Here is a 272,294-nt window from a genome sequence, read left to right as displayed (position 1 = left end):
TTACCTCTTCATGGTTTCGGTCTTTGTGATATTGCAGTCCAAATGTTATGTATTAACCCACTTGGGAAAAAAGGGAAAGTTTTCAGTAACGCATGGGGGCTGAACACTCAATTATTTAATTCAAATGGTTAAACAAAAACTGATTAAAAAGGAAATCCTAAAACAATTGCATTCTGTATGATCCCACAATGCATAGCCAAAGCAGTGACAGAAAGGAATTCAAAGTCATCTGTTCTGTTCATATTATTCCTGATCATTTGCAGTAAAATCAATATATGTGACTTTATAAAAAGTTGTTCCTTCAGTTACCATCATCCACTACAATTATATAGGACATGGAGGCATACTACAGCATATAAACGGAAAATGTTTTGCCCTTCAAAGCATATTATTTTCTTGAATTAAGAAGATAAAAGATTTATCATCAATGAATAAGATGTAACCATCCATATTAAAGTTATCAGTAATACTTAGATATATGTGCAAAGTTGTCCCCTTAATGTCACTCTAAGCACCACAACAGCTTATTGTGTCAGTTGACACTCTCAGCCAATCAATGCCATCCAATCCGAATTACATTGACATTGCTAGTGTACAAGAGCACATTTTGCATTAGCAGTCTGGCAAGCAAGGAGCCAGGACATAGCCACCTAGCACCATACTCACTACTATGGATTATAGTGGTTTTGGCACTTAGAGTTTCTCTAAGTCTTAAAAGGCTGCATCCAGATATAACTGAAGACAACTCATTTTATCTCAAACAGGAAGCAAAATTAAGCTGCAAGTAAGTAAAAAGCCTGAGGCACCATTTGGTGCACATATTTATAGCTAACTAAAGATGGTGGTGTGTTAAACAAAAAAAAAAATGTTCAATAGTATAATTTAAGGACTTCAAAGCACTTGACCTTTCTTCACAGTATCAAATACTTTTCAAATGTTATTCAATTATGCTTTAACCAACTCCAGCTGGTAACTGTCAGGGAGTGAATAAAGCAAACACGGGACCAGGGACAAAGCATATTAAGGCACCATGAAAAATATGAAATTTACACAAAATGTCATCCTTTTAACAAATATTTTTGCAAAGTGTATTTCAATTCTTTAAAAGAGCACCCTGTGCTATATAAAATACAAGATATAGTTCAGCCCCAATTAAGTTTAAGGATGACCACAATAACATCACTACTTTTTAAAGTAACACTATAGCATTAGTAATACACACATGTATTATTAACACTAATGTTCGCATCATGTAGATTATTGCCTCTGCAAAACTAAAGGGCCAGTGCAACCAGGCCACTTCATTTAGATGGCCTGCTTGTGTAAGGAACACTTATTCCTGACCTTATAGTATTAAAACTACAATTTAGGTGGCTTGTCCTCCCTTAAAACGTAAAAAAAAAAAAAAAAACTCCATATTTCCACTCCGCCAGCTTCAGCTCCGCCCCAGATCTGCCTCCTTGGTTGGCATCATCAGAATGGATTATCTCAGCCAATTCAATGCTTTCCAATAGGAAAAGCAATGGACTGACTGAGATTGTCAAGGAGGTGGAGCTGTGCCAATCAGCATCTCCTCATAGAGATGCATATAGGGAAAGCGTGGAGATGCTGAACGTCAGTGCTGCACAGTGGCAGCACTGCCCCAGGGAGCACCTCTAGTGGCCATCTGAGATATAAATCATTTTTTTTTTTTTTTTTACAGCAAAAGGGCTGCAAGGACTGACTATACTCACAAGAACAACTATAATAAGCTGTAGTTGTTCTGGTGAATATAGTGTCCCTTTACGTTAATGAGCATCATAACTAATGTTCATTGTTTAGGTCATGATGCATAATAGCCGTTCCCTTACCCAATTCCTGTCTTCCTACAAAGTGGTTTAGAACCACAGTGCATTTGACTTCCTCCACTGCCATGTATATCCCTTCCCCTGTCATGCTCCCAGAGAAAACCCAAACTGTGCCCATGTGCATACAGTACATCAGCTTGGTCAAATGCTTTTAACAGCCCTATTCACAAAACAGTGAACAGGGCTGAGGATAAAGTCGCAACAGTCACTGTGTTTGAGCTTTTCAATTTATTTATATTAAGCAGCAACCCCCTACCCAAAATAATTAATTTAACTTACCTTACATCCCCCAGTTCAACGGCCTCACTGTTTGTCTCTCCTTCCCTAGCTGAGATCATCATTACTTCCCACATGAAAGTGTTGGAGGGCTAGTATACATATGTGTAGAGATGCATTAACTCTATGGGAAGCTGCACAGATTGCAGGACTGGACCAGGAAGCCCATCTAATGGCTGTCTGAACTAGTGGTGGTCCATAGGGGGCAATGTCAACACTGCCTGTTTTTCAGAAAAGGAAGTGTATGCATTTGAGAGGCTTTAAGGCCAGTCTCTGTGCACCAGAACACTTCCTATTCTGAAGAAGAAAAAAAGGCAGTGTTAAACATTAAGCTGGTTTTGGAACAGAGAAGACACCTTTAACAACAAACTTTTTGATAAATAGTGGTTTAAGTGATCAGAAAAAAAGCCATTAAGTCAGAATGAGAAACTCTAATTTGTTGTACTCTCTTCCTGGTTCGGGAGGGAACTGTCTGCAGATGGAGTAATGCAGCTTAACAGCAGCAAAGATTTTGGCTAGAGTATTTTTTTGTTTTAATTGCATTATCTATATAATGTACCATAATAGGGGATTACATTTCTATCCTTTGAGTATCCCTTTAACATGATGGAAAATATTCCAATGCCCCCATATTATATATAAAATTACCAATACACTTATTTGGTGTTCGTCTACTACAAACCCAATTCTTGCTTGTCCCTTTTACAATGTACCCTATCTAGCCTTTGTTATACCTTTTAATGATCAAATCTAGCACTGTGGATCCATTTGATGCACAATCAATCAACTATAATAAATAATGCAAAGCAGCAACAGAGTTGACCAGCATTAATAACATATGGATGACATTATTCAAATAGCACAGCCCAAAGACTTATACAAATACAAGCAGTTTAATATTCAAATTCACCATCACAGCTTGCGACCTATGAACCACATACATCCCTGGGAAATATATTCTTAATCATAAGCCTAATACAAAGAGCATCTGCAACCTAAGCAATATGTTGCAATAATTAAAGTCTACCGATTGTTTAAAGAACTGTGTCGCTCACCGCAGCATAAAATCATACAGATTAAAGTTTAAGGCCTTTTCTTAAAAGGGAAACTATAGTAATCAAAACAACTTTAGCTTAATGAAACAGTTTTGGAATATAGATCATGCCTGTGAAGTCTCACTGCTCAATTTTCTGCTATTTAGGAGTTAAATCATGCTGGTTTCTTCTTATGCAGCCCTAGCCACACCTCCCTTGGTTGTGACACAGCATATATGGGAGAAGAAAAAAAAAAAAAAGGGTTTCATTTTTAATCATATGTTAAGGTTTTATCTCCTGTTCTGTAAACTGAACACACAGGAGGTTCCTGCAAGGTCTTAACAGTTCAGGTGATAAACAAATTCTAAATTAAACAGTTTGTGCAATAAAGTGTAAACATTGCATCTCACTTTACAGGTGTTTAGTGAGGCTGTGCAAGTCTGACTAGGGCTGCATAAACAAAGTGATTTAACTCCTATACGGCAGAGAATTGTGCAGCAAGAGTGCAGGGGTGTGATTTATACACCATAACTGCTACATTAAGCTAAAGTTGTTTTGGTGACTCTAGTGTCCCTTTAACTTGAACGGTCAGTTGATCAGGGGTACAATAGATCATTCTTACAAAGATATGTTTTTTGCATGTTAAACGGACACTATAGTCAAAAGAACAACTACAGCTTAATGTAGTAGTTCTTGTGTATACAGCCTGTCCCTGCAGGTATTTTTTTTTTTTTTTTTTATGTAAACCCTGACTTTTTACTAGAGGAAAACCTCACTCAGACTGCCACTAGAGGTGCTTCCTGAGTCAGTGCTGCACAATGCTCTGCATGGAAACACTGAACGCTCCCTATATAGATGCACTGATTCAATGCATCTCTATGAGAAGATTATGTTGATTGGCACAGCTCTACATTTTGCCGCACATGCTCCAAAGCCTCCCAATGCTTTATTAAATGGGAAAGCATTGGCTGAGATTGTCAAATCGAATGATTTCAGCAGAGGAGGAGCAGGGATGCAGCCAGCCGCAATGAGATCCATACGGCAATGGAATAAAGGTACGTTTTATACCTTTTTAAAAGAGAGGCAAGTGGGGTCAGCAACCTAAAATGTGTTTTTAATACTATAGTGTCAGGAATGCACATCTGTATTCCTGACACTACAGTGTTTCCTTAAGAGAAATATTGTATTAACACCTTGGAGAACAGGTAAATACCCCAAAACAATCAAAACATAGAGAAGTTTGCCATACTTAAAAAGAATAAAATAAAAAAAAGTTAAAACATTTTTGCATTGTACAAAATATTTTCTATTCTAGACATAGAATAATTTTATATGTCCGTCTTAATACAGTGGTTTTCTGACAATAATAAGATGGTAAGTCCACATCTATTGTTACTTTAATTGTGTGTTACAGAATTTCAAAGTGAAGACAGTATAACATTTCATTTTTTTACCAAAGCAAATATAGCATGCCATCCGTTACAGAACTAGGAATGCAAGAAAGGTCTCATATAAACTGATTAACAAATAAAATACTTCCCCCTACAGTAGTGTGTGAAAATATTGTATTCTAAAGAGAAAAATAAAAATAAAAAAGGAAAATGGCACTTTTCTTCTATATGGTATTCTTATAGTCAATGGATGGGCCCCTCCAGTAAAATATTTTCTATAAATAGCATGAACACGCGTGACGTTTTCACCCAGTTGTGGAAACAGATCAGAGCTGACAGGGCAAGTCCTCTATTGGGCTGTGCATATTCTAAAACTCGTTGCAAGGGGTCAAGTAGTATTCATTAGCAGCAGCCCCACCTCCAGCAATACATCAACACTGGCTTTCTGGGCTCAGATTTCCTGGCTGACTACTCTCCTGTGTCCCACAGCTGACTCATTATCTGTTCAATTATACAATTTTGCTACCCAGTTTAAAAAATAAATAAATTCTATTGCTTTCTGTCTTCCCATAGAACTGAGAAGGTTCCTATTAAACCTCACATGAAAAAGTTTATGGATAAAAAGAAGCTTTGTACTATTAATGCAAGCGCAAGATATCTTGCAGAGAAAAAGTTGTTTATGTGATTTATATTTATTGACAGATTCTGTCCAGCCCTATCTATAACCAGTAGCTAGAGACTACATATGTATTACGTGTTCCCTTTTGTTATCTACTTTTTTTCCAAAATGTTTACCACTGTCAATTGTTTTTCCTTTTTAAATCATTGCTTCATTAGTAGAATCTAAGGATAAGTGCAATATGGGGATAAAATGGCATGTACATATTTTATGCTGTACTGAGCAGCCATAAGTTGTCTTACTGCTTCTGAATGGCAGCTGCAAGCATGAATGTCAGTATCTCAAGCCAACAGGGAGTATAATGTTTTACTGTGACAGAAGTATTTTAACATGTGCTGCTTTCACAGAAACAAAAAATAACAAATTAATGTAAATTTAAGAAAGGCACTGCCTATACATTTATAGTATTGCAACACATCTCAATTTCATATTAAGATTTATTTCTGTAAAAGAGCATTTAAATACTACGAAAAAAAGAAAATAAAAAAAATGCGGAAGCAAATTATTTAACTTTTACCAAAGACATTTTACACCACAATGTTGTATTCCAAGAGCAAAATTACTCAGTAGCAATGAGGAACTTAGCACACAGTGGCAAAAAAAAAAACAAAAAACAAAGACGCTATTGAATTTTAGCAAACGTGACTCTTGCATCAGCAAAAATGTAGACAATAAATTTGCCTCAATATATATATTCTTCTAAAGGAAGAGTATTGTTGCCTTCCACTTTTATGGCCAACGGGCAAATTTTAAAATAAACATGCTTTTAGCATGACCCGGACAATTTAAGTGTTTAAACCATTAGCAGTCAACATGTAAGTTTCCTGCTGTTTAACTACAAGTTCCAGGATCCTCACCTAGCAGTGGATATATGCTATCTGAGAATTTTGAAAAGTGCAGGTTAACAGCTGGAGAGCCATCTGTTAGCTACGCTGGCTTTAGCTGTAAATAGTCATATGCATCTTGAATATACAGAAAGAGGGAAAATGTAACAGTTCATGGAGAAACAATGCAACACCAAATGGTGCGTTAAAGGCACTTCCAACATCAAAATAAACTTAATAGGAATATACATTTCAGTTCTGCCAATATAAATAAAAGTGAAAAAGGGAATTGCGAGTAATTGTGGATCTTGCATGTGGAGACACACACTATATTCAGCATTCAAAGCAATCCAGTGACTCACACTTACGGTATGTAATATCAGCATGCTTTGAAAGAAGGGGAGGTGGAAAAAAAAAAAATCACTCTTTATAGATACATCTTGTTCTACATGCAACAAAGAGCATCCTGGGAATTGCAGCATGCAAAGTCATAGAATGTTTGCCTTTTCACAGAGGAGTTCTAACAGGAACAGTAGTTTTGTGATTAACAATAAAATAAAATCTGCAGTAACATTTCACACTTCAAACATAGTTCAACAATTTAGTTTAGCACTGGTCCCCAACCTGCAATTTCTACTAAGAACAGATTATGGGTAAATATTTCCATGTGGCTTATTTACAAGGATAGTATGGTTCACACAGCCTTAAAACCATGGTGGCTTGTACTCTACAGTAGAATAATCTTTGGCAAATTGGAAGTGTATAAATATACAATTTTCTTACTCTGAATATTTAAAAACTAAATATCGCCTTCTTCATGGTATTAAACATTGATTACAGTGAATTATTTAAAAAAAACAAAAATACAAAAACTTCATGGAGATCTCAAATTTAAGCCACACATCTTTTGTGTGTTAAAAAAAAAAAAAGAAAAGAAAAAGTTAAAGATAAAGGGTGTACTCTTGTAACTTCCTTACAGACAAGGTTTTCAACAACTATGGGTAATGACCAGGGGATTGTGCAGAGTCCCCTCTGTGATCCAACTGATCCTGAAGTTGAGCCAGCTCTGCCAGGTCACGCAACTGCCGGTCTGTTTTGTGGCTAACTAATGATCTGTAGAAATGAACAGCAAACACTATAAAAATTAACCCAAATGGGACCATGATGGCTGTTGAGGCTATTGCTGCAGCTTTCCCAGGACTAACTCCAGTTGTATCATTGACCATTGACTTTGGACTGTTAACTGGAAGAAACTTCACCCAACAAAGCAGCACAACTTCTGCAAGAAATAGAAGGGTTCCAATAACAGTGGAAAAGGCCCAGGCCAGTTCGATGTGATGGTGCATTCGTTCATGTGGAGACTCTCTGACGGAGTTGAGATTGTGGACGTTGCTAACAGCTTCTATATTGGGAAGAATGCAGGTACTGACCATAAGGGCAAAGAGATGTACTGCAACAAGTATTGTTGTACAGGCACTGAAAGCAACCAGGAGGCCAGTGGGGTAGACATGGTCTGCATCTAGTTGAACTTCCACCATTGCGACCTATTAGAAACAAAGAGTCAATTTAATTAGCAGTCAACAAAACTGGTGAAAAAAAAGCAAAATTTTTAATTGTACCATATCTTGCTAAAATACCTCGTGCTGACTAATAAAACAAGCCCCACTGTATGTAGCATATTGGAACAGATTCACATTTATCGGAAAACTGATGAATGTGAACATGCCAAAGTTAAATTTGTGACCTCACAAAAGGCCGGATAATTCCTGTTCTCAGATTGGCACAAAAGCATCTCTACGTACAGAAACAATAGACACAATATTTCTCTGTAAGAAATATGTGAGTAGACTGGCAGAGCATGGCAATTGCTGCACATACGCCACTGTGTGCCTGATGTTTTTCTATGAGAAGCATTATATTTAATGGATATCATCAGAACTGATAGTCTCCTCTCTCTCTGCCTTCTTTGAGATCGTCTTGGTGCTGGATTACAGATAAATTGTTATTTTTTTTTCTTCATTCACTGTGGTGGCTTCATCATCCCTCATTGCAGTGCATCATTGTTGGCAATGAATTAATTCAGGTTTGTTTGCACATACATATAATATTTTTTTTTACAATTTATTTAATGTTAGTGTTACTTATTCTATTAAGGCAGCAAGAAAGATTCCCAGGCACTCAAAGTGTGAAAGCCGCGGGCAGATTAATTGAAACAAAAAGACAGCAAAGTTTCGACCTACTGAGAGACTTCTCAGTAGGTCGAAACGTTGCTTTTTTTTCCTTAAAGCGGCACTGTCATGCCGAATCCCGTTTTTTTTAACCCCCCTCCCCCTCCCGCCTCCACTACATCCAATCGACCCCCTAGTCACCCCCAAATGCCCCTAAGCCCCCCCACATTACCTATGTTTTATTCTTTATCTTCTGCCCCGATCTATATTCAGGGCGCCGCCATCTTTGTGTGGGTAGGTGAAGTCCCTGTGGGACACGTCATCTACCCACACTACACAGACTGTAAGATTCCCGCACATGCCCAGTGAAACACCTGGACATGCGAACGGGAATTTCATCTATTCATTCATTCATCAGACAGACGAATGAATGAATAGAAAAAAAATCAGATGAACAAACTAACACTGTGTATCAGTGTTAGTTTGTTCGTTCAGTTTATTACAAGGAGGGAGCTACCGGCGTGCAGCTCCCTCCTTGTAATATGTAACTATAGAAGCGGCAGGGAGCAGAGCTCCCCACCACTTCATAAGCCCCCCAGGTCCCCCCCCTCACTCTATGGGGGTCAATATGACCCCCATAATAGCACAAGGGAGATTAAAACCTCCCCAATGCCCCTACTCGCTATACCGCGAGTAGGGGCATGTCCACTAAACAGTGAGCAGCCTGTGGTTGCTCACTGTAAAAAAAAAAAAAAATGGTAATAAGGGGGGGGGGACCTACTGTCCTCCCCCCTGGCCCCCACCCCTGCGCGGTGGGTGGGGGCCCTAATAAAACAATTAGGGGGGGGGGACCTACTGTCCTCCCCCCTGGCCCCCACCCCTGCGCGGTGGGTGGGGGCCCTAATAAAACAATTAGGGGGGGGGACCTACTGTCCTCCCCCTGGCCCCCACCCCTGCGCGGTGGGTGGGGGCCCTAAATGAACCCCCCCCCCATCAAGGTGACTAGGGGTCCCAAGCCCCTAGTCACCCCCCCCCACCCAAAACATTCTATCCCCTACCTACCCCCCTCACCCTAAAAATAGTGAGGGGGGAATAAAATAACTAACCTGTAAAAAAAAAAAAAAAATAATTAAACTTACCATTTGACGTCTTCTTATTTTCTAAATTCTTCTTTCTTCAGCCCCCCAAAAGGCCAAATAAAAATCCATCATACCCGTCGCACTTTTCTTTGGAATTTTCCCACGCTTGTAAAATGACACAGAGCACTGTGATTGGATGGCTTGAAAACCATCCAATCACAGTGATCTGTCATTTTACACAGCGTGGGAAAGTTATTTTGAATTTTCCCACGCTGTGTAAAATGACACAGAGCACTCTGATTGGCTTAAACCAACCAATCAGTGTGTTCTAAGCCTAATTGCAGGGCGGGGCAAGGCTTTATAAGTCTTGACCCGCCCTGCGGAGCTCAGTACGCGGCGTGCCCTCCATGGGTGAAGATGGATTAATTTTGGTTGCGCTCATTTTTTGTTGTTGTTTTTTTTTAAAGTGCGACGGGTATGATGGATTTTTATTTGGCCTTTTGGGGGGGCTGAAGAAAGAAGAATTTAGAAAAAAAGAAGACGTCAAATGGCAAGTTTAATTTTTTTTTTTTTTTTACAGGTTAGTTATTTTATTCCCCCCTCACTATTTTTAGGGTGAGGGGGGTAGGTAGGGGATAGAATGTTTTGGGTGGGGGGGTGACTAGGGGCTTGGGACCCCTAGTCACCTTGATGGGGGGGTTCATTTAGGGCCCCCACCCACTGCTCAGGGGTGGGGGCCGGGGGGAGGACAATAGGTCCCCCCCCTTATTGTTTTATTAGGGCACCCACCGCGCAGGGGTGGGGGCCGGGGGGAGGACAATAGGTCCCCCCCTTATTGTTTTATTAGGGCCCCCACCCACCGCGCAGGGGTGGGGGCCGGGGGGGAGGACAGTAGGTCCCCCCACCTTATTGTTTTATTAGGGCCCCCACCCACCGAAACAGGGGTGGGGGCCAGGGGGGAGGACAGTAGGTCCCCCCCCATCTTTTGGGGGGGGAGAGCCACAGGCTGCTCACTGCTTACTAGACATGCCCCTACTCGCGGTATAGCGAGTAGGGGCATATTATTTACTAATACTAAGTAATCTTTAGGCCTCTCAGCCTTTTAGTAGATAGCTCCCTGATACCGTGGGAATTAGGGAGTTATCTACTAAGCGGCTGCAAGATGCAGCCGCGGCAATGAAAAGGATCGGAGTTTCATTCATTAGAATGAAATTCCAATACGATTAAAGTATCGAATTGCATCCTAACACCAATGGAGAAACAGTGCTCATTCTGTTAGGATGCAATTCGGCAGTTTTGCCGACGTTCTGTCTAAGTGACAGGACGTTCGGCAATACTGACAGGAAGCATTGTGGGAACAGGGAGGAAAGCTAGGGATCATGGGAAAATTGCTCTGACCAGCGGAAATGAAGCACACTTTGCTCCTCCGCTGGTCTGAGCTGGTCAAGCGGAGAAATCCTCCATAAGACAAAGAGTCCCTACTTTGTCTTATGATTTTAAAGAAAACTAAAGAAGACAGGAAGAAAAGAAGAACAGATCCTGAGAGAGGGGGAGGAGAGGAAGAGATTGAGGAAAGGTAAGTTCGGCATGACAGTGCCGCTTTAATATTTAAATTGTGTTTTTTTTTTTTTTTTATTAGTCCCCCCCCCTCCCTGCTTCTTACCAGGGAGGGGGGGCTATGACAGTACCTGGTGGTCCGGTGGCTTGTTAAGTACTGTGGGGGGGCCGGGAGGAAGTGCTGACTTACCTTGCCAGCAGCTCCTCCAGCTCCCCAGTGTAAATCTCGTGGCCCTTAGTGCCGTGCGGAGCGTTGCCATGGTAACCCGTGGCAACGCTCTGACGCCCGCGGGTCTCGCGAGATTTAGACATGGAGCTGCTGGCAAGGTAAGTCAGCGCTTGCGGCCCGCCCCCCCCAGGACCACCGGGCTTGTAATGAGCCCGGCGGTCCTAGGAGGTATTATCGGCAATATCGGTATCTCTATTGGCCGATACCGATATTGCCGAAAATACCGAATATCGGCCGATAATATCGGTGAAACCGATAATCGGTCGATCCCTAATTAGGAGGAACCCAGGGCCAGCCGCACCAGCATATGGTCTCACAAGGGGTCTGAGGATCTCATCTCGGTACCTGATGGCAGTCAACTACCTCTGGCGAGCACATGGAGGGCTGTGCAGCCCCACAAAGAAATGCCACTCCACACCATTATTGACCCACTGCCAAACCGGTCATGCTGGAGGATGTTGCAGGCAGCAGAACATTCTCCATGGCGTCTCCAGACGCCATCACGTCTGTCACATGTGCTCAGTGTGAACCTGCTTTCATCTGCGAGGAGCACAGAGCGACAGTGGCGAATTTGCCAATTTTGGGGTTCTCTGGCAAATGCCAAACACACACACACACAGTGGTGTATTTAGGATTTGTGCTGCCCTATGCCTCCCCCAAATTTATCTTTTCCCCACCCCTTCCTGTCAAGGCTGCACTTTGACACACGCACACTCTCATATACACTGACAAACAATGACATACACACACTTACTTGGACACAAACTGATAGACAGGGGCTTTCTCTAAACATCACCCTTTATCACAATTGCCAAGCATAGGACAATACTTTGAGAAATGTAGAACAGATTCCGAAAGAGGAAGAGAAGAGGAAACAATAGGAGAAAGGTAAGTTTGAGGTGGCAGAGCCACTTTAAAATATTCTGGCAGGCAGTGATGTGGAGTCGGAAGCAATTATTAAATTACCAAAGTCGGAGTTGGTAAAAATGCACTGACTAAAGTATCCCAGATAAAACCAACCACCAAATAATGTGCCAACATATATATGAAACATAGAAACATAGAATGTGACGGCAGATAAGAACCATTCGGCCCATCTAGTCTGCCCAGTTTTCTAAATACTTTCATTAGTCCCTGGCCTTATCTTATAGTTAGGATAGCCTTATGCCTATCCCACGCATGCTTAAACTCCTTTACTGTGTTAACCTCTACCACTTCAGCTGGAAGGCTATTCCATGCATCCACTACCCTCTCAGTAAAGTAATACTTCCTGATATTATTTTTAAACCTTTGTCCCTCTAATTTAAGACTATGTCCTCTTGTTGTGGTAGTTTTTCTTCTTTTAAATATAGTCTCCTCCTTTACTGTGTTGATTCCCTTTATGTATTTAAATGTTTCTATCATATCCCCCCTGTCTCGTCTTTCCTCCATGCTATACATGTTAAGATCCTTTAACCTTTCCTGGTAAGTTTTATCCTGCAATCCATGAACCAGTTTAGTAGCCCTTCTTTGAACTCTCTCTAAGGTATCAATATCCTTCTGAAGATAGGGTCTCCAGTACTGTGTACAGTACTCCAAGTGAGGTCTCACCAGTGTTCTGTACAATGGCATGAGCACTTCCCTCTTTCTACTGCTAATACCTCTCCCTATACAACCAAGCATTCTGCTAGCATTTCCTGCTGCTCTATTACATTGTCTGCCTACCTTTAAGTCATCAGAAATAATCACCCCTAAATCCCTTTCCTCAGATGTTGAGGTTAGGACTCTATCAAATATTCTGTACTCTGCCCTTGGGTTTTTACGTCCAAGATGCATTATCTTGCACTTATCCACATTAAATGTCAGTTGCCACAACTCTGACCATTTTTCTAGTCTACCTAAATCATTTTCCATTTGGCTTATCCCTCCTGGAACATCAACCCTGTTACATATCTTAGTATCATCCGCAAAAAGACACACCTTACCATCAAGACCTTCTGCAATATCACTAATAAAAATATTAAAGAGAATGGGTCCAAGTACAGATCCCTGAGGTACCCCACTGGTGACAAGCCCAAGCTTCGAATATACTCCATTGACTACAACCCTCTGTTGCCTGTCACTCAGCCACTGCCTTACCCATTCAACAATATTGGAATCCAAACTCAAAGATTGTAGTTTGTTGATAAGCCTTCTATGTGCAACAGTGTCAAAAGCCTTACTGAAATCGAGGTAAGCAATGTCTACTGCACCACCCTGATCTATAATTTTAGTTACCCAATCAAAAAAATCAATAAGATTAGTTTGGCATGATCTCCCTGAAGTAAACCCATGTTGTCTCTGATCTTGAAATCCATGTGTTTTTAGATGTTCAACAATCCTATCCTTTAACATGGTTTCCATCACTTTCCCCACTACTGAAGTTACTATGGTAACTAATGTAATTATACAGTATATAATAAAGGAGACATATATCATATATTGAAGAGCTCCTGACACTATTAAAAGTGAACTTCAGTGAAGAAATCATTATTAAACTCTGCTATCCAACCAACTTTAGACGCAAGACCAACTAGATGAAGGAAGGTACCCTCAGTGACATCTTTCCAGTCTTTGACTGAAATTATTATGAGATGTACAAATGAAATAGAAGGCCTCAGCAGGCTAGCACTAAAGAGGGTAATGCCCTTCCTGAACAACTTTACCCAAGTATAAAAAAAAAAAAAAAAAAAAAAAAAAAACAGGATTCAGATCAGTGCCACGCACAGTGAACCTTTAAAGCATCAAAAGGATTAGTACAAAGGAATATTACTTTCAAAAATATCTGTACTAAATTACTGGCAGACATCCTGACTGACAAGACACCAACACTTTCATCTATTCTAAACAATGACACCTTTATATTGGATCAACAAAACCTCATGAAATGCAGCTCAGATAAAAAGCTATGGCAACTCCCTAGCCAATGCAGCAAGCACTGGCTAGGTTGTAAAGGAACTGAGAAACTGGCGTCAATCCGTTCAATGTCAGTATGCTGATAATCAAGCCAGCATCACAGAAGAGGCCTGCAAAGGAAGCAGGGCAAAAGAATGCAAGAGGTATGAGGGCGGACTAGAGGTGCGTATCACAGAAGAGTAACACCCACCTCTGTGAATAAATGGCTGCACAGGAGTGAGGAATGAGTAGTCATAAAAAAAATTCTCTTTAAAGGAACACTCTAAGGACCATACTAAAACTACTGCAGTTGTTATCGTGCTAGGAGTGCCCTGGCACACACACCGAGTACTTTGTCAAAGTGTTTTAGAGTGTCACAGGGTGTCTTCTCAGATATTCCCTGCTGGCGAATAAGGTTAGCTACAAAGGCTAGGGAGGGCCACTTACTGGTACTGCCAATGCTTTAAAAGCAAAGAGTGTGGTCTTCGATCAGCCAGGCTTAAAGGGACACTATAGTCACCAGAACAACTACGGCTTAATGTAGTTCTGGTCATTATAATCATTTCCTGTTGGCATTTTCATGCAAACACTGCCTTTTCAGAGAAAATGCAGTGTTTACATTGCCCCCTAGAGATACCACCAGTGGCCACTCCTCAGAGCGGACCGGCACTGGAAATAAGGTAAGGTTTAATCCTTTCTAAGGGAGAAAGCCACCTAAATGGTGGTTTTAACACAATAGGGTCAGGAATACAGGTTTGTGTTCCTGACCCTATAGTATTCCTTTAACTCAGTATAGACATCTGTCTTCTTCTTTGGGAGACCATTTGTTGCAGCATCCCAGTTAATTTGCACCATAACCACCACAGTGATATTAATGGTGTTTGGAGCGTTCATTTGACATGCAATAATATAAAATAATCTCAAGACTTCCAACAAACAGCAGGCAGGTCTCCCATTCTTCACTGTGGTCTACAGAGCACACCACAAAATCTTAATGAGGTCCATGTAATTTTCTTCTCGTTACCTTAGATCCTAAACAGCAGAACAGGGCAAAGTATTTCAAGAATACACAAAGAGGAAGTTGTCTCCATTGGTGAAGGGTGTGCAGCTTTGACGATTTATTACGCAATACTTGTTAAACTGTGCACTTTAGGCCAAAACCTGCTCCTCAGGCTATTATATTGTTCAGTATATTCATGTAACTTCAATATGCCATTGCAGCATTCATAATTTTGTCAGTGTTACTTTCCACACCCTTTTGAAATGCAAGACTTTTCTCATATTGGTATGCAATACTGATAGCATCTAACTCATTAAAATGTGCAGCACAGCCTAACCTTGAGTCAAAATAAATAGCAAGAGTTGGAACAGCTGCTGGACGCTCGTGTGGATGCCAAACTAGAATCAGTAACGACATTACTCCTAACTGTTTGAGTGCATTACATTACACAGGAACTTTAAATAGAGAGACAATATACTAATGTCAGCAATTACAAAACACCTTATGCAACAGATAATGGAATTCCCAGGTAAGTAGAATAAAGGAGAACTGGAACTAAAACATTCAGTTTGCCTTTTAGACTTTCAACCCAGCTGGCACAATTTTAAATGTGTGCTCCTGCCTGTTCATCTACTACACAAACCTATAAACTAATTTCCCTTCTAAAAAGAAAAATAAAAGGCTCAATTTGTACACAGTAATATTAAAAAAAAAAATGGATTGCAACAGGTCATCCAATTAAATTCAGTAGCTAAACAGCACTGTGGAAACATCCTAATCTATTAATACTTGATTTATAATCCCAAACTATGCAGAGGCTTAGCAGCAAGAACTGGGTCTAGGACACCAGGCCAGGCTAGAGGGAGGGAAAAAGTCGGCTGAAGAAAGAACACAATGTCAAAAATGTAGATTAAATACAAGAATCTAAAAATATGTTTCTTGCAAGGAAAGTTAATTAGAGCATTAAGAATGCACAGTCATAGTGGCAATGGGTGGTTTTGAATAAGTCAGCTTTCAGTATTCATTTTAAGACAACTGTGCACTTCTGCACCACATACTCGAAAACACTGAAACACCATGTTCTCATTTATCTAGCTGGGAGAAAACACTTGTCATGAATGCGTTGACACATACTCAAGTCGTGAAATGTCCACTTTTTACACACACTGCAATACCTAACTTTAGCTCAAACTTAATTTTTTTTTATATTAGCTGTACCCTTTCAAGTCAGAGAAATTATATATTAAAACACAAAGAAAAAGAAAGAAACACCTGCGCAAAATTTGGAGTAATTGAGTATTTGCCATGAAGTATGACATATAGTTTCTCCACACCGAGTTCTACAGTAACATTGGCATTCAACGCTTTATAAGCAGGTTGTTATAAATGTCATTGCATTTTCCCAGCCAGAAGAAAGAGTTGGTGATCTGGAGAATTAAAGTTGGTTTTCCACCTGATTTTGTGGAAACGAAAAAGGTAACTCTTCAAAACATATATATATTTGAAGTTACACCCCCTCCCGCAATTCACAAAAGGTTAAGCAATTAGTGTAGCTGGTTAACACTCCCTTACCAATGAATCTATATTAGCTATATAGTTTCTTCAAATACAAAAAGAGAAGTCCTGCGCTTAAGCAGCAAGGACTACAACACACATCAGCCCCAATATATAGTAAAAACCAAAGAAAAGAAAATGTTACTTGCGCTTTTTCCTTAATCCCTATGTATATTTAGACAAATGGAGGTCATTTAGTTGCTCCAATGGCCATTGGAGGGATGCCCGCCTGCCAACGTCAAGGCAGACCCCCCTAATCTTGCCTGATTAAAGGTAGTAGACTAGCGGAAATTTCCAGGCCTGCATAAGAATGCATTCCAAATCAGGGACTTTTCTCAAACAATTATTCTGAAGCACTACTTGGGGGAATTAATGGAGCTGAAATTCATAAATTCTAAGTAGTCTATTTTGGTGTAATAAGCAGTTTTAATAACAAGCCTCCCAACAATAATCTTCCTTTGGGGGTACTGAAGGAAGAGCTTGTTGGGGATGCAAGAAACTTCACCCATTAAACGTACATTTCCTGCAAAAACAAAAGAATGCCAAGTCAATTTATGCACAATTTAACTACGCAACTTCATAACGATTTAATATAGTCACTTAAACGATATAGTCTGAGATTATAGAAAAGGAAAAAAGGAGGGGGGTGGGGGAAATTACATTTGTTCACTTTCAACAAGATTTGTTTAACAAAGTCTACAAAATTTCACATGAAATGTTTCAATAAAATAAAAAGTTACGGTATCAATAAACCATTGTAAATATAGCAAGAAACTGTGTTAATGGCTTCATGTATATATGCCATCTGTGGAAGCGAACATATTTAAAGTATCAGTAAATACATCAATTATTTTGTATTCATTGTTTTAATGTCTATCAATAGCAAGGCCTGTATTGGCAGTGTAGACAAATGTTATGGCATAAAGTAAATATTCAAAGTTCAGGTGATACATGGGAGAAAACAAAAAAACAAAACAAAAAAAAAAATACATCATGACATTGAGAAGACCAAATGACACCTGTGCCTTATGATCCTTGTAACCATTATCACATAATGGTAGTAACACCATAGTACGGTAATTAATTCTGGAGCATGGTTTAATATGGCTTTAGTAATAAAATGGAGAAACATTAACTATTTGCTCAAATATGTATATATGCATAGATTCTAAAGATACTATTATTTTTGCCACTGCCCATGGAAATTATGGTATAAAAAATATATATAATAATAATAATAAAAAAAAAAAAATATATATATATATATATATATATACACACACACTCTGATTTCTATAGTCATTCTTACATCCTTTACAGTTACCATAATATAGCACATAAAGAATAATTAAGCTATCATAACAGCTACTGCACTGATGAAATGGATCAAAAAACTAAAAATACACCAATTTCTAGGATGAAGTTAGCTCTCGGTTAATATAACACACACAGCAGTGATCTATGGATTGCGGCATTCCAACTATTAGATTATAGGCTGGATGAGCGGCGTGGGAGCCGCAGTGTACATGCAGCATGCCGAGCCATTCTCGGTACCCGCTATGCCAGTGACGGTGCCATACAGAGGGTCAGGAAGTGCCCGGGCACAGTCTTTCCTACTCACCATGGCGAAGCCGGAGAGCAGCGCTGAGGTCCGGCTGGAAGCTTTGAGCTTTGCCCGGCTCAGGTAGAGCTTCCTCCAGGACAGCGCCTGCATCGAGTGCTCGTTTAGACTCATGAGCTCCACGTAGCTCTTGCTAATCCACTCTGGGTAGGACACCTCCTCCTGCACCTCCTGCGGTGGTGGCGGCTGGGGACGCGGACGGGCTTTCTGAAAGTCACCGAGCTCCAGAGACATTTGCTCGGCGACTAAAGATGGTCAGGACCCCGTGTCATCTTTCTCCAAGACCCAGCCCGTCCGGTAACGGATGAGTCACAGCAGGATATTTGTGATGAGCAGGGGGGAGCCTGGACAGAGCGGGCGGAAAGAAGCAGGCCTGGCTGACAGATCCGCCCTAACCCACAATACTGAGTGAGCGGTAGACATGCTTTCCGCCAACCACCTACTACATGCTAGGTACTTCCGCCAACCATTTAGTGAATGGGTACGTCCGCCAACCACTTACAACATGGCTGGTACTTCCGCCAGCCTCCAGGACACAAGCTATGGATCACCATTATCGTCATTGCACTGCAGTCTATCACATCAAGTACATTGGATGATAAAGCCATGGGACACCCCGAAGAGCAACGGTCTTTTCTGAATTCAAAGCACAATTTAACATCTATTTAATATGTTTTTAGTTATTTCAAAACGGTTTAATTTAGATTTACATCATATGTAAAGTTATTCTGATACAGTGTGACATACTATACAAATTTCAGATATATCTCATGACTATCACACTTGTGGAATCAATAGTTGGAATAAGGTTTAGTCATTAAACGTGGTTTGGTAGAGAATTGAAAACTGGAAATGTGAAGAGGGAAAAAAACAAATCTAAAATTTGTCTATAGTCATATCTTGTGTAGGAATAAAGGTTGAAATTTGGTTTTCAATTCACTACTACTCAATGCTTGAACAAAAACCAAAACAAAAACGCAGGGCAGGAGTAGGCAACCTTTTAGCAGCACTGTTCCAAAACACGACTTAGAAGTCCCTTGGGATGCAGGTTCAATTGGTAAAAGTGGATGCATGCATGTTAACGTATTCTATATGGGTGTGCATCTGCTTTGCAGGGGTGTGTTTGCATTTATGTTGTAAAATGTATGTGTGTGAGCAGTTTGTGGTATATTGTGTCACATATGTATGTGGGCTGTGTATTATGTTATTGGTGTGAGTGTAGGCTGTGTTTGGGGATCTGCTTGTGGGATTGTGTGAGGCTACTTGGGGCATTGTGTGCAGGAGGCTGTTTGTCAGTGGTATTGTGTTTATGGGACTGTGTGTAGTATTTATGTATACGGGAGGTTTCTTCAGCAGCTGTATGTGTATATCTGGCTGTATGGGTGGTATCCCCATGGTTCAGTTGGGACCAGGCTGTTTAGTTAAATATGAAGGGCAGAGCTGTGATGGCTGCTGCAAGCTGCTCTCCTCCAGGGTGGTTTCCCTTCAGAAGGATTGGGAGAAAGTGATCCTTGATGAGCAAATTGCATAAGAGGGGTCCCAGAGGGGCTTCTTTAGAAGTTACCTGACCCCTTGTTAAACCTTTCTGAAAGGGATGAACTGAATAAAGCAGGGGGAGCCAAACCTTTTAACCCCTTAAGGACACGACATGTGTGACATGTCATGATTCCCTTTTATTCCAGAAGTTTGGTATATTCCATACCGCAAGTGCATTTTTTTTTTTTTTTTAAAAATATGTGCTTAAATGGATCATTTTTTCAGGGGTGTGTGTGTGTGTGTGTGTGTACATACGTACGTACATACATACATACATAGGGTCTAAGCTGGATGTAGGTGAGTGAGATGTGAAAATCAATCTTAACCCCTGAGTGACCAGACAGTTTTTCAATTTTCTTACAATTTGGGACCAGGGCTGTTTTTCAATTTCTGCGGTGTTTGTGTTTAGCTGTAATTTTTATTTTACTGTACACAAACACATTATATACCGTTTTTCTCGCCATTAAATGGTCTTTCTTACGATACCATCATTTTCATCATATCATTTAATATAAATAAAATGATGGAAAAAAAACCCCAAAAGCACTTTTTTGAACTTTGATCCCCAAAATCGGTTACGCATCTACAACCGCCAAAAAACACCCGTGCTAAGTAGTTTCTACATTTTGTCCTGAGTTTCAAAATACCCAATGTTAACATGTTCTTAGCTTTTTTTGGAAAGTTATAGGGCAATAAGTACAAGTAGCACTTCGCTATTTCCAAACTCCCCCCCCACCCCCCAAAATTGTAACACTGATATTGCCACCATGACATACCATTTAAATAAAGTAGACCACCCAGGGTATTCAAAATGGGGTATGTCCAGTCATTTGTAGCAGCCACTTAGTCACAAACACTGACCCAAGTCAGCATTATATTTTTTTTGTGTGTGAAAAATGCAAAAAACAAATAAATGCTAACTTTGGCCAGTGTTTATGACTAATTGGCTACTAGAAGAAACTGGACATATCTGATTTGCAATACCTTGGGTTCTCTACTTTTGCAAATGGTATGCCATCATGGGAGTAATTCTTATTCCTGGGCTACCATACGGTCTCAAAGGCAACATAACCAATTTGGCAAATTTCAATGAAAAAAAAATGAAGTGGGCAAGCCTTATATTTAATCCTGTAACTTTAAAAAAAACACTAACAAAAAGCAAATAAAAACGCCAATTTATTTATGGCCTATTGGGAAACCCAATTTATACAGAACAACGAGGAATGGGGAGCGAACCTGGTCTCCTATAAGCGGTACATAGACAACATATTTTTATTTCTGTGGATCTTTTAAAAACTTTTTAAAATACGAACGATTGGGGAGTGACATTAACCACGGAATATAGTAAAGAAAGTGTTAATTTTTTAGATTTAACTATTTTTATAGAAAATAATTGCATCAAAACTAAAACTTTTTTTAAACCGGTGGATGTGAACAATTACATCTACCTTAACAGTTGCCATTTTACTCCCTGGCTGAAAAATATTCCAAAAGCACAACTAATGAGAATTCGTAGAAACTGCACAGACCAAAGCACTTTTGAAACTCAAGCTATTAAAATCAAAAAAGATTTCATGGAAAAGGCATATCAAGAAACCTCCCTTGATAATACTAATAAAGAAGTAAATACTATGGAGCGATCTACCTTGTTAAAATATAAACCCAGAAACAAAAATGAGAATAATAATTTACCTTTTATTTGTAATTTTAATCAAGAAAGTCATAAAATAAAACAAATAATAAATAAACATTGGCCTATGTTAAGGAATGATCCCATGCTATATTCTATATTACCGGACAGACCAAAATTAGTATACAGAGGAGCCCCAAACCTGAGACAAAAACTAGTACACAATCACATTAAAGAAAATACGCCCACCCCCTTTTTTTCAAAAATAAGTTTTTTTTTGGCTGCGTACAGTGCTTAGCTTGTAGAAACACAAAAAGCACAAAAAGACATATCACAGAATTTCATGACCCGAAGGGGGAAAAGAAATATAAAATATGTCAAATGATCACATGTTTTTCCAAAAGGGTAATAAATATACTGAAATGTTCATGCAATCTGTTTTATGTAGGCAGAACCAAACGTACCTTACAAATAAGAATAAATGAACAGATAAGAAATATAAAAAAAGGCTATGACAAACACAGTGTTTCGGAACATTTTAATTTGATACATAATAGAGATCCCCAATTTTTAGAATTTATGGCAATCCAAAAAGTTACACTAAACTGGCGAGGGGAAGACGAAATAAAAAAACTAGGAAAGATTGAAACTAAATGGATTTTTAATTTGAACACTTTAGCACCTTCAGGTCTAAATGCAGGTTTTGAATTATGTCACTTTCTATAAATCAGATTATATGCATATATCTAGAATTTTTCAGTCATTATCACCCCCTTTTCACTGGTAAAATATTTATATGTCTTCCACATATGAGTTACCATAGGATTTATGACTATATATATCCATATATTAATTTATGTACATTGTCATTGCAATTTGTTGTTATTTTTTTAATCTATTTTTTATTAACTTGGACTAAACCAGTATTTTACTGACTAAATCTATATGCATAAGACAATAAATGATGATCATATGGGAAAAAGTGCAATATGTATATATTTATAACTTAAAAGTTTTTTTTAACACCATAATATGCAATTATACTTTCTTCTCCTTTTATTTTCGATCCCCATATTGCTATGAGCCTAAGCAGGCTCTTATATGGACTTAATAGCCCTGCACTCATGAACTACATCCGCCATAAGCAACCGGACGAAAACCGGAAGGTGCGCACGGTGCGCAAAGCATCATGGACATTGTAGTGCCGAAAAACCGGAAGTGACGCGACGGCTTTTAGCCGCGTCACATGACACAGAGAACTAACCCGATTGGAAAACAAGATTTTCGGTGGGAATTTGAACATTTAAAATGCAGTACAATGAGAGGACCTTCACAAGCTGACTGAGGAAGCCGTTTTTACCGGCGAAACGCGTTTTGGCTTTTAAAGTGGACTCATTATTTCTTGGACCACCATTATTTGAAATATACTGTTCTTTTATACACTTGTTTTTTATTTTCTAGAAATATATATAATTTTTATAGTGCTATTATATACTTTGTAATAAAATTCCCCTATTTTACCAAATCCTTTGTATCCTGCACAAGTGATTCCAGGGAAGGGGTAGTGTCAACCCACAAATTGACACTAGGCCTATATACTTAGAGCCAGTTACCAAAAGGCTCTAAAAAAGGTGAGCACTTCAATCTAATTTTATTTATATGGAATTATTACCAAAGATGCTACACTTAGTGTGAAATATCTGTGTCTTTTATATACGCTGTGGAGAGGAATATACACACTTTTCCTGGGAGAGAGGGGTCGTGTGATCTACCCTAAAAGACACAGACGTTTGGAAGTTTAGAGCCTAATAAACTTGAAAAGGCTCTAAAAAATGTGAGTGAAGGTACATCTGTTACTCACTTTAATTTTGAATATAGTATTTAACATACTGCACAATTATCTGTATATCCTGTTTTCTTTTTACGTATATTACACTGGAGAATATAGAGGATAAGTTGTCTTTGAACCACAGGTAAATACACTGTGTTCTCACAGATTACATAGCGCTGCACTCTTAAAGACAGAAGACAGAAGACCTAGGGGTGGCAACACCTATTAAGTCTGAAGTCTTTATTGTTTTTTGGAAATAAAAACGCTAACTTTGGCCAGCGTTCCTGACTACTACAAAAGACTGGACATACCCCATTTTGAATACACTGGGTTTCCTACATTTGCAAATGATATGCCATGATGGGGTTAATTCACATTCCTGGGCTACTATATGGCAAAACTTAACTTTCCAAATCACCTTAAAACCTATACTTGAGGGGTACGTCCGCGGTCATTAACTGCCGTTTTTTTGTTGGACGTACCCTGCACATCTGAGGTCGGGAAGGGGTTAAAGGGATCCTATAGTGCCAGGAAAATAAATCCATTGTTCTGGCACTATAGGGTTAATAGGTCACCCCCTTCCGCAGGGCCCTCTTCCTGCGGAAGCGGCCTCTAGTGGCTGTGAGGCAGACAGCCACTAAAGACTGGATTAACCCGGCAATGTAAACATAGCAGTTTATCTGAAACTGCAATGTTTTCAGCTGCAGGGTTAATACTAGGGGGACCTGGCACTTAGACCACTTCATTGAGCTAAAGTGGTCTGGGTGCCTATAGTGGTCCTTTAATGTCTCCCCCCTCCCTTCTTCTTACCTTTTACCAGGGAGGGCGGACATAATGCTGCAAGCCCTGGTGTTCCAGTGGTGGCATGTTTACGTTAGCCTGCAGCTCCTCCGACTGCAGGCCGATTCTCCTGTCCTCCTGCGAGCACAGCACTGTATCAGAGCTTTGCCATGATAACGGGTGGCATTGCTCCAACCAACTTGCTGGAAGTGCCAGTGAGCAGGTGAGGGAGATCTTTGATCTCCTCACCAGCCCGAGAGGACTTACAACAAGGCTGGCTCTGCAATAGCCAGCAGGGGAGATAGAAGGATCTCCCGTGCCCTCCTCGGCCCACGGCCATCGAGGCACACCAGTCATTTTCTGAAGAACTCACAACCGCCCACCTGAAATCCCAAACCACCCCAGGTTGACTATCCCTAGAATAAAGTATGAATCAACTGATAGCAGCATAGTTGTTATCTGCTTATTGAGCAGTTACACTCCACCTAAATGGTAAGTGGAACTGTGGCTAGGCCTAACCAATAAAGTCTATAAACTCTTGCTAAACATAACTTTATGAGATAATAAAAAAGCAGGGCAGACAAATAGATCATGTAAATAAACTTTTTTTTTTTTTTTTTTAATCAGATTCTTTTGGAGGACAAATCTGTCTAAATTTGGTTTCCTTTTTAAAAGGAACACTATTGGGTCAGGAACACAAACATGTATTCCTGACCCCATAGTGTTAAAACCATCATTTAGGTGCCATGCTTCCCCTTAAAAGACACACCTCCTTGCAGACATCATCAGAATTTAGGATTTCAGTCAATCCAATGCTTTCCCATAGGGAAGATGGGGAGCTTGTCTGAGGTCTGTGAGGGAGGCAGGCATGCTGAAGTAGAGCATGCCTACCACTTCTGTTAGCTCAGGGTAAATGGAAATCAGCACTTTTATAAACTGGGGTTAAGGTACTCAGTAAGCTGAAGTGCTTTTGGGGTGTAGAGTGTTCCTTTAATATATCTTATATTCCTGTCAGAGGTATAACTCCATTTCTGTGCAGCATCATTAGTAAGTCACTAGCCAGCCTGGAACAAGTTATACAAACTGGCTAATGCCAATTCTGTGCACATAGCGTCATTTAGAGCTGGCGCTTTTAGCCAATTAAAGACCTGATGCAAGATGTGCATTACCCAGAATTAAAGAAGGCTTGGCCTACCAGGGCCAAGTTAAAAGGGGCAAACCATTGCAGTTTAATTTTCTTAAGAATATTTTTCTTACTCACTTTAGCTAACAGTGATTTTTAAGCAAATGCAGGAATAGGTTAGGAATATGTAATATTGATTTTGTGAAATAAAACACAAGTTGTTTTAAAATGAATAATTGATCTATTAAACTGGAAATAGATTACCGTGCTCTCATTACATCATTATCTATGTAAGTTTAATGCTATATATCAAAATCAGTTATGATAGAACGGTTATACTAATCTTATATTTTCAATATAAAATCTTAATCTGGTTATAAATATTACAGATAACAAGAACGAGTCTATCCATTGAAAAGATAACTTTCATTTGAGTCTTACAGACTAGAAATTTAAATCTTTCTTAAGCATATTCATGTCTGAATTGGATGAAACTCATATCTATCAAAATAGATTTACAAAACATGCCAGAAGATGGTGGCGCTACATAGACGATCTGCTGGTGTTGTTGAATGGCATATTGGAATTCCTTGAAAATGTCTTTATGTTGCTTAACTCTTGTTCTGATTAAATTACACTAGGAGGGGGGGCTGGATCTGGCGATCAAGATGGCCGGACGCATTCTGTAGCAGTTTCTGACATTATCAGCCTTCACTTGGCTTAAACTACATACATTCTGCTGAAAACAGCTAAAAGACAAGCACTACCTGCTGCTTAATTGAAGCAGACTCTCCAGGCCCTAAAAAAAAAAAAAAAAAAGAAAAAAAGAAAAATCACTGGGGAAGCAACGTTTGCTGTCCGGAACAACCGTCTAGCAGAATTGCCGGCCCATTGTCGCAGAGCGACGGCCAATCTCCCGCCTAAGACATAGTGTCCTGAAGTGAACCCTCTCAGCCCCGTAACCCCCCAGCCCCTCTGGACCAGGGGAAATATCCCGGTCCCCACTGGGCACGCTTACCTCACAGTTGACACAGCCATAACTACGTGGCGAATTAAAGATGGCGCCTTGCTGAAGTACTCATTGCCCCAAGCCGACCCAGAAGGCCTGAACTGGAAAGAGCACACCAAGGCCAGGTTTGATCCAAAACTCTTGGCATAGCCTATCTTGACACCTTTCCATCATCCCCATACATGGATAAATGGAAAATCATGCTAGGAGAAACTTTCACGGAACAGCAATGGGGCAAGATATGGGATTTGGTACATCATTGTGCACTAGCTAGTAAGACTCATGAGACGGCCTATAAGGTTATGTTCTTGTGGTATAGGACACCCGAGTCTCTGCAATATTTGAACCCAGTTCTAGATGACGACTGCTGGCTCTGTGGAGCCAGTACTGGCACGTTTCTACACATTTGGTGGGAATGGAGTAAGAATTTTTGGCAGGCACTATGCGAGATTCTACACGTCTCTGACAACCCCCTCCTTTCCGACAAGTCAGAATATTAAATACTGCAAAATAAGTTCTACCTCTTGTAACGGATCACCTGGCACCCCGACTGAGTACCTCCGTTAATGGATGCTCCTAGTGCTTCCTGAGGACTCCAAGCACTCTGGCAGACACCACAATCACCGAATCCGAGAAACCTTTTAAATTCTCCCAAGCATATGAATGCTGTAGACCATTGAATAGGAACCATACGAATAGGCTTGTACTCCTAGCAGTCAACTGGAACAGCATGCAATAAATCCTTCCCCCCAATAATGAGACGACACTTCACTTTGAGGGTTAAAACAGGAACTCTGGACTGGCTCATCCAGCCTGGCTTTTATTACACTTGTACACTTACAGGCCACACCCAGGGGGAGGCATAAAATAACCAATCAGATACATGGTACAACCCACACATCCCCTCCCCTCAGATAACCAGTTAACATAATTATACAGCCAGGAAAACTACAGTTTTTATACATGTGCTATAACTTTAAATCCATACATCAAATCTTCCCAAAAACCACATATTTGGAATCAGCACACTTTAAACATAAACCCTTCCAAAAATCAGACAAATCCATCCAGTGGATCAAAAGTTAGCTGGAAGTCCTTTATGACCGACCGCAAGCACAATTTCCTGCCCAAAACAGTTCCATGCATTTTGGCCCTGCGGTCGGTCACAAACAAGGGAATGAAAACAGGCGAATTGCCTGTGTTATAGAGCCTGGAGAGGGTTTGAATGAATTCCCTTGTTTATGGGGTTCTTTCTACCGAACGGCGGGTCATTCGGTAGTTTCCATACGAATTTCTGGAAGTATGGAGGTCTCAGCGGTGTTTGCCTTGTCAAGTGTCCGATTTTAGTTCCAGACACTCGACGGCAAAACACCGCTGTTCGGTAGTTTAAGATGGCCGCCGCCACGTGTTCGTTTCCCGAATGGCGGCCACCCAGAGGACAAAGAATACATTACACTGATTGCCAATTACCCGTTTGCAACATTGTTGCAAACTGTAATTGGAGGCACACTTATTCCTGGGTGGTCTGGTTGTTCGGTAGTTTCACTCAATATAATAAATGGAGTGATTCTACCGAACAATCTGATGAATGCTGCATACATATCCCAGGTTAAACTTAATACACATATAATATTACAGGCAGTACACTAGAATATGTATCACAATCTTAAAGGGACAGTAGTCCCAAAAGTCCCAATATGTCCATAGATGCTGTTAAAAGGGCCATTAGCAGCAATATACAGTACAATATGCCCCAAATAACCCAGGGGCCATAGTCAGCAGGTAGGAGGCTAGCAAACAGGCTTCTCCAGGGCCCAGTGGCGAGGTTGGTTTCGCCACATTTCTCCCCTTTTCCAAACAGACTAACAGGGTACCTGACCTCTTGCCGGTCAGTGCCCTTGTTAGTCCAGCAGTCCACCCACAAAACAGAAACAGCAGTACAGTCCACCCACAATGAATGGTTACTACACCTGAGTAATGGAAAAACTTGTCCAGGTCCAGGTGCCTCACCCCGGCTGTGTGGGGGACTGGTAGGCTGTTTTGGTGGGTTGCTGAGTGGGCAGAGACCAGCGGTACTCTGCCCTGGTGCCAGCACTACTACAGGAGTAGTCTGGTTGGAGCCTGGTTGCTGGAGACCGACTGTCTCCCCTTTAGCTGCGCAGCTCTGCTGCTGGAGACCGACTGTCTCCCCTTGAGTTACACCGCTCTGCTGCTGGAGACCGACTGTCTCCCCTTGAGTTACACAGCTCTGCTGCTGGAGACCGACTGTCTCCCCTTGAGTTACACAGCTCTGCTGCTGGAGACCGACTGTCTCCCCTTTAGTTACACAGCTCTGCTGCTGGAGACAGACTGTCTCCCCTTTGGCTAAACAGCCCTGTTGTGGGGGGGCAGGACCGACCGTCCCTACCCCCTGTGCTGGAAGTGCAGAGACCACGGTCCCATCTGCACAGGTGTGGGGCTTACAGTCTCCCCCTGGTACATTAAGCTGCCGCTGGGGAGAGGTGATAACCAGCTCCTCTCCCATTAGAACACTCTGCCCATTGATGATCTGCCGCTGGGGAGAGGTGGTAACAATCTCCTCTCCCATTAGAACACTCTGCCCATTGATGATCTGCCGCTGGGGAGAGGAGGTAACAATCTCCTCTCCCATGCCTACTTTCAGTCTTTGTGGAGGGAGACCGACTGTCTCTCCTCCCAATTCAGTGTCCTGCTGCTGGGGAATAGAGACTGGGCTCTCTATTCCCTGTACATTAATGATCCGCCGCTGGGGAGAGGTGGTAACAATCTCCTCTCCCATTAGAACACTCTGCCCATTGATGATCTGCCGCTGGGGAGAGGTGGTAACAATCTCCTCTCCCATTAGAACACTCTGCCCATTGATGATCTGCCGCTGGGGAGAGGAGGTAACAATCTCCTCTCCCATGCCTACTTTCAGTCTTTGTGGAGGGAGACCGACTGTCTCTCCTCCCAATTCAGTGTCCTGCTGCTGGGGAATAGAGACTGGGCTCTCTATTCCCAAAAAAGCACGCTGCTGCTGGGGGGTAGGACCAACTACCTCTGCCCCCTGTAACTCAGCCTTCCGCTGGGGAGGGAGGACGCTGCTCTCCTCTCCCTGCACTTCACACTGCCTTCCCGGCATATCACTCTGCTGCTGGGGAGTAGGACCAACTACCTCTGCCCCCTGTAACTCAGCCTGCCGCTGGGGAATGGAGACTGGGCTCCCAATTCCCAACAAATCACACTGCCGCTGGGGAGGGAGGACGGCCCCTTCAGCTCCCTGTAGTTTGGGCGCAGAGACCACGGTCCCATCTGCGCTGGTGTGGGGCTTACTGTCTCCCCTTGGTGTGCTAAGCTGCCGCTGGGGAGAGGGAATAACAAACTCCTCTCCCTTACACACCTTCAACCGCTGGGGAGAGAGGATAACAGGCTCCTCTCCCTGCACCGTAGACTGCCGCTGGGGAGCAAGAACGGCACCTTCAGCTCCCTGTAACGCACACTGCCGCTGGGGATCTGGGCCGACTGCCCAGCATCCCTGTAGGGCCGGTAGAGAGACCGCAGTCCCATCTCCACCTGCCATCGGTGGGTCTTCCCAGGACCAATCCGTGAGGCCCCTCAACATTTGTGAGTAAGGGCCACCTGCTTCCCCACCTGGCAACTCTGGCTGCTGCTGGGGATCTGGGCCGGCTGCCCAGCATCCCGGTGGAGTGACCTTGGTCCCATCTCTACCTGCCTGTTGTGGTTCCTCACAGGACCAGTCTATGAGGACCCCCACTTCGGGTTCCTCCCGCCGCCTCAGGGAAAGACGGCTAACCTCCTCGGATGCAGCCTCTACCCGGCTGCTGTAACGGTCCTGCTGCTGAGCATACTTCCTCTCTTTTGCCAACCGGAATTCTCGGTCCAGCCTTGTGTTTCGCTCGGCCATGACCTGGTTCCAGATCACCCGGCGTGTCTCCATGGGTATATCATCCCCATACTCAGCCACTCGCTGCCTCACCTCGGCCAGCCAATCATCTCCAGAGCCAGAACCTTCCATACTTGTCTGCTCCCAGGGGCGCTGCACGACTGCTAGCGTTGCCCTCAATTTGTAAATCCAAACGAACTGTGTCTCCGAGCTGCTTTACCTCACACTAGGACGCCATCCCACCGCTTGCCACCAATGTAACGGATCACCTGGCACCCCGACTGAGTACCTCCGTTAATGGATGCTCCTAGTGCTTCCTGAGGACTCCAAGCACTCTGGCAGACACCACAATCACCGAATCCGAGAAACCTTTTAAATTCTCCCAAGCATATGAATGCTGTAGACCATTGAATAGGAACCATACGAATAGGCTTGTACTCCTAGCAGTCAACTGGAACAGCATGCAATAAATCCTTCCCCCCAATAATGAGACGACACTTCACTTTGAGGGTTAAAACAGGAACTCTGGACTGGCTCATCCAGCCTGGCTTTTATTACACTTGTACACTTACAGGCCACACCCAGGGGGAGGCATAAAATAACCAATCAGATACATGGTACAACCCACACATCCCCTCCCCTCAGATAACCAGTTAACATAATTATACAGCCAGGAAAACTACAGTTTTTATACATGTGCTATAACTTTAAATCCATACATCAAATCTTCCCAAAAACCACATATTTGGAATCAGCACACTTTAAACATAAACCCTTCCAAAAATCAGACAAATCCATCCAGTGGATCAAAAGTTAGCTGGAAGTCCTTTATGACCGACCGCAAGCACAATTTCCTGCCCAAAACAGTTCCATGCATTTTGGCCCTGCGGTCGGTCACAAACAAGGGAATGAAAACAGGCGAATTGCCTGTGTTATAGAGCCTGGAGAGGGTTTGAATGAATTCCCTTGTTTATGGGGTTCTTTCTACCGAACGGCGGGTCATTCGGTAGTTTCCATACGAATTTCTGGATGTATGGAGGTCTCAGCGGTGTTTGCCTTGTCAAGTGTCCGATTTTAGTTCCAGACACTCGACGGCAAAACACCGCTGTTCGGTAGTTTAAGATGGCCGCCGCCACGTGTTCGTTTCCCGAATGGCGGCCACCCAGAGGACAAAGAATACATTACACTGATTGCCAATTACCCGTTTGCAACATTGTTGCAAACTGTAATTGGAGGCACACTTATTCCTGGGTGGTCTGGTTGTTCGGTAGTTTCACTCAATATAATAAATGGAGTGATTCTACCGAACAATCTGATGAATGCTGCATACATATCCCAGGTTAAACTTAATACACATATAATATTACAGGCAGTACACTAGAATATGTATCACAATCTTAAAGGGACAGTAGTCCCAAAAGTCCCAATATGTCCATAGATGCTGTTAAAAGGGCCATTAGCAGCAATATACAGTACAATATGCCCCAAATAACCCAGGGGCCATAGTCAGCAGGTAGGAGGCTAGCAAACAGGCTTCTCCAGGGCCCAGTGGCGAGGTTGGTTTCGCCACACCTCTGTTCTGGAAAAAAGACACACACCCTCCTTTAACAGTGTGGTTTGACAAGATGAAGGACCTGCGACAATGAGAGGTACTGCCCTTTTCGCACAGGAACTCTCAGAGACTTATGGGGGGGAGGGGGGGAGAGAGAGGGGGAGAAAGGGTGGCAGGACTCTGGTCATTGGTCCGGGCTGATTAGGAGCTAAAAATCCATCCCTTCGTTTACTGTGTTACTTCTATCCATATTGTCCCAGCGAGACGGTGCCGAGGCTTCGAATACTGAAGCGTGTTGGATGTTGAGGAATACCAATATTATTCAATTGTATTACTTTCTGTAACAGAAGCGATTACTCTCTGGCTGCCTGACTTTATCTTGACCTATGTACAACATGATCTAATTCACAGTTCTGCAGATGGGTTTTGCTGCTATGTCTTCTCATCACTGTTTTGCTCATAATGTCTATGAAGCAACTGCGGTAGATTCCAGCCTCTGCTCTAACATGGCTGTGCGTGCACCCAAGCCCTGGATTTCCTCCTTCACTTTGTTGGTGGTCCAGGTGATTTTGTCAGCCAAATAGGAACCTCAGCAAGTTTAGTGAGGATTTGGGCTGTATCAGCCTAAATGGGATTCCAACAGAGAGGGATTGCTTGAGCCCAGTGGTATACGTGGGGCATGTGGCTCACCCGTTCTCCATCTTGGATCAGGGCCTAGGCCGCAAAAAAGGTCCACATGCTTATTTTGCTGCTTTCTAGGTGTGCGTTTATCCATCTTTAAGATTATTAAAGGGACTCTCCAGTGCCCCCTTCCCTCTCACCCCCTGTCGCTGAAGAGGGTTAAAACCCCTTCAGCTACTTACCTGAATCCAGCGCCGATGTCCCTCGGTGCTGGGTCAGGCTCCTCCCCCCTGCCGACGTTAGCCGGCGGGGGAGACCTAATGCACATGCGCGCCAATGGCCGCGCACATTAGACCTCCCCATAGGAAAGCATTATTCAGTGCCTTCCTATGGGGAAAATCTGACGCTGGAGGTCCTTAAGGACGTCCAGCGTCAGATAACAGACCAAAGGTCGGATTGGATTCTGGAAGCCCTCTAGTGGCTGTCTGATATACAGCCACAGAGGGCAGACTTCGAGCTGCAATGTAAACACTGCAGTTCTCTGGAACTGCAATGTTTTACATTGCAGCACTAAGTGCAATAGGGGCACAGCACCCAGACTATTTCAGCGAATTGAGTATCCCTTTAAGCAAAAAATGCAACGTTGCTCATTTCTGCTAGCTGTGATTAGCTGTTGGCCATGTGACAGGTGGGGCAGTGTGTGTGTATAAATGTAGTAGTGTATTTGTATGTACTGTTGCCAGTTGAATGCAGTGGTGTGTTTGTGTGTAGTGTTGGCATTTGTGTGTAGTGTTGGCATTTGTGTGTAGTGTTGGCATTTGAATACATGGGTGTATTTATGGTGGGGTTTGAATGCTGGGATGTATGTACATATAGATATTAAATCAGTAATAAAAGCACACCCAAAATAAATATTAAAAATAGTTTTAGTGTATATATTCAAAACACATACATTGTACCGAAAACTATGAAAAATATACAAAACCCACAACATAGATTAGGGCAATAAATCAACATATACTATATCAGGAAACAATACATCCAATAAACAAATGCAAAAATCCCAAAGCACCTAATTTAAAACAATCCTTACATGGAAACTAAAGCATAAGATACCATATAATAAACACCATAAATCAACTGAAAAGGTATATAAAAAGATAGGAGAAGAGGGAGATATCACAGGCCACAAAAAGCATCAGAAATTATATCAACAGATAGGTTTCCTAGTCGAAACCATAAAGAGCAGCATGTTACCGCCATCTACTGGCTGTTTTTGGTATTACAGGAAGATTACCATGTAATACAACATAAAGCATGCTTTCCCAGCTGATTACACAGTGATCAGTCCTGAGCATCTGGCAAATCTGGAGATTCTCTTCAGCAGCCTGCAACCATAGAATCAGCATGGCTGATCATCATAACTCAGCCGCAGTATTCTCAATGTATATAGCACTCCCTTTAAACACTTAATACAGCACATTGGTCAGTGTGGAGCCACTAAAAATGGCCCCAGCTGACAGAGGAGTGCACCAGTAACACAATATCTCTCTAATGCACAAGATAATTGCACAAGAGTAGAGTAGTGACATCAGCTCCTGGAGCTTCAGAAGAGAACTGACACGAAGATGATGGCGGCCCTCACAAGGGACATGTTCAGCTAAGCAAAACCTACAGTTGCCTGCCCCAGCCACCGGACTAACAGCAGCTATGTCGACTGGTGAAAGCAGGGGAAATGACAAACTAGATCGGCGTTGGCTCTGCCATGTGTCAAGCTTTGCCAAATGAAGTACAAATACTGAGACAAAAGTAGTCCCTACTTTGTCTCAGTATATCTTAACTGGGTTTGAATTTCAGTGCAATTCCAACAAAGTCACTATGGGTATTTCATAAAGATATTCGACCATTGTAACAGGACTCCTGGCCACCCTAATATTCTTGAACAGACCATACACCTCCATCATTTTCTTATCTAAACCAGGGAACCCCCTATCTCCCCTCTTTCCTCAACCCCTTCATCCTTATCTTCCAACCACTGAGAGACCCTCAATTCTGGCACAGCCGATAATGCTTTATAGATCCTAAAGGATTTGCAGTTATGGTATGTGACAAACTCCCCCTTTTATGGGAGTTTGCCATGAATTTTTGGAGGGGCCTGCTTGCCCGCCTCCTGTCGTGTGACTATGGCCCCTGGGGTGTATTGCCATTTAAAAAGTCTATTTGGGCTTATGGGGTTTTAATACACTCTTTCTGCCCCTTTAAACCCGTGGGAAAATGTGCCTCTTCCTGTCCCCCTTTTTCCGGTCCTTTTATTTCTCCAGCAGGGAGTTGTCTCGGGGGAAAAACTGGCTGCTTTGTCCCTCCTCAATTAGCCCTTGCTATTTTCTGACCCCACCCTTATTTGTACTATAGGGCACTTTTAACATTGGACATATTGAGCGCTCAGATCTAAGCTCTCTTGGGATATGTTGGACATATAGGTTAAACATTGTATTACAAAAACCACATAAAAATAATTTTTATAACAGTTTTTGGACTTAGAAATTTCCTGTACCTGGAGATAATTGGCTTACCACAGCAACTTAAGCCAATTATCTCCAGGATAGAGGAGAAGATAGACCGTCCGCACAGCCTAAATCTGTGGAACTGTTTTGGGCATGAAAGCCATGCTTGAAGTCGCTCAAATGTGACTACCATAAAACTGTTGAACCCCTGCTCTGATCTGGGTGATTTTTGGATATGTTGTTCACCCAGATCAGGGCTATATATATATATATTTTTGTATAATTTGTGGAGATATAATGTTGTTTTGGGGTGTTTCTGTGTTTTGGGTAAAACTGTATATTTTCTGCCTGTAGTAATTAAGTTAGTCCATTGTGTTGGGTAATTGTATCACAGGCAGAGGAGAGGGTTTGTGTGCATTAGCTGGGAGTGTCTGACTGTACGTGGGTGGTAACTAGACATGTGCAATTCGTTTCGGTCCGAATATGTATTCGGACGAATTTCGGACTATTCAGGTACTTCCGAAGTTCCAAAGTTCCGAAGCACAGTATTGCCTAAGAATGTTACATTGTAAATAAAAAGTATACAAACATAGCCAGGATTCAGCTGTAAGCATTTGCAACACTTACAACAATCAGGTAACACACATTCATATAAAAAGTTACTTGGCCAGTCAATGTAATGACAGGAATGAATAAGTAGATAACTCCCTAATTCCCATGGTATTAGGGAGCTATCTACTAAAAGGCTGAAAGACCTAAATTGGTCTTTCAGTCAAATTTACTAATGCCAAGTAAAGATTACTTAGTATTAGTGAATTATGCCCCTACTCGCTATACCGCGAGTAGGGGCATATCTTTTAAACAGTGAGCAGGCCCTCCCGAGCCCCTGAGCGGTGGGTGGGGGACCTAATGTCCTCCCCCCCGCCCCCACCCCTGAGTGATGGGTGGGGGCCCTAAATTGAAATAAGAGGGGGGGGGACCTAGTGTCCCCCCCCCCTTAGTGGCGGGTGGGGGCCCTAAATACTAATAAGGGGGGGGACCTAAGGTCCTCCCCCCTGGCCCCCACCCCTAAGCGGTGGGCGGGGGCCCTGAAAAAAATCCCCCCCAGGTGAATAGGGGCCCCCAAACCCGTAGTCACCCCCTCCCCCCCCAATAAAAATTATCCCCCTACCTACCCCCCTCACCTTAAAAACTAATGAGGGGGGACTTTCAACTAAGTACCTGTAAAAAAAAAACAAAAAAAAAAACTTACCATTCGATGTTTTCTTTCTTCTAAAATCTTTTTTTCAGCCCCAAAGAAGGCCAAATAAAAAACCATAATAACCGACGCAATTATAAAAAAATATAAATAATAATAATAAAAAAAATAATCCTTCTTCACCCGGCGAGGGCTCTGCGCAGACTGAGCTCTGCAGGGCGGGGAAGGCTTATAAAGCCTTGCCCCGCCCTGCATTAGGCTCAGAGCACTCTGATTGGTGGGTTTAAGCCATCCAATCAGAGTGCTCTGACAGGTAAATGAAGAGACTGACAGGTAAGTCTCTACATTTACCTGTCACAGCACTCTGATTGGTTGGGTTGAAATCCACCAGAGTGCTCTGTGTCATTTTACACAGCGTGGGAAAGTTCCTTGGAATTTTCCCACACTGTGTAATTTGACTCATAACTCTGATTGGTGGATTAAGTCCCCCCCCTTATTACAATTTAGGGCCCCCACCCGCCGCTCAGGGGTGGGGACCAGGGGGGAGGACATTAGGTCCCCCTCTTATTAATATTTACGGGCCCCACCCGCCACTCAGGGGTGGGGGCCAGGGGGGGGAGGACCTATTTTTTTTTTTTTTAAAACAGTGAGCAGCCATAGCCTGCTCACTGTTTACTAGACATGCCCCTACTCGCGGTATAGCGAGTAGGGACAAAATTTACTAATACTAAGTAATGTTTACTTAGTATTAGTAAATTTGGCTGAAAGATCAATTTAGGTCTTTCAGCCTTTTGGTAGATAACTCCCTAATACCGTGGGAATTAGGGAGTTATCTACCAAGCGGCTGCAAGAGAAGTCCCGAGGTGCCGAAGTCCCGAAATTCCGAAGTTGCCGAATTTCCGAAGTTGCCAAATTTCCGAAGTCTTGAAGTGCCGAATTGCTGAAGTCCCGAATAGCGAAAATCCCGAATTTCGGAATGCCGAACCGAACCGAACCGAAAACTTTCCCCATGCACATGCCTAGTGGTAACCTTGTGGGGAAATGTGTATATAAGAAAGGCCTGTATGCTCATTAAACCAGTTCTACTTCAACCTCAATTTAGAGTCCTGTCTCTTATTGGGGGAAACAGCTACAAGGGATTGCTATTGCTCTTCATACTCCCTTGGATAATCACTAAGCTCTTTTAAGAGCTTGTTCCTGCTTCACTCTCTGGGGAAGAAGAGGTTCACCCACTAGAACCTGGAGCCTTGTCGTAGGTCCAGGGTGGGTAGGAGACGGCGAGACCCCAACCAAGCTGCGGCGTTTCGTGGGGTCTGCGGTGGTTATGGTCTCTGGTGGAGTGCTTGGAGCCCTCAGGAAGCGCTAGGAGCATCCTTCAACGGAGGTACCCAGTTGGGGTGCCAGGCGTTCCGTTACATGGTATTTTCAAAAGGTTTGCCCACGCTGGACCTCTGCCTATGTTAGGGCCAGACTTTGGAACAAACTTAATTTATAATGTTAAGAAGTGAAATCTAACCATACCCAGTTCAGTTAAATTTTTGCATAGTTAGACCCTGTGGGTCTAGAAACACTCTGTTCAGTATTCATGACCTGATGCTTGGTTCTGCGAGACCATTATTTAATATGCAATGTTTGACCCTGAAAGCCCATTCACACCTTTGATACAGATTTATCTCCATGAGGCTGAGTTAATGGTGAATGTTCATGCTTTGCTTTACTTAAACAATAAATATTACCGTATATTCACAAATCTACCAAAGGGCAAAAATAAAAGAACACACCACATACATGCTTATGGTGGCATCTTCTGCCTATGAGTAAAAGTGTATAATTGTGTTATTTTTTGTTTAGTTTTTTTCCTTTTCTTAACTGTGGTATTCAACCTGTACACTAAAGGTTTCACACATATTGTATTGTTTACTTACTTGGTTGGGGCTACAGCTAAAAATAGCCTCCAGCTCTGATATTCATGTCCCTTTAAGAAAAAAAGAACAGCACGGGCCTCCTGGCACCCTAACTTAATTCAGATGAATTCATTATGGTGCCTAGATTGTTCCTTTAATATAAGTTGAAGCTAAAGTGATAGGGTAAGAAATAAAGACTTTTTGTCCTAGTCAATATTTTCCAAGGCAAAGTGGTTAGCTGCAATGTTAGTGGAGGGTGGGTGGGGGTGGGGGGTTGTAATGGAGCAAAATTGTGTGTTTTTGGACAATAAAGCAGAATTGCAAATACTACTACTGAAGATCCTTGTGGTGTAGTGTAGCAGACCTAAGAACAAAAACTACCTGTACAGCAGTTTAGATTTTAGAGTGATAACTTCACCTCATGTGTTTATATGCATACTAATAACATCTCCTAAGGCTGTAATGTCCTTCTGACCTAAAGTAATTGTACGCCCTCCACCCAATTATTAAAGTGGTAAAAAACAAACAAACAAACAAAAAAAACTTTAAATACTTGCCTCTTTCCAGTGCTGAGGCAGTCTCCACTTCCTCTGACGTTAGCAATGTGGGTAACCTTATGTGCATGCACATTAGGCCTTCCCTTTAGGAAAGCATTGAATCAATGCTTTCCTGTGGGGATTTTGAAGACATTGGACATCCTCATGCAAAGTGTGGGAATATCCAGCGTTGTTTCATGGAGTTAAACAGCCGGAAGTGCCTGGCATGCAGCCACTTGAGGCAGTCTTAACCCTGCAGTGCAAACTTGCAGCTTCTCTAAAACGGCAATGTTTTACATTGCAGGTCTAAGGAGACAGGGACATTGTACTCAGACAACTTCAATGAGATTGGCTAGGAAGTATTAGTAAACTAAAGTATCAGCCATGGAGCGGGGGCCAGCTGCAGTGAAACCGGCATGTACACTTTAAATTGGTCTTGCATTATGATATTTCTAGCAAGACTTGTTCTGGGATGGCTAATAAAGCAAGCTACCAGAGGTATAACTCCAGTTCCCGCAGGTTTCAATATCGCAATACGTGCAGCTTTTCATACACAAACAGGGTCCTTGCACCATGGCCAATTCAAAACACCGAAGAAGTTATGGTGCTTGAAGTAATACTAAAAAAAAAAGATTGCATTCAAATTTCATTGACAGCGATCAAGTAGGGTATTATGTGACATATTTTGACAAAATATGAAAAAAATAAAAAAAACTTCAGTCAATTAATTTTGCTAAACTTTACAAGCTGATGAAAACAGGCGTTTTATTTCATGATGTGCCATAGATACTTATAGCATCGTATTAAAAATGATGAAGCATTCTGTGGCCTGCAGACTCATCATGAGAGATTACACAACTGACATGTAAGACAGTATTGTGAAAAAGGAAAGGTTTAGGCAAATCTAACTTCTTGCTTCCCTTCCCAAGAGGGTCACCATTGTGTAATAATTGGCTATACAAATATAGGGTAGGAGCCATGCAATTCTCCAGTATCGTTCTTCCATGCTATAACGTTCCAAAATGTTCCAGGCCCCAATACAGCATAATAAAGATTTAAAAAAAAAAAAAAAAAAAAAAGATACCCAGTTCTATACTGAAATATAAGCACATGTATATTACACAAATCACAGTTATCGACCATTGATTTTCATAGAGAAACAATGGATTTGAAGCATGCATGAGTGGCCAAACACTGTGTGTCCGATCGGATGCAGCTAACAGCAGCATTTGATTCCCAGAATGAGTTTTACTTGGACTAGAGCAGGGAACACCTATAGAGCTACTCAAAGTGGGTTTAACCTTCAATGTTAACATTTTCTAAAACAATTACAGGGTTAAAATGACATGGCCACTGCACCCAGACCACTTAATTGAGATTAAGTGGTGTGGGTGACTATAGTGGTCCTTTAACCTCTATTATGATGTTCTTTAAAAACACTTGACAAGGTTTTCTATACTCAGTCATGTGTATTGGAAAAGGTTTCACTCACCCACCATTAGTACAATCCTGGGCTAGACTGGCACTTCCACATTTAAATCTGTCTGTTCAACAATAAAACATCGTCATTCAATGAAAATCAGCCTTCTTTATTCCAATAGTATTCAAATCCAGCAGACAAAGATTATGTTGGGACAAAGTAATATTTAAATCAGGATCGCTCCAAACACAAACCTTCAACATATTTAATTCTAGATTTTCAAGAATTAAATTGACATTTACAATGTGGTAGTCTAAATTATACATTAGCAATGCAGACATGGAAAGAGTGGTGCTTTCCTCACCCCAGACTTTCCCCAAAATCTTTTGACAAAGATTTGGAGCCCAGAGAATATTGGTATTATAATATAATGTATAACCACTACACTAAGCTGTAGTTTTTGTGTCTTAATGTACCACTTTAAATTCATGCATTATGCTACACAAATTGCTATCAAACATAATTAAAAGAAAATATTTACCTGACAACCGATTTCAAACTGGCCACAAAACATTGTCCTAGAGAAATCTGATGCTTTCTGTAATGGTGTGCTTTTATGACTGATCAGAAATGAAGCCAAATAAAAGTACAAGTGGAAAAAAGTCCAGTTCTACATTAGTTCTATTCCTCTATTTGTGAACCAGAAGTCAGGTAAAGTCATTATTTGTGATACATACATACCTTTGACAGACTGTTACCCCACATATGAAGTTCAATATTTTCAAATTACATAACACAGGTGTAATTTAGTATAATCTATAATTTAATTTAAATAAACTTGCTAAAATCACTAGACTATTACTGATATTACAATCGATATCTAACTAGCATATTAGTTCAGATTTAATACAATAACATATCTATAATAACTTCCAATATAATAGATGATATAATAAAAATAATGGTTTGATCTATTTCACTCCTTTTAAAACTGTAATTAAACAGTTGGGCGAATGCTTTTGCTATCCCGGTTGGCCTGAATGTGTTAAAAACTGGGCTCTCTATACTCCGTATTGTTATCGAAAATCGGTATCAACTAATAAAGGCATAGCAAAAAAAAAATAATCAGATGTGCGTGGGGGAAAAAAAAAAAAGTAATCATTGAGGCACCACCCACTTCTTAATTAATGCTGTGGAAACTACTGCTCAAAAGTGCAGACTTAATGCAACAGTCATAACAAATAAAGAAGCAAGCGTGGTCAGCGCCTGCGTAGATACCAGCCCCCGTGACCGACTAAACTATCAATATGAAATGCTCACGAATGTCAGGAAATGTCTGATCACTGTTACCAGCAACCCACGCGTGTTCGTTGCAAAGTTCTAAGTCATGTGACCCACGGTACGCCTGGAAACAATAATAGCTGATCTATACCATGACGTCACCGACCCTACAGCACAGCTAGAAATGCTTCCTTGTACTTTCTAATACGGAACGGGGATCACATTATTTCCAGGTTTAACTTTTTTTGTTTTGCCTTGTTATTTTCAATGCTGGATCATTCCACCCACCCAGGCATGATGCAAATCAGACTACCGATTCCTTAAATGAGGAAACCTCTACAACAAGCAACCCATTAAAACCACACAACTCACTGCATCTCAAACCATGGAGTCAAAGAAAGAATCTGGAAGAAGATTGGTGTGTAGATTTTTCGTGTCTTTTTTTTTTTTTATTTAATAGTATAAATTTAGACGAAGGGCATTTACTAATTTGTTTTCCTTTGTGGGGTGGGTTAAAGACTTCCAACAAAAGGCATGAAAGGAGAGAGCAGGGCAGTGTAAGCTCCTCAGGAGTTGTTTCCACAATATAGTGTCAGATCTGGAAAGGAAGCAGTAATCGGTTGTTCTCACAGTAATCGGCACTGTATATTATGTGTGTGTCCAGGTTTCGGTGGATTGCTGTGAGTGGGATCGCCTGGCTGAGTGCATGGCTTTGTTATTATTTTCTCACACTGCTTCCTAGCAGTTGGTGTGAACGTGCAGCTCTCTCAGTCCCTGCTGGCTGCCTGAGCAACAACTTCAAGCTTTTTCTATGGGAGGAGGAGGAAGAGGGGAAAAAAAAAACAAACCTCATCATGGCTGTTTGCTTCCGATTCAGTAATAAAGGCCCCAGACCCACAGCAGCTGCTTGTCAAACAAACAAGTCTACTACCCCAGTCCCAAACAAAGACCATTAGCAGTATATTATCCACGATAAACCCTTATATCCTAGATTTGCAGCCTGCATTCAGCCACTGCCCAGCTTGTTTATATCCGGAGCAGCACATGGTATTTAAATGTCTCAAGTGGGACTCCCTTAACCCGTGCAGCACCGCAAGTTAGAATACATCGTTTTAGGGGGGGGGACATGGTAAAAACTGATACTTCCAATGACCTGCTATATATACATAGATCTCTCTTTATATGACAGGTTTTCTAGGCTACATGGGTGGCTGTTATAGGATGCAGCAGTCTCCCATTAATTGCCTGCAGCTGACATTACAAGTATCTGCATGCTTGGTGTGTGGGTAGGGCACTGACACGGTTTAAAGATAAATGGAAACCTCAGTTATTTACTAAAGGGTGAATTTTAACTGAAAACTGACATGGAAGATTGGTCTGATTTGGTCTTTTTGTCAAAACATTTAAAATTCACTAATCATCCCCCTTTTTTGTGGTGACTGGAAAATGCAGATGGCAAAACCTATGTCTTTAACTAGCCAATGCTGTGGCTTTATAAGTTGGGAGAATGATTCTAATATTTTTTTTTAAAATGTTTCCATTCGGATTTTAAGTTTGCAAATTGTTACTGAATTAACCCTTCTGAATGTCATCAATTCACACTTTAGTAAATAACCACGCACGTGTTCATTCTGTACATTTGGTATTTATTTGCTCTACTTACAAATAGTTTATTTACAGGTCAGCCTGTTAACCCCCTGTGTCCCGGGGCAGTGAGTGCCCGGCCAGCCATGTCCTGTCACCGAATATAATGCCTACTCGGCAGCTGAGGCCGGGGGTAATTCCTACTCGGCAGCTGAGGCCGGGGGGTAATTCCTACTCGGCAGCTGAGGCCGGGGGGTAATTCCTACTCGGCAGCTGAGGCCGGGGGGTAATTCCTACTCGGCAGCTGAGGCCGGGGGGTAATTCCTACTCGGCAGCTGAGGCCGGGGGGTAATTCCTACTCGGCAGCTGAGGCCGGGGGGTAATTCCTACTCGGCAGCTGAGGCCGGGGGGTAATTCCTACTCGGCAGCTGAGGCCGGGGGGTAATTCCTACTCGGCAGCTGAGGCCGGGGGGTAATTCCTACTCGGCAGCTGAGGCCGGGGGGTAATTCCTACTCGGCAGCTGAGGCCGGGGGGTAATTCCTACTCGGCAGCTGAGGCCGGGGGTAATTAGCTGTGTGCGTGCTCCCTCTGATGATGATAAGACCCTAATGTCCGCCATGTCTCCCTCACACAGCGCGCCATGGACCGCAGGAGATACGCCGAGCAAGAAGACGTGTCGGACGTGGAGGAGATGGTCAGCGTCAGGAGCTTCAGCCTGGAGCAGAAAGTCCACAGCAACACCTACCGAGGGGACTTCGTGCGGCTCATGGAGGGCAAAGGTAAGTAGCGCTCAGGTTATGGGTGCGCTGTGTGTCTCGCGGGATGGGTCGCGGCCGCTTGTCCCGGTGAGGTAGCGGACTGTGCACGTTCCAGCCCAGTTGAGGTTTGAATTTCCCGCCAAGATTCTGAAGGGTGCAGTGACGTCACAGGGCAGGCCGTATTCCTGTCAGAGAGCGATAGGTGGGCATGTTCTATGTGTGAATGGAAGCAGGGTTTGTGACCACTGATGAACTACAGAATTGGGCCTAATTCATGGAAAGCTGTATTTTAAGGGCCACTCCAAGCACCATAACCACTACAGCTCAACCCATTGTTGTATTTAAACTGTTTGTGGGCCTGCCGCCATTACAGCCAACAGAGCTGAAAGCTACAGCTTAGGTGCTTCTGTTGGCTTCACAGCGCTGACTGCGCTCAGACAATGAGCTAAGCCTTGCAAAGCCGGGCGTGGCTCAGAGAGCTTCAGACTCTGTTGGTAGTGCACGCAGGGAGCAGCGCCTGACACAACCTAGGGTAAAACCTTGCTAAGATGGCTGGCCTACTTAGAGTGGGGAGACACCAGGACAGTCCTGTCACTATAACCACTAACATGGCGTTATGTGTTGGTTTTGGTGCTTGGATTGTTCCTTTTAAATTCTGGAACAATGAATAAGGTGTCTGATTTATTATTATTATTATTTATATAGCGCCATCAGATTCTGTAGCGCTGTACAATGGGTGGACTAACAGACATTAATTGTAACCAGACAACTCGACGTACAGGAACAGAGAGGTGGAGGGTCCTGCTTAATGAGCTTACATGCTAGAGTGAGTGGGGTATAGTGACACAAATGGTAAAAGTAGGGGTATGAAGTAAGTTGTTTTAAAAAAAAAAAAAAAAAAAGTATTCGCTGAGGGCTTAGTAGGTCATTTTTGACCGTTGCAGGAGAGGAGTCATGGAGGATGGGGGATGAAAACCTGCTAACAGTTTAATTGATATGATTTTTTGAATGAGTGGAGACTGGGTGAGATTCTTACGGAGGAGGGAAAGGAGTTCCACAGAAGAGGTGCAGCCCTGGAGAAGTCTTGGAGGTGAGCGTTAGCGGTGGGAGTACCGACAGAGGATATACGTAGGTCTTTGGCAGAGCGTAAGGGCCTTGACAGGACATACTTGTGTATTGTGCACCAGAATTTTAAATTGAGCCCTATATCTAACTGGGAGCCAATGTAGGGACTGACAGAGCGGGGAGGCGTGGGAGGTGCGAGCGGACAGGAAAATGAGCTTTGCTGCCGCATTCATTATAAATTGCAACGGTGCAATCTGGGAACACGTAAAACCACTGAGAAGAGTATTGCAGTAGTCCAGGTGAGAGAGAACAAGAGCATGGACCAGCACCTTAGCTGCATCCGGGGTTAAATAGGGGCGGATGCGCGCTATGTTTTTGAGATGGAAGCGACAGGATTTGGCGATTGATTGGACATGAGGGGTGAAGGAGAGGTTGGAGTTAAAAAGAACACCCAGGCAGCAGGCCTGCTAGGTAGAGGTGATGGTAGCGCTTTTGACTTGGAGAGAGACAGACACATGTAGTAACACTTGAGGGAGGAAAGATCAGAAGTTCTGTTTGGACAGGTTGAGTTTAAGGAAGTGAGCAGCCATCCATTTGGAAATCGAAGAGAGACAGTGAGAGACACGAGTCAAGATGGGCGGAGAGAGATCAGGACAGGAGAGGTAGAATTGCGTGTCATCAGCCTCTCTTATTGTCAGACAGCTGGTCCTGTTATATAAACACAACTGTCCCCTAAAAACATTTTTTTTAAAGTTATAAGTGTGTGTCCAAAAAGGTTGTGGTGGGGGAAAAAATTGTGTGATTGGAAACCCCTTCCACCTGAAGTCTGTGGATAGTTAATACAATGTTAAACAAAAATCTGCACACCAGTCAAGCCATAAGACTTGCTTTTCCCACAGAAATAACAAATTTGCATTAATGTTACTACCGCAAAGGATTCTTTGTAGGCATATGCAAATTAGTTTAACAAAGAATCACATTTTTGCCTCATTCCATTTTAAACATGGATTCAGGGGAGGGCTGACAGCCTTAGACCTGGGGGGCAAATCCAATCAAGTGGCCCATTGCACGAAGTACACCTTTCCCATGTAATTAAAAAGGGGCACGCACGCTGGCACGCTGGCACACACACACACACACACACACACACACACACTCTTTTAAAGCCAGTAGACAGGGCGCCGCTGGCACACACACACACACTCTTTTAAAGCCAGTAGACAGGGCTGTAGCCAGGAGCTGAGTAAAGGGGAGGGAGAGGAGCTGAGGAATGGTACATGGCTGAGGAAAGGGACTGGGGCAAGGGGACAGGGGCTGTTGAAGGGAATACAAAAACAAAAAGTGTATTTTCTCCCCTTCCTGAGTCTTACTTTAGGCCAGAAGAGGTGGGCAGAAGCCAGCAGTCAGTGGAGTCGGCCGGCCTCTCCTGGTGATGTCAGGAAGAGGGGGCGTGACTTACACTGCTCTTCTCCCAGACTCCCCAGCAGTCCTGGGAAAAGAGCAGTGAAAGTCACGCCCCCTCCTCCTGACCTCATCCGGAGAGGCAGGCCGACTCTACTGGCTGCAGGGAGAGTGAGGTAAGTTGAAAAATCTGAGTCCCCAGCTAGAGGCAGGATTCTGTTTGCTCTTGGGTTTTTTTTTTTTTTTTTTTGCATGCGGATGCCACTGGATTTAGGGTGGCCTGGTGGGCAATTGCCTCCCATCCCAGCCCGCTCCTGCATGGATTCCTTTGAGTGTGTGTTTGCTGTATACAACAGCTTTGAAACACAACTTAGGAGAAGATACAAAGCCAGTAAACCACTCATGGACAGCTGCTTCATTGTTAATGCAAATCATCAGAATGAGGTTGGTTACTGGTTTGTTTTTTGAGGCTTGGTAGTGATTGGGAAACAAAAACCAAACAGGTTATAGTGGGGGAAAAATTGTGTTTGAAAACCCCTTCCACCTGAAGTCTGTGGATAGTTAATACAATGTTAAACAAAAATCTGCACACCAATCAAGCCATAAGACTTGCTTTTCCTACAGAAATCACAAATTTGCAGTGATGTTACTACCGGAAAGGATTCTGGGTGGATCCCAGAAAAAAAAAGTTTTTTTCAAAGCTGTTGTATACAGCAAACACAGGCTCAAAGGAATCCATACTGCGGATTTATAAACTGCAGTAATTACCTTGCAGGGTTAAGTCCTCCTCTAGTGGCTGTCTATTAGACAGCCACTAGAGGGAATTCCGTGTTCTTAGAACACGAAAAGTATTTTAAACGACGCTGGACGTCCTTACGCTATGCATAAGGACCTCCAGCGTCGCCGGAATCCCCATAGGAAAGCATTAAATAATGCTTTCCTATGGGGACGTATAATACATGCGTGCGGCCATTGTGGGGCATTAGGTGTCCCCTGCCGGCTGACATCGGCGGGGGAGGAGTGTGGATGGAGACTAACCCAGCACTGAGGGGCATTGGCGCTGGATTCAGGTAAGTCACTGAAGGGGTTTTAACCCCTTAAGCAACATCGGATTGGGGGTGGGAGGGAGAGGGGCACTGCAGGGTCCTGACGTGCCAGGAAAGCTGATGTGGGCAGAGCCAAATACTACCCTGACCAATCAGCATCTCATCATAGAGGCATTGAATTAATGCATCTTTATTTGGAAGTTCAAACGCTGAACGTGTGCAGCACTGACCCAGAAAGCACCTCTAGTAGCCATCTGTGGAGTGACCATTAGAGTTGTTCCTAGGCTGTAATGTAAACCCTGCCTTTTCTCTGAAAATTCAGGGTGAACATTTAAAAAGCTTGCAGGGACAACCTATACACACCAGAACAACATTAAGTTGTAGTTGTTCTGGTTACTATAGTGTCCCTTTAACCCCTTAAGGACCAAACTTCTGGAATAAAAGGGAATCATGACGTGTCACACATGTCATGTGTCCTTAAGGGGTCAAGTAATTGGTGCTACAGGAACCCACTTATTGTGGATATTTCCTTGGACCTGTTAAAGTTGAGCCAGCTTTGCCAATAGGGCCTCCATAAACTAGTATTGTGTTTATCATATTTATTTATTTTTGTCTTTCATTCTATTACTGTAGTAGTGTTTGAGACCTATTGGGTCCCATGCTACTTTCTGCATGGCCTCTTAAAATTCAATTACAGTGTGCATTGTTTAATGTGATTGTGCCGGGAGACCAGTGTCTTGGTGCAGGTTTGATCGCATGGGTGCAGTTAGTCTGCTATGTCCTAAATCTGCTGTAAGACACCTGGAGAGGAAAAATGTGCGGTGTCAGATGATGCCAGATTGTCATGAGTTGTAACCAGGGAGAAAGCCCTGGCTTGAACAGATTTTGTTGTAACACACACGTTTTGTCAAATTGGTTCAAAATAGTTTGGAGCCGTAGAAGTTCCAGGATTAAGGGGCTTCTGCCTCTTCTTGTGATGTAAATAGCTCATAAAATAAACTGCAAATCTCACTTCCTCACATTTCAGTTGTATATGTATTAATTTTAACTTTTTGTTCTTTGCCTAGATTTTACCTATGAATACGTGCAAAGGGAAGCTCTTCGTGTTCCTCTTCTTTTTCAAAGCAAAGAAGGGCTTGGCATCAAGTATGTTCAAACCATTTGAATAACTTTATGAAATGAAAATAGGCTATTAGTATTACACCACATCCATTGTAAAGTAGCAGAGGGTTACTTAAAAAAAAAAAAAAAAAAAAAAAAAAAATTTTAGAAGTTTTTTTTCTTTTTTTACCACTTGTTCCCCTTGTAGAATGAGAGAGAGAGCCTCAGAGATAAAGGAATTAATCTACACTCATAAATTCATTTATTTCTTAAAAATTTTTGTTCACCACTGTACCATACAGTAATGAATAACAATATGTCTATTTACAGTGATTGAGAGTGGGGGCCGGGGCGCCTTTAGTGCGAGCTAGAGCACTAAAGGGGATGAAGTCTGTTCATCACTCACAGTATTTGTGAGTGGTTGTGAAGCTCGGCAGTATTTGTCATTGTCTTCATCCCTCAGAATCCCACAACAACCTCCCTCATACTCTATTACTTTAAAATAGTTTTTATTTTTATTTATTTATTTTATTCAGGAGTCCTAAATGAAACATAAGCCTAGCATCGACACTTCAAAACTCAAATTTTGCTTTCAGTAATCACTATAAGGTCAGGAACACAAACATGTAGCCTCCATCTTACCTTTATTCCAGTGTGCTGGGTCTGATCTGCCTCCTTGGATGACCTCATCAGAAATGATGTTTTGAGCCAATCACAATGCTTTCACATAGGAAAGCATTGGAGTGGCTGAGATTGCCAAGGAGGCAGATCAGGGACAGAGCCAGCACAAGTCATACACAGCCCTGGCCAATCAGCACCTCCTCATAGAGATGCATTGAATCAGTGAATCTCTATGTTGAAAGTTCAGTGTCTGCACGCACTGCCCCAGGAAGCACCTCTAGTATCCATCTGAGGAGTGGCCACTAGATCTCCCTTGGCTGTAATATAAACACCCAATTGGCACCCCCAATTTTCAGTATGTGTCACTCTTATTGCTTATCTCAAGCAAAAAAAATAAATAAATGCAAACCTTGTTATATGATGTATTCCCCAAATTAGGACAACTGGAAGAATATATTTAAATAAAAAAATATATATATATTATTTTATTTTTTTTTGTCATGAAGTGTCCTTTCTATAAAAGTGTGTGTTTCTGTACTAAGCAAGCATGAGGAAATTTACTGTTGAACAAAAGACAGTAAAAATTTTAAAATTGATCTTGCCCTCAAACTACAAAGCAGTCCACGCCATAAATAGGTAAAGGGTGTGTTGTGGTGTATTTATGTCTTGACTTTACAAAACATTAATACTTGTTTTTGTGGTTCTTTTCAGAATGCCTGAACAAGATTTCACTGTTCGAGATGTCAAGTTTCTAGTGGGTATGTGCAGTACTTTACCATTCATTGAATATCTCTACATGACTTAAAACTTTTCTAAGTGAATGTAAACTGATTTTCAAAAGCTGCAATAGAAGAATTTGGAAAAAACATTGCCTGTCTGCTGTTTCAAGTTGGCATTTTTAGCTGAAAACTTGCAATTCACTTTGACTTTCCAACCATTCAGTCTAATGAATAATTCTGATAATGATTGTTTTAGTTTGTTTGGTTTATTTATTTATTGCTGGAATATATAAAGCGCCACCATATTTTGCATAGACCATTGCAAAAGGTAATAATATTAATATTGGCATAATATGTCTGACAAGGGCTCTGCAAGTGTGCTTACAATCTAAATGTTCAAATAGGGAGATGAGAAGAGAGGTAGCAGATGAATTTTGGAGGTGATGGCAGAGAGAATTAATAGCATAATTGCAATAACTGATAAAACGTGGGCACAACGGCATAGAAATGAAGGGGCTTGGTTTCAGATGGATTGTGGAATTTTGCCTGAGGAATAGATATAGTTGGGGGCGGGGGTTGAGCTGTAGAGTAGACATTTGTTGAATACAATTTAGATGTTTGCCAATCAAATTCTATCAGTTAAAATATTAACTACATGCAAGTGCAAAATATTACAGTAGTAAACTACCGGTATCGGTAAAAATGGTAGCATTAATAATGTAGTAACAAAGGTAACTACATCCAGTGGAGTATCTTCCAAATATCAGTCTGTACCTATCAGTCTGTAAAGTAGAAATGAAGTGGCTTTGTTTCAGGTGGATTATGGAATTTCATGCAAATTGAAGTATTTCTGCTGAAATGTATCTGGTAATATTAGGTTAGTGTTTTTGGGCATGCGTTTATAATTTTTGTTACACTTTATTAAAAGCAGCACTTTTTTATTTTGTTTTTACATTTATTCAGTACTCCAATAGTTCTTGAATAAATCGGCACGATGACATTGCCGCTGTGTGTCTGATGCCTGGCAGAAGAGGTTGTGGCAACGGTGATTTTTAACTTACTTGAGCCATTCCTGTCCCTTGCAGGCGCCCGCAATCTACATTATTACTACATTACTACATTATTAATGCTACAATTTTTACGTCACTGCTGTCCTCTTGCACATGAGGTCTATGGAGGATCCCATAAGACCCACGTCCTCTTCCACAGGCCATCAATTCCATGCATTGTTAATGGCGTTGACACTTTTTTATATATGGTGGTAGCTCTGCCCAGTGACTAGAAGTGTCAGGTGTAGGAAATATACTGAGACAAAGTAAGCCCTACTTTGTATCCGTATATCTTTTGACTGGGTTGGAAATTCCATCACAGTCAATATGAGTATTTCAAAAATACATATATATGGGTTGTTTTATTTTTTATTACCATTTTCAGCCAGTGCTGCTTTGTGACACTCTTAGCACTATAACCTCTACAGCTTAAGCATTAATTACATCAACAATTGTTGAAGCCGGGAAGGAGGGTCTGTAGGAATCGTATCCAGAGTGAGATACAGTTAAAAATAGCCAAAATAAAAAAGGCGTGAGCAACTGCTCATTCGAAGACACACGTTACGGTATTCACATGCGGACATACAGCATATAGCCTACTGTTCCATTGTCCACACTTTACACTAGTTGGTCATGTTAGCTTGGATTAATACGGCGGAATTTAGTGCAATTGGAAGTTCTTAACAACTACTATTTGGGCCCGGTGGGGTCCAGTAACGTTTTCCATTTATACTTGTGTGCACCAAAATTACTGGGAGGGACCGTTTGGGTTGGGATATCATTACCCTTGTAGTCACATAGGGCTCCCTCTGATAGGGGGAACAGAGCGGCTGTTATGTTCATGTTTTGCTCCCTCTCCCTACCCTCCCCGTCCCTCTACTACTTACTTTAGGGCGGGTTTGCGGCCTCTAACTTTATCATTTATCAAGGTCAGACCGAGGGTTGGGTCAGGGGACCACCGCTGGGCTGCTTTACACCATAGGTGCTCTGTCCGACTGGTTAGTCCATGGGTCTGTATTGGAGTTGCACTTTAGTCAGAAAGTGTCCCCAGGGTAACCTTGAGTTTCACTAGCTATGGCATATGTACCCAATTCCATGAACCTGTTAACCCTCAATTGCAGGGGCCTGAACAAACCAGAACGCATTTGATCAGAGCGTTCCTACAGGAAACACATTTTAGAGAAGGTGCAAAATAACTGCTAGGAGATGGGCTTCAAAACTCTTAGCTGCAGTTTCAGGAATTGGCCTGTGAAAAGGATCTAGAGGGCAGATATGTCATTGTGAAGGGGGCTGTGGCGACCCAGAAATATACTTTCACGTCAATGTATATGCCTAATCGTAGGCAACCTCAATTCTTACGTAAAACACGATCTAGGCTTAAGCAATTCACCGTGGGGGTACTGGTTGTAGGTGGGGATTTTAATGTCACTCTGGACCCACGATTGGACTCCTCCAAGTGTCTCAGTTGCATATCACAGCGAGGCATCTGTATCATTAAACGTGCACTTTGGGAGATGATACTCGTTGATTGTTGAAGAGCTCTTAATCCGGATAGCAGGGATTTTTTCCACTTCTTGACGGTGCAAGGCTAATATTCTTGACTGCTTACATTTATCTGAGTAAGCAGTTTTAATTTTAGTATTAATAAAATCATCCTTTGTACTGTGCCATTGGTGTGTTCCTAGTTTGTCTCCAACACAGTGCTGCACATAGTATTTGGTTTTACTGAGACATCAGATTGTGGGATGTATAGCTAGATGCGTAGAGGGAGGGACCCACATAGATGGCAATCTCTTGCAGCAGGGTGGGGGAACATATGGACTGCTGCTACTCTTCAAACCTGTTTCTACTTTGTCTACTGTAACTGTCCTCCTGTTCATCTCCTACTTATTTATTACATAATTAATCTTCTTATAAATTATTATTAGTCTCTGCTAAAGAGACATATTGGATAGCTTCCCTTGTACCAAAAGCATGACTTTCGCCTTTCTTTGGAATGGCTATGAAGATCGGTTACCGAAAACCAGTCCCAGAGGCATTGGGTTTAGACAACCTGGAAGCCACAGGGGTACAGAGAAAGGATAGGAGCGGGGGGTTTGGGAAGGGAGATAACTGTGGGGGGGAGCCATTCCCCCCTAGCCCCCCCTTCAAAATAAAACCTAAACACATACACGTAAAGGGGAAACTTTGTTTTAATGTTGTGCTTTCATAAAGAAGAATAGGGAAAAACCTGGTCAGGCTTATAGCAGAGCAAAGTTAGAGAGGATATGCACACACTATCCAAGGAGTACTCGCATCAGGGTGCTCCAGACCCACCAACAACGGAACCCTGGTTCTGTAGGATCAAGGAAACAGGCTGCGAAGGCATTGATGCATAGCCTCGATGCAAGGCACTAACATAAAACACACATTTGCTACAGCCAGCTAGAATATATAGCTAGATGCGTAGAGGGAGAGACCCACATAGATGGCAATCTCGCATTAGGGTGCTCCAGACAGGCAGGGCCACAAACCCAGGAAAAATTCAATAGAACAATGCGGGTGTGCCCTGATCTACATTGTTCTATTCGAGTCTTAAAGCAGAGCGCATTCCTGACGTGCGTAAAATGTGTAAGCGACAGACTAATACGATTAATCTATACCAGCTTGTTTGCAGCATAGTTATGTAACAGGGTTCAATGAATGGAACTGAGGAACAGAGAGGAGTCGCTCAAGCTCTGCTGTGGCAGGGCTCCATATACATGCATGCCTGTATAGATCTTATTTTTGGATGTATAACGATTATCAGCATATTGATTGTACAAATTTTGCATTCTATTTCTTATTGCATGTGTGTCACCTAAATAAAGATTTTGAAAAAAACAAAGCTGTTGTTGGAGCTGTAAAACTATTATGCATTGTGGTACCTTCAGGAAACTGTAAAGTAGGGATCGACTGATAAAGATTTATTTTTTTTTGAGCCGACACCGATAATCTTTTAACTTTTAGGCCAATAGCTGATAACTTACCGATATTCTGTACATTTGCCGTTTAAAAAAAATAAACTCTTTCTACACAAATGTACTGTTAACTGAACATGTTTATTATTTATTTAAAATTATTCATTTTTTTTTTTTTTTTTTTTTAAGGTAAATGCACAAAATCTACATGACGGTCAGAATTTATGTTTTCAAGAGTGTGTGTGTGTGGTGGATACAGTAAGAGTATTTGATTAGTGTTTGTGTGTAAATATGTGGGGTAGGAATCTGGGGTAGATAGGGAGCAGGGGCACTATGCTGGATGGGGAGCATATGCACTGGCTTAGATAAGGAGCAGGGGAACTATGATAGACAGGGAGTAGGGGCACTGTGGCAGCTGGGGAGCAGGGGCACTGGGGTAGATGGGGAGAGGATTTGGGCATGTGTGGGAGAGGATTTCTGTCAATTCAGTGTGAATACTTTGCATACTATCAGCGAGCACTGAGAGATGCAAGGGGAAGCTCTTGTCTCCCCTCCCTCCCACATTGGTTGTAGCCCTCTCTGCCTCTCTTACTCCTCCAGCAATTTACTTTTTTTTAAAAAAAAATTCCTTAGCCCTCACTTCTCCTCTCTCTCTTCCTTTGTGGGATCAGAGCTCGCTGATGCGTTCTAAGCCCATAAAATCCCCCAATGGCTTCTTTTCCGAGAGCTGGATTAAGGTGAGTAAAAATTTATTTTAAAATGCTCTGAGAATTTTGTTTGGATGGACTGCAACATAATAGAAAATTGGGGTTGGGTGAAACCCTTTAAGGGCTCTGAAACCAACTGGACCAGTGAAACTGAGCCACAACAATAAAAACCACTGACCGGTAAAGTGAATAGCATTGTTTATACAGTTATATTGGCAGCAGGTGAACAGTCAATTATTGAATTTCATGTGCTGGAAGCAGGAAAAATGGGTAAGCAAAAAAATCTCAGTGACTTTGACAAGGTCTAAATATTGTTGGCTAGATGACTGGGTCAGAGCATCTCCAAAATAACAAGTCTTGTGGGGTGTTTCACCAGCCAATCGATGAATAAAAGGTGCTAAGGTTACAGCTTACATGATTTGTTTGGTTCAGAAAGACACTAGTGTGACTTGGTGAATATAATGCTGTGTCCAGAATGACGTCGCCGTGTATTAGAAATTGATGTGGCTGCATCTGTATGTAACTGAGGGCATTTCCCTTTTGTTGGAATTGACGCAGCTGTATTCAAAATGGATTCAGAGCAAACCGACGCGGCTGCTTCAAAAGAAAGTACATAACTTTAGTTTAGAATCCAATTCATCCTGCCGCACAAAGTAGGGATCTGTGGACGTGGGGCTCTTGCCCTCATAAAGGTCTGGGCTCCAAGTTGTGGGGAGCAGAGCCACTTTAGGAACAAATTTTACTAGACAGAAGGAAGCTCAGCGATTTTCTTATAGAGTCCTGAGGAGGCGAGTCTGGCATGAAGATGGGCTTTCTGATGTGGCCTAACTGCGGCATTGGCTGAGCATACGCAAACTACAGTGCTTGGCATGCATGGCAACTTCTTGTTTCTATATTGCAGAGATTTATTTTTTGTTTCTCCTTTTTCCTTTATTTTTAATGCCCAGGGCATTATTCACTATATAGGCAAATAGAAAAGAGTCCAATAATTACAATTTGCCTATATAGTGAATATTTGTATAGATATATTTTATACTTTTACAGTTATAGTTTAATAAAGTTATCTTTTAACTGATACACTATTGGCAAATTTGTTCCTGCTACAAGAAAGAAGGATTGTGGTCCTTAACCACATATGCTGTTCCATTGAGCCTATTTTGAAGGCTCTGGGTTTGTGAGTACCCCATTCTGAATTTTACTATTTACAAGATTTTTACCAAAGGTACTGCACTATATATGTTCTATACCCTAGATTGAAAATAAGAAGAATAAAGGTTCCCAAGAAGGGAGAGGGTCGCCTTTACGGACCCTACATGCGCAAGAACTGAGCTAAAATCTTTTGGCTCTGTATAGTGTGAGTGGGAATAATCTCTTGTACATATTTTATGGTGTATTTTACAGTTTTATACTATGATACATTTTTTGTGCTTATACTTTTAAGGAATCTTATACCAAGGTTAAGGTTTCAAGATAAAAGATTATATTCAGGTATATGCACTTATTTCCATTATTATCTCTATTTCCCAATATTATATCTAAATATAGCGCTTCACCATCACCCTGTATTTCACTTCATCTGTTTATAACCTGATTCTGCCAAGCTTGCGACCTGGTAAATTAATCATCATTGTTCAGCCTTTTGTTTTCTTGTGAAATTTTAAATGAGGCGACTAACTCCTTTATGTGTTGTACTGTATCATTGAACTCGTTTCAACAAGTACAAATCTGCATTAAATGTTTAGGTGATACACCTCTAATACCCCTTAACTGAAATAATAATCAATATATGTGGAGATAAGAAAAAAGAAACCTAAAATATAGTGTAGTATTTCAGGCAAAATATAGATAGATGCAGCCAAAAAGTGAGTGAAAATAAACTCCCATATAATAGAGCCTTTTCACAATAAAGGCTCTAAACTGTGCAGCTTTCTTGCCTTTTTTAGTTGGCAGATAGCACCTTTTTATCTAGATTCTAGAAGTATTCAAAACAGCAACTCTCAATAGAGTACCGTATTTATCGGCGTATAACACGCACCTCATTTTAAGAAGGAAATTTCAGGAAAAAAAACTTAAATTTCAAATAAAGAACTTTGAAGCAAAATAAGGGTAGCTCAGAACTTTTTTTCTATTAATATTATTAACACTTATAAGGTAAATAACGTAAAATGACAGTAAAAGCAACTGTTTTAACAAAGAAACTTGGATATTATATGTTTTTACAAAAGTTTACTCAGAAATCGCTGCTATCTGGGAAACCAAGAAACTCTTCATCTTCGCTGCTATCTGGGAAACCAAGAAACTCTTCATCTTCACTGCTATCTTCAATATCTTTGAACTGAACACTTCTGCTTTCACTGCTACTGTCTTCATAAATCAGCTCGTCTTCTTCACCATCCAAAGCATTGCTTATGCCACATTTCTTAAAAGATTTGATAATAATATCTTCTTTAACTGCATCCCACGAAGTCTTTATCCACTGACACACTTTTGAAATGCCAGGTCTTTTCATTCTCCCGGAACTTGTACTTTCATGTTGGCTTTCATCACACATGTATTTATTCCATTCTTCACGCATGAAGGCTTTGAAGGGCTTGTTAATGGAAACATCCAATGGCTGCAATTGGGATGTAAGTCCTCCTGGAATGACTGCTACTTCTGTTTTGCACATTTGAAATTCTTTCTTTGTTGGTTCTGTAAGATGAGATCTGAATGAGTCCAGTACACAAGGATGGCTTCTTTAACAAAGCACCTGGGCGCTTGTCCCACACATTTCTGATCCAAAGCCTCATGCCTTCTTCGTCCATCCAACCTTTGGGATGAACATGCACCTTTATGCCACTTGGAATCTTCTCCTTAGGAAAAGTTTTCCTTTTAAAAATGACCAATGGTGGCAGCTTGTTTCCGTCTGCAGTGACAGCAAGGACCACAGTATAACGATTTTTTTCATGCCCTGAAGTTTTAATTGTTACTGTCTTGGAACCTTTTGCTTCAACAGTTTTATTTGAAGGAACATCAAAAGTGAGTGGTACTTCGTCCATGTTGCCGATTTGACCAATTTCTAAATTTTGTCTCTTCCTTTGTTTGATAATAAATGAATGAAAATTTATTATCTTCTCTTCATAATCTTCTGGCATACGCTGGGCAATCCTGGTTCTTGTTCGCATCCGAAGCTCATGCCTCTTCATAAATCTTTGGCACCATGATGCTGTCCCTTTGAAATCTTGTATTTGCAACTCTTTGCTGATTTTCACTGCTTGAATGATGATCATTTTTGTTGATAATGCAATGCCCGCTTTTCTATGATTAAGTACAAATTCCTTCACCCGTTCTTCTAATTTTGGCCATTTAGCAATACCGCTGCGAAAATTGCATTTTGTTTTTGATAATGTCTTGAGTTTTTCTTCCATTTTACCCCACTCTCGTATTGTGCATTCTGTTGGTGGCTCTCCAAAATGCCTTGCTGCAGCCCTATTTCCATGTTGCTTGGCATATTCCACAACCTTTAACTTGAAACCAGCTGTATATGCTACACGCTTTTGCTTTGATGCCATTAGGTATACCATAGTAGGGAAATACCGGTACCGTAAGTACGTAATGAATGCACGTATGATAGTGCAGAGTTCAGCGTCGGAATGTCAGGATGAGTCACACTGCAGTGGTATACTTTTTACCTAAGTTTAAATTAAAAAAGAGTAAGGCAGTATCAGGGGTGCGTAAATTTACCGGTACTCTTGTTATATCTGTGTGTTGTAGGATGGCTGTGTGTAGTGTGTATTGTAGGATGGCTTTGTTAGCATGTGTTTGTATGGTATGGTAAAATTAAGGATGGGCTCGGACGTATTCAGATTGAGCCCCCCAGGAAGCCAATCATAGGTAGTGAGGCATTTCCCAAAACAGTTTGTATGGCTGAATTTGCACCGCATCTGCACTAAACACGCACATGACCCTTTTTTTTATCCGCAGCAGAATCGGAGCGCATAGTGGTTCACACTAGTGCGATCCGATTCTGTGCGAACTTGCAGATCGCACTGCGATATGCGATCTCAACTGGGGGTGTCGTTAACTTTTTTTTTTTTTTAATAGGATGCCTTTTGATTTGTCCGTTTTTATTTTTTTTAATGCTTTAACCCCTTCACAACGCTCGATGGAAAGTTTCCGTCAAGCTTGTTATTTACGAACTTTAATAGTGCACTGGATTTCATTCAGCTATACTTGGGGGATGATATTTTAGGGGAGATAGTCACCCAGACCATCATTTATGCTGAGCAGTATCTGACACTTATTGATCAGTCTCATTGCCAGAAAAGGGAGTTGGTACCCAATCTGTGTGCCAGAATTAAAACAAAAAAAAAACTAAAATTCTGAGCACTGACTATGCTAATGGGCATTCTTAAAAAGCCCAGCATCAGGAAGTACTGGTCCAAAAATCCTGTATGCAGCACCCCTGTTTTCTCCCAGACCATGAATAGGCCCAGATACGAAGCAATACTTTGCTTTTTACACTTCAGCAACAATTAAAAGTGCTTGCTAAATCCTGCTTAAGATTTGCCCCCTAATTTATAACTTCAACAGACAATTTGGCTCAATTTACACCCCACAAAAATATATTTGTATAGATGAGTCTTTAATGAAATACAAGGGCAGACTGGGGTTTAAGCAATATATCCCGGCCAAAAGATCTCAGTATGGGATAAAGTTACATAAACCTTGCAAAAGTTTACAATTGTTTACAAATGTTTACATCTTCCATGTTTTTCGATGGTACAGACAGCCACTTGGATCTCCCAGGTTGCCTGGATATCATTGGGACTAGTGGGAAAATTGTATGGGATATAATTATCCCATTGCTAAACAAGGGGTATCATTTGAACAAGTACTATATATAGACAAGTACTATAATGGCATCCCTCTTGTTAGGATGCTTTATTGTTTTGAAACTGTGTCCTGCGGCACAACCCGAAAAACACATGACGGTTTCACAAAAGCCCAGGCAGAAAAAAGCTCAAGAGGAGGGAAACTGCTGCTCTCTTCCAGGACTGCTGACTCTCAAATGTAAAGATAAAACGGTGTTCATGCTATAATCCATGCACAGTGAGAACACTCGCAGGGTCGCAGTTTGTGGCAGACTAGACGGGTGCCAGTCTGCATTAGGCAGTACAACAGGCATATGGGGGAAGTTGACCTGTCCGACCAACTGCTGCAGCCGTATTTAATAACAAGGAAGACCAGGGCATTGTACAAAAAGCTACTTAATGCAAATGGGAACACACAATGCCTTTATTCTATTCAAAAATGCAAATGCTGAAATGAAATCCACATTTCTGGATTTTCAATTTCAGCTGGTTTCTGGGCTGCTCACTGAGTGCCACAGTTGGGGAAACATCAGCCGCACCTAGCAGCAGAAGGGTTGAGACAAGTCACTTCTGTTTCCGCATACACCAACCCCCAAAAAGAAGACACCCCAGAAAAGGTGCAGGGTGTGCTACCAGAGGGTCATAAGGACGGAAACCATTTTTTACTGCCCTGATTGCCCCTCTCAGCCTGGCCTTTGTATTGGCAACTGTTTCAAAGTTTTTCCACACCCAGGGCGGATAAGTTGCAAGTTGTTTATATTAATTTATTTCTTTATATTTAGTTGTTCTTCAATTTTAAAGTTGCTGACGACATTCAGGGCGAAGGAGGCTGCTGCAATTCTTTTTTTATTTTTATTTATTTTTTTATTTTTTTTGACGTGCAAGTTATAACAAACAAGCCCATGTTGCCACAACGACAGTCACAGGCGTAATATCCTCTTACAATTTCAAACATGGCAAGGATTAGGTCTGCACAATTTTATAATGTTAATACTCAAGTTAGTCTGTTAAGGTATGCGTGTCGGAATGGTATATGCTGTAGTCAGAGAGTAGGTATAGCTCACCAGGATTATGAAAATAGGTACATTGAGAGGTCGTAATGCTGCGTACATTTAAAATAAGATACACGCTTATTTATCTGTTACATCGTTAATCTCAAGCTTGGTGATAGGGGCACTATGAAAAATGAAACTCGTCTAACTATTAGGCATAAGATGAAAAGTATACAACAAAACTTGTCTAGCTATTGGGCATATGATGAAAAGTATATGTATAATCCTAACTAAAGACTCCATTAAGCAAAAGAGATTTAAATTAGTAAGCCTCTGTGTGGTGCTGCTGTAAAGGGGGGTGAGGGGTGTTAAAATGTCAGCGGCGCTTGCTCAGAGGACATGCTCTGCATTAAAATACAGTGCCTCTATATGTGTGTAGGGGGGATAAGATAAAGCTGCCCAGTCGAGTGAGAGTAATATTATCATGCTCCAGCAGGGTGGTATACCGTATCACCCACGAGGGGTACCCCCCTCCCCTCACATACGCTGCCACAGTTCACCCCACACCTGTACTAGCCACCAATGTCACATAGATGCACAGAGTCTTGTGATTCGGAGTTTGCTCATCTCTCAGGCCCCAGGCCATCCCAGGAGCCCATGTGGGTTTCCCACTACTCCAGTCAAGCTTGCGGATTCGGGCAGGGACTCGGGTGACTGTGTTTCTCTCTGAGAGGGCTTTTGTTCTGCCGAATGTGTGCTCTGAGCCCCATGTTCCGTCTTCTTTGGGTTCTCCGTCCCGGTAAGTGGTAGCTAGCTCTGCACTTCTTGGGACCCGGACGTGCGTCGGTTATGCCGGTTATCTGCTTCTCCTGCCGCACTGAGCTAGGAGCCATGTGCTGCGTCCGATGCTTGTCTGCTGAGGGGGAAGTAGGGTCCAGAGGCTTATTAGGGCGTTTGCTCATTCTCCTCTGCTCCCTCTTAGTCTGTGCCTCTCTGTCTCGCAGTCTCCGCCAGAAGCTGCTGAAGCTCTTCTAATGTCACTGGTGGGCCTCGTGGTGAGGTTTCAGAGTCCTCCGCCGCCATCTTGGTTTCTGCGGTAATGCTGGAGGCAGGCCACAGGGGATGAGCTACCAGGGACCTTGGTGTGCCTGGATGTAGTGTCTGCTTGCGTGTGCCGGGATAACCCCCACCGGCTGAAGGGGGGGGGAACGGGGATCCCAATGGTATCAGCGCTGTCTTGCATTGCCGCTCATAGGGAGATCGGCCGCTTCTCCCGCGTTTGCAGCTGCTGACACGCCGCGATTTGTAGCTGGTGTAAGGATTGTTCTCCCAGCATGGAAAGCCACCCAGGTGAGTCTCAGGATATCACTGAAGCTCTGTTGTCCCAGGAGATCGATTTTAGTGTAGTTTATCTTAATTATGTCGCTTGTTTGTTGATCTCTGCTTGGAGCTCTCTCCATGTGCGACCAGCTTGGTCGACGGTTAGGCCCCGCCCCCTGAGGCTGCTGCAATTCTGAACTCTGACTCTAATTATTTAAATTTTTTTAACATTTTATTTAGTTAATTGGGGTGCGTGGCAATTCATGGGAAATTGGGGCGTTTAGTGTTGCGTTAGGGGTAAAAATTTTAAATGAAATTTATAACCTTATTTAAAGTTCTTGTGTTAAAAGTTAAAAATGCTTGGGAAGTTCAGTGCCGAGAAGAATTCTGCAATTCAGCAGACAGTGCCTCAGAGATTGATGCGGTTAATACAGTGATTAATATCTTCTTTAAGAAATGGTAGGCCTTTCTGTTGTTACTTTGCGGGGTAGTTTTATTAACAACTTATTAAAGTTCTCTATATTGGACATGGACCCAGCGTCAAAATTAAAAGTTTGGAAAAAAACTGATATGGCTTGGTCTCAAATGTGCCCCTTCAACACCCACATATCACTGAAAAAGGTACATATGGGGGTATTGTTGTACTAAGAAGACATAGCTGAGCAACATACTAGCTGTTATACTGCCCTAGCACACATAAGGATTGCAAAATATACAGTAACCTCTCAAAGTGTGTCAAAAAGGCAGAAAAATGCTTATTGCTACTAGACCTGGTACAAACTATCAAAAAAGTTCTTACGCTAAGATTTAAAATATGCCTTTTAATATACCCTGGGGTGTCTACTTTGACCAATGGTAGGCCTTTGTGTTTTTTTTTTGTTTTTTGTGGGGGTTTTGAACAGTCAAACTGCTATAATACCCATTGAACCATAGGCCCATCAAATCCGTCTTTTTTAAAATTGTACTGTAAATCTTGAAATGGACAGGTATCCTACATATGGCACTGTAGCTTCACAAAATAGTGCCAAAGACATACAATGGGGGTATCGTTGTACTCAGCAGATGTAGCTGAAAACAAAATGAGGTTTTGTACAGGAATGTGTCAAACAGAAATAATAAAATTTTACTCCAATATTTAGCAGAGATTGACGGTAAAATGGCTATGTAAAAAGTGCCAACATGACCTTGGGTAAATAGCCTGGGATGTCTACTTTGTATAAATATATACTTTTGTGTGGCAATTTTTTTTTTTTTTATTGCTATTAAGCTTACAAGACAAACATACCAAATTCTAAAATCGCTCCACATTAAAAGTTTATTTATTTTTTATTTTATTTTTTATTCCTTGTGTTTTGTGACCTGTTACTACCCAAAAAAACTTAAATTACTAGACACTTTATATATTTTGTAAATTTATTTTTAACTACTTTCCTTAACCTGCACCAATTATGCACACATTATTGCATTTAAAAAATTATTTTTTTATAAGAAATAAGCATTTGTATGTCGCATCAAATTAAAACAATTTTTGTCCTTTAAAAAAAGTATATAATATGTGTCCAATAAATTAGTAAAATTGCAGATGAACACAAACTGCAAAAAAAGCAAAAATTGCTTGTGTCCTTAAATGCAAAACAAGCTTTTGAAGCCCCATAGTGACCGCGGACGCACAGGGTACGTCAGGCAAAAAAAATGGTCCTTAACGACTGCTGACATACCCTGTGTGTCCACGGTCACTATGGGGTTAAGGTAACTATGGGGTTAAGGTGTCTAGGCATCCTGCAATACTCCCCTGACTACCGGGCCCCCGAGTGATCGCTCCACTGGAGCGATCACTTCCGATTTTCCCCACATGGAGCCTGGCACTGTAGTGCAGAGCATTGGAAGCCATCAGGCAGGCTTCCAATGCTCTGACTGTATTTGGAGTGTCTCTCTGTCTGTCTCTGTCTGTCTCTGTCTGTCTGTCTCTGTCTGTCTGTCTCTGTCTGTCTCTGTCTGTCTCTGTCTGTCTGTCTCTGTCTGTCTGTCTCTGTCTGTCTCTGTCTGTCTCTGTCTGTCTCTGTCTGTCTCTGTCTGTCTCTGTCTGTCTCTGTCTGTCTCTGTCTGTCTCTGTCTGTCTCTGTCTGTCTCTGTCTGTCTCTGTCTGTCTCTCTCGGGTCGAAACGTTGATCGCTTGAAAAATCCACTGAGTGCTCCATCTTTATATCTATCTATCTATCTATCTATCTCAGAAAGGACTTTTCAATCGTAAATTTATTACTACAAAAACGCTTACATTAAATCATCTGTTTCGACGTTTCGACCCCTCAGGGTCTTTATCAAGAACGAATTATATATATATATATATATATATATATATATATATATATATATATTTCGTTCTTGATAAAGACCCTGAGGGGTCGAAACGTCGAAACAGATGATTTAATGTAAGCGTTTTTGTAGTAATAAATTTACGATTGAAAAGTCCTTTCTGAGTGCTCCACTTTATCGCTTGAGATATATATATATATATATATATATATATATATATATATATATATATATATACCGTATTTTTCGCTCCATACGACGCACCTCACCATAAGACGCTCCTAGTTTTTAGAGGAAGAAACCCAGAAAAAAACATATTCTGAACAAACTGTCCCATAGTGTTTCTTACTATGGGACAGTTTGTACAGAATATTTTTTTTCTCCCCTGTCCCATAGTGTCCCCCCCTCCCATAGTCTTCACTCCCCCCCTCCCCACAGACTTCATCTCCCCCCCGCCTCCCCACAGACTTCATCTCCCCCCCCTCCCCACAGACTTCATCTCCCCCCCCTCCCCACAGACTTCATCTCCCCCCCCTCCCCACAGACTTCATCTCACCCCCCTCCCCACAGACTTCATCTCACCCCCCTCCCCACAGACTTCATCTCACCCCCCTCCCCACAGACTTCATCTCACCCCCCTCCCCACAGACTTCATCTCACCCCCCTCCCCACAGACTTCATCTCACCCCCCTTCCCACAGACTTCATCTCCCCCCCCTCCCCACAGACCATCTCCCCCCCCCTCCCCACAGACTTCATCTCCCCCCCCTCCCCACAGACTTCATCTCCCCCCCCCTCCCCACAGACTTCATCTCCCCCCCCTCCCCACAGACTTCATCTCCCCCCCCCCACAGACTTCATCTCACCCCCCTCCCCACAGACTTCATCTCACCCCCCTCCCCACAGACTTCATCTCACCCCCCTCCCCACAGACTTCATCTCACCCCCCTTCCCACAGACTTCATCTCACCCCCCTCCCCACAGACTTCATCTCACCCCCCTCCCCACAGACTTCATCTCACCCCCCTCCCCACAGACTTCATCTCACCCCCCTCCCCACAGACTTCATCTCACCCCCCTCCCCACAGACTTCATCTCCCCCCCCTCCCCATAGACTTCGTCTCACCCCCCTCCCCATAGACTTCATCCCCCTCCCCATAGACTTCATCCCCCATATTCTTCTCTCCCATACTGTCCCCCTCCCCTTGTCCCATAATTACTTACCTGTCTTGCAGCGTTGGCCGGCAGCACAGGGCGCACCGCGGTAGTGGAACTTGAATTTCATGTTCTGGTTTCCGGCGGGACTGAAAGGAAGTGCGCACTCAGCTTGTGCACACTTCCTTTCAGTCCCGCCGGAAACCGGAACATGAAATTCAAGTTCCACTACCGCGGTGCGCCCTGTGCTGCCGGCCAACGCTGCAAGACAGGTAAGTAAACCTTCATATTCGCTCCATAAGACACACAGACAATTTTACTCGGGAGACGTTGCTGAACCCAAATATTAGTGTTTCCAAGCCGTAAAAACCTATCACAGTGATATTATCAGTGAAAGTGAAGTTTTTTACATTTTTTCACACACAAACAACACTTTCACTGATGATATAATTGTGATACGTTTTACTGTTTTGAAACACTAATATTTGTGTTCAGCTAAGTCTCCCGAGTATAACCGTATCCCCAATGTACAGGTTTTATAGTGTTTATAGTGATTTTGAAATATAAGGCCGTTTTTTTTTGTTTGTTTTTTACATTGAAATTTGCCAGATTGGTTATGTGGCCTTTGAGTGCGTATGGAAGCCAAGGAATGAGAATTACCCCCATGATGGCATACGATTTGCAAAAGAATACAACCCAAGGTATTGCAAATGGGATGTCCAGTCTTTTTTAGTAGCCTCTTAGTCACAAACACAGGCCAAAGTTAGCGTTCATGATTGTTTTTTTTTTTTGCATTTTTTTTTTTTAAATTCTTTATTTTAGTTGTGCGCAGAAATAACAGGTAGCCTCAATGCGCCACGAAAGCGGCATCAGGGTAAAACGGTAAACAGTTGCATTACAGGTTGTGGCACAGATTAGTCAGGCACTTTTTTTTTTTAAATGGATATCGTTAGTACAATAGTTTGGTGACTCGTTTTGTTAAGTAGGTTAGTAGAAGGCGTATGTCAGGAAAGATTATTCAGAGGAGTGACAAAGTAGTGAATAAACAGTTAAAACACTTTAGAAAGGCCTTCAGAGAGGTCCTACAGAGATCAGAACGTGAGCTAGTATGAGAAATATAACTAAACTGCATACATCTAGTTCTGTAACTCAGAGATCTAGCTAGATAAGGAGGTATGAGTAATTAACACAGTAGGTTGACATGCTAAGTAACTGTGACAGGCTAATATTCCACTGGGTCATGCCGTCATCATCTTATCCTCCTCGCTAGCATGGAGAGGTGGCCTAAACAGTGAATTGTAGAGCATAACATAAAAGTATCAGGGAAAACTCAAATGAAAAAAACACAGGAAAAACTATAACATTTGCGGATAGAAACTGTATGGGGCATCAGTTGTGTCCAGAGTCCCGGTCAGCCTACCCCAGCAAGAGGTATACCACAGTCCCACTCTGTTGCTTTTGCGAGTCCTGGTATTGGTCGCGGCATGCATTCAGGGGGTACACCTTGTTGTGGTTGTGGGACGTTGTTGGGCTGACCCGGTGTTGCCGCCATGTTGGACCCTGTGCCTCGCCATCTCCGCTCCCGATCTGATGGCACTCCCTTCTTAGGCAAGGTGGTTCCCATCCGGTAAGCCTTCTGCTTGCCCGAGTGCCTCATGTTCCGAGATCCTCCGCAACTCTGTGCCCTGTCAACCACCGAGTAGCACAATCCGTGAGTCGGTCTAGGCCCAGAGGGTCTTCTTTGTGTCTTTAGGCGTCGCTGTGACATATGCCTCTTCTGACTGTGTGGAGCGCGGCGTCGGACTTTATCGTGTCGGCGGTAGGGCGGGAAGGCCGGCTTGTATTAGCGCCCTGCTTGGGTAAGTGAGGGCGTTAGGTAGCTGCGCGGGTGCCGTATCTCTTGATGGGAGTGGGTGAGTGATGCCCGCCTCGTGGAAGCGATTGGTCGTGGCGAGGCAGGTGGGTTTAGCTTACCCACCAGCTTCTTCCAGAATGCCTCGAAGTGGTTGTTTATTCGAGTGAGGATGTCGTGTGAGTTGTCGCTGAGGTCGGAGGCAAACGCTGCATCCGCCATCTTAGGGAGGTCTCCGTTTACAGTCTGTGGCGGTGTTCCCCTTCTCCTCTCGCTCAGGGTTGCCACCTCAGGATGGACCGGGATTACCCCCGTCGGTCCGAGGGGGGGGTAGCAGGGCTTGCTTGTGTGGTGGGCAGCTGCAGGGGGCCTCCAGGACAGGGGAGCGGCCGCCTCCCCCGCCCGCGGCAGACCAGGCCGCATTGTCGGTCGTGGTTTCATCTGGCCCCAATCATGTTGCTTAAGAGCCCGTTGTGTGCCCTCCATCCCGGTTGGCACGTGGTTGCCTGGCAGAGTTGGTTGTGTCGCTTGGGTGAGCAGATTTCCGCTGGTTTTGTCAGGCTTTTGTGGGAGCTCACGAAAAGCACGTCTATCCGCCATGATGGTCAGGCCCCGCACCCTTTTTTTGCATTTTTAACACACAAATATAAATGCTAACTTTGGCCAGTGTTTGTGACTAAGTGGCTATTAAAAAACACTAGACATACCCCATATTGAATACCCTGGGTTGTCTTCTTTTAAAAAAATATATGGTTTGATGGGGGTAAATTACATTGGTCGGCTTTAAAAATGTCCCAAATTGGACATGGGTGCATTATGACCAGCTGTGAAAATTCCAAGTTGGAAAACTGGAATGCGCACCCTCCAAATAAGGTCTTTTAGCCCCCAGAGAACCTGACACACCTATACATGGGTGGTATCACTGTACTCGGGAGATATTGATGAACACATATTGGGGTGTTCTTTGGCAGTAACACTTAGTTCTCAGTACTTGTATTCTTATTTTGCTATGTATGTCAAAAAAATCACCAATCTTTTTTAAAAAAAAATCTTTTTACATTTGGCATAGATTGGTGGTAAAATGATTGCATGAAAAGAGTCAATATACCCCAAGGTTAATACTTTAGGTTGTCTTCTTTTAAATAAATATATACCTGTGAAGGGTTATTCAGGGATTCCTGATGGATACCAGTGTTACAATGTAACTTTTTGGTTAATTTTGAGAAAAAAATGGTATGGAAATAGCAAAGTGCTAACTTGCCAAAAAAAAGCTAAGAACATGTTATCATTGGCTATTTCTAAACGCAGGACAAAATGTATAAACTATTTAGCATGGGTGTTTTTTGGCGGTTGTAGATGCGCAACAGATTTTGGGGGTCAAAATTAGAAAAAGTGTTTTTTTTGTTTTTTTTTTGTTTTTTTTTTGTTTTTTTTCTCTCCTAATTTTTCATCATAATTGATAAAAATATTTTGTAGTAAATTATGATATGATGAAAATTACAGCTGAACACACACACCGCAGAAATGTAAAAACAGCCCTGGTCCCACACGGTAAGAAAATTGAAAAGCGGCCTGGTCACTAATGGGATAAGGGGTTAAGTAATAATAAAGTATTTAACTAGGAAAGGTACATTCCGATTACTCTGGTTTCCAAGTACGTCCTGGGAATCTTACTTATGTCCAACATCCAGAGGATGTTTAGATCACCCAATTCTAATGGTACTCATTTTATTTACCATTGAAGGTTGAAGGGCTGAGTCAACTCTGTCGTGATTTGAGCCTGCGACCCAAAAGGGTTGCCCTTCTCTTTTTAATTTCTTGATTTACTTTCCCACTAAGCCTCATTGGTTTCAATTTGTTTATTTTACATTTATTACCCAATGGTTCATACTGTGAAATGTACCTTTATAATATGTTTGAAGATATTCCATTTATCCTCAGTGTTTTTTTATTTTTTTTTTCACTAAAGTGCTTAGGCCAGTCAGTATATTGTAAAGCTACCCTTGTCTTATTGAAATTAGTCTTTTAAAAATATGTTCTAGTATACTCCATGTGCTTTTTTTTTTTTTTTTTTTTAGTGTATTTCAAAGGACGCTTTCTTGGGATCACGATTTGCCATATTCGTAAATATGATTGTATTTGAAGAAGCGTTTTTGACAAATGCAGAAGGGAATAAATGAGTAGCTTGAGGATTCGCAGGACCCAATGTTTTTAGATCACTTACAATTAATAGTCCGTTTTACACAGTGGGTACACACAATCCACGGGGCCCTGGTGCGAAACTGACCCCATACAGACAGACAGACAGACAGACATACATACATACATACATACATACATACATACACTGCTCAAAAAAGCTAAAGTTGTCCTGGTGACTATAGTGTCCTTTTAAATAATTAGAGCAGAAGAAGGGGTATATGGAAACATTAGGGCCTTTTTAAAATTTAAGATTCATTGCCATCTATTTTTTAAAAATCTTTTGAATTATTGAATTGAGGTTTTTATACACTGCTCAAAAAAATAATTCCAAGTCAATCACACTTCTGTGAAGTCAAACTGTCCACTTAGGAAGCAACACTGAGTGACAATCAATTTCACATGCTGTTGTGCAAATGGGATAGACAACAGGTGGAAATTCTCAGTTCCTATGCTTCCTGGCTGATGTTTTGGTCACTTTTGTAAATATGTTTTTATTTATTTTCATATATGAACAGTAAACATCGAGACTCGCAGGTCTCGCTTTTTAACCTTTAGTGTTAACTTTACACTTATAAATTCCGAAACTCGCAGGTTTCGTCCCTTCTGCGTACAACATACTTTTGAGACGCGTAGGTCTCCCGTTTTTTGTAGGTTTCATTTTAAGTGAGTTGTTCCATTTATATTAACATCAGTAAGTCTGAGAATTCCATTGACCGTATTATGTTGTGTTGGGAAATGTAGCTGACCATAACTACATAATATATACAGTGGGCTGTATAGGGGTATCTTGCTGTTCAGCATGTATTGGACTCGCAGGTCCTTGATTAAGTGCTTCGCTTTTTGGCTCGCAGGCCTCAAGTACCATATACGTTTCAAGGAGTAATTCCTGCGTGTTGTGTGTTGTTTGTGGGTTAGGTAGCTACCTTTTATTGTGTCAGTGTCAACTCTGTGGGTATCTGGTGGTTGGGGAGGGTGGGAGCTCAAGCCGCTCCCTGCATCCGGGATCGGATCGTTCTACCCCTCTGGTGTTGTTGGGCATGTTGTCTGTCGCCCTTTTGTGAATCCCCTGCCCGATATGTCGTGTTCATGGTACGGTCATGCTTTCCTCATTCTTATTTAGACCCGTCTCCCTCCTGTACCTTTGGCCCTTCAAGTGGTCGGGGGCACTCGTTCCCCTGTCTCTCCCTGTCGGTCGATTTGTCCTGTGCGGTGGGGTTGGGGTGTCCAGTCCAATGTCGTGGCGGGTTGGGGAAGGGGGGTAGGGGTGGTGTAAGGCGTCCTTAATGGTCAGTTGTCTATAGACGACTGGGAGTTGTTCAGTCGACTAGAGGTCTAGTGGTCGGTGTCAGGTTGGAAGTCTTGTCGGTGCTTACGTTGGAAGTCTTCCCGTCCTGTCTCTAGGATCCATCGTGTCCATATGTCAGTGTAAATTGTTGGGTTTGTCGTGGTCGTCAGGGTCAGCTCTTCTATAGCTCTGAGTCCCTCCATTTGGTTGAACCAGGTTAGTAGTGTGAGGGGGTTTTCTTCTGCTTCCATAATTGGGGAAGGACCTGTTTTGCTATAGTTTTGGTCACTTTTGAATACTGGAGAGCTTTCACTCTCGTGGTAGCATGAGACGGAGGCTACAACCCACACAAGTGGCTCAGGTAGTGCAGCTCATCCAGGATGGCACATCAATGCGAGCTGTGGCAAGAAGGTTTGCTGTGTCTGTCAGCGTAGTGTCCAGAGCGTGGCGCACTGGCGCCCTGTGCTCTTCACAGATGAAAGCAGGTTCACACTGAGCACATGTGACAGACGTGACAGAGTCTGGAGACGCCGTGGAGAACGTTCTGCTGCCTGCAACATCCTCCAGCATGACCGGCTTGGCAGTGGGTCAGTAATGGTGTGGGGTGGCATTTCTTTGGGGGGGGGGCGCACAGCACTCCATGTCCTCGCCAAAGGTAGCCTGACTGCCATTAGGTACCGAGATGAGATCCTCAGACCCCTTGTGAGACGATATGCTGGTGCGGTTGGCCCTGGGTTCCTCCTAATGCAAGACTATGCTAGACCTCATGTGGCTGGAGTGTGTCAGCAGTTCCTGCAAGACGAATGCATTGATGCTATGGACTGACCCTCCCGTTCCCCAGACCTGAATCCAATTGAGCACATCTGGGACATCATGTCTCGCTCTATCCACCAACGCCACGTTGCACCACAGACTGTCCAGGAGTTGGCAGATGCTTTAGTCCAGGTCTGGGAGGACATCCCTCAGGAGACCATCCGCCACCTCATCAGGAGCATGCACAGGCGTTGTAGGGAGGTCATACAGGCACGTGAAGGCCACACACACTACGGAGCCTCATTTTGACTTGTTTTAAGGACATTACATCAAACTTGGATCAGCCTGTAGTGTGTTTTTTCCACTTTAATTTTGAGCGTGACTCCAAATCCAGACCTCCATGGGTTGAAAAACTTTATTTCCATTTTTTAATTTTTGTGTGATTTTGTTGTTGGCACATTCAACTATGTAAAGAACAAAGTATTTCAGAAGAATATTTAATTCATTCAGATCTAGGATGTGTTAGTGTTCCCTTTATTTTTTTGAGCAGTGTATGCGCGCGCGCGCACACACACACACACACAGTTTGTCACCCTCCTGTTTCCTACCTTTTAAGTGCAGGAGGGTGACCTTCCCTGGGGTCCAGTGGTGGCTCAGGTTGATGGGAGTCAGTTCCCGCGCGGGCTCTCTCTGATAGCTGGGAGGAGTGACCAGGGCAGTCACTTCCTCCCAGTGTGTGATGTCATCACAGGGGGTCCGGTCGTGCTGACCGGGCCCCCTGACAATCCATACCCATTGGGTGGCCCTAACAACATGGGCCAGCCGATGGGGCCCCTTAACGTGTGGCCACAAAAGATGGCAGCGGGGACCCAGTCGACCCCTGCATCCGCTGTATGTATGCCACTGGTTTTACATATCATAATACATGGTAAACTTCCCTGGCATTAATGATATCCTAGTATCGAGACGGGATTCCAGTGCGTGCACGAAGTGAGCAGGGGGCAGGAGGGGGATAAGCGTATTGATTGCTTATAGTGCGGCCCAGTTGCCACCGAGGTTGCTGGGAGGCAGGAAGCCCATTAATTACTTTGCTTCCTGCACAGTTCCATTGCATACACTGCAGTGAGCCGGCAGCCGGAATATGACGTGCTTCCAGCATCGGCATAGCTATTGGGTGCACGAGGACCTATGCAGCAAGAGCACAGAGATCCCAGAGCCAAGCACCAGGGAGAGAATCCATTCCAGCCCTTCCAGAGCAAGATTTGGATGCTGGGTGGACCGCTTAATTACTAAATGTTTGTGTGTGTGTGTGTGTGTGTATGTCTGTAATTATGTACGGGTCTGTGATTACAAGTGTAATGTTTGTGTAATTGCGTGTTTATATTTGTGAAATCTGTGATTTTGTATGTGGCGGGGGGGATTTTAAATGTGTGGGTTTGTGATTATATGACTGTGTGTTTGTGTGTACAGGTCTGTGATTTGGTGTATGTGTTTATGTCCCGGTGTAATACCACAACACACAGTGTTTGGGGCAGCAAGGGACAAGACAGAGAAATAACGTATAACCGGGCCTTAGAATGGCCAGACTTGACATAGGACAGAGAAAAATCATAGTCCATAACGAGTTGAGGTCATAGTAACAGAGAGCGAAAACCATAACTAGCCGGAGTCAGGTACACGGTAATCAGTCAGACAGGCAAACCATACTGTAAAGGAATAAAGGTAAACGCAGAGTTACAATGAAGCCAAGATCAATACCAGAACAATAATACAAGAGAACAAGGAATGCTCTAAAGGTTATTGGGACATAAACCACAATAGAGCACAGTACACAGGGCCAGGGAGGTTTAAATAACTTCAAGTTATCTGTGATTAGTCCACGTCATGCCTGCGCCCCCAAAAAGTGCGCCAGAATAAAGTGATCTTAGTAAATGGGTCGTTCTTACACATTCTTTAGTAAACTATCTGGACCCTGAAACTATCTGGGGCTCCCATTTCCCTCTTAAGAGCGTGCTTGCACCGTCAGCAGCGCTCTTAATTATACATGACGGGCGAGCATTCGTTACGTTCTGCGCACGCGGCCCCTTCAGCAAGTGAAAGTCTGAGCAGCATGCTGCTTGTGTGGATGCAGGAGTGCTCAAGTCATTCTTTATAGTGCTGTAATGTAATAAAAACAAAACACAAACATTGAGTTGAGGTAAACAAATGTAATACTTTGAAACTGATTTGCCTTTCAAAGTTACCCTGTCACCTTTGGGGTCCTTGCATATTTTGGAAGACCCCTGGAGGTGATCCGCACCCTTTGCAGCATGGACGGTTTGCAGCTAAAACAAGTTAAACTTACTTAAAGCAATCATCAATTGGTATTTATTCTTCAACTCCTTGTGCTTCATTTGTTTGGAAAGGGCGGCAGAACACTCATGGCACCATAACCATACAGTAGTTATGGTGCTTGGGGTGTTCTTTTAGTGCAGTACCAACTGAAGAAGCCCATAGGTCACACATGTCTCAATATATGCTTCAGGCAGAACAGACCTCTTATAAGTTTATTTTTAATATATCATTCTTAAAATACAAATAGGGTTATTTACTAAAGTGAGAATTCCAAGTTAGTCACATTTTAAAGGTCTAAATGGTGGAAGTGGTCTGTTTTATAGTTTGGCTGCTCCCACCTACAATTAGAATTCTCTCTTTCGTAAATAACCCTGGCAGTATCTTGATGGTTTTTTACGTTTTTCATTTAACTATTTTATCATTAATTTATAATATTATTTATGATATTATTTATTAACTTTGTCACATATTTAATTATGTCCCTTCTGGGACAAAATAAAGCCAAATGGACTGTACCACATTGAGGCATGCAATTTGCAAAAGAAGACCACCTGAGCTATTCAATCATGGGCATTTTGAGTCCCTTTACTAACTTTACTTAATTTTATCACGGATTTATTCATATTGATATTTCTTGGTAAATTTCATAGGCCCTGTGTAATTTATTATAACTCCCTCTCAGCACCCATGTTTTATACTTTTTGACAGATTTCCGGTGAACTAGTAATGTAAAATTGGAGTGGTTCTGCCTTAACTGTGCCAATGGATATCTAATTGATCTGGTATGGTGCCACAGAGATAACGTGCCTTGGGCGTCCTGTGGGGGATTCTTGCAAGACTCTTATTGGGGGAGTCTGACACCCACCTGGGTGTTACTGGAGGGTTGGTTTTGCTATTTTGTTCTTATGAAAACAAAAATTTTAAAGAAATAGGAAAAAAAATTATATGGCTGGGCTGGGACAGAACACCATCCTGGGCAGACTTTCTAGCTGCAGATTTCTCCTCTGCCCCTGCTATTTGATGGTCTGGATGTGAGGAAGCTATAGAGGCATCAACTAAATTTTTCAGAGGCCCAAGCAGGAAACAGAACAGGCCTCTTTGAGCAAAAACAAAAAGCAGGTGTAGGAGATGGGAAGCAACTGTCAGACTTTAGTTAATAGGAACAGTCTGGAAAGATCAGCCCCCTGTCCCCAATCTCATCAGTCTTTCCTTAATCTATGACCATTGTCACCTCTTGAACATTTACCTCGTTGTCCATGGCAGTCTGGGCCTACCTGAATTTATTATTGGCATACAAAAACATTTTGAATACTTAATTCGAGATTATTTATTTGTTGCATTCTGGTCTGTGTGTGCATCTTTAAATACTGTCTTGTTGCTGAATATGTTGGTAAGAGAGCACATGGCCAAATTTTGGCCAGATTAATGTAAACTGCTGTACGCTCAATCATGACAGTTTGCCATTAAACGCTTCTTATCCTGCAGGGAGCCGCCGTATCGTTGATGTGATGGATGTGAATACACAGAAGGCCATTGACATGAGTATGTCTCAGTTTGTAAGATACTACGAAACACCTGAAACTGAAAGGGAAAAACTGTACAACGTGATCAGCCTGGAGTTCAGCCACACGAAGCTAGAAAAAGTAGTCAAGAGACCTACAGTGGTATGGCAGCTTAGTAAATGGGTTGTTCTTACACATTCTTTAGTAAACACAAACGTATTCTTTTGATTAGTGTCTTCTTCTTACAGATTTAATGCTCGTTGCATTCACTTTACTTTAAAGTAAGGGTTCTAAAATTAAAATTCAAAAGAACTAGATCTCAATGTTCATACAATAATGTGAAGATAACCAGGTGTTCAAACACTCAACAAGTGCTGCCTAATTGGTTTAACTCCAATAAGAGTCCTTTTAGTTAATCAGTGTACCTGCCGATCCTGTGTTCTTGTGTGTAGCTATCCATCTGAATGTGCACTAGGACTGAGCCATCCGTAAACTTCCTTCGGTTAAGGGGTCCTGACAAAAGTACACTTAAAGGAACACTAAAGGGTCAGGAACACAAACCTGTATTACTGACCCTATAGTGTTAAAAACACCATCTGCCTTCCCCACCTCCATTATCTCCCTAAATATAGTAAAAAGCTGGTGCTGGCTCTGCCCCTGATCTGCCTCTTTTGGTGACCTCATCAGAAGTGGTGATATGAGCCAATCACAATGCTTTCCCATAGGAAATCATTAGATTGGCTGAGATTGCAAGGAGGCAGATCAGGGGCAGAGCCAGCACAATCCAAACCGTCTTGGCCAGTCAGCAGCATCTTATAGAGATGCATTAAATCAATGCATCTCTATAAGAAAAGTTCAGTGTCTCCATGCAAAGGGTTGAGACACTAGATGCCAGTGCAGCACTGCACCAGAAACCACATCTAGTAGTCATCTGAGAAGTGGCCACTGGAGGTAACCCTAGGCTGTAATGTAATCAGGCTTTTTGCAGTAAACCCTGTATTTAAAAATAAATACACTTTAAAAAAAGTGCACATCTCAATAGAAATTTTAACTTTTATATATTAACCTTGTTACATCCCTCTGGCTTTCAAGTAGACAACTGGTTCTGTTACTTCTTGGTTTGGTTAGCACAGTGGAGCTAAACATGGGTTGGTAATTGCTCAGAGCACCTGGGAAGGACTAATGCACATGGGAGTCGCTGGGCGTGTCTATTTGGTTCCCCCTCCCCCACACTCTCCTCTGAATGACGTTTGAGGAGGTGGACCGCGACAACCATGTCTTTCGGTGCTGGAATCAGGTAAGTAAGTGTGTGTGTTTTTTTTTGTTTTTTTTTTATTTACCTTTTATGTGCGTGGGACCAGAGGGCACTATAGATTTAGGAATACAACTTTGTATTCCTATTACTAAAAAATGTCCTTTTATGAAGCAGTTTACTGTCATTCTGGAGTTAAATCACTTTTGTTTCTGTTTATGCAGCCGTGGCCACACCTCCCCTAGCTGTGACTCTCACAGCCTGCTTAAAAACAAAATGGTTTCATTTTCAATCAGATGTATCTTACTTTTATCCCTTGCTCTGTAAATTGTACTTTAATTGCATACAGGAGACTCCTGCAAGTTATTAACAGAGCAGAAAATAAGAAATTCTACATTAAACAGAATTTGCAATAAAGGAAGTGTAAACATTAGATGACTCTTTACAGGAAGTATTTAGGATGGCTGTGTAAGCCACATGGAGGGAGGTGTGCCTAGGGCTGCATAAACAAAGTGATTTTAACTCCTAAATGGCACAGAATTGAGCATTGAGACTGCAGGGTCATAATCTAAATAACAAAACTGCTTAATTAAGTTAACATTGTTTTTGTGACTATAGTGGTCCTTTAATCCGTTTGACAGATGATTGTGAGGATATTTATGGGGTGATAAATATTAAAATAATATTTTCATAAAAATTATCAAAACATAATTTAATTATTATTTAAAAAAAAATATGTAATTCTTTATTTTTACTTGTGCATGAAGTAACAGCAAGCGTGCAGAGCCACGACAGCAGCTGCAGGCATTTTCCTTAGCATTTCAATGTGTGGCATTTTAAACAGCACTTTTTTTTTTTTTTTTTTTTAAACATGAAAATAACTGACTTTGTAACCTCATATCTCGTATTAAACATGCTAGGCTAGACATGCATTTAGTCACGTTTAAGATTATGGTAAGGCTTGTGGCATTGCTTTTCTGAGAAGGGTAAACATTTATGCCATAGTGACAGTCGAAAATTTACAAGCAATAGACCACTGACATGAGGAGTATTAACTTAAATGGTCGTGTGAATGAGCCAGTAGGCAAGTGAACACTGGAGTTGAGCAGGACCCTGCACGGTTACAAGGCTCTGTGTGGGGTCTGGTGGGGAGAAGAGGCCAAAAAAGGGCAAAGTGGCAGCGGTGTACCGCTGTGCATCTTAGGTCTGAGGCTGCCAGCGGGCTACGTGTAGCTGCTGTCTCTTACAAAGTCCACGTGTTTTGGGACTGCGGGCAGGGCCGGCCTAAGGGGTGTGCGAGCTGTGCGGCCGCACAGGGCGCCATGGAGGGGGGGACTGCGCACATGGCCGGCGGAATAAAAAAAATAAAAAATGTGCGGCGGGGGCGGAGCTAAAAGCGCCAGAAAACTGCTGCAGGGGAAGCAGGAAGGAGTCCCTGCTTCCCCCAACAAACAGTCTCCAGGAGCTGCACTGCCTGTCTGCCTCCATAATTAACAGAGGTAACTATGTGACTGTCTGCTTGTGTGTGTGACTGTCTGTGTGTGACTGTCTGTGTGTGACTGTCTGTGTGTGACTGTCTGTGTGTGACTGTCTGTGTGTGACTGTGTGTGTGTGACTGTGTGTGTGTGACTGTCTATGTGTGTGTGTGTGTGACTGTCTATGTGTGTGTGTGTGTGACTGTCTATGTGTGTGTGTGTGTGACTGTCTGTGTATTTGACTGCCTGTGTGTGTGTGGCTGTCTGTGTATTTGACTGCCTGTGTGTGTGTGTGGCTGTCTGTGTATTTGACTGCCTGTGTGTGTGTGGCTGTCTGTGTATTTGACTGCCTGTGTGTGTGTGGCTGTCTGTGTATTTGACTGCCTGTGTGTGTGTGGCTGTCTGCCTGTGTGTGTGTGGGTGTGACTGCCTATGTGTGACTGACTGGGCAGACTAGATGGGCCTAATGGTTCTTATCTGCCGTCACATTCTATGTCTGTTTGTGTGTGGGTGTCTGTGTGTGTTTGTGTGTGTGCGTGTGTATGGCTGTCTGCCTGTGTGTGTGTGTGTGTGACAGGGTGTGTGGGAAGGGGGATGGAGGGGGGGGGAAGGAGTGGGGAATGGAGGGGCGCTGTGAAGATTTTTCGCACAGGGCGTCTAAAGGCCTAAAGCCGGCCCTGACTGCGGGTGTCTCTGTGTTATCTGTCATTATCTGTCATTTGGTGTTTGGTTTTCTTGTTTACATTAGTCGCATTCCTTAGCTCAGGTTTGAATGAATAGAGTTACAGAGAGAAGTAAAAATGTGTCTGTCTTTACATTCTGTTACAAAATGGAGTCACCTCTGTTCTGATGGTGACTTACAGTATACACTTTTAATTTCTGTCTCAACACAAAATGTCTGCCAGTATAAATATACTGACGTGATGTATATTAAAAAAAGAAGGTTGGTACACAGTATATTAAATCATTGGTGTTCTACTTGTGATATATATTCCATGTATATCAATAAAATCGAATAAAGTGATAACAGTGATCACAATTAAGCAAATATGTGCCCAACAACGTAGTGCAAAATCAGTGAGCTAAAAGTGAAAATTAGTGGTTTTAAGGTACCGAAAGACACTGAGGCATACGGTTATGCTTGCATTACATGGTATCCACAAAAACGAATCTAATCAAGGAAAAAAAAAGGCGAAATCCTAGTGCAATATTGTCATATAACCATAAATAAATAAAATGAGCTGAAGGTAGCAAACTCACAAGATAAGAGTGGTTAGAGTACCACTCACAACTTTAAAACTCGGGGAGGATCAGCCCCTTGTGTTCGTGGGATCCTATGGATACACTGTCAGACGGAACTTAGGCAAACTTTATTCCAAATGTAAAATCAAATCTGTAGCTACAATTAACAAATGTCCAGGATACGTTCACCAGTCCTTGGTATAGTTCAGAGTTCGTATGGGGTAAGTGAAAAGTCTGAGTTCCCCTCTCCTCCCACACTAAGCTGCTTGCTCCGATGTGTGTTCCTTCCTGGTTCTGACTCGTGGCGCGTTTCGCCCCTCCTGGCACTTTCTCAAATGTACAGTGTATCCTCCCACATCAGTCCATCTTATATCTCACTGTACGCTCGGATTTCAATTAAATGTTTGCGGAAGTCATGCAGAATTTACCTGTTTGGACCATAGATGAAAAGTTATAGTCATGAGGGAACACGAGAGTAAAGGATTTAAAAACAAAAAAAGTGTCATTAGCCAGAACCAGGAAAGAACACACATCGGAGCAAGCAGCCAAGTCTGGGAGGAGAGGGGAACTCTTTGAGACTTTTCACTTGCCCCATACGAATTCTGAACCATACCAAGCCCGGTGAGCTTTTCCTGGACATTTGTTCATTGAAGCTACATATTTGATTTTACATCTGGTATACAATTTACTTAAGTTCTGGCTGACAGTGTATCTGTAGGCTCCCACAAACACAAGGGGCTGATCATCCCTGAGTTTTAAAGTTGTGAGTGGTACTCTAACCACTCTTATCTTGTGAGTTTGTTACCTTCAGCTCACTTTATTTATTTATGGTTTTATGATGATATTGCACTAGAATTTTTTTTTTCTTCTTGTTTAGATTTGTTTTTGTGGATACAATGTAGTGCAAGTATAACCGTGTGCCTCACTTTTTGTCTTCATCTCATTACCAGGATTTTTGTGTTGGTTGCTGCAACTGTTGCTTTCCAGATTTGTTCTTTTTTTACAATTTTTTTTTTCTTGCTAGGTGATATATATTGCACTCTGCCACTTCTACTGGCTTGGTAATCTCAGCATGCCTGAGCTGCAATCTTGCCACCTGGCTATTGTTGGGTGGTTTTCAAATGCACCATTCTAGCAATAGCTTTCTGGAGGTTGCTCAATGCACAGACCTTAGTTGACCATTTATATAGGACCGCATTTAGTATTTCAGGAGTTCCAATACATTTTGATTATGGTCTGTACAGTGCTATTATTGGATGCTTCAATCAAGATGCAGTTCCGCATTACCCAATCGTAGTCTGCCCCAGCATGTGGCTCTCTTGGATCTGCATGTCTGGGGCTCAAAAGTGAGCCAGTCAGAGACCACGTGTGTTAACTGATCGCTAAGGCATGCAGACAATCACATTGGCTTTTAAAATTGAATTTTAATTGACAGTGTAGTAGTGAGGTTAGAATTTTATGTTGAGATTCAGAATTGTGTTTGTTTAGACCAGGGGTAGGCAACCTTTTAGCAGCACTGTGCCAAAATAGGATTGTGATATCCCGTAGCGTGCCGATCCTATTTTTTTAAATTGAGGTGTGTATGCTGCCGTATTCTGCTAGTGTTATTTTTACTGTAATTGCTTTGTATCGTTGTATTTGTGCGTATATGAGCTATTATATTGTATATGTTCATTAGTAGTTAATGGTATCGTGTATGATACATATGAATGTGGGCTGTGTATGAGGGCTGCTTGTGGAATTGTGTGTGGATGGATATGTCACATTGTGTGTTTGGTAGTGTGTGGGGGCTGTTTGGGGTATTGCGTGTATGAGGGCTGCTTGTGGGATTGTGTGCATGTATGTGGATTGTTAGTGGTGTTGCGTTAGTGGGGATTGTGTGTATGTTTGTGTGTGGGCTGTTCATATTATTTGTATGAGGGGAGGCTTACTCTGCAGGTCTGTGTATATATAGCAGTGTGGGTGGCTTCCCTGGGTTCCAGTGGAGATCAGGCTGGCCAGGTACAGGTCAAGGACAGGAGCTGCAACAGTAGCTGCAGGCTGCTCTACTACAGTGTGGATTCCCATTCACAAGTGCTGGGAGGAACTGATCTGAGATCACTTCCTCTACGTTCTGCAATGCATACATTGAGGATTTTCCTTCACCACCTTTTCGTATTGGCAGATATCTGAAGTTTCACTGAGACTCCTGATAGGCCAGAGCCTGTTTGGCTCTAGCAGCCTTGAGTGCCGTGCAAAGACACCTCGAGTGCCGTAGGTTGCCTACCCCTGGTTTAGACTATTCAGTTAGGTGAAATTGGCACATAAATTGGTATGTTGGCATTTTTAGTGGTGATACAAATAAAGTAAGTTCTATTGGTTAATTTAGAAAACTATTTTTTGTATTTTATGATGCAGTTTTTGTTGTTGTTCTGTTTTTCTGCTTAGGCATGCAGCATGTTACCACTCATACTGCATCTAATACCCATAACTTCACTTCATCAGTTACATGGTAATTTTACTAAAGAATGTAATAAAGAATTAAAAGCAAATTTCAAATGTAAGACAAGATTTACTGACCTGAAAGCAAGCAGGCTTAGAGAATTTTTCCAGTTTGGCTATTTTGACCTTAAATTTGAAATTAACTTTAAATTCTCACTATAGGGAATATCCCTGTATGTATCACTTGGGAGCAATCTCATAGGCATGTCAAAGTAGACAGATACTTCTGCTACTCACTTGACCCTGTATTATCACAATATGATGTATTTGGTATACATGGATGTATTGGTGTTCTGTGTTAATGCTGCTGAATACATTTGCACTATGAATTTCATTAAGGCCTGCATAACAAACTACTTTAAACGAAAAATAATACTGAAAAAATTGGCATACATCGGTTATTAAATGCATAATGAAAATACTCAAAATATCCCATACAATTTGCCTGCACGTCTAACTTGGTAAACACTATGCTACAACTGAGGTCATGTATATATTTTGACCCTATGACTTCCCAGAAGCCAATCGTTGGCAAACCTGGATGTAGAGCGAATATAGCAAATAAAAATCCGAGGTCTTTGCAGTTTTGTTTGCACAGACCTGCTGTGTCCTATTACTGTATGATCAAACCCCCTATATTTAAACTCTTAAAATACATGCCGCACAAAATTCCCCAGATCGTCTACTTCTGCAAATAGTATTTCATGATGAAGAGATCTTTTGGAAACAGACATGGACCCAGTGTATCAATCTATTAAAATTATGATGTAGGATGAGGTCTTATGCTCCTTTAATGTCGTGTGTGCCCCCCCCCCCCCCCCCCCCCCATCCTCCAAACCCCTTCCCAATACGAAACATATGTAGGATATCTGTCATATCTGCAGGATGAAATTATGGTGGAACAAATGTATGACAAATATGTTTCACTAAGTTAAAGAAATTGGGGGGGAAAAACTCAATTTGGGGTCTTAAATTTTTGTTTAAAGTTGGTGGCCGTGTGACTTTTTTGCATTACTTCTTAGTGCTACAAACCTCCAATATTTGTCAATGTGAACTATGTCACCTTCCTGTAATAAGTTTAGTTATGTTACTTTTCATTGTTATAAGAAAGTGGATTCATTTACACTAAAACGGAGTCATAAAAAGGATAGGTCATTTTAGATACATGCAAGATGAATTCAAAGCTCTATAAACAATGCTGTACGTCTCAATGTCTTCAATCATCACTCTTTCAATCATCCTGAAAGAAAAAAACAAAACATTTTTATTTTTTCCCCCTGAGAATATGAAATCTGTTTCCTCCCCCAAAAAGGATAGACTTCACGTTAAAATAATTGTTAAAAACTGGTTTCTTGACACTGCTGTGTCCAAGACAGATTTTTCCCAAGGTTCTTCTTGCATAACTCTCAACATTTTATATTGACACGAATGGAAACTTTTTGTTGGCAGGGGTGGTGCTGTTCTGCAAAAGTTTAGGCCATTTACTAATTTATATAACTAAAGTGTAATTTAGAGCAAGAATGTATCTTATCTGGATAACCTGATTTGTAGACCTATTTATTGTAATTTAACCCCTTAAGGACACATGACGTGTGACATGTCATGATTCCCTTTTATTCCAGAAGTTTGGTCCTTAAGGGGTTAAAGACATAACTGCTGTGGAGTTCTATTATGCACTCAGGCACACCAACAATATGGAGCTCCCAGTAAAGAGGGGCAGATGGTTTAGTCCCAAAATAGACTGTCCTTCCTAAATAGGTACACTTGGGATGTATGTATTTGAGATATGCGGGTGATGTACAACAGTAATGAATTTTTTGTGCATAAAGAATATGTGTTCGTTCTATACGTCACTTTATAAATAAATCTCCAATGTGAAATGATTAGCATAGGAGTTAAACTAGCCGTGCACTTACATACTTCATTTATTGCTCTTTAGGTGGATGCAGTAGATTGGGTGGATAATATGTGGCCTCCGCATTTAAAGCAGAAACAAAAAGATTCAACAAATGTAATATCGGAAATGAAATATCCTAAAGTGAAAAAGTAAGTTTTAGGCTTTACTTACATTCTCTTGCAACCGGGAATATACACACGTCAGTTGGGGTATGTGTGTATGTATGTGTATATCTATCTAGATCTATAGAAATATAGATGGATGTATCTATATATTTATAATCTGGTGAAAAAATATAAATTTGAGAAGTGTAAAGTTGAAGAAATTTTTTAACATGAGAATTAAATTTTAAGGTCAACTTTCAGTTCGGCTACTCTGCTTTTAAATTTGAAATTGAGAATTATTCTTAGAAATAATCTAAATTATAATAGACAGGTGGTGAATATTTGCTTATACCTTCTTTACTGACACATCCAGCAGCAAAGAAACCTTTAAAACCATCAGAAAAATAACAACCAATCAGAACGAGGTAAGGTATTCATTATGATTATGCACTTTCAAATGCATGTTTCCTGTGTATACTATACAGATTATGGGAATAAGGTTTTTATATGTTTTGCTTATTGATGTTCTAATAGTTTTCTTATTCTATGGTTTTGCTTTACCTGGTGTGTTCACAGGTTTTTGTTTTTTTTCACATTTTAGCACCCTATTCATCATTTGTGCATGCTACATTGATTAACCCAGACAGTTGAGCTATATACACACTAAAAAAAGAGCAGACACCGTAAACTGTAATAGACTGCTTGTCGCAACAACACAAAACAGCCAGATAATCAAATAGTAAACTTTAACATAACGTTAAGTCAATTACAAAACCCCAATGCAAAAAAAATATAAACACTTATGACATGAAAAGTCAAAGTCAGAGTCCACCGTGAAACAAGGAACTATACGGTCCTGAATCAAGTAAATTCCGACTTCACTCCGTTGATGACTATTCAGAGGTCCTGCAACAGCTGGATCGTCTGGAGGGTATCTCTCCGCAGCATGTCCGCATCCTAAACCATAAGGTGAATGTCGTCCAGGTACACTATGGACAGAACCCCTCTTACTTGGAGGAATGTCGTGACCAGCTTCAGAAGCTTGGTGAAACACCAAGTGGCCGAGCTGAAGCTGAAACAGTAAGCACATGAACTGCCGCAGTCGACCCACTGGAATGGCAGGAAACAACGGTCATCTGCGTGAATCGGAACTGTGAGGTAAATGTCCTTTAGGTCCAGTAGCGAAAACCATTCTCCCTCGCACGGAAGTTCCAGGAGAAGATGGATGCCCCCATCTTGAAGTGCATGTAAACAATGTATGCATTGAGTGTCACAGATTTATCACAGGCTGGAAATTGCCAGTCTTTTTTCCGAAATAGTTTTTGATCAGGAAGCAAGAAGGGCCACCTGCCTTTTCTATTGCCCTTTTTTTCGACTGAAAATTGGACAACTCCACATGAACTAGCCACATTGCTTTCCGATCCTTCCGAAAGGGACGCATAGGCTCCCTCTGAATAGGTTGGAAGCTAAATTGGTCCGGGAAACCCAACACCATCTGAAGGATCAAATGATCTTGTGTGCGATCCACCCAATGTTGGAAAAAGTGAGGCAATCTGCCCGGAATTGGAATATGTGGAGAAGTGTGAATGGACCTTAAATGATGTTGGCTTGTTTCAGGCAAAGTATGCGCCACGGTCACTATAGGATCCACGGGGGAAGAATGGGTGATGCTAGTACGGGAAGGAAGAGTAGGAGTTGGGTTCGGACAACCGGGGTCTTGGGCCGGAGAAGTCCGTCCTGCGGGTGGTGCGGTCCGGCTGCCGACCGACCCTGAAGGAAAAATTACCTCCGTTGCGGAATACCTTCTTCAGAGAACCTGCTTTATAGATGGAGAGATGAGTGTTTAGTTCTTTCATGAACCCGTCTCCAGCAGGTTCAGACTGCTGGACTCATGTCTTTAGTCGCCAAATCAGACAACTTTGTGTCCAATTTGCCTAAAGCCATTTTACAGGGTTGCATTAGCATTGCCCAGGAGGCAGAGGGCCCTTTGAGCCTATTCATGAAGAAGGTGGGGGTCTATCAGAGTGCTTTCATTAAGCGCCTTATCCTCTTTCAAAAAGATCTGGGTCACTGTACGCTTATGCCCAGCAACTTGTATTGGGTGGAACGAAGACCCTGCTTCAAATGCTTCTGAGGGTCCTTGCCTGACTTGGCCATAAAGGTAACAAACACTGGGTCAAATTATGGAGTGAGGGATACCTTGTCTGGTCGCTCACCACTTGTTTTTTACCTCCTTGTCCAGAGTATGACAGAGCCAATAACAAAGGAATTCTGCAATGTGATCAGGCAGTCCACTCTGAATAGCAAGGGTGTTGTATACCTATAGGGTCGAAAAATGGCTAACCAGCTGTGTCCAAGATCTCCTTCAGATGGCAAGGTCGAACTGACGTACGGACAGTATGTCATCCACCACAGTTTCTATGACATAGCTAGAAGCAGAGCCAGAAGGATCCCGAACCTTGGGGGGAATCCGCTTCTAAACTTCCTGCATATTATTCGTCGACCACCTTGAAACCTGCAATATTGGCGGTCTCAAGAGGAAAGGACCCATAAGTAGCCGCCGGGGGTCCGTGTCTAGGCAGCTTTGCTGGAGTTTTGCCTTTGTTGGCAGAGGCACTGTGAGCCTTCTATGGGTGATTGCGGGAGGTATTCCCACCCAGAGGGTCCTGGTTGAAAGACGAGGCTTGCGGCATAGCAGGAGCATTCACCTCCATCTGGTGCACAGCCAGCTCTTTGGGAAGGGAGTCGGCCAAGGCCACAAACAGTCATTCCTGCAACCTAGCTGGAACATCAAGCAAGTGTCGTCTGCCTCGATGCATAAACTGGAAAAATAAAAAAGACGGTCACCCACGAGGCAGGCATTTTATCACAAGAAGTCCACCCAAGAGATAAGCAAAGGGGTTGACAAGGGGGATCTGGAGATCACTATCACACAGGGGGTCAGCAGGTAGGATGAAAAAAACGAGGGGGTCACCCTCAACAAAGGGTCTCATAGATAGACACCAGAGGCACCGAATAGACCTGCAACTTAGAATGGGCACAGCAGGCCAAAATTAAGAGTATCGGTGGGGGTCACTTAGATTATTGGGTAGGCGGCCCGGTTACGGGTAACCACCCCAATTGACGGTAAATGTGAAAGCTTAAACCCAATACTTAAATCAGGTGGCACTAATAAAAGGTAGGCCTGAGGCCTAAAGAGGAAGAACTGAGGAGCAAAAACTTCCCTCAACCCAGGGCCAGAAATCCAGTCTGGGCCGAGGGTGAAGAAAAGCTGGTAAGAAAAGCGGGAGCACAGTCAGCAAAAAATAAAAACATGATCGCGAAGGCTTACACTTGGGATTGCCGATATGATCCATGATGGCCGCAGCCTTGCATGTGGCCAAAAAAAAAAAAGAGAAACAGCCGTGACGAACAAAGGCTCCACAGAGAGCAAGAGAGAGATGCATACCAGGGAGGGCTGGAAGGAAGCAGGTTTACAAAGTGTGAGCACAAGGAGCAGGACACAGGGACAAAGGAGAGTCCTACAAACAGAAAAAACAAACCAAATCCCTGGATACTCAGAGCCTAAAAATAGTGAAGCACTAAGGCAATGACTAGCAATAACAATACTAGAGGAACTCTGATATGGAGGTTGCTCACCTGGAGGCAACTGCAAAGAAAAAGGAAGTGGGGGGTGGGGAGAGTAGTTGAGGGTTATGTTTGCCTTACCGCATTCTAATTAATTGTATTTTTAAAATATATTCTTTTTATTTTTTGACAACTGTTAACAGTTGCTTTGCTTGGAAGTTAAGAAGTTATAAGCAAATCTGATACCACTTGCTGTACAATTCTCTTTGAATTAATTTTGCTGCCAACAGGATTATTTACTAAAGTGAAAATGAAGATACTATAGTGATTCCTTATGGTCCCCCACCCCGGCAGTGTAAGAGGTAATAAACCCTTACTGTACTTGTGCGATTCCAGTGCCAATGTCCGTTGGTGCATTGCTGCAATGCTTTCCTTTTGGGATTTTACTGATGCTGGATGTCTTCATGCAGAGCATTAGAACGTCCAGTGTCCATTAGGCAACCAAATGTCCCCTAGAAAGCAGGAAATGCCTCTAGTTGCTGTCTGACTAGAGGCAGTCTTAGTCCTGCAATGTAATTATTGCGGGGTAAAAGGGACAGGGTCACTATACCCAGCTCACTTTTATGCCTATAGTATCCCTTTAATCAATTTCCTTGACTATGGCACAAATTCTTTACCTGATTGTAGATAGTAATTTTCACTTATTTTTGTAAGTTTTCATCTGTGTACGAGATTCTGACCAGAGGAGTATTTTCAATCGAGTAATTAAACACCTGATGCAAAAAAAAAAAAAAGAATGAGTTTCAATTTATAGTAAACCTGTCATGACAGGTTGTTTACTTTAAGCAAAAACTTCTCCTTATGCAGTCAACATAAAATTCCATAGGGATAAATTGTATATTCAATTACTATTGGACATTTTTGTTAAGTGCCCATCTATAGGGTCAGAAACACAAACCTGTATTCCTGACCCTGTAGGGTTAAAACCACCATCTAGCCACCCTGGTCCCCTCATGTCTCCCTAAAATAGTAAAATCTTACTTGTATTCAAGTCTGCAGCTGCATGCTTTTGTCCCGGTTTCCTTTAGACCTGCCTGCTGACATCCGCAGAAGTGGTAGCTTGATCCAATCACAATGCTTCCCCATAGGATTGGCTGAGACTGACAAAGAGGCAGATCAGAGGCCGAGCCAGCATGATTAAAACACAGCCCTGGCCAATCAGCATCTCCTCATAGAGATTAATTGAATCAATGAATCTATGAGGAAAGTTCAGTGTCTGTATGCAAAGGGAGGAGACACTGAATGTTTGGATGAATTTTAGGCAGCCATGACCCAGGAAGGATCTCGAACAGCCATCTAAGTAGTGGCCAGTGAAGTTATCGCTAGGCTGTAATGTAAACACTGCATTTTCTCTGAAAAGACAGTGTTTACAGAAAAAAGCCTGAAGGTAATGATTATACTCACCAGAACATATTCAATAAGCTGTAGTTGTTCTGATGACTATAGTGTACCTTTTAATAATAGAAATTAAAACGGCCAGGAAGTGAAACATTTATAGTAGTTCTAAAACAAGTTAGGGGCTGTACCATGGAGCTCTGGGAGTTCTTTGGTTTGTCGTGCCTCAAACCACGCAAACAAGTTGTCAAGTGTTGTCATAACAAAATAAGTACTAGGGTGTGCTAATATGTCACATTAAAACAGTTGTCTGTGTGTGCTTGCGTCCGTCCATCCGTCCTTAAAGTAAAAGGATAAATCAGATGTGGAATTCTTGCTCACTGTACCTAGAGGGGTATCTACTACACATCACTGATGCCTAAAAAGGTTGAAATTATTATCTGGGGTTGCTGTATCGTTCATACAGAGAGACTGCCTGAACTTTGGATTTGTTTAGGTCCTCCATAATGAATGAGTTAAAACTAGCTTGAAAAATTGGTGGGGACCCATCAAAGAGCAAACTATTCGAGCTGTTGTCCAGTCTATGTATTCACCTGCACTTACTTATTTTATCTTCCGAATGCTTTGTAGCCTAAATAATGTCACACTCAGGTCTGATGCATTTTGTCTGAATAAACTTTATTAAAGACAGACTTGTGACATAGGCAAAGTAAGTGAAGAGGGGTGGTGGCAATACTCTGAGGTAGACGCACACCAAAAAAGTGGAGATGGACTAACCCCTTGATAAATGAAAACGTGGGGTCAAACTCTAAAAGGTGACAAGAACCTATTTGTAGAGATTCTGTATTTAAACCTTACGAAAAATTAAAGTGTGTAATTTATATACATCTTGATAGGCAATAATAACATATGCAAAACATCATTTTGACTAACTACAACCTTCTTAAACTTCGTCATCTTTCAATATATAATCTGGTTAGGTGCTGGGCCGGTCACATCCCCCGGTAAAAACCATAAGTCTCAGGGATGGCCAACTGCAGGAAGCACAGAGCCAGATAAAAGGGCTCACACTTGAGTCCCGACGCCAACTTAGGAACATCTGCCTCTGAGGAATCACTGAGGAGGTAGGAGGGGAAGCACTGCTGCCATTTGCCCAGAGGCTCCTCACCTCCATGATCATTAAGGGTGCTGACCCCCGACCGATAGTCGGTGTTCCGAGTTAGGAAGTCTGCTCCTGCGGAGGCACCTAGGGACACTATTGCAGTAACCAGAGACCTAGTGGTGAAAGCTGCCATTGTGAATCGCTTCAGAACAATTGGGAGTATTACGTTTGAAGGCTGATCAGTGTCATTGTTTAACAGTATTGGTGGAGAAGAGGAAACAAGCTCGATCACCAGGAAGCTGAGGGACTATTCAGTCAAGTATCATCGGAATATAGAGGACTCCACGGAGAAGAAATGCTTACCCTGTCATCCTCTGGCGACCCCAAAATACTCCAAAAGAAACTGGGCCTGTGCCACATCAACTATAGAGGTCCCAGCCAAGGGAAAAATACAAACCAGAGTGGAAGCTCCAAGGGGGCAACCCACAGCAATCAACCGTAGAATCCGAGGACACTACTTATCAGCAGAGTGCCTCATCAAGACACCGAACCTAGCCATCAGACTGTTTATAGTGGCCTCTATAATCACCCTAACTCCCATTCACGGGCCAAGATAGGAGGCACTGAAACGGGGAGATGCAATCTAAACCCTCCCAATATGACCAGTTTGTTGTTTCTTACCCCTATATATAATGCTTTATTTCTTTTTCTGTTCCAATCTCTCATAAAAAATAAATAAAATGTATACTATATATGTACAAACTAAAATAAAACCATTTAAAAAAAGAAATCTGGCTTTTACCAACAAGAACAAAAAAAAATCTGATTTGTTTATAGGCTGGAGCACATACACTGATAAGACAACATTTAAATCGGATATTAATTAAATTGAACAGGGCAATACATTAGTAAAACCATGAAATCCCATATATATATCTATATCTATATCTTACCCAAAAAGTGTCAATGTGTTACACCATATGTGTACTCAAGTGGTTTTAATAAATAAACCCAATCAATGGGCTGGAATTGATATCACTGCAGACAAAAAAGAAACAGAACACTTTCATAGGATAGTACAGCTTTAACACCAAGATATTAGTCTAAAACTGGTAATAGTTTTGTATCACACTCACATTTTAATGAGCCTATTTTGTGACTGGCTCAAGCAAAGCCAGCTTGAGTGTGATACTGATATTGTATGTCAGAACTGATCGCAACGTGTCCTCAGATATAAAACAGGAGAAATGCAGCATTCATCAGAGTAAAATCAAAAGCATTTAGGCATATGAAGTATCCCAATGCGAAGTTCACATGCAGCGCAATGAGATTTCAACGTTCTGGTTGTCTGCCTCAGGTGCTTGTACTATGCTTAGTTAAGTTCCACTCTTTTAGAGCGGTTTGTGGCGCCAAACAAGCGCCTCGCTCTGCCCCTTTGTTCCTTTTTACTTCCACTAGTCCGGACACCTCTCATGGCCGCCATATTGGTGCTCACAAGGGTGCATCGCATCAATTCCGCTTCTGACACTTGCGTTCCAACAGCCATCTTCCTCTGACATTTACTTACCATATACTCGTCGCCCTTCTTTGTACTCTATCTGCTTAATTTTGCGAGTTCCTGGTGTAGTAATATTTTCATTGAATCTAGTTGTTTTAAAACAAGCACTTTACATTCATTTTATTTTATTTTATTTTATTTTTTACATAGAAAAAAAATAGCTGCCTTTTCACTGCATGGCTTACAAATATTGCCATAAGGTTGAGGAGAAATTGTCAGAATAATAGTTTTTTTTGCAACAATGCCAATTTTTGAAACAATTTTTTTTCAAAACGGTTATAGTAAAGAGGAAGTGGATAAACCGTTAAAAGAAGTCTGTGATAAATCAAGCAAAGATTTGTTGCTATATAAATAAAAGAAAGAAGAACAAATTAGCTTTATTTGCAATTTCAAATCCTAAAGCAATGTGATTACAAATATTTTAACCCCTTAATGCTGCCGGGAAATCTGCCATCCTGCAGAAGCCGGACTTTAACACCATAGAACCCATGGCAGTTTGGCGCCTACCTCCCATCTGCGACAATAATCCTTACCTGCCTTTCGATCCCAGTCGGAGGACTGTCTGACAGCAAATTTTTCAAGACCCATGGTGTGTGTGTGTCTGTGTCTGTGTGTGTGTCTATAGCTGCTTTTACACATACATATATGTGTGTGTGTGTGTGTGTGTGTAAAAACAGCTAAAATTCATATATATATATATATATATATATATATATATATATATATATATATATATATATATATAAATTTTTTTTTTTTTTTTATTCTTTATTTTTGAAAGTGCATTGTTGATTACACATGTCAGTAATGCCAAAGAATATTACAGTAGTAGATAATTGGTGACATTTTGGTAACAGATTCAAGATGCGTTGCACTTTTTCAAGAGTAAACAGACAGGCGTAGTAAAATAAAAGAAACTGACAGGCTATACATGCTGTCTAAAACACTTTAGCTTGAGATTATATTACGAGGTTTGGTCATATAATGCAAGTGGTCAAAAGACAAAATACTTGCTGGGATAATTTAGCTTGTAGGCCTGCCGCTTCATCAGCCGATACTACTGATAGTCCACTGGGCACATTGTGGTTCAGTGCCAGAGATTGCTTAATTATCACGAGAGTCCAGCGCAATGTGAGTGTGAATGCTTTCATAGGAAGGAGAGTGCAATGGTCCGCTGGTACCTATGCTGCACTGCCAAGGCTGAGGTGGGTAAGGCAAGCCTTGTAAAGTCGGCAAAAAGAACATGGGTTTAAACAAAGATAGGAATCATGAGTTGAGTCACATAACCAAATAAGAAGTCAGGTGAGGTGTGCCCCATGTATCCTGCTGTGGTAAGTATGCTAAATATTTAGAGTCTGGTCATCAGTTGGAGTATCAGGTATTTGGCAACTTGGTGTCAGACAGTCCCCCTGTGTCAGGGTACCTGTTGTCTCTACCTCAGAGGAGGTGAGATACTTAGACGTTCATCCTCTCAGAGGGGTTGACTCTCTCGTTCCTCGCAGTTCTCTCGGCCGTTTACACGCCGGCCGCGAGGGACCCGCTTCCTTTTATGACGCGGCGCTCAGGAGCCGACGTCATGACGACAATCCGTTCCGACCTGTCAATCAAGTCCCGACCACGAATCAGGACTCGTCGGGGGCGTGATTACCTATCTAGAACCAGGGTATAAAGTAGGGCTTTATGCATTTGTTCATTGCCCTGTCGTGGTTCTAGCTTGTCTAGTCACTCAGTGCTCTTGTTATCTATTTGTCTCTTTGGTTTTGACCCGGCTTGTTTGTTCTATCCTGCTTACCTCTTTTACCCTTTGACTCGGCTTGTCTCTCGCTTATCTGCTCTCTCGTTCCCTCGACCTCGGCTTGTCTCTAGACCATTCTTTGCTTACTCCTTACGTTAGTCCGGCCATTCTAAGGTCCGGTATACGTACATACCTCCTGTTTGTACTTTGCGTGTTGGATCCCTGTCCCGATCCTGACACCCTGTCCTAGGTATTTCACCCGATTCCTTTACTGGGTGCAGCTCGTGGGTTGACGCCAATTCTAGCAGGCTGGGCCCCGAAGCAGCCCCTTTGGGGAGCACTCCTCCGCTCTCTGCTGGAGCCCTTCGGCTCGGTCCCGTCGTGACCCTTTGTCGGCGAGATATTCTCTCGTTCGGCATTGTGGCTTAATGGCCCTTAGGTGCAGAGTTGTGCGTCGCTGGTCAGAGGTCTCTGGAGCAGATGGGTGGTATGCAGATTGGGTATGCCTGATTGTCCAGCTCTGGTGTATGTGAGAGCGAGTGCGTGCGCCTGAGGAACATGGCGCTGTTTTCCGCCATAATGATTTTCGCCGTCTTGCCGCTCTGGAGGGAGGGGTTGGAGCTCTAAGCTGACCGAACGGTCTCACTTTGAGGCTGGGGTTCGGCCGTTTCCCTCAACTCGTGCGTCACTGCAGCAGCGTATAGGTCTGGTAGTTGCAGGCTTGCTCTGCTCCGGAGGGCGGTGTGGGTGCTCCCTGGGCTGAGATGCAGGGTTTGGCTTCATTAGAAATCGCTTATGGCTCATTAGCGGCAGTGAAAGAAGTTTTTCTCGAGGAGCTCCGGTTCTAAGCGACCATCTTGGTTGGCTGTCAAGCCCCACCCCCAACAATTTTTTAATGGCAAGCTTTCGGGAGAACCTCCCTTTCTCAAGTCTAATGCATTTCTGAGCGAGACGACACCTAGAATTAAAGTTGAGTTGTGATACAGGGGTTAAATGGACATGAGTGCAGATAAGACACAGGCTTGTTAGAAAATAGACAGCATTCTTGCAGAGGATCGTAAATATCTTGTGTGAAGATCACAGAGGGAGGGGGGAAAAAACAAGCAAACTGTGCAGAAGATGGTGCTAGAAGGGAATATGTAAAAGTATACCCAAGTACATACACACTATACACAAGTACATATAAATACAACCAAATGCCCGAATATATGTACATGCACACCTACACATACATCCACACACTAGCACCAATATATGTACCTACATATATATGTGCCTACACATACATAGAGATAATATATATATATATATATATATATATATATATATATATATATATATATATATATATATACATACATACATACATACATACATACATACATACATACATACATACATACATACATACATACAGACAGACACACCTATTCACATATAAACACGTGAATAGGTGTATGTGTACATATATATATATATATATGGGTATATGTATGCGTAGGCACATTGGTATATGTGTAGGTACATGTTTTGGTGCTTGTGGATGTATGTGTAGGTGTGCATTTACATATATTTGGGCATTTGGTTGTATTTAGATCAATATTGTATGTACTTGTGTACATGTACGTGTGTGTCTGTGTATGCTGGATATAGGCCTTCATGCATATCCTGTAACTCTTGGATGGGAATTCATGCATTCTTAATATAATTAATTTAAAAAAAAAAAAATTACACTCTGTAACGGACCGTTTCACTTACAAGAGGATAAAACCCAGTTTAGGCGATAATCCCCTTTTTGAGAGACAGGCACAGCTACTGCAGAACACCAAACTCCCGACTGGAACCACACGAACACTGGAACAGCTGAACAAGAAAAGCATACAATCCGCTTACACTCCTGGCAGTCAGCTTACAATCCAATTCCCCCCAAGAACGAGACGACACTTCATTTTGAGGGTTAAACAGGAACTCCCGACTGGCTCACCCAGCCTGGCTTTTATTTCCAACTCACACATACAGGCCACACCCAGGGGGAGGCATAAAAGAACCAATGACATAGATGTTACATCCCACACATCCCCTCCCCTTAGTGTGACACATAATCCCATTATGCATACAGTTCAAAATATACTTTTACACAACTTTCATAACTTTAAAACCATACATCACATTCACATAAAAATACATATCCACAATCAATCCATTCAGGGGAACAACATATTAAAAAATGGCATGAATCCGACCAGGGGTTCAAAAGTTACTAAAAGTATCTTTTGTCCCTCCTGGCTGGCAGAAAAACATCCCCACAATGCACCCTGGTTTCCTCCCTTCTGCCCTGGAGTTAATTGGAGAAGTAATCCAATTATCCAGGACTAGAGGCAGACTCCATTAACCACATGGTTGCAAAACGACATAAAACACTTTAAAATACATAAAGTCACATTTACACATAACACACAGACATTTCACCTATCCCCAGATAGCTGGGATCTGCGCGCACAAAACTACCGAATAGCGCGCAGATCCTACTCACACAGTACAATTGCCATGGAGCTAAAGTCTTTCCCATAGTCTTTCATTATATGAATAGGCTCCATGGTATGGCTATCTGGGGTATCACATTCCCATAAAGTCTGGTCCATAGTCCAAAGGCAAGAGGCGGGCAATCAGCCCCCTCCAAGGACACGTGGCGAGGTCGGTTTCGCCACACTCTCCTCTTCTAGCATAATCTTCTGCCCGGTTTGCTTTTTTTTTTCTCCCCCCCCCACTTTGATCTTCACACTTGATATTTACGACCCTCTGCAAGAATGGTGTCTATTTTCTACCGGTGTCTTATCCGCACTTATGTCCCTTTTAACCCCTGTATCACAATTCAACTTTGAATTCTATGTGTCGTCTCGCTCAGAACTGCTTTAGACTTGAAAGGTTCTCCCGAAAGCTTTATAAAATTCTGTTAGTCCAATAAAAAAGGTATTTCCAGATATGAATTTTATCGTTTTTTTTACATCTACATCACTGGACTAATACAATTTCTACTTAAGATTTATTTATATATATATATATGTATGTATGTTTTTGGGGCAATATTGCCATAATGGTTAGAGAACACACACATGGTTGTATATAACATAGTTTTAAAACACCAGTCGGTTGTGGTGTGCGGGAACAGTCTGTCAGTATATTTATATCGGCAGATATTTTGTGCTAAGACAGAAATTATATGTGTATATTGCCAGTCACACTCAGAACAGAGCTGACTCCATTTTGTATTTATAAGAGCAAAAAGACACAGAATTTCTGTAACTCTATTCTGTAACTCTATTCATTCAAGTCTGAGCTAAGGAATGCGTTATGTAAACAAGGCAATGATGTCTCCCAAAAAGGGGGATGGAATACTATTTCTTAATGTTAATGGAATAGAAGTAATTTTAAACACAGTCACAAGAACCAGATAACCGTTACAGATAATACTTGGTAATTAATTTTACTTTCTAAATCCTACAAAGTCCCATTGTAAGAAAGGGGTAAAATTAAGGTTTAGACAGAAAGTAGATTTAAAGGTATATGCCCGACGCTCTATCTGGGTAAGATAGAGAAAAGCTTTGAAGTGACAGGTCTTGTGAGTTATACAGTCATAAAATTGATTAGAAAATGACGTCAAAATCATCATCATCATTTGGGGGCGGGGCCTGACAGCCAAGATGGCCGGACGTGTCCTCTGAGGGCTCCTGCACCAGAGGGCACACAAACATCCAAACTGCCTAATCTACCAAAGCCAACTACACAAGCTATCTGGATATCGATCTGGGACCCCAAGCGGAGCAGAATGGTACCACTGCGGTACCGAACCGCCACGGGAAAGCCTGAACCGGCCATGCGGCCTAACACAGAGCGGGGACTAAAGCATGGGGGAGGCGGCCGATCCCCCGGCTCGGGGCCCGCGCACAAGCGAGAGATAAGCAAGGCCCTGCTACCCCCCCCTTCGGACCGGCGGGGGTTATCCCGGTCCAATCTGGGGACAACAACCCCTGAGAAACGGCAGACCCAAGCGACGACCAAACGGGACCTAAAAGGCCCAAACAAGATGGCGACGACAAAGCGCACACTACACAAGCCCCCAGGAAATCTTACAGTGTTCTGCGGCAGACTCATGGCTTACCTCTGCACGCAGTTTCACACCCGGGGACAGGCCTTTAGGCGGGCGAGGAGTGAGGCAGCAGCTTGGATCCGCCCGACGACCAGACGACGCATGAGCTGGTTCCCTCCTCGGGCCTCCAGAGGGGCGCCGGGGGGGAAACGCCAGCACCTCATGAAGAAGGAACCGGAGTCAAGCCCCTTGGACACCGGCTTTCGCTCCCACCTAAGCCAGGGAGAGGGCCGCAAACAAAGCCAGCCAGAAGACCACCGGGCGGCGCCGGAATCCGCGAAACAGACCTTCCCACGTGACCGAGCACACGCCGTCTGCAACAGAAGACACCGAACAGCAGAAAGACCCGGTACCACAGAGCAAAACGGGCGAAGAGCTCTACCACGACCTGCCAGCCCTCACGAGGACTGGGACTAACCACACACACGCTGCAATGGCGATTCCCAGCCCTGGGAGTGGGCTGAAGAGACACTTGCCAACCAGCACAAGCCCAAACCCCAAGAGACTTACCTACTTGTCCATGCATGTGCTACTGTCGGTAATGTTACCGGGGAGAGCCCCAGCGGTGTACCCCCAAACAGATTCCAGCCATATGTTTTATGTCTTGTGCTCTTCAACCTGATTATCCTTTAGTTGTAGTGTATAGTATTTTTTTTTTTCTCCTTTCTTTCTTAACTTATAGCGACCCTGCAGCAAATCCTCAGTGAGCTAAACAGGTTTTCTACCATTGTCACCCTGCTTAGAATACTACCTATCTGCCTAGCATGTAACCTAACATAACTAACTGGTATCCACCGTGTCTTGCTTGCCCTCTATGTATAATCTCTCCAGTAAACTAGACACGATAATATAACGGTGCTAAGGGATTAATGCATGTTACTTAACCTGCATCTACTCAAAACAGTATGCAGCTTACTTAGCAAATCAGAGAACCGAACATGCAAGCCTGACACTAGAAATGGCAATCTAACCTGTTATAATTTTGTACCATTCTGGCGCACACTGTATGCCAACTGCAGCTTATGACACTCAGGTACATAAAGGGCATGACATACCCACCTATCTCACCACATATAGGCTGCCTTCCACTGACGCATATACATATTACGCCTATCCTACACATACCTAGTGCCGGCGGTACCCTCCCCAGCTATCCAACTCAGCTGCGCTACAAAAAATGCTTATACTACACCAGAATAACGTAGATCGGTTTGCCATGTTAACGCCAGTAAAGCGAAGTTTATCATTGTTTAACCTGTTGTGTGCCAGCAATTACTTTTACTTATGTGACTTATAGATCTTTATATGTCTGACATTAGCAGCGACAAAAACGTCACCTCCAGCGAGCTATACTACCTTGGTTAAATCCATATTGATCAAAGCATGTTTCTGTTATAATCGTCATTTTTCTTTTCCTCTTATATATTCAAAAATGTATGCACACCTACCATGCCACATTATTGTTCTAATATGACCAAGTAATACAAGCCTGATGACGCTGATGTGGCGATACAGGCACTGCTGTACCTATTTGCATACCAAAAATAAAGAATTATAAAAAAAATAAATCATCATCATTTTTAGTTAACCCATTCCAGGAGAAATTTTTGTGATGTAATTGCGCCATCTACTGACCAAAAACTAGATGATGGTCTGTAAGGTAGACACACCTACAGTTCCCTATTCGTCCGATCAACTAATGACGTGCAGAGAGTTTGGCCCTTTAAAAAGTAAGGACAAAGGAGATTCAGGAAGACATACATTCAGACACTCAGCTCTCTGGGTCTGGCACTCAATTCAGACATTCAACTCTTTGAATCACACTCAAAATCTTTTTGAAACACTTGTACTAATTTTACTATTATTTTCCAAACTGACACAATTCCAACCAACACCACTCTTATCTATTCCCATACAATCTCCATCATACTTGCATTCAGTTCCTGAGACAGGTATTTGAACTCATCTGATAAGAACATCTACAACATAACTAGTAATTATGCTGGTTTTATTTAATTAATTTATAAGTCAATGTAGTAGGCCAGTAATAAAAGAGGGCCCACCGTTAGTGGGTGATGTGAAAAGAGGGAGTGGAGGGAGGGCCATCTTGCCAGACAAAGGTATGTGAGAGAGGCTTGGAGACCCTTATAAAGGGGACCCAAGCTGCTCCCACAACTACAGGTCCAGCCTTAAATTTGTGGTCGGGACAATATTGCTGTAATGGTTAGATAACACATACATGGTAGTAAAAAAACATGATTTAAAAACACCAGTCTGTTGTGGTGTGCCAGAATCTCTTTAATCGGCTCTGGTTTATATAAGGTATAAGAGACTGATTCTCAGCCTCCCATTACCTTGAGATGTGCTGGAATGCGGGAAGAGTGGCCTGAACAGTGAGTTGAATTAAGGCCAAGCCTAGTTAATAGCATGAGAACGTATAGCATAAACTTGGGCATAGTGAGTGTGGAACCATGCAATTCTGGAAGTGGTTGGTGATGTTGTTTTTGAATGGTGCTGAAAAAGATAATAAAAAAAAAAAAATATATATATATATATATATTACACATAATTTTTTTATTCTTTATTTTTGTGTTGTGCTTAGGGTTACAAACATGCTTGCTCTGTCACAACTGCATGAGCAAGAATATGCAAACGTTCAAGTAACTCAACATTATGGCATATATTATTGCACAATTTTTTGAACACTAGATAAGATTGTATATGTCAACAAATGAGACCTATAAGAGAAGTAATATTGTGAGTCAATATTATGAAGTGTATATCAGGAATATGTGCCCATTTTTGGTTTGAAATTATACAAGAGAAACAAATAGATTAACCTAGATAACTGTATGGTAGTTGTGTTCAAGTATAGTATGTCAGTGGGCAAATAATGGTACAGTATCGCGAATAGATATTTTGCGCAAACTGACAGATGGGATTGTCCATGTGTCAAGGTATCCCACTTAAGATTTATGTGAGTAAATTACACCAGGGTACGATTGCTGGGCTGTCTGTCTGGGGACCAGGCTACCAACTAACCTAGTCGCATAACTGGTAGTGCTGAAATATTTTTCTGGCTTGTTTTAGAGTGATTAAGTGAAAGGATGCAGTGATCCATGGTTGTATTGATGTTTATAGTTTTAAGGTAATCTGTGGCAGTTAGATTAGTAGAGGTGAACTCCCTTGGTCGTAGGAAACCGTAAAAAGCTACGTATATGGCGGTTTTGATTACCATATTGGTGATGGGTTCGAAAGGAGATGTGTCTAATAAATTGTATAGTGATTGTCACGGTTTACCTTGGATGGGTAGTCTCTTAGGGGCTAGTATTGTGTTGGATTACTGTATTCCTTTCAGTAAGGTTTTAATTTGGTAAAATTATAGGAATCCTGTTTTTGTGATTTTAAATGCCCGTTGGGTAAAGTTTGATAGTGTTATATGATTTAAGCTTAAGGTGGCAATAAGAAGTGAAACCTAATAAAGATTTCAATGCTAACACGTAGTGAATTTGGTGAAAAGCCCTATCGAAGGATTTCCTTGTGATAACCGAGCGTGCGAAGTGGGTGAAGATCCGTGCGTGTGATGATAAAATATTAAATCCATTAACATGTTTTGGCATGGAGGGACAGGAGTAGCCAGACGGGAAGCAGTGTGCAGAGTCTTGTGGATTGCCTGCAAGCGGTGATCAGCCGATATATTAGTGAACCCCGGGATGTGAATACAAGTGAGGATAAACTGGTAAGTGCCAAGTTTCCTCAATAACCTAATGGCAATTAATGAAGATGACTGGCCTTTGTTAACAATGTGGTAGGTAGCTTGGTTGTCTGAGAAGCATCTGGCTGAGTGACCTGCCCAGCCAGGACCCCAAGTAATTGCTGCCGCCACTATGGGGTACAGCTCAAATAAGGCCGAAGTTTTAGAAAAACCTGATTTCAACAGGCCAAGGACCCCGGAGCCAGTTATTGTCACAGATGGCTGCGTATCCTGTATTGGCCACAGCATCTGTCCAGATTGTCGGGGAACTGTCAGAGATTGGAGGAATAAACCTTGCCTTCCCGTCCCAATTTGTTAAAGTGCGCCACATCAGTAAGTCAGCCATCGCGTGAGGGTCCAATGTGATGCGGGTGTTGTCTAAGGGAAGTTTAAGGGTACAAACAGAGGAGTCGGGAAATAAAGGATCTACCTTGTGGAATGATCCTCATGGCAAAATTGAGCGAAGCAAGCAGGGACTGTGGTTTCTTACGGTTGCAAGAACCCAATCGTAAGCATAGGTCAATACTTGACAAGGTTCACTCAATCTTATTACGAGTAAGAGCGGACTGCATTTTAACAGTCTAGTTGAATACACAGAAAATTTATTACCGTGTCAGGACTTTCTATCTTTTGGTGAGACCGGTATACCCAGGGATTCAAAAAGACAGATTGCTGCCATGAGACTGTAAGGGAGACTGTGAGGAAATTGTCTAAGTAACAGTCTGGCATCTGCACACACTAAGTGGCAACCAGCATAGGGTTTTCTGCAAAATTATTGAATATCTTGGGGCTACTCCTGGAACTGAACGTGAGCCTGGAGAAAAAAAATATAAACCCTGCCACTTAATGCTGTGCAAATGCCAAAGTGAGGGGTGAATAGGAAGTAATTTGAAAGCATTGACAATATCAGTTTTACTGAGCCATGCCCCTGCCCCCGCTGCGAGTGGCCCAGATGGCATTGTCAATACATAGAGTATCGTAATGAGAACTCTTCTCAGGGTATGAGGGAGTTAAGACTAGGAACCACGGAGGAATGGGGCGCTGATTGGTCAAAGATCACTCTGCTTTTATGCAAAGATTTACCAGAATGTCACTACCCAGCTTATCCTTAATTATCTTAGTAGACTTCAGGGGAGCGAAAGGATCCAATTGGCCCTGCGAGACTTCTGCCGTATGAGGGCAGAAGTTTGTGGAGTGTGATGTAGATGTGCAAACTGCACAAGCCAGGGTCCTGAGGTCTGGAAAGTGTCTGCAGAATAACTGTGTCCAGTCTTTTCAGTGGAAATAGAGAGTTACCTGGGGTTGTCGTTGATGATGCAGCTGGGATAGCATCTGTTGATCTAGCAGGTAAGTTAAGGTTGCTGGCTGATTCCAACCTATCATTAATTAGTCCAATAGATGAGAACAATGAGGTCATCATGGCTTGGACATCAGGCGGCTGTGATTCACTAGGCCCTTCCCTAGCATCAGAGTTGTCGGTATTTACATTCAGTAGCCTTATCAACTCTGCTTTCCGGGAATGGAATATTCCTTCTGCGGAGTTCAACAGTGATACGTGGGATAGTCCATGATCTGAGTGATGATGGACTAGCTGCTTCTGCTCTGCGGGAACGAATCCCAGACCTAGCAAGGGTGCTGGGAAGGGACCGTACTTCTGGGACATCAGGAGCCCGTGACATACTGAAATATAAAAGTACCGTTTAGTGTGCAACCCAGTTGGTACTGGCAGGCTAGCTATTGCCAAGCGGCGAAACAATTCCACTAAAAGGTGACAGGTGAGGCCCTGCTAGTTGCCAAGTGGCTTGAGAGGCTCTAACTATGCGTTGGCCCGAGAGGATTTTGAGGCCGCCGAATGTTGTCTGCCTCTCGGTGACCATTAAAGCAGAAGATAGTATTGACAGGTGCGGAACTCTCTATGCAACCATGCGAGGCGAATAACTGTGCGTTGGACCAATGGGCAGATACCTCAGAGTATGAGGATGGGTGTGGGCCTTGGGGGACTACTAGCCTATGGCATAAAGGCCGGGAAAACATACACTATAGGACACCTAAATCACTAACAGCCAGTAACGTCTACGAATAGGGGACTACTACATAGAATTATAAGTAATTTATCTTACCTGAGACTGTAAAGTCTGAATGTAGGTAGGATATAATAAGGAACAGCAACCTAAAATTGAGAAAATGGAGGATAATATCTGAGAATGTAGGAATCCATTTGGCCAGATCGTGGACCCAAATCATTTAAGGTAACCTACCCCACTGCTAGATACGAGGAGAGATGGCAATTGCTGCCAGGAATGATGAGCAGCTTGTGACCTAAAAAGGTTGGACGGAGTGTGATACCTAAACAAGCCAAACATGAGCATGAACAACAGAGGAGGGTGTAAGATTATGGCATAATTATTAACTGACCTGTGACTAACCTAGAAATGACAACTTTGATGAGCCGCCCAAAGATAGGAATAATATATGCAGATTTGAATTGAACTCAACCAACCCTGAGATTAAAACATGCAAACATGTAGATGTTAAATCAATAACCGGTACAACACATGAAAAATATAGAATATGCCTTAAGCCTCCCCTTAGGAAAATAACTAAGAAAATTCAACGTTAATTGTAATACCAAGTTACACCCGAAGGTGGATCCTACTACCAAAATAATTAGCAATTACCTGCGACCAAATACTTATTCGTATAACTATGTGAACTATTCCTGAAAAGTAATCGTGAGAATTTGCACGAACACACTAAGCAACCGGGTGTTGGTGTTATCCATAGAAAACGTATGTTACTTGTATGCAAAAAAAAAGGTCCAAACGAGGGAACTGTTCGTGCGGGTAAAAGGAACCGAAAGCACCTTAATGTTGGCAAATTGATAATAAAACGTACGTGCGAGTAGGCCCAAAATTAGTTTGTGACTAAATGGTTTGTGACTAAATGGCTACTGGAAAAAAAATCCAGTTGCCTGAGTTGTTTTAACAATCTGGCAAATTTTAATGTGCAATAACTAGATAGGGAAAAGCCTCATATTTACCCTGTAACTTTCCAAAACCCCACAAAAACTGGATATGGAAGGTACACGTGAGACATTACTGAACACAAAAATATAAGTGTTTTAGAGCAATTAAACATATAATGCTGATGATATAATTGGTGTATATAATTTGTAAAAGGGCAGTTTATTTGTAAAAAATGCAAAAAACAAATATAAACTTTGGCCAGTGTTTGGGACTAAGTGGCTACTAAGAAAGGCTGGAGTAATCCCATTTTGAATATGCGGAGTTGTCTTCTTTGTCAAGTGGTATGCCATAATGTGGGTGATTTTTTTTTCCTTGGCGGCCATATGGTCTCCAAGGCAACATAGCCAATCTGACAAATTTCAATGTACACTAACAGGAAATATTAAAATCCTTTATTTGACCCTGTATCTCTCCAAAACACCATAAAAACTGTACATGGACTCTGTACTTGTAAGATATTGCTGAACACAAATGTGTATTTTGTTATCGTAAAAGCTAACCGTACTATGACATTCACAGTTAAAACACGGTGCAGAACAGAACAAAATTTCTTAATTTCTCACATTTGTTTTAAGATTGTATTAATATTAAATTGTTTTACATAAATATTTGATGGGAAATGAAAGCCCTGTTTCTCTTGAACAAAACAATATACAATAGTGTGAGTGTATATAATATGAAAGGTTAAATACGGTTGAACAGAAGTTTAGCTCAAATTATAGGTTTTGTTTACATTTAGTTTTGATCAGAATGTGTATAACTGCTTATGTCCTCAAGGGGTCTAAAAGACTGGCATATTTTAAAACAAGATGAGGATTTTAAAAAGTATATGGGGGGCTGAGCTGAGGTCGCTGAGCAGTCGTTCTTCTGTTGTGCTCCTGCTCCATTAACCCCTTAAGGACCAAACTTCTGGAATAAAAGGGAATCATGACATGTCACACATGTCATGTGTCCTTAAGGGGTTAGGACCACTACAGGCACCCAGACCACTTCAGCTTAATGAAGTGGTCTGGGTGCCAGGTCCAGCTAGGTTTAACCCTTTTTGCAGTAAACATAGCAGTTTCAGAGAAACTGCTATGTTTACCTATGGTTTAATCCAGCCTGTCTCATTGACAGCCGCTAGAGGCGCTTCCGTGCTTCTCACTGTGATTTTCACAGTGAGAAGACGCCAGCGTCCATAGGAAAGCATTGATAATGCTTTCCTATGAGACTGGCTGAATGCGCGCGCGGCTCTTGCTGGAAAAAGGGTAAGGGATTAACCCCTTCCTCCCCCTTCAGTGCCACGGGAGTGGGACCCTGAGGGTGGGGGTGATGTAGATTAATTTAGAAATAAACAAATATGTTTAAATGTCTATCTGCTCCTGTCCAAATCTGAGATGATTAAATTGCGTATACGCAGAAGTAAGTTCACACTGACACACAGAGTTCAGGTTAAAAGCACTTCGAGAAAATGTAATGGCATCTGATTAAAAGCTGGCTCGCAGACCCTTATAAGAGCAAAATGACATCATCATTGAATATCAAGATAACAGTAAATAAACATCATTAATTGGATTAAGTGTTAAGTGGTTATGTCAATGTCCACCCATCAATATTATTAATTGGCTCAAGAACTAAGTGGTTAGCTAGGTGTCCTCCCACCGGGAGGTGGCGTTATTTTGGACACGGGTGTGGACAGATGGCTCAAGCGCCATCTTACCCAGCACGAGGCTTACTCGGTGGGAAGGGGGGCTTGGGTGTCATTTTCGGTAGTTAGTGATGTCAGACTCGTGGTCAGACTCAGGGTTCTTTTTTTATGAAAGAACATTTCATTAGAGCAGCTTTCTCATGGCTTTGGCTATACTTTGTTACATGTTACAGGAACTCAATAAGTCCGGTGTTAGTCATGTCCTTCTAGAAAATACAGTCTCTATTCATTATACTAAATGCTGTTAGGAAATTCTGTCATGTAATGTAGTTAAAATGGAGAATCTGTCATGAAATGAAGTTAAAATGGAGTTAGTACAAAAATTCAATACAGGTTTTTTAATAATTCTACATCAGTCCCCCCTATGAAATGTTAGATTCTAAAAAAGATAAACTTTATTTGTTAATACCAGAAGACGTGTTAGCCCAAAGGCACAGAAACCCAGTGACCGCTAGCTAGGTGTTATTGCAAAGTGCAATTCTGTCCCTTCCTTTCCCTAACAGGCTGCAGCACATCCGTCAATACGGTCAGGAAATCTCTTCACTCCGCTGGTGGCCCATGGTGGCTAGTCCACCACTTCTCCGCACGGCAGTCAGTTCCATAGAGACGGACGCTGTCCCTAAGCTGGTTCCCTACCTAAAACTCTTGCACTTTATCAGTAAAAGGGATATTTTGCAGCGGTATACAGGGTGAGTTGAGATCTTGAAAATCTTGGTCATCAACTGTCAGATGTGCAAAAGTTGGTGTTGCTTGGTCTACAGTCTTCTGTAGGAATTTTCTCAGACAAGGGAGGACACAACAAACGAGAAGAGCAAAAATAAAAAGAGAAATTAGTATTGCCATACCAATATGCATTAAAGCTTTTTGCCATCCTGTCATCCAACCAAACCATCTTTCCCAGGGATCTTTTATCCCAGAATTCCTTTTTAACTCTTCAGAGAGTTCATTTAATTTCTCTATGGCCAAGGTGACTTTACCATTAGGACCTGTGTTTTCTGGGATATAAGTACAACAGGTCATGGTGTCGGGCAATATTTTACATACACCCCCTTTTTCAGCTAGAATCATGTCTAAGGCCATTCTATTCTGGAAGGACATTTGAGATGTAGCCTGCAGCTGTTCAGCTAAACCCTGGAGGGCATCCCTGGTGTAGTTAACAAAACGTTGTTGGTTGTAGTAAATGTAATTTATCCAATTTAAATTCTTGTTTGCAGTAACTATGGTAAAAAGTGATTCAAACCCCGCAGCAACTTCATCTCTTGCTTTAAATTCATTAGGCACCCCAATGGCATCAATGTAAATGTGGGGGTCAAAACTGCCTCTTACTGGGGCTTCACGCTTAACCTTGGCTGGTGTGTGTATGGACTCATGTATGTCAGGGTGTGTGTCAGAGATAATATGTATAGGCATGATGGCTTTAGCCAGAGTACACTCCCCCCACCATTCCTTGTCCATCCTGGATCTTAGCTGTAAATCCCCACACAACCAGTAAATATCCCCCAATGACCTAGTATGGAATTGTAACAGGTGCATAGGGACAGTTCTGTAGGTGGCACAATACCCTTTGGAGAAGTTACCCAAGAATTTACCAATCCCATCATAATTAGCATAACAGGTGTAGTTACCTTTATAAACTGTAACACCATCTGGGGGTTTGACATCCTTGGTTAGAAGAGGGTATTCTACTGTCCATGCCTTGCAGAGGGACCTATTGAAGTTGTAGTGATAGGCAAAAAGACTCAAAACACATTCTTCTATATCTACTGGCAAGGTTAAAGGTACGGTGCCGAGGTGAGGCCGGGCACCACCACATACATAGCATGCGGTTCTGTTATGTTTGTTGGCATTATATTTCATCCATTCTAACCATAAATTAACATCGTTAAAACCTGTTTCAGCGGCCATGGTATCTTCAAAGGTGGGGTTAGCAATGGCCATCATGTCTTTAAAGGACTGGATGTGTGGTTTTAATGGATTTGAGACCATATGGGTGGCCCCTTGCCACTCTGGGGAGTGGCACATATCTTTCAGGTAGAAGTGCCCTAATTTGTTATAGGAACCTTTCTTCCAATACATTCCCATTACATACTGATCTGCATCTGTTGGGCTGGGATGCTCAATATTTAGGATTAATTTCATGGGTGTACCTCCTCCAGGCTTCCTTAGAGTCATTCTTTGGAGGAGGGATCTACCATGGTCATCTACCTTAGATAAGGCACTTTTGGGTTTGTAACCCCAGGCAGGCCCGGCATTCCACCCTGCAGCCCCCCAATGGTTACAGTTATGCCCCCATTGTTTGTCAACTACACAAACATAGGGGTCTTTTACATGTGGGATATCTCTATAGATATTTTGAATTTGTGACGTAGGGAATGGGCAGTCTACAATGTCACAGTAATCAAAAGTGTAAGTAGCCACACGGGTACATGAAGAATTGTACCAGAAGGTATACCCACTGGCATCTTTAGTAATGGCTACTTGTTGGGCCTTAATGAAGCTAATTAAGGAGATGATGTACCAGAGGCACATGGTTGTGCGGTATCTGCTTCCTCTGGGGCAGGAGTCTTCTTGCAATGGGAAGCGTGGATCCAATGTGGCCTGCCGGCCAACTTGACGGAGGTTGAGGTGATCAGGAGAACTTGGAATGGTCCGTCAAATCTTGGTTCCAGGGTATGTTTCCGCACAAATTTCTTGACCAGAACCCAATCTCCGGGAAGCAGGTTGTGGGTACCTGTGTCAAAATCGGGATCTGGAATTGAAGAGAAAACTTGGGCATGTATTTTGTTCAAGGCACTTGCAAGTTCAGTTACATAGTCTACTAAAACATCAGTTTGAAGCTGCAACTGTTGCGGGTAATAACAACCTAGTCTGGGTGCAGTCCCAAATAGAATCTCATATGGGGATAGTGAGTGCTTCCCTCTAGGTGTGTGCCTAACGCTGAATAAAGCTATTGACAAGCTTTCTGGCCAGGGCATCTTTGTTTCTTGTGACATTTTTAACATTCTGGCTTTCAGGGTGCCATTCATGCGTTCCACTTTGCCACTACTTTGTGGGTGGTAAGGGGTGTGAAAAGCTAGGGTCACTCCCAGAGCAGTCCAAATCTCTTTAGTCACTGTTGCTGTAAAGGCTGGGCCCTGGTCACTTTCAATGACTTCTGGAAGTCCAAATCTACATACAATATCTGCAAGTAGACGTTTTGCTGTTGTCTTGGCAGTGATATTGGCCACTGAGTAAGCTTCTGGCCAGCCTGAAAACATGTCCACTATTACTAGTGCATATTCATGAGGCCCACTCTTGGGCATTTGTATGTGGTCAATCTGAATTCTCTGGAATGGGTACATAGGCTTAGCCAGGTGTTTCAAGGGCACTTTGGTTGGTTTTCCTGGGTTGCATTTTGCACAAATGACACAGGCCCTACAGAAGCTGTTGATCAATGTTGTGATTCCAGGTGCTTCATAATACTTTTGTATGAGGGCGGCCATTAAGTCTTTTGACAGATGTGCAGGTCCATGTGCCCATTGGACAACTGCTGGATATAAATTCTTAGGAAGGCAGAATCTAAAGTTGTTGTAATATACTCCATCCTTTAGGATTGCTCCTTTCTTCTTCCATTTCTGTATTTCTTCGGGGGTAGTTGTAGCTTTCTGTTCCCGTAAGATTCTTAGGTCCGTAGGAAGAGTCTGCAAGGTAAAAATAGGAATTTCTTCGTGTCCGGACACTTCTTCATCCACTTCCTGCAATTTTCTTGCTGCTTGCTTAGCAGCCTGATCAGCTAAGTGGTTGCCCTTTGCTTCATCTGTATCCAACTTCCCATGTGCCTTCACTTTCAAGATGGCCACTTCTTCAGGGAGTAGGAGGGCGTCCATTAGTTCCTTGATTGCAGAGCTGTGTTTGACTGGTGTACCGGCAGTGGTAAGAAATCCTCATGTTTTCCAAATTAGTCCGAAGTCATGTGCCACACCCAGAGCGTATCTTGAATCTGTGTAGATGTTGGCACGTTTTCCTTCGGAGATCTTGCATGCTGAAGTCAGGGCTTGCAATTCAGCTTCTTGTGCAGACATTGCTGGTGGTAAAGATGATGATTTGATAACTTCATCTGTTGTGGTTACGGCATATCCTGTGTGGTATTTTCCTTCTTCATCAGCATACCTTGAACCGTCCACAAACAGAGTGAGATCAGGATCTGCTAATGGATTCTCATGTACAGTTGGTAGATGTATTGTCTCCATTTTCATTTGTTCAAAACAGTCATGAGGTGTCTCTGGATCATATTCATTCTCTATGACTAGATCTTGAAATTCATTTTCCAGGAAGTGGCGTGGCCATGCTTCAAGATGGTCAGTTTTTGGGTATTTGGCAATGCCATTTTCCTGTAGCTGTGGTTCATCCATGGTGGCCCACAATTTTGCCATGGGCCCAAGATCATGCCATGATTTTGTTTTCAACTTGGTGACAGGGACATGTGGAATAGCAGTATCCCAATGACGGTACAAGTATTTGAGTTCTGAAGGTAGTTGAATCAAGACCATTCTGTTGCCTTCAGAGTCACTGTAGAAGTCTTGTGCAGTGAGTTTCACCGCCACCCAATGATAGAGTTCATCTTCATAGCAAGGTTCAGGAGTGATGTTTGGTTTGTACCACATGGTACAGAAGGCATATCCTGCTCCCTCGCAGAGAGGTGTTTGTCCATCATGAAAGGATAAATCAGGATGCATTTTCTTGATGGTACCAGTAAGAAGGTAGATGTAGGTTTCATCCATGATAAACCCATAGTGGATACCCCCCTCAGGTAGTGGGAGGAGAGTGGACGGATTGAGAACCTGACATCTTTGTCATGAGGGGCCAAGACAACTAGAGGGTGGCCAAGGACCAGGTCTGCAGTTCTTTCAATAAGTTCTCTTGCTGCAAAAACGGCCCGAAGGCAGGAAGGGGTCCCTCTGGCCACAATATCCAGCTGGCAGGAGAAAAATCCAATAGGCCTTTGACGGCCTCTTAATTCATTTGTTTGAGTAAGGACTCCTGTGGCATGGCCTTGTCTTTCAGAGACAAATAACTTGAAGGGTTTGGTATAGTCTGGTAGGCCTAGAGCAGGAGCAGATGCAATGGCACGTTTTAGTGTATTGAAATTATCCAGTGCTTCATTGGTCAGGCAGAATGGGTCTGACTTGAGTGCATCATAGAGTGGTTGCATGAGCAGAGAGGCTTCTGGGACCCATGCTCGGCAGTAAGAAATGAGGCCTAAGAAGGCATGTAGAGATTTTGAAGTCCTTGGAGGTGGGATTTCCAGTACTGCTCTAACTCGGTCACGGGTGAGATGTCTAGTACCTTGGGATAGACAATGGCCAAGGAAGATGACAGTGGGTTGACAGAATTGAAGCTTGAGAAGTGAAGCTTTGCATCCTTGGTCTGCTAGATAGCAAAGGAGATTAATTGAACATTTTTCTGTTGTTGGTAAGTCATCTCCACAGAGCAGCAAATCATCCACATACTGGAGTAGGACAACTTCTGGATGGTCTGATTGCCATGGGTCAAGGATAGAGCACATGGCCTTTGCAAATTGACTTGGAGAGTTTTGTGCCCCTTGGGGCATGACAGTCCATGTGTACTGTTGCTTTTCATGTGTGAAGGCAAACAGGTATTGGCAAATTGGATCCAGTGGTACACTGAAGAAGGCATTGGCCAGATCAATGACTGTGAAGTATTTTGCAGAAGGTGGGACCCCAGAGAGCAGAGTGTGTGGGTTTGGCACAATAGGGGTGTCCAGGACTGTGGCTTCATTCACTACACGGAGATCCTGGACCATTCTGTATTTCTCTGGTTCACCTTTTGGAGTCTTCTTCTTCACAGGAAATAATGGGGTGTTGCATTTTGATTCACATTTCACGAGAGCACCCTTCTCCAAGAGTGCTTTGATTTGAATTGAAATAGCTGCAGCTTGGGCTGGTTTTAAAGGATATTGTGGTTTCCTTGGTAGCTTTGCTCCTGGAATTTTTTACCACCACAGGAGGGACCTTTAGGTGTCCTATGTCCTCTGGGCCTGAGGACCACAGCTTTGCAGGAACTTGTGTCTTCAGGGAATCAGGGAAATTGGACCTCAGTTCTTTTGCCTCCCCATGGGGTTCCTCTAAATGGAGCATCAAAGGCAGGGAGCACAAGGCTGAGGTGTCTGACACAGACAGAGGGGTAGATAACTCTACCTGTCCATCTGGAGTGAAAATGATAGATGCCTGCAGGCGTGAGAGGACATCAGCGCCTAACAGGTTAATGGGGCATGTGGAGGATACCACAAAACGAGCAAGCAAGCTAGGGTAGTTGCCAACTCGTAATGGAGTTGTTAAAGGACTGTGTCTTGGTAGGCCATCCACTCCTACACAAGAGACATCAATATTTGACAGAAATGATGGGTCTGGCAGATCTTGTTCTCGTAGAACACTTCGGGCTGCACCTGTGTCAACAAGAAATGTAGTAGGCCGTCCTTCAACGGGTAGAGTCACAGTGGCAAGTGGCCCCCCCTTATCCCCTGTAGACACTGACAGTGGTTAATGACACAGGCTTGCCAATTTCCTAATCATCTGGTTCCTCTACAATTGGAACTGTCTTTTGAGGCCTTGTGGCCAGGAGCAGGCTTGGACACTTTCTTGGGTTCTGGGCAATCCTTTTTGAAGTGTCCTTTAGCTTTGCAATTAAAGCAAAATCCATCCTCGGGTTTGGTGCCATTTGGGACAGGTCCGGGGCGAGACACCATGAGAGGAGCTGAATTGGGCCTTCTAGGAGTTTGGGCAGATTCCAGACCCCTAGCAACTAGGAGTAAGGTATCCAGAGGGACTACTTTATATTCAGGGTGTGCAGCAATGATTCCCTTTCGTATGGAGTCTTTTACACCTTGGACAAATGCACCAGACAGCATTTGAGAATGGATCTTGTCTGTCAGATCAAATCCCAAATCTGTAAACAGTTGACAGTCTTGCATGAAACTTTTCCACTGATTCTCCTTTTTCCTGTACAATATCAGTAAGGCCAGCAGCCTGATCAGCAAGTTTGTCCTTAGCCCACTCTTTTAGTTGGTTGCAAAAAGTTACTCCGGAGGGGTAATCAATGTCACTTATGAGCAGATCTGTACTGAGGTGGCGGGCTATGCTGGGCCAGTATGCATCTCCGGCTTTAATAGCACAAATGCTCAGTAAATCACGCCATGCTGCGGAATAAGTCTTTTGAATCTGAACTATCCCTCGGTAAAAAGGCATAGGTTGCTTTTCTGGGTCAGGGAGTGATTTCATCAGGGCACTAGCCTGAGTAGGATTAAAGGCTACATATTTAGGAGGGGCCCGATCCCCCCGGCCCGTATGTCCAAAAGGATCATCGAGGGAACGGCGGGGCGGGGGCCCCGTGGCATCCTGTGAGCCCTGGGATCCCTCCTCATACTCATCTTCGTCTATGACCTGGACCCCTCTGAGTAATGGGGCCGTTTGAGGTGTCAGAACCGGGGGAAATGAGGGAATCCCAGATGCTGGGGTGGCCAGTGGATTATGAGCTTGGGGTGAGTAGTCACCGGGAAGTACCGGCATTAGGGGTGCTGGATGACTGGGGGCCGCCATGTAGGCGTGAAAGGAAGCTGCGTTAGGGTTAAGGGAGGAAGTGGCGGCCATGTTGGATGTGGGCACATCCGGGGTCTGGGGAGTGGCTTGGGAAAGGAAGTAGGCTTGGTTTGGATAGGGCAGGGCCATGTGGTAAGGGAAGGGGTATGGCCAGGCCATCTGGGTAGGGGTTTGGGCGGAACCTGGAGAGGGCGGATTAGTTGGGCAGGGATTAGGGAAGGAGGTGGGACATCCGGGGTTCGGGAATGAAACTGAAGGGGTGGGAACTTGGGCTGTGGGAGGAGTGGGAAGGGGAGAGAACGGAGAGAGATTAGCAGAGGCGGGTGTAGTAGGAGGGACCGGAGTGGGTGTAGTGGGATTTACAGTAGCGGGTGAGGAGGGGTTAGAGAACTGGGTGGATGCAAGTGGGAGGGTAGGATTATTGACGGAGAGAGAGCGTAGGGAAGGAATGGCGGATGAAATGTTAGGATTAGGCAGAGAAGGTAGTGCAGGGATGGATGAGGATGATGGGAATGTTAGGGATGATGGGGAAAATAATGATCCATCAGAATTCAGGACCGGACAAACAGGGGAAATGACTGGATGGGTGATGGGAGGATTGGGAGTGGGGAACCTTGGGAATGGACATCCCCTGGGCGCCATTTTGGGGCGCTGGCTGAGGGAATGCCCCAGCAACATAATTATTATGATATACATACAATTTCACACCTTTGTGATCTATTTCTTCTTCAACCCAACCTTCCTGCTGAATAGCCTTTGCTACTCTATACCATGCTCCTGCAGTACGTAATAAATCATTATCTGTAAGCTTGCCTTTCTTCTCTGTCAGTAATCTACGCCAGCTCTCTGGCTGCAATCTACCACATGAAGGCACAGCAATTTTACACACTTTAGCAATCTTTTCAACCCCCTTAACCATCTCTTCACCCTCTCTATCTTCAACCAGATCACACGCTAACCAGCCCTTACCGGGCTTACCCAATCCCTGTCCCATATCCCCCTATAAAAGGCGTCCCAGATATAGGGAAAGGAAGATGAAACAGAGTGTCTACAATGCTCGACTGCCACTCGGAAGGGTGGGTCCCCCCAAGTGCGTCTTCCCAAAACGTAGACTAGTCACTAATTCCGCCTACCCAAGGTAGCCACGGATTGGAGCGAGGTGAGAAGTGTGTGACCAATCACTTCTCTCACAAGAGAAATAGGAGTGGAAAGTGTAAATAACACAGGAAGTAGAGTAAAAAGTAAAAGTAAAGTGAAAGTAGAGACAGACACAGGAGTTTGAATGACTCCCAATTAAAACAACAATTCAATTGAAATACAGTGCATGCATCACAGTTCAAATAAATTCAACAGTAATCCCTTTCCTTTACTCATGTGACCAAAGCCACCTCCCTCAACCTCGTAGTGTCCCCGCTCGGAGAACGACTTTCGTAAGTCTCACTACCAGCGGCCAAGGATAACCGCTAACACCGGCCCGAAATCCATATGCCTCCCTCGTTACAGCAGTCCACTAAGTGTGGCCACCACTATCCTCACCCTCGTAGCGCCCCTATGGACCCACCCATAAGTCTCACTACCCCGTGGTGATGGAGACAGCAATGCCTGCCCGAATCCACGCACCACAAATAAAATTGGAATGCCACCAGCCTCAGCGCTCGAAGCTGGAGGGTACCACCTCTCTGCAAGCAGAGCTATGTGCACAATGGGGCTAGCTAGGCTATCAAAGTGACACCAGGGGGAATCCCCAGGAAACAGTGAGTCTACACCCCTCCACAGATCCCCCCACCTCTTTTTCCTTACTGCTGCAGCTACCCAGCACCTAAAAGAGGTAAACAGGCAAAGAAGACCCCCAAGAAAACTTCCACAGGTCCACCCCCCTTTTTCCCTACAGCCACAGCCACGTGGCTCCTAAAAGGGGTAAACAGGCAACAGAGGACCCCCAGGCAAACACCCCCGGGCCCACCCCCCTTTATCCCAAAAGGGGTAAACAGACAAACAGAGGACCCCCAGGCAAACACCCACAGGTCCACCCCCCTTTATCCCAAAAGGGGTACACAGATAAACACTCTACCCGGGCACTTAAGCTAAAGACAGGCCAATACAAACACACCCAGGCAACAGACTAAATGCAGGTAAACAAGTGGGTAACAACAATAAGACACCGGGCAAGATATTACCTGTCTTTGATGTCCTCCCGGTAGCAGTCACAGACACTTGGACGGGTCAATCAAAGGGGCTGGAACATACCGGATAGGCTCTGCAGTAGTCTCTACCGTGTATTCAGAGGTGATCAGTCTCTTATCCTTCCCCCAGGATTCCTCCGTCCAACAGCGTCTTCCTTAGGACGGCTTATCGGCCAGAGGCCATAGCCCGGTGCCCCACATTCTGGGCGCCAAATTGATGTAGATTAATTTAGAAATAAACAAATATGTTTAAATGTCTATCTGCTCCTGTCCAAATCTGAGATGATTAAATTGCGTATACGCAGAAGTAAGTTCACACTGACACACGGAGTTCAGGTTAAAAGCACTTCGAGAAAATTTAATGGCATCTGATTAAAAGCGGGCTCGCAGACCCTTATAAGAGCAAAATTACATCATCATTGAATATCAAGATAACAGTAAATAAACATCATTAATTGGATTAAGTGTTAAGTGGTTATGTCAATGTCCACCCATCAATATTATTAATTGGCTCAAGAACTAAGTGGTTAGCTAGGTGTCCTCCCACCGGGAGGTGGCGTTATTTTGGACACGGGTGTGGACAGATGGCTCAAGCGCCATCTTACCCAGCACGAGGCTTACTCGGTGGGAAGGGGGGCTTGGGCGTCATTTTGGGTAGTTAGTGATGTCAGACTCGTGGTCAGACTCAGGGTTCTTTTTTATGAAAGAACATTTCATTAGAGCAGCTTTCTCATGGCCTTGGCTATACTTTGTTACATGTTACAGGAGCTCAATAAGTCCGGTGTTAGTCATGTCCTTCTAGAAAATACAGTCTCTATTCATTATACTAAATGCTGTTAGGAAATTCTGTCATGTAATGTAGTTAAAATGGAGAATCTGTCATGAAATTAAGTTAAAATGGAGTTAGTACAAAAATTCAATACAGGTTTTTTAATAATTCTACATCAGGGGCGGTGATCTCAATTCCAGCCAATTGATTGGGTACATTTTATAAATTTATTAAAACCACTTGAGTACACATATGTTGTAACACATTGCCACTTTTTGGGAATTGTATATATTCGAATTCATGGTTTGATTTATTTATTGCGCTGTTTACATTAATATGGTGTTTATTTCTACTATGGTAAAATTTAAGTGATTTGATTTCACAGTGAAACTAACTGTACTTTTGTACTTTTAAAGCCCTTGTTTTGTACATTTTGTTCCTATACTATTCACAACACTTAAAACCACTGATAGGTGAAGTTATTATTCATACAGCGCCAACAAATTCCGTAGCGCTGTGCAATAGGTGGACTAGCAAACACATATTTGTAACCAGATGAGTTGAACACACAGGTACAGAGCTTATATTCTAGAGGAAGTCCGGTGTAGTGACACAAAAGGAGGCTGCTAGAATAGTATTCATGGATTGCTTAGTGTTTTGTTTTGATGACCATTGCAGGTGAGGAATCTGGGTGCGGGGAGCGAAAGCTGTTCACAGTTTAATTGATGCATTCTTTCCTAAAAAAGTAAATTTTCAAAGATTTTTTTTTGAATAAGTGGAGACTGGGTGAACGTGTAACAGAGAAGGGAAGGATGTTTTATAGCAATGGTGCACCCCTAGAGAAGTCTTTAAGCTGAGCATCAGAGGTAGGAGTACGAACAGAGGCTAGACTTAGGTCTCCGGCAGAGCGTAGAGGCCTAGACGGGACATACTTGTGTATTAGTGAGGATAAGTAGGATCTTAAATTGAATCCTATATCTTGTGGGAAGCCAATGTAGCGACTGACGGGGGAGATGTGGGTGGTGCAGGCAGACAGGAAGATGATCCTCGCCGCCGCGTTCATTGTAGACTGTAAGGGGGCAGGTTGACGTGAATAACATTGATTAGATCGTTACATTGGCACCTTTCAAAGGGGGGGGGGTATTTTGGGAAGCAAATGAACAGTCAGTTCTTGAATTTCATGTGTTGGAAACTGGAAAAATGGACAAGCTGATAAATCTGAGTGACTTTGACAAGGGCCAAAAAGTGATGGTTAGATAACTGGGTCAAAGCATCTCCAAAAGTGCAAGTCTTGTGAGGTATTCCTAGTATGCCGTGGTTAGTGCTTACCAAAATTGGTGCAAGGAAGGTGTGGCAAAAATGACCTCGCCACTGGTTTTTGGAGGGGCCTGTTTGCCAGCCTCCTGCCCTGTGATTATGGCCCCTTTGACTTATTTGGGTTTAAGGCACTGTTTCCTCCTCTTTAAATACTGTTTGAACAGATTTACACTTTCGAAGTGGCACTTCAGAAACAGTCGAAGTAGTCGAAGGGGTCGACATTCAAACACGTGGCGGCGGTCATTTTATTTAGTCGAACAAGGTCAGCAATGTTTTATTGTTAGTTCATGGAACTCAAATCGGACACGCGACGGCACAAACACCGCTGAAACTTTACCTCCTCTGGACTTTGACTCTTCGACTGGAGTCAAACGGCACTTCAACATGGACTTTGTGCACGAACGGCACCTGTTCATGCATTCGAAGTGAACTTAGCCATTGGAAATAGACCGGCCGCATAGCCAAATTCTCTGGAACTGTTTTGGGCATGAAATCATGCTTGCTGTCTGTCAACAGACTTCCATAATTTTTTATTTTTTTTACATTCTTTATTTAGGTTTTCGTTAATAGGAAACAAATATACAAACCTATATCAGTATTACAATATATTGATAATGTAGGCGTCGGGAGTGCTATAGGGTTATCTTGTGGGAACTGTAGGGGTACTCCCCTCTGCTCTGGTGTACGCTGTCCAGTTGGTTACAAGCTGAAGTTCTATTAAACAGCGACTGGGACCCTGGGTCTCTTTTGAGCTATAGGATTTGATAGTCCCAGTCCCAGGTTGTCTACCAATGGTGTATACCCTCCCAATCCCCTCTCTCCACCCTGGCTCACATGTTCTGAATTCTATGTTTTGGTTTGTATCCAATATTTTCTGGGTTTCGAGGTGTTTATATTCTCGGGTTATAACTTGTGGTGGATTTAGACAGATGTCTACCGGTTAAGGAATTAGGTTGGGCTGTACAACCCAGTAGGTAAAGGGGGGTGTGGTATTGGATCCCAGGTGAGGGCTCCGAGAGCGTCCAGTCGGTGGGTTTGGTGAAATCATACTGGTGGTGTGGGTCGTTTGAGCACTAATTTGTCTGGCGGCAGCCGGTTGGCTCTTGTTCTCTGGTAGGTTGCGGAAATGGTCCACTAATAGTTGTGAGCAGTTATGTGTCTCTATCATTGTCGTGGGATTGGGCGGTGCAGAGGCCGGGTGGTGCCAGGTGTATTTGATGTCGCCCGGTGGCTGCGGGTTTCCCTCTGCTCCCAGTCGGGGGTGAAGAATCTATGGGCTGGCATGCCCCCTGGAGGATCCGTTCGACCTTATCTTCGTTATTTGTGGTGCCGTCTGTCTGTTGGGTTTCAGGGCCTATCCGGGTCACGGGGTCCCCTTCTTTAAGAGGGCTCTGTCATTCCGTGTGGGGGTGGTTTGTGTAGGTTTTATACCCGCCGGTCCGGTCATCTTGCGAGTTGTGCCAAGGGCGTCCCCCCCACCCTGCCCAGCCCCGACTGGTGGCATTCTGTGGTCTCGGTTCCGACAGTGTTGTGTGGTTGGTTCTCCCGGTCCATTTCTCACTTGTGTGTAAGTTGTGCTGGTCCCGTCCTAGGGGGGTGTCAATTTCGGATGCTCTTGGTCGTATTAGTTAGGGGAAATCAGTCAGGTCTGTATAGGCGCGAGTTCGGTGCCAGGATCGCCGTCTTCAGTCAATCCACGGCTCATTCGCATGGGGGGGGAGCTGGTCAGGAGAGGGGAGGGCGGAGGAGTGCACCCGGAAAGGCACGGGGAAGAAGAGAGAGGGGGAAGGTGTCTGCGTCGCCGTGTTCAGAGTACTCCCATTATCTTTACTCTGCTCCACTCCTGGGCCCCTGATGGGCCCGCGCCGGCAGACCCCTTCTCGGGTCAGCCACATATGTAATCCTGGGGGCCCACAGGCGGGTGCAGCGCTCCTGTGTTCCGCGGAGTTCGGCCGTGAGGGACTCCATCGTGTATGTTTCGTCCACGTTGTCCATCCATTGTGATACAGTGTGGATGTTCGTCGATTTCCATCTGGCGGGGATCAGGCTTTTGGCTGCATTGAGGAAGTGCCTAGTGAGGGATTTCTTGTAGCGCGGCAGTGGCATCTGTGTGTGGTTAAGCAGCATGGGTAAGGGTTCCAGGGGGATGTCCGCGTCCAATATTTCCGAGAGTTTGTTGTGGATCTGTTGTCAGTAGCCTGCTATCTGGGGGCACGTCCACCATATGTGCAGGTCCGTTCCCTCTGCGGCTTTGCAGCGCCAGCACGTTCCGTCGGGTGTCAACCCCATAGCGTGTAGTTTGGCCGGGGTCCTATACCAGCAGGTCAAGATTTTGTAATTAAGTTCTTGCATTTTGGTATTGAGTATCCCTTGGTGAGCGAGTGTCAGGATCGGGACAGGGATCCAACACGCAGAGTACTAACAGTAGAAAGGTACGTATACCGGGCCTTAGAATGGCCGGACTAACGTACAGAGAATAGTCGGAGACAAGCCGAGGTCGAGGGAACGAGAAGACAGGTAAGCGAGAGACAAGCCGGGTCAGAGGGATAACAGAGATAAGCAGAATAGTACAACAAGCCGGGTCAGAACCAAAGAGAAAACTAGAATACAAGAGCACTGAGTGACTAGACAAGCTAGAACCACGACAGGGCAATGAGCTGACGAGTGAAGCAAGCTTAAATACCCTGAGTCCGGAGAGTAGACACGCCTCAGCTGAGTGCTGATAGGATAAAGCCAATAGAGTGGCAGGTCGCTCGGGATAGCGTCAAGACGTCACGTATCGAGCGTCATGTTAGAAAAGGAAGCGGATCCCTTGCGGCCAGCGTTAGAAAGACTGGATGGACCGCGAGGAACGGGAGATATGGCGTGTCTAGACGGATAAACAACTAAGTCTCTACCCTTCTCCAAGGTAGAGACCTCAGGTACCCTGACAGTACCCCCCCTCTCAGATACGCCCACCGGGCGGAAGGAACCGGGACGAGATGGGAAGCGGGAGTGAAACGCCCTGCGGAGGCGAGGAGCATGGACGTCCTCCTGAGGTACCCAACTCCTCTCCTCAGGACCATATCCCTTCCAGTTGACCAGATACTGTAATTTTCCCCGGGACAATCGGGAATTGATAATGGAGTTGACCTCGTACTCCTCCTGACCGTCCACCTGAACAGAACGAGGTGAGGAAACCGCAGAGGAGAATCTGTTGCAAATCAGTGGTTTCAGCAACGACACATGAAAGGAGTTGGGAATGCGTAAGGCCGACGGCAGAGCTAGGCGATACGCAACCGGGTTGATACGAGACAAAACCCTGTAAGGACCTATGTACCGAGGCGCAAATTTCATAGAGGGAACTTTTAAACGAATGTTCTTAGTACTCAGCCATACTCTATCCCCAGGGACAAAAACTGGAGCCGCCCTTCTGTGTTTATCAGCGTGTTTTTTGAACAACATAGAATTATGCAGGAGAATCTGACGAGTCTGATCCCACAACTTCTTCAGATTGGCGACATGATCATCAACCGACGGTACTCCTTGGGAAGAAGAGACCGAAGGAAAAATGGAGGGATGAAAGCCATAATTCATGAAGAAGGGGCTGGAACGAGTAGAATCACAAACGAGATTATTGTGTGCGAACTCTGCCCAAGGAATCAAACCGACCCAATCATCCTGGTGTTCGGAAACAAAGCAGCGCAGATATTGTTCAATCTTTTGATTAGTACGCTCAGCGGCTCCGTTAGACTGAGGGTGATATGCAGAGGAAAAGTTCAATTTGATGCCTAATTGAGAACAAAAGGATCTCCAGAATCGTGAGACAAATTGAGAGCCTCTATCAGAAACGATTTCAGAAGGTATCCCATGTAAGCGAAAAACTTCTCTCGCAAAAATCTCCGCCAATTCAGGAGATGAGGGGAGTTTAGGCAACGGTACAAAATGAGCCATCTTAGTGAATCTATCCACCACCGTGAGAATAACAGTCTGTCTCTTGGAAGCAGGTAAATCCACAATAAAGTCCATGGCCAAACAGGACCATGGTTTCTCAGGAATGTCCAAGGGGAGCAACAAACCACAGGGAGATGCGTGAGGCTGTTTAGTCCTGGTACAAGTCTCGCAAGCCCCGACGAACTCCTTAATATCCTTTCGTAAGGAAGGCCACCAGAAATCCTTGGAGATCAGGGAATAAGTCTTGCGAATGCCAGGATGACCAGCCACCTTGCTTTCGTGGAAACACTGTAAGAGCTCCAGTTGGAGTTCAGGAGGAACACATTTTCTTCCCTCAGGAGTCTGTCCAGGTGCTAGATGCTGTAAGTTCAAGATCTGGGCAAGCAACGGGGAATGGATTTTGAGACTTGTGTTAGCAATAATGTTGCATTGAGGTACAATAGAGGACAGAACCGGTTCAGAAGAAGCCAATGGTTCATATTGGCGAGATAGAGCATCGGCTTTAGAATTCTTTGAACCAGGCCTATAAGTAAGAACGTAGTTGAAATGGGTGAGAAATAACGACCAACGAGCTTGCCTGGAAGACAATCGCTTGGCCTCTCCAATATAGGACAAGTTCTTGTGATCCGTTAAAATAGTAACAGGATGTAATGTCCCTTCCAATAAATGTCTCCATTCTTTTAAAGCTTTGATAACAGCTAGTAGTTCTCTGTCCCCAATGTCATATCTGCTCTCTGCACCAGACAATTTTTTAGAAAAAAATCCACATGGATGTAATGGTTTATCCACACCTAGCCTTTGGGATAGGATAGCACCTACGCCAGTCTCTGAGGCGTCTACCTCAAGTAGGAAAGGAAGAGTGGTATTAGGGTGAACCAAAATTGGGGCGGAAGCAAAACGCTCCTTGAGAGTTTTAAAAGCAAGGAGAGCTTCCGTAGACCAATTCTTAGTATCAACCCCCTGTTTGGTCATATTGGTGATGGGCGCAATAATAGAAGAATAACCCTTAATAAAGCGTCTATAGTAATTGGAGAACCCAATAAATCTCTGAACGGCCTTGAGACCCTTGGGTAGAGGCCAATCCAGAATGGACTGGAGCTTATCCGGGTCCATCTTAAATCCCTCCCCAGAGATCACATAACCGAGGAAATTTACTTGGGATTGATCGAAACTACATTTCTCCAATTTGCAGTACAGCCCATGTTGAAGAAGTTTGTGCAAAACCCTTCTGACCTGATCGTGGTGAGTCTCAATCTCTCTAGAGTGTATGAGTATATCGTCCAGGTATACAATAACACACTCCTGCTGAAATTCCCTAAGAACCTCATTTATCAGATCCTGGAATACAGCCGGTGCATTACATAACCCAAAAGGCATTACAGTATATTCATAATGACCGTAACGAGTATTGAACGCCGTCATCCACTCGTGTCCCTGCTGGACTCTCACCAAGTTGTACGCCCCTCTGAGGTCTAACTTAGTGAAAATGTTAGAACCCTTTAAACGATCAAAGAGTTCAGTAATCAAAGGAATGGGATAAGCATTCCTAATGGTTATCTTGTTCAAACCTCGATAATCAATACAAGGCCTAAGAGAACCATCCTTCTTTTTAACAAAAAAAAATCCAGCCCCGGCAGGGGAGGAGGATCTCCTAATGAATCCCTTGTCTAAATTCTCGTGAATATACTCCTCTAGAACTGAATTCTCCTTAGTAGATAACGGGTATACATGACCCCTGGGAGGCATGGTACCAGGGAGTAGGTTAATCTTGCAATCAAAGGATCTGTGTGGAGGTAAGGTATCGGCTCTCTTTTTATCAAATACTGCCTTTAAATCCAGGTACTGAGGCGGTATTTGTATCTCTGTAGGATTAGAGGAGCTAGCCGACGTGTTTGCCAGGCAAAGAGGCGAGACCCTCCGCAAACACTTCTCTTGGCAATTCTGACCCCATGAAACTATCTCCCCTAATTCCCAATTAATGATAGGGTTATGTCTCTTTAACCAGGAGTACCCCAGGACTATGGGAATAGAAGGAGAGGAAATGATCAACAGGGATAGATCTTCCTCATGCAAAATGCCAACAGTTAAATTCACAGGTATGGTCTCACGGAAAATAACAGGCTCAAGTAACGGTCTACCATCTATGGCCTCAACGGCCAGGGGTGTCTCCCTTAACTGGGATGGGATAGTATGCTTGTTAACAAAAACTTGATCGATAAAGCTCTCAGCGGCTCCAGAATCGATCAAAGCCATGGTTTTTACTACTCCCTTCTCCCAAGTCAAAGAAACGGGTAACAGAAGCCTGTGATCTTTATAATTGTGAACAGAGGACAAAATAGATACACCCAAGGCCTGTCCTCTAGAGAAACTTAGGTGCGAGCGTTTCCCGAACGATTGGGACAATTTAGGCGTAAATGACCTCTGACTCCACAGTACATACATAAACCCTCCTTTCTCCTGTACTGTCTCTCCTCCTCTGTGAGGTGAGTATTACCTATCTGCATAGGCTCAGGGAAACGTGAGGTTTCGATCTCAGAATTTCGAAATGCAGGAGCTAGTTTAAAGGAGGGTCTACGAGTCCTATCTCGAGTGTTCTGTCTCTCTCTTAAGCGTTCATCAATGCGAGAGATAAAAGAAATTAAATCCTCCAAACTCTCAGGGAGCTCTCTAGTAGCGACCTCGTCAAGGATTACATCTGATAGCCCATTTAAAAATACATCTATATAAGCCTGTTCGTTCCACTTAACTTCTGCCGCCAAGGATCTGAACTCTAGTGCATAATCCACAAGTGTTCGATTTTCCTGTCTAAGGCGCAACAGTAATCTAGCTGCATTGACCTTCCTACCAGGGGGGTCAAAAGTTCTTTTAAAAGCAGCTACAAAGGCGTTATAGTTATAGACTAACGGGTTATCATTCTCCCATAAAGGATTAGCCCATCTCAGAGCCTTCTCAATGAGTAACGTAACAATGAATCCAATCTTCGCTCTATCTGTAGGATAGGAGCGGGGTTGTAATTCGAAATGGATGCTGATCTGGTTCAAAAAACCACGACACTTCTCAGGAGAACCGCCATAACGTACTGGTGGAGTAATACGAGAAGAAGCACCTACAGTAGCCACTTCTAGACCTGAACTTACAGGAGAGATCGAGGGAGTACGTGTCTCCTCTGGTGGGTTACTAGCACGAGACAAAAGCGCCTGTAGTGCTAGGGCCATCTGATCCATCCGGTGTTCCATGGCGTCAAACCTGGGGTCGGAAGAACCAAGCTGACTGTTAGTACCTGCAGGATCCATTGGCCCTGTCGTAATGTCAGGATCGGGACAGGGATCCAACACGCAGAGTACTAACAGTAGAAAGGTACGTATACCGGGCCTTAGAATGGCCGGACTAACGTACAGAGAATAGTCAGAGACAAGCCGAGGTCGAGGGAACGAGAAGACAGGTAAGCGAGAGACAAGCCGGGTCAGAGGGATAACCGAGATAAGCAGAATAGTACAACAAGCCGGGTCAGAACCAAAGAGAAAACTAGAATACAAGAGCACTGAGTGACTAGACAAGCTAGAACCACGACAGGGCAATGAGCTGACGAGTGAAGCAAGCTTAAATACCCTGAGTCTGGAGAGTAGACACGCCTCAGCTGAGTGCTGATAGGATAAAGCCAATAGAGTGGCAGGTCGCTCGGGATAGCGTCAAGACGTCACGTATCGAGCGTCATGTTAGAAAAGGAAGCGGATCCCTTGCGGCCAGCGTTAGAAAGACTGGATGGACCGCGAGGAACGGGAGATATGGCGTGTCTAGACGGATAAACAACTAAGTCTCTACCCTTCTCCAAGGTAGAGACCTCAGGTACCCTGACAGCGAGTACATGTATCTTCTCCCACTCTGGTCCATAAAGGTGACTCCCGGAGCCTGTTCCCTTTTGGAGTGGAAGTGCGCCGGTGTCCCTTGGATGGACGCTATGAGCATTGCGTAGTGTCGAGATCCCTTGGGTCAAGTGTTTTCCGCTGGAGCAGAGTGTCTCGTACTGAGTGGGGTCTCTGTGTATGAGCTGTGTCCCTTGTAGTGTAGCATAATAATGCTGTACTTGGTGGTATCGGAACTTGAGGAGACCAGTAGACCTATTTTGGTTTAGCATATCTGCATATGTCTTTAGCTCGTTATTTGTGCACCATGCCAGGAGGTGCTGAGCTTCTCTCCCCCCAAAACCTTCGATATCTCACTGGTTCAGTCTGCCAGCTAGATCGGGCTTGTGTATTACTGGCGTCAGGGGCGCCGGGTTGGTCGTGAGTTGCGGTTTGAATCGAATCATCGACCGTGTTCTAATTGTTGCTCCTATAAATGGGTGATCCCTTAGTTCCCGGTCTCGCATCGGGGTCCGTGTTCACGTTACTAGCGGGATACTTCCACCAGTCCATGGCTGTTCCTTATTTACCCACTGTTTTTCCGTGTTCTGTACGTGCCAGTCTATGACCCACAGAAGATGGGTGGCTTGGTAATATCTCTGCACAGATGGCAAACCCGTGCCTCCACGGTGCTTCGGAAGGATGAGCAGTGTCCTCTTCACTCTCGGGGGACCCGCTGACCACACATACTTCAGTATCGCTGAACTCAGGGATCTGAAGAAGGCCTGTGGGATCGTGATTCTGATGGTTTTGAACAAGTTCAACAGGCGTGATAATAGGTTCATCTTCACCGCATTTATCCGTCCAAACCATGATATGCGTAGTTTCCCCGATCGTAGCATATCCGTGTGGAGTGTTCGGAAGATGGGGAGGAAGTTCTCCTGGTAGAGCCGGTTCAGGTCTTTTGTTAGCCAAATTCCAAGGTACTTAAATCGTTGCGTGCACCACCGGAAGGGGAAATTTGCTTCCAGTTGTTCCATCATCCCAGGTGGTAGTGATCGGGGGAGAGCCTCCGACTTATTTGTGTCGAGTTTCAGATTTGAAAGCGTCCCAAACTTGTCGAAGGCTGAGAGTAAGTTGGACAATGAGACAAGCGGGTTCCCCACGAAGAAAAGGAGATCGTCTACATAGGCTGCCACTTTATGTTCCCCACCGCCGTGGGTGACCCCCGTGATGCCCCCGTCCCATCTGACTGCCTCGAGGAACGGTTCCAGAGAGAGGGCAAACAGGAGTGGGGACAGTGGGCACCCCTGGCGGGTCCCATTTTTTCCCCTCAAACGCTGGGGATAGGACTCCATTGATACGGAGTTGGGCTCTTGGGGTCTCGTACAGGGCTGCGATCCACCGAAGTATATTGGGTCCGAATCCCATCGTCCGTAACGTAGCTTGTAGGAACTGCCAGTCCACTCGATCGAACGCCTTTTTGGCGTCGGTGGAGAGGAGAAGGCCACTCTGTACTGAATTCTGTTGTATGTGCATGATGTTGAGGGCCCGGACGGTATTATCCTTGGCTTCCCTTCCCGGGATGATACCTGTTTGGTCCAGGTGGATCAAGGTTGAGACCAGTCGGCCTATTCGGGTCGCCAGGATCTTTGTAAATAGTTTAAGGTCAGCATTAAGCAGAGATATAGTTCTGTAGCTGGTGCATGCAGTAGGGTCCTTGCCTTCTTTAGGTATGACCGCTATGGTTGCCAAGAGGGTGTCCCCTGGGAACCGGCCGCCTTCCAGAAGCGAGTTCAGGCCCTGCAGTAGTTCCGGCAATAGTATCTCTCCGAAGGTCTTAAGATAGAGTGTTGGAAGCCCATCCGGTCCTGGGGCCTTATTGCGCTGAGTGTAATGGGGAACTCGAGTTCCTCCCTGTACTCTTGCGTGAGGGTCTGGGTGACATGTTGGTCCAGGTATTCTTGCGTCTTTGTATGTCTCGAATTCCGTCCTGTCAGGTGCTGTGTTATAGAGTTTGGCGTAACACTCCCAGAATTCCCCGACTTATTTTGCCGGCTACCTGTGTAAGGGGTCCACTGCGTGTCTTGATTTTAGTAATTTGGTTCAGGCGGCGTTTCTGCCGTAGCATTCTAGCAAACATGCGGACGCATTTATTGGAGAACTCGTAAAAGTGTCGGTTGGCTTTTCAAAGTGCGTGCGACAGTTGCCTTGATAGTTGATGTTGATGTTGTAGGGCCGTCGGGCCTCCAGTAACGCCTGGTATACTTCTTCTGAGCGTGTGCTTTTGTGTTCCTGATCCAATTGGGCGACCTGCGTGTGAAGCTCCTTTAGTAGCCTGCTTTGTTCCTTCTTCCGTGCTGTACAGACCTTTTTATGAAGTGGCCCCTAATTACACACTCATGTGCCTCCCAGCGGATCAGTTGCGTGGTCTCGGTGGGGGCGTTTTCCTCGAAGAATTGGCGGAGGACTGTCTTGACTTCTGCCAGAGCTGCCGTATCAGCGAGCAATTGCGCATTTAGTTTCCATTGCCTGCTTTTGAGTTTGTGTAGTGGAGACGTCATGTTAGCCAGGACTGGGGAGTGGTCAGACCAGGTGGCAGTTAGCATCACGCACGATTGTACAGCCCCTTGAGGTATCCATTCGGGGGTCCATGGGTACGTTGAGGTCCCCTGCCAGGATCAGGAGCCCCTCTCTGAAGCTCTCCAGGAGCTTTAATGTTTTAGCGATGAAGCGGTGTTGTTTGGCGTTGGGGGCATAGATGAAGGCGAAGGTATAACGCCTGTCTGCTATCCTGCCCTTGAGGAATAGATAACGACCGTAAGGGTCTGCCTTTTCCTCTGAGCAAATGAAGGGTACATGATGTGCGAAGACTATGGCTATTCCTGCTTTCTTGGAGTCTCTGTGGTTGGCGAAGTACCCTGTGGGGTACCTCAGGTCTCGGAGTGTCGGGGCGTTCATTCCTTGCGAGTGGGTCTCCTGGAGGAGGGCTACGGAGGCCCTGGCTGCACATATGGATCTCAGCAGGTGTGACCTCCGTTCAGGGGCGTTCAGGCCTCGAACATTATTAGACCAGGGGCGCGGGAGCGAACCCCCCGGTACCCGGGAGGGGCATGAGCACTGGTTCAGCGGCGCAGGGGGGCAAGGGAGAAGGAGGGGACGAGGGTGCACAGCTCTGGTTGGGTAGGCTAGTAGGGGGGGTAGTTTCGCAGGGGCCGTAAGGTCCGGGCGGGGTAGGTGTCTCTTTCTTTGCGAAGCGTCCAGGACAAACTTAGTGTACGAACAAAACAGTAAAACTATATACAATGTCAGACTTGACTGTCTAGGTGGGCGAGTCGGGCAGGAGCGTTCTGTCCCCTTAAATATCGCCCTCCCTGTCACCCGATCCTAGTCTATGGGTGCGTGTGCGGCCCATGGTGCAGACAGCGTCCTCCCCCCTGGCCCTCAGTGTCTTTCTGGGGCCTTTCTCTACTGGGGTAAGGTCTGGGCTGTGTGGGCACGGGTCGACCTCCAACGCAGGGATCCCGGGGTGTACCCGGGTGGTTACCATTAGTGGGTCTTTATGGCCTCTCCCGTGGGGGCTCCCGCCTCCCCCTGTATCCCTCATACCAGGTTCCCCCCCCTTCTGCCTCCCCGATCCCATATGGGCAGGTTCCCTCCCCACTCATCCCAATGCCCCATCTGGTCACCCCACCCAGTGTCCGCCAAATGCCGACCATGTGTTGAATGGTAAACGTTTCTCTTCTTATCGGTATCTCGATTTATGGGGATATGTTATGTTTTGGGGTTTTTTTCTGCTAAATTTTATTGAGTTAGTCCATTGTCTTCATTAATTGTATTACAGGCAAAGGGGAGATATTGTGTATGCTGCATGGGAGTGTCTAATTGTAAACCACTGTTTTTATTGGCTTGTATGTTTTGTGTTCGGTGCCCAACTAGGTCCACCTGGGCGTCACCTTTGCTGTAAAACTTGTATAAAAGACCAGTGTGTGCCATTAAACTTTTAGTTCTTGTTTTACCCTCTCTGTCTCGTGTGGGGCAAAAGGCTGCAGCTACCCAGGGGATTGCTATATCACTATACTGCCCTGGGATTATAATCACTTAGCTCTTTTAAGAGCCGTTCCTGCTTGGCTCTCCGAAGGAAGAGAGGTTCACCCACTGGAGCCTGGAGCCTTTTCGTAGGTCCAGGGTGGGTAGGAGACGGCGAGTTCCCAACAAAGCTGTAACGTTGATGGTGTCTGGTGGAGTGCATGAAGTCCTTGGTGAGCACTAGAAGCATCCATCGGCGGAGGTACCCAACCGGGACACAGGAAGCTCTGTTACAGAAGGGAACCCGGTCATGGGCACCCAATATTCATTAATGTGCATCTGTATCTGTATCGAAAGGATAGCCTGTCTAATCACACAGAAGACATAATATAGCTGCAATATCTGAAAATCTTAATGCTGGTCATGATAGAAAGTTGTCAGAACACACAGTTTGCTGCATATGGGCAGACCAGTGTGCCCATAATACCCGTGTCCACACCCGAAAGTATCTTCAAATGGGACGTGAGCAACAGAACTGGATTATGGAGTAATGAAAGAAAGTTGCCTGGTCTGTTTGAGCATCTGTGGGATGTGCTGAAACAACAAATCTGATTCATGGACTCCTCCACCTCACAACTTGCAGGACTGAAAGGATCTGCTGCTAATGTCTTGGTGCCAGATGACACAGGATACTTGGGTATTGTGGCTTCCATGCCTTGATGCATCAGAGCTGTTTTGGCAACAGAATATTAGGTAGGTGGTTTTAATGTTGTGGCTGATCAGTGTAAATTAAACTTACTTGCATAGGGCAAACGTTTGCTACTTCCAGGTCTGTAATGACCTCCTGTATAAAACATGGGCATAAGGATATTAAACTGGAGTCTGCAAAATTTTACTAAAACTATTGGATTCAAGAAAAATAGTCCATAGGAAACCAGTGCAGAGAAAGGGGATGCTGTTACCTCTGAGAAGCCACCAGAGATTCCACAAGTTTCACTTCCTGTATTATGTTTACCCAATTTTCTGAAGTTTTCCCATGACAAAAAAAAGTGTTTTTACAAGGGATTTGTTTTATTGTTGTAGCAGAACCCCCCTTTGGCTGTCCCATCTATTTCTTTTGTTGTTGGCACTGCAGAGGTTTTCCTGTGCCTGGAGTACACAGAATTACATGTAACTATATGTGGCCATACTTTGTTCGGTATAAGAATACCAGCTTGCATGTGAACGACTAAATTCGCCATACGAACAAAGTACCGAACAACTGGACCACACTGTGAAGAATATATGTAATTTACCTCCCTGATTGCTTTTCATATTCCCTTGTACATACGAACACGCATATTCCCTGGGTGGCTGCCATTTCGGCAGCCGAACACGTGGCGGCAGCCATCTTAAACCATCTTAAACCTGCGAACAGTGGTGTTTGGTCGTTGAGTGTCTAGAACTCAAAACGGACACTCGACTAGCCGAACATCGCTAAGACCTCCAGGGCTTCAAAAAACACTGATGAAAATGCATGAACGGCCCGTCGTTCGGTAGGATGAATCCCACGAACTAGGGGATTCATCCGGTTACCGACTTCACTATGGATGGTATAGCCTTTTGGGACTTTTGGGGCACGAATGGAGACCGACTGCAGGGCCAGATCTCATGGAAGTATTTTCGGCTACCTTACCCATGCGGTCGGTAAAAACTTTACCTTCCCATAACTCCTGAACCCATGGTCTGATCTGGGTGATTTTTGAATGTTTCTCACCCAGATCAGGGTATTTAAAGGTATATCACACATATTTGGGGTACATCTAAAAAGTGGGGAAAAGTATGCCTTGTATAATTGTGTTACTTGCTAATCTAAGGGGAGGAGATGTGTGGGAGGTAATGTCTATGGGATTGGTTACTGTAATAATTGTGGTGAATCCCTCCCTTGCATGGGAGAATCTCATAAAAGCAGGAATGTTGCCATTAAACTTCAGTTCTACTCCTGATACAGTGTGTCGTCCAGTGATTGGGAAAGGTGATGGGATATTATTGGATTTTATTGCTGATTGTGCTGGATATTCTCTTGGATTTATTACTTGTTCCTACATCCTCTTAATATATTGGTGGAGTTGAGCTGTGGGAAATCAGCTCTCCGCTACAATCGTATTTTCAAAATCAACATCTCAAGTTGCAAAAAGCAAGAAAACATAAGCAATCTAGCTTCAAAAATATTTTTTTTTATTTAAACCAGAGAGTATGAAAACCGAAGAAAGCATAGCTGACTGACAATTTTTCCAATACTTTTTTCTCCAGTAATTTTTTACCTTAAATTTGAAATTCAAATTGAATTCATATTGAATTCTCACTTTAGTGAATAAACCCTGATTGAGTTGATAATGTGTGTGTATTTTTTTTTTTTTTGGCAGGGGGAACCATGGGGAGTTTCTCAATCTGTAACTTTTGAAGTTCTGTTGTCAGAACTTACAACATTTATTTATTTTTGTGGCGGACCACCTGGTACACCGATTGGATACTCCGCCAAACACGCTTCCTAGCTATTGCCGGGACACCATCAGCACTTCAGCCCCTAACCGCCGCAGCTTGGGTCCTGGATCCAGCTCCTAGTGGTCAAAGCTCTCCTACAGAGAGTATAGCTGTTATCTCCTACCCCCCTCCCCTCCACACACACATTAGCCGAGACTTATTGCTGGGAGTAGATCTGTTTCATGCAGGCAAGCACTTACAATTTATACACACAGTAAACTCCTCCCCTGTGCTTGTGAGATAATTGAGTCAGGAACTGTGCAAACTATCTCCAGGTATAGAAAAATACAACATTTTACAAGACCCCCAAAAGTATCCCCAAAATACATGGATCCCCCTCAAGAGTCACATACCCGAATAGCCCTGGTAAATTTTTGACCAACCGCACATGTGGCTTCTGTCCATAAGAAAAGTGGTAGCGGCGGTTGGTCACTGTTGGGAGTCCATAACCGAATGAAATACCGAACTCATCCTCTGGCTCCCAGGTAGCAATTGTTCGCCTAGTTCATGTGAACAATCCTACCGAACGGCGCTCTTCTGACATGTATATAAAAGAAGCAGGTGTACGTCAAAGTTCTGTGGTATCCGTGAGTTATTGTCTGATTTTAGTTCCATGCACTCGACGACCAAACATGGCTGTCTGCGTTCGTGCGACAAGATGGCGCCAACTCAGTTCCCACGTGTTCGTGCAAATACTTAGAATGTTGAGGTGGCAGGAGAGGTCAGTAAGAGTTAACGAGCCCAGACGTTGTCCGCAATTCCTGTTTTTTTTCGGTTCACGAACTAAAAAGGGATACCACACGAACCAAGTCATTTAAAGGTCAGTTACATGGCCCATAGTCCTTGGGCAGGAGGCAAGTCAGCAGGCCCCTCCAGGGGCTCGTGGCCGAGGCATCTTTGCCACAATTTTCATACCACAGAATTGTGTTATTGGCGTTGCCGTTTCTTTGAAATTCCAACAATTAGAAGTGTTTCATAAAGATAAACTCCAGAGCCAGTCTAAAATTTGCACTTATAAATCATTGAGTTTAAAAATCATCAATTTACAGCTCTAAATCCATAATCAGCTGCAAGTTTCTTATATGATCGCTTTAAGTAAAAATTATGTTATAAACATGTAGCAGAAGATGGTTATTCCAGCGGCAAGATCAGACTTGGTACATAAAGTCTTTCAGAAGGAAGGATACTGACATGGAGACATGTGATGCTCCATGCTTGTATTTCTGAATGCATTGCAAATCATTCCTTTAACCCAACCCTATTTGCAGTTGCTAGGCAGCCAGCTTTGATGCACTGAAGGTGTCTCTTTCCACAAGCCTATAATTTCCAGACACTATCTTTTATATTCTTTCTGCATATTGCTTACACCCTCCAGTTTAGTGTTCACGGAGGTGGGGATAATAGATTTTGCGAAGTGATTTTTTTTCTGAACCATGTGTGAGTATTCATTTCAACAGCTGCAGACTGGGATGGGCTATTCAAATAGATTTTACATTAGTATCATGCTTGCTAGAGCAGATTAAGATTATTCTGGTACTAATGTTTATTAATTATAGTTGTATACCAGACTTGATCCTTGTCAAAGAAACGGGCAAGGTTTGTTAATGAAGAACATCGATTTGCTTCTAGTTGGAAAATATTGTTTTATTTAGGTGACAGCTGCAGTAGGAAAGAATTGGGAGGTTCCCAAGAATGCAATCTACTGCCTCTGTCTAAATGCAAACTCAAACTGTAATATTTAACGTGTATTTTATTGTAAATGTATGTGTGTTGTATTTATTGTAGGGTTCATCTGGGCCAGTGCAAGAATTTTTGCCGCCCTAGGCAAAAAAAAGTTCCCTGCCCCATTCCCTCCACAATGGTCATGTAGGTTTAATCCTGCAAGATAAAACATTGCCTTAACTTTTAGGTTTAAACAAGTCTCTAGTGGCTGTCAGTGTGACACCTCCGCTACAATGCCCTGTAACTATGAGAAGCATTCGAAGTGCATAGCGCTTGACCCATTAGTGACATTGAGCGAGGTGAGGAGGCAAGCAGTGCAGAGGGAGTCTTGGTGCTTGATAAATGTAACCCCGCAGTAAAGCTGCTGCTGGCGCCCTCACTTAAGTAGCGCCCTAGGCGGGCGCTTATTCGGCCTATAGGACGCACCCGCCTGGGGTTTCATCATGTACAGTATCTGTTTTACATGGAAACTAGAAGTACACACACAGTGTGTGTGTCTGTGTGTGTGTGTGTGTATATATATATATATATATATATATATATATATATATATATATATATACGCTTATTCAAAAAACGGCGGAGTAGTGCATGCAAATATACAGCATACATGCTTGGTTTCATTTATTGATATACAGCTGCATATATGTATATATATATAAAATTGGCCAAATATAGGTAAAGCGGGAGCATTGAAAAATAAATTACATTACTAAGTGTATATAAAGTTTTTTGGTAATGTATCAGAAATCCAGAATCTACATTAAGTCCTTTATTTAAAGTGTTGATATATGTGATCTATATATTTTTTTTTTTTTTTTTTTTTTTTTTTAATTCTTAATTTTTGGTTGTGCAGGTGGTTACATGGTATCGACAGACGCCACAATAGCGTATTACAAGCTTTCACAGTAGTCAGACAGTGGCATTATCAGTCGCACAAATTTTATATTTTGCAAGCTTAACTGAACAGTTATTTCGTAAGATTAAATTAAATAGAATGAAACGAAATAGTGATGCTGGTTGCTTAATACTGCTAGGTCATCTATGATAGTGTAGGTATGGTGTGTTAGCTCATTGTGTGGGATAGCAGTAGTTGGTTACACTATAATGCGAAGTACAAACTAATGCTTAGATACGATATGCTGTGAGAGTTTAGGCTATGAGGCGTTGTATAATGGATAACATTGCTAAAACTTGCCTATATTGAGGTATAACAAAACATTACTTAGGATAAAACCACTGGGAACAAGTTTAGTCGCAAATGTCCTTAGGATCACAGGTTAGTGCTGACATGGGATTTTAGTCTGCATTATATATGCATGAGGCATCTAAGTCTGGGTGCGTGGTGCGTTATGAGAGCTCGGGGCTGTCCAGGCTAAGAGTACCTGTGGAGGGCGGTATATTGGGTGCTTCAGCCGATACCTATTGCTGGTAGGAGCCGGGCCTTTTCCCCTATGTGCCTCTCCTTTGTCGCCCCTTGGTTTGCTGACGCTGCCTCGGGAGTCTGCTCCGGCGGTGCCCCGTGGAGTCTGCTGGATGCTGGAATTTTGATCAGGTGAGTTGCTTGTTTGTAACGGTTGTTTTGTAATTCCGGACGATTTCATTTGTGAGCAAGGGAGTGCGCCCGATAGGCCTGCCGCCATTTTCCGTCTCTGGGCCCGCTGGTATCTATGTTGCCAGATGGCCATTTTGAAGGCTCGTGGCATCTGCCTATAGTAGCTCCGTCGTGCTGCGGGCCGTATCCACGAGGTCACCGTTATCTCAGCTTGACGGTAGGTAGCTCCCCTCCTCTGCAGGGCATCCCTGAAGCTTGTGCAGAGGTGGTCAAATGTCTCCATAGGGGACCTGGGTAGCTGGATGCGGGTGCTCCACTTTCTGTGTATGTTGGGCGGCCATCATGGATTTGTCCTGTGGGTCAGTTGCCCCAATTTGTCTTGTGTATGGATCTCCTGCTTACCGTTGTGTCCAGTGGGGACCGGGATATCCCCTGCCGGTCTGGGGGGAGGTGGGGTAGGTTGAAGAGAAGTCGCTTAGTGGCTTTTTTTGTCAAGGAGAGCGGCTGCCTCCCCCCGGCTTCAGCCTCAGTAGGCCGCATTTGTGTCTCTGTATTCCTGGCCTCTACAGGCCCGGGGTGGTATCGTTCGACTCAGGAGGGCCCCCACCCCCGACGTAGGTGGTGCACCCCTGAGTGGCTTTGGGTTAAGTAGTCACTGTTTTTCCCCCGGATCGTCCCCTCTCGGCAGGAGCCCATGTCAGATGCGTCTGCACGGCTCAGTGGTCAGGCTCTGACCCCCTATGTGATCACTTTTATCTCAAATGTCTTATGTTCGAGTCTTTAAAATTTCCATTAAGAACGTTCATGCAAAATGGCACTGTACGGTGCAACAAACCACTCTGCAAACTGTGTCAAAAAATGTGTGGCAATAAGTCATATACAATAATAAAAAATACAACATTAAGGGATCATATTCATGCACATCTGCAGATGTAGTGTAAATGACACAGTGGCTGCTATAGTGGAGACACTGGCTTTAAATTGCATCTCCGGATGAACCTGCACAGACACTCAATCAAGAACCGCAAGGAAAACAAACATTGTATCCCTGTTGGTCATCACTTCACCCAGACTGATCACTCTATCCAAATGTTAAAGAAATGAAAGATATTTGAGACTCAATAGAATGAGACTTAAAGCTGGTTTTAGATACAATATATAAGGAATACTTGATACATATTATGACTAAACCATCAGCACTGAATATATTATATAAGAGAGGAGTTGTCCCTTGATATACAGTATATAGTAATATAGTATAAAATCCAAATGGTGTCTTAAAAATTAAATAAAAGATACTTTATTATGTTTCAACTAGAAAAAAGAGGCACAATGATTGGAATTTCAAAAAGAGAATAGAACCAATACAATATATCAAAAAAGAGGTCTATGAAGGGAAAGACCCACTTCACCAAACCTTGGAGTTGTAACAATAGTTAGTCTCCAAGTAAAGTGGAGTGACTAAGTAGCCAGCCAGAATAAAGGTAGTCAGAGGGATAGTTAGGGAATGAATATATGGATACAAAACATCCACCCTATTGCTCCTAAATGGAACACCTTCAGGGGTGTTCTATGCTGTCCCTAGTGAGTCAAAGAGGAAACCCCCACTTGAGGATATATATTTATATAAAGCAGCATATGGAGGAAAACAATAGTAAATAGAAGTATAATCCCTACAGCTCTTAAAGGAAACACCTTTGAGGGTGTTCTATGCTATCCCTATATAGGAGAGAAAGAGAGTAAAAGGACTACCTAGGCCAGGGATAGGAAACCTTCGGCTCTCCAGATGTTGTGGACTACATCCCCCATAATGCTCTTACACACATAATGCTGGCAAAGTATCATGGGAGGTGTAGTCCAAAACATCTGGAGAGCCGAAGGTTGCCTATCCCTGACCTAGGCTGTAACCCTTCAGATAGTCAATCAGTGCTGAAGGTGAAAAAAGTTAAAAATCAATCAAACACCTAGTGCTACCGTTGTGACATACAGTGTAAAAATAAAACTAGAACCCGACGCGCGTTTCGGTGCGTTTAATGCACCTTCGTCAGGGGCTAACAATACCTCCTCCGGCAAGTGACTTAAATCCTTGGCAGCCAATTGTAGAGCTCGCCAAATTAGTCCATTGATAGTCCGCCGGTGTGTGTATAAGGTGTCCAAAACCTCAAGATTAAAGTTCTTAAAGGAAATTTTATTCGTAAGTATTTCCCAAGTAAGTGGATTAATCTCATAAGAGCAAGCATTAGGCTGCTAGAGTAGGACCTGTCAAGAATGGGGTACACTGAAGTTTTGGCAGGCTTATACAATATATGATCATATAATGTAACTAAACCCCCATCTAATGATCATTGAAAATGTGTTTCTTCACATGTAATATACACTAAAGAATAAGGGGTTCTCCTCATGTTATTGCATTGAGATTGTCTTGTGTTTTCCAGGTACTGTTTGATGAGTGTTAAGGGCTCCTTTACAGACTTTCATATTGATTTTGGAGGAACATCAGTTTGGTATCATATTTTTCGTGGTGGAAAGGTAAGAAAATGAAATGAGTTTACAGCTATTTGCATAAAAAAAAAACAATTTATCAGCAGAGATATTAATGCATGTTCTTTCTAAAAGGGATTACTTTTTTTTTTTACATTCGGTGTTTGTGTTTTCACAATAAAAATAGCTTTACAAAAAGGAAACTAGTGTTAGGCAAATCATTAATCACATATTCGACTGGATCAATTGTTTGTCAAATATCCTGTTTGTTGTCAGGTTTTCACGGTCATACAATAAATCTATGCGTCTTGTTAGTTTGCGTGTCGTGTTTAATAGTGTGCGTATGGGGTTTCCGTCTTGTGGCAAGATTGTTTGCCTGTTTTGCTTTTTGGAGTTATCAGTCAATACATTTTGTGTAGTCAACACATAAGAAAGCCATATTGTATATAAACATAAAAACTTAAATATATACATAATTATAAATACAAACAATTGTAACCATTGGTCTCGGGGGTTGAGTTGTGGTTAAACTGAGCTTTCTAGGGGTTCCAGTTAGGGGTCTCAGTTGCGTATGTGGGCGTGCTGTGGGTCTGCCTTTTGCGGGCCAAAGGTGCGGGCCAGGGAGTTCTGTGTTCTGTCCGATGTATGGGACCTGAGCCTGCGTCTGAGTGTTTCGAGGGCCATTTTGCTACAGAGTTCGGTTATGATAGGGAGGGTTCATTTTGCCATGGTTCCCATATCTTATAAAAGTGTTGTGATGTTTCGTGGACCTAAGCTGAAATCCTATCCATCTCCATTGCTTCCCTGGTTTTGCTGATGACTGTGAAGAGTGGTTTTGTTGGGGTGCCCCAGAATTCCGCTATTGCCCTTCTCGTTGCCAGGGCTGTTCTATTTGTGAGTTTATTTTGTGCTCTGGTTAAGAGGAGCCAGATCTAGGGGGATTGTCACTTGGAGTAGGTTTGAGTTCAGGTGTGCGACCTCCGTACATAGTGGTGCCAGTTTGGGGCATTGCCACCATAGGTGTATGTATGTTCCCCTGTGTCCTTATTGTTTCCAGCACAGGTCTGAGTCGGACCTGCCCATATGGTATATACTTGTGGGTGTTAGGTACCATCTTAGCAGGGTTTTGTAGGCCTGTTCCTTGTGGTTTACTCAGATGGATATGGATGCGGTGGCTTCCCAGATATCCTGCCAGTCTGTCTGGTCTTCTGGTGGTCCCAGGTCCCTCTCCCAAGCCGACACAGGCCAATGCTCCTGGGGGTAGGTTAGTGATTAGGAGTAGGTAGTCATCAGTGATCTGTCCTTTGTGGGTTGGGTTGTGTATGCATGCTCGTTCCAAAATCATGAGCTTGGTAGTGGCTGCCGTTGTGTTTTCTGGCAGTTCTAGGAAACTTTTTAGCTATACGTATCTAAAACAAAAGTAATGTGTGTTTAGGATGAGTGTTTTTGTGGTAGGTCATTGTACTGGAGTAATTTCCGTTCAGCACAAAAGTGGTGGAGCCTATTGTAGCTAAAGTGACCTGACTACTGGGTTTTGGAGGGGCCTGATTGCTCGCCTTTTGCCCCAAGATTATGGACCTGTGGTGTATGACCCTTTAAAACTGTTATTGGGGCATATTGAAACTTTTGGGAACAATGCCCCCTTAAGACTGTGTCCCCAGGCCTTTAAAATACTTGGTCCGTGGCTTTTTCCTATTTGGTTCAGTAAATTGGGCTTACCGAACCAATTACTGCATAGGCGGACCACACAGAAGTGGAAGTGTGCGGCTAATTTATCTCCCAGGCTGGAAGTTAACCGCAGGTTAATTGCCAACCGCTGGGTGGCCTCCGTTCGTGCAGTCGAACACGTGGCGGCGGCCACCTTTGTTAGTCGAACACGGTCAGCGGTGTGTGCAGCCAAATTCATGGAACTAAAATTGGCTACACATTTTCACGAACACCGCTGACCCTTACCTTCTCCTACACTTAAACTCTGCGGCTGAAAACTAAGTCCCGTTCGACAATTTGTCAGCACAGTGAGACTAAGCTATTTGCACAAATGGTGCCCTGTTCGTGAAATTGACCAACCCCACAGCCCAAATCTACAGGACGGTTTTGGGCTGGAAAGCATGCTTGCGGTTGGTCAAGAAGGACTTCCAACTAACTTTTTAACCTCTGGAGGGAATTGTATGATTTTTGGATATGTCTATATTTGAAGTGTGCTGATTATTTATAGAGATTGGATGGATATTCCATCGAGGGATAGGAGTAGTGTTGGGTTGGAGTGTCGGTTGGCCACCCAGATCGGGTCCAGCATCCTCCTGGTGTTGTCGCTGTCTTGGCGAGAGGGGATAAAGCCTACCTGGTCCAGGTGGACCAGTTTGGTGAGGAATGGTAGGAGCCGGTTGGCGAGTATCTTGGTAAATATTTTCACGTCGATGTTCAGTAAGGATATTGGTCTGTAGTGGCCTGGTTCTGAGAGGGGTTTGTTGGGTTTGGGTAGGAGGCATATGTTGGCCTGTAGCATTTCTTTGGGAAGTGGGTCTCCTCGTAGTAGGGAGTTGTATAGCCGTCCCAAGTGGGGTAGGAGAATGTCTTGGAAAGTTTTGTAGTATATGCCAGAGTATCCATCTGGGCCCGGGCTTTTGTTGGGTTTGGTGGCTCCTATCGCGGCTGCCACCTCCTGTTCAGAGATTTCGGTGGAGAGTTGTGTGATTGCGCTGTCGGGTAGAGTGGGTAGTCGTGTTTGTTCTAGGAAAGTGTAGATGCAAACTTATAGGTTGGTGGTTCATTGTCTATGTTGGGGGGAATGGTCATATAAGTCAGAGAAGTATTTTTGAAATGTCTGATTTTCGTGGGTATGTTTGTGGTGTGTCCCGATGGGGTGCGGATGTGGGTTATATGTTTAGCCTGGGTGCGCTTACGTAGCCTGCGTGCAAGGGGGTGTGTCGGTTTTGTTGGATTTTTCATATAACATTTGCTTTGTCCATTGAAGGGCTTTAGTTGCATCGGCTGCCATTGCGTTCTTGAGGGCCTGTCTTTGGTGTTGGAGTTGTGCTGTGAGGTCAAGGGTGGGGGTGCGTTTGTGTTGGGATTCAAGGTTCCTGATGGTTGTAAGAACGTTTTCTATGTGTGCAAGGCTTTTTTTTTTGTGTGTGCAGTAGTTATGCTGATGAGGGAGCCCCTGATTACTGTTTTGTGGGCTGCCAATAGGACCACCTGGGATTGGACTGAGTCCTCGTTTGGGGTGAAGTAGTTTGTGAGTTCAGTCTTGAGTTGTTTTATTGTTTGCAGGTCATGGAGTAAGACTGGGTTGAGTCTCCAGGACCATGGTCTGGAGATTTGTGGTGGCTGGAATGTCATTGAGATTTCGGCATGTTCGTACCACGTTATGCTGCCGAGTGAGGCTGTTGTCTTAAGCGGGAGGAAAGATGGGGAGACAAGGAAGTAGTCTATGCGGGAATAGGTACGGTGTTGATGTGAGTAGAATGTATAGTCCTGCGTTGTTGGGTGGTGTAATCTCCATGTGTCTTATCAGCTTGGTCTGGGAGATGAAGTTTGCCATAAGTTTGTCCAATCTGGAAGGTTGGGTATGTGTATTAGTCCGTGGTGGCTGTCTTAGTCTGTCTATCGTTGGGATAAGTGTGGCGTTGAAGTCTCCACCTATGCTTTTGTGGCAGTTTGGGTGTAGGCTGAGATGGGCTTGTAGAATGAGCCAGTAATCTGGGTCTGGTGTTGTAGGGGCATAGATGGACGTAATGGCGTATTTGGATGGGCCTATTGTACCTGCTACCGTGACGAAACGTCCATGGGGATCTCTGTGTGTGGAGGTGACCTGGAGGGGGCATGATTTCCTTAAGAGGATTGCCATTGTGTTTACCTGAGCTTGAGTTGGCTAGGTGGCAGGCCTTAAAGTGTATGCTCAGGAGAGGGAAGAACGCGTGTCCGAGTAGTGTGTCTCCTGTAGGAGGATTCTGTCTGCTTTGGTGTGGTTTGCCCATCGCATGAGTTGGTGTCGTTTTGTGGGGATATTTAGCCCTTTGCAGTTAATGGAGATGCATGTCAAACTAGTGTGGGTGGGTGTGTTGTGTTGGTGCGGGGGGAGTAGGGGAACCTGCCCCTCAGCCTTGTATAGTTCTGTGTCCCCAACTAAAGGGTTTGTCATGTAGCCCCCCCAATGAGACCAATTTATAACAACATAAAACATATAACTAATACCTGCCTGGTCTTAGGACTTGTGCCAGGTTAAATGGTGTGGTGTGCACGGGTTCATCCTGACTTGGATGGTAAGTGTAACTCTCATGCCAGATGATCTGGGACATAATACATGTTATGTGTGGGTCTTGGTCGGTACACAGAGGAATTTGGTCAGGGCTATCCTGGATGGTGCCAAGGGCTGTGGGTAGGCCAGGGTAGCCCTTGGGGATCCCCGTTTAACCTCTGGGCTTCGGTGATGTGATGTTTATGATGTTAGATTAGTTGGGTCTTGGGGCCTGTGTGGGTTTGTTTCTTAATGTACACATATCTGCAGAGATATACACACTTTTACTGTCCCATACTCCCTTATTATCCAGCTAGACAAGATGGTATTTTGGGTGGTGCCCTCTCCCCGCCCCCCCCCAAACTACTTAGTTCCACTTCTTGCCAGGACCCATCCCTGTGATTTATAAAATAATAACCTAGTAACTAGCTAGATTCATCTTTATATGCTTTGGTATTAATAAAGCAGAGATAATAGCGATAAAAGGATATAGTCACAAGTTCATGTGGCTGATTGGTGGTGTCTGTCTCACCAGGCCTCGACAGGTAGTCCCTGCAGGCTTACTGTTGTGCCCAGTTGGTGCCATTGCCGGTGTGTTCACGGGTCTCTGACCTGTGCATGCAGGGAGGCCTGTAGGTGTCTTTTGGGTGGTTGATTCCGGGGTGGCCGTGGCTTCTCTCATAGTGGTGGCCATATTGGTCAGGTGCCGGTTGAGGGGTTTGTAGTCACGACTGGTGCTTCATGTATATGGATGCCCAGTGTTGCTGCGAAGGTCTCCATCTTAGAGATGCCTTGAAGGACATGAGAGGTGTCGTTCTTGCGAACTAGCAGCTTAAATGGGTGTCCCCAACAGTACGCTATGTTTGCTTGTGCCAGAGCATTGGTTAGTGGTTTGAGCCCTCGGCGCTTAGCCAAAGTGATGGGTGAGACGTCTAGATAAAACTGGGTGATTGCATCGAATGGGTGAAAAGGGTAATTGCATCGAATTTCGGCGGGTGTTTTTGTGTGGCTGCCATGATTGCTTCTTTGAAGGTGAAATAGTGTAGGCGCACTATTACATCTCTGGGCGCTGTTTGGTTTTGGCCTGGGGGGTTTCAGGGCCCTGTGTGGTGTCACTTCTGGGAGGATTGCAAGGAACAGTTCACGCAGCGTGTCTGGAGTGACCGTTTCAAGGAGGCCTCTAATCCTTATTTTATTGCGCCGTGATCGGTTGTTTATCTCCTCCATGCCAGTTTCTCCACTCTGCTTCTCAGTGTGGTAAGGTCTGATTCGTGAGTATTCAGGGTTTCCAGGAGCTCATCAGCTTGTTGTTCCACTTGGCCTGTTCTTTCTCCCAGGTCAGCTATTTCCACTTTCAGGCTGTGATGCTGTTTTTCAAGTTCAGCAGCCATGTGTTCTTTGATGTGTGCTGCAACTTCGCGTAATCAGAGTTGAAGGTCCCTTTTGGTTAGTGGCGTGGTTGCCGGGGATGCTGCCTCGCTGTGTTCAAAATCTGAGGCTGATTCTTCCGTCCATTGTGGGGAAGATGATGCTGGACCTCATGGAGGCAGAACAGAGACGCTACCGAAGGCGGCAGGTCGCTTTTCTTACGGTTACCTCCCATGCTGGCGGGCGGTTGTGGAGGTCCTGGCTCGTGTGGGGGTATTTTGGGAAGGCCGTGCACCGCTTCTGGTTTTAAAAGTGGCTGATTTTCAAGCTCGTTTGCGGGAGTTTGCACACTACGTGGCCATCTTGGTTACCGGTCAGGCTACACCCCTCCAGAGATTACATTTTTTAAATCTGAAAAGTTAGTACAGATTTAAATAATAAAGGGTAACTGTTACTTATATTTTTTTTTACTATGTCAGTCAATGTTATAATTACTATATTTGGCACCTGGAAGTCAGCAAAGAGAAAACATGCAAATAAAGGAAAATATGAAACTATCCTTGAACTATAAAGGTAAAAGAAAAGAGGACATCACCTGAATAAGATGTAAACATAAGTTACATGTGGTTTTAGAATGTTTGTTTTATTTCATGGTATACTTTCTAGAGAAGTGTTGGTTCCCATTTTTGAAGGGACACTCTAGGCACTATAAGCCATTTATCTCATTGATTTGGTTATGCCTGGAGTCTCCTTGCACTGTACATCCATTCAGTGTTATACCATTTTTGAGCAGTTTAACACTGAATGTGGGTCTCTGGCTTTCCATAGCTCCACTCTCACTAAAGGTGTAGTTAAGGTAGAGATTACACACTTCCTTGTAGCCATACCTGCAATGGCACTGTGATGGGTGTGTGTTTTTAAACTGTTTATTACGTTCTTTATGTTTTTGTATTCATTGTTATCAACCATACCCTCCTTAAAGGGGAACTTAAGTTTGGATTCCAATATTGTTGAATTGGTTAGGTAGTGGCTAAATGACAGGCAACAGAGGGTTGTTGTCAACGGAGTATATTCAAAGTAAGGTCTAGTTACCAGTGGGGTACCTCAGGGATCTGTACTTGGACCCATTCTCTTTAATATTTTTATTAGTGATATTGCAGAAGGTCTTGATGGTAAGGTATGTCTTTTTGCTGATGATACCAAGATATGTAACAGGGTTGATGTTCCAGGAGGGATAAGCCAAATGGCAAATGATTTAGGTAAACTAGAAAAATGGTCAGAGTTGTGGCAGCTGACATTTAATGTGAAGAAGTGCAAGATAATGCATCTTGGATGTAAAACCCAAGGATAGAGTATAGGACAGGGGTAGGCAACCTTTTAGCAGCACTGTGCCGATATAGGAGTGTGATGTCCCGTAGCGTGCCGGTCCTATTTTTTTTAAATTGAGGTGTGCATGCTGCAGTATTCTGCTTGTGTTATTTTTACTGTGATTGCTTTGTATCGTTGTATTTGTGCGTATAGGAGCTATTATATTGTATATGTTCATTAGTAGTTTATAGTATCGTGTATGATACATATGAATGTGGGCTGCTTGTGAAATTGTGTGTGGATGGATATGTCACATTGTGTGTTTGGTAGTGTATTGCATGTGAGAGGCTGCATGTGGGGTTGTGTACATGTATGTGGATTGTTAGTGGGTTACGTTTGTGAGGATTGTGTGTATGTGTGTGGGCTGTTCGTATTATTTGTATGAGGGGAGGGTTATTGTGCATTTCTGTGTATATCTAGCAGTGTGGGTGGCTTCCCTGGGTTCCAGTGGGGACCAGGCTGGCCAGGTACAGGTCAAGGACAGGAGCTGCAACAGCAACAGCAGCTGCAGGCTGCTCTACTACAGATCCGAGATCACTTCCTCTACGTGCTGCAATACATAAATTGAGGATTGTCCTTCACCACCTTTTCGTATTAGCAGATATCTGAAGTTTTACTGGGACTCCTAACAGGCCAGAGCCTGTTTGGCTCTAGCAGCCTTGAGTGCCGTGCAGAGACACCTTGAGTGCCGTGCATGGCACTAGTGCCGTAGGTTGCCTACCCCTGGTATAGGATATTTGATACCCTACTAACCTCAACATCTGAGGAAAGGGATTTAGGAGTAATTATTTCAGTTGACTTAACCCCTTAAGGACACATGACATGTGTGACATGTCATGATTCCCTTTTATTCCAAAAGTTTGGTCCTTAAGGGGTTAAAGGTAGGAAGACAATGTAATAGAACAGCAGGAAATGCTAGCAGAATGCTTGTTTGTATAGGGAGAGGTATTAGCAGTAGAAAGAGGGAAGTGCTCATGCCATTGTACAGAACACTGGTGAGACCTCACTTGGAGTATTGTTTGCAGTACTGGAGACCGTATCTCCAGAAGGATATTGATACTTTAGAGAGAGTTCAGAAAAGATCTGCTAAGCTGGTTCATGGATAAAACTTAACAGGAAAGGTTAAAGGATCTTAAAGTGGCACTGTCATGCCGAACTTACCTTTCCCCAATTGATTCCTCTTCTCTCCCTCTCTCAGGTCTGTTCTTCATTTCTTCCTGTCTGCTCTAGTTTTCTTTAAAAATTTAAGAAAAAGTAGGGACTATTTCTTTTCTAGAGGTTTCCTACGCCATGACCAGCTACGACCAGCGGAGGAGCAAAGTGTGCTTCGTTTCCGGTGGTCAGAGCAATTTTCCCATAATCCTTAGCTTTCCTCCCTGTTCCCGTGATGCTTCCTGTCAGTATTTCCAAACGTCCTGTCACTTGGACAGAACGCCGGCAAAACTGGCGAATTGCATCCTAACAGCATGAGAACAGTTTCTCCATTCGTGTTGGAACGCAATTCGGGACTTTGTTAGGATCGCAATTTCATTCGAATGAATGAAATGCCGATCCTATTTGTGCTGTGGCTGCGTCTTGCAGCCGCTAAGTAGATAACTCCCTAATTCCCACGTTATTAGGGAGCTATCTACCAAAAGGCTGAAAGACTTAAATTGGTCTTTCAGCCACATTTACTAATACTAAGTAAAGATTACTTAATATTCGTAAATTCTGCCCCTACTCACTATACCGCAAGTAGGGGCATGTCTAGTAAACGGTGAGCCGTAAATAAGAATGTGGTGGGACCTACTGTCCTCCTCCCCCCTCTCCCCCCCCCCCGAGCGACGGGTGGCTGAAAATGAAAATCCCCCCCTTCCAAGGTGACTAAGGGTCCCCAAGCCCCTAGTCACCCCCCCACCCAAATAAAAGCTATCCCCTACCTTCCCCCCTCACCCTAAAAATAGTGAGGGGGGAATAAAATAACTAACCTGTGAAGAAAAATAAAACTTACCATTTGAGGTCTTCTTTCTTCTAAAATCTCTATTTTTCAGCCCCAAAAAAGGCCAAATAAAAAACCATCATACCCGTTGAACTTAAAATAAAATAAAAATTCTGAGCGCAAAAAAGAGACGAAAAAAAGAAAAAAAAAACAACGCTAATAAAAATCCATCTTCACCCATGGAGGGCTCCGCGCAGACTGAGCTCTGCAGGGCGGGGGAAGGCTTATAAAGCCTTGCCCGCCCTTCAATTAGGCTAAGAACACTCTGATTAGTTGGTTTAAGCCAATCAGAGTGCTCTTTGTCATGTTACACAGTGTGGGAAAGTTCTTTGGAATTTGCCCATGCTGTGTAATTTGACTCATAACTCTGATTGGTGGGCTTGAAATCCATCCAATCAGAGTGCTCTGTGTCATTTTGCACAGCGTGGGAAAAGTCCCCATATTGGCAATGATGCTAGCAACCTATGGCTTATAACTAGCAAGATGGGAATGAGTTGTTTTGTATGTAGTTTTTTTTAATTAATTTTTTTTTTGTGCTAGCAGGCATAACATCATTTTTTTTTTTTTTTTTTTACTGCATATCCCATACATCTGACCTATTTTGTTTTCTCCATAGGTTTTTTGGTTGATTCCTCCTACTGTTTACAATTTGCAGCTTTATGAGGAATGGCTGTTATCAGGGAAACAAACTGACATCTTTCTGGGAGATCAGGCACAAGGATGCCAAAAGATTGAGCTATATCAAGGGAACACATTCTTTATTCCTTCAGGTAAGGGCATTTCTGGGTGTTTTCTCTAGTGAGCACAGGTTTTATTAGTCACAAAACTGAACAAATAATGAGTTAAAAAAAAAAAAATCTCCTACATTTAGTTCAAAGATTAGTCGAAATAAGCTACTAATGATTTATGACTCTGTGAAATTTTAAATCTGGCCAGGTCCTAGTGCACACAATTTACAATGCAGACAATTTTTTATTGCAATCTCTCTAGATGTATCTCTCTTACCTTAACTTCACTGTGATGGGTATTGTGACTTCATATTGAATCATTAAGTTTTAGGAGATTTGCTTATTTTATGCTGTATTAAAGGAGCACTATAGCTGTATTCCTAATGTTATAGTGCCCTAGTTGCTGTTTAGTATTGGGTCCTTTCTCCAGTGTTGACTTCCTTGGCGCTGCCATCCACACCTCCTCCAGCAATGTCATTTATTTGGCTCTAGAGCCAATGGCCTATCCAATGCTTCTTGTAGACGAACATTGGAATCTGATGTGCAAGCGCTGCTAGCATACATATGCTTCTCATAGGAAAAGATTGAATTGAGTGATTTCTTATAAGCTGCAACCTCAAGTGGCCAGGTTTTACTCTGTCGTTGTAGACAAAGCTCCTCTAGTAGCTGTTTGGAAGTCATCCACTACATATTTGTTTAACCCTGCTTTTTTTTTTTTTTTCACTGCAAGGTTAAAATGGCTGGACTACTGAACATAGGCACTTTACGGAGATGAAGTTGTCTGGGTGACTTTAGTGGATTTTTTTATTTATTTTTTAAATGATGGTTCTTAAAGTATGTAGCTTGAACAAAAGTAAAAAAAAATGCACTCTTACAATATATACAAAGTGGACAGCATTAAAATGTTAACAAAGAAAAATAAATGTTTGCCCGTGTCTGAATTTCCTCATTCTTGCATATTTTTGAATCTGGTCAAATTGCATGTTGCAGACCTATAACAACCATGCCTGGAAAGACTCATTGTCCACTAAATTAGTTCAATCCAATAAACTAGAGTAAGGTATTTGAATATCTCCATTAACAATTAGACAATTCATGGACCAGCTTTGTTCAAAATATTGGACTGCTTTGGTTGTTGCAATCACATTGAATTTGTCACCATTCAATTTATAAACCTTCTTCATACTGTAATCAAATATATTCCTTGGCACCACTTGTTTAACAGCTCTGTAACCAATTTTAGACTACTTTCAACTACTATTTATAATCTTCTGGATCCCCTTTGAACTACAATGAAACACACATTTCATCCAAATGCAAACAGTTTTGAACAGTTGTGTCTCTTCCAAGCAGTTTGCTGTCGTGTTTTTTTTTTTCAAGAGCAAGTTATAAGACAATCGGGGAAATCAAAATCTAGATCATCATCAAGGGATCTGCAGTGTTTTCTCATCTTGGAAAATCATTGTGTTCATTACTTCACAATCATAAGGATCATGGGCAAATGTAATATTCAAGGCAGATTTACAAGAGCATGACTACTTATCGCACATCGAGGTGATCCTCAAGAATTCTGAAACAATGTTATGTGGACAGATGACTTTATATCAAAAGTGAAATGTGTGGGGTTTTCATTTTCTTTTTTTTTGTTATCTTATCAGTTTTGTTGGAATATTGTGTAAATTACTAGACACCTGCTATAGCTATACAGGTTAGCAGTTCCATTCATATATGCAGTGAGGCTCAGGGGCATGTTATATACACCAAAACTGCTTCATTAAGCTAAAGTTGTTCAGGTGACTATAGTGTCCCTTTACGACTATGTCCTCTTGTTGTGGTATTTTTTTCTTCTTTTAAATATAGTCTCCTCCTTTACTGTGTTGATTCCCTTTATGTATTTAAATGTTTCTATCATATCCCCCTGTCTCGTCTTTCCTCCAAGCTATACATGTTAAGGCCTTTAGCCTTTCCTTGTAAGTTTTATCCTGCAATCCATGAACCCGTTTAATAGCCCTTCTCTGAACTCTCTCTAAAGTATCAATATCCTTCTGGAGATTTGGTGTACAGTACTGCGTACAATACTCCAAGTGAGGTCTCACCAGTGTTCTGTAGAATGGCATGAGAACTTCCCTCTTTCTACTGCGAATACCTCTCCCTATACAACCAAGCATTCTGCTAGCAATTCCTGCTGCTCTATTACATTGTCTTCCTACCTTTAAGTTATCTGAAATAATTTCTTCTAAATCCCTTTCCTCAGATGTTGAGGTTAGGACTATGTCAAATTTTCTGTACTCTGTCCTTGGGTTTTTTTTTTTTTTTTTTTTATTCTTTATTTTTCATGTGCTCAGATTAACAACAGGCGTGCAGAGCCACGACAGCTTCTGCACACATTTTCATAACAGTTTGCAGTGTAGACAGCACTTTATTTTTTATATATATGACATGAGGAATACAGGTAGTTAAACATAAAGATAGTAGCTTTTAGCATGCTAGAGTGAACGTGCATTTGTCTTGACTAGTAGCGCTGAAGTATGTATGTCCAAGATATTGCTTCACTAGTAACGACAGCTATAATGGTTGGCTATATGTTGCACATTATGAATTATTTATGCAGGCTTAATAAACCGCATATTGAAGCTAAAGTACAGTAACAGTTAACGCTTTTTGCAATGGCATCTGGGGAGTTAATATTGCTGGGGTCTGGGGGACAAGCCTGAACTTAGTACTGTCACTAAAGACAACACCTGAGGTCCCCTGTGGCTTTATTCTAGTAAGTGGTTTACAGTGTCGTAGGGAATCTATACCAGTTAAAGACAGTGTTATTTAAGATAGAGGCACAAGACTTATGTGAGTCTCTCAGGGGGAAGCTGCACAGTAAAGCAAGCAAGTGTGCAAGCAGGTGTGAGTGTCTGGTTTCACAGTTACCCTAGCTTGAGTCTCCCTCCCACGATACCGTTCAGCCGATGCCTCGTGTGGGCAGAGTGCAAGCCTGCGCCCTGCGCTGGAGGATCTCGTTCCGCGTTCCGAGTGTGCAGAGGAGTGGATTGGCGGTGAGGGTCACAGGTTCGCCTGGTGAGTGTCTTGAGGTCCCGGCAGTGGATTGTGCAAGTCGGTGCGGTCGTTTGCCGTTGCCGGATCGATGTGGCAGTGTAGCGGTTTCTGCTAGTGTAGGCTTGACCGTCCGCCCTTCCTTCGGTCCATCTGGGCGAGCTTCACTCCTCTTGATTCTGTGTTGGACCGCAGCTTTTCGGCGAGGTTGCCTTTGGTGTAGAGCCTTGGGGGTCCCCTTAGCTTTGTGGGCTTTGTGCGGTCTGAGTCTGGTCCCAGCTTTGCTCCGTTCGGGTGCAGTCGGGCCGGGCCCTTTCTTATGAGTGGCCATTTTGAGAGTGAGGGGTGTCCCATCCATCTCTTTGCCCCTTCGTTTTGGCCTCTGCAGCATACCGCCAGGTGAGGCTTCCGCCTGCGGGGACCGCAGGAGAGCTTCCAGCTTTTTCCATAGTGCCTTGAATATGCAGTCAGTTTCCTTCCTGATCAAGTACATGTCAGTGGAGCGTGGGCCAGCCGCCATTTTGCAGCCCTCGTATGCGGCCTCCGTGGTCCTGTCGCTTGGGTCTTGTGTGACCGGTTAAGCTTGTGGGGTTGGACCGGGATATCCCCCGCCGGTCCAAAGGGGGGGTGACGAGGGCTCTGAGTCTGGCTCCCCTCTGGTCCTGGCAGCAGGAGAGCGGCCGCCTCTCCCACGTCCGCCATGCCAGTGGGCCTCACTGGTGTGTACGGCGTAGGTCGGGTCGGTTGTCGCTTGGAATGCATCGATTTGTGTGTCCTGACGTCCCCCATCGCTTGGTGGCCCTTATCTGGCGTTTGGGTGCCGTTTCAGTAGGGGTATCACGCTTTTTTAAATGCTGCTCGCAGGAGCTGTTAAGGGTTGCTGCCGCTCAGCTCTGCGGTTTGGCCCCGCCCTGTCCTTGGGTTTTTACGTCCAAGATTCATTATCTTGCACTTCTTGACATTAAATGTCGGCTGCCACAACTCTTACCATTTTTCTAGTTTACCTAAATAATTTGCCATTTGGCTTATCCTTCCTGGAACATCAACCCTGTTACATATCTTAGTATCATCAGCAAAAAGACGTACTTTACCATCAAGACTTTCTGCAATATCACTTATAAATATTAAAGAGAATTGGGTCCAAGTACAGATTCCTGAGGTACCCCTCTGGTGACCAGACCATGCTTCGAATATACTCCATTGCCTACAACCCTCTGTTGCCTGTCACTCAGCCACTGCCTTACCCATTCAACAATATTAAAGATTGCAGTTTATTGATAAGCCTTCTATGTGCAACAGTGTCAAAAGCCTTACTGAAATCTGGGTAAGCAATGTCTACTGCACCACCCTGAGCTATTATTTTAGTTACCCAATCAAAAAAATCAATACAATTAGTTTGGCATGATCTCCCTGAAGTAAACCCATTTTGTCTCTGATCTTGAAATCCATTTGTTTTTAGATGTTCAACAATCCTATCCTTTAACATGGTTTCCATTACTTTCCCCACTACTGAAGTAAGGCTTACTGGCCTATAGATGCCCGACTCCTCCCTACTACCTTTCTTGTGAATGGGCACAACATTCGCAAACTTCCAATCTTCTGGGACTACTCCTGTTAACAATGATTGGTTTAATAAATCTGTTAATTGTTTTGCTAGTACACCACTAAGCTATTTTAATAACTTTGGGTGTATTCCATCAGGTCCCATTGACTTATTTGTCTTTACTTTTGACAGTTGAAATAGAACCTCTTCCTCTGTAAACTCACATGTAACAAATGACTCATTTGTCCTTTTTCCTAACTGAGGCCCCTTTCCTTCATTTTCATTTGTAAATACAATACTGAAAAAAAAATATACATTGAGTCAGTCAGCTAGACCTTTATCCTCTTCTACATACCTTCCTTATTTTGTTTTTAATCTAACTAATCCTTGTTTCTCATTTATGTATCTAAAAATATTGTGTCCCCTTCTTTTACTGACTGCTCTTTTCTCTTCTGTGTGTGATTTGGAAGCTCTGCGAACTTGCTTAGCCTCTTTCTGCCTAATCTTATAGATCTGTCTATGTTCCTCACGCTGGGGTTTTTTATAATTATTAAATGCTAACTTTTTTTTTTTCTTTTTTTTTTACTATTTTGACCACATCTGTGGAGTACCACAGTGGTTTCTTAATTTTTTTGCTTTTACTGACAAGTCTAATGCAGTTTTTTTTGTTTGTTTTTTTTCAGCAGTGAAACTTTTAAATAAGCAAAAACATTTCTTGGACTCCATTTAAATTGCTCCAGTCTGATAATGACTCCTTTACGCATATTCTATTTTAGAAAAGTCTGTTTTTTTAAAGTCTAAAACTTTTGTTTTTGTGTGGTGTGACTCAGTCACTGTTCTTATATTAAACAACACTGACATATGATCACTGGATCCTAAACGTTCACCTACTGTAATGTCTGATAACAAATCTCCATTTGTTAACACTAAATCTAGTATGGATTCTTTATAAGTTGGCTCCTCAATGACTTTTTAGAGGCAATCCCAGTAGGGAGTTTAGAATATGTGTGGTCCTGGCACAAGCAGCTATTTTCGTTTTCCAGTTCACATCAGGAAGATTAAAGTCACCCATGATGATAACATCCCCATTCATTGTCATTTTAGCTATTTCCTCAACTAGTAGATTATCTTACTCTTCTACTTGTCCTGGGGACCTATAAATCACACTTACACGAGTTACTGTGTGATTACCAAATTCTAACGTAACCCAAACGGACTCTGTTTGCCTCACTAACTTTTATTAGGCTTGATTTTATGCTATCCTTCACATACAGGGTTACCCCTCCCCCTTTCTTGTTTTCCCTATCTTTTTTTTTTTTATAAAGAGTACCCTGGTATTACTATGTCCCAGTCATTTTTCTCATTATACCATGTCTCCGTAACAGCGACTAAATTTACATTTTCAGTTGCCGTTATTGCCACAAGTTCATGGCTCTTATTCCCTAAACTGTGAGCATTTGTAGACCTAACTCTATGCTTATTTTTTAACACACTTGATACAGGCACATTCTGTACTTGTTTTGGGGGGCAATTGGATTGATGTTTTATCACCCTTTAGAGCCTGTCTCCATAACACTCTGAAAGTGCTGAAAATGAATTAAGTAGAGCAGCCGATTGTGCAATATGCCTTTTATGCACAACTCTGTTGTTAAGACCTGCAGTGGTTATGGTACTGAGGTCTTCTATTCTTTTCCTAGTAGCTGAGCATAAGTGATTATAGCTGCAGCAGGGAGTAGAGGAATAGTGTAGATGAATGCAGCTTCCAAGACCGTTCTCCCCAGCAAATAGAATATCCCCCAAACATGAGCCTAGACTTCATGAAGGGTGTAACAGGACTGAAGTTTATTGAAAACACACTGGCTTTTATGAGAAATCCTCTGGCAAGAGGACCTCCCACAGCAAACAAAGACAATAACCAATCACCATACAGTTTTACAGTAATACCCGCCTTCTCTCTGCCTGGGAGATATTGAGATAAGTTAAGGTGTAAATCAATTATCTCAAGGCAGAGGGCACACAATTTTCCCAAAAGTTGGAACACCCTTTTCCACACAAGGTATCCCCACAAATTACATATCCCCTGATCGGTTCAGGGGTTCTTAAAAAGTATGGAAGTCACATTTTACCGACCACACACAAGGCTCCTGCCCAAAACAGTTCCACACATTCAGTGTGTGTGGTCGGTCAATTCAGAAAAAGGTAAAAACGAACAAAGTACCGAATGGATCCTCCTGGCTCATAGGAGCGATTGCTCCCCTTGTCCGTACGAACAAAACTACAGAATGGCGCTCTCCTGGCTGTTCGGCAACTAAAGGAAGCAGGCGTTCGGTAGTTTCAGCGGTGGTTCGTGAGGTCGAGTGTCCGATTTTAGTTCCAGACACTCGATGACCAAGTCCCACTGACTCCCCTCGTGCGAACAAGATGGCCTCCTTTCTCTTTTCCACGTGGCATTGGCTATACGAACAGCGGCCGCCCAGGGACCACTTAATAGATGGTTCTTTTGAAGTCAATGAGCCAGGAGGGTGGTCGGTGTTCGGTAGTTTCAAACTACCGAACCAATAGTCAATATGCATACAATACTGTAGGAAAAAACCCGAACAAAGAAGGAAATACCAAACAAAAGTCTATTTTCTTCACATCTGTCTACCAAATTCCACAGTAATCCATCTGCCATTCATAGTACGTCTCTGCGGCAGTGGCTTTGCAACAGTTCCAGCCTGAGTTTGTTTTTCGGATAATTTACAAATCTCATACTTTAAAAATACAATCTCCTGACGCAATATAGAGAACAGTCTACAGATTAGACAGCATCCAAATCTTCAAAAAGTGGAATGTGAAACAAATGCATAACAACTATTACACTGAGCTAAGTCTCCCATTTTAATGAGGTGAGTAATTTAACTCAAACAAATCTTATCTTTTTATTTTTTGTCCTCCTTGTTGCCTTTTTTATGGACCATATTGCAAAAATATTTTATCTGAGAGTTCCTACTCTACCACACCATAAGACTGGTTACTGAATGTCTGAATTGCATTAATATGTAAGTAAGTTGTATTGAAACAGTTGTCTCTCTTTGGAAAGGGAGAAATGGTAGATGTGTTCTTTATTTTAATCCCATAATGGCATATGGTTAAGCAGAAATACTTTGTCATGATGGTCATGAAGGGGTTACTTCTGAAACTATAGCACTAGGGAGATATTTCCATTCACCCATAACTTTTGTAAGAGGTGTGTTTGTTCATGAGGATTGTCTGACTAAAGAAAAGTAATGACATGTGGAACTACCACCCTCCTACAGTGCTGCTCTAAATAAGTGAAGTTCTTGTCTAGCTTGATCATTGTAAATTTAGTCTGGTACACCATGATATTGAAGAGTGCCATGAGGAAGCTTTTGGGGTTCTCTTTCTGATCAACTCTTTGCTCAGAGTGCCTTGAGTTAGTTTCTAGGTGGGAAAGGTTACCCTCCATCTTAAAAGAGATCAGTGCATATACCTGTTCCTTGTTCCCCTACAGTGCAGCAGGTATGGAGACTAAACTGCGAAAATCCTGTTTTGTAGGTTCCGAGCAGAAAGTATGGAAGATGCCAGGTGGCTGGATTTGTGCCCTGAATTTGATGCTGACCTGCTATCTTCAAGAAACTTCATTAAAAATCTATGTTGAAGATGTTGTGTTTACAGCAATTTGTGAGGATCAAACTAGAGTCCGAAGACAATCTAAACATAGAGGTTTCTCTTTCTCCCCCGTAAAACAGTTCGGTTTGTAGAAATGTGCGGTGGGCCCTATTCTCCTCTTTCAAAACTAAATAATGCATTCTAAATTTTGAATGGTTTCTTTGAGATTAGTTTACTGTATCAGAAACTGGGTAATCCTATTTGATGGAACCATGAATTAATTTGTGACTGTGGGATGGCGTCCTGCACGTATTTGTGACTTCTACAGAAGAATGTCAATATATCCATCTGAAATGAAGAGAATGTGGGATAAACAATGATCGGAAACAGAGGTCTACATCAGAATGTTTGAAAAGAAAAATCTAAGTTTGGAGTAATCTACTAAAGTCTATATCTAAACCTTGTTTAGATGATGTGAAACCAAAATAATTCTAAAGGAGATAAGCATGGTGTACTGGACCAAGAAAAAAAGAAAATTCTTACACACAAAGTGATTTGAGAAACTATTACATATGTGTGGAACTTTTTTTCTGCAAAAATATGACATTACCAAGTTTTGTGTTTGACCCGATATATCAAACTTGGTAAGTAGCAGGTAGTTCTGGTGGTCAGTACAATAAAGGGATACTCCAGTCACTATAAGTATTCATCTAAATTAAGTTATGGTTGCAGGAGGCCCTCCCGGATGCACTATTAACTTAAGGGATGAAACTATTCTCCACGCTCTAAGCCAATGAGTGGTGGTACCCCCTCAGGCGCTTCCTAAAAATAAGATTTAGAAGCCGAGTGCTGCCTGGGGAACCTGCAGATCTGCAATGGAGGCAATTTTTAAGTTAAACCGTTCTAGATCAGTTTAACCCCTTAAGGTAAGAGTGAGCTTAGGGATCTCTTAAAGTGTGGTCTGTAATGACATGATCAGGACAATTAAGCAAATCTAAGTTTAAAAAAAAAAAAAAAAATGTAAAAGAAACTGTAGGAGAGGGGGCTCATAATGGAAGGGGTATGCCTGGAGTGAAAATATGTGACTTCTAAAGGGCAAGGAGGGAAGTTCAATCTAGAATACTCTTTAAGAGGTTAAAGTGGACTGTGAAATTCAATAGTGTTAGTAGTGAGATGCCAGTGTGATCATATTGCAGTGTAAGTGGGGAATTTGTCAGTCACACCAAAGTGTAGTTCTTCTATAGCACAAAGCTCCTCCGTCCTTTCAAACTAGCCTTGATGGAGGGTGGGGTCTCCAGAACAATAGGACTAATTGCTTGGCTACATTAAATCCTAATTTTGAGGGACTTCTTATAGCTGGGGTTGCTGTGGTCGTGTGTTGTAACATAGGTGTCGGTTAAAAAAGGGAATGAGAATTCGAAAACCTCTTCAGTATATTCTATATATTGCGAAAGAACAGCTGGATAAGGTGGCAGTCTCTCCACAAGTGTAGAATGCCCCTGTCTTGAAAACACCTGCAGCATTTATCAGTAGAAGAAACTATTGTATGCAGAAATTGGGGTGTATTCTGGGGAGCAAAAGGGAAGGAGGAAACTCCATATTTTTGAGCACTGGAATGCCAGGTTTATCGAGTGGCTTGAATGAATGGGAATACGCCCTAAACCTCCATACCTCTTCAGCAGAGGCCAAAATAGGATAGGTAGCAAAATCCCCACCTTTTATTAGTCAATCGATTTAAAAATGTGGCAACCAATATTACCAGTTTTGACTTTGAAATCTGTGATTTACTATTTTAAATAGTTTGGGTTCTTTAAAGAAACCTTCCCACATCCATAAAAAATGGCTAATTGAAGTTATTACGAGGCAGGAGTGTCTGGATACTATCTCAGTTTAAATTGTATTGAATATAAAATATAGGTGTATTGAAAATAAAACATATTTTTGACATACATAATGCAGATGTTGTAACTTTGGGCTCTATAGTGTCACTATAATATCTGGGGTCTCCCACACTCCCTCCACAGACAAGTTGCTTATCTGGATCTTAGGCTGGCTAGACCTTGGTCAATAACAGAAGAAACAAGATGGTCCGGGCACTCAAGGTTTGTAACAAGGCAGTTTTACTGAAGAATACAGCATGTTTCTAAAATAAAACTACCTTGTTACACACCTTGAGTGTGTGGGTCATTTTGTTTCTTCTACATAAGATAGCTTTTTCAATACATATTTGGAGAAAGATCTGAGACCAACAAGCAGAAAATCAGAGAGAGGGCAAATTCTATTTCACTGTGCTTTGGTTTTTAACTTATAAAACCGTTTTTTGTGTGAAATAAACCTATTAGCATAGCAATGTCTCAATATACTTAAAGGGACACTGGAGTCACTTTAACCATTTCATCTCTTTGAATTGATTATAGTGCCTGGAGTCCCCTGGCACTGTCCCTCCATTCATTGTTAAACCATGTTTAAGCAGTTTAATACTAAATAAGGATCCCCGGGCCACCCACAGTTCGGCTCCTTCTGGAGATGTGGCTAAGGCAGAGATTACACACTTCCTTGTTGTTATAACCATTCATACCATCAGTTGGAGCACTGATAAGCTAAGCGAATATTTCCTTTTTTGGTAAGGTATAGAAAAGATCTGTAAACCCCTTTGGAATTGGTTTGCACCTCCCCCCCCCCTTACCCATGCCACAAATTGGCCGTCAAATGACATCTCATGTACTCGAGCTAACACACAATTATAATCTGTCATGTCTTTATTGAACATCTCACTTTTTTCAGTGTTGTGGAAAAAGTAGATGAACACTTACATTTAACAACTTAGTTGATCCTCCTTTGGCAGCAATAACCTAGAAAAGTGTTTCTGGTAACTGCATATCAGATCTGCACAATGCTCTGTAAGGCAGAGTAGTCCAGATTTATTCATGAACTGCTTCAGCTCAGCCATGTTCTTAGGATGTCTGGTGTAAACCACTTTCTTGGGGTGATTACACAAATCCTTGGGGTTAAGGTCTGGGTATTGACCGGGCCACTCCAAAAGGTGTATCTTCTTTATTTGAAGCCATTCTGTAGTGGATTTGCTTCAATGTTTAGGCTAATTGGCCCGCATCATCCACCTTGTACTTGGCTTTAAATAGCGCACGGCCACCCTATTATCCTGAAGGATATCTTGATAAACTTTGGAATTAATTTTTCCCTTGATGGCAAGTGGTCCAAGCCCCCTGAAGCAGTCCCAAATCATGATGATCCCTCACCATACTTAACCATTGGGATGTGGTTTTCTTGTTTGTATGTAATGCCCTTTATACACCATTCATAGTGCATATTCCTCCCAAACAACTCAACCTTGGTTTCATCAGTCCACAAAACATTTTCACAGTAGTGTCATGGTTATCTTTGGCAAATTTCAGGCATGCAGCAATGTGCTGGTTTTTTTTTGTTCGCAGTGTCTTTTTTTTCATGAACATGGGTAACAAGTTCCAATGATTTCTTTAAGTCGTAAGCTGTCACGCTAGGGTTTTTGTTTTTATTTTTTTTTAATTTTTGTTTTATTTACCTCTTTGAGTCTTTCGCGGTACCTCCTTTGAGTGATCTCTCCTGGAGGCCACTTCTAGGGAGAGCAGCCACAGTATTAAATAGCCTCCATTTATAGACGGTTTGGCTAAATCCTTTGAGTTAACTTTGTGACCCTTTCCAGCTTTATGCAATGCAAACATTTTTTTAATCGCAAGTCACATGAGTGGTTAATTGATAGGCATTGCTCACATCAACAGCTGTTTTTTATGAATAGCAAACTCCAAACGTTCTACGACTTACTAAAAAGCACTCGCACACCTTTAATCTAGTTTCATTGTATAAACACCAGGTTTGCAAATGTACAATTCTAATTAGTTTTTGTTGAATTCATTAGGCTGGGGTTTCACCTACTTTTCCAAACTATACTGTGAATATTTTAATTATATATTCAATATGTACTAGAACAAGACAATAATTTTTTATTATTTTTTTTAGTTAAAACAGATTGTTTGATTTCTGTAACTTAGATGAACATCAAACCAGATTTTAGGGCAAATCTATACATAAAGGTTTCAGATACCAGTTCTTGCCACTGTATATTTAGCGTTTGTGACTTTCACCTTTTCCCATTTTAATCCTGCCTTGGCTCTATATCTCTTTTGCTTGCACTATGCGAACAAGCAGTGTTTTTATTTTTTAAGTTATGTTACTTGGCTGCAAGGAATCATCATAGAGTTGGGAGTAAACTAATTCTAGATATAATTTAAGATCTTAATCCTACACATGAATATAACTGAACAGAAATTTTGCCCTGGAATATAGATGATGGGCTTCGCAAATTGTGAATGCAACCATATGATTTCAAAATTGCTACCAGTAGTTAGTTTTCATCTTAATGAGTTCATGGTCTATGAGACCGAGAATGTGCTACAGTATTATCTCAAAAGATTATTCCCACAATTCCTAGTATCCACCCCCTCCTTCCTGCATCTCCAACTGTCACTCTGCAGTTATTGTACTGCTTCTCTTGGAGTAGGTTGAATGGTTTCTTTTTCTTTCAAGATTTGTGGATCTTCTACCATGCCAAAGTCTTTTTAGGTGCGTGTGGGAAGAACAGAGACATGGACTAATACAAGGCTATTTGGTGACCCAGACATGCCTTGCCAAGATGTGGCTACTCTCGTTAGCTATGGCCTTACCATTTTACTCCCCAGCTGTCATATCAAAGTTATAACAAGTTTCAGGATGCTTACATATTTTTTCTGCTGTTTCTGTAAACTCTAAGCTGAGTCCCAGTGACCTTTATCTCCTTTGCTTGCTTTTCTGCCTGAACATCTGAGTCTCTCCTCCAGATCCTCAACAACTTCTGTGTTTGAGGTACCAGACCATTATGGCCCAAAGTGTGAGAGGAACAGTGCCAAAAAAAGGGATCTCTCTGAAGATATTTCTGGGTTCCACTAGTTTATGCCTCCTGTGTCACTCGGTCAGTGTGTACTGTTTGGGGTAGCTGACTGTGGTATGAATGCAACTTGAACATTTGCAATCAGCTCCTGGTAGCACTTCTGCTGGTCCCTGGGAGGATATCCAGCTTAGCCCTGGTTCTCTGGTGGTTGTCATTGTTGTGCCTGTTGCTTTGACCCTTGGTTATTTTTAGGCCATCTCTTCCTGTGTGAAGGTCACTATGGCTGAATCTTCAGTAATCTTCATGGTAGGTCCAGTGCAAGCATTCTATCCTGACTGCAAGAAAAAATTGTCTGGCCTATTTTAGGCTCAAAATACCTTTGGGAAGGCAAGATGAATTCTGTTGATTATGAATCCTATTGGCTTGATTCAAAGCAATGTAAAAGGTTTCTTTCAGTATATACTTGCCTTGCTTAACCCCTTAAAGACACATTACATGTCTGACATGTCATGATTCCCTTTTATTCCAAAAGTTTAGTCCGTAAGGGGTTAAGGAGGCTCAAGACTCTGAAACCAACTAAGCCTTCCTCTCCTAAGATGTTGGTTTTGGATGCTATTCTCATAGATGCAGCTGCTGTAAAGCACTCTTGCTCTGTGAGCCATGCCACGCATGGTCTTCACCAAAGTGTGGATGCCCTGATGGCAAGGAATCACACCCTTTACCTCTTGATTTACTTTCAACTGGATATCTTTCTCCAAGGTGACTTATGATAAAGTGGTCCTTCTTGCAGATATTCTCCTCATTAGTGCAGAAACACAGTTGATGCATCAACTGACTTGAGAGTTCTCTGGTCCCTGATACATAGGCTACCTTTCTAGGGTCAGTTATGTATTTGGACTTATTTTGCTTCTGCAGGTTTCCTCACGAATGCCAATTCGATGAAGCTTACAAAAATTAAAGAAAGAAAAAGGTTACAGTGTTGAACTAGTCAGCACTTCTAACCTCAATCAAGGTTACAGAGGTACTCAAAGGGTTAAACCTTAAAGGAACACTATAGTACCCTGAGGGTGCCCCCTCCCGCGGCAAAACCCCTTCTGCTACTCACCCTTTTCCCCTGCCGGGCTCCCTTACCACTCCTCCCCCGACGACGTAAGCATCCTTGTCTGACGTCACCGGCGCCGAATGCGCATTCGCGGCACTGCCGCGCGTGCATTCAAAGTGTCCGTAGGAAAGCATTTTTCAATGCCTTCCTATGGACGCTCTGCGTGATTGAGGCATAATATGCCTCAATCATTGCCGATGCGCCTCTAGTGGAGTCTTTTTAGACTTAACAGAATGCTGTATTTTCTTCAGGGCTTCTCTACCAGTACTCTTAAAGAATCCGATTTCTGCCCCTCCTCCCCTCCCCCTCACCTCCAACAAAGAGGGGGCTGGGACCTAATTTGTTTTTAGGACATTATAGTATTAAGAATAAACTCTGGACCCCTAAAGTACTTTATCTTGCTGAAATGTTTTTTGTGGAGAGTGGCTCCATTGGCTTTGAAGCAGAAAACAGGTCCTGTTACTTCCTGGTTTGGTTAGCTCAGTGGAACTAAACTCAAGAGGCAGACAATTGCCCAGAGCACCTGCCTTGCAAATACTTCATTGAGCAGCATTGGGAAGTCTGTGATGGGACAGCCACAAGAAGTCTAAGCTGGGTTAGAAGACTGCTTGCAAAGAGACAAGAGAACTGCAGCCTTTGCTAGCTGTATTCAGATAAGCCTTTAATGAAGAATTGTATAATTAAATGCATGCATGTTTTCATTTGGGCCATATGTACTAAAAAAAGTATTTTTTTTTTTTTTTTTACTTATGTGGTTCCTTTAAAAAATTGATACCTGGAGAGATGCCACTCCAGTTGGCAAAAGTGTAGGTAGCTTAGGAAGTAACAGTTTAATATATTGGCCCTTTGATAAACGCAAAAAAAATTGCCTCCAATTCAGAGTGGAGAGGAAAAATAACATTGGCCATCAGACAACTTTAGATTTATTTTCTATTCCATTTTGCAAATAGACTTTGGTGGCTAACAAAGCTGTAATATTGGTACTCTTTACTGTGAAGTGGAGGCTGACTTTTCAAACCGTTTCTTATACCCACATGTAGAACTTACCAGATTTGTGAGGAACTTCATAGGATCAAATTGGAAATCTGCTTTAATTTTGGCATTATTTTTTTGCTTGATTCCCAAATAAGCTATTTGTTGAAGTGACAATATTTGTCACCAGACAGCACTATCCAGCATCAAACGTTGACACCGTTTGTTACCCACAATAGATAACTATTTAGCCAATAGTTTAGCCACCAGCCTATGAAGGCATACAGGAAGGCTGGAGTAGGATAGTGCCATCCCTTCATGGAACCGGCAGGGGAGATCTCTAAATTCCCCTGTTGGTCTTGGCCTATGCCAGGGATAGGCAACCTTCGGCTCTACAGATGTTGTGGACTACATCCCCCATAATGCTCTTACACACATAATGCTGGCAAAGCATCATGGGAGGTGTAGTCCAAAACATCTGCGGAGCCGAAGGTTGCCTATCCCTGGCCTATGCCATTACGGATTACCAGGAATTTGTTCAGTTTGTCTGATGGCCAGTTTGGGCCTAGTACCTACCCTTCTATAAATTTACACACACTGTATATACACACCTTCCAAATTGCCCTTTTTAAATGTGATCAAGTTATATAGATAACTTAAAATTTAGATGGAAAACATGGATTCACATTTTAAGGAATACAGTCGTGGGTTTTAGATACATTTAAAGAGGCAACCTAATCACTATAACCACAGAAGTGCAGTAGTTATGATGACAGGATTTCCTTTGTGCCTTCCTTCTATATGTAGTTAAAACCTTTTCAAATGGGTTCACACTCATCCAGGCCTGATCCTAGGGTCACAGATGCAAAAACATTTTTGGCGACCCAGGTGTGTGTGGTTATATTTACTAACCCCTCCCCTTTGCACATGTCCAGACATGCATGTTTCTATTGCAACGACTCCACCTCTCCATCTATAAGCCCCATTCCTTTGTGAAAGTCACACACTAATATTGAGACACACCCTCTGTGATTTGACACACTCAAAGACACACACAATCTCACTGATTTGAAACACTTATTGACTGACACACACAAACGCTCACTGACCGCTTTTAGATTAAAATCATTTCATTTTCGTGGTGCATGAAGCAGCCTGAGATGTGGTATGCTATATCAGTTGTAGGTATCCATTGAAAATAACTAAAATGTAGCCAATAGATATCCATATATTAAAGGAAAACGATAGTCCCAAAAATAACAATCGTGATTTTTTGGGGACTGTAGGTTCCCTTCTATTACCACCTCCTAGGCCCCCTGTGATAGGCGATTGGCCCGCTCTTTGCACCCCATGCACTTGCCCAGGACCCGCCTTGCACTCACCTGAATCGGACCCCAACGGGCCTTCAGTCCATCCTCTTCAGATATACCTAAAGTGGAAATTTTTCTTACAGCAATAGAGCATCAATTTTGACCCTATTGTATTGAATTCATTGGCTGGGTACATTAGCTGATCTGAAAATGGGTGGAATTTAAATCACTAATGCAGAAGTATTTCCACATGGGAACCAACTCTCAGGAATGGTGTTAAAGCTCTGCTAGGAAAAGGTAAGAAATAACACTATGACACAACCCCAAACTCTGGGGCTCATGAAATGAGTAAAAGGATTGCAGTTACTACTTGCTCCTGGTCCTGGTGCTGGTCCAGGAGTTCCATAATTGCACATTGCCAGAAGAAAATCAAAGTGGACCGCACATTTAATAAGCAGACAGCTTCAGTAATGGGAATCCTACAAAGTACCGATTTTATTCAGATATAGTGCAACATAGTTGAAAACTAAAAAAAAGTTAATGCACAAAGAAAAAAACGTGCGCACAAAATATTAAGAATAACAGAAGACAGAAAACAAAATCTAGGTTAAACCTAGCTAGATTCTGAAAACCTGACGCTTTATCACCCCCTTCCTCCCCCCTCTAAAAAAAAAAGAAATTCCGTGGCTAAGGCAATATTTTGCAAACTCTATTTTGGCCCATCAATTTAACAAATTACTTTTAAATGCAGTGATAAATATACAATCTTTCTGTTACTGACTTGGGGATATTTGTTTACAAGTATGTCACTTGTGATCGTTATTAAATCTGGACCGCATGAGGGATTGGTGGGAGACGAGGAAAAACAAAAAAATCCTGCAGTAAAAATGATCCGACGTGTGTGAAAGCCCTCGTACTGGCTAGGTTATTAGAATGTTATAACCAGCTTTGTGCTGGCTTTTTTATAATTGATCATAGAAAAGTCACTCTAGAGTTTGATTTTGTTATGCTGTGTTGTCAGCATGGGTTGCGCAATAAACGTTGACATTTGTGATGGCTGCGCTTTTACCAGAGTTTAAAGCAGAGTTCTTCCATTCTGTTCATGACTGCTACTCAATTCTTTTTTTTTTTTTTTTTTCTTTTAACCATAATTTCGAACTGCCCTAGAATTAATCGCTAGCATTGCACGCTCGTCAGATCAGGCCGTGGTTAATAGACCAAGCGCTTTTTTTTTTTTTTTCCTTGGGTGGTGTTGAAAGAGTGGGGGGTGAATCCTTTCACTGTCGCTGGTCTCAGAGTCCGCCTGCTTTTTTTCTGCTGGCTGGCTGATGAGAGGCGGCCTCTCCGCATGCATAGAATGCAGAAGAAAATAGTTTGTATTTGCAGCGCTGAATGAACGGCTCTTGGGGAAGAAAGGGGAAAATTCTGAGCTACTGGGGTTTGGAATGAAGCATAATGTGCAGCTCTCCTCATATCTATTCGCTGGAAAAAGCCAGCTTTATCTTGCCGCAGGCCACCTCTGCACTGAAGCGGCATTGTATGTGTATTTGCAGGCCGCCTCACAGCTGGTTACTTTTTGATTGTAGGATGGATCCATGCAGTGTATACGCCGGCAGACTCACTCGTGTTTGGCGGCAACATATTGCACAGCTTTAATATTCCCATGCAACTTCGTGTATATGAAATTGAAGATCGAACTAGGGTAAGATTGACATTGAAAGTCCTTCCAATGTATTCTCTTATTATTCTTTTTTTTTTTTTTTGTATTTCTTCCTGTCTGATCTGTCTAGCCTGACTACAGAGAGCCATGACGTTTTAGATGTCATTAATTAAAGACCTATTTATATCATTATGAACATAGACCGAATTTGGGTTAAGTGTCATCAGTCCAAATGCTTTGTACTGTATATGTATAAATAAGAAAAACGAAGTAATCTTTAAAAATATATGCACGATTAGATAGTGCTGAACTGCATCACGTTGCATGGAAGCTATTGAGATCTGGACGCAGACAAACCCGAGTCATGCTCCTCCGTAAGCTATCTTGCTTTCTGTGCAAGCAGACCGAAGCATTACACTGAATAATACATCAATACAACCTTGTGTTTGCCCTTTTGCTGCCATACTAGATCTTCCCATGTACATTTAGGCAGCATTATTGATTCAATATTGCACTCGGCTGCTAGTGTGTTTGACCTCTGTGATAAAGACCCCTGATCTCCGGAAGGCATAATGTTACAATCTCACACCTCACATTAAATCGGTCTTTACTGTGTATTAATCAGTAGCCTATGTATAACAATTTACATTCAAATTTCACCAGGCGATTATTAAAGATGCAAAATAAATCCCTGCATATGAATGTTAAGACTATTAACAGTTCCTGTTTTTAATTGTTTATTAATCCCACAGTATTAATACATTTATTTCTGGTAAACTTAAGACATTAAAAATTAGTTTAGCCAGTAACTGATTTACCAATTTAAATATCATAGGGAAGCTCCTGTGCATTTGTGTTGTTTATTGCACTTATTCAAAAGTGGTTAACATATACTACTCTGTTGTAGTTTAATACATTACTAACAAGGCCGACATAACCTTTGAGTGCAAAATATCAGTTAATATTAATCTTAATTGCAGAATCCTAAGTGGGAACTGCTGGGAGGGGGGGGGACAAAATGGCATTTGAATAAGTCTTCTGGAATGACAGCTGTATCAGCCCATTTCCTCCATTATCCTAATTATCTACTGCAATGCAACAAGAACATATTATGTGATACATTCTAGTGTTACAGTAACCAGGCAAAATATTTAAGATTAATAGTGGTTATACATGGAATTCCCATGAATGTGTGTTTGTTGAAACTGAGCCAGTCTTCAGTGTCAAATAATGTGTGTTTATAAATTATCAGACTACAGCCAATGGATATGTACCCACTACGACTACTTCAGTATGCAGTTCCCCAGACACTGTCCCAAATGAAGCTGTCCGTTTACAAACCATATGACCCTTACCTGGATCTGTTGGGTGACCGCAGTGCTTCCAGTTTGCATAGATGTTTTAAAGCACAGTTCATATTCCTCCATTAGTGTACCAGCTTTTGTTAACTGAGAGCATCCGCATACAGACTTTTGACATTGTTCACTGGCTGAGAGTGTTGGCTCACCCTCTCATCCAATGAATGATGTCAAATGTTTTGCAAAGTTAAAGCATGAACTTCTTTTGCTTTAGCATATTATTGTAGACTGGAAGGATCTAGGGCAGGCATAGGCAACCTTCAGCACTGCTGATGTTTTGGACTACACCTTCCATGATGCTTTGCCAGCATTATGGGTGTAATAGCATTATGGGGGATGTAGTCCACAACATCTGGAGTGCTGAAGATTGCCTATCTCTGATATAGGGCATCCAACAGTGCCAAGAAGATGTAAAACCATTCGTAAACCGTTTGACAACTTACCATGGGATAGCGCTTTTGGACTCCTGTTGCCATAACCAGCACTCTGTAGTGGTTATGGCAACAGGAGTCCAGAGGGCTCTCTAGTGGTTATGGTGTTTAGAATATCCTTTATTAAACTTAAATGTAATAGTAATATACTCAATGGAACCCTTTACTATACTTCTTGATGTTTATGAAATTTGGAATTCTGGAAAATTGGCAAAGGAATTGAAAGTTTTTGGCAAGAAACTTTGTTTGTAATTTTTCGTCTTTTTCGTTTCGTGCTAATTTGAAATTCCCTTGTCATGCTAAGTAATTTTCCAAGAATAGTGAAAGTTAAGTACCGCAATTTGTTATTTTAGATGTAAATGTCCATCATGCACTGCGTATGAATAATATATATATATATATATATAATTATTTTAATTTTTTTTAACCCACGTTTTGTCCACTGCTAATACCACTTAAATGGGAATTGTCACTTCTCTAGGAATTATATTATTGAATAAAATATCAAAAATACCTTTTCAATGAAGTCCTTTCAAGTCCACACAGTAACTTTTTTTTTTAAGTGACATATATCCGTTATTTTTATTTTATAGCACATCCGCCATTTGTGAAATTAAACTGATACTGATGCACCTCCAAGCTACGTACCCTCTTTGGTTTGTACATCTTGGGTTGATAAATTATGTTCTAAATAACTGAGACACCCTGCTCAAAATTACCATGCTGCCCCACAGTGAAAATGGTGAAGTGAAATGCCAATACAGCTGCCTCAATGTTCTTGTTCTAATATTGTGAGGCATTAGCGTGAACATTGCAAAAGTGAGGTGCGAGGTGTACTCATAAGACTTATTTTAGGGACAATTGGAGCTGCTTAGTGACTAGTGAATTTGTTGAGTTATACATTGAATGTAATTGCTCCAGATGAATTGTATGTATACCCAACTATGTCATGAAAGTATTGCATTTTGTAACTAAACCAATCTGTAATTAAGCGCCATTGCCTGTCTTTGGTGTATAGTATATACTGTTACAATTGTATATCCCACTATAAAAATGTTGTCTCCTCTTTATTCTGATAAACAGGTACATGCCAGATTTCGTTATCCCTTCTATTATGAGATGTGCTGGTATGTTTTAGAGAGATATGTATGCACATTAACGAAGAGATCCCACCTTATCAAAGAGTATCAAAGAGAGTCCATGTTATTTGGTAAGTGTTGCAAAGAGTTTTTAGATGCTAATGGATATACCAGTACTTTGATGACATTGGTATATTTTTTTTAGACATCGATGGATAGAAAAGATCCAGAATACATTTTTAGTAGATAAAATTATTCATATTTATTGGAAAAAAAAAATCCAGTTACATATATTGACACAAATACAAAAAGAGAAGTTCTGCGCTCACTCCCATCACTACTGGGCCGGCAGCAATGACTACAGTACACATCAGTCCCAATATATAGTAAAAACCAAAGAAAAGAAAAAGTTACCTGCGCTCTCTCCTTAATCCCTATGTATATTTAGACAAATGGAGGTCAGTGTTAGGACCCGCTTAGTGGGGGTCTGCCTTGACGTTGGCAGGCGGGCATTCCCTCCAATGGCCATTGGAGCAACTAAATGACCTCCATTTGTCTAAATATACATAGAGATTAAGGAGAGAGCGCAGGTAACTTTTTCTTTTCTTTGTTTTTTTTTTGGTTTTTTTTTAATTCTTTATTTTTGTAGTGCATATGATGTTAACATACAGGCACGCGGTACCCCAAAGGCACTCCGCATGCACATTTCAAAGACAGAGTGTATTACATGGAAAGCAATTGAGTACAGTAGAACGATGCACTATTTTTTATATATATATAAACATGTTTAACTCGTAGTGTATTAGAAAGCTTAAACAGCTGTAACACATTAGGGCTAGCTTTGCCATCTTGGAGGGATATCCAAGGAGGAAGGGTATCCAAGGAGAAAAGCAGCCGCTCCATAACCTTGACCGTGAGCAACAATATGACAAATCATGGCAACCATCAGAGGCATTAAACAAAATAATACTAACAATAGTGGAAAAATAATACAGAAATTAAGTGCAATCTACAACCTCGCTGGTATGAAATATAACTGGCTTATACCCTGATTGCTTTAGGTCGCTTGTGAGTCCGCTTGTGGCGTTCAGTTTATGTCGTGTATAGGCCCTGCAGAGTGTTGTCACCCAGTACCCGAAAGAAGAGAGTATGTCGCACATATTAAACATTCAGGTTTAGATGTTGCTCGTAAGGTCATGCGGCCTAGTTAAGATGTGGGCATGACAAACTGTACAATAGTATAACTCGCTAGAGTCGCAGTGGGAGGCCTTCTACTCAATATCCTATAGGATCATAGTAGGTGGTTGTTTTGTCTCTGTGGGGCCCTGATAAAATTTCAGTGGTCTATGCGAGAAACTAGTCAGTCCTAGTGGCGCATTCAGCCACAATAGTGTGCTTAATCATCGTATTAACAAACTCAGTAACCAAGCAGGGGTGAGCGTTCTTTTAATGGCAGCGGCTAGACTCGAAATGGTACTGTGAATTTTTACGCTTAGACATTGCTCAATCGTGCATATAGTTATAGTAAGTAGTTAATTAGGCCATTATGCAGGCTATTCAATCAGGTCTAGCTCCCAGCGATTGGTACTTATGCTGGTATAGATTGTTTAGCTAGCAAGGTACATCTGTAGTATTGTTGCTTGCCTGATTAGTTATGCATGAACAAACATAGAGAAACATGCTGTAGAAGGACAGAAAATTTACATTAAAGATTTGCTCGGCATTTTAAACGTCTTACACAGGAACAAGGTGGGAGAGAAAGAAAAAAAAATAAAATAAAATAAAATAAGAAAAAACCTAACAATGGTAAAACGGCAGGGTCTAGAGTTTACTTGTTAGTAATGGTAATAAGAGCGTCCCAAGTCCCATTGTGTGTCTAGGCAGGTAGCTGGGCAACGGGTAGTTGTAAGTCCTCACCCGATGCCGCTGGTGTGCTTCTGGGGGTAGTCTTGCATGTTGGTTCGCGGTGGGCACCGACCTTTTCGTCCCTCATCGTGCGGTCTGCACCAGGTTGAGGTAAGGGTTGATGTCTTGCTGTTCTGGCGGTTGGCGCGGCTGCAAGCGAGGAACCGCTCTGGGTTTGCCGTTGCTTGGAGGCTGCGGTGTTCGGAGGACACTAGTGCTGCTGAGTGGTAAGCGGGTCGGGTTTGTCTGGCAGTCTCGCTCAGTTGTATGCGAGGGTGGGTGATGGTGCTTGTGGAGTTAACCTCTCCTTCCCGCCATCCGGCTCTCCGGCACAGTCTCCGTCTGGCTGCTGCTCTGGGGGCGCGATGCGAGTGTCTGCACAAGCGGCGCCGGGTGGCAGGGCGGATCCATGCCGCCGTTTCCTTCACTGCTAGTCGGAATGACCGACCCCTGTTGTGGTATTGTGCCCATAGGTTGGTGCAGAGCCTTTGAAAGAAGTCGTGGACAAGTTTAGATGGCTTTATGAGGGTGCTTTGCTTCGCCGGTCTCGTGCAGGCCGCCATCTTGTTTGGGCCTTTGCGGACTCGGTTGACCGCTGGTTCCATTGCTTGGTGAAGCCAGTGGCTGGGGTAGTCGTGATACAGGCTGAGTGGAGCCGGGATAACCCCCACCGGTCCCTTTTCTTTGGTTTTAACATATATTGACAAGATCAATCGTTTGATGGTCAAACAGATAATAATGGGGCATTTTTGTAATTGTTATCCATGGCAGCCCAAGGCGTAATCAGAGTTACAGTCGCCCTGGAACAAAATTTTGCATTTGTGTTTGAATGTGTTTGTATGTACAGTTCGTGTTTGCTGGTTGCACATACTCTGTCCTGCGCATACATACTGAAAAACACACACAAATACACACGCTGGCACATATACACATAATCATACACAATCACATATGCACATTGACAGGCACACGCTCAATGACAGACATAATCTCACTGATTTTGAATCACACTCCCCGACAGACACAATGACACACTCTCACTGACAGGCACATGCACATGCACACACTGACAGTTACACACACGTATTCATTTTATTTATTGTGTTTTTTTTTTTTTAGGCCCATCCAGCCTCCCTACCTTTGGGAGAACTTGAGTGGATCCTCTCCCTGAGGTGCTGGGGGGGTGCCCCTGCAATCTCCCAGGTCCTCTCACTTTTCAGTCATGCGGGGCCTGGGGTGACATCAAAGATGGAACGCGAGGGAGCAGTGTGAGGACTTGGGAGATTAGTGCTCCCTCCCTCTGGCATATTTTGGCATAGTATGCACCTGCCGTCCAAGTAAGCAGGTGCCTACTCTGCATTTGTGAATATTTGCCCTCTCTGGGGGTGGCCTAAGATGGCCAGTTGGACACCACCTGGGAACACCCTTCATCCTGCTCCTCTGTGCACATAGATATTTGCACCCAAGGCAGCCGCAACAACTGCCACTCCTGTAGTTACACCACTGATGGCAGAATTACTATTCATTCTTCCCTTTTAAATATCAGGTTAGACAGGAATGCAACTGCAAGGCTATGCAGATGGAGTACTTAATGTAATAAAGCTGTATTTTTTTATTTATTTTTTATTTAATATTTTTGCAGTGCATAAGCTTGGTACAGACAGACCTGTGGTACCCCAACGGCATTCCTCAGGCTTAATATCATGTAATACACTGGGGTAAATATTTAACATGCACAATTTTATAATGGTTAATAAGAGTAGAGTCAGATGAGTGACAGAGAGTGAAATCATAAGGAAGAAGATAGTAAATTCAGGCTGGGTCAAAGCAGTGACTTAGCTGTAAATGCTCTAAATCATGCTGGAGCAACACATACATCATGAAAATAAACTAAAGCTTTGTGAATTAACAAAAATCATGCATAGGTAAATTGCTTCAACGCTTTTATCACCCCAGCCGACCGGGACCACCCCCGCTGCCTCTGCGGGTGGCCGTCTTCCTGGCGGCCCAGTGACCCCACATTCAATGAGAGTCCCACTATCTGTCGACACCTGCCTTATCTGTATAGCAGGAAGCGAATGTCCACCGGGGCAGGCATCAGGACACAGTCCACCCATGCTGCACTTTGGGGTTCTCACTGGTTCTTGTGAGTCTGCAGTTGTGCTGTAGTATGCTTGTCCCTCTCGTTTCTCTGAGGGTCGGCAACAGCCGTGAAGGGGAGCTCGGTGTCGTCGGCATGAGGTTGTCAGTTCCTGGATAGGTTTGTCGCAGGCTGGGTGTGGGGTGAGAGGTCGGTTCGTCTTCGTGCTGGTTGCTTGTTTAAACCATTCAGGCGGCGGTAGTCAGTGCGCTGGTTACCTCCTACTCCCCTGTGCCGCCGTTGTCGTCGCTGATTTAAGTGGCTGCGGGGGAGTAAGTGATCTCGCTTCTCGGCTTAGCCGTGTCTGAAGGCAGGAGCCGCCTTGTCAGCCGTGTGTACCAGTGCTAGGTCCTGGTCTTCCCTTCGTCGCTTGCGCACGTGGCGCCTGCCATCTTGGGCCTAGCGGTCCGACCCCCCAGCTTCGGCCGCGGCATCCGGATCAAGGCCTTAGGGTGAGGACCGGGATCACCCCCCGGTCCATGGGGGTGGGGGGGAGGGGGAACAGGGCCGGGCCCGCACAGGTTTGTGCCCTAGGTTGGGTGCTGTGTGGCAGGATAGTGGGGCAGCGGCCTTCCACCCCACTCACCGCCGGAGAAGGCCTCAGGTAAGTTAACGAGAATTTCCCCTCATGGGGACTGTAGCTCGGTGAGCCAGCCTCTCCCTGGATCCAGCGGTTCCTCAGCTTTAGGCTTCGTAGCTGTCGGTCTGTTTTTCATTTTAAGGCATATTTTTAGTCTTTTTTAGCGTGGTGTTGCAGGAGCTCTGCTTGCCTGCGACCGTCCAGCTCGGCGGTCCGGCCCCGCCCCCCCCGAAGCTGTATTTTTAAAGCACATATGCTTTAAGTAGAAAACTAAAAAGAAATACTTTAATAGAAGTTAATATTAATTGGTCCTTTCTTGCAGTCCTTCTGAAATATTCTGAACAATTAGTGTAAATGGAGAAATATGAGCTATTGAAGATAGTCCCCTTTACGCTTGTATGGATGAATGCTGGAATTGCAGTCCGTGTTACATGAGCACCTGTGAATATATTTCAATGTACCTTCTTAACTGCATTAGAACCACCAGCTTTAGGGGCACACGAACCTTAACACTAATCCTCCTTATATTTCCTAGATGTAACCACAAAGACCAGTATAGACACCCTATCATCTGATTCCTGGTTAGAAATGGAGGAAGAGTCATGTGATGCACACACACATGAGGAAAAAGATGACCTTATTGAGAGGACCTCCAAACTTTCAGGTGATGAAGACACATCGCCAAACAGCACACATTATGATGAAAAGGAGGCAGCTGATGGTATACAGAAGGTCACCTTAATGCAGTATCTTAAAAGAACTTTGTCTAATGACTCAGATGAAAGTGGGAAGTCAATTGCGCACTGTGATTTTCCAAAAACTCCAGCTGGCTCTCCAACTACTGAGGTACCAACACGGTGGAAGCACCTCACAGAGTTTGAATTGAAGGGTCTGAAAGCCCTGGTAGAGAAACTAGAGTCCCTCCCAGAGAATAAGAAATGTGTCCCTGAAGGAATTGAAGATCCAGATGCACTCCTGGATGACATGAAGGTTAGAATATAAACTCATAATTATAGCAGATATTTTTAATTAAGCATAATTATATTTTTGTTTAAAAAAAAGTTAAAAAGTACAATTATCTCTTCTGCATTATTAAGTGTTAATCCAGGCAACCTTAACAGCAGGGATATGCTGAGACAATTTGGCTGAACAGATGTATAATCATCATACATGAGCTGTATTGGTTATGGTACTTTAAATGCAAATTGTCAGTGACTCGTGGTGTGACTAGGGTTCTAGGAAAATACAGTCTGGTTAGGGTCCGTTATTTTGTATAGATAAAGTGGTGATGCAATATTTTAGGTTGATGCGTAATCCTAGCCATCTAATTCAACCATCCCTACAAGACCGTTTCAAGAGATTTAGAGACACTGAAGTAATTCGACTTCCTAAATGTCTTCTGTAATGTGAGAGATAGACTTCTAACTTTACAATATAGAAAGAGCAGATACAGTGGAAAAAATGGACACCCAACACACCTAAAGCACTTTAACTTTAAATGTGAAGATTGTGTCATTCCTCTTTTTATTGTAAATCGGAAAATAAAAAAATGGCAGATTTCAAGAGAAATTGGCACATTTATAAGTTTTAAAGTTTTTACACCGCCTGGCTTTCAATCAAACAACCAGTCCTATGGCTTCCTTGTAATAGAGCTCAGTGAAGTTAAACTCAGAGCATCTGCCTTGCAAACACTTTTCATTGAGCTGCATTGGGAAGTCTGTGATTGGACAGCCACAGAAAGTCAGAGCTGGGGGAGAAGAGGAGTTATTTTAAAGGCTGCAGACGAGATCTTACTAAATCATGCATGTTTTCATTCAGGGTATGCATGTCTACTATTTTTTTATTTTTTTAAATGTAACAATGCAAAATATAGGATAAATGCCGCTTTGCATACTGGTGTACTGCGGAGGCAGCTAACAAAACAAGGCCTCTCCCGTGCTTATAGGAGAGAGACAGATTTTTAGAGGTTTTCCATTTAGGACTATTCTAAAAGTTTTCTTGATATTTTAGAACACCTCAAAATAGTAATTGTTTGTGCAAATAAATACATTTGTAGTTGGACATCTTCCACTTTTATCCAGAATTGAAACATTGCTATCAATTTTGCCTCAAGGAGATAATGAGTAGGAGAGCACCGCACATTGGGATTCATTTTTTTCAGATGCCTTGATTCAAACTTCTATGAACAGTTTCCATGAAGGAATCTTACTGTATGTGGTACACTGATTTTCTGTGGTGGTGTTAGAAATCTACTAGCTGAAAGTTCTTTGATTCTGTGTGTTTTTGTAGTGACTCATGGGTCTCCACCATCAAGTTTAAAATCTTTGCTCTCACTGCATTAATTCACCTTCTCATGGATCCTATCATCTAGTTTTTTCAATGAGTAATATTTGGTATCAGACCTTGCCTTAGACTTGAGATTTCAATATCCTTTTTATAGATTTGTATTTGTTTTCCAGATGTTTGATTTGCTTATTGTGATTTACATATTGTTGTTCTCCAGTCTTTTGGCCACGAATAAATATACTTTTTATTTTCTTGTCCATATCTCAAAATTATAAGGTTTGTGGCATTCAAAATGATCAGGACCACCTCCACAAGTTAGATGTGTTTCCAAAGGCAGTGTGTCAGAATAAAAAACGATTAAAAACAGAAACAGGACACATTGGCAATATGGATTGTTTGTACCATGCATTACATGTCCCTCAAAGAATTTGTCAAAAACAATACGCTCTATAAAAAAAAACTTACAATATCAAATAATAAGTAAACACTCACAGAACAGCATTTGATTATATATTAATATAAGGGGTTATCACCAACACAGGAGTGTTGAAATACTTCAGATGTTAAGATAAGGGAAAATGTAAACCTACTTACCATATTTTCTTTTTATAAAAAAAAAAGAGTGTGTGTGTGTGTGTGTGTATCCCAGTAAACACTTACACCCCGGTTAACTCCAAAACCGTGGTATACAAGAGCAACAAACCAAAATTGGTGTGGTGTGCTGCACAGAAACATGTGGTAACCACCAAATAAATGGCGTACATACAATGATAATGGATCCCCCGATTAATACAGGTGTTCAAATGATCCCAAAATGGAATAAAAATGTTCAAGCTTTAATCACTTGAAAAACATAAAGACATAACAGTGTAAATATGTACAATCTTGACAATATTAAAAAGGATATTATTGCACTCACAAATACTCAGCCACTCATACTGGCCAAAAAAGCATGTAGATGGGTCCAATATACCTCCAATATTGGGCTCCAAGAGGTTCCCAGCGGTAAGTTCAGTGTTCTTCCCTACACTTTGCTCAGGTTCCGGATCCCTGGCAGTGTGGGAGAAGGTGTTTTGACTTCTGGATTGGAGAATGTCCCAGCTTGAGTAGGTCAAAGCCACAGAATGCTCTAATAGTCCGACCGGTTTCAGGACTTTCTCAAGGAAGAGCTTTTAAGCAGTATCCGCCATTCAGGTTTATAAGCCCTACCAATCAGTGTTCAATTTTCTCCTCAACATGTGTTCCTCTAACAATCATGTGATCTGATGTTGAGTCTACTATTCTCACCAAAAAGATGGCTGCCGGAATCGCATGCAGCAAGTAGAAAAGTGGTTGTTTGGTCTAGACACTGAGAATAATCTCCCAGTGCCTACCAAGACTAATACTTCATCTCGTAGGCGGTTTCATCAGGCAGGAAATATTGAAAAAACAAATCACCAATGTCCATACCGGATATCGTTATACACCCACGAAAACAATGGCCGCAAGAGTTGTTAGCAGCAACCCACTGGTCGCACATGCGCGTCTACTTAGTGGATATTCCTTACCAAGTCAGACCGTACTAGTCATGATTCCTGTGGCATTAGATATACCCAACCACAATATATAAAGTTAATATAAATACAATATTTCACAGTTGCCAAAAGTAATGGATGAATCCGTTGCTGAATAATTACTAATATATATATATATATATATATATATATATATATATATATATATATATATATATATATATATATATATATATATTATGAAAAGGCCATCATCACATGCTTAAATTGAATCTGTAAGAAAGCCTATACAGATCTATATTAGATGTAGGGAAATATAAGAAGAAAAAAAAAAAAATATATATATATATATATATATATATATTTCCTTAATAATAACTTAAAAAAAGAAAGTGATCCTAGGACAGAAATGTCCAGGATGCACTAGTAGGATATTAGTCTGAGTACACTGTTACTTTAAAAACCATAACATTATTAATCATAAACACGAACAAAAAATAAATAAAAAAAAAACACTAATAAACAAAGGGGAGAAAATGAAGCTCAGTGAGCTATAAAGAGTAGGGAAGCCAAATAATGGGGCAATTAGGAGGTAAATGTTGCTATATGACATATGAGTGCCCAATTTAAAGAATGAGAGTGTGTGTAGAGCCTAAAATAAAGGCTGAATAGACCTCTCTAATATAGAATTAACGAGCAAATACTACTCCATAGTCTTATAGTAGAAACATAAAAAAACCTCCTGCCCCAGTAATAGTAGCACACTAGGATTAGTAAGAGTTAAATAGAGCACTTTGTTTCCACGCTACAATGTTGCATAAAATGTCTCAATGCTATCAATAGCTATCCTGTGTGAAAAAAGGCTATATAATAAGAGGAGGCTAAATCCCTTACTAAGCTTCACTCAAATCCGGCTTCGACTCCCCATATACTAAACACCCCAAACAGTGCTAAATTAAAAAAGTGCTGTTATTACAAAGTCATAATATGCCTAACGCGTTTCGGCGCAAAAACAAGCGCCTTTCTCAAAGGCTATCAATGAGGATATTAACTTGAGTGTGTATTTTTACCCTGAGCGGCATGAAAGAAGAACCTATCAGCAAGGCCAATGGGCGGCGTTACGTTTACAAGCCTTCCAATCGGAATGATACCTCCCTTCTGCCAATCATCTGTAGTTGCACCAATCAGATTACGGTAGGCGGAGCTTAGTGCCCAACACCAAAATAAATATATTTTGTGTTACCATGGACACTGACTCTCTCCCCCCGTTTCCAAAATAGTGACATAGGCATCAGATCCCAGAGATTAACTAAACACTGACAGCATAAAAATGTATATATAGGGGCGGAGCTTTACCACCAAGCGGAGTAGACACGGGGCGAGTGAGCTCCTGCCCGGCGGGCACAAATCTGCCTGTAAAGAGGAGATTACCCAACCTGCAGACATCTTGGGGTGCACTACCCATGCTGGGGGTGCACCACAGAAGCGATTACCGCAATCCCGGCGCCCGTTGGAGGAGGGAGCGTTAAACGCCGATCGCGGCCTACAGTACTCAGAGCCGGGGCGAGACGGCCGCTCTCCCCGGCCCAGGAACAACCTGGTGAACACCCTTCCCCTCCCCCCCCCCCCCCGGACCAGCGGGGGTCCTCCCGGTCCTCCGTAGCCACGCTAAGCGCACTCAGGGCCACAGGGCTTTCAAGGGTTTGGCACCGTTACAGCACAGCCAAGGTGGCGGCCCAACGCAGGCCCCAGCTAAAGGGAACAAGCATCCAGCCGCAGCCTCAGCCCACAGCAACCATGGACCAGCTTTGTGAACGCTTCTGGGCAATACTCTGCAACCGAGGAGCAACACAACATCAAGCGATGAAAGCGGTGGGCGCATGGATCCGCCCTGCCACCAGGCGCCGCCATTACGGAACGCTACCGCGGACCCCCAAAACAGCTACTTGGCAGGGAAAGGGCAAACGACCTGCAAAGCGGGAAGCAACTACTGGGCACGCGGGCACTAACACCCGTCCCCACACACGCGGAAAAAGGAGCGCCACGCTGGCCCCACACACAAGCACCTCGCCTGACCCAAGACATGGAGCCCTACACGACAGGCTGCTACCCTCTACGGAGTCAACCGCATACCAGCAAGCTGTGAGTAGACACATGCCACGGCCCACAGAGGGGATAGTGTTCCTACCTGGAAGTGACACGGAATACATCTGCTCCCGCGGACAGTGCCCACAACACCAACGCCCAGAAAGCCCCACCGTGCACGCATGCATGGCCTCCAGGGCGGGCATCAGCTGAGCTACCACACTGACACGTCCATGTTACCAAGGAGGACGCTGCCGCACATCTCCTGGGACACTTAAGTTACCTGCTAGCCTAGGCTCAAGAATTAACTTGGACACACTCCTTACGCTAAAGATTGCATCACATTTACACGTCTATGGGTTATTGAAGCTTACACTGCATGCTGTTATCCCCCTACATAACTCAATCCAAAGTGCACGTGTCTCCACAGTTTCATAGAAATGTTGTTCATGCTAACCATAAATAGCTTGACTTTATTCTGTTGCACAGCCTAAACATGTATGCATCTATCTAGGTATTAACTAGCCTTTACATATCTGGCGAAGCCATACATTAGACACATACTCATTAGCTACAGTCAGGCCAGTGGATTATGTTCCTAGATTGTTAATAAGCATGTTTTACACCTTACGTGTCCAGTGTACACCAGCTGAATTACAAGTTTACCTTACCTTTAATGTTATATTCACCTCATAATTTGCCTGTACTAAAAGTTATGTTGAAGTTTGATTCATGACTCAATTAAGCAACTCACAAAACGGAATCAACTACACTAGTTTGCCGGTATAGTTACCATTACGCTGAACACAGCATCTTAATTTTATTCCATGAGCAGAAAGTTAAGTGACGTCATTTTAGTTTATTATAGTTTATTTTATGTTTTGAATATGCCTAAGTAATGACAACGGATACCGCATTACTCAATGTAGAGGACTGGACTCTGCACCAGAGTCTGCCCCAGTTTCCTGGAGGGGACTGCTTGCTAGCCTCCTGCCCTGCGACTATGGCCCTGGGATGGATTGCTCTTTAAGGCACCATATTTGGGCTTATGGACCTTTATTGTACAGTGCTGGTCCTTTTAAAAACAGTGTACGGACACATGGAAACATTTTGGACACCTTTTCTTCCCCTTTGAATCCCTGGGAAGGTGAGGCTCTTCCCCTCCCCCAGCTCCATTGTTCTCCAGCAGGGCGTTGTCCCAGGGACACTGCCAAACCAGTGGGAACTGGTTTTGGCAGGTAAAGCCATGCTGGCAAGTGATAATAAAGGGGCCTTGTAACGGATCGCCTGGCACCCCGACTGGGTACCTCCGTTAAAGGATGCTCCTAGCGTTTCCTGAGGACTCCAAGCACTCTGGCAGACACCACAATCACCGAATCTGAGAAGCCTATAAATCTTCTCAAGCCTCTGAATGCTGTAGACAGTTGAATAGGAACCATATGAATAGGTTTGCACTCCTAGCAGTCAAACTGAAACAACATGCAATAAATCCTCCCCCAAGAATGAGACGACACTTTACTTTGAGGGTTAAAACAGGAACTCATTGTGTTGGCACATCCAGCCTCTTTTATTTACCATCCACAAAACATAATACTGCCCACAGGGTTTTGCAGAACAACCAATAAACACATTACCACACATACAATGCAAGTACAACAGCCAATCAGACACAATGGGACAGTAGAAACACACCCAGCATATTCCTCCACTCTGCTTAGGAGATAATTGAGTCAATTACTGTATCTACTCAATTATCTCCAAGCTGAAAAGTTACACTTTTAATACTTTTAACTCCCTGATTTTACATCACATACGAATAAAACTTATATTTTTTCTGTGATCAGCATAACTTGGGGAGCAACATATGTAAAAATCACATGAATCCGTCCAGGGGTTAAAAATTTAGGTGAGTCCCCTTTATTATCACTTGCCAGCATGGCTTTACCTGCCAAAAACAGTTCCCACTGGTTTGGCAGTGTCCCTGGGACAACGCCCTGATGGAGAACAATGGAGCTGGGGGAGGGGAAGAGCCTCACCTTCCCAGGGATTCAAAGGGGAAGAAAAGGTGTCCAAAAAGTTTTTATGTGTCCGTACACTGTTTTTAAAATGAACATCACTGTACAATAAAGGTCCATAAGCCCAAATATGGTGTCTTAAAGGGCAATCCATCCCAGGGCCATAGTCGCAGGGCAGGAGGCTAGCAAGCAGTCCCCTCCAGGAAACTGGGGCAGACTCTGGTGCAGAGTCCAGTCCGCTACATTTATCCCCTTTACCAAAAAGACTATCCAGACTCCAGACCTCCAATCGGTCTGGGGATCTGATAGTCGGTCGTCCTTTCTCACCCTTTGTAGCTGCCCCGGTGTTCTCCTGCCACATGTGCCTAGTTGGAAATCCATAGTCTGTTGGAGAAGTAACCAGGGTGCTCTCTCTCCTGGTTGGACAAAACGGTTGCTGGGGGAAAGGGTAACAGGCTCCTCTCCCTGCGACGTCCTCTCTTGTAGTAGGGGAAAACAAACTGCCTCCTCTTCTAATACCTTGTCCTGTTGTTGGGGACCAGGACAGACTGTCCATATCTCCAGTGGTGCAGGTGCAGAGACTACGGTCCCATCTGCACTGTTGTGGGGTTTACGGTCTCCCCTTGGTGGGCTAGGCTACCGCTGGGGAGGGGGAACGAGACCCTTCCCTCCCGGTAAAAGATTCGGCCGCTGGGGAGCAGGACTGACCGTCCGTACTCCCTGTAGCTTGGTGGCAGGGACCACGGTCCCATCTGCGCTGGTGAGAGGCTTAGTGTCTCCCCTTGGTGGGCTAGGCTACCGCTGGGGAGGGGGAACGAGACCCTTCCCTCCCGGTAAAAGATTTGGCCGCTGGGGAGCAGGACTGACCGTCCGTACTCCCTGTAGCTTGGTGGCAGGGACCACGGTCCCATCTGCGCTGGTGAGAGGCTTAGTGTCTCCCCTTGGTGGGCTAGGCTGCCACTGGGGAGGGGGAACGCGACTCTACCCTCCCGGTAAAATATTCTGCCGCTGGGTAGCAGGGCTGACCCTCCGTACTCCCTGTAGCTTGGGCGCAGAGACCACTGTCCCATCTGCGCTGGTGAGGGGCTTAGTGTCTCCCTTGGTGGGCTAGGCTGCCGCTGGGGAGGGGGAACGAGACTCTCCCCTCCCGGTAAAATATTCTGCCGCTGGGAAGCAGGACTGACCGTCCGTACTTCCTGTAGCTTGGGCGCAGAGACCACAGTCCCATCTGCGCTGGTGAGGGGCTTAGTGTCTCCCCTTGGTGGGTTATGCTTCTGCTGGGGAGAGGGGGTAACCAGCTCCTCTCCCTGAACTGTAGACTGCCACTGGGGAGAGGGGGTAACAAGCTCCTCTCTCTGAACCGCAGACTGCCGCTGGGGAGCAAGGACGGACCTTCAGCTCCCTGGGATACACACTGCCGCTGGGGACCTGGGCCGCCTGCCCAGCATCCCTGCAGGGCCGGTAGAGAGATCTCGGTCCCATCTCCACCTGCCATCTGTGGGTCTCTCCAGGACCAGTCTATGAGGTCCCCTACGTCTGCAGTTGGTAGTGAAGGGGTTACCTCTGCCGCGTTTTCCCAGCTGTCGGCTGGCAGGTCTGGGTCCGCCACCCAGTTTTCCCGTTCTGCGTCCATGCCTTGTGGCTGACATGAGTTGAGTAGTTCCACATAGTCCATCTCCAGCTCTCGTTCCATGGCAGCGAAATGGCGGAGGTCTTCTCCCAGACCAATAGATCTCGGGCCCTGTAACATCTCACCTCGGTAATGAAAGATAGCCCAGTACCGTGACTCTGCTGGACTGCCGAAGTCGACGTCCTCCGCTAAGGCTTTCCACAACAGGCCAGGGCTCGTGTAGTTCTCCCACTCTGGCTGGATGCCCTCTGCCCTCCACGTCTCTGGCTGGACAGTGCACCACCACAGTGCCCGGCATGAGGCGTCCAGGCTCAGTTCTCTTTCCACGAGGTACTCAAGTTGTCTTACCCGCTGCCCTCCAGGTTGGTCTCCCAGAAGTGGCATCCGCCAGGCCATTTGTTCCTCCAACCGTATGTGATGTAAAATCAGGGAGTTAAACAAATGTAATGAAAGTGTAACTTTTCAACTTGGAGATAATTGAGTAGATACAGTAATTGACTCAATTATCTCCTAAGCAGAGTGGAAGAATATGCTGGGTGTGTTTCTACTGTCCCATTGTGCCTGATTGGCTGTTGTACTTGCATTGTATGTGTGGTAATGTGTTTATTTGTTGTTCTGCAAAACCCTGTGGGCAGTATTATGTTTTGTGGATGGTAAATAAAAGAGGCTGGATGTGCCAACACAATGAGTTCCTGTTTTAACCCTCAAAGTAAAGTGTCGTCTCATTCTTGGGGGAGGATTTATTGCATGCTAGGAGTGCAAACCTATTCATATGGTTCCTATTCAACTGTCTACAGCATTCAGAGGCTTGAGAAGATTTATATGCTTCTCAGATTCGGTGATTGTGGTGTCTGCCAGAGTGCTTGGAGTCCTCAGGAAATGCTAGGAGCATCCTTTAACGGAGGTACCCAGTCGGGGTGCCAGGCGATCCGTTACACTCAACCTTATAAAAATGTGCAAGATCAATCCTGTACCTGTATGTTAAAATGTTTTATAATGCGCTGGAGGATTGCCTTTGGGGTACCTCACAAGCGACTGTTCGAAGCTTCTGCACTACAAAAATAAAGAATTAAAAAAAAAAAAATGTATATATACAGAAAGATAAACTTATTGCAGAATTGTTTCGTGTAAGGTAGTATATATAATGCTATAAAGTACAGTCTTAACCCTCCACATTAGAAATACCAATCCCTGTAACTATATTCAATATAGACAAAGATCTAGGTTATATTATAAGTGGTAAAGGGTAAAACAGGGGCTAACAGTGTGAAGAAAATATATAGCTCCCTTTATAAAGGTGTGCCGCAACGGGATTTATTTAAAGTCATATGATGCACATAATGCTCTGACTAGAAAAAAAAGCTCAATAATTACATATAATCCATATATAGGTGGAAAGGATGAAAGAGGAGCAACAATGTTAACAAAATAAAGTGAAAATCCCTTTGTAAAGGTGTATCTCAAAGGGATTTATTTAAAGTCATATGATGCACGTAATTTTTGCTCAGATTAGAAAAAAATATATATAGCTCAATAGTTACATATAATCCTCAATGGTTCATGATTATGATATACTTATTGATAATGGTATACATGTAAAGTGAGTATAGATAGTAACAAGTAAACTAATATATACACATTAGAAAGGAGACTATGATTCGATAAAGGGAGTGAAGGTAAAACCTTCATTGAGGCCATTTGGAAACAGTGTCCAATCTGTTAATCTAAAAGCACTCTCTCCTTTTGAGGATCAGATCCAGATCCCCTCCCCTTTTCCCTATTATTACCTTTTCAACTCCAACAAATTTGAAGCATCTAGGTGAGTCGCTGTGATGTAATCTAGCATGTCTGGCTACAGTGGTGTCTCTTTCAGATGTAACTATTGTTTTCCCTACATATTTTTTTACCGCATTTACAAGTAAGGAGGTATACTACGCCTGTTGAATTGCAATTGAAAAACTGTTTAATTGGGATTCCTTTCTGGCACTCGACTACCACCACTCACGATAATCACCTGTCTATTCCATTAGGTATATGTCTGTTTTTCTCGGAGACAGCTATCCTATCGCTTATTAGAGCTATATGCTGTCGCTAAACTTGCTCCAGTTTACCTCTTCAATTCCCCGAACCAGACATTACTAATGGATACACTTTCTTGCTAGCACGTTCAGGTTTATGGCACTAGCAATTAGGCAGAGATCCTTGGGCACATTACTCTCTCTCTCTCACTAGATATCCTATTAGTGATTGAAATCATAGGGATCCATATATCTATAGTGGGTATATTCTCCGATACGTATATACTCCACTTTCTGCCTTCTCTATCGTAGTTTGGTGTTTTAATTTGTTCTGGGTAGTGATCCAGATAGCTGTTATTGGGTACTACATATTTTGATGATTAGATTTCATTGCTGTGCCTACTTTTTTTGACACTGCACTTACAGCTCAGAGTATTTGCTAACTAGACTCTGTCATATTAGATTGACACATTTGTATCAGTCTTGGGATACATTCCCTGTACACTAATTTAGACAGATAGTTAGCTGTATCTAATTTTCTACTGTGTATCCGTTTATTTGATTTAATGCTTAGGGCACCTAACAGCTACTTCTCTTGGGGTATATTTCTGAACCCCAGAGTTGTGTTCCTACTCACACTCTGTCTGTTTGTGTATTTGTTTTTTTCATTCCCCCTCCCACTGTAAATTACCCTCACTTAGTTTATTTAGCCTTTGACCTGTACACTACCACAATAAGACCACATGCGTGGTGGTTGTGGTAAGTGTGCAAGTGCTTTTTAGTTTTATAATAAATAATTTTATAGACTTTCCACTTATTTATTTGGGACAGATCTATGTTTCCGTTTTCTACTAATACCAATTATTATATACTGAATACAAAGTTTGCTGATTCATCCAAATTCATAGGCAATAGGTCATTATGATGCCACATGACAACAAAAATACAACATGTGGAGGCATTCAAGAAATAAATGATCCTTCATTTTATATGTGCACATGGTGAGGTTTATAAATATTCATTTATTACCCAATTTAATGCACAACATCATGAGATCAAAAGAATTCTTAACAAACATTGGGGTATCTTGCTAAAAGATCCAATTCTAGGGAAGGTTCTCCCAAGAAAAGCACCGGTAATCTTTAGGAAGGCAAAAAATCTAAAAAATATATTGGCACCCAGCTATGCTCTAAGAAACACACATAGGGAGAACAAAATAGAAAACAGAAAAGGTTTTCATTCATGTAATAAATGTAAAGCCTGTAAAACCCAACGATTATTAAATGTAAAGAAATTTAAAAGCACCACAACAGGGAAAGAGTTTAATATAAAATCCAATATAAATTGCGAAACCAGAAATATAATTTACGTATTACAATGTCCCTGCGGGAAACAATACGTAGGGCGGACCAGCAGGAAACTAAAGGAACGTATCTTGGAACATCAAAATAATATCCGAAAAAAATCTAACAAACATATAGTTCCAATCCATTGTAGTATTTGTAAAAAATTTAATTGGCAAAATTTCTAATTTTTAGGGATAGAAAAAATAGACCATCATTGGAGGGGCGGTAATCTTATTAAAAAACTGGCCCAACGGGAAACGTATTGGATAAATACTTAAAACCCTACAACCAAGGGGATTAAATTTAGATATTGATTTATGGTGTTTTCTAGATTAGAACTAGTTTAGGGTGATTAGACAATGCCTCCCTATTTATTGGGGTTTACTCCGATCCCAATTATCATTGGGTTCGGAGAAATCTTTGTTTTGAATTTATATATTCCCTCTTTTCTACCATCCTTCCTTTTAATTTGAAAATGTAAAGAGCCCCCCTATGCAACCATATATAGAAAAGTCTATTTCTATATTCACCAGTATTATATTTATATGGATACCGAAAAGTAGATAACCCTTTAAGGTTTTTTTAATAAAATTAAACTCTGCAGGTACAATAGATATAATAAAGAGAATATGAAGAATGTAACAAATAATAATTACAAATAACAATAGAAGAACAAAAAAAGTAAGAAACAACCTATAACTACAGTTATAGGTAAAATAAGCTCATTCTTTATATAAATAATATCAACATCCAAGTACATTATAATGGACATATGCAATGATGGAATTACTGTATTATATAGTTCTATGTATGGTTGTTCATGGGAACTCTATGTGATATAATCTTGTATATATTGAAATGTATAGTGTTACACAACTGATAGAGAGGAGAATGTGCAAATTTATATAGTTTGTTTTAATATATTTTTATTCCCCTCTACATGCTCCCATTATGCACCACACAATGTTTCTTGAATGGTCCCATTCTGATGGACCGTTTGTAAAAGGAAAAATAATAAATCCACGGAAAGAAAAGAGGAAAAAAACGGGTGGAACGCAAATGAAATACAAATGGAATGCACGGCGGACGTCCGGAACGGAACGTGATGACGTCATCCACCCGGAACCAGGAAGTGATCGTGTTTTGATCGCGATCAGCTGAATCTCACCGGTGGAACTCAAGAATGACTAATTGTGGGGTGTATTTAAGAGGGAGGGAGAGGGAATGTTTTGTATGCATGATTTATCTGCCACACTGCTACAAGGTCCCTGAGGAAGTCCCTGAAGTGGGAAGAAATGCGTTGGACACACTGGGGGCAGTTTTAAACTTGATTTTATGCTGACTGATCCTTACCTATGTGTAAGTAATAAATGCTTTTTTGTACTTTGCACAAGCCTTTCTATTTTTCATTTTGGATGCTTCTTTCTCTCTCTCTATACATATGAGATTGAATAAACTGGGAACCAAAGAAATACCAGAGAGCCACAAGGAATCTTGATACGCCCTGTTTTAACAGTTAAAGTGTGAGTGATCCATTTGGCACATAACACTATCACATATTCCAAACAGAGTTGCACTATGTTATTTTTTTATTTCCCTATAGTTGGATTGACCCATATTTTGGTTTCATGTTTATAAGGAAGATTTGAGGAGATCTTCGGGTTAAAATCCATAATTTAGACGAAAGTTTTTTCATTTATTTATAACACTTGGTGTTATGTCACACTGGTGAAATTGTATTATCACTGAATCTTATAGTGAAAGAGTTTTGGATTTTCACAAATATTACTTACCTTGTTCGCTGCAGCTCACTGCCTGACCTCCCTCCGGTCCGGTCCCCAGCGGGTGCGACGCTCTTAGGAGCACCACCGCTGTGGTTCAGATTTTTGTAATAAACGTACCGTCGCCCACACCAAAGATGGCGCCAACTTGTGTGCGATGCCACTTCATAGACGTGCATGCACGTTTTAGGGTCAGAGGTCGGAGGCAGCCAATTACAGCCAAAGGAGGGGTGTTTAAACCCAAATTACCTTTCTGTCAGTGCCCTTGTCGTGGTTTCCCTTTGCTGATTATCAGAGAGTGTGTTCCTGATCGTATTATTCTGGTTTTTGACTTTGGCTTCATTTTGACTTCCCTGAGTTCTGGTATCCTTGGCTTTTGGCTTTCCCTCATCGTTGTGTGTCATTCTGTATCCCTGACCTCGGCAAGTATTTTGACTATTCTTGGGTACGTTAAGTCCGGCCATTCTGAGGTCCGGTTAGACGTTATCCTTAGTCTTAGGTGTGATACTATTTCTGCGTGCTGGATCAACTAGTAATCCTAACATTACAACGTGGCCATAGATCCTGCAGAATTGTGTCAGCACATAGCAGCTTGCGAGAGAAAGCTAGAGGAAAATATCACTGTATGGATCAATTTGCCCAGGCTTTCAGTACGCTTCTTAATTGGACGGCTCATTTACAGCCTGATATTCCTCAGACTATTTCATGTCTGCCTAATGTACCTCCACCTGTAGTACATAAGACACCTACTATCTTTCTATCTCCTCCTCCACATTATGATGGTAATATTCAAGAATGTCGAGGATTTTTCAATCAGATTGAGTACACTTTGAGGCCTCACCTGGATCTTTTCCCACGGAAAGCGCTAAAACTGGGTACTTGATGAACCAACTTAAAGGTAAAGCATTAGTTTAGGCCAATCCATTATTGGAGAGTAATAGGAGCATTGCTTATAATTACCAGGAATTCCTTGCAGAATTCAAATTTAACGTTTCAACTACTAGGCAGGGAGGATGACGCTTCCACTGCCCTAATGCATATCAAACAAGGTAACTGGTCTGTCTCGGATTATGCCATAGAATTTCTCACCTTGGCTTCTGAGGTAGACTGGACTAATAGCAGATTAATCTCTGCATTTAAAGAGTGATTATTCGAAGCTATCCTTGATAAAATTGCTGCCAAAGATCCACCTAAGAGGTTAAAGGGACACTATAGTCACCTGAACAACTTTAGATTAATGAAGCAGTTTTGGTGTATAGAACATGCCCCTGCAGCCTCACTGCTCAATCCTCTGCCATTTAGGAGTTAAATCCCTTGTTTATGAACCCTAGTCACACCTCCCTGCATGTGACTTGCACAGCCTTCCATAAACACTTCCTGTAAAGAGAGCCCTATTTAGGCTTTCTTTATTGCAAGTTCTGTTTAATTAAGATTTTCTTATCCCCTGCTATGTTAATAGCTTGCTAGACCCTGCAAGAGCCTCCTGTATGTGATTAAAGTTCAATTTAGAGATTGAGATACAATTATTTAAGGTAAATTACATCTGTTTGAAAGTGAAACCAGTTTTTTTTTTTCATGCAGGCTCTGTCAATCATAGCCAGGGGAGGTGTGACTAGGGCTGCATAAACAGAAACAAAGTGATTTAACTAAATGACAGTGAATTGAGCAGTGACATTGCAGGGGAATGATCTATACACTAAAACTGCTCTATTTAGCTAAAGTAATTTAGGTGACTATAGTGTTCCTTTAAATTAATTTATCACATATGTGATGCAGATTGATAACCGAATTAGGAACAGGGAAATCACTAGAAATAGAACCAGACATATGACTATGTCACTGGCACCTTGTTTCTCCAAACCTATTGTCCCTGGCCTCTCTGTACAGTCTGAACCTGAACCTATGCTGTTAGGGGTTACGAGACTGTCAGAGGCAGAGAAACAGTATAGGAGAAAGGAGGGCCTTTGTTTAAACTGTGGCAAGAAAGAGCATATGAGAGATGCTTGTTCCATACGTCTGGAAAACCTCCGCACCTAAGAACCTTAAGGAGACAGGTCTTAAGTGTGATGGTTATGTCCTCTGGTAATACCCAAAGTAGATTTCTTCTTGATATCACCGCCCTTTGCAACAAGAAAAGCTTTTCATGCAAAGCCCTGATGGACGGCAGGAAACTTTATCAACATACATTTTGTTAAAAAACACTTCCTACCTATCAAGGAGAGATCACCTCTAGCCGTTGAGGCTATTGACTGGAGACCTCTCTCAACCTCTGATTACCCACAAAACCATGCCTATTAGCATAGGAGCTTTGCCCAAGGAAGATATGACATTTCAGATAATTGCTTCCCCTTCTTGTCCCATCATATTAGGATTTCCAAGCTTCGTCAAGCACAACCCTCATATTGACTGGGCTAAAGGGGAAATACTGGAATTGGGTAAAGACTGTATTGTGCGTTGCATGTTATCCATTACTAACAGAGAGTGGGCATCGTTACGTTTTTTTCTACTTCGACACCTCAGACTTCCGAAATTCCTATGCAGTACTGGGAGGTTAGAGAGGCATTCAGTAAGAGTCAGACTAATACTCTACCCCCTCACAGATCTTATGATTGCTTCATAGATCTGCTACCTGGCACTATGCCCCCTAGGGGGGGCAGTATATGCCTTATCCCCACAGGAGAGTAGAATCATGGAAGAGTACATCAGAGATTCTTTAATTAAAGGTCACATATGTTAGTCATCCTCACCTGCTGGAGCAGGGTTCTTTTTTGTATCCCAAAAAGATGGAGAATTACGCCCATGCATTGATTACAGGGCATTAAACAAGATCACCATAAAAAATGCCTATCCCAGTCTCCTTATCTCAGAGTTTTTTGACAGACTCCAGCGTGCTAAGATATTTACTAAACTTGAACTTACTAATTCTTACAATTTGGTAAGAATTAAGGAGGGTCACGAGTGGAGAACGGCATTTAACACTAGAAGTAGGCACTAGGAGTACCTTGTCATGCCCTTCGGCTTATGCAATGCTCCAGCCATATTTTAGGACTTTATTAATGATGTGCTCAGACACTGCATTTATTCTTTTGTACTAGTATACCTGGATGAAATCTGGAACCAACCTCACCACTGTAAACTGGAGAAGCCTGGTTGCTAGCCTCCTGCTCTACGACTATGGCCCTGGGGTGTATTAACCCTTTAAGAAGTGTATTTTGGCACAATGGATTTTTGTATGCTGTTCCTGGCCCTTTAAATACTTGGGAGCAGTGTTACAACTTTTAAACTGGCACTTCGAATGCAGTCGAAGGGGCCGCCATTCGACAAACGAACACGTGGCAGCAGCCATTTTAACTTAGTCGAACGTGGTCAGCGGTGTGTGCAGCCAAATCTATGGAACTGATTGCGGCTACCCAATTGCACGAACACCGCTGACCCGGACCTTCTTCGACACCGCGGCTGGAGACTAAGTCCCGTTCGAAGATTCAAACGCCCGTTCGAATGGGACTTAGTCGTTTTCTCGGTGTAAAATAGACCGACCGCACAGCCCAAATCCCTGGAACTGTTTTGGGCATGAAAATATGCCTGCGTTCGGTCAAAAGTGACTTATACTTATCTCCCGAACGGCTGAATGGATTTGTATGATTTTTGGGTATGTTTGTATTTGGAATGTGCTGATTAATAATATGTAACTGTTATTAATATTGGATGTATAGTTTTAGAGTTATGAAAGTTGGGTAAAATGTATGTTTAAATTGTACGGATAATTGGGTTACCTCTCAGGCTAAGGGGAGGGAATCTGTGGGATGTAACCATTGTGTGATTGGGTAATGTATAATTGTCTGTGGGCGTCTCCCTTGCAGGGGAGAATTGTATAAAAGCAGAGTGTGTGTAATTAAACCGGAGTTCTACTTTACCCTCAATTTGGAGTGCCGTCTCTTATTGAGGGAATCTGCTACAAGGGATTGCTATGCTTGTCATATTCCCTTGCTAAATCACTGCTAAGCTCTTGGAATAGCTGGTTCCTGTTTTGCTCTCTGGAGGAGTCTACGGTGGTTATGGTGTCTGCTGCAGTGCTTGGAGTCCTCAGGAAGCGCTAGGAGCATCCATCAACGGAGGTACCCAGTCGGGGTGCCCGTCGATCCGTTACAAAATCCTTATTTATTCCCCCAACCTCCTGACCCATCATAGACCTATCAAACAATTACTGCACACGTGGTTTGAAAATGGGCTTTATAGCAAACTCGAAAAGTACATATTTGACCAAACGGAGGTATAGTTTTTGGGATATAACATTTCTGCCTCTGGTTTTCAGATGGACCCTCGCAAACTAGAAGCTGTTCTACACTGGCCATTACCTAATGATTTAAAAGCCATTCAAAGATCTATTGGGTTTGCCAATTATTATAGGCGATTCAAAGGTTTCTCTTCGGTGATAACCCCCATCACCAATAAGACACGTAAGGGGGCTAATTGTCCTATATGGTCTAAAGAAGCTAAAGAGGCCTTTGAGCTTCTTAAAAATTTTTTTGCATCTGCTGACATATTGGTACATCCTGACACTAGCAAATCTTTCATACTTGAGGTTGATGCCTCCAAGACAGGGGTTGGAGCTGTTCTTTCCCAGAGGGAGAGTCAGGATACCCCTTTGCATCCTTGCGGGTACTTCTCCAGAAAGTTATCTCCAGCTGAGCGTAACTGATATTGGTAACAGAATTGTTAGCAATTATACTAGCGCTTAAGGAATGGTGACCTCTTTTGGAGGCTTCCAAGGACCCCCTTCTGATCATAACCGATGACAAGAATCTGTCATATATTGGTGATGCCAAACGACTGTCTTCTAGACAGGCTAGCTGGTCTTTGTTTTTGTCCGGTTTTAACTTTATTATCACGTACAGACCTGGTCCCAAAACGTTAAAGCTGACACCTTATCTAGGCAATTTGACATTGAGTCAGAACTAGAACAAGATACGTCCCCTATTGTTCCTTCAGAGTGTATCATTGCATCCACTGTTCTTTCCTTATCATCCACTCTGCTTTGTGCTATCATGGCGGCTCAATCCCAGGCACCTTGCAATAAACTTCTAGATAAATTGTTTATTCCATTGCTTGAAAGAGAGGAGGTGCTGAAGGTATTCCACAACAATGTGACTTATGGACATCTGGGTATTAATAAGACTATATCTGCTGTCTTGAGATCATTTTGGTGGGATTAATTCAGGAGACATATAAGCGACAGTGGAGGCCTGTTCTGTTTGTGCAGTTTCTAAGGTTCCTCATAAACGTTCATGTGGATTGTTACATCGAGTTCCTGTACCCAGTGTTCCATGGTCTCATTTGTCTAAGGATTTCATTGTTGAACTTCCGAGTTCTAATGGTTATACCATCATCCTTATGGTGGTTGACTGCTTTTCCAAAATGGCACATTTGATTCCACTCAAAAAATTGCCATCTTCCCAAGATCTGGTTCAAACGCGACATTGTCAGACTGCATGGTATTCCTCAAAATATTGTATCTGACAGGGGCTCCCAGTTTGTGTCGCGATTTTGGAGAGGGTGATAAGATAAAAAATCAATCTAATTGCCCCCCAAAACAAGTACAGAATGTCCCTGTATGAAGTGTGTTAAAAAAAATTATAAGCCTATGTCTACAAATGCTCGCAGTTTAGGGAATAAGATCAATGAACTTGTGGCAGTAATGGCAACTGATAATGTAGATTTAGTCGCTGTTACTGAGACATGGTATAATGAGAAATATGACTGGGACATAGCAATAGGGTACTCTTTATATAGAAAAGACAGGGAAGGCAAGAAAGGGGGAGGGGTGGCCGTGCATGTGAAGGATAGCATAAAACCTAGCCTAATAAAAGTCAGTGAGGCGAACATAGAGTCCGTTTGGGTTACGTTAGAATTTGGTAATCACACAGTAAGTGCAGGTATGATTTATAGGCCCCCAGGACAAATAGAAGAGTTAGATAATCTACTAGTTGAGGAAATAGCTAAAATGACAATGAATGGGGAACGTTATCATCATGGGTGACTTTAATCTTCCTGATGTGAACTGGAAAACTAAAATAGCTGCATATTTTCTAAACTCACTACTGGGATTGTCTCTAAAAGAAGTCATTGAGGAGCCAACTCGTAAAGATGCCATACTAGATTTAGTGTTAACAAATGGAAATTTGGTATCAGACATTACTGTAGGTGAAAGTTTAGGATCCAGTGATCATCAGTCAGTGTGGTTTAATATAAGAACAGTGACTGAGTCACACCACACAAAAACAAAAGTTTTAGATTTTAGAACAGCGTTTCCCAATTGGTGTTCTGCCAAAAAATGTTTTAAATAAAATGGCGGCCAGGGAGCCGTGATCTCCCTGCTCAGCTCCCTTGCCGCCCGACTCAACTGCTCATCTGTCTGCCAGACCTCCCGACAGCCCACAAAGCTGTAGCTAGCCCCACTGGACCCCAGGGACTCCATGCCAGCACTCCTAAAAATAGGGGGGCTGGGTGGTGTAAAATGTTTAAAAATATTTTTTTTTTTAAATTGTATTTGTGTCTGTAATGGAGTTTGTATATGTTTGTCAGTGTGAGTGTATTTGTTTTGTCAGTGAGAATGCATCTGTTCTTGTTAATGAGTGTATATGTGAGTGTGTGTTTGTCAAAGAGTGTGTGTGTATGTGCCAGTATGTATCAGTGTGTTTTGTATGTGTGTGTCAGTGTGTTTCTGTGGGTGCAAGTGTGTGTGTATGTGTGTGTGTGTATTTGTGAGTCAGGATGTGTTCGTCTGTGTGGGTGCAAATTTGTATCTGTGTGCAAGTGTGTGTATACCTGTGTGTCAGATACATATACACTCTGACACAGAGATACACACACTGACACATACAAACACAGATATACACACCTTGACACACACATACACACACAGATATACACTGTGTGTCAAGGTGTGTGTATCTGTGTGCCACTATCTGCCAGTGTGTGTATCTGTGTGTCAGATTTATACACACTGACACATACAAACACAGACACATACAAACACAGATACACGCACACACTGTGTGTGTATCTGTGTGCCAGTGTGTATCTGTGTGTCAGACACACTTTGAAACATAGATACACGCACCTTGACACACAGATACACAGATCCACACTGTGTATCAATGTATGTATCTGTGTCATTGTGTGTATTTTTTCCCACTATCTGCCAGTGTGTGTATCTGTGTGTCAGATTCATACACACTGGCACATACAAACACAAATACATGCACAGATACACACAGATACACACAGATACATACATACATACATACATACATACACACACAGATACACACTGTGTGTCAAGGTGTGTGTATCTGTGTGCCACTATCTACCAGTGTTTGTATATGTGTGTCAGATTCATACAGACTGGCACATAGAAACACAGACACACAACACACCTTGATACAGACACATACAAACACAGATACACACACACACTGTGTGTATATCTGTGTGTGTGTATCTGTGTGCCAGTGTGTGTATCTGTGTGTCAGATATACAACTGGTACATACAAGCACAGATATACACACCTTGACACACACCGGCACATAAAAAAACAAACAAACGGCGCAATTGTAATTTTTTTTTTCCGGGGAAGGAAGGGTTTCCATTGGGAACCCCTGCTCTAGAAAAACATACTTTTCTAAAATTAGAATATGTGTAAAGGAGTCATTATCAGACTGGAGCAATTTAAATGGAGTCCAAGAGAAATTGGATTATTTCAACGTTGCACTGCAACAGAAAATTGCATTAGGCTTGTCAGTAAAAACAAAAAAATTAAGAAACCACTGTGGTACTCCACAGATGTGGCCAAAATAGTAAAAAAACAAAACGTTAGCATTTAGTAATTCTAAAAGAAAACCAGAATGAAGAAGACGGAATGATCTAGAAGATTAGTCAGAAAGAGGCTAATCAAGTTATAAGAGCTTCCAAATCACACACAGAAGAGAAAATAGCACAGTCAGTAAAAAAAAAGGGGGGACAAAACATTTTTTTAGATACATAAATGAGAAAAGGAAAGTAAAACAACGATTAGTTAGATTAAAAATAAAAGAAAGAAGGTATGTAGAAGAGGATAAAGGTCTAGCTGATTGCCTCAATAAATATTTTTGTTTAGTATTTACAGATGAAAATGAAGGAAAGGAGCCTCAGTTAGGAAAAAGGACACGAGTCATTTGTTACATGTGAGTTTACAGAGGAAGAGGTTCTATTTCAACTGTCAAAAGTAAAGACAAATAAGTAAATGGGACCTGATGGAATACACCCAAAGTTATTAAAAGAGCTTAGTGGTGTTCTAGCAAAACCATTAACAGATTTATTTAACCAATCATTAACAGGAGTAGTCCCAGGAGATTGGAAGTTAGCGAATGTTGTGCCCATTCACAAGAAAGGTAGTAGGGAGGAGTCGGGCAACTATAGGCCAGTAAGCCTTACTTCAGTAGTGGGGAAAGTAATGGAAACCATGTTGAAGGATAGGATTGTTGAACATCTAAAAACAAATGGATTTCAAGATCAGAGACAAAATGGGTTTACTTCAGGGAGATCATGCCAAACAAATCTTATTGATTTTTTTTGATTGGGTAACTAAAATAATAAGTGGTGCAGTAGATATTGCTTACTTAGATTTCAGTAAGGCTTTTGACACTGTGGCACATAGAAGGCGTATCAATAAACTGCAAATAAGTTTGGATTCAATATTGTTGAATGGGTAAGGCAGTGGCTGAGTGACAGACAACAGAGGGTTGTAGTCAATGGAGTATGTTCGAAGCATGGGCTTGTCACCAGTGGGGCACCTCAGGGATCTGTACTTAGACCCATTCTCTTTAATATTTTATTAGTGATATTTCAGAAGGTCTTGAGGGTAAGGTATGTGTTTTTGATGATACTAAGATATGTAACCAGGTTGATGTTCCAGGAGGGATAAGCCAAATGGCAAATGATTTAGCTAAACTAGAAAAATGGTCAGAGCTTTGGCAACTGACATTTAATGTGGATAAGTGCAACATAATGCATCTTGGACGTAAAAACCCAAGGACAGAGTACAGACTATTTGATAGAGTCCTAACCTCAACATCTGAGGAAAGGGATTTAGGGGTGACTATTTCTGATGACTTAAAGGTAGGCAGACAATGTAATAGAGCAGCAGGAAATGCTAGCAGAATGCTTGGTTGTATAGGGAGAGGTAGAGGCAGCAGAAAGAGGGAAGTGCTCGTGCTATTGCACAGAACACTGGTGAGACCTCACTTGGAGTATTTTACGCAGTACTGGAGACCGTATCTCCAGAAGGATATTGATACTTTAAAGAGAGTTCACAGAAGGACTACTAAACTGGTTCATGGATTGCAGGATAAAACTTACCAGGAAAGGTTAAAGGAACTTAACATGTATAGCTTGGAAGAAAGACAAGACAGGGGGAATATGATAGAAACATTTACATGCATAAAGGGAATCAACACAGTAAAGGAGGAGACTATATTTAAAAGAAGAAAAACTACCACAACAAGAGGACATAGTCTTAAATTAGAGGGGCAAAGGTTTAAAAATAATATCAGGAAGTATTACTTTACTGAGAGGGTAGTGGATGCATGGAATAGCCTTCCAGCTGAAGTGGTAGAACTTAACACAGTAAAGGAGTATAAGCATGCGTGGGATATGCATATGGCTATCCTGGCTATAAGATAAGGCCAGGGAATAATGAAAATATTAAAAAATTGGGCAGACTAGATAGGCTGAATGGTTTTTATCTGCCGTCATATTCTATGTTTTTCCAGTCTAGCACTGATAGTATTAATCGAAGACATTAAACCCTTGATTTCCGTAAAATTCTCAGGTTGTAGAATAACTTCTGGTGGGGGGGGGGGGGGGATTGTCCAGGAACGTAATGAACTTGGTGGTGCCCTGACTAGTAACCGACAGTGGCTAATGTGAGGCTCTAACTATATGGTGGGCGTATACCTCTGGAGAGGATGGGTGTTGGCCTCACTGGAGTAGATTAATTTTAATCTCCCTTATGCTATTATGGGGGTTTTAGGAAGTGGCGGGGAGCACTGCTCCCTGACGCTTCTATTTTTACATATTACAAGGAGGGAGCTGCGCGCCTGTAGCGCCCTCTGTCATGCCAAAAGCTTGAGTTCTTGTTTGATGTGTCTTTATATATGTTGAGTTGTTTGGTTTTTTTTGTAAACCTTGGGATGACATTTATTTTGGTCTTTGATCTTGCACCAGGCCTAGACCATAAAACATCTAGATAGCCATCACCAGAGCTGGACACAAGGAATTTCATAGAGTGGGCAATAGACTGCCAGACCTACCCCCTCTGGTCCCCCCCCCCCCCCCAGGGGTCTGCCCACCGAGAAACAACTAGTTCAGATATATAATGAGGGTGCTGGACTATCCAGAGAGGTTCAGTTATTCATTTTTCTTTTGTCAGTAACTTCTAGGAGACCTATACCATCTCCCTATACCACTCCCACAAGAATTCTATATGGGGTAAATATATGTAAGGAGTTTCTTGTGTTTTCTCCTATTTTATTTTATGTACCGTTTTGCAATTTATCTGTATGTCATTTATTTCTGTATTTTGTACTCAGCACTGTAAATCTTTTTTGTCAGATTAAATGTTTACTTAATCAGCTTGTGTCTCTGTTCTCTATGAGCTTCATTCTCCAGAGGAAAGCTCAGGTAAACACGTTACCAAAAAGGGTTAATTATATGTGTTTGATCAGTAATAGTAGAACTGTGATTCTATAATTCTCCTGTGTGTGGGGTAACCTAAGACGCCCGGGTTTAAAAGTCTTGGTTTTGGCAGAAAAGTGTGTACTAGGGGGTTAGTGTAGAAGGGATTGCAGGGGTTAATTGAGTGGTTGCTGGGACTAGCAACAGGTAACCAGGGGTCTGGTGTCATTAACCCTGTCACTTCCACACTCTCCCCACTGTCTCGGCTGGGCCTATAGCCCACGCTCGTGACACCCTCCTTGTAATAAACTGAATGAACAAACAAATACTGATATTCAGTGTTTGTTTATTCATCTGACATTTCTATTCATTCATTCGTCTTTCTGACGAATGAATGAATAGATGAAATTCCAGTTCGCATGTCTAAGTGTTTAAGTGGGCATGCACGGGAATCTCAGTGCTATCTAGTGTGGGCAGATGACGTGTCCCACAGGGACATCTACCCACACAAAGATGGCGAGGCCCTGAATATAGATCGGGGCAGAAAATAAAGATAGATACAAATTTTATGTGGGGAGCTTTGGGGCATTTGGGGGCGTCTAGGGGGTCACTTAGATGTAGTGGAGTCAGGAGCGGGATAAAAAAAAAAATCAAAAACTGGATTCGGCCATGACAGTGCCGCTATAACAGATTTGAAGTGGTCATTGTGCAAGGAGTCTGTGTCTAGAGGGACATCGGCACTGGACCCAGGTAAGTGACAGAAGGGGGTTAACCCCTTCTGCACTACGGGAGGGTGCTTGGACACTTGACAGAGGGGGAAGCTAGAGTGTCAGGAAAACAAGTTTGTTTTCCTCGCACTATAGTTTCCCTTTTAACCTCTCTGCTTGTCAAGGTGTAACTCCACTTTAGTCAGCCCATGTCAAATTCTGGGCTGGCTGATGTCACTTCCATGCATATTAACATGCATAGACTGGGTGAGAGTTGTCAGCTGACGTGCTTGGGTAATGAATAAGCAGCAGTATCGGCATCCATCTTCTTCAGCTCTGCAAACACTGATTTCAAAGTCTGCATACAGTGGAGACCCAACACCAGTTTGCCCCGTGGAACGACATTGAAACCACTTTAGTGGGCTGTGGTGGTTATGATGGTTGGAGTAACCCTTTTGTCTATTAAATTGATGTGGTTTCTCCATCGTAAAGTATGTTTATACTTACCTGGGGAGAACAGAGTCCTTCTAACCTTAAGTACATTGGCATTTTATAGTAGCAGTTTTAATGTGAACCTGTCAAAGCTGGTTCAGTTTTACATAAATCCTCTGTATTCATTAAATAAATAATCATAGAGATAAATAATGTATTTGTAGACTTTTGCAAAAAAAATGTTTCCATCTATAAACTAATCTATACACCTGGAAATAATATTCAGTTGAAAATATATTAAGATATACATCCACTTCCACTCTGTTCCAACTGTGCCATGTATTTTTCCATTTGTATACTCCCTAGCAACAGTAGCAGCATCAGCTGGATAGTAACCATAGCAACCATAAAACTTGCCCGTCTCATTTCAAAACACGGTGATGCTATTTTCTTAATGAACTGCGTTTATGTAAAGCGTTTTGCTCTAGTAGGACAAAAATATTGCTCTTGCTGCTGCTTGCTGTCCCTTTAAAATTTGATGGCTTAACAGCCTAAAATCTCTGCAGCAAAGCACAAAAATCATTTTTAGATGAAATGCTTCTTACTAGAGCAGCCTAATTAGAACTTCTTACACAACCAGAATGCGAATAGAATTGAATTTCTTTAGCAGGCAGTATTGCTTGGACAATGGTCATTATCATTCATGCATTTCAGCAGTATTAACAAATTAATATGATATTTGACTAATATTTTTATGCTGCAGAAACATGTCACAGATGAAAGGTTTTTATTTTGTCTAGCCTTCTAATATTAGAACCTGTGAAATGAACAGAAAATGATTGCTTTGTCTGATCTCAACTTGCAGTGAATTCTGTACAACCGCTTGATTGTTCTTTTTAGTATGGGCAATCAGACATCTATCATTTTCATGTTTTCCACCCTGTAGTGTAATTGCCAGTTGTTGTTCATATTTATTTATATAGCACCAAAATTTATACACTGTTTAATATAATTAGGAAGGAAGTACTAAAAACATAGGGCCTAATCATGTTCATGGGATCCCGATAAGCCATTTGTCCGTTCCTATTGATTCAGTTACTGTCGTTAAAGGCTTATCGGAAACCGATAAATATTAGATTGAATATCAAAACCAATACATATATTTTAAATTTGAAAAAAATATGGGGTGATCTCATTCAGATTATTAGGCTTATTATGCATTTGGTTTCAAACTAATTTGAGATTTGTCCGAGGTCAGCAGTTGGTCTTAACTCCAAATGGTTATATGGATGAATTACAAAACAAATTCAATTGAGGAGCAGTAAAAAAAAAAAAGTGACCTCACATTAGCATCAGTGAGTTTTAATGCCTCCCTATGACACCACCTGTCGCACTGCATGTGGAGGCATGACTACTAAACAGTGAACAGTTAGCAACTAGTTTACATTGACTGTATTTTATTAAGGACTGAGCAGTAGCTGCCTACCTAGATCGTTTTACATTAGTGAGCTGCAGATGGCTGTTCACTGTTTAATAGACATTCCACTGCCCGCAGCATGGCCGGTGAGGACATAAGCGACGTATTAAACCTCCTTTATACTAATGTGGGGGCCATATTGACTCTTATTTATTTAGACCAACAGAATTAGTCATTTTAAACTGTTGATAATTTTTATTTTAATGCATGTATAATGACTGTTAAGTACCCCACCCCACCCTATTTATCAGGTTTTGCTGCTTGAATGTCTTCTAGAATTAAATTAAGACTAAATTTGATTTAAAAAATAAATTTAAAAAGACTGGGAATAAAGTCAATATTTATTTGTCTGTTTTAGGCCTTAGTGTACTATATGTCAATCAGTAAATAAGTGTAAAAAGGACTTTACAAGTATAAAATGCAAGAAAAAAAAGTGAAACAAAATACTGGAAAATGCAGGAGAGAGTGAGACAGTGCCATGAGTGAAGACGGTGAGGTGTTTTTTTTTATTTTTTTACACACTAAAGAAATGTTAAACTAAAATTCTTGCATAGGAGCTCTTCAGACCTTTGCTCAAGAACACTGCGGGGATGCTCTTAGCTCCACCTATTTTGGGATTAAATCTCTTCTCTCCTATCCCGAAAATGTGAAAAAACCCTCGCTGGTGTGCCTTAGGCTTTGTTACTATAAAAGCTTTTAGACTACTTTACCAAAGTTATTATTGATAAAGTACCAACAAATACTGCAGCACTGTACAATGGGTGGACTAACAGACAAGTATTTGTAACCTGACAAGTTGGATGCAAAGAAACAGGGGGATGAGGGCCATGCTCAATGAGCTTACATTCTTGAGGGAGTGGGGTATAGTGACACAAAAGGTAAGGATAGGGTAGAAAAGTAGGTTACTATTATAGTTCATTAATAGAATAGAGAGGGAAATTGATATGCTTCCCTGAAGTGCGGTTTCAATTATTTATTTATTTTGAAGGAATGGAGACTAGAGGTGAAAACAAACTGATGTCAAGAGTGGCTTTAGCCACTCGTATTGCTATTGCTGAGTTTTGGGCAGTTGATACTATAGGCACCAAAACAACTTTAGCTTAATGAAGCAGTCTCACTGCTCAATTCTCTGCCATTTAGGACAGCCTTGCTAAACACTTACACACCTGTAAAGAGAACTCTGTTTAAACTAATTTTATTGCTTAGTCTGTTTAATTTACCATTTCTAATCTCCTGCTCTGTTAATAGCCTTCTAGACCCTGCAGGAGCCTCCTGTGTTTGGTTAAAGTTCAATTTACAGAGCAGAAAATACAAACTTCTAAAGCAAGTGAAGATATGATTAAAAAATAAACCTTTTTTTCCATGCAGGCTGTGAGTCAAAGCCAGGGGAGGTTAAACAGACACAAAAGTGATTTCGCTCATAAATTAAAAAAAATCCTCCCAACTCTACATCTAACTGACCCCCAAATGCCCCTAAGCTCCCCATATTACCTATTTTTTTAACTCTATTTTGTGTCCGGACCTACGTTCAGGGCGCCGCCATCTTTGTGTGGGTAGATGAAGTCCCTGTGGGACACGTCATCTGCCCACACTAGATAGCACTGTGAGATTCCCATGCATGCCCAGTTAAACACTTAGGCATGCGAACGGGAATTTCATCTAATCATTCCTTCATCAGAAAGACGAATGAATGAACAGAAATGTCAGACCAACAAACAAACATTGAATATCAGTGTTCATTTGTTCGCTCATTCAGTTTATTACAGGGAGGGAGCTACAGGCGCGCAGCTCCCTCCTTGTAAAATGTAAAGATAGAAGCGGCGGGGAGCAGCTCCCCGCCACTTCCTAAGCCCCCCATGTCCTCCCTCACTCTGTGGGTCAATTTGACCCCCGAAACGGCGGGGGCCCTATAGAATAATGAGGGGTTGACCTATTGTCCTCCCCACCCCTGAGCGGTGGGTGGGGGCCATAAATAACAATGAGGGGGGGGGCTATTGTCCTCTCCCCCCCCCATCCCCCCACCCCTGAGCGGTGGGAGGGAGCCATAAAGGAAAATGAGGGGTGGGACTTATTGACCTTCGGGATAGATTTAACATTAGGATTGATATTTGGTAAAGGTATATATGGGGGTATTATTATACTCCTATGTTGCTGAGTACAACATAGGGAAATTTATCACCATAGCACACATCAAGTTTTCAAAATAAACCACAAAATTGCAATGTGCAAAAATAAAATACTTTAAATGTTGAGAGAAATCGGTGTAAAAATGGCTGTACAATAAGATTCTAAATATACTATACTCTGCGTTGTATACTTTTGAAAATGGTATGCCTTTGGGGTAATTTGAACTGTCAAACTGCTACATTTCCCAAAAATGAGACATAGGCCCTTCAAATTCATTTATCAAAATTCGAACCATAAAAACTGAAAAAGTACTTTATATGGCAAAGTAACTTCACAAGATAGTGGCAAAGGAATACATTGGCAGTGTTTTACTCATAATTTGTAACTAAGCATCATGTGGGGTGTTTTATTATAGTGGCACATACCAGATTTACAAATGTATGCAAAAACTAAAAATTATTTGTATACCACAAACACACATAAACTGGTGAAAAAATGGCAGCACGTTATGGCACAATTTACACCATTTGAGATACCCTGGAGTGTCTGTGTCAAAACTAGCCACCTATTCATATTCAAGACTGAGTTGGTTCGACAATTTGGGGTTCCTGAACAGACTAAATGCATATTGTTCGTCAGTCGAACCAACTACCGAACAGGGAGACCACCCAGGGGAGTCATGTGCCTTTAATTGACGGGGTTCACACTTGGAAACCGCAAGATTCTAAGTGATCACATGGGTGGCCGTCGTTCATATGGCCCAACACGTGGCGACGACCATCTTAAGTTCACGAACAGACAGCGATGTTTGGTCGAGTGCATGGAACTAGAATCGGACACTCAAAGGCGCGAACACCGCTGAACTTCCATCAGTTCATATGTTTCCCTTCACGGAACCAGAGCGGGATTCGTATGAAAGACACTACCAAACACGACCTCCCTGTTACACGAACCGTTTCATTCTTCAATTTAAAGTTAGATACTCCTGAAAGGAGACCGGTCTAAACCTAAAACCATCTGGAACTATTTTGGGGCTTCCCATCGTGGTTGACCGGTCTAAACTTCACTTGAATGGCGTTCATATTCTACTGAACGGATCTGAGCAATATTTCGACAAAGTGGGCGCCCTGATCTCAGCTGTTCAGTGAAGTATCTTTCGTGGAGTTCTGACTAATATTACTATATGTTATGATTGTTTGAAATATTGTCTATTTTCTGTACTTGGTAGATAATGTAATTAAAGAGTTGTCCTTACCCAATTATCTCCCAAGTGCAGAGGAGGAGTCTGGGAAATGTTACTTTGTCCCCTGTCCCCAGCAAGGTCCACCTGTGGAAAACCCCTGGAATATAATTAAAGAAACCCCTGCATGGGGAATTGTATAAAAGCCAGCTGTGGCTCAATAAAAACTAGTTGACTCCCAAAACTGTATCGTCCAGTTATTGGGGATTTGGGATATGATTGCCGAACTACGCTTCTCCTGGATGGTTTACAAGTCTGCCAGCAGAGATATTGATGTGAATATTGCAGCCCTGCTACAGTGTCCACTTTTACAAATGGTAGGTCTTTATATGATTTCAACATACTGCTATAATGTCCCAAAAGGAGACGTGCCCTTAAAATCCATCTATAGAAATTGTAACTGTAAAAACTAAAATGATCATATCTTTTCTATGGAACTGTAGCTTCACATGATAGTGGCAAAGGCATACAGTGGGGGAATTGTACTGATGTAGCTGAATACAAAATTGGGTTGTATGCAGGAGTAGCACACATCAGCTTTACAAAATACACATTTAAAAAAACAAAAAAATGTTTTGTCTGTATGTGAAAACAAACTGCACTTGGTTAAATAGCTTATGATATCTGCATATTAAACTTCGACAAATTCTAAAATCATTCCTAATTGAAATTGTATTTTACTACTTCTAGTTTGTGACGTGAAACTACCAAAAATAAACTATCCTAGACATATGATGTACTCTGTAAATCAGGACTACTGAATTACTATTCTTAGGCTGCACTACGTATGTACACTTTGCCAAAATTATGAGTAATTGTTTTTATTTTTTTATTATAATAGAGAATGACTGTAAGTACTACTTGCTATGAGGTTGATATTTTCAGTTCTTTGGTAGAAGATTAGGATCTACAGTTTTTAGTCTGAGGTGGCTGTAACGCTCGAGGAAGGATATTCCATTGGATTTTGAAGATTTTTTTGACAAAGTGATCATAAACCCAAAGAGGAAAATTCTGGAACAAACAAGGGATGAAGTGTGCAAATCTACGTGAGGTGTATGAAAAATTGGGATTTTGTGCCAATAAAGCGTGGGACACGTCCTCTAGGACAGGTGTGAGGTCAGAATAGGAAGTTGCAAACATTTCATGGTGTAAATGTTTCCAGGTATTCTTCTCCATAATTCTCTTTTACATTAGGCATTAAACTATCCAAAATATTCCTGTTTTGGCTAGACCACTTTTCATGAGTCAAAAATATCTATGTTATAAACAAGAGACAGATGGAGTTAGCTGAGGAAAAACAATACATTTCCGTAAAAAGGAAAAAAAAAGAATAAAATAAACAGGATGGTTGGCTAAACTGCGTCCTTGATGGTCTTCTACAAAGCTTCTACAAAGGGTAATTTCTAAAGTCAAATTATTGCTTTCTAAGCTTAAAAATGCTATGAATAATGATAATGTGTACCAGGTGTACTATTAAATATCTAAGCTAAACCAAAAGGAAGGATTTTGATACCACAGCTTAAAGGAACACTCTAGGCATCTAATTGGAGTTGTTGGGGTGCCAGGAGGCTCCGAGGCACAGTCTAGCATCAAGGGATTAAATGTACCTTTTGCATGCTAGTTTTGTTAATGGGTAGTTACTGATTGATTGAGAGCGTAATTTTCAAAAACTGGATGCCACGTTGTGGGAAGCTAAGATCGGCGATAGAGGCAACATCGGGGTTAAACCGTTCAAGAGAAGTTTAACTCCTTGGGGTTGGATTTCTCCTGGTGGCCTCCTGGTGCCATAGCAACTTAGTTTAGATGAAGTTGTTATGGTGCCTAAATTGTCCTTTCAAGACTCTACTCCATCTGTACCCATGTAAATAAATATGCAGTGCATGGATTTAAATGGGTATCGGGTTCAAATAGGAGAATGTATTCTTAAAAATATAGTTTTACAGTAATCGAACTCTTACTTGTAACCCACAGCTACCCTTTTTAGCCTGGATTGTGCATGCACATTTACCCATTAACTTGTTTTGAAGCCGCTGGGATGAACTGTAGCTACTATTTTGATGAGATCCTGGCGCATTATTGCGCAATACATTGTGAGAGCTGCTTTGGATGCTAATAGGCTGCTAGTTGTGGGATGGGGACAGGTCCTAAAGGGAATAAAAGAAAGCAAATCTATTTTAGTCCAATAAAAGGCAGAGAAACATTTTAACATTCAGTGACTATAAAGAAATATGATAGTAATCTCAGTGAATTGATGCTGATCACAAAATACAATGATTTTGTTTTCATGTGAACACATTTCCCTTCAAAGACCCTTGGGAAATGACTCTACATTAGAGCTACTTAAAGGATATGGTAGAATATATGAGAAAAAGGCAACAGAAGTCCTCAAAATTTAGACTTTCATGTCTATTCAAAACAAGACAAAAAAACTTACATTATGGGGCCTGACAGCAGACTGAGTCAGCCGCATGGGGCTTCAATTCCTCTGGGAAAACCACTTAAAACGCGTTTAACCCCTTAAGGACACATGACATGTGTGACATGTCATGATTCCCTTTTATTCCAGAAGTTTGGTCCTTAAGGGCTTAAATTGGGCGATCTTGCTCTATTGAGGGCTAGAATCCTGCTCTTATTACCAGGGAGCACACTGCTACCTGTGTGATTTCAGCTTGTCTCCTGCAGACACAGCCCGTGTGAGACTCCTCAGCGGCATACAGCTACAATTGAGGGCAGGAAGGCGGCTTATCCACAGCCTCGATTTGGTGATTACTAATCCTGAGCCCTGTCCCCCCTCCCTTTGGACCGGTGGGGGATAGCCTGGTCCCCACTGGTGTATCATAGTGGTCAGAACGACGCAACCTCAAGCTACCTGGGAATCCGAACGTCTGAGGCCTAGAAACCAACTTGGCCATCCCGCTGAGACTAGCTGACATGGATACCCTACTACTCTCTCTTCCACACGTGGAGCAGTTTCTCATGGCATTTACCTGCACTTGCAAACTGTTTTGGGCTGCGGGTGGAGTTGGGAACCATGCTGCTGATCGTTACCACTTACCTCAACGCCACCAGCATCTCCCCAGGGGGACACTGCGAAAAAGACGGCGCAGACGGATGGTGCAGAAGCTATCTTACAATTACGGTTGTAGCCTACATGTTCGCCATGACTCGTTCCCATGGTGGAGCAACAAATCTCTCCACTCCCAGCACAGCATGCATAACCCACACGTCGGCACACCTGCTTACAGGGTACGCACTGCCGAGAAGCTGCGACATTGAGCTTCAGGTGCTCATCTGGATGGAAGCACACCGGACTGCCTGACACCCTGGTTCGATCGGACGAGCCTCTTGGGAGCTGCTTCTAAGTGTCGTTCCAGCCTCACATTCTCTCGGTATTGGCTGAGGAGCCAGCGCACACAACCTGTAGCCGAGGTGACCTAGTATAGTTTGCCTTTTGATTACTGCTTTCAATAATTCAGATTTATTTTTTTCTGGACCGGTCATCAGTGCACTAGGCATCTATACTAGGCTGCCCTTTTTTTCGTGTCACTACTCTCCTCAGCTCTGTTCTATAACTCGTTATCCACTAGTTCTTTCACCTCTTAGAACAGTGCTCTTTTTTTTTTTGTTTTCTACCTACTAATAAAAAAATATTTCTCTGACATTCCATGTGAAGCCTACAATAATATGTATTGCTTGTTTAGATATTTTTATGAAATGTCTACATGAGCTTGTTTGATACCCTATGCAGTACAAAAATAGTAAATGAGAATTTATACATGTATATGTCACATTAAATTAAAGCCCCTTTTATCCTTTAAAAAAAACTGGCATATACTAGGTGTTCAGTATATGAGAAAGATTGAAATTGTGGTTGAACACACACGTAGCAAAAAATGCCAAAATTGCTTGTGTTAAAAACTGTCCCACTCCCACTCCCCCAAACTGTTGTTTCATAAAGATAAAATCTTTATGCAATGCTCATAAAGACACTGTTGGAATTTCACTGAAATTCCAACCCAGTCAAAAGTTCTAAGACAAAGTAGGAACTACTTTTTGGGTTCTGTATTGTTCGTATATTGGACAAAGCTTGACAAAAAGGTGGAGCTTCCTCTGTTACTAGGCTAAGGTAAAAAATACTTTTTCTATGATCAATCAAGCAGTCTTGAGGGATCTTCCATAGACATCAGTGTTGTACGATCACATGAGAGTATAGCATAGATGTCGGCTCCTGGCAGATGAAGCTTCAGAAGCTCGCAGAGGACCTTGCAGAAGAAGACTGATGCAGCTACAAGGAACAAGTACAGGTAAGTAAAAACTACTTTACCTATGATCACTGGAATACAAGCAGAGCATCCAAAACCGATGGAGCTTTGCAAAGTTCCCAGAAGACAACAGAGCCACTTTAAGTACTAGACAAGCAAACTGAAGCTGTGCCCTTAAAGGGAAACTCCAGTGCCAGAAAAACGATCCGTTTTTCTGGCACTGGAGGGTCCCTCTCCCTCCCACCCACCAATCCCCGGTTACTGAAGGGGTGAAAACCCCTTTAGTCACTTACCTGGGACAGCGGCGATGTCCCTCGCCGCTGTCTCCGCCTCCGCGACGCTCCTCCTAATGATTACGTCGGCCGGTGGGCGAGACTAATCTCGCTCACCGGCCGAGGAGACCTAATGCGCATGCGCGGAAATTCCGCGCATGCGCATTACGTCTCCCCATAGGAAAGCATTGAAAAATCATTTCAATGCTTTCCTATGGGGTTTTGAGCGACGCTGGAGGTCCTCACACAGCGTGAGGACGTCCAGCGACGTTTCCTGTGCTAGAACCCAGGAAGTGACCTCTAGTGGCTGTCTAATAGACAGCCACTAGAGGTGGAGTTAACCCTGCAATGTAAATATTGCAGTTTATGAAAAACTGCAATAATTACACTTGCAGGGTTAAGGGTAGTGGGAGTTGGCACCCAGACCACTCCAATGAGCAGAAGTGGTCTGGGTGCCTGGAGTGTCCCTTTAAGGGGTTAATTCTGCTTTTACACCTTTTAATATTTCATCTAGAACTCTATTTTGCTTCAGCTTTCTCATGTGACATCTCTATGTTGGCTTACTGCTGCAATGATTTTTGCAAACTGATGCAGTTTTGTGGAGTGCCTCCATGCAACATAACCTGTGCAGAGAGCACAGGTCTTTGTGAAAATTGGAGTGTGGAGCATTTTACACTAAATTTTTGGCTGCTTAGCTTATTAACACACTGAAGATCTCCTGGTGCAGTGATCTGTGTCAGATCCCAAAGGAATGCAATGTTTAGAGGGTAAACCACATTCACCACTTTGGTTCAATGACGCCAGCGGATATTTCAGTGTCTTACCATATGAAATCCAAATACTGTTACATCGTAAAACTCTCTCTTTGTTGCAGCCCAACTAAAATCCAAAATGGCCATAGTGGCGTGTATGTCTCTTTATGACCATGCTATGACAAAACATTGGCTATAAGGTAGTACTATGCTATGTTAAATTTACACGGAAGAGATGGTGTGTGGCTCTGCATTGCCTGTACTATAGAACGTGACAAACTAACATACTTTCTTCCTCAAACAGAATGTACTGAAAGAACATGCGGATGATGACCATAATCTGGCAATTTCTGGGATACCTGTGGTGTCATGGCCAAAAAAAACAAACAAGGTAAGCCAATCTATTGTTACAGTTGAATAAAGAGATACATTTACTGCTTCAGAAGCAGGGATAGAGGTAACAATTCTCTTGAAGAGTGACACCTTAAATAGGAAAGAAAGGTAAGGTGAAGATTTAAGTGGGATAAGATTTTTTTATGAGTTAATGTATTAGATTGTAAAACTGCCAAATGTTTATGAATCTAATATTCAAGAGGTATTTCTGATCCAATTTAAACTTCAGTTGCTTTGTGATTATTCCCAAAACTTATTATATTTATATTTTTTATTACTACTTGACAAAAAAGCTTTCCAGGACAAATGTCTCTTTCAATAATTAATCAATTGTCTGTAAAGTTTCTTGCTTAAATTAAGCTAATACAGTCACAATTCAAAACCATATGCATTAAACTTGACTTGGTTTACAGTCTTGCTTTTAGGCTTTTCAAAATGTGAACACATTTTTAATCATATTAAAACTTAGCATCACAGTCCTACTCTGTACAGCATTGGCCACACACACAGCAATAGAGTAAGAAATGGCACTTTAAAGTTATCAGTGGGCACCCATTGACCGCTGGGAAGCCACTCACGTTCACAGCCTAACTCTTCCTCATACTGCAATTGGAGAGAGGAACAGAGGACGGAAGGCCGAAGCGCAGGCCTAGAGCTCCAATTGTCAACAGTTTCCAGATAATCTAACACAAAGATAAAAAAAGGTGCCAGCATACTCCTGCCCCCATGACAACTTAAATTTTCTTATGTGTGGGAGAGATCCGTTAAATGTCACAATTACCAAACTGTATTCCTATATACACTGATAAGCCACCTGACTTCCCTTGACCTCCAGCAACTCTCAGCTGATGTCCATTCTGAACTCTTATCCCATCCCTACCTTCCCCTGCCTCCCTCTGGCTATCTCCTCGTAAAAGACTACCCTCATCTCCCTGGACGCTGCAACCCCGCTCAAAAAAATCACCTAAAGGAGGACACGCTTCCAACATTAGCACACTAAGTCAACCCGCTACCTGCAGAGATGCTGGGCAAAGTTTCACATTTTGTCAGACTTTCTCCATTATAAATTCATGTTGTGTTTCTACAGCGCAGCCCCCACCCTTGCTAAACAATAATACTTTTCCTCTCTCTTTAGTTCATGCTTCCACAATCCCAGGCATCTCTTTGATACCTTCAGCTCTCTTCTTCACCCTGCTATGACCACCTCCCCAAACTAACCTTATATAAAGAAGCTTTGCATGCTACTTGATCGACAAGTTTAAATAGTTAAGGAAAGAATTCACCCACCTTTGCTCCTCTCAACCGCACTTGGACTGTACCTTTCATACCCTTCAGGCATTCTCCCCAGGTACTGAACAGAAGGTGGCTGTGCTTCTCCTTCCCTCTCGTCTCACCACTTGTCTGCTTGATCCCGTCTCACCTTATCAGATCTCTTTCCACTTGTCTTGTGACTTCCTTAATTCACTTCTCAACTGCTCTTTCTTCTGGCATTGTCCCTGCTCCTTTTAAACATTCTAATGTTGTACCCTAATCCTAATTTAAAAAAAGCCTCATCTTGACCAGTCTTCCCATTCCAACTATTGTTGCATATCCCTGCTTTTTTTTCCCCTTAAAGCTTCTAGGAAGACTTGTCTTTTCCGGTTTGGCTTGCTTCCTCAATTCCAACTCTCTCCTCGACCCTCTTCAATCTGACTTCCGCCACTTCCACTCTACTGAGACCGCTATGGTTAAACTTCCAAATGATCTAATTGCAGCTAAATCAAAAAGGCCACTACTCCACACTAATTCTTCTTGACCTCTCTGCTGCCTTTGACACTGTTTATCATGTCATCCTCTAAACTCATCAATTTCCCTGTCTTTGAAAATGTCCTCTCTATAGTGCATGTCTGCTCAGTACCGTTGTACCCAGCATACATATTATGTGCTTGTGCCCTGAGTGCCGTCTTAGGTCTGAGTAACGAAACGTATGATTGAAACGTATCGTGCCCGTACCAATGGAAGGATATGACTTGAGAACTTGTCCCTGATACAAAATACCCGTACCAGCTAAAAAGCAACACACTTCTTGTGTAGTAACTAGGTCTATAACCACAAAAGTAGACCTGTATGACAAAATTGACAAAATATTGGCATAAGCAGCCACACAACATAGCGCAGAGGAATAACTCTCTACAACTATCAAAAAGTACTGTTGGGGGGGCGGAGCCTAACAGCGGAGCTGAGCGGACGCACCTCGCCAGAGCTCCAGCTAAACCGAGACAATTACGGGGTACATGTCGCTCGGACCGAGCTATTTTGCCACCAGTCAACCCACCTGAGGCTGGGGACATGGGCGTAGGAACCCAAAAAAATCTGGGGGGGATAGCATTTTTACTCGCCGGGTATATTCTAAAACTAGGAGTTGTTTATCCCATTGTACAGCGCTACGGAATTTGCAGTCGCTATATAAATGATTAAATAATAACATTAAAGGGTCACTACAAGAAAGGGGTTTTACTTACCCAGATACAGCGCCGGGATCCTCCTGATTAGAACCACCCCTACCCTTCCCATGAATATTAGAACCACCCCTACCCCTTCCATGCACAAAAGAACCCCACCTACCCCTTCCACGCATATTAACCCCCTACCCCTTCCATGCATATTAGTACCCCCTAACCACTTCCATGCATATTAGTACCCCCTAACCACTTCCATGCATATTGGTACCCCCTAACCCCTTCCATGCATATTAGAACCCACCCTACCTCTTCCATTCATATTAGTACTCCCCTAACCCCTTCCAATATTTTTTCTACCTCCCCCCTCCTCCCATCCATATAAGTAGCCCCCCTAAACCCTTCCAATTATTTTTCTACCTACCCCTCTCCCCCTATCCTTATTAGTAGCCCCCCTAACCCTTTCCAATTATTTTTCTGCCATGTTAACTAACGCCAGTGCTGGAGTGCCGCCGTGTTTACATTAAAAGGCCTGCAGGGACAGGCTATAGACACCAGAACCACTACATTAAGCTGCAGTGGTTCTGGGGACTATAGTGTTTCTTTAATGTGAGGTAAATTAGAGATTAGTGCCACAAATAATATACTAGATTGCCTACTTACAACCAGATGAGGATGGTGATGGGCTCTAGCTGCCGTCTGGCTCCACTGGTCTGGTGTAGAACAGGCTCTCTGGAGGCTGTTTGTAACTGGTCCCAAAAATCAATGTTCTGTGAGAACGGGAAGCAGCTCCATTTTTGGGGGGCCCTTTACACAGCTCAAGGTCTGGGTCCCAGGGTCCACCTTCACGTTCCACCAATGAGTTTGTTCACAGGGGGTGGAGTGTGTAGGGGATGTCCTGATATGTGTGTAAGGAATGCATTGTGTGAATCTGTGTTTGTATGTGTAAGGGCTGCAAGGTGTGATTCTGTGTATGTACGGGATGCAGTGTGTGCGTCTGTAAGGGGTGCATTGAGTGTGTGTACGGGGTGCATTGAGTGTGTGTAAGGAATGCATTGTGTGTTTCTGTGTGTGTAAGGATTGCATGATTGTGTGTGTGTGTGCACGGGGTGCATCGAGTGTGTGTAAGGATGAATTGTGTGTTTCTGTGTGTGTAAGGGTGGCATTATTGTGTTTCAATCTCTCTCCCTCGTCACTCTCTTTCTCCCCCTCCCTCCCTCCCTCGTCACTTTCTCCCCCTCCCTTGTCACTCTTTCTCCCCCTCCCTTGTCACTCTTTCTCCCCCTCCCTTGTCACTCTTTCTCCCCCTCCCTTGTCACTCTTTCTCCCCCCTCTCTCCCCCCCTCCCTGTTTCTTTCCCCACCCCCTCCCTGTTTCTTCCCCCCTCCCTGTTTCTTTATCCCCCCTCCCTCCCTGTTTCTTTACCCCCTCCTCCCTCCCTGTTTCTTTACCCCCTCCTCCCTCCCTGTTTCTTTACCCCCCCTCCCTGTTTCTTTATCCCCCCTCCCTGTTTCTTTATCCCCCCTCCCTGTTTCTTTATCCCCCCTCCCTGTTTCTTTATCCCCCCTCCTCCCTGTTTCTTTATCCCCCTCCTCCCTCCCTGTTTCTTTATCCCCCTCCTCCCTCCCTGTTTCTTTATCCCCCCCTCCCTGTTTCTTTATCCCCCCTCCCTGTTTCTTTATCCCCTCTCCCTGTTTCTTTATCCCTCCCTCCCTGTTTCTTTATCCCCCCTCCCTCCCTGTTTCTTTATCACCCCCTCTCCCTGTTGCTTTTCCCCCCCTCTCCCTGTTTCTTTATCTCCCCTCCCTCCCTGTTTCTTTCTTCCCCCCCTCCCTCCCTGTTTCTTTATCCCCCCTCCCTGTTTCTTTACCCCCTCCTCCCTGTTTCTTTATCCCCCCCTCCATGTTTCGTTATCCCCCCTCCCTCCCTGTTTCTTTATCCCCCTCCCTCCCTGTTTCTTTATCCCCCCTCCCTGTTTCTTTATCCCCCCCTCCCTGTTTCTTTATCCCTCCTCCCTCCCTCCCTCCCTGTTTCTTTATCCTCCCCCTCCTTCCCTGTTTCTTTCTCCCCTCCCTCCGTTTCTTTCTTCCCCCCCTCCCTCCCTGTTTCTTTCTTCCCCCCCCTCCCTCCCTGTTTCTTTCTTCCCCCCCTCCCTCCCTGTTTCTTTCTTCCCCCCCTCCCTCCCTGTTTCTTTCTTCCCCCCTCCCTCCCTGTTTCTTTCTTCCCCCCCCTCCCTCCCTGTTTCTTTCTTTCCCCCCCCCTCCCTGTTTCTTTCTTTCCCCCCTCCCTGTTTCTTTCTTTCCCCCCTCCCTGTTTCTTTCTTTCCCCCCTCCCTGTTTCTTTATCCCCCCCGCCCTCCCTGTTTCTTTATCCCCCCCGCCCTCCCTGTTTCTTTATCCCCCCCGCCCTCCCTGTTTCTTTATCCCCCCCGCCCTCCCTGTTTCTTTATCCCCCCCGCCCTCCCTGTTTCTTTATCCCCCCCGCCCTCCCTGTTTCTTTATCCCCCCCCGCCCTCCCTGTTTCTTTATCCCCCCCCTGTTTCTTTACCCCCCCTCCCTCCCTGTTTCTTTATCCCCCCCCTGTTTCTTTACCCCCCCTCCCTCCCTGTTTCTTTCTTCCCCCATCCCTGCTTCTTTATCCTCTCCCCCCCTCCCTGTTTCTTTATCCCCCCTCCCTGTTCTTTATCCCCCCTCCCTCCCCTTTATCCCCCCTCCCTCCCTGTTTCTTTACCCCCCCTCCCTCCCTGTTTCTTTACCCCCCCTCCCTCCCTCCCTGTTTCTTTACCCCCCCCTCCCTCCCTCCCTGTTTCTTTACCCCCCCCCTCCCTCCCTCCCTGTTTCTTTACCCCCCCTCCCTCCCTGTTTCTTTACCCCCCCTCCCTCCCTGTTTCTTTACCCCCCCTCCCTCCCTGTTTCTTTACCCCCCTCCCTCCCTGTTTCTTTATCCTCCCCCCTCCCTCCCTGCTTCTTTATCCTCTCCCCTCCCTCCCTGCTTCTTTATCCTCTCCCCTCCCTCCCTGCTTCTTTATCCTCTCCCCTCCCTCCCTGCTTCTTTATCCTCTCCCCTCCCTCCCTGCTTCTTTATCCTCTCCCCTCCCTCCCTGCTTCTTTATCCTCTCCCCTCCCTCCCTGCTTCTTTATCTCCTCCCCCCTCCCCTACCTGTGTTGTAGCGTGGCCGAGCTGTGTACTGTCCGCGGGTACAGGGAGCTTTTGTTTCCTGTATACGGCGGACTAACAGGAAGTGCACACTCAGTGTTCACTTCCTTTTAGTCCGGCCGGGTACAGGAGACAGATGCTCCCTGTACCGGCGGACTATACCGCGCTCGGCCACGCTACATTGAGGGAGTGACAGGAGGGAGCGCTGAGCGCTTCCCTCCTGTCAGCCCCTCTCCTCTGGCTGCGCCCGGGCGGTGAGCCCTCATGGACGCACCAGCCCGGGCAGAGCTGCAGCCGCCTGAGGCTCTCTGCAGAGCGCTCGGGCGGCTGCAGCAAAAGGGGGGCCGGCGGAGCTGGGGGGGATTTCCCCATTACCTGTCCACCCCGCATGATTTGCTGGGGGGGATACGTCCCCCCCATCCCCCCCGGTTCCTACGCCCATGGCTGGGGAGTCACCCGGAGAGCACCTATAGCGGCAACAGAAGCGCTGACTCCGGCACTTGTGGCTGCAGCACGAGTCGCGGCCTACCACACGCGGGCAGACGGGAGGCGGACGCTCCCTCTGCTAAGGTATTTGGAGACTCAACATCCACCGTAGACCCCACCAGAGACCTCCCCTCCCCCCCCCCTGCCGGAGAGGGTGATCCCGGTACCATTACCATCCCACAGACGAAATGGGGCACAAGCATAAAAGACAGCTCCAGACGGAGAGGCCTGCATCCACCAACACCCGCAAGGGCGGCAGCCGAGCAATACAGTGAGCAGGAGGCCTCTGATGACTCCCCTGAAGAGGAGGAATCCAGCGTCTCATCTCAGTATACCAGCAAACTGACTCAGATGAAGACTCATCCCCTTCCACGAAAGGAGACATAAAACTGTATCTGATTATCTGATTGTACAGATGTGACCCGATTGTATGGCGTGAGCCAACCCGGCTCCGTGACCGGTGCGGGTAACCCCCGAGCACTTATAAGATTGCCGTGTGGCTTGTAGTGATGTGGCTCTAAAAGCGGCCACTCTGTTAGGAAATACCGCAGACCCCTGTGAAATGTGTAGAGTCTGTGAGAGGGGTCTGTGGTATGTGCGGAATGCCTGTGAAACAGAGCCGGGGAGCCCGGCGGTCGGGCTGATTGCCCGGTATGCAATACAGACTGTGTACTATTGTCCCGTCTGTAAACTCTCGGTTTGGAGGTAACCGGTGGTCTGATCAGTCGAGCTGACCCGACTGACTTGAGAAGATGCTACGCGCTGGAAACCCGGAAGTAACCGCACCGCCCAGAAGTAAGTCTGGAACTAAGTAGGTAAGAGGGGGAGTCCTTTTTATAGGCACAAAGCCCATCCCACAACTTCAGGCCCAGCATTCCAATATATATACACATGTATTATATATATATATATATATATATATATATATATATATATATATATATATATATATATATATATACATAATTTCAAACAAAGTGTATTTTTATATTTATATATACATATATTAATAAAAAAAATACTTATAATTAAACTATATATATATATATATATATATATATAAATGTGTGTGTATATATATATATGTATGTATAGTATAGTATAGTAAGCAAAATCCAAAAAGGTTATAGTGGGGGAAAATTGTGATTGAAAACCCCTTCCACCTGAAGTCTGTGGATAATTAATACAATGTTAAACAAAAATCTGCACACCAGTCAAGCCATAAGACTTGCTTTTCCCACAGAAATCCCAAAACTGCAGCGATGTTACAACCGTTTGTTATATATTGTGTGTGTATATATATATATATATATATATATATATATATATATATATATTATTATTATAAAATATAAGTAAAAATACATTTTTAAAAAATGTAAAAAGTAAAAAAAAAATTATATGTAATTTTATTCTAACGGTATTCTGATATTTTATATATATATATATATATATATATATACACACACACACACACACTTATATCAAAATACACTTAGAATGAAATGATATATCTATGTACATATAAATAAAAATAATAAGACATATGTCCATATACATAATTACATAAATAATTTCATAAATATACACGTAGACTTCAAATATATAAACATATGTATATATATTTAAGTTCTACGTGCATATTTATGTAATATTTTTGCATAATTAAGTAATTTTATTGATTGCAATTTGAACGACCTGTCTGACAACCCAGGCCTAAAGTCCAGATAATGTAATTTGCTTGCACTGTGTTTAACCCTGTAACTTTCTAGGACACCCTAAAACCTGTACATGTGGGAAACTGTTTTACTTGGGAGACTTTGCTGAACACAAATAATAGTGTTTAAAAACAGCAAAACATATCACAGCGATGATATTGTCAGTGAAAGTGAAGTTTTTTGCATTTTTTACACACAAACAGCACTTTCACTGATGAAATTGTTGTGATACATTTTACTGTTCTGAAACACATATGTGTTCAGTGAAGTCTCCTGAGTATAACAGTACCCCACATGTAGAGGTTTTATAGTGGTTTTGAAAGTTAAATGGTCAAATATAAGGCTTGATTTTCTGGGGGGTTTTAATTGAAATTTGCCAGATTGGTTATATTGCCTTTGAGACCGTATGGTAGCACAGGAATAAGAATTACCCCCATGATGGCATATCATTTGCAAAAGAAGACAACCCAAGGTATTGCAAATGGGGTATGTTCAGCCTTTTTTTAGTAGCCACTTGGTTAGCGTTCATAATTGTTTTTTGCATTTTTAACACACTAACAAATATAAATGCTAACTTTGGCCAGTGTTTGTGACTACTAAAAAAGACTGGACATACCCCATATGGAATACCCTGGGTTGAATACTTTAAAAATATGTACATGTGAGGTGTGATTCGGGGACTTATGACAGATAAGTGTTACAATGTCACTATATTGATACATTTAAAAAATATATATATTTTGAAACCGCAATTTCCTACTTCTACTTATAGCCCTATAACCTGCAAAAAAAAAAAAGCATGTAAACACTGGGTGTTTTTAAACTCAGGACAAAATGTTTAATCTATTTAGCAGGTTTTTTTTTTTATTAGCTTTTGTAGATAAGTAAAATATTTGTCAAGTAAATTCCAAAAACATGTTTTTGTTTCAATTTTTCACCATATTTTTTTTTTTAAGTAAAATATATGACATGATACAAATAATGGTATGTAAAGAAATCCCTTCTTTTTCTGAAAAAAAAAAACAATATATAATTTGTATAGAAAACGTAAATGAGAGTGGGAAATTACAGCTAAACCCAAACCCCACAAAAGTGTTGAAACAGCTCTGGTCTTTAACCCCTTAACGACGCTAGACGGTTCAGGACCGTCATCGGCATTTTTGCGTTGCCGACCGACGACGGTCCTGAACCGTCCTAAATTTAAGAGGTACTTACCCGATCGCCGTCGTTCCCCCGGCGGCGATCGGCGTTGCTCCCGTTGTGGGGAGACTGCCTGCAGCCCAGACAGTCTCCCCATGGCGGATTAGGACCCCTGTGGCCATGTGATCGCCCAACAGGGCGACCACATGGTCACAATAGGTGTCCAAGTATCTGCCTGCAGGGGGACTGTCTGTGCTGACAGGCAGTCTCCCTGCTAGTGTAAAATCAAAAAAAAATTAAAGTTATAGTGAATAAAAAAAAATTATTATATATGTGTATATATATGTGATATATAGACATATATTATACCTATATAATATATGTCTATATATCATATATATAATGTCATGCTAAGTTTATTTTTATATTAATATGTACATATATTAATATAAAAATACACGTATTATTAAATTACACACATATATATAATATATATAACTATATATATTGTGTATATATATATATATATATATATATTATTATAAAATACAAATAATAAGTAAATTAAATTAAATTAAAAAAATAATAATAAAAATTAAAAAAAAATTATATATCTATACGAAATTTTATTCTAACTGTATTTTGATATTAATATATATATATTTATATCAAAATACACTTAGAATTAAATTGTATATATATCTATGTATATATAAATAAATAAAAAGAATACGAACTATTCATATGTCCATATACAAAATTACATAAATAATTATATAAATATACATGTAGACTTCAAATATATAAATATGCATATATATTTAAATTCTACGTGCGTATTTATGTAATATTTTTACATAATTAAGTAATTTTATTAATTGCAATTTGAGGGACCTGCCTGCCAACCCACGCCGAAATTGCAGAGAATTTAATTTGCTAGCACTGTATTTTACCCTGTAACGTTCTACGACACCCTAAAACCTGTACATGGGGGGTACTGTTTTACTCGGGAGACTTTGCTGAACACAAATATTAGTGATTCAAAACAGTAAAACATATCACAGCGATGATATTGTCAGTGAAAGTGACTTTTTTTGCAGAAAAAACAAAGAACTGGACTGTCCAGTGACCTTAGAGAAGATAAAATATAACTTTTAATGAAATCTCGAAGTATTAATAAAAATAAACTTATAATGAATAGATTTAATAAGGGCTGAATGGATATCAGACTCTAGACGGACATAACATACATGAAAAGAAAAAAGAGAACGTTAATAAACGTATATGTCCCTACTAGAATAGTTAATTTCTCAGACTGCAAGTGCAGACTTATACTGAGTATTTGTACTGAGAGATAATAGCTGGTCTCAATAGTAGTAGGGGCAAAGTGAAATTGATATATACATACACAAATAAATAATCAGACAGGTAAAGCCAAGGATATAATGAGGTTAGTATAATGTCTTAATCCCGAAAAGGGGGGTTTTTTAAGATATTTTGATAAGTATCACGTCTGGACCTCATAAATTGCCCAGAGCAGGCCGATCATGCCACTGCTCTGGACTGGCTTATACTGACTTTTAATAGTGTAACTTAGTGTAGCTTAGGTCGGCTAAAGGTCCCTGCCTTTGCCGTACAACATATGGTAATGTGGACAAGTAGTGTAAGAGCATAGATGTCCCCAACGTAGAGATATAAGAGAGCTGAACGAGGTGTTTGTCAGCGAGAAACAGATAGTATAGTACTATATTGCTGATTCCTGCTAAATAGCGAGTCTGCAATAACTAAGGGTCTAAAGACTTACTGGTATATACTGCATTAATTCCCTAGGGTTAAGCAGATATACTTAAGTTAGAATCAAATATACCGGCTGGCATCTCCGCAGATCACTGAGATTATAATCAGCCTGTAGGACTCGGTTACTGTATACAGCTTGTCAGTGAGTGATAGTAGAAGACCGCTAGTACAGTGCTCAGCCTGGGCTAAATAATATATTGTAAATTAGAGTCAGAGGACCCACTAGTATAAATAGCAGAGATAGCTAAAAGTAACTTTAGATTCCTGGAACTTATTAGACACGAGCTCAATTAATCTGGCTTAAATTGAGTTGGTACGGCTAGTCCGGTGCGACTGCATAAAACAAGACTCCGCAATTGATGTGGGTCTACAGACTAACTAGTGTACCCTGTGAGGATATCCTTCGATTGTAACAAATACTGAAATTAGGATCAATGTGGTCTGACCCGTGCCACAACCGATAGCAAAATTTCTTAACAGACTGGTCTAGTTAGTAAAAAGTATACGCGGCTCGTAGGCACCTGACTATGAGAGACCGCTAGTCCAGTTACTGGTGCTGACTAGATAACGTCTTTTCAATTGGTCGGAGTCCGAAGACCCACTAGTGAAAACTGCGGAGATTGCTAAAAAGTTGCCAAAGAATTCTTAAAGTTAGCTAAGGAGCGGTTAAAAATAAACTGTTATTGTCTATTTGATACCCGTAAACCGGACCCGCTAGTTCTCACTGCAAGGATTTCTAGAGATAACTCTCAATTTGCAAAGATTTCTAAGGTACAGCTCTAATGATCTGGTTCTATAAATTCGGAATTAAACAGCTTGTCCAAAACAGCTACACGGAACAGAACAAAAGCCCCGACGCGCGTTTCGCCTGTAAGCGGCTTTTCAAGGGGTAAGTGAAAATCTCGTGTGTCCGATTTTAAATAGGGCGCCATGCGTCCTGATTGGTTGGTGGGAGGAGCAACGAAAATCAGGTCCGGTTAACTCCTGCCCTGCTGGTTAACATGTAGTGGGAATCCAAACAGTATGTAGGATTCATACACTAGAATAAACTGGATAGTGACCATTTATACATAAGGAAGTATGATAATGTATATTTATACCCAATGGGACAGGGACTTCCAGGGTATGGTGATGTGTAGTTATACCCTATGGGACTGGGTGTAAGTTTGATAGATTACTGTCCCATCCCTACTTGCAGGGTATAGAGGGTTGCCCATAATGAATGCTAACCATAAGGATAATAATCCGACATGGTGCAAACTGGCATGAAAATGGTCTTACCCGAGATACAAGTATTTGCCCCGTTTTATCCATCGTTAGGGGATTCTGTACAATGTATTGTTCCAGAACCCAGTATGGCAAATAGGGGAAAGTGTGAGGGTCCCACCAAGGATTACTAAATAATTGTTAGAGTTTAGAGAAAGATGGTGGGTGAAATACCCAATTACTACAAGGTCAAAAATAGAATTATAGGTGATAAAGGGAAAAACCCTGTATAGAGAAGTGCCATTACTGAATGAACTGACATTATTTATGAATGAAGGGGGTATAGTTGTATTCTTCATTCAAGCCACGAGGGGTCAGTGTTTTAAATTTGAAAATCCATTGTGACTCCTTTTGTAATAAAAGTCGATTTAGATTCCCTTTTCTTGGGTGAGGAAGAAGCTTTTCGATTACCTGAAATTTCAAGCAATCTGCGTTGCCGTGATGAAAATTCTGGATGTGTCTGGCAATTGGGGTAGGAGTAATGTTGTTTTTGACGGAACCGATGTGTTGCAGGATTCTACGTCTAAACTGCTGGTAGGTTTTGCCGATGTACTGTAGCCCACAGTCACAGGTTATCAGATAAATGATGTTGGTGGTGCTACAGTTTACAAGGGCATTGGTATATACTGTGATTTTGGAACAGTTAGACTGAGTTGATTTGGATGGGAAAATATGTTTGCACGCTTTGCAGTGTCCGCACCTGTATGTCCCTTTTGTTTGGGTAAGCCAGTTTGGGGTGGCCTGAGGGGATGCCAGGTGACTGTGGACAAGCATGTCCTGTAGATTAACCGCTCTCCGGGCAGTTAGTTCTGGATGATCTGGTAGTAGTTTGTTAAGTATAGGGTTGTGGCGTAAAATTGGCCAGTTCTTAGATAGTATATTTGACATGGTGGCCCATCCACTGTCAAAGGTCGCAATGCACCTTGGAGTAGAGTCGGAGATCTTAGAGCGAGTTGACCTAAGGCTAGTTAGTCTGTCAGTTTGGCTTGCACGTTGAAATGCCTTCTTCAAGACCCTATTGGGATAACCCAATGTCTTGAAGCGTGTTCTTAATGTTTGGCATTCTTGATAAAAGGAATTGTCCTCAGAGCAGTTCCTTCTAGCACGGAGGTACTGACTGTAGGGGATAGAGGCCCTCAGATTATATGGGTGATGGCTATCCCAATGTAGGAGGCTATTAGTTGCGGTTGATTTCCTATATAGCTCCGTTTGTATGGTTCCATCATCAAGTAATATAATTCTCAGATCCAAGAAGATTAGTTGATGTACATCAATGACTGAGGTGAGTTTAAGGTTGATGTCATTAATATTGAGTACACCAACAAAATCTTCAAAAGCCCCACAGGAGCCAGTCCAAAGAAGCAGCATGTCATCAATATATCTATACCACTTCAAGATATATCCATGGTATGGGTGATATAGTGGGGAGTTGATGACATGCTGCTCCCACCAACCCAGAAACAAATTGGCATATGTTGGGGCACAAGCCGTGCCCATGGCAGTGCCAGTCAATTGTAAATAATACCTGCCATTGAACATAAAATAATTATGCATCAGAACAAACTTCAACAGTTTGAGTATGAAGTTCTTCTTTGAGGGGTCGATGCTAGACTTGTCCAGAAAAAATTCACATGCGAAAATCCCTTTGTCATGAGGGATGTTGGAATACAGGGAGACTACATCCAGACTGGCCAGAAGAGTATAAGGGGGAACCTGTAGACCCTCCAGGGTCAGGAGGGTAGACTTAGTGTCCTGTAGGTATGATGGTAGAGTAATGACCATAGGTCGTAGAATTTTGTCGATAAATCTACTGGATCTTTCAGTTAAACAATTGTTGCCCGAGACTATGGGTCTGCCAGGTGGATTTAGCGGGTTTTTGTGGATTTTGGGCAAACAATAAAATGTTGCTATGGTAGGATTCTTATGTGGTAGGAGGTATTTGCATTCTTGAGAAGTAATAATCTGTGATGATTCAGCTTCCATTAGTATAGTGTCCAGTTCCTTCACAAAGTTAGAAGTTGGATCACTCGGTAATGATTGGTAACATTCCTTATCATTCAAATGTGTCATACATATTTCAATGTATTTGTCACGGTTAAGGAGGACAATATTGCCCCCTTTATCGGCCGGTTTGATGATAGTATTGGTAGATTGTTTTAACTCTTTTAAACCCTTAAATTCCATAGCAGTCAGATTCTTAGGTGGTGTGGGGATGTCTGATTTTTCAAATTCGCTAGTTGACATTTGAACAAATAAATCAACATGTGGTAATTCCTTAAAGTTTGGAGTATACCAGCTTTCTGGCTTAAAATCAGTCAATGGTTTGTTGGGATTTTGTTCCTCCAGAAGATCGGTTAAGTTCTGTGCTAGACGGAAATCCTCTAAGGTCAACCCAAGATCGTTAGCCGTTTGTGTGTCTTTTTTAGTATGAATAATGTTAAGGGCAATTTTTCTGCCAAATAGGTTAATATCCTTTGTCCAATCAAAGGTATTACATTGGGGAGTAGGTACAAACGAAAGACCTTTATTAAGGAGAGAGATGTGTCTAGGTAGCAGAATGAAATCTGAGAGATTTATAATCCTGTTTGGATTTAACTCTTTGTCCGATTCTGTTTGTATCCCCACCTGTCCCTGTCCCGGAGTCTCCCCCTTTGATGACGATAGGGGCCTTGTTCTAAAAAAGGAACTGATTGGGGTGCAGTGGGAGAGTTGTTGGTGTCAACAGAGATGGGGATATCGAGGAAAGACACTATCTTGTCTGTCTCCTTAAGGATACTCTTGGGGGCTGGGGTTATAGCTGAGGATGCTTTGTTTCTATCTCTGCTATTATTCCTGGAGTTACCCCTTTGTTGTCTATAGGGGGCACTGTCGGTGTCAGACCAGGAAGTTTCCCCAGAAGAGATCGAGTTGGAGTTGGTGTTATTACGTCTACGATTTCTCGATCTTCGCCTGAAAATTTGCCCCTCTTTAAAGTCGTGAAAGTCACGTTGGAATTTCGTGTGTTTTTTGACTTTCAGATGGTGTTTGAAGTTATCTATATTTTGTTGCAATTTGGTTTCCATCTGTGGGTACAGATTCTCAGTTTTGAAGTCCTTAATTTGACTAATTTCATTGGTTAGTTTGAGGTTGATATTCTCAAAGTTGGAAGTTTCCAATTTGATGAGAAAGCCCATTAAGCGGTAGGAGCAATCCAGCAAAATGGAGTTCCACTCTTTTAGTTGGTCCTCAGATTGTACTTTGTCAGGCAGAAGAACTTCTGGACGTAGTCCTCTTGGGACCAGTTTCTGTTCAATATATTGTTTAAGGCTTGTTAATTCCCAGAATGACCGAATTTGTTGTTGGTATGATTTCTGGATGTTAAAGAAAGCTTGATTGATATCATTGTTAATGCTAGAAGGTTGAGACAGTGGATTGGTGGAGAAAACATTTATTATTTCTTCCTGACCCAGATTAGGATCTAATAGTTTGTCTAAAAGATCAGTCATTCGGAGGTGGCACTAGTGAAATCAATTTGATAGGATGAGCTTCTGAAAGGAGTGGGTATTGAAACCCTAGAACTAATAAACGTAAACAATAGAATGAAGCTGCTAGGTAGAGTAGCTGGACAGTGAATGAAGGGGTTAACCCATAGAACTAACTGAAAAAACAAAGAACTGGACTGTCCAGTGACCTTAGAGAAGATAAAATATAACTTTTAATGAAATCTCGAAGTATTAATAAAAATAAACTTATAATGAATAGATTTAATAAGGGCTGAATGGATATCAGACTCTAGACGGACATAACATACATGAAAAGAAAAAAGAGAACGTTAATAAACGTATATGTCCCTACTAGAATAGTTAATTTCTCAGACTGCAAGTGCAGACTTATACTGAGTATTTGTACTGAGAGATAATAGCTGGTCTCAATAGTAGTAGGGGCAAAGTGAAATTGATATATACATACACAAATAAATAATCAGACAGGTAAAGCCAAGGATATAATGAGGTTAGTATAATGTCTTAATCCCGAAAAGGGGTTTTTTTTAAGATATTTTGATAAGTATCACGTCTGGACCTCATAAATTGCCCAGAGCAGGCCGATCATGCCACTGCTCTGGACTGGCTTATACTGACTTTTAATAGTGTAACTTAGTGTAGCTTAGGTCGGCTAAAGGTCCCTGCCTTTGCCGTACAACATATGGTAATGTGGACAAGTAGTGTAAGAGCATAGATGTCCCCAACGTAGAGATATAAGAGAGCTGAACGAGGTGTTTGTCAGCGAGAAACAGATAGTATAGTACTATATTGCTGATTCCTGCTAAATAGCGAGTCTGCAATAACTAAGGGTCTAAAGACTTACTGGTATATACTGCATTAATTCCCTAGGGTTAAGCAGATATACTTAAGTTAGAATCAAATATACCGGCTGGCATCTCCGCAGATCACTGAGATTATAATCAGCCTGTAGGACTCGGTTACTGTATACAGCTTGTCAGTGAGTGATAGTAGAAGACCGCTAGTACAGTGCTCAGCCTGGGCTAAATAATATATTGTAAATTAGAGTCAGAGGACCCACTAGTATAAATAGCAGAGATAGCTAAAAGTAACTTTAGATTCCTGGAACTTATTAGACACGAGCTCAATTAATCTGGCTTAAATTGAGTTGGTACGGCTAGTCCGGTGCGACTGCATAAAACAAGACTCCGCAATTGATGTGGGTCTACAGACTAACTAGTGTAACCTGTGAGGATATCCTTCGATTGTAACAAATACTGAAATTAGGATCAATGTGGTCTGACCCGTGCCACAACCGATAGCAAAATTTCTTAACAGACTGGTCTAGTTAGTAAAAAGTATACGCGGCTCGTAGGCACCTGACTATGAGAGACCGCTAGTCCAGTTACTGGTGCTGACTAGATAACGTCTTTTCAATTGGTCGGAGTCCGAAGACCCACTAGTGAAAACTGCGGAGATTGCTAAAAAGTTGCCAAAGAATTCTTAAAGTTAGCTAAGGAGCGGTTAAAAATAAACTGTTATTGTCTATTTGATACCCGTAAACCGGACCCGCTAGTTCTCACTGCAAGGATTTCTAGAGATAACTCTCAATTTGCAAAGATTTCTAAGGTACAGCTCTAATGATCTGGTTCTATAAATTCGGAATTAAACAGCTTGTCCAAAACAGCTACACGGAACAGAACAAAAGCCCAGTCTGTTAAGAAATTTTGCTATCGGTTGTGGCACGGGTCAGACCACATTGATCCTAATTTCAGTATTTGTTACAATCGAAGGATATCCTCACAGGGTACACTAGTTAGTCTGTAGACCCACATCAATTGCGGAGTCTTGTTTTATGCAGTCGCACCGGACTAGCCGTACCAACTCAATTTAAGCCAGATTAATTGAGCTCGTGTCTAATAAGTTCCAGGAATCTAAAGTTACTTTTAGCTATCTCTGCTATTTATACTAGTGGGTCCTCTGACTCTAATTTACAATATATTATTTAGCCCAGGCTGAGCACTGTACTAGCGGTCTTCTACTATCACTCACTGACAAGCTGTATACAGTAACCGAGTCCTACAGGCTGATTATAATCTCAGTGATCTGCGGAGATTCCAGCCGGTATATTTGATTCTAACTTAAGTATATCTGCTTAACCCTAGGGAATTAATGCAGTATATACCAGTAAGTCTTTAGACCCTTAGTTATTGCAGACTCGCTATTTAGCAGGAATCAGCAATATAGTACTATACTATCTGTTTCTCGCTGACAAACACCTCGTTCAGCTCTCTTATATCTCTACGTTGGGGACATCTATGCTCTTACACTACTTGTCCACATTACCATATGTTGTACGGCAAAGGCAGGGACCTTTAGCCGACCTAAGCTACACTAAGTTACACTATTAAAAGTCAGTATAAGCCAGTCCAGAGCAGTGGCATGATCGGCCTGCTCTGGGCAATTTATGAGGTCCAGACGTGATACTTATCAAAATATCTTAAAAAAAAAACCCTTTTCGGCATTAAGACATTATACTAACCTCATTATATCCTTGGCTTTACCTGTCTGATTATTTATTTGTGTATGTATATATCAATTTCACTTTGCCCCTACTACTATTGAGACCAGCTATTATCTCTCAGTACAAATACTCAGTATAAGTCTGCACTTGCAGTCTGAGAAATTAACTATTCTAGTAGGGACATATACGTTTATTAACGTTCTCTTTTTTCTTTTCATGTATGTTATGTCCGTCTAGAGTCTGATATCCATTCAGCCCTTATTAAATCTATTCATTATAAGTTTATTTTTATTAATACTTCGAGATTTCATTAAAAGTTATATTTTATCTTCTCTAAGGTCACTGGACAGTCCAGTTCTTTGTTTTTTCAGTTAGTTCTATGTGTTAACCCCTTCATTCACTGTCCAGCTACTCTACCTAGCAGCTTCATTCTATTGTTTACGTTGACTTTTTTTGCATTTTTCACACACAAACAGCACTTTTACTGATGATATAATTGTTGTGATACATTTTCCAGTTTTGAAACACTAATGTTTGTGTTCAGCAAAGTCTCCTGAGTATAAAAGTACCCCCCATGTACAGGTTTTATAGCGTTTTCGAAAGTTACAGGGTCAAATATATGGGTCAAATATTTTTACATTGAAAATGGCCAGGTTGGTTACGTTGCCTTTGAGAGCGTATGGTAGCCCAGGAATGAGAATTACCCCCATGATGGCATACCATTTGCAAAAGAAGACAACCCAAGGTATTGCAAATGGGATATGTCCAGTCTTTTTTAGTAACCACTTAGTCACAAACACTGGCCAAAATTAGCGTTCAATTTAGTTTTTTACTTTTTTCACACACAAACAAATATGAACGCTAACTTTGGCCAGTGTTTGCGACTAAGTGGCTACTAAAAAAGTCTGGACATACCCCATATTGAATACCCTGGGTTGTCTGCTTTAAAAAAAATATGTACATGTGGGGTGTTATTCAGCGATTTATGACAGATAATAGTGTTACAATGTCACTATTGATACATTTTAAAAATGTATGTTTTGAAACCGCAATATCCTATTTGTACTTATAGCCCTATAACATGCAAAAAAATAGCAAAAAGCATGTAAACACTGGGTATTTTTAAACTCAGGACAAAATTTTGAATCTATTTAGCAGTTTTTTTCATTCGCTTTTGTAGATGAGTAAAAGATTTTTCACATAAAAGTCAAAAAACATGTATTTTTTTCAATTTTTCATCATATTTTTTCATTTTTTTAAAATTAAATTACATGAGATTAAATAAATAATGGTATGTAAAGAAAGCCCCTTTTGTCTTGAAAAAAACAATATATAATTTGTATGGGAACAGTAAATGAGAGAGCGGAAAATTACAGCTAAACACAAACACCACAAAAGTGTAAAAAGATGCCTGGTCGCAAATGTACAACATCGCAAAAACAGTCCGGTCCTTAAGGGGTTAACGTACAACATGGCCAAAACAGTCCTGTCCTGAAGGGGTAAAACCAGGGTCTTATTACCCATTATCTGTCAGTTGAAATACATTAAAATATTATCGCAAATCGTTATTCCGAGAATATAATGCCATGGAGGTTCTGGGTACCCCACAAGACAGAGGCAGAGAAACAACTTAACAGTCACATGAAATCTGTTGTTAATTGCATTTATAGATTTTTTTTTCCTACTTACTCCAAATAAAATGCAAGAGACTCTACAAAGTCCTGGCTTTGTATTGTGTTTATTAAAAAGAGGCTGGCTACCGGTGGGTTTAGCTTCCTGTGGTCAGAAACTATCCCACTCTTCCAGAATGCTTCAAATTAGCGACAATACAGAAATCCAGCATTGATGGCTTCTTGGTGGGATGATCGCTTTGACTGTAAAATTAAATGTTTTATAAAAGGTTTTGGGGTGCCATCCCAGAGACGCAAATCGTCGCTTGGATTGAATCCATGACCAATGAAAGATGGCATCAGCAGCAAAGGGAGCATGCTCTGTCACTAAATACAGTATTAACTTTATGAATGCATTGCCCATGTGCGACATATTGGCACTTATAGGAGAAAAGCGATACTTCTTCCGAGCTATGGGTACTAACCAATAGACAATGTCCAAGAACAAAACTGTTGTGCGAGTGACTGTACAGACTACACGACCATTTCCTCTTTACTAGAAGCTATCTCGTGATGTTCTATCCCTGACTCCGCACATAGTGACTCGCTAGGGGTATTTGTTGCGCGGATTCTTTGTAGAGTAAAGGGCACCTGAGCGGAGAGTTCACCCTGCACGCTTTTCACCGAACACAATCACTAGCCTGCGCTTCCTAGACTTGTGGCGAGCGAGGTGCCAGGCTGACTCTCGTCATTGGCCAGCAGCGGGTGGCCAACCCCTTCCTGGGCAGAGCTCATGAATAATCCTTTCGGCAGCAGCCCTCCTCCCGCTTTGTGCAAGTAGTGTGTGACTCCAACTCTCCGCCTCCACCATCAGTGCAGTGTCGGTCTGCAGCGTCCCCCTGCTCTTATGTCAGGCTGGGCCCGGAATAGGAGATATGGCCCTTTCGCTGAGCAACGATGATGAGGAATACGACTCAGAGCAGGAGCAGGTCGGTATCACGGTCGATGTGATTGTATGGAAGGGACATCACAGATTAATGCTTAGAGCGCTTTTGGAAAAAGGGTTTTGGTCTTGCTGAAATTGCGCTACAGCAATGGAGGAAGGATTACCAAAAGCAATTAATGATCGCATGCACGTTTTTTTATATTTATTTATTGCGCCCCCATCCCCCCTCACTTGCTCATATTGTCTCCAAAATGCACTAGGAGATGGTTGATGAGAAAACCACATTCTTAATGAGCCTGAATAAATTAATCATATAAAAATGAGTTGCATTCTAAGCTTCACAGACCGAAGGAGGGTTTAAATGTCTGAACGGACCCTGCCTGAACAAATATACCCACGGTTAAATCGTTTTAATTACGCTTAGCAATCGGAAGGTTAACTATTCCGATACCGCATAAACATTACCATTTAGGCTGATTGTTTATGGTACCTGTGCGTACAACCATTTGAAATGTTAGCTCTTGCCACACGCTAGGCCCATAATTGTATGTCAGTCTGTGTTATTCACCATTAAGCTCATTACCAAGATACTTTTTCGTAGATGTGTTTGCACACCTTTGATGTGTAGATACCAAGTTATTAAATCACATTCACAATTTTATAGCCATCTAGTTTAGAGGCTTTACTTGGTCTTGACTTAAGAGTTTCTTTTTAGGGGTTATTTACTACGCAGGGAATTGGGATGATCACAGAATTGCTTTTCAAAACTAAAGCCTAAAATAATTGTAAGTGAAAGAGCTGATATGAAATGTGTCAATGTATGTTGTTTGGTGCTAAGGAAGGATATGAGTGTGATAAGATGTCATATACTGGTGACTTTCTGTTATTCTGGCCTTACAGTAGAAAACTATCAAACACAAACAAAGTGTTGATCCTAGAAATTGCAAATAAAACTAGATGGGGGGGGGGGAGAATTACCATGATTATTTGTTAGTCATTGTTTTTGTCACTGTTAGAATAAGAAGAATGTGTTTCTAGCTTAACAGTAGCTTTTGCACTCTCTATGTTAACATCAGCTCTTGGATTTTACTCCTAAAAGATGCCAGTTGGAGATAAGACCAAAAAATGTGCACATCACACTAGATCGTTACCTCACATCTCCAACATTGAGATGAACTACTGATAGATACTCTATTTAAAGTGTAACTATGTACTACCTTAGCATTAGTTGTTTCTAAGACTAAGTTATTTAAGCATTTGCACAGTGGCTTTGGTTTATTGCTTCATATTTAATTCTTCTCTAGGACACATGTATGGAAGTTTGGCAGCTGGTGTGATTTTTACTGCATTCGTATCCATAGCATTTGTAAAGTGAAAGTAGTACTGTACCTAAGGTATATTGCACCCAGGTGGATTTGTGCGTTGGAAGCTCTCCCCTTGACACTCAAAGCACCACAGCCATTGTGGCTTATTGTAGTGAATATGGTGCAAGGAAGTTTTAAAGCCTATCCACTGTTGTCCCCATTCTGTCCATACCATCATCCATACACAGTCAGCCCCCATACTCTGTTCTCTCACCATTTATTTGTCTGTTCACTCCCCTCCCCACCATTTTTAATTTGTCCACCAACAACCCTCCCATTCTGTCCACCCACATTCTCTGTCTGCTCACCACTCTATTTTAACTTGGTGTTTACTTTCTCTCTCTCTTTCTCTCTCTCTCTCTCTCTCTCTCTTTCTCTCTCTCTCTCTCTCTCTCTCTTTCTCTCTCTCTCTCTCTCTCTCTCTCCACCTGCCTATTCTTGTATGTCCACTCTCTCCATCCTTACTGTGGCTGGTTGAGCAGTACTGAGGAAAATTGTATTTTCATGCTTCTGTGCCCTGCGTGCTATTTCAGTGTACAGCATTGAATGTAGAGTGGTGCGTCCTGGCTTTAAGTTTCTGTTCCTGCTCTCTCCACTCTCTGAGCATACCGAGCTGCTCTGACAGACTGGAAAAAGGACCGCTAATACCCACTGCCGCTGTCCCGCTAGGCTGTTAAATTTGAAGCAATGCAGAACCAGAAGAGTGATGCTGTGCGCACCCTCTCAGTACACTACTGAATGCAGCTAAACATTTGCTTTCTAATGACACACTATAGGAGGTTTATTGGATGAATGAACATCTTTTTAGTGTTTACTGTACTCATCCAGGACAGCTCCTGGTTGAAACAGGAGTCAAGTGTGGACTTAAAGGGTTACTAGAAGCACCATGACCACTTCAGTGATTTGAAGTGGTCATGGTGCTAGATGTCTTTATGTGCCAACTCCACCTCCAGCAGCATCATAAAGGTGTCATCAGCCAACCTGGCCTAGCTGTCTATTCTGTGCTCTTTCATCGCACAGAATTCCAGTTATTGGCTGAGAGTGGTCTCATCACTCTCACGCAATAAATGTCAGAAGCCAGAAGTGTCACTATACCACCAGGGAGCATTGGAGTTTATGGGTACCCAGGTAAGGGGGCAAACATCATAACCAATACAGTAGGCTGTAGTAATTATGATGTTTGAAGTAACAGTTTCATTTTATTCAAAAGTTTGCCAAGGGGAGCAGGGAGGCAAACAGTATTTCAGGTGCAACTCCAAACTGAAATGCCAAAACTTACAGTTATAATTATAAACGATTTCCTGTACATGTCTGCTAAATGGTGTCCTTTGCTTGTAAAACAATGTTTTGGGGTCTTTTGTTTGTTTCTCTACAACTTAGATCAGTGCACACTGTTGTCGGTACCTACTGAGGAATAGCATTATGTATGTTAGAATTAGTTAAGTGCCTGTACTATTCATTTAATGATTGAGAATCCAAGGGTTGATAACCATAAGGATCTGGTCACTTATGCTGTTTTTCGATCACCTCATATTGGTTGATCTTTCTGATAGTAATAAAGACACAATGTCTGGGCATTTCTCACAATTCTCCCTTGATTACACTGATAACATTTTGGAGATTCAATACCGGCATGCTTTTCCTATTTTCCCCTTTTGTAAAGTTATTCTATTATTCATTATAAGATAGTAATGGAAGAACCCACGTGAGTTCATGAGTCCATACTTTAATGTTCCCGTGGATAGAGTTTTCATTATGGAACAATTCTCACTTTTCACACCTTCACTTGTAAGGGTGCTAATCAAAAGTTCACATGATTACAAGATTATATTATTATTGTTAGTGCGGGGGGCAACTTGACTGAAGTAAAACTACATTTTGCTTATCTAAGTCTGATGGGTAGAATCCCAGTTGGCTTAAATAATAACAGGAAGATTAAAGGGCGACTCCAGACCCATAAGGCTGCTCAGATTGTAGAAGTGCTTTAAGTGTGAAGAGTTTATCCCCTTTTTCATTTTACAAAAAATGCAATTTCAATACAAATTGTCACTTCAATAAAATTTGTCAGACCACTACTACTGGTTATGTTGCTCAATGGAGCTAAACTCGAGCTCAGAGCACCTGTCTTACAGATAATTCTCATTGAGCTGCATTTTGAAGTTTGATTGGACAAAAATAAAAAATCATGGCTGGGGATGAAGGGGAGGGCTTACAAAGGCTGCATCTTTTGCAAGCTTCCTTTAGATATCTCCCAATGAAAAAAAATGATTAAATGCTTTCTTGTTTTCAGTGGGTATACATCTGTTCGATTTAAAGGGTGTTGCAGTCATCAGAGTAACACATGAATGTTATCACACCAGCACGAATAATGGTAATAGATGCCCTGAGAGTTCAGGGAGAAAATATTCCACAAAAAGATATTGGAGTTTAAAGCCATTCTTCTTGCTCTGTCATAACATTCTTCAGTTGAAGTGTCAACAAATCGATATCCAATTGGCTAATGCAACATCAGTGAAAGTTAGTGTTGTAACCATCTAAAAAATTTCTTTGATTTTCCATTTGATATATCTGACTCAGGTCTCTGCCTAGTCATCTTCATCTTGGGGATACCGCATTCCTCAAGTTTCTGGGATCCTAGTCTGATTTAAGTGACTCTAATGCCTCGTTTCCACTGAGCGGATCGGTTCGGTACGGTACGCTATTTCAAGTGTTTCTGTTATGAAAGTGGCCCATACAACCGAACCAAACCGCACCATTCATGGTCCCCCTTCAGATGTAGGGCCATAGGAAATGGTACGGTACGGTTAGGGCGGAGCTACCCTCTTTTCGATCCTGCTATTCTTGCCACCTAATGGCTTATCTAGAATATTCTGCTAAGTTCAGGCATATTTTGTAATTTATTCAGTAAACCGTGACTTGAACAATTTCAAATGTGGTATTTCAGCATAAGTTTTGCAAACATTTTTACCATTTTGTGCTTGAGTTTGCATTCGAAAATCTGGTAAACAGTAAATAAAAACCTTAATTTTGCTTAGTGGGGCTAAAACAGGCCACATGACTTGAAAATACTATTTTTCAAACAGATATTGTGTGTACAAACAGTGTATTTGGTAGAAATAATAGAAAAGCATAGCATTGCCTTGCTGGCGCAAGTCCACACTCTGCATGGAGAGGCTTAACGCTCCCTATAGAGATGCATTGATTCATTGCATCTCTATAATGAGATGATGAATGTGACAAATTGGCCTCGTCATGGGTCCTTGGAGGGGCATACTTGCCAGCCTCTTACCCTGTGACTATGGTCCCTGTGTTAAACCCTGGTTGAAAACACTATGTGTGCCTGTTGGGACTTATAACAGGAACAATTTGAACTTTCGAAGCGGCACTTCGAACTCCCGAAGCCATTCATAAGTGCCATTCGACCACGTGGCGGCCTTCTTGTTCGCATGGACCAAAGCCGCGAATAAACTTTAGGGGGACTTAGCCGCGAATGCCCTGGAACCATTTTCGGCATGAAAACTTAGCGGTTCCTGGTCAGTCCTCCAGCGGCACTTAGCCACGATTCTATGGAACTATTTTCGGCTATGGGACCATGCCTGCGGTCGGTCAAATAAATGACTTCCATAGAATTTCTGAAACCCTGAACTGATTTGGATATGTTGGTCACCCAGATCAGGGCTACCAGAGGATGATATTGTGTGTTTTGGGGTAATTTTGGGACTTTTTAGAAATGTTTTTTCTTTCTGCCTGGAGAGAATTGAATTGATACAGTATCTGACTCAATTATCCCCCAGGCAGAGGGGAGGGTTTGTATGTTTGTTATGGGAGTGTCGTGCATTTAATCACTATTCTTATTGGTCTGTGTCATTGTGTTGGAGTCCCCAACAAGGTCCATGTGGGCGTACCCCTTGAATGAGGATTGTCATAAAAGGCCAGTGTGGCACCATTAAAATTCAGTCCTGCTTTGCCCTCAACATAGAGCCTCGCCTCGTGTTTGTAGGAACCTGCTATAAGCTATATCACTAGCTCTTATAAGAGCTTTACAGCTATACTCTCTTTGAGGAGAAGTTCACCTACTGGAAGCTGGATCCTGGTCTTGGGTCCAGGGTGGGAGGAGGACGGCAAGACCCCAACCAAGCTGCGGCAGTTTGTGGGGTCTACAGTGCTTATGGTGTCTGGTGGAGTGCTTGGAGTCCTCGGTGAGCACTAGGAACATCGATTGACTGAGGCACCAAGTCGGGGTGGCAGGCGGTCCGTCACAATGATTGACGCAGCGTTTTGTTTTGTCGCGGGTCTGCAGTAGCCTGCTAATGCTTTCTTGTGGGAAAACATTGGATTGGTCATGTGAAGAAAATTTGATCTATTTCATCAAGATACATGGTCTCCACTTTGGAGGTGGGGCCAGCTGGGGCAAGATCAGCTGCGGGGATGGAGCAAATGGAAGTCTAAACACCTTTTAACTTCACTCTGAGGGGGGGCAGTCACCTATAAATCTGACTCGTTTGTATTTCTAAAACTTATTATTTTAGCATTAGCTGGTTATTTGAGTGACCGGGTAGTTACCTTTTAAGGAGTCACTGTTTATTTTGTGGTATAGGGCAGTGGTTCCCGACCTATATATATATATATTTTTTTTACTGGAGTACCCCTTGGCAGCTCATTTCCATAAATTATACCTCTCATATTTGCGAACTGTTTGGAATTAACATAGTGATTGTATCCGTGTATTTCAAAAAACAGCAACTGACACACATACAGATGCATGTGTGTAAATGTGTATCAGTGTGTCTATGTATCTGAATAGGTCAGTGTGTGTTTTTTTTATCTATGTGTCTGTGCTATTGTGTGTATCTGCATGTGGGTCCGTATGTGTATCAAATACTGACACTAGGGATTGACCAATTATTGTTCTGGCCGATATTATTAATAAAGATGCCGATAATGCAGACCAGGGCCGGCATCAGGGTCCTTGCGGGGCCAGCACACTCTAGCTTACCTTCCCTTTAGCTCCCCTGTCTAACTATTACAAGTCCTGCGGCCATCAGAGTGTTGCAGCTTAATTAAACTGTTTTGGTTTATAAAGTATGCGCCTGCGGTCTCACTGCTCAATTCTCTGCAGTTTAAGAGATAAATCACTTTTTCTTTTTTCTTTTTTTTTTTTATACAGCTCTACTCACACTTCCCTGCATGTGACTTCTACAGCCTTCCTAAACACTTCCTGAAACGTAACCTAGCTATTCTAGGTTCCTTTATTGCACGTTCTATTTACTCTAGAATTCTTTTTATCTCCTGCTCTGTTAGCCTTGTAGAGCCTGTAGGAGTCACTTGTGTGTGTGATTAAAATTGAATTTACAGAGCAGGAGATAAAAACGTATAAAGCAAGTTAAAAGGACACTATAGTCACCAAAATATCTACAGCCTGTCCCCGCAGGCTTTTTAAAATAAATACTGCCTAGGAAAACCTCTAGTGGCAGTCACTAGAGCTGCTTCCTGGGTCAGCGCTGCACAGTATGCAGCACTGACGTTCACGTCTCCACAATCTGTTACAGTTCATAATGAATGCAGCGGTGAGGCTCATCTTCCTGTCCGCCCGCATCTCCCACGCCTCACCCTTCTGTCAGTCCCTACATTGATTTCCTGTAAGACGTAGGGCTCAATTTAAAATTCTGGTTCTTGCTTTCAAATCTCTACATATTGCTGCTCCCACCTATCTATCCTCCCTAATACACTAGTATGTCCCGTCTAGGCCCTTACACTCTGCTAAAGACTTACGTCTATCTTCTGTCCGTACTCCCACCTCTGATGTTCGCCTTCGAGACTTCTCGAGGGCTGCATCGTTCCTGTGGAACTCACTTCCCTCCTCTGTTAGATGATCACCCAGTCTCCACTCCTTCAAAAAAATCATTAAAAGCCCACTTCTTCATAAAAGCTTATCCTCATAATAGCTCACGACTGATTCCTCTCTTGCAACTGTCATAAGTCTAATACTATCCTTACCTTTTGTGTCACTTTACCCCACTCCCTCTAGCATGTAAGCTCATTGAGCAGGGCCCTCAACCCCTCTGTTCCTGTGTGTTCAACTTGTCTAGTTACATGTTTGTTCGTCCACCCATTTTAAACCGCTGCAGAATTTGTTGGCACTATATAAATAATAATAATAATCTGCATGGAGATGCTGCAGGCTCACCATAGAGATGCATTGATCCCATGCATCTTTATGAGGAGATGCTGATCTGCACAGCATGGCATTTTGCTGCGCATGCGACTAGCCTCCCAATGCTTTGCCTCAGGAAAGCATTGGATTGACTAATATCCTCAACTTTGATCTCGGCTAAGGAGGCGAATTGAGGCGGGGTCAGCCACGGCAAGACCGGAGTGGCGCTGGAATAAAGGTGAGTAAAACATCCTTTGAAGGGGGGGGCAAGTGGGGCCAGGTACCTAAACAGCACATTTACAACTAAAGTGTCAGGAATAAATGTCTGTTTTTCTGACACTATAGGGTTATTTTGAGATCTGAATGAAAAGGAAACCATTTTTTTGATGCAGGCTGTGTGAGTCACAGCCAGGAGATGTGTGGCTAGGACTGCATGAACATAAACCAGAGTGATTTAACTCCTAAATGACAGAGAATTGAGCAGTGAGACTGCAGGGCATGATATGTACACTAAAACCACTTCATTAAGCTAAATACATTTGATGCTTATAGTATCCCTTTAATTACAAATATTCTATGTACATTTGACAGCTTAAAGTGACCCTATAGTCCCCAGAACTACAGCTTAATGTAGTTGTTCGGGGGGGCGTGGCTACCGGGCGCATGGAGTAGTCGCACGAAGTGAGAGCTCCGCGACCACCGAGCATACAGCTATACAGACAGAGCCGAAATCACATATTAGCACCTACCTACCGGGTGATACACCCTCTCTGATATCCATGGCACCGTCCAAGCAGCTCAAGTTAACGGATCCGATACGCACAAGTAAGAAAGAGAAAGAGCGCCCGCGACAAAAACAAGATGGCGCCGAATCAGAATTACACACGCAAGGAGCAGACGACATCATAGAGGAAGATGTAGTCCAGCTATCCCAAGGTGATGCCCCAGTCACTAACCGTAGCCTGCACATCATGTTACAAGCACTGAAGGAGTCTCTGAGAAATGACTTCAGGCAGATAACAAAAGAAATCCGTGAGGAAATCCAGGACTTAGGTGAACGCACAAATCGATTGGAAAACAAAATGGAGGAGCTGTGCTCAGCTCATAATGATGTTGTGGATCAGCTACACAAACTGGAAGAAGAACAACTGAATATGAAAGTAAAGGTAGCTGACATGGAGGACAGGGCAAGGAGGAATAACCTCAGGTTCAGGGGCATCCCGGACACAATTTCCACGGAGGCGCTGCCACAATATTTGAAGACCATGTGCGCCGACATTGCACCGCAGCTGGAGGCCTCAGCCTGGACACTGGATAGAGTCCACAGACTCCCCAGGCCAGCCAGATTCACAGCAGACACACCTAAGGACGTGATAGCCCGCTTTCATTATTATACCTCGAAAGAAACTATCCTCACCTCTACAAGGAAAATGGAACATCTGCCAGACCCCTTTCAAAACATCAGCATCTACGCTGACCTGTCCGCGACAACCATGGCAAAGCGCAGAGAGTTCATTAATGTCACCAAAACACTGCGAAATCATCAAATACCGTACAGATGGGGATATCCAACCAAACTGCTGGTATGGTACAAAGGCAGAACGGAAGCGATCTTGGAAGCAGAAGTCGGTATGGCGAAACTCAAGTACTGGGGCCTACACCACAACATGGGCAGCAGCTCCCCGCAGAAAGCACAACCGAAAAAGATGAGACCCGAATGGACCATGATAGGCGCCCCCATGAAACCGAACTCGCAAAACGCGGACTGAATCAATATGTTCACCACATCTTGTCGGATCCGCTGAATCCACTTAAGTATCGCCTCTATTGTTTGCCTTCTGCTGCCCTAAATTAACCATGCTAATGTTATGCAACTGTATTACTGAAATTCATACTGCACATATGCCCACACTTGCATGTACTACCGTTGCTTATTTTACCTAGCATTACTGTGTCTAACGCTACCACGATAGTACTGAGACAAACATGTGGGTGATTAACCACCGCTATGTCATTTTTACCACGCACCCTAATGCAGGCTCTAACAACTGACCTCGCATAGCAATAATGGGTATAACACGGCCTATGAAGGCGCTGTAATGTAACATGCCTTTAGCAGTGCGTACAGAAGCACGCGCACATAAGCACCCACAAAGGCCTCAAACCAATTATTTGTCAGTTGGATACAGGTCCAGTTCTAATTATGGATAATGTTATATGTACAAATCTCTTCAGAAGGTCCACATTCTATCTATGTTTGAAAATAATCGTTAGCAAGCCGCACGAGGCTTTATTGCATAATCAATTGGACACAAAATAGATGTCAGGTTTTTTTTATAATTAATTTCCAGATACGTAAAAAGCATGTCATGCACTGTACAGCCAGAAACTGAACAGATAGATATGTGCAGGAATATTAGGTACCGTTAATGATTTATTATTGGTGTTTCTCAGTATTAATTTGTTTTTTTTCTTATTATTAGCCTTCTATAATATGCTTCTCCTAGCTATAACAAATGTTATGTAAGATTCACACGTACACAAACAACATTAAATGCCCTCACGCACTGCTAGTGTGCGGATGTTGTAACACAACAGATTCACCCAAACTTCAGCTGATGACGACACAATACTACAGGGCACGCAACATTTACTAGTGGTCGGTGGGCTATCCACGAGATGACACTTGATTACTAACCTCAGTAGGAACGCCACACCTTTATAAAACAAGGTGGCTCGATAGCACAACTTTTTCACGCATACCTGTCGGTGGCCACTCTCACACCACCCCCCAGTGCACACATGATGAGAGGAGCAATCTTCCATCTGAGGCACAATCTACCCCTGCACTTTATGCAGGTTGGTTTCAGTTCCCCCCTCCTGACTTTCACCCCTGCCCCCATCCCCCAGTTATTACGTCATATGTTTCGCTTAAACGATATGGGAAAAACTATGTCTCACCCCCGTGACATACCTGCAACATATATGCATAACTTGCAATCTCAGCCTAGGTGCCAATGCAATACCGATACCAATGTAATGAGTGGTGCAGTGTTCATGAAACACTATGTAAGAACTAACTCTATCCGCACCTACTATGACAGACACAACATTTAAAATATTTTCCTTAAATGTGAAAGGATTGAATAGCCCTCATAAGAGACGTCTGGCAGTCCAAACCATGCATACGTCAAAAGCTGCTGTTGTATGCCTCCAGGAAACCCATTTTTGTATCCGCAACCCTCCCCGACTCAGTTCACCCCACTACCCCCAAACATTCCACGCATACTCCCCCCACAAGTCTCGGGGAGTAGCCGTTTTCTTCCACCGAGATTGGGTATTCCAGGAAACCAAATCTTATGTAGACCCATCAGGTAGACTCCTGATCTTGGTTGGAAGCCTTAATGGAATGCAGGTTACCATTGTATCCATGTATGTACCAAACGAAGCCCAAATTTCCTTCATCCGTAAAGCTATGAAACACATAGACTCCATGAAACAAGGCCACACAATAATATGCGGGGACTTTAATTGCACACTAGATCCAGACCTAGATATTAAAAGGGAACACAACAAACGACCCACTGCATATGCTGCTTCCAATTGCACTGAATTTAGCAAAATCCTATTTACCTATAATCTCTGACACCTGGAGAACCACGTATCCTAAAGAAAAAGACTACACATATCTATCACAAGTGCACAACACTTACACAAGGATCGATATGTGCCTGGTGGATAAGGCCACTTTGGCTAATGTCGACGAGGTTCAGATCGGTCAGCGTACATGGTCGGATCATGCACCCCTATACATCACCTTCCGAACCCTGTACCAAGCGAGGGGCAGAGGGAAATGGAGACTCAATGAGAGCCTACTCGATAACCAGCAGGTCCTTGATACGACCATAAGGGAAGCAAGAAACTACTTTTTAAATAACGAGACTGACCTCATCCCTATTCAAACCATATGGACAGCTCATAAAGCAGTCATGCGAGGCATATTCATCAGAGAAGGTTCGACACAAAAAAAACGTGTCGCTGATACCAGTAATACCCTTCAATTAAACCTAAGGTCTTTAGAGGCTCTAAACAAAACAAACCCAACCAAAAGTGTCACCGCACAAATAACCGACATCCAGAAGAAACTACAAGCTCTAGACCTAGTGACCACAGAACGGTGGCTACGAACGCTAAAACTCAAACACTACACATATGGTAATAAAGCGGGCAAAGTGCTAGCTAACAGACTTAAAACTAAACAGTTACAATCCAAAATCCCGTACATAGACTCCCCTACCAAAGGTAAATTATACAACCCCCTAGATATTGTGAATGAGCTCTCTTTATATTATAACAAATTATATAATCTAAAAACCGATCCCAACATCCCGCAACCCAATGCCACACACATAGAAGATTTCTTGAACAATATACTCTTGCCCCGACTAACGCAACAAGCAAGTGCACAGCTAGATGACCCGTTCACTGAGGAAGAAATACGGCAGGCCATTAAGTCCTTGCCCAAACATAAAGCCCCAGGCCCAGACGGGTTATCTAACTATTATCATAAAGCGGCGGACATACTTGCACCCCATTTAACCAAACTCTTTAACGCTATCAAACAATCCGGAGACCTCCCCCAGGAGATGCTAGAAGCCCATGTGGTCACATTACCCAAACCAGGAAAACCACCGACGCAATGCGAAAACCTCAGACCCATTTCTCTTTTGAATGCAGATATCAAACTCTATGCTAAACTTTGGGCAACCAGGCTGAAAGTGCATCTGCCAGCCCTGATCTCAGAGGAGCAGGCAGGATTTGTCCCCGGTAGACAGGCGGGAGACAACACTAGGCACTTCATTAATCTGATTAACTGGGCTAAAGTAAGTAGACAAGCAGGCATAGTGCTAGCTCTCGACGCCGAAAAGGCGTTCGATCGCCTGGGCTGGGACTATATGTGCACTACACTACTAAAAATGGGCCTCACGAGAAAGACTCTACAGGGTATATTGGCCCTATATAAATCCCCATCAGCAAAAGTATTTAACTCAGGCTTCCTCTCTGAATCCTTTCATATTAGCAATGGTACGCGGCAAGGCTGCCCATTATCCCCTCTTCTATTCATACTCTGTTTAGAGCCGCTCATTCTACACATCAAACAACATCAAGACATAGAGGGCATCGACACCCCAGTAGGAACACAGAAATTAGCGCTCTTTGCTGACGATGTGCTCCTGTTCCTCAGAAACCCGACTAAATCTATCCCGTCCCTGATGGAACTCCTCACGCTCTATGGAAGCGTATCATACTATAAAAATAACCTCAAAAAGACACAGGCACTTTCAATAGGTATACCTGCGCACACAGTCCAACACCTCAAATCGCAGCACCCCTTTGATTGGAGGAAAACCTCTCTAAAATACTTGGGAATAAACCTGACCAAATCGACCTCACACTTAGTTAGAGAAAACCATACCCCGCTTATAGGTAAATTGCGAGAAAAACTGGATAGTTGGCAAAACCTAGAAATCTCATGGCTAGGTAGGATAAATACCATTAAAATGATGGCGCTTCCCCATGTCTTATACCTGTTCCGAACTGTACCCATTGCTTTAGGAGACAAATTGTTACGCGCATTTCAAACTCTATTTAATACATACATTTGGAAAAAAAAGCCCCCGAGAATAGCTAACAGGCTCACTTGGCTTCCACCTACCAAAGGAGGGTTGGGAATGCCAAACATTAGAGCTTATTATAGAGCAGCTGCCTTGACTCACGGCCTAGATGTACTCTCCCGCCCCACCCCACCTATATGGGTACATTTGGAAAATGCATGTCTACGCACATACACATTAAACTCATTGTTGACTTCGTTTACAAAATGGGTTAACAAAAAGGGTAGACCCCTGATATGCACGAGATTCCTATTAGACAGCTGGAGGAAATGGGCGAAAAACCTCACGGGCACACACAACACACTATATTTTGCCCCCATGCAAACGATCTCTGAGCTCTCAGAGAATTTACACTTGGACTCATGGATCCAAAAAGGTCTCACATCAATAATGCAGCTATACACAGAAAAGGGCATTAAATCTTTCCCGGACCTTCAACAGGAATTTATGTTATCCCCTAGAGAGTTGTATACCTATCTCAGGCTCAAGCATATCCTTCACTCGTTACAAGTCAAACAGTGTGATGTTTCCCAACTTACGCAACTCGGTCTATGCTGTATAGGCAAGCGACCATCTGTGAAACACCTATCCCTCTGCTATAGAGCACTAAATGATGTAGACCCTCTAAACAAACACAAGTACATGGAGCAATGGGAAAAAGACTTGCACATCAATATTCCCACTCCGACCTGGCTACAAGCCATGCAGACAACGAAAAAAGCGTCCCATAGCTTGTCTCATTGGGAAACCTATAATAAATTGTTGATGCGATGGTACTTAGTGCCGTCCAGGTTAGCGACCATGTATCCATCTATCCCACACACTTGTTGGAGATGTGAGCTACACAAGGGCAGCATTCTACACATATTTTGGGAGTGCCCACGATTGGAGAAGTTTTGGCACACAATACAAAAAGCAGTCAGACTAATAGCGTCCCATGTAATACCATTTACGCCGGAATGTTATCTGCTACATTTAGCCCCGGAGCTGTTCTCTGACGAGAACAACCATGTCCTGATAAATATATTAACAGCGGCGAAAACTAGCATAGCCGCACATTGGCGAACCAAGCACGCCCCATCCATCAAGGAGGTGTGGAGTAGACTCGAGACCATAGCAGAGTTCGAGCAAATGGCATATAGACTGAGTGGTCAACCTCACACATACGCTAAAAAATGGGCGAAATGGCAAACCCATAGTGTAGACATTACACGCCTAACATGTACCGACGAAATCGGAACAGTAGACGCACACTAACAGGTACCAAATACGACCCAATAGCCCAGCACCGTGCTGATTGCAACCCATCATACAATTAGATCACAACCTCCATACACCATGGCAATTTCCATGTCACGTGGGTGACTGCCAGGGCACATGCTAAACTATAACCTTAAATCGGTAAATGCATACAGTGTCACAACAACAGCGGAGGGCCACAAGTTTACGCACTAGGCAACACCAATATACATTTGCTGCTCCCTTACCATTACCATTCCAGTAATATAATAAATGCATTAAATACCTATGTATGATGCCTGTTTACCGTATGTACTTCTTGATGTACCACCTATGTAAATTTTTGCGTACATATGTACACGTACCCCCCCCCCCCTCCCTCCCATTTTTCCTTTCTGTATCCCACCCCTATTTTTCATCTGTAAATCAATAAAAAGTAAACATGGAAAAAAAAAAATGTAGTTGTTCTGGTGTGTATAGTATGCACCTTCAGGCTTTTTAATGTAAATAAAGAGAGAAAATTATTTGTTTACATTACTGCCTAGGAACACATCTAGTGGCAGTCAGATGGCCACTAGAGGTGCGAATGGAGGCACTAAATGTTTATCATTCAATGCATCTCTTTGAGAAGATGCTGATTAGCGCGTGCAGTGCACAATAGCCTTCTAATGCTTTTCTATTGGAAAGCATTGGATTGACTGAGATCATAAAATTTGACTATTTCAGCCAAGGGGGCGGGGCTGGCCGCGATGACACACAACCATTAACCTTGCCATGTATTCTTCTGACAGAGGGGCTGGGGTCCTAAATATTGCTTTTAGAACTAAAGTGTCAGGAATACGTTTGTTTTCCTGACACTATAGTGTTCCTTTAAAGGGATACTTTAAGCACAAAAACCTGCGGGGACAGGCTGTAGATGTTCTGGTGACACAAGTGTCCTTTTAACTTGTCTGAAGACAAGAATCAGACAGGAAAGATCTTTCTTATCTTGCGGTTGGTCCCAGGCGGGCTGCAAATGTATTCATTGTAGGCTGCAAGTTTGACATGCTTCTGTTACAGTATCACACTACTTTGCTTTTTTTCTTTTCACGTGTTACTGAATTTAGGCTACGTTATTAGCTGAATACCTGGAACGCATATAGTGTCATATTGGTTTCCTTTTGGTGCACATACAGTTATTGCACTTATTTGACAATTCATAAAATTGCAGTTTTTATGCACCTTGTGCGTATATTGCTTTTGGCACATCTAGCACTTTATAGTGCTTCACTGGATCAAACTGCAAAGTTATGGGTTTTTTTGTTGTTTTTTTTTTTTTTTAAAGATGTAGCGCACTTTAATATTTTGTATATATTTATTTAGTGTATAAATACTTGTCAGTCCAGATGCCTCTAGACACTTCCTAGTAAACATTTTTCAATAATTGAATGTCTTCTCATTCAGAATGATGCTGAAAACTGATAATTCTTCTCATAGAGAGAAGCATAGATTGTTGTGGCTGTGCATGCACTGTAGGCCCAATGCTTCTTCATGGGAAGCATTGGACTGACCCAAAATTACCATCACGGCAAACTGTCAGCCAGGTAAAGACAATTAAGGTACTGGACTATAGGTGGGTATCATTTTTTTACACTACCAAAACTAGAGTGGCTAAAGGGAACACTAACATTCTTTATAAGATAGTTGCACACATGAAAATGTCAGTTTGTCAGTTTGACATTTGTCAGTCATCCATAAATAGAGGAAAATATTGTCTAAACATTTGTTTTTCTTAATGTCCAGAACAAGGCAGTGGGAAGACCAAAGGGAAAGCTTGCTACCTCTCCCGCCGTGAAACTTTCTGCTAACCGCACCAGTTCCGGAGCACGTCGGAGACGGACACGTTGCCGCAAATGTGAGGCGTGTTTGCGAACAGAGTGTGGGGAGTGTCACTTTTGCAAGGATATGAAAAAGTTTGGTGGTCCTGGAAGGATGAAGCAATCCTGTATCATGAGGCAGTGCATCGCTGTATGTCATTTTAAGTGTATTACTGCATGTGTAAATTAGGTCTATCCAATTTTAGTGGGCTAAAATTCCCTCTGCTTTTCCTATATTTCTCCCACTACATCCAAGTTTGATTCACGTTTTTAAAGCCTGATTCTGTTTGTTGTAAATATGATTCCAATTTTGCTGAACCTTCCCTCCTTTTATAGCCTGTGCTGCCTCATACAGCTGTTTGCTTGGTTTGTGGTGAAGCTGGAAAAGAAGACTGCGTAGAAGGACAAGAGGCAAAGTTTAATGTCATGCTAATGGAGTGCTCTATTTGTAATGAAATAATCCACCCAGGATGCCTTAAAGTAAGTTCACACAGAACAGAATATAAAAAATATGCCACTGAAATTAAATATCTTAAATACATATATGAACATGTTCGAGCACTCTTTCTGTATTATGCAGATAAGATCTGGTGGTATATGATAGTTGTACATCTCATTAAAAAAATGGAATAGATTAAGTATTTTCTCAATACTGATTTTCTTAATACTTTTAAATTCCATTAAAGTATATACTGTATATTTTTTTACCGTTTGCAATACAGTTCTGAAAAAGAGCCGTGTCTGCTCTATGCTTCAGTATTGTGTACAGTCTGAATTGGATACTTGTGTCTGGTTAAAATGAAATGCATTCTATTGCTAATATGATTCTTTCTACTCCTTCAGATAAAGGAATCAGATGGTGTTGTGAATGACGAGCTTCCAAACTGCTGGGAGTGTCCAAAGTGTAATCATGCTGGCAAAACTGGGAAAGTGAGTCTATGGCAATTGTTTTGTACCTAAATATTGTGTTTAAAATTATACTTGTTTTTCGCTTGCTGGCTTTATGTTTAAAATATACAGACCTCTGCCTATTAATTAACCCATTAAGGACGCAGCTTCAGAAGCTGGTCATACTCTTAAGGACTCAAGCTATCTTTGCATTTTTTGCTGTTTGTGTTCAACTGCAATTTGCATCGCTCTCATTTATTGAATTAACCCATATTATATACAGTTTTTTAAAGGACAAGATGGGCTTTATTTTGATGTGACTTATACATATATAAAATCTAATTTATTATTAAAAAATGAAAAATATATATATTTTTGTCACAGTTTTGACAATAATAGTGTGTGCATAATATGTCCAGCTTAGGAAAAGTAATTCAAAATAAATTCATTTAGGTGTCTTGTTTTTCAAAGTACATAATATGTAAACGATTTCAGCTTATTTTAAAAGTTACAGGTCACAAAATATGGTTGGATCATTTTTTCGCTAGTGAGTACCAAGTCTAAATATGAACACCTACTTACCTACATAGACAATCCGTGTCGAAATGAGATTGGGCACAACCAGATGGATGAAAATTTAGAACTGGCCACTAATGCCAATTGACCCACTGGGAAAACATATGCCACCTGACAACCGGGGATACCTTACGATCGACCGATAAGTCAACAGTTGCAATTTCCTTATCTGCACACATCCACCCTTGCATGTATCTTAAGTTGTAATTACTTTGTTAGATTTTACTTTTAAATTCTCTGTACTCGATGACGGTTACCACTCTCCTAGATAATGAGCGCTCTCCGTCTACAACAATATTGTCTCTTAAGATAACCTATGCAAGACCTTATCTAACTGACCATCGTATGTTACCCGCCGTCTACTGTTTTTCCTTTTTTTTTTTTTTTCTTTCTATTCTCTGTAAATTAATGTGTATCTTTCTGTCATTGCAAACTTACGGAAAATGTACAGGGAAAACAAAATATAAACCCAATAAGCCATTTAAAAAAAAAAAAAAAAAAAAGTGAAACCTTTTGGGGGGGGCGGAGCCTGGCTGGCTGGCATGCAGAGCGGACGCATGCAAGGCGAGCTCCTGACCAAAAGCTAATTAAGCTTTCTTTCTGCATGCCATCTCGCATTTATCACCACAAAACCAGATTAAATGCACAGTGGGGGACTCGTATGGTGCCAGATTTCACACTATCCTGACCCAGAAAACCAGACCTCAACTTCTTGCGGCCCGCAAGCCTTACTGGCATCGGAGGGACGACCGCTCTCCAGATGTTACATCTTGGTACAGCGGACTGCACTCCCAGAAGATCACCTACCACTTCTCCTTAACTCCTAGAGCTGCTGTATGCAGAGACGCCTTATGGCTCCTAAGATAGCGGCTTTCAAAGCCAGAGGCTCAGCTAAGGCCTACCTTACAACGACTGAGTAAGCTGGATTGCATCTTTACCAAATTCTGGGCGAAAATAGAGGCTAGGCAACAGCATGGTTTGCTGACCCACTCACATACCTCTGATGCACCAACACCAGCAATTCACATGCATCAGCCCATCTCGCCCTCCAAACTTCAATGGCGTGACAACGCACCAAGACTGGGTGAGATCCCTAAGGGTATGTTGGGCTTCCAGACCCCAAATGGTTCCCTGGGCAGACAGACCACTGCGCAGCTTCCGCAGCAACCCCTGAGCACTTCATGGGTGGCAAAGAGCAGAAGGTGGGACCTGTGGCTGACAAGACCTCGCAGACAACCTGCTCGGCACATCGGAGGGGGCCATATCACTAAGTGCAACCGGCGCGGTCAAGGGATTCCCACTCAGCAAGGCCTGGGGCGTGCATTGAGGCAATTATGGAGCCCTGTCTTAATCACGGAGGCGGGAATTATGCGGCCTGCGGAGCTATCGGGGTGCCCCTTTGTGCTTCGATGGACTCCTGCTCTTATGTGGTACATGCCTTCCATTTACAGGCATTGGCTGAGGCTTAGAATTACTAAAATAAACTGAATGAATACTCATGGCTATGAAATATCTGCCTTGTGTTTTCAGGTAATTATGCACTAGGCCAGGGATAGGCAACCTTCGGCACTCCAGATGTTGTGGACTACATCCCCCATAATGCTTTTACACCCATAATATTGCCAAGGCATCGTAGGAGGTGTAGTACAAAACATCTGGAGTACCAAAGGTTTTCTATCCCTGCACCAGGCTATGCTTAAATTGGCCTCTTATTCACTTGCCTCTTATTTGCACATGCTTAACTTATGTACTCTACTTGAGCCTCAGTCATAATTAACTCTACCTGTCCAGTGGTATCTTTTTTATGTTAACTAATACAGTTCTCTGACAGCGTACCTAACATCGCTCTCTGACCCTCATAGAATTGTGTTCATAAGGTCTTTATTCAAATCTCACAAATGTGGTGTTACTTGTGATGTTACACTACCTCTGTTGAACAACTATACCACACATGTTTATGCTTTAGTGTTTTCTCATGCCATATATATATTTTTTTTTTAGATGTGCAGTTCCTTCACTTGCCATGCTACTGTTTCAAAATGTAAGACGGTATAAAGCTGGTTAATGTTGTTCTAGCAATACGATCTCATTTGTAATCATTTGCACAACAAAAATAAAGAATTAAAGGATCACTATAGTGCCAGGAAAACATATTTGGTTTCCTGGCACTATAGTGCCCTGAGGGTGCCCCCACCCTCAGGGTCCCCCTCCTGACGGGCTCTGGGGGGAGGAAGGGGTTAAACTTACCTCTTTCTCCAGCGCCGGGCAGGGAGCTCTCCTCCTCTTCGGCTGAATGCGCATGCGCGGCAAGAGCCGTGCGCGCATTCAGCCAGTCCATAGGAAAGAGTTATCAATGCTTTCCTATGGACTCTGGCGTCTTCTCACTGTGATTTTCACAGTGAGAAGCGCGGAAGCCCTCTAGCGGCTGTCAATGAGACAGCCACTAGAGGTTGGATTAACCCTGATATAAACATAGCAGTTTCTCTGAAACTGCTATGTTTATAGAAAAAAAGGGTTAATCCTAGCTAGACCTGGCACCCAGTCCACCTCGTTAAGCTGAAGTGGTCTGGGTGCCTAGAGTGGTCTTTTAACTCCTTAAGTACTACTACTACTACTACACCTTAGTAGGTACGTTCACGGCAAATCTATTACTTACCTGATCAGTGTTGCTCACAATCTGGGGGCCTGCCTGGCATCCCAGACCGTTCCTCCTCTGCAAATTATGCCCCCGGCAAAGAGCGTCCATAGTCACAATAGGCGTCCATAGTCTCCCTGCATCTGTAAAATAAACAACGTGTTTGTGTGTGTGTGTGTGTGTGTGTGTGTGTAAAAAGTGTTTATAAAAACCCCTTCTACCTGAAGTAAGTGGATAGTTAATACATTGCTAAACACAAATACACACACCAGTCAAGCCATAAGACTTGCTTTTCCCACAGAAATCTCACTCTAATTGTGCTCTCAATACTGCAAGGGATTCTGGGTAGGCATATGCAAATGAGCTCCACAAAGCCCACCCAGAATCCCTTGCAGTAGTGAGAACACTATTAAAGTGGGATTTTTGTGGGAAAAGCAAGTCTTATGGCTTGACTGGTGTGTATTTGTATTTAGCAATGTAATAAAAATATATATATATGTGTATATATATATATATATATATGTGTGTGTGTGTGTGTGTGATGTGTGTGATGTCATACTAAGTGTATTTTTATATTGACATGTGTATATGTGTGTATATATATATATATATATGTGTGTGTGTGTATATATATATATATATATATATATATATATATATATATATATATATATATATAAAACTATTTATAGTGTATATATTCTAAAATACACATTTTTTTATTATAAATATGTACTTTTATTCTAACTGTATTTTGATAATATATATTTATATCAAAATACAGTTACAATGCAATATGTGTGTGTGTGTGTATATATATATATTTAAATTCTACGTGCATATTTATGTAATATCTTTACATAATTAAGTAATTTTATTGATTGGAATTTGAGGGACCTGCCTGACAACCCAGGCCGAAAGTCCAGAAAATTTAATTTGCTAGCAGTATATTTAACCCTGTAACTTTCCATGACAAATTTCAATGTAAAAAAACAGCAAATCAATACTTATATTTGACCCTGCAACTTTCAAAAACACTATAAAACCTGTACATGGGGGTGGGGGGTGGGTACTGTTTACTCGGGAGACTTCGCTGAACACAAATATTAGTGTTTCAAAACAGTAAAACATAAGAAAGTTAAGTTTTTTGCATTTTTTCACACACAAACGGCACTTTCACTGATGATATAATTGTTGTGATACGTTTTACTGTTTTGAAACACCAATATTTGTGTTCAGCTAAGTCTCCTGAGTATAACCGTACTCCCAATGTACAGGTTTTATAGTATTTTTGAAAGTTACAGGGTCAAATATAAGGATTGATTTGCTGTTTTTTTACATTGAAATTTTCCAGATTGGTTGTTGCCTTTGAGAGCGTATGGTAGCACAGGAATGGGAATTTCCCCCATGATGGCATACAGTTTGCAAAAGAAGACAACCCAAGGTATTGCAAATAGGGTATGTTCAGTCTTTTTAGTAGCCACTTAGTCACAAACACTGGCCAAAGTTAGCATTCATAATTGTTTTTTGCATTTTTAACACAAATATAAATGCTAACTTTGGCCAGTGTTTGTGACTGAGTGGCTACTGAAAAGACTGGACATAGCCCATATTAAATACCCTGGGTTGTCTACTTTAGAAAAATATGTACATATGCGGTTTCATTAAGAGATTCATGACAGATAACAATGTTACAATGTCACTATTGATAAATTTAAAAAATATGGATTTTGAAACAGAAATGTCCTACTTGTACCTGTAGCCCTATAACTTGCAAAAAAAAAAAAGCTAAGAACATGTTAACATTGGGTATTTCTAAACTCAGGACAAAATTTAGAAACTAAGCACGGGTGTTTTTTTGGCGGTTGTAGATGCGCAACAGATTTTGAGGGTCAAAGTTAGAAAGGGTGTTTTTTAATCATATTTTATAAAAAAAAAGTTTTATAGTAAATTATATGATATGATGAAAATAATGGTATATTTAGTAAGACCATTTAATGGCGAGAAAAACTGTATATAATATGTATGGGTAAGAGGAAAATTACAGCTAAACACAAACACAGCAGAAATTTAAAAACAGCCCTGGTCCTTAACGGTAAGAAAATTAAAAAGCGGTCTGGTCACTTAGGGGTTTAAAAAAAAAAAAAAAAAAAAAAGTGGAACAGGTTCTGTGTTATGGATAATTTTTTTTCGTGAAAAGGAAAAGCCAGAAAATAAGTACAAATATTGACAATTTTGGATAATACAGGGGTTCTCAACCCAGTCCTCAGGACCCCCTACCAGTCCAGGATTTGGGGATTACCTGGGTGTGTCTACAGTGTTTAGAAAAAGGGGAAAAAAACACCTTAGACTCTAAGGTGTTTTTTCTTTTCTTTTTCTAAATACTTTAGACACACCCAGGTAATCCCTAAACCCTGGACTGGTAGGGGGTCCTTGAGGGCAAGGTTGAGAACCCCTGGGATAATAGAACCTTATATAGCCAGAAACAAATAGGGGGAAGAAGAGAAGACCAGGGGGAAAAAACAGGTAATTTATGAAAAAAACATAAGCAAGTCACTTAAAAATTATTGCCGAACAGATCTTTTTGTTTCATTTGTAAATTTTGGGAAGGCAGTTTTCTGTAGACATAAGATATAAAGTTGTCTTTGTTTTTTTCACTTTTTGGCCTACAAGCAAAAAAGAGGTCCAGGATTTAAATATGCTTCCAACCTGCCTGGGTCGCTGCTTAAGGAACAAAAGATCAACAGGGACAATAAGGAATTAACAGACACTGTTAAGAGGAAGGTAGAACGTGAAGAGACCCCCAGGCAGAATCCTGAAGAGCAGCCCAAAAAGAAACTTGTTGAAGACATTGTGAAAAAGAAGCCTGAAGAAGGCCACAGGAAGAAACGGACGCTTGAGAAGCCTGCAGAACCTGCAGTTCGAAAACGGGTGAGAAGTGGGGGGGGGGGGGGGGCAGATCGTATGGTAAAGTAACATTTTTAGGCTTATGCAAAATCCATATGATAGTACATATGTAAATTATATATTACAGAAAGGAAAAGTCTGTAGAGAGTTATTTTGTTGAGGTTTTTCTTCCTGTTGTTGTTGTTGACATGGTCGCTCTCTGCCAATTTAGTTGTTTGTAGTCAAAGGAGAAAAATAACAGAAAACAAATAACCTTGGGGAGTGTTGCTTTCAACATGTTGTGTTGGAGTGGGGTTGTGTTTGTTGCAGTGTTATTCAAGGGCTTTGTTAGCTGTTGTTATCGTGGGGTGTGATCAGTATCTGAGTGTGTTGAGTTGGTAGAGCGATAGAGAGTGGATAGAGAGTACATGTCAGTATAACATTTTGTATTGGAAGTCATACAAATTTAGCTGCTTTACTTCATTTAACAGAGTTGCTTTAGGTATGTTTGTCTAGTCATCGTGTGCTTTTTGTCTACCTTGCTTTGATTGTTCTGCATCCCCTGAATCTATACAGGTTTGCCTTTCACCCCTCCCTCCCCTCAGATTTTTCCAACGTCAATAACTATTTACAATTACCGATCCACTGAACATCCCCGCCCCCCAGGAGCTGTGTATAGGTTTATGGATAGGTGGCACTGGGCAGCACGCCCAATGGATCCCTTCCCGCCACCACCTCAGTCGAGAACAATGCCGTGTGCTCCAAAGTTGCTCTAACTCTAGATTGGAAGGAGGTGTCAAGCATAGAAATGTACCATTTCCGCGTGAGAAAAAATGTTTTCACCAGAAGTTCCTTGTTGGTTAGGGTATGAAGCCATTCCATTTTAAATAGGAACTTAAGTTTGGTTAAGAATAAAGTGAGTGTTGGACTGCCCGGCTGGTTCCAAACCTGAAGAATGGTTTTGCGGCCCACCGCTGCTATGATCATAGAGAAGCGTCTATTAGGTATGGGGTCACCGCGTACGGGTCCCAACAGTAGGAAACTGGGATTCAATGGTATGGGCGTCATGTTGTTGTTCGTTAAGTATTGTGTAACCTCTCTCCAGAAAGTCTGGATCATGGGACACTCCCACAGACAGTGATACATATATGCTTTGTTGTGGGTGCATTTAAAGCAGGTAGAGGAGTCCTTCCTTGCCATGAGATGCAGTCGATGTGGCGTGAAGTATGCGTAGTGTGTGGTTTTCAGGAACATGTCTCGATACAAAACCATGGGGAGTAGTTAACTTTGAGTTGAGGATGTTCTTAGGTGTGATTGGGCTTGGACTCTCTTCAGATCTAGAGAGGATGGGAGGAGATGTCTGTTAATGTTGGTTATCATGAGCTGCATTTTTGTTTTTATTGTTATGAATTACTTTTTTAAATTGTATTTTTACACTAGTGTAATTGAGCTCAACAGATCACCGTTTCTTGAAATATAAGGCAGATTCCTTTATGAAATAATTTGTTGTAATTTGTTTCAGCTCAACCCAGATTATTGCATTTCTTTATTACATGAAATCTAACTTTAAACTTCAATTCTTTGTACAGTTAAAACTTGGAAAAGAAGAGAATAACTTAAGGAAAAAGGTATGTTACTTTTCAGCTTTATTTTATTTACGTTGCATTTATTTACGTTGCATTTTAATCTTAAATTAAAAGCAAATTGGCTAAATATATAAACCAATTGTGACCTGTACAATATGCTAAATCACATGGATGTTAATACAGGCTTTGGAAATTCTTAATTTATAGTTTAGCACATTAAAATACCAGGTTCTGCTGCTTTTCATTTTAGAGAAAATCATGGAAGACACCAGATGAACGAGTATTAATGGCCAAAACCTTAAGGCGTATAAAGCAGGAGCCAGGGGATGATATGACTGAGTTGGCACCAAAACCCAAGGAAAGTGACCAATCCAGATCCAGTTCACCCACTGCAGGCCCAAGTACAGAGGCTCCAGATCCCAAAAAGAAAAAGAAATTCCGCAGGAAAAAAAAGGTGCCCAATAAAGAACTGAGCAAAGAGTTGAGCAAGGAGTTAAACCAAGAAATACAGAAAACTGAAAGCAGTCTGGCTAATGAGAACCATCATCCCATCAAATCTGAGCCAGAGAGTGAAGAAGACAATCCCAAGAGATGTACAAACAACCATGACGGTGAAAGGATGCACAGATTCAGTAAAGGACTGAATGGGACTCCAAAAGATTTCAGACATCAAGGCTTCCCTAGCCCAAGATCACCAAGAGTTATTACTCGCCCACCTCCTTCACTATCTCCTCCTAAATGTGTGCAAATGGAACGCCATGTCATACGACCACCTCCGATTAGCCCTCCTCCGGATTCTCTGCCTTTGGAAAATGGGGCATCTCATGTGATTAAAATAGAGGTATGGATGAAAATCTTCAGCTACCTCAGCCACAGGGACTTGTGCATTTGTATGAGGGTCTGCAAAACCTGGAACAGATGGTAAGTCAAATGTAACATTTAAAATACGTATGTATGTTTTCAGTGAATGGTGTTTTCTCAATCTTTCTGATCGATGGCATTCCCTATGGTAAGGAAGCCTACTCTGATTCGTCTTTTCAGTAAAGTTTCAGTTGGACCCATGACATGCAGTAGGCCAGCTCATGTGCTAGATTACCTGTGGAGGATCTTATGATCTTTCATAGACCACTATTTATTTATTTTTTTATTCCGTTGCGATTTAAGATAAATAAAAGTAAAGATACAAACGGACAATTAACAAGTGTTAGCTTCACATAGGTCATAAATATGCCATAGGCTCTTAAGGGGCTATATCTACAAATGGGCTGGACATCTACATTTTTTAAAAAGAAATATATGTGTGAGTACAAATGTATTGCCACTCCTGACCTGACTGGATCATTGGAAAAAGAGAAATGATGGGGAGTATGTCTCCTTCATCTCTGATGCATTGAAGCACTTGGGGAAATATCAAGTCTGCTTAAATGTCCATTCTTTTCTAACATGTGAGGAGAAACGTTATTAAACTAAAATGCTCTTTATATATTGCTTACATTTTATATATGCACGTCGAGTGGAGTGTGATAGGTGTACGGGATTTTTTTCCCCCATGTATAAATTGCACGGTAGCACACTATAAATCATTGTTACATAATGGCACAAGTAGAGAGAACTTGGTTTTAGATAGAGAAATAGATTATAGATCAGTCTATAAAATGAGGTTTACTTTAATGCATTCATACTGGTTTGAATAGTCTCATACCTCTTGTATTTTTGTTTTCCAAACCCCATTCTGCACAGTTGTATACTATGCATACATCTATAAATTGTGACTTCCTTTTTATTGGCTTTGATTTTTAGTGTAACTGTGTTTTGTAAAATGTACAATAATAAAACCTTTTTGGAAAACGGCAACACAACACTGTTATACCAAATAAGTGCATATGAGAATGTAATGTAATGTATGAAAACTGCAACTGGCCGTGGTGTGGAAACGTTTATATTTTTGACTAAAAATACAAACGGTAAAAGGGTAATCCAGGCATGGACACCTTGCTCACTGTGACTTAAGGAGTATGGGTTATACCTCATAAGGCTGAAACGAATGTCTGTGGTTGCTGTATCTCTGGTGCAGAGGGAGCCAGCCTGCATTTTGGATGGGATCAGTCTGGTATGCAAATAGTTTATGATCTCTGTTATGGCACAAACCAGCTTGAGCATTGAGCGGATGCCTTACCAAAGGGCAGGCTATTTGAGCTGTTGTCTGTTCTCCATATTCTCTTGCTCACAGTTTAAAAATACGAAATGGCTTTCTTAATTTAACGTTTGTGATGTGTGGATTTTTCTCTTTTTTTTATCTAAAGAAACATGCCTTGTATCTTTGTGTGGCTTTCATTAGAGATTTAAAGTAACAGTTTAGGGACCATATTAACTTCATCAAAATTAAGTTGTTATGATGCTTGGACGTCGCTTGCTCACTTTAAGGGGGTAGACTGTTCTCAAATGGTTTTACCCCAAAATCTTTGTTCAAATGCCAAATCTCTCTGCCCTTCCGTTTTCTGGAAATCAAATCTCTAAACCGGAAGGCTCTTTCAGAATCGGACAGCAATGGCGTTGAATAACAGAGCAGTCAGCTGATGCTCTCAGCCAGTCAGTAAATACCCACTCATAAAACTGGTTTGGAAATGGCTTCTTTTCAAGGCAGTTTTATGACTGGGAATTCACTGACCGCTCTTCGCGAAAGCTCTTGCATAATTGCGACGCTACACGATTCTGCAAGAACCTTCCAGTTTAGAGATTTTTAGAAAACGGAAGGGTAGAAAGGCAGGGAGTTTTGTTGCTGGAACAAAGACTTTTTGGTTACACAGTTTGAGAACGGTTTCACCCCTTAAGGTGAACTAGGCACTTCCTGGCAATATAACCACTTCATTTCAATGAAGTTTTCATGGTGCCCAGAGTGTTTCTTGTAATATTTTTATGGAAGTAACGTTAATGTGCATAAACTTGCAAAGAAAAAACTTTTACTTTTAAGCAAAAAGTTAATAAGTATAGAATAAGGTGAAGTGATAGCTCATTGTGTTGATTTAATAGGTGCTGTGACAAAAGGCTGTGGGCAAGAATCGATTTAAACCGATGCAAATCAATCACTCCACTCATGCTCAGTGGAATAATCCGAAGGCAACCACTTTCACTTGACCTCAGTTGGACAAATATATCCAAAAAGCAGCTCAGCTGGCTCATCAACAGGCTTCCAGGTATATTACTGAACTTCCAATGATCAATTTGTACTTTGACCTACTTATTTTTGTTAAAAATGTCTCTGTGGATAAATGATGACAAATATTTGACACAATAGTTGTTGTAGATATAGTTCCAAAGGTCGGGTTAACTTTTGCCACAGGTCAGGAGAAAATGACTGTGATAGGAAGAATTGATTGACTTACCTGTCAACTTCCTGGTGTTTAATACTGTTTGATCTTAAAGAAACACTCCAACTACCAAACTCTCTACAACACACTTCTGTACAGTAGTTGTGGTTCCCCTCCAGCCCCCAGGGTTAGCTAAGGAGAGCTAGTTTAACCCCTTCAGGACGGAGTCAATAGTACACGTTCTGATCAAAATAAAATGTAAACAAAAACTGTAATTTGCGCTATATGTCTGTTCAACCGTACTTCACCTCTTTCATATTAAGTGCACCCACACTTATTATATATCATTTTGTTCAGAGAAACTGGGCTTTAATTTCTCATGAACTATTCATAATTGGAACATTACTTTATTATGAATAAAATTTAAAAAACTGAGAAATTAAGATTTAAAAAAAAATTAGTAGAAATTTTAGCTCTTATAATACTGTTAACTTTAACTGCAAAAAAACACCACCACATATTTGGATTCAGCAAAGTCTCACAAGTGCAACAGTACCCCCCATTAACAGTTTTTACGGTGTTTTGGAAAGTTACAGGGTCAAATATAGCACATTCAGTTTTCAGTTTTTTCAAATTGAAATTTGCCAGATTAGAAATGTTACCTTTGAGACCGTGTGGTAGCCCAGGAATGAGAATTACGCCCATGATGGCATACCATTTGCAAAAGAATTTTAGTAGCCACTTAGCCCCAAACTCTGGCCAAAGTTAGTGTTCATATTTGTTTTTGTGTGAAAAAAGCAAAAAACAAATATTTTGCCAGTGTTTGTGGCTAAGTGGCTACTAAAAATGACTGGACATACCCCATTTGCAATACCTTGGGTTGTCTACTTTTGCAAATGGTATGCCATCATGGGGGTAATTCTCATTCCTGGGCTACCATACGCTCTCAAAGGCAACGTAACCAATATGGCAAATTTCAATGTGAAAATAATTAAATGCAAGCCTTATATTTGACTCTCTAACTTTCCAAAACACCATAAAACCTGTACATAGGGGGTACTGTTATACTTGGGAGACTTCACTGAACACAAACATATGTGTTTAAAAACAGTAAAACATATTACAACAATAATATCGTCCGTAAAAGTGCAGTTCATGTGTGAAACATGCAAAAAACTTCACTTTTACTAAATATATCATTGTTGTAATACAAGTTACCATTTTGAAACACTAATATTTGTGTTCAGCGAAGTCTCCCGAGTAAAACAGTACCCCCCCATGTACAGGTTTTATGGTGTCTTTGAAAGATACAGGGTTAAATATAGTGCGTGCAAATTAAATTCTCTGCACTTTCTGCCTGGGTTGTCGGGCACGTCAATCAAATTTTTATTAAATAAATCACATAATTATGTTATTTTATTTATATAGCGCCATCAGATTCCGTAGCGCTGTACAAAGGGTGGAAGATTACTTAAATATACACGTAGAATTTTAAATGTATTTAAATTCTACGTGTATACTTATGTAGTTATTTATGTGTATATATATATATATATATATATAAATATTTGCAGTTATTTGTATTTTATATATAGATAGATATATAGAATGTCATTCTAAGTGTATTTTGTTACCAATATATATATATTAACAAAAAACAGAATAAGATTACATATGTATATATAATTTATTTTATTTTATTTTTTAAAATATTGTATTTATTTATTGAAATTATACATATATAAACAAATTATATGTATTATATATATAATATATATCTTGTATATATGTAACGTCATTCTAAGTGTATTTTAATACTAATATATGTACTTATATTAACATTAAAATACACTACGTATGATGTTAGATATATATATGATGTGTGTATGTATGGATGTATGTATGTATATATATATATACACTTTTTTAATTTTAAACATGTTTAGTTATTTTTACACTACCCACCAGCAGGGGGACTGTCTGACATTTCAGACCGTCTCCCTGCTGGGAGATCCACAGCCAGCTATAAGGGGCCATGTGTTCGCTCTTTGAGAGCGATCACATGGCCCCTGGGGGCCTGATTTGCCATGGGAGGGCTGCCTGGGCTGTCAGGCAGTCCTCCCAAAGAGGATCGCGGCGGAGGTAAGTACCTCCGAGCTTCTGAGGCTAAAAGTATACACTTGGGAAGTGTGCAACCAAGATATTCGAGCACATTTTTATATCTCAACAGTGATGGGGAGGAAAATGTTTCAAAAGTTAATGCTGCAAGCAGTAAATATTTTAACAATTACTGTTTATGTGACTTATTTTGACATGTAAGCATATTGTAAGTAAACATTCTTTGTTTTCCTTAATCATGCAGTTCGTTTGTTCATATATAATGATGTGATTAACTTGAGCATTCCTTTAACATAATCCTGAGTTTGAGTGTAATATTGGCTGCTTGAGAAGATATTAAATTGTTTAGTCATAACATTTGATGGCACATCATTCTAATAATCTGTGTTGCATTTTCTTTATTCGTAGCTCTCCGTGATCTCAATTTATCTGGGTGTTCTTGGATTGCTGTTTCGGCTCTGTGTAGTTCCAGCTGTCCTTTGCTACGCTGCCTCAATGTCCAGTGGGTGGAAGGGCTCAAAGATGCACAGATGAGAGATCTCTTATCACCACCAACAGATAACAGACCAGGTAGTGATCTCATACATTTTATAATGCCTGTATAGATGGCTATGGTTCTTAATCTTCTGTAGTAGAAAGAAGGCAAGTTAACCCAGTCTCTTACAAATTTAATCTTGACTTTGTTTACTAAAGTGTGAATTGAAAATGATTTTCAAATTATTGGCCAGTGTGGCCAAAGTAAAAGCAAAGCTGACCTCAAATTTGAATCCTCACTTTAGTGAAGAACACTTTTTTTTGTTTCTAATATGTAGATAACATGGTAAATTAAACTTGATATTTGAGAAAGTGTACACTAGTTAATTCAGCGTTTACGCCATATGCCATGTTTAAAATTATTCAGGTTTCTTTTTAAAATTCTCAGGAATTAAAGGAAGTAGTTTGGAAGGTCATCATAGGGCTGTTTTCCAATTTATTGACTGAATCAATTATCCTTGGCCACAATTTCTGTTTGTGCTTTTGTTTTTGTTACATTTCTAGATTGTAAGCTTGTTTAAGCAGGGTTCATCACTTCTTGGTTCTGGCAACATTATTATTTTGTTTGTCATTAGCCTGCTGTTTTATCTCCCCATTTTAAAATTGTTCTGTATGATAAGTTGATGCCATAAATGAGAATAATAGTAAAGCGGATTCATTTCATGTTTTGTTCCCTGCAGGTCAGATTGATAACCGCAGCAAATTGCGAAACATTGTAGATCTTCGTTTGGCGGGTCTGGACATTACTGATGCCTCATTGCGCCTCATGATTCGACACATGCCTCTGCTCGCCAAACTGGACTTGAGTTATTGTAACCATATTACGGATCAGTCGATCAACCTCCTCACAGCAGTGGGGACTTCGACCAGGGATTCTTTAATAGAATTAAATTTATCAGGTACAGAATTCCATCTGGGTTCACCTGGCTTTAGGCCTTAAATGGTAGTCTTCCTACTTAAAGTTCACCACAGTATTCTGTAGTGATGATGTGTAACAGAACTTGACATGTATAGTTTGGTTAACGGTGCCAGTGCAAAAATAAAATACATCGGAGTCAGATATTACACATTTTTTGTTAGTCTGCTTAGATGTTTTATATACTTAATTTCAGATCCAATTTTTGCTATAGATTGTATTGACATATACTACAAATCTGGTGGGCACACACCCCCAATAAACATGCAGCATTATTTGATCTGTCTGTGCAGGTTATGTATGCATGTACAGTAACCAACAAAGAAATATCTGATTATAGCATTTAATGGCATGCATTTTCTCTGGCTCCAGTATGGGGGCGGGAGGGTTGTAATTTGATTTAACATACTTGGGGTTATTCCGTGAGTTGAGAATTCAAAGTGACTTTTGCATTTAGGGCCAAGGTGGCTGAACTGGAAGCATAGCTGCCTTTAAGACATTTTCCAAATTTGGCTAGTTAGACCTTACATTTAAAATTCACTTTGAAGTCTCACTTTTATGATTAACCCTGTTTGCTGTCAAGCTTGTGAGACACTTCCTGTTAATGCTCTCATATTTGCTTCACAAGAGCTGTTAAGTTGCACTTATTTAATAAGTTTTATCTAATAAGTTTTATCCATTGTATTTTCTTTCCTCTCCCCAGACTGCAATAATGTTACAGACCAGAGCCTGATGTACTTTAAACGTTGTGCGAACATCTGCCTGATTGACCTCAGGTTCTGTAAGCAAGTTACGAAGGAAAGCTGTGAACAGTTCATTGCAGAAATGTCTGTCATTTTACAATTTGGGCAAACAGAAGAAAAGCTGCTTCAAAAGATTAGCTAATTAAGGATAGCCTTTGTACAGTGTGTATACAATAAAGCTTATTTAAAAAGCTGCAACTGAAAGACAATTTTGGCCTTACAAGTTTTATATGGAGGCTAGTCTGCAAACTAACCTCTGGATCAAGATTCCCTCCAATGGTTTCTCCAGCACCTCAAACACCAGCTGCCGCGAAGGTTGACACTGGATTAAGCGTTTACCTTCCATGGACACCTCTTTAAAACCCAAGGGCATGCGCCTATTTGTTTCATTTTATTGGCTCTTCAACTGTTGCATTTTCTAATGTCTTTATGTGGGCCATCCAGAGCATTTAAGCCTTCCAGAATCTGGTGAAAAATAATTTCATACGTTATGCAGAAATATTTTTGTAAACTATTTAAAAAAAAAAAAAATTATTATTATTATATTTGCAGTGTCTGAATGCATACTACTGTTTGTTTTCTTTTAGGCTGCCAATCTTTCCATGTATAGTAAATTTATCTAGGCAGCGCGCAGTCTGCATAACTAAAACCAGATCATCATTGTGACCACTAGACGCATGTTTCAAAGAGTTTTCTTCTTTGCACATTTGCATGCAGAAATGTATGTTGATTTCAGACACAAATCATTTTCACAATACAGTGTCACACAACTGTTTTAGGCATTACAGCCTAGTGTGTACAATTCATTTAAAAAGGATCAGTGAGTCTTATAGTGTGCCATCTAGGTTATTTAAAGTTTGACACAGCAGAGTCTGCTTATAACCCTTCTGCCTTCTAATAGTGCCATTGTTTTAAGGTGTTTTTTGTTTTCCGTTGAAAGCACCCATCCACTTCCTGTTTGTATTGACTGTTCACGGAACAGAAGAAAAGTTTTACTGTTAGAATGAAATGGTTTTACGGTTATTTTCCTGGCTATAAAATATAAAAATCCAGATAATGTTTCAGGAAAAACTCATTGGCATTTCCTTTTGTAAATGTATGCCTCTTGCACTGGAAAATTTAAGAATGGGGTTAGTATAAAAGGTGAATGAATGCCTTTTACAAGTCTTTCCACTTCGAGTCAGATGTATACTTTTTTTTTTATGTAAGTAATGTTGAAATTAAGTGTATCATGTTTATTTATGAACACATTTATTAAATTCTTTTAATAGAACCTCTGCTTAGCACTAATTACTGCTGCATGTACCAGTCGGAATGTACCAGTCAGCGTCATGTTTAATTTTATAAGGTACTTCTAATTGGTATTGGATATGATCTTAAGTTGCATTTCAGCTTTCATTCTACACTGAACAAAATTATAAACGCAACACTTGTTTTTGCTAAGACGTTTTTTATGTACACAAAAGGCCTATTTCTCTCAAATATTGTTCACAAATCTGTCTAAATCTGTGGTAGTGAGCACTCCTTTTCCGAGATAATCCATCCACCTCACAAGTGTGGCATATCAAGATGCTGATTAGACAGCTTGATTTTTGCAAAAGTGTGCCTTATGCTGGTCACTCTAAAATGCGCAGTTTTAACACACAGCACAATGCACAGATGTCGCAAGTTTTGAAGGAGCGTGTAATTGGCATGCTGACTGAAGGAATGTTCATCAGAGCTGTTGCCGTGAATTGAATGTTCATTTCTCTACCATAAGCCGTCTCCAAAGACGTTTCAGAGAATTTGGCAGTACATCCAACCGGCCTCACAACCGCTGACCACGTGCAACCACACCAGCCCAGGACCTCCACATCCAGCATCTTTACCTCCAAGATCGTCCGAGAACAGCCACCCGGACACCTGCTGCAACAATCTGTTTGCATAACCAAAGTTTTTCTGCACAAACTGTCTGAAACTGTCTCAGGGAAGCTCATCTGCATGCTCGTCATCCTCATCGGGTCTCAACCTGACTGCAGTTCATAATCGTAACTGACTTCAGTGGGCAAATGCTCATATTCGATGGCGTCTGGCAGTTTGGAGAGGTGTTATCTTCACAGATGAATTCCGGCTGTCTGCAGAGTAGGCACCTGTCTGCCCAAAACGGCAGGCGCCTACTCTGCTTCCGGGTCGGGAGGCAGAGGGAGGGCTCTAATAGAATAAGAATAAGAGTGACATGACTTCACCTCACCAACCCTGAACCCAGACAACCCGGGAGAAGACCAACAAGGCTCCCCGACAAGACGGACTAAATGAAGCGCAAAAGAAGCATAGACAGCGCCCGCATAATATATCCTTTATACACCGGGACAATATTCAAATGTTCTGCCAACGTTTATTTGCATGCTAGTTACCTGTAAGATTATGGAAAATACACCCACAACCTTGGGTACACGGCAGTGGGGGGGACGGGGGGAAAGGAGGGACTCCAAGCCAGCTATGCTGGCCAAACCAGGTGGGGACGGGAGGGGGAAGGAAGCAAGCAGGGATTAAAGGGACAACCCACACAATACCACCCACCCCCCAGACAACTAGTCACAAACCACACCACCGGAACAGTTAGGAGGGCAAGGGTAGGAGGGAAACCAACGGACAAGCACCTGACCCCAACACTGATGCCAGACAACCCCACTCCAAGGGATCATCCGGACACTCCCCCTCCCCCCCCCTCAGATAGGCGCCCCAACCCATGGGAACCACCACTTCCCCCAACAAACCATTAGCCAGCGGACCCTATAGCCTCACCCAACTACCCCCACCCCCATGTACAACCTATCAGTGGAAGTTACCACACACCTGGAACAGCATGCACCTCAGGACTAACCCTTACCACGCCCCACGATAACACCAGGGCAACAGGGTCGAACATACGGGACACACCCAAAACACAGTTAGATTTGAACCTGGCACAGACAATAAGCCCAGGTAGTTGTACATATGTTTACTTTATTCTTTATTTGTATCCCCAGTTCATCCCTGAGGAGTACCATGGCGGGACACGAGACCCTAAAACCACACCCAAATCGTGAAGGTACCTGACGCAAAAACCCCAAGACCCCTCCCACAACACAAGGGACTGGACCAATGGGCAATTGGAACAGACCGCATCCGCACCGCAATACCCCCCACACCAACATGTCAGCTAAGGTAACATGCATATCAATTAACTGCAAGGGACTTAACCATCCCTCAAAACGCCACCAGGTCATGCGCTAGGCCAACAGGTCGGGGGCAGATGTGGTCTTTCTTCAAGAAATGCACTACGTTAACTCACACCCGTTCCCTCTCCTAAGCCAACACTACCGAACCTGCCATCTTGCCAACTCAAACACAGGCAAACATAACGGGGTGGCAATTTTACTTGCAACAGAAAACCTGCCCCATACACCTTAACCCCTTAAGGACACATGACATGTGTGACATGTCATGATTCTCTTTTATTGCAGAAGTTTGGTCCTTAAGGGGTTAAAGATATCCACAAAGACCCACAAGGACGATACATAACAGCAACAGGTTCAATAGGAACCACGAAAATAGCACTAACCTCCATATACGCACCGACGGTCCCAGACCCACAATTCTGGCAGACTACAAGCCCACCTCGGCCACCAAAGAATAATAGGGGTGGACTTCAACGCCACAATCTCCCCACCCATTGACAGACAACAACCCACCCAACCCTCCAGATCGGACAAACTGCTGGCCTACTTCATAACCCAAACGGGTCTCATCGACATATGGAGAACACAACACCCGACCGACCGCGACTACACGTTCTACTCACACCCACACCACACCTACTCCCGCATCGACCTCTTCCTCATCTCACCATCCCTACTCCCTCACGTCACAAACACCTTAATAGGCAACATCACCTGGTCCGACCACGCCGACTTCACATTACAACTCCGACCACCACAAATCTCAAGACCATGGTCCTGGAGGCTCAACCCCATCCTACTCCATGACCCCCAAATAATCACCCAACTGAAGACTGAGCTCACCCATTACTTCGACACCAACAAAGACAATCACACACGGTCCTATGGGCAGCCCATAAAACAGTGCTCAGAGGATCCCTCATCAGCATAGCCACAGCACAAAAAAAGAAGCCCACATAACATCCCTACTGGACCAAATCACATAGCCCACATAACATCCCTACTGGACCAAATCACATAGCCCACATAACATCCCTACTGGACCAAATCAGACAACTTGAAGCACAACACAAACTAACCCCCACACAAGACCTCACGACGCAACTGCATCACCAGCGCCAGGCCCTTAAACAAGCCATGGCAAAAGACACAACCAAAGCTCTACAATGGACAAAACAAATGTTCTATGAAAAATCAAACAAAGCAGACACACTATTGGCCCGAAGGCTACACAAACGCCAGCAAGCCAAGCAAATCACCACCATCCATACCCCCGCAGGCCAACCAACTGAAGTCCCCAGCAAAATCGCAGAGATCTTCCAGAAGTATTTCACTGACCTGTACGACCATTCCCCACAGCACCGTCACAAAGAGAGCCCCCTACACGACCAAATACAAACCCTTCTAACAAAGGCTCACCTACCAACACTCACGACAGAGGCCCAATCACACCTCTCGACAGAAATCACGGAGGAGGAGGTGAGGAGTGTAAAAGGCACCACGAAACCCAATAAAAGCCCAGGCCCGGACGTATACTCGGGAATCTACTATAAAACATTCACGGAGATCCTGCTACCCTATATGACAAAGCTATACAATTCGCTCATGACTGGCGACCCGATACCCGAGGACATGCTGGAGGCAAACATATGCTTACTACCCACACCCGGAAAATCGCATACAGAACCTGGCCACTATAGACCCATCTCCCTACTGAATGTAGACATATAAATCTTTACAAAAATCCTTGCCAACAGACTTCTCCCCCACATCCTAGCGACAATCCACCCCGACCAAGTAGGGTTCGTCCCAGCAAGACAAGCAAGCGACAACACCAGACGGACCTTGGACCTCATATGGGTAGCCAACCACTGTAACATCCCCACCCTCCTACTGTCCCTAGACGCCAAGAAGGCATTTGACAGACTACTCTGGCCCTTCCTATTCACCACCTTAGAGAAACTCCAATTTCCCACCCCCTTCACGACAGCCCTCAAAACGATCTACTCCACCCCAAAAGCAAAACTACTCATCCCAAACATGCAGCCCCCCCCCCACTTCCCTATACGCAACAAAACAAGACAGGGCTGCCCACTATCCCCTATCCTCTTCGCCCTCTCATTGGAACCACTGCTACACCTCATACGCACCACCGCCACAATCACAGGCATCACAGTACGCTCCCAATCCTACAAGGTGGCCGCATACACCGATGACCTCCTCCTAACACTAACCGAACCCCTCACCTCCCTCCCACCACTTCTACAACTGGTGAAGGAATACTCAGTGGCCTCAGGATACAAACTAAACTTGGACAAGACAGAAGCACTCACCATAAATATAAACCAAGACACAAAGACGATACTGCAAGACAAATACACCTTTCGCTACAACACATCCCACACCTAGGCATACAACTACTAGCAGCACTACACCGCACATACGCCCTCAACTACACCCCAATGATACAGAAAGCAACAGACGGGGGGCGGAGCCAACAGCCGAACCGTCTGGTCACACTCACCGTGAGCTCCGCAAGCTTTCAGCTTAAAAACGGCAAAAAACGACTATATTTAACCTCTACTCACCTAAATAAGCCCTACTCACTGTGTCCAACTGGCAGAGATGGGCAGAAAAAACAAAAAACAGAAGCCTGAGCAGCCCAGACCCGGCATGAGCATCGGAGATTTGTGGCGGCGCGCACATGGCGCCCAGGAGCACGATGTGGCCTCGTACACAGACTACTTCGAGGAGTCAGATGAACAACCATCGGACCCTGAGGAACCATGCTCACCCACTAAACAGACGCCACCGCAGCCCAAACAACAGCCGGACTCAACCCTGATAACAAAAGCAGTGATGCAAGAACTGCTGGCGGAACTCCGTCGAAATATACAGACGGACGTAGCGGACATAAGAAGGGACATACAGGGCCTGACAGGCCGCACGGTCTCCCTGGAGCAGGACACCCGCAACCACTCGCAGCAAATAACCGGACTGCAACAAGAAATACAATCACTGCGACTCCAGCACAGGGCCTTGGACCTAAAGATGGCGGCAATGGAGGACGCACGCCGCGCTCAAAATATTAAAATAAGGGGCATAGCAGACTCCATACTGGATGCAGAACTATCACATTACATAAGGCGCCTGATGACCGCACTGCTCCCACCGAGGCAGGCCAAAGGACTGTGCCTAGATGGAATATTCAGAATCCCCAAGCCGGTAACGGCCCCGGCAACAGCCCCAAGGGACCTGATTGTCAGGTTCCAGAAACGGCAAGATAAAATGGCTGTCCTGGCCGCCATTAAGGACAGCGCACCATATGCTTTCGAGGGCATGGCCCTCACTTTTTATGCGGATCTATCCAGGGGCACCATGGCCTGGCGAGCATCCCTTAAACCTTTCACATCCCTGTTACGCACGCATAACATCACCTACCGGTGGCGCCCGACCCACAAGCTTCAGGTGACACACGGAACAGCTATCATCTCGATAACGGACCTGCAGGAAGCGACGACGCACCTTTCATCACTGGGCCTTCAAGCAGACCTGACGCAGCAACCTCGCTCAGCTTCCCACCCCCACCAATGGAACCCAGCAACCTCAGGGACATTTGTTCCAAGGGGATCCAACCGCGCGCCGAAGACGACGGCCCTGGCCTGACTACTCCCTGCAGACCAGCAGAACCACGCCAAACACTCCAACTGCAACCCTGGGGGTGCCGGAGGACTGTTCATAGTTTGCTGATTTTAATTTGTTGATTACCTGTTTTGTTTGCACCTTTCCACTGAAGTTCCCACGCGCCCACAGGGACACCCCCACTGCCACATAGCACTCAGCCACACATAGCCCTACCGCACCCACGACCTTCCAAGAGGCCAGGATAATGGCCCTCACTTAACACCATCACCCACCGATACTGATTCCCACGGCCGAACCCCAAAGGGAAAGGTGGGAGACATGTAGAAAACTCCCTGTGGCTAAGGCAGTTCGCCTCCCCCCACTAGCACAGCTTACACCAGGCTATACAAACGGAGTACGGGGCAATTGCCCACTACTCTCCAAACATTCGTCTCACACACTATCAACCTATTGCTCAGACACCTAGTCTCTCATACGCCCATGGCTCACTTTGTCAGCGGCACACAAAAGAGACACTACCCTGCTCCTCAAGCATTCACACAGGTTGTTCAAGTTCGCCGTGATTTAGCTGAGTGATATATGCCTGGTTTTTTTTTTGTTTTTTGTTTTTTATATACATATATATGTTTAATTCTGCTTGTTGCATATATACCTCCCTTGCTGATCTCTTGATCTTCCTATCTGGAAACGAGGGTGCCAATTGATCAACCGGTCAGCAATGACTGTCACTCATATCGATTTGCCTATTAACTGTTATACCGCATTGTTGAATATAGATGGTAGCCGCACATTAGACTTATCTATGCGCGTAACACTGTCACACATAGCTGTGCAGCACAGCCGAGCTGTACATAGCCTGACCAGCATGCTTACAGCACAAAACCTGAGACAGACCAACAGGAATTTAGTCATTGACCACATATATTTAATTTTAGTATATGCAATGATTCCTCTACTATTACTCTTTACTTATATATAAAAATTTGTGCAGAACCCTCCATATGCTGACCAACTGTTAACAAATGCTTAAGTATATGCTTGTCAAAGCTGTTGGGGCATGACAAGCCCACCTGTTATGATTTTCATGCACGCAAAAATAATGAATTTAAAAAAAAAAGAAAGCAACAGACGACCTTAAAAGATGGCAAGAACGGAGTTCTTACCCCCCCCCTATGGACCGGTGGGGGAGATCCCGGTCCCCGCCGGGCGGGGAGCCCCATGCTCGACACCATATGACTATACCTGCAACTCCATCGAGTAAGGTGGGAGCAGGGGCACCCAAGATGGCGGACATAAGCGCATCCAGCACGAAAAGCAAGCAACCACCTACCAAACAAGTCCACGACACACTGGTAAGAGACTCAATCAGTGTAAAACCGCAGGTGGACCCCCGGGCCACGCGGCCTATAGAGACACAAAGTAAACGAGGCACTACTAAGATGGCGGCCCAACACAGGCCCCAAGCAAGAGACACATACACCAAACGATCGACACAGCCCATGGAGGCGTTAGACCGGCTATATAAAAGCTTCTGTGCAGTACTCCACAACCGTGGAGCGACATACTACCAAGCATTGAAAGCAGTGGCCCTCTGGATGCGCCCAGCAACCAGGCGCCGCCTTTATGACACATTGCCGAGGGCTCCAAGAGCAACCATCCAGCGGTGTCATTACAATTCACCAGAAAGGCGGGACACGACTACTAGACGGGCAGGTACAAGCATCCGTTCCCATACAAGCAAGGACAGGAATACCATACAAGTCCCACATATACTCACCTCACCGAACCCAAGATCCAGAACTCAATGCGGCCCACAGCGGCCCACAGCGGCCCCATACAGCCACAACTGTCGGCCGGACCAACATACAGAGGGTCACCCCACCGTCCACCGATGGAACCGAAACTGAGCACAAAGGCGCTGGTGAACCCGCCTGTCCACACAGACTGATCCCACGGCGATGCCTTGACCCACTCTGCCTGCGTGCCCTTGAGGTCTGCCTACCCCGAACGGGCATGGGCTGAATGAGACTGATTTGCGGACACATAACCCTCTCTAAATCTACCCTTGCTTTTTATATTCTCAATGTTTAAATGTTTGAATGTTTAGCCTCTCAGTATAGCCTGCACCATACAGAGTCAAAAAGCTGCAGCATTTATGATACCCGAGACCGACCTTCCCTTTTTCTTTCTTTCCTTTCTTTTAAGCATGCCTTTCACTAAGAACGGCCCCAACGTAAAGGGAGAATTAACTGTAACTACACTCTAACAAATATAACCCAAGCTCTGTATTATACCGGGTTTAACGCCTAGAATAGGGCAGGAGTTATACTAGAATGTATTTTGACATGCTAGCTTACTTTACGCCCATACTAAAACAAGCGATATAACAAGGTTAAAAAGTTTTAAAAAGTTTAGCATGTCTGTTTATTATTTTTATCCAAGCCTCTCTTGAAAAATAACGGTTTAAGTACACGATAAGTTAGACTACGCTGGGGACACCCTAAGTTACCCAAATATAGTTGTCCAGATATATCAGCGAAGATACCTTTCGACCAAGTAACGGAATTACCTGTCGGTACCTCTAAGGTACGCTGAAGCAGACGAGTTATTTAGCAATCTGTTTATCGTAGTTCATTCATTAATGCCTAACGTATCACTATGTTCGTCAAAAAAAAAAAAAATTCTGTGCAATTTCTCTCTGCCACTGTTTTACCCATATATGTTTCAATATAAATGCACGCTGTTGTGGCGTATGTAATTCATATGTAATCACCTGCACACCAAAAATAAAGAATTAAAAAAAAAAAAAAAAAAAAAAGATGGCAAGAACTATCACTATCATGGCTAGGACGCATAGCATCAGTAAAAATGAACCTCCTACCCCGTTTCCTCTACCTATTCCAAACCCTCCCCATCCCATTCCCCACATCAGACACCAAATATGTCCAAAAATTAATAAACAACTTCACCTGGGCCAAAAAAAGACCCAGAATCAAGAGGCCCACGATGTACATCCCCAACAGGACAGGAGGACTGGGACTACCCCATTTTCAAAACTACTACTATGCCGCACAACTCAAACAAATTCAAAATTGGCACA

The 272,294-nt window shown here is 42.5% G+C and overlaps 2 protein-coding genes across 5 annotated transcripts; one reads left to right on the top strand and one right to left on the bottom strand.

The window, feature by feature from the left end:
* Positions 1-4,582: 4,582 nt before the first annotated feature.
* On the bottom strand, positions 4,583-18,849 carry LOC134610918 (calcium release-activated calcium channel protein 1-like). Its single transcript, XM_063454264.1, has 2 exons — positions 18,173-18,849; positions 4,583-7,595 (listed from the first exon to the last, which is right to left on the bottom strand). Exons 1-2 carry the CDS (start codon positions 18,404-18,406, stop codon positions 7,047-7,049), a joined length of 783 nt encoding a protein of 260 aa, XP_063310334.1. The 5' UTR covers positions 18,407-18,849; the 3' UTR covers positions 4,583-7,046.
* A 22,166-nt stretch (positions 18,850-41,015) lies between these two features.
* On the top strand, positions 41,016-263,622 carry KDM2B (lysine demethylase 2B). 4 transcript variants are annotated; one of them, XM_063454263.1, is made up of 22 exons: positions 41,016-41,416; positions 43,218-43,362; positions 47,921-47,999; positions 49,287-49,333; positions 74,533-74,711; positions 82,939-83,045; positions 136,875-136,968; positions 146,491-146,644; positions 164,694-164,809; positions 167,640-167,766; positions 172,796-173,250; positions 209,223-209,309; positions 246,086-246,310; positions 246,496-246,639; positions 247,003-247,089; positions 252,932-253,189; positions 254,734-254,772; positions 254,981-255,651; positions 257,761-257,924; positions 260,565-260,726; positions 261,371-261,589; positions 262,310-263,622. In XM_063454263.1, exons 1-22 carry the CDS (start codon positions 41,384-41,386, stop codon positions 262,489-262,491), a joined length of 3,774 nt encoding a protein of 1,257 aa, XP_063310333.1. In that variant the 5' UTR covers positions 41,016-41,383; the 3' UTR covers positions 262,492-263,622. The 4 variants fall into 4 exon arrangements, with proteins under 4 accessions (XP_063310333.1, XP_063310332.1, XP_063310331.1 ...); XM_063454262.1 differs by having other exon boundaries at positions 247,003-247,090; positions 252,924-253,189; XM_063454261.1 differs by having other exon boundaries at positions 164,661-164,809.
* The last annotated feature ends 8,672 nt before the right edge of the window (positions 263,623-272,294 follow it).

Source organism: Pelobates fuscus, chromosome 5 (assembly GCF_036172605.1).
Source record: "Pelobates fuscus isolate aPelFus1 chromosome 5, aPelFus1.pri, whole genome shotgun sequence".
NCBI classification, from domain to species: domain Eukaryota; kingdom Metazoa; phylum Chordata; class Amphibia; order Anura; family Pelobatidae; genus Pelobates; species Pelobates fuscus.
The sequence above is the reverse complement of the archived record's forward strand: the minus strand, read 5'-3'. Positions and strand labels throughout refer to the sequence as shown.

What these genes read in the sequence shown, in the direction of transcription:
- KDM2B (XM_063454260.1), top strand. Translation starts at nt 41,384, where the DNA reads ATGGAGTCAAAGAAAGAATCTGGAAGAAGATTG. An exon ending in GCGGCTCATGGAGGGCAAAG is followed by an intron (nt 43,363 to 47,920) that starts GTAAGTAGCGCT and finishes TTCTTTGCCTAG; the next exon opens with ATTTTACCTATGAATACGTG. An exon ending in CACATTCTTTATTCCTTCAG is followed by an intron (nt 146,645 to 164,660) that starts GTAAGGGCATTT and finishes GTGTATTTGCAG; the next exon opens with GCCGCCTCACAGCTGGTTAC.
- LOC134610918 (XM_063454264.1), bottom strand. Translation starts at nt 18,406, where the DNA reads ATGTCTCTGGAGCTCGGTGACTTTCAGAAAGCCCGTCCGCGTCCCCAG. An exon ending in TGCTCTCCGGCTTCGCCATG is followed by an intron (nt 7,596 to 18,172) that starts GTGAGTAGGAAA and finishes TGTTTCTAATAG; the next exon opens with GTCGCAATGGTGGAAGTTCA.